At 41.7% G+C, this 206,990-nt stretch overlaps 2 protein-coding genes across 14 annotated transcripts; both read left to right on the forward strand.

The window, feature by feature from the left end:
- The first annotated feature begins 39,229 nt into the window (after window positions 1–39,229).
- scamp4 (secretory carrier membrane protein 4) lies at window positions 39,230–72,628 on the forward strand. 2 transcript variants are annotated; one of them, XM_078198337.1, is made up of 7 exons: window positions 39,230–39,321; window positions 52,620–52,667; window positions 58,673–58,801; window positions 64,711–64,867; window positions 64,970–65,071; window positions 66,598–66,715; window positions 69,493–72,628. In XM_078198337.1, the coding sequence occupies exons 2-7, from the start codon at window positions 52,661–52,663 to the stop codon at window positions 69,670–69,672; spliced, it is 693 nt and encodes a 230-aa protein (XP_078054463.1). In that variant the 5' UTR covers window positions 39,230–39,321; window positions 52,620–52,660; the 3' UTR covers window positions 69,673–72,628. The 2 variants fall into 2 exon arrangements, with proteins under 2 accessions (XP_078054463.1, XP_078054464.1); XM_078198338.1 differs by lacking the exon at window positions 39,230–39,321 and adding an exon at window positions 40,055–40,125.
- Window positions 72,629–81,101: 8,473 nt separating this feature from the next.
- LOC144479533 (casein kinase I) lies at window positions 81,102–190,879 on the forward strand. Of its 12 annotated transcripts, none has more exons than XM_078198326.1 (14): window positions 81,102–81,205; window positions 125,533–125,966; window positions 139,692–139,732; window positions 145,543–145,612; window positions 155,911–156,059; window positions 159,679–159,913; window positions 161,450–161,535; window positions 165,817–165,901; window positions 167,891–168,039; window positions 171,441–171,521; window positions 178,582–178,686; window positions 184,638–184,744; window positions 187,593–187,674; window positions 189,840–190,879. In XM_078198326.1, the coding sequence occupies exons 2-13, from the start codon at window positions 125,783–125,785 to the stop codon at window positions 187,645–187,647; spliced, it is 1,347 nt and encodes a 448-aa protein (XP_078054452.1). In that variant the 5' UTR covers window positions 81,102–81,205; window positions 125,533–125,782; the 3' UTR covers window positions 187,648–187,674; window positions 189,840–190,879. The 12 variants fall into 12 exon arrangements, with proteins under 12 accessions (XP_078054452.1, XP_078054457.1, XP_078054453.1 ...); XM_078198329.1 differs by lacking the exon at window positions 178,582–178,686 and adding an exon at window positions 103,290–103,378 and having other exon boundaries at window positions 81,109–81,321; window positions 189,840–190,878; XM_078198325.1 differs by having other exon boundaries at window positions 81,115–81,321.
- The last annotated feature ends 16,111 nt before the right edge of the window (window positions 190,880–206,990 follow it).

The raw sequence follows: 206,990 nt of genomic DNA on the forward strand, positions 1-206,990 counted from the left end.
TCCAGATGTTAAGCACTTTTTTAAGTTTAAAAATATTGAAGATTTCTTTATGAGACATTCCTTGGAGAGAGAGCCTAACGTGTGTTTTTGATTTTAACATTCATTGTTGGGTCTTGCATATTCATTTCCACTTCTTCACTTGCAGTGTAGGACATACCTTCTAGTTGTATATGGAAAGAATATAATTGGCTTGTGTGTTGCATAAGGTAGAGTTTAGCAAAAAAAAAAGTATTTTTAAAAAAATGATCCACTGGGATCCAAAACGTTGATCCATTCCTTACAGGATGTGTTTCAGTTCATATGATAGAGTAGTGTCTCGCACCACTTAAAAATAAATAAATAAAATTACACTGTGTGTATTATTCTTGTGAATGTTGTGAAAAAAAAGAGAAATGAAACAACACCCGGCTTTATGTTTCTCTTTCAAAATGTGGAAAATGCTTTCCCTGGCACATTAACTGATGGACAATATTTGTTATATAGTTTAGAAAGTTATTTGGATTTTTTTTTGGTCTGTATTGTAAAACTGTAATTCTATTTTTTTTTAAAAAGAATGAAATACCTATATAAATGCAAGATGAGAAGAAATAGAAAGATTTTTTTAAAAGTCTTGTTCGGATTTCAATGACAAGCAAATTCTTATTTTAATATATTGACAATTTAAGAAAGATTGGGTAACAATTAGTGAATGGATATAGATGTATAATGTAAAGGATGTGTACATGAACTACATTAAAATTATATATTGTATGAAGAGTGGGTAAATACTAAATGCTTTTTTTCATCAGCTTCATTATCTATGATTCCATCAGAAGCAAACCAACCATACATTTTTCTGTCTGTTGGGGTTTATTGTGATGTTTTTATTCATTTCAAGGGATGTGGGTGTCACTGCCTAGGCCAGCATTAATTCCCAATCCTGAATTGGGAAGGTGTGGACAGGGTGAGTATGGGGCAGCTGTTCCCCTTGTTTGAGAGGTTAATCACAAGGGGGCCTCGAATTAGGGTAAGGGGCAGGAGATTCAGAGGGGATTTGAGAAAAACCTTTTCCACTCAGAGGGTGTGGGAATCTGGAAGGCACTGCCTAGGATGGTGGTGGACACCAGAAAGCTTACAACCTTAAAAAAAATATTTGGATGAGCACTTGAAATATCATAACATTCAAGGATGTGGGGCAAGTGCAGGAAAATGGGATTAGCATGCTTTTCGTGGTAGTTCTTGTCGGTGCAGACTTGATGGGCCAAAGGGCCTTTTCTGTGCTGTATGACTCAATGAACGGGATTTTACAGCCTCGCTCGAGTGAGACCGGAAATTCCCACCCGAAGTCAACGGACATTTCCGTTGTCCACCTCTCACCCGCACCGATTCCTTGGCGGGCGAGGCGGTAGAGTTCCAGCGTATGCCTCTAAGGTGGTAGTAGTGAGCTGCCTTTGGTCTGGTTTAGCTACACCCTCAGTGCTGTTAGGGAGGGAGTTCCAGGATTTTGACCCAGCGACAGTGAAGGAACAGCAATATATTTCCAAGTCATGGTAGTAAGTGACCTGAGGAGAACTTCCAGGTGGTGGTGTTCCCAGTATCTACTATCCTTGTCCTAGAGATGGCGGCCATGAGGGTTTGGATTGTGTTGTCGAAGGAGCTTTGAGTTCCTGCAGTGCATCTTGTAGATGGTACACACGGCTGCCAATGTTCATCAGTGATGGAGGGATTGAATGTTTCAGGCTGCTTTTGTCCTGGATGGTGTTGAGCTTCTTGAGTGTTGTTGGAGCTGCACTCATGCAGACAAATGGAGAGTGTTCCATCACACTCCTGACTTGTGTTTGTTGAGGGATACTTATTGGCTAAGACATCGAGGAGAATCCCACACCTTCTCTTCAATGTGATGCCATGGGATTCTTTACATAGAATCCCTACAGTGCAGAAGGAGGCCATTTGGCCCATTGAGCCTACACCAACAGCAACCCCATGCACTTACCCTGCTAATCCCCCTAACATTAAGTGGCTATTTAGCATAACAAATCTACCTAACGTACACACTTTTGGACTTTGGGAGGAAACCGGAGCACTCGGAGCAGACACAGGGAAAACAGTGCCGCCCGTAGAGAGGGCAGAAAGATATTGGTTTTAATATCATTCAATGCCAACACGTCCCATATTGCAGCATTTCTTCAGAACTGGGACGAGACATGGAATGGGACTAGAATCCACAACATTCTGACTCGGGTGATAATGCTACCATAGAGCCAAGGCTAATACGTGAAACCGGGGTTTATGTTATAAGCCCACAGAATAGTAGATTAAGTGAACATTACCCATGATGCACATTTATAGGACTTTAAAAATCTAAATTCAAGGGAAATTGGCACATAATTACAAGTGGTAAACTATAGTTTTGGCTGCATCTTGTACAAGATTATTAAACTTATTTGGATCTTCTTGCTGAAATTCACAGCTTTTTGCCCCTTGCTCAGTGTGGACTTTAGACAGACTACTGCACTGCAACAAGACCTGACTGAGGGGAGCACGGTGGCACAATGTTTAACACTGCTGCCTCACAACGCCAGGGACCCAGGTTCAATTCCCAGCCTTGGGTGACTGTGTGGAGTCTGCACGTTCTCCCATGTCTGCGTGGGTTTTCTCCAGGTGCTCCAGTTTCCTCCTAGTCCAAAGACATGCAGGTTAGGTGGATTGGCCATGCTAAATTGCCCCTTAGTGTCCCAAGATGTGTACATTAGGGGGATTAGTGGCATAAATATATGGGGTTACGGAGGTAGGGTCTGGGTAAGATGATCTATCGGAGTCGGTGCAGACTCGATGGGCTGAATGGCCTGGTTCTGAACTCCAGGGATTCTATGATGAGAAATATTACAGTAGGAATAAAATGGATGTCAATAATATGATACATCGTGGATAAATATACTTGACCTTTGTCACAATAAGATCATTTGTCACATCCACAGTGGCAAAGGGTGATCCAACATTGAGTTAGAACTGGCTGCAGTGCTGGAAAAAGTACAGTTACCTCACATGAGTAGTCAAGGTCAGTGAATATCCTGCAGCCAACATCTGTGGCTGATGTGTCACAGTTCCATCACATACACATCAGCATGCAAGACTCACACCTAACATACTGAAACACCACCTCATCTTGGCACACTTAATGCTGCCTACCTCATACCTATTTCTCTCTGCTTCCACATCTAACTATTCAGCTGTGGTAGGCACATTACCTAAACACTTTGCAACGTGAAACCGGGGTTTATGTTATAAGCCCACAGAATAGTAGATTAAGTGAACATTACCCATGATGCACATTTATAGGACTTTAAAAATCTAAATTCAAGGGAAATTGGTACATAATTACAAGTGGTAAACTATAGTTTTGGCTGCATCTTGTACAAGATTATTAAACTTATTTGGATCTTCTTGCTGAAATTCACAGCTTTTTGCCCCTTGCTCAGTGTGGACTTTAGACAGACTACTGCACTGCAACAAGACCTGACTGAGGGGAGCACGGTGGCACAATGTTTAACACTGGTGTTCATCCCTCTCTCCTGCAGCACAAATAGGCCCATAACCGCAGATTTCAGAATAGAATTGAGAAGAAACAGGCACAGCTTCACCTCCTGAGCTAGCTGGAGACTACTCCATTACGTGGGACTGACTGACTTGTTACTGCCCAAAGCACCAAGAACACTCAGGGTGATGATATCTTCCTGCCTTATGCTCACTCACAAACCCCACCTCGACCTTACCCTGCTATATGCCATGAAGTGCAAACTGTGAAATTCTTGTTTTCCATCTCACTCCAAACCTCTGCTCCTGTATTCAGAAAGTCAAGAATTTCCACCCGGCCAGCACCGTAGACTCACCATGAAGGCTGAGAGACACTAAACCTATGAAAAAGCACCATCACTTCATCTGACAGCCACAACCAGCAGTTCTTATGTTCCCTGTCAAACTGGAGGCTTCCAAACTCAGGCTCACGAGGCCAAGAACTCCTTGAGATTGTCCATCAATCCCCCCCAGTGAAAGTCAACAGTCCCCCACCAGCAGCCACTGGGATAGAACTGTGTAGGAATTCTAGAATAGGGGCATAATAGGAATACACAAGGGCGAACATGATTGGATAGAGTTATTTGCTGCTGGTTTTTCATTCGGGATTTTGGTCAAAAGGAATCAGTGATGCCAAGTGGAAGATGGATGCAAGGTGGGGAATTGGGTGACAACTATTGTGAGGCTGACATCTGAGGGAAAACAAGAGGCTGACTATCTGTTCACCATCTGAGAAAAGGTGTCATGGATGCCTCCTCCCTTCCTCGCATCTTCCTTCTCCTCTTCCTCCTCCTGAGGTGACCACCAAAGGCCTTTGGCAAGGACTGCACCCTCATGTTTGCAACATTTTGGAGAATGCGGCAGTTGGAGACGTGAGTACTGGTGGGAACTCCCATCCCCCCTGCCACTCCCAACCACCCCCCCCCCCCCCCCCACCAAGTAGTCCAGCAGCAGAAGTATTGTTCCTGAATGTCACTTGATTACTACACAGTGTTCCTGATTGCTGTGTGGCTCTTGCTGTAAGTGCATGGTCAGGTGACAGAGGGAATTATTCATTTGGTATCAAGTGGTTTCCCCTCACCATGAAGCAACCAGTGGTGCATTGTGGAGGGCCGAAGATCACGGATATGGCAGACTGAATGTGTTGTGGCTGATGCCAGGATAGAATCATAGAAACCCTACAGTGCAGAAGGAGGCCATTCGGCCCATCGAGTCTGCACCGACCACAATCCCACCCAGGCCCTACCCCCACATATTTACCCGCTAATCCCTCTAACCTACGCATTTTAGAATTCTAAGGGGCAATTTTTAACCTGGCCAATCAACCTAACCCGCACATCTTTGGACTGTGGGAGGAAACCCACGCAGACATGAGGAGAATGTGCAAACTCCACACAGACAGTGACCCGAGCCGGGAATCGAACCCGGGACCCTGGAGCTGTGAAGCAGCAGTGCTAACCACTGCGCTACCGTGCCGCCCTACTGCGCTACCGTGCCGCCCTACTGCGCTGCCGTGCCGCCCTAGCGGGGATTCACCCAGAGGATCAATTGGACATTGTGGCACATCAACTGGACATTAATGGAGTGCTAGCTCTTGCGTTTCTAGTACATCTCCCCATATGGAGTCCATCTGTGTGCAATTAATTGCACCCTGCTCCACTGGTAATTCCACAATTCTCTCTGGTCACACAATCACAGTAAGAAGTCTCACAACACCAGGTTAAAGTTCAACAGGTTTATTTGGTAGCACAAGCTTTCAGAGTGCTGCTCCTTCATCAGGTGAGTGGGAGTTCTGTTCACAAACAGGGCATATAAAGAAACAAACTCAATTTACAAAACAATGGTTGGAATGTGAATCACAATCACAGTCAGTGAGAAGGCAGTGAGGTTCCCTCTGCTATATAGAGTCTCATTGATGCAGTGATGGATGGTGAACTGTAAGATGTTGCCGACATCTGCTTCCACCTGGAAGGGACCATTGGCATGAAGGCTATAGTAGTCTTGACAGTCAATGGCAAGGTTGTCCTTGCCCTGCTGTGTAGGTGCAGTTCAGGTTGCAGGAGGCAGCACAATTCAATCACCCTTGATGAAACATAAACACCTCTGGCTCTGCTCCCTGCTGAGATGGAGGTAGTAGGAATGCTTCTTGGGTCCCTTGGTGGGTTGGACCTCCAAACAAGAGCTTCTGCACACAGCTTCCTTTCTCTGATGCCAGTTCCCCGTGTCCAATCTGCTTCAGTTCAAAGGGGGACTGAGATTAAGCTGCCACTACTGAGCCAGGCCTTCCCCTGACAGGTCTCCTGACTCCTCTGACTGTCTGGGCTAGATTCAGCACCATACCCTTGTGAACCCAAAAAAAGATTTACAAAACTCCCCCAATAATTTTTCAACCGATTCTCAGCAGCAGCAAAAGCAAGTCAAACCTGAAAATTGGATGGTTAGCCCTTTAAGTAATATTAATGGGCATGCCTTATGCAGTTCAGTGCATGCTCAGTGCAAAGTGATTACTAGCCCCGCACAGTCCAAAATTGGCAGATTGGGCACTGTAATAAATCCTCGGAGACAGAAGTTCCTTCACCAAAATTCCTTTATTTACAAGCCTGACAACCACATACAGAGTGCTTTCAGTCAGCAGTCTACACTAGGAGTGCCAGAGGAACTGACACTCCTGGTTAAATGCAAAGCAAGAGGCTCCCTGATTGGCCAATTAATTTGGGCCTTAATCAAGGACATCTTTTGATGCCAACCAAATAAACAAAATCGAACTAACTTAGGGATGACTCAAAAGGGGCAGTTCCCTAAAAGGAGGGGAACCGCCCGATACAAAAGACAAAGCGGAAAGGAAACTTAAAACATCAAACTAAAATGTGATTAAAGAGGTCAATAATGCACCCCAGTCCCTGCTGTGCCCAGCGGGCATGGAAGGCATTAACGGTGCCCTCGGACACCGCATGCTCCCTCTCCAGGGACAGCCGGCCGCGAATGTAGCCGCAGTAGAGGGGCAAACGGGCCTTAATCAGGGAGTTCATATTCTAACAATATGCCTGATTAAAGTTGTTACAGGCACCAACTCAATGTTAGAGGTTGTTTGAGATCATGTTGTACTCAGTCTGCATGCTTTCATCACATGCAGAGCACAGTATGCTAACACCCTGACAGTAAGGAAACAATGGACCAGAAGTGTTTGAGTTGGCAATTACACAGTTTTGGACTTCCATAACACCAAGCAAATTAAAGAGTCCAATTTCACAGCGTACACAAATCCAACTCTGTTGCATAAGCCATACTGAATCAAATTGTGATGGATGCAATGCCTCTTGTGTCAAACAACACATCAACAATTGCCTCTCCCTCTCATGTAAATATTGAACCTTTTAATTGGGCTTCTCTCTGAAAACAATTGTTTCGCCTTTTTGTGAAGGCAGTGATGAATATACAGACGTGGAAGAATTTCAACAAAGTAGATAGGGAGAAAGTGAGGTGGCACGATGGCACAGTGGTTAGTACTGCTGCCTCACAGCGCCAGGGACCTGGGTTCAATTCCTGGCTCGGGTCACTACCTGTGCGGAGTCTGTACATTCTCCCCATGTCTGCGTGGGTTTGCTCCGGTTTCCTCCCACTGTCCGAAAGACGTGATGGTTAGGTGTATTGGCCATGCTAAATTCTCCCTCAGTGTACCCAAACAGGTGCCGCAGTATGGCAACCAGGGGGTTTTCACAATAACTTCATTGCAGTGTTAATGGAAGCGTACTTGTGACACTAATAAATAAACTTTAAAACTTTAAACTTTGTCAGAAATGTTAAGAACATAAGAAGTAGGAGCAGGAGTAGGCCATCTGGCCCCTCGAGCCTGCTCCACCAGTCAATAAATCATGGCTGACCTTTTTGTGGACTCAGCTCCACTTACCCGCCCACTCACCATAACCCTTAATTCCTTTACTGTTCAAAAATGTATGTATCCTTGCCTTAAAAACATTTAATGAGGTAGCCTCAACTGCTTCACTGGGCAGGGAATTCCACAGATTCACAACCCTTTGTGTGAAGAAGTTCCTCCTCAACTCAGTCCTAAATGAATTCCAATGAGTATAGCCCAGTCTACTCAGTCTCTCCTCATAAGCCAGCCCTCTCAACTCCGGAATCAACCTAGTGAATCTCCTCTGCACCCCCTCCAGTGCCAGTATATCCTTTCTCAAGTAATGAGACCAAAACTGTTCACAGTACTCCAGGTGTGGCCTCACCAGCACCTTATACAGCTGCAACATAATCTCACTGTTTTTAAACTCCATCCCTCTTGCAATGAAGGACAAAATTCCATTTGCCTTCTTAATTACCTACTGCACCTGCAAACCAACTCCTTGAGATTCCTGCACAAGGACACCCAGGTCCCTCTGCACAGCTGCATGTTGCAATTTTTTACCATTTAAATAATAGTCCATTTTGCTGTTATTCCTACCAAAATGGATGACCTCACATTTACCAACATTGTACTCCATCTGCCAGACCCTTGCCCACTCACTTAAATTATCTATATCCCTTTGCAGACTTTCAGCTTCCTCTGCACACTTTGCTCTTCCACCCATCTTAGTGTCATCTGCGAATTTTGACACACTACACTTGGTCCCCAACTCCAAATCATCTATGTAAATCGTAAACAATTGCGGTCCCAACACTGATCCCTGAGGCACACCACTAGTCACTGATCGCCAACCGGAGAAACATCCATTTACCCCGACTCTTTGCTTTCTGTTAGTTAACCAATCCTCTATCCATGCTAATACATTACCCGTAACACTGTGCACCTTTATCTTATGTAGCAGTCTTTGGTGCGGCACCTTGTCAAATGCCTTCTGGAAATCCAGATACACCACATCCACAGGTTCCCCATTGTCCACTGCACATGTAATGTTCTCAAATAATTCTCAGAGAACTCAATTTAATGTGATTGAAAGACAGACAACACAAAAGAAAAAGCTCTGAAGAAGAATCATACGGACTTGAAACATTAACTCCATTTCTCTCTCCACAGATGCTGCCAGATCTGTTGCGCTTTTCCAGCATCTCCTGTTTTTATTTAGGAGGAGAAACTATTTTATGCAGTAAGTGTTCAACATCTGGAAAAACTGCTCGCAAATGTGGTGGAGACAGATTCGATCATGGCTTTTAAAAGGGTGTTGGATGCTTATCTTAAAGAGAGATAAAATTACACAGAAAAGATGGGGGAGTGCACCTCGCAAAGAGCTAGCACAGATGCGGCAGGCTGAATGGTCTCCATCTGTCCTGTAACCATTCTGTGATTCTATTCTGTGATTGAAAAGTAGCTACTGGTTTCAAAGGGTGGCAATTTGCCTTTGTTTATATCTTGCCAGCATTAGATTCCCAAACGGACCAAAGTTGTTCAATAAATACTTTAGCCAATGTACGCAAATTTTTTTACTCTGAGCAGAAATGAAGTGTGTGGCCAGAAAAGAGAAGAAAAAGCTTACTTTTATATAGCGCCTTTCCCAACCTCAGGAAGACCAAAATTGCTTTACAGTTAATGAAGTGTTTTGAAATTATACTCACTGTCGCTGGGTTGAAATCCTGGAACTCCCTGCGTAACAGTGCTGTGGGTACACCAACACCACATGGACTGCAGAGTTTCAAGAAGGCATCACAATCACCTTCTCAAGGGCAATTATGGATCGGTAATAAATGCTGGCCCAGCGAGAGATACCCACAGCACAGGGGGCTTTGTGATGAACACAGGGAGGTCACAGGAGTTAAGAGATATCACCACAGGTGATCATGGGAGAGGGAAGATCATGGCGGAGGGATCACGGGGTGGCAGAAATTGGGAACAAAAATGGGAGAGAATTTGTGAGTTAGGAGAAAGGTCAAGAGAAGATAGGAAGAGATATCCAGGAAGTGAGTTAGTGAGGTATGTGTGATGTTAGTCTACCTTTAAGAAGGGTTTTTTAAAAACATGATCTCTGCAGCTCACAGCTTCAGTGACGCCATTATTGCCAGCTTGACTGGAAATATCCTTTTATTGTTACTTAAGTGGTTTAAACGGGGTTGTTTACTCTGGGATTAGTTTTACGATTCTGCATTGTTAGGAGGACGGTGATGTGTTTTTGGACAGGTTTTTTCCCAGTGAGTGAGTTTAAGGTTTCATTTTCAGTTCTGAGCTGCAGTTGGGTTTTAACAGGGATGGCAAGCTGAACAGAAGTCTCCCTCTCCCTGTTTTATTTGAAAACTCTGCTGGTGATCTTAAAGCAAGATTTTGCCTTCCTGAAGGAAATAATTTGCTGTTAGTAGTTTGCCTAAATTCCCTGAAGTTCTGGGAAGTTGTTCTGACTTCAACCTGTTCGGAGTGAATCAAGACGGAGTTTTCAATTCTCCAACTAAAGGACTCAATTTCCAGTGTCACGTGAGCATTAGTCTGTGCTGTGTTAAACCTGTGAAAAAGCACTTTTGTCTATGGGACTGGTTTGATTGGAACCAATCAAACTGAGGTTAAGGGTTATACATTATCATGGTTGCTTGTTTCTTGTTTGTAATTGATAAAAGTTCTCACTAATTTTCATACTATACATGTTAACTATATTCCAAAATAAACTTTATTTGATAAAAGCTCCCTAGTGGGTCACTTGAATCATACCTGAAGTGAAACATCTCATGTTTACCCTAACCAAATTCAAGATGCAAGACTTATGATCCAGGTGGGCTCCATAGAACACTTTGGAGTTTCTGACCTGAACCATAACATAGGAGAGATCACATGACAAAAGACGATGGCGAAATCACAGCAGGTTTGCTTGTGGGAGGTTTGGGGAGGGGGTTACCAGAGGAAGCACAGCTATTCCTCTAGGACCACAAGAAGTGCTGGAAAATGCCTTTCTCACATGCATTCATCGACTGCATTTATAACACTCCAGGAAACTCGGCCCTGAAGCTGTTAAGTTTAAGTGGATGTGAAGACCATGGCAATACAGCGATTAAGTCACTGATCCATTTGCCTTAAGCAGGTTTCTCTGATGCCCCAGTTAAACTGGAAGTCGACATGTGTTGCTGTGGATTGATCCAGCTTTCATATTTTTATTAATTTAACCCTACCATTGGGGGGCTGGCGGTGGGTGTGGGGGTAACACTGTGTCCAAACAGTGTAGTCTGCCATTTAACCACAAAAAAGATGTGCGTTTTATTATTAATGAGACCTTTAAAACAATCGATGATTCGAATTTATTACTCTGGGCATAAGCAGCAGTTGCCGCCTCCCAGACGAACGACTGTGGATTATTTCTCTTAGTCACTTTAATTAATTACCATTCAGGCCACTAAATGGAATGACTCATAATGTGCTGAGGCTTTGGAACATAACTTAACCAATGTTGTCCTCATTCTCTTGACGACAGGAGCACACCCTCTCTGAGCTGGTTGCACGAAGGCAGTGCACAGGCCAGCTCAGGCAGGACTGGCCTCTCAGCGTCTGTGCTTTGGAGCCACCTAATGGCTTCATGAGACATTGAGGGAGGGGAACCAACGCAGAACGCAATATTTATAAAGTTTAAAAGGACTGAGTTAGCTGTGCTGTTCAGCATTATTGTGGTCTCACTGTAATCCACTAAATATGTAGCAATTCTGCGGGGAGCAATAAACAAAATTGTTTCCAACTTTCTTGTGCTGCTGAATAAATGGAAACTCATTACAAGAAATGCAACAATTCCAGCGACAAGCACTTAAAAATGTTTGTTGTGCCAGGGTCCTGATTAACCCTTCCAGTGCTATGGATAAGCTTCCTCCTCCAAGCCCTCAGTACCAGGAATCAAGGATGAATATGTTTGTTGGCACACTTTCTTCCATACTTTAACAAATCAAAACTTGCCAAAGGTGGTGCCAGGGACTTGATTAGATCAAGCTTCGACATATCTGACCTTTCACTTAACTGAAAACAGACTGGCGGGAGTTGTTTTGCTCACAGGGAAAGTTCATCCACTGGAAATGTGTTTCCAGTGCAAAATTAATTGTAAGGCACAGCAGAGGCTAGAAGTAAGCAGCAGGGATTAACAGAATCACAGAGTACTACAGTGCAGAAGAGGACCTTCGGCCCATCGAGTCCGCACCGACATATGAAAGGCCCTGACCTGCCCAGCTAATCCCACTTGCCAGCACTTGGCCCATAGCCTTGAATGTTAAGGCGAGCCAAGTACTCATTCAGGTACTTTTTTAAAGGATGTGAGGCGTCCCACCTCCACCACCCTCCCAGGCAGCGCATTCCAGACCGTCACCACCCTCTGAGTAAAAAAAGCTTTTCCTCAACTCCCCCTTAAACCTCCCATCCTTCACTTTTAACTTGTGTCCCCTCGTAACTGACCCTTCAACTAAGGGGAACAGCTTATTTAACCTTTTAGAGAAAAACATTATATAACAAATTAAAATGGTTAGATCAAAGCGAATTACTGCAGGAGCTGGAATCTGAAACAAAAGCACAAAATGCTGGAAAATCTCAGCCGGTCTGACAGCGCCTGTGGAGAGAGAATAGAGCCAACGTTTCGAGTCAGGATGAAGGGTCACCCAGACTCGAAATGTTGGCTCTATTCTCTCTCCACAGGTGCTGTCAGACCTGCTGAGATTTTCCAGCATTTTGTGTTAAAATGGTTAGACTTCGTAGAAGGAAAATCTGTTTGAATCAAAAGAATGGGAGAAATAGGAAGGAGAAAGTAAAGAAAATTAAACTGTGTTAAAATTTTATTATGTGCTATATACCCAACATTAGTGTAATTAGCTACAGATTATACGTGAGCATCTCAATTATTGTGTTACGGTTCCAGCAGATGTTAAGATTGGATAGTCAGATCCAAGAATGGATCCTGGCTCGAAACATCGTAACTTATTTTTTGTTTAGAGATGTGGATGAACAGGACTGTCCATTAACTTTTAACAAAAGAATAATTTATTAAACAAGGAAACTTTAACTATAATACCCTACTCCTTCACCCTTTACACATGTATGCAGGTTTGTAGGGCTAACACAAGTTACAAAATATATCATATACTCCAGTGTCCTCAATAAGTACATAGTCCATACAAACCAACAGATGAAATGTGGTCAGACATCCACATGCTGAAACCAAGTGACAAATGCCACCCAAAAGAGCTTCTGTGGTTTTCTCACCAAATCCTCTGAGATGCTTGTCACACCAAGGGCCAACTGCTCTCACTGATTCTGACTTCCATAGAATCCCTACAGCGCAAAAGGAGGCCATTCGGCCCATCAAGTCTGCACCGACCACAATATTCCTCCTCCAAGCCGCCAGTTCCAGGAATCAAGGATGAGTATGTTTGTTGGCACACTTTCTTCCCTTCTTTAACAAGTCAAAACTGTTAGATGTGCCTGAAAAATAGTGTGCCAACCACTGTGGAATTCTCTTCCTCAAAAGGCAGTGGAAGCAGAGCGTTTGGATATTTTTAAGACTAGGTAGATTCTTGATAAGCAAGGGGGAGAGGGTGAAAGTTTATCATGGATAGGTGGGAATGTGAAACTGAGATTACCATCACATCAGCAATTATCTTATCGAATGTGGGAGCAGGCTCGAGGGGTCGTGTGGCCTACTCCTGCTCCTAATTCGTATGTTTGTATGTAACCTGCTGAAGCTACAAGCAGGACCACATGCATGCTAAACAGTGAAAACAGTTAAGAACCCGTTTTCTCCAGAGTTTAGTGAAATAAGACGCAATCTTTTTGGAAAATGCAAAATTCTTAAACGGGCTAAACAGGGCAGATGCAGAAAGATGTTTCCCTTGGCTGGGGAATCTAGAACCAGGGGACTCCGTCTCATAATCAAAAGCCAGCCACTTAAGTCTGAGATGAAGAGGAATTTCTTCACTTAGAAGGTAGTGAATTTTTGGAATTCTCTACTCCAGAGATCTGTGGAAGCTCAATCATTGAGTATGTCCAGGTCAGAAATCGATAGATTTTTAGATACTAATGAGATAAAGAGATTTGAAGATAGCATGGGAAAATGGCATCGAGGTAGACAATGAACCATGATCTAGATCAATGGCAGGGCAGGCTGTGGTGAACCATAGATGGTTACCACTATGGGTACTGAACCATAGATGGTTAGCACTATGGGTACTTGTACATATGTTACTGTTGTCACTGTTGGGGTTAGGGTTGGGGTGTTCTACCTGTTGGTATTGTTCTGTGGTACACTCCGGTTGGCTCCGCCTACCTGTAGGAGTATAAAGGTCACTGCACTGCCTGGTGACCCGTTAGTCTGGGATTGTATTGTTATATAGTATGCTCCATTCTTGTTACTAATAAAAGCCTTTATTTCCCGGGTACGATCCAGCCTCCCGAGTGATTTAATCGCGCATCACAGGCTCCAGGGGATGACTGGCCTACTCCTGCTCCCATGTCTTCATAGTTGTAGGTGGACATTTATTGACTGAAAACTATTTACAAATATCCGGTAAAGGATACAAGTTAGAAGCTGTTCTCCATGCTTGCTTCTACACACAACTCTGTCCAACACTAGACTGACCCTGGGTCTGGATCATGTGCTCTCTTACATCACTATGTGGGCGGTACTGTATTTAGTCCCACAGTAACCCAATATGTGGCAGACTGTAATACTAGACCTCTAACCAAGTCTTTATCCAATGTATTTTAAGTGATTGTAGTTTACCCTATGTCTTACATTGTCATTACAATATTACTATCCCATCTTGTCCCTTCAATTCATTGAGTTCAAAGGTTCAGGCAGCCAGGGGGCCATTTAACTCTCCTTTATCTTGTTTGCACTACTGTCTGAGGGGTGATAGACTATGTTGTTGCTGCTTCTCTCTGTTGGTTTGGAGATTGAGTTGGTATCTGGGTACCTCTTCATCTTTTTCTTCCATACCTTCATGTTAAACAACACTTGGTCACTTTAGCTGTTGTGCTGGTCAGTGGTAGCTGCTCGAATCCATTGGGCAAAGATTGTATTCGTCTCCTTATAGTTTATTTTGCTTCTTTCATCATCATGTCGGTTTTGGCAATATCCTCTGTGGCAGAGGATAAGCATCCCTGTAGCCAGAATGAGGTTTAGTGGTACGCTCTCATCTACATTTTGTTGTTGGCAATGGACAACTGCTAGCAGGTTCCAGCATCTTTTGTGGCTTTGGCATGCTGGTGGGATTTGCAGCATTTGTTTGCTGGTTGCAGTGTTGACCTGCTGCTCTAGGAGCTGGAGGTTGAGATTCAACAGACTGCTGGTCACCTTCCAAACATTCCCCATACATTCGCGACTCCTCAGATACTGAAGCAGTACATGTTCAAAGGCAACAAGATCTGGACAATATCCAGGCTTGGGCTGACAAGTGTCAAGGAACATTCGCGCCACACATATGCCAGGCAATGACCATCATCAATAAGAGACACGCTAACCACCGCCCCTTGATATTCAATGGTGTAACCATCACTGAATCCCCCACTGTCAACATCCTTGGGGTTACCATTGACCTGGAACTCAACTGGACTCACGACATATACACACACAGCGGCTATAAGAGCAGGTCAGAGGCTAAAAATATTGCAGCGAGTAACTCACCTCCTGACTCCCCAAAGCCTATCCACCATCTACAAGGCACAAATCAGGAGTGTGATGGAATACTCCCCACTTGCCTGGATGGGTGCAGCTCCGACAGCACTCAAGAAACTTGACATCATCCAGGACAAAGCAGCTCGCTTGATTGAGACCACATCTACAAACATCCACTCCCTCCACCACAGTAGCAGCAGTGTGTACTATCTACAAGATGCACTGCAGCAGTTCACCAAAGATTCTTAGGCAGCACCTTCCAAGCCCACGACCACTTCCATCCAGAAAAACGAGGGCAGCAGATACATGGGAACATCACCACCTGCAAGTTCCCCTCCAAATCACTCCCAATCGTGACTTAGAACATAGAACATAGAACATTACAGCGCAGTACAGGCCCTTCGGCCCTCGATGTTGCACTGACCAGTGGAACCAATCTAAAGCCCCTCTAATCTACACTATTCCAATATCATCGATATGTTTATCCAATAACCACTTGAATGCTCTTAATGTTGACGAGTCCACTACTGCTGCAGGCAGGGCATTCCACGCCCTTACTACTCTCTGAGTAAAGAACCTACCTCTAACATCTGACCTATATCTTTCACCCCTCAATTTAAAGCTATGTCCCCTCGTGCTAGCCATCACCATCCGAGGAAAAAGGCTCTCACTATCCACTCTATCTAATCCTCTGATCATCTTGTATGCCTCTATTAAGTCACCTCTTAACCTTCTTCTCTCTAACGAAAACAACCTCAAGCCCCTCAGCCTTTCCTCATTCGATTTTCCCACCATACCAGGCAACATCCTGGTAAATCTTCTCTGCACCCTTTCCAACACTTCCACATCTTTCCTATAATGCGGCGACCAGAACTGTACGCAATACTCCAAATGCGGCCGCACCAGAGTTTTGTACAGTTGCAGCATGACCTCCTGGCTCCGAAACTCAATCCCTCTACCAATAAAAGAGAACACACCGTACGCCTTCTTAACAACCCTATCAACCTGGGTGCCAACTTTCAGGGATCTGTGCACATGGACACCCAGATCCCTCTGTTCATCCACACTACCAAGTATCTTACCATTAGCCCAGTACTCTGTATTCCTATTACTCCTTCCAAAGTGAATCACCTCACACTTTTCCGCATTAAACTCCATTTGCCACCTCTCAGCCCAGCTCTGCAGCTTATCTATGTCCCTCTGTAACCTGCCACTTCCCTCCGCACTGTCTACAACTCCACCGACTTTAGTGTCATCCGCAAATTTACTAATCCATCCTTCCACACCCTCATCCAGGTCATTAATAAAAATGACAAACAGCAGTGGCCCCAAAACAGATCCTTGCGGTACACCACTAGTAACTGAACTCCAGGATGAATATTTCCCATCAACCACCACCCTCTGTTTTCTTACAGCTAGCCAATTCCTGATCCAAACCACTAAATCACCCTCAATCCCATGTATCCGTATTTTCTGCAAAAGCTTACCATGGGGAACCTTATCAAACGCTTTGCTGAAATCCACATACACCACATCAACTGCTTTACCCTCATCCACCTCTTTGGTCACCTTCTCAAAGAACTCAATAAGGTTTGTGAGGCACGACCTACCCATCACAAAACCGTGTTGACTATCCCTAATCAAATTATTCCTTTCTAGGTGATTATAAATCCTATCTCTTATAATCCTTTCCAATACTTTGCCCACAACAGAAGTAAGGCTTGGAAATATATCACCATTCCTTCCCAGTCACTGGGTCAAAATCCTGGAATTCCCTCCCTAACGGCATTGTGGGTCAACCCTCAGCACATGGACCGCAGCGATTCAAGAAGGCAACTCACCACCACCTTCTCAAGGGCAACTGGGGATGGGCAATAAAAGCTGGCCTAGCTAGTGATATACATGTCCCACGAATGAATAAAAAAAAGATCCTCGATTGTGGTTACCCCCTGGGTAGTTGGCTGGTATGACCATTGAAGGTTTTCTGCACTGGACAAAACTGCTCCGCAATGAGAGAAAACAGTTCAGAGCGGATGTCCCAGACAGGATATTCTTTCTTGTCTGAGCTCTCAGGAGCTTGCAGTTCTGTTTGATTACTGACAGTGATTGTCTTGACATCTTCTGTCACTTTGAGGATATCCAGGGCAACACAGATACCTCTGCTCAAGAGAGAGAAAGGCTGGTTACGGATGCTCAAAGATGTGTTTGCTGCCATATCTTAGTGGTTCCAGAATCATGCTTGCGACTGGAAATCCAATTACTCTGGACCCATAGAATGGTGTAACTAGTGTTTGAAGCCATATATCTTTTAGCCATGGCCCTGAATCTTCAAGGCAGTCACCTTCCTGAGAGTTGGCACGTAACCCATCCCTGCCGACCCCAACAGACCCATTACCATTTAACACTCAATTGAGCTCCAATTGGCAGTGACTTCCATCCACTGCTTGCCCCACCATGAGAAATGTCAGGAAACCCCTGGCTGCAAAATGAAGGAGCCCAGTATCCTATGATTCGGCAATGATTTCCCGCTGGGCTCCACAGCGATACACACTCTCACTTATCCCGTCCCCGCCACGCAACCTAGACTCTGAGTGGACCATTCCGCCCAAAGTCTTCATTGACTTAGGACTTCTTGCAAAGATACAGCAAAGGGTACAGTAAAGGAGCTGTCTCCATGCTTGCTGGTACACACAACTCTGTCTGACACTGGAATACAAGCAAAATACTGAGGATTCTGGAATCTGAAACAAAAGCCAAAAATGCTGGAAAATCTCAGCAAGTCTGACAGCATCTGTAGAGAGAGAACAGAGCCAACGTTTCGAGTCGGGATGAGTCTGGCTCTGACAAATGGTCATCCAGACTCGAAACATTGATCTATTCTCTCTCCGCAGATGCTGTCAGACCTGCTGCGACTTTCCAGCATTTTCTGTCTTATGGCCAGCACTAGGCTGACCCTGGGTGTGGGTCATGTGTTCTCTTACATCACTCTGTGGGTGGTACTGTACTCAGTCTCACATTAACCCTTTACATGCCAGACTATAATCCGCTCTACTTTTCAATGGAGCCCTGCACATGAGTGCACTGGACAAGGTTAAAACACTTACAGCATCTTCAGCTAGATTTGCCGAGTGGATGACCTTGTTTGGCCTCCTCCAGAAGTCCACACCATCATAGATGCTAGTCTTGTAAATCCACACGGCATCAAGAATCTGTTGAGTGCACTGGGCACAAGCTGTTTTTCAGCTGCTCCACTCAACTCACTTCATTTCTGCCTTGATCCAAAGAGTAAAGTAAAATCTGAATGCCAGCGTTGAGGTGAAAATGAGTTTCCTTTGATATCAAAGCAGCAGCTGACTCAGTGTTCCACTGAAATGGTATTAAAACTGAAGTCGATGGGGTTGGGGGAAACCTCTTGATGCTCATGTTCCTTAAATAAGAGGAAATGCAGAGACATTTGATCAATTGCTCAGATTTAATGGAAAATGTCCAGTTATTGGCAAGCGATAACATAAGGGTGCAAATATGGGGGTAGGTTCTCAACGGCACCTGTGGATTGGCTACTCTGAATATAGGGCGATACGATGGCACAACGGTTAGCACTGCTGCCTCACAGCACCAGGGACCCAGGTTCAATTGCGGCCTTGGGTTACTGTGTGGAGTTTGTATGTTCTCCCCGTGTCTGTGTGTGTTTCCTCCTGATGCTTTAGTTCCCTCCCACAGTCCAAAGATGTGCAGGTTAGGTGAACTGGCCATGCTAAATTGCCACTTAAGGGGCAACGCTCCGAAAACTCGTGCTACCAATTAAACCTGTTGGACTTTAACCTGGTGTTGTGAGACTACTTACTGTGCCTACCCCAGTCCAATGCCGGCAACTCCACATCCATGTCCCAAGGTGGGGAGATTAGAGAGATAAATGCTTGGGGTTATGGGGATGAGGTAGATTACTGGGTAAGGTGCTCTGTCGGAGAGTCAGTGCAGGCTTGATGGTCCAAATGGCCTTCTTCTGCACTGCAGGGATTCTATGATTCTATTTTATTATTTTCAACTACAGAGGGACTATAGAGGGTTGTCAGAGTATGGAATGTTTTGGCAGGATTTTCCAGCCATGCTTGCCCCAAGATGGTAAAATCCCTTCCGAGGTCAACGGACCTTTATATGGTCCGTTTCCCGCCTTCTACAATCCCCATGGTGGGCGGGATGGGAAAATTCCGGCCTTTGTCATAGAGAATAACTGAGATCAAATTATTCCAACTTTCCAAATAAACATAAAATCTCCAACCTGTGGATCTAAGACTTCAACAGATCAGACCAGCCGAACTCAGACAATATGAGAAAACTGTGTCAAGGAGGAGGAGAAGGAGGCATCACCAATCCAGCATGGCCCAACCTGCAGAAAGTTAAGGCCAAATGAGACTGGTTCATTGTAACGCTGCCCATAAAGTTTCCAAAGATGTTCCCGAGGTCTGTACCTCTAATTCTCGGACAAATCAGCACATGTCCACACTGTGAGCCGAACCTTACCAACTGCGCCCGCACACCTTTACCAGTTTAATGTTGTGATTGATTTTTCACTCAGATGGGGGTAACGAGAGATAAATAATTTTGTTTTCATTCTTTTAATGGAAAATAAAATAAAATATGCCTGACACGAAGTAAAACCCTGTGTCATTTCATACCCTCAAATCCAGGCACACAAAGAGAATTGTAATGAATTTTCTTTGGCTCACAGATGACTGCTAAGACTGTAAGATAATAGAGCTGCCAACAGGCTCTTCTGTGTCTCCTGGGATTATTTCCTCTACAGCAACTAATAAACAGCACTTAGAAACTAATTCCCTTGGTACAGTAAAGCTTTTTAGGTATCTGTATTAGATACCACTGCTATATTTTTATAATCCCTGACTTTTTCTCCCACATTAAGGGCCAACATGAAGCTAACAACGTTAATTGGCTCACTTCAAGCGGGAAAGCAAGCAAATTACCTGCATTATCCACACTATGTGAATGGGTGCTGCACTGTGCTTATAATAAATATGGGCTTTGGACGTTCACTATTGAAAGAATGTCACAGTGCTCACAGAGTGAATTAGCAAGGCAATTTTATAATATCCACTCACTGAGTGGGCAATGCTTTGCAGCGGGAGAGCATGAGTGGAAAACCTGGGCGAACATGGCCATTTTGGAAATTGAGCTGTTGAGATAAGTATATATGACGGTATGCATCATTGATGGGCAACCTGGGTTAGAGGTGGGCCACATGTATGGCCCTCCTTTATGTCAGTGGACCGCAAGACTGAAATCAGGTTTGCTCACTAACTGTGACCTATGAACAAGATTAAATACCTTTAACACACTGTATATTTTGTAACAAGTTATAGAAAATGTTTAATCATTCATATATTCGCGGCACGGTGGCGCAGTGGTTAGCACTGCTGCCTCATTGCGCCAGGGACCTGGGTTCAATTCCTGGTTTGGATCACCGTCTGTGTGGAGTCTGCATGTTCCCCCCATGTCTGCGTGGGTTTCCTCCAGGTGCTCCGGTTTCCTCCCACAGTCCAAAGATGTGCGGGTTAGGTGGATTGGCCATGCTAAATTGCCCCTTAGTGTCAGGGTGTCTAGCAGGGTAAATACGTGGGGTTACAGGGATGGGGCCTGGGTGGGATTGTTGTCGGTGCAGGTTTGATGGGCCGAATGGTCTCCTTCTGCACTGTAGGGATTCTGTGACTGTCAATGATTCTAACATGACTATTTTGGAGCTTGAGCTGTTGAGGTAAGTATATATGACAGTATGCATCATTGATGGGCAACCTAGGCAAGTGAGTGGGCCGGATGAGCGTCCCTCATGTCAGTGGGCCGCCAGATTGAACTCAAGCTTGTTCACTGTAGGAGTGTTTCAGAAGCTTATGTAATCTGCCTGCTTTCATGTGAGAGATTTCTCTTTGTTAATTCCAGCTCAGCAAATACAAAGAACCCATGGAGACAATAATTCTGGTTGAAGACGTACTTTATTGCCCAGGCCTGGTCAACACATGTGGGAGAATGGTCTTGGGGGAGCCCAAAACTATTCTAAATTACTTTTATTATCAGTACGGCAACTACACATTTTTCAGAAATCATCTGCCCGCCTACTCTGTTCATCGTAACTGGATGAGCCAATCATTTTAGTATGAATCATCTACCATGACCTATAACATCCTATTCTCTGGCAGCATGAGAATTCATTGCTCCATAGAATCCAAAAGCTCCTGCCCACTGTCTCTTAGCAACCCCAATTATGTAGGCCGTAGAGTTCAAAGGTTCCTTTCCTACTGTCTCATAGCAATCTCAATTACTTAAATTCATAGAGTTCAAAAGTTTCCTGTCTGTTAGCAATTCCTTATCAGAAGAAATTGAATTATTCTATTCATTCGACTGTCTGGGATTGCTCGAACTATCTGAGGCCCACACTGCTAAGAGAGCCCTTTTCTACCTCACTTAGTGGCTGTATTGTTTTCAAGGAATGTGGTTCTTTTTACTCAGCTATATCCCACCATGCCTTGGTGCAGTCTATAGTTGGCCAAGGTGTACAGAATATAATATGTTTTTCAAAAATACATGTTTAAATTCTCTACAGTGGTTATATGTGTTTCTATGCAAACAGTACCTCTGTTTGTGCTTTTACTATACTACATCCACTCTAAATTAGCTTTATCTTGGTCTATTAGTCTTTTAGTCCCAAGTTATCGCAAATCCCTCTAACATTCACTAACTATGAACAAGATTAAATATGTTTAATCCACACCGAATATTTCATAACCAATTATAGAAAATACTTAATCATTCATATGTTAATAGAACTGTCATCAACTCCAAGTGGTAAAAATAAAAGAAGTATTTACACTTTGATTGGATGTAGAGGAAGCACATGGCTCTCACAGTCAATGTTGTGAGCAATCAGCACACACCTCACTTTATTTACCCTTGCTTTACGTGCGAATCACTTGTTATGCCGGTAGGAAAAAGGTTACATGGATAGTAACCAGCATAACATGGTAGAATGTGTTCATGGGCAACAGTCACAAAAGTGTCTCGTGAGCCACACTCACAAAACTGATGGTCCGCTTTTGGCCCCCAGACTGCAGGTTGCCTACCCATGATAGGCACAGTTTGCAGTTCTTACATTTTATGTTGGGTACAATTTGGTGGAAGATGAGATCGTTTTTGTGGACCGCTGCACTATTTCTCTCCTCTCCAATAAACATGTTGCAACCATGTTATTTTTCAAGCTTGGAATGCCTTGCAAGGTAAATTGAGCAATGAAAAGCCTAAGTTTTGCAGATGAATATAGAAGTTTACTTGTTTGTAGAAATCCTCAAATTCTTAGCAAATTTTCAAAATTCTCCATAACTTGTCACACGTGAAATTTGGCAGAATGTTGTCAAAAATTGCCATGGAGAAATAACCTGCAGCTTCATGCCATTTGTGACAGTGAGTCCCCCAAATCTCAACCAGGCTACTGCTCAATTAAACATTACCCATACCCCGCAGGAAGAAAGGAAAGCTCAGGGAGTAGATCAACCCAAGTCAACTGCGCACACTTTCCAGTGGAAGGCTTTGTGTGGTAGAACCCCTACCACTGGACCAGAAGCTCCAGGTTTGAGTCAAACATTATGTTGGCCACGGAAGGAGCGTTCAACGTGGCTTAACGGGCTGATAATCAGCTCAGAAATCCTTCCAATACTTCCCTCATTATTCCCCAAAGAGTAAAAAAAACAGTATGGGTGTGAAGACAGACCAACTACAAATTCCTGGTCGCCGGAAGTTGATTATTATTGGTGTAGGTTTGAGAGCATATCATCGATCCAACTCTCTCGGCCGTACATTTCGGATGACATAATGGCCGTCAATTTGGAAGAGCTAAACATACATGGAGGAGAGGCTTGGGAGCACTTACAAAAAATTTTGCAGCAACGCTGTCTGTTACTGCGTAAAAAGGGTAAGGGATTGACTTTTTTTTCCTTATTTTTTCGCGGGGTTTCTTTTTTTTCCGAGTTTAAGTGAAAAGTGGAAGTAGGTCGCCGCGGGCTGACCTGGGAAGGAATTTTTTTTTTTATAAGCGCGCGGGAGGTTTAAAAAGTAGGCCGCACTATCCAGCGGGCAGCGTCGTTAGCGGGCAGCGGAGTGAGCAGGTCGCAGAGTGAGGGCTGAAGGGCTTTGGCTCAATGGGCTTAGGCGGAAACGGGCAAGGCAGGGTAGGTTTAGTTCTTAGTTTTTAAAAACTTAAAAACAAAGCAAATAAAATAAGGATGGAGGGTCATGTGATGTGTTGTTTCTGCATGATGTGGGAGCTGGTGGACCCCACTGTGGTTCCCAGTGAGCATGTCTGCAGTAAGTGTTGGTTGCTTGAGGAACTCCAGCTCAGGGTTGATGAGCTGGATTCTGAGCTTCGGATACTGCGACCCATCAGGGAGGGGGAGAGTTACCTGGACGCTGTGTTTCAGGAGGCAGTCTTAGACCAACTAACTTAGACCCCTTAGACCAACTAACTTGAATTCAGCCAGTGGTCAGGGACAAGAGGGTGTGGCTGCGAGTGAGGCAGGCAGCGGGATCCAGGAGGTAGAGTTCCAGGAGCCTCAGTCCCTGAACCTGTCCAACAGGGTTCGAGATTCTTGCTCCCTGTGTGGACGGGAACAGGGACTGCAGGGAGGACGAGCAAACTGACCACAGCACCGTGGTACAGGGAGCTGTTCAAGTGGGGGGGAGAAAAAAGAAATGTAGTCATAATTGGGGATAGTATAGTTAGGGGCATTGACACTGTTCTCTGTGACCAAGATCAAGAATCCCGAAGGTTTACCAGGATGTTGCCTGGTATGGAGGGGCTTTGTTATGAGGAGAGATTGGGTAAACTGGGGTTGTTCTCCCTGGAAAGACGGAGGATGAGGGGAGACTTAATAGAGGTGTATAAAATTATGAAAGGCATAGATAGGGTGAACGGTGGGAAGCTTTTCCCTAGGTCGGTGGTGACGTTCACGAGGGGTCATAGGTTCAAAGTGAAGGGGGGGAGGTTTAACACAGATATCAGAAGGACATATTTTACACAGAGGGTGGTGGGGGCCTGGAATGCGCTGCCGGGCAAGGTGGTCGAGGCGGACACACTGGGAACGTTTAAGACTTATCTAGATAGCCACATGAACGGAGTGGGAATGGAGGGATACAAAAGAATGGTCTAGTTCGGACCAGGGAGCGGCACGGGCTTGGAGGGCCCGAAGGGCCTGTTCCTGTGCTGTATTGTTCTTTGTTCTTTGTTGTGTTGTCTGCCTGGTGCTCGGGTTCAGGATATCTCATCTGGGCTGCAGAGGAACTTGGAGTGGGAAGGTAAAAATCCAGTTGTTGTGGTCCACGTAGGTATCAACGACATAGGTAGAACAGGAAAGAGGTTCTGCTAAAGGAATATGAAAAGCTAGGAGCTAAATTAAAATGCAGAACCAAAAAGGTAATAATCTCTGGATTACTACCTGAGCCACGAGCGAATTGGCACAGGGTCAATAAGATTAAGGAGGTAAATGCGTGGCTCAAAGATTGGTGTGGGAGGAATGGGTTTGAATTCATGGGACATTGGCACTAGTATTGGGGAAGAGGGGACCTGTTCCGATGGGATGGTATTCATCTGAATCGTGCTGGGACCAGAGTCCTGGCGAATCGTATAACTAGGGCTGTAGATAGGGCTTTGGGCTTTAAACTAAATAGTGGGGGGGGGGGGGGGGGGGGGGGGGGGCGGTGTTCAGTTGTATGGAGAATTAGAAAATCAAAGCTAAAGGAGCGGGTAGGAGTGCAGGTTAATGATGAGGACTTTCAACTAGTTAAAGGAGCTGAGGGCTCAGGAGGGTTTAGTAAAGTTTCCAGACCACGTAATCGCACAGAGAGTATAGAAGGTGGCAGGAATCTAACCTCAGGCAGAGGCTGGACTTGTGGATAGCGATGAGCATTATCGGGCAATACAGCAGGATATAGATAGGCTGGAAAATTGGGCGGATTGGTGGCAGATGGAATTTAATCCTGATAAATGCAAAGTGATGCATTTTGGAAGAAATAATGTAGGGAGGAGTTATAGAATAAATGGCAGAGCCATCAAGAGTATAGAAACACAGAGGGACCTAGCAAGTCCACAAATCCTTGAAGGTGGCAACACAGGTGGAGAAGGTGGTGAAGAAGGCATATGGTATGCTTGCCTTTATAGGATGGGGTATAGAGTATAAAAGCTGGAGTCTGATGATGCAGCTGTATAGAACGCTGGTCAGGCCACATTTGGAATACTGCGTCCAGTTCTGGTCGCCGCACTACCAGAAGGACGTGGAGGCGTTAGAGAGAGTGCAGAGAAGGTTTACCAGGATGTTGCCTGGTATGAAGGGTCTTAGCTATGAGGAGAGATTGGGTAAACTGGGGTTGTTCTCCCTGGAAAGACGGAGAATGAGGGGAGATCTAATAGAGGTGTACAAGATTATGAAGGGGAGAGATAGGGCGAACGGTGGGAAGCTTTTTCCCAGATCAGAAGTGACGTTCACGAGGGGTCACGGGCTCAAGGTGAGAGGGGCGAAGTATAACTCAGATATTAGAGGGATGTTTTTTACACAGAGGTGGTGGGGGCCTGGAATGCACTGCCAAGTAGGGTGGTGGAGGCAGGCACGCTGACATCGTTTAAGACTTACCTGGATAGTCACATGAGCAGCCTGGGAATGGAGGGATACAAACGATTGGTCTAATTGGACCAAGGAGTGGCACAGGCTTGGAGGGCCGAAGGGCCTGTTTCCTGTGCTGTACTGTTCTTTGTTCTTTGTTTTAAAAAGGTGACAAGCATGAGAAGGGAGGTGGTCAACACAGTGCAAGGAGATGGTCTGGGGTAGAATAACCAGTCTGTGACAGGAAGGGACAGAGCATGCAAACAAAGGAATGCACTAACAAATTGGGTCCAGGTAAGAAAGACTAACATAAAGACACTTTACCTGAATGCATGTAGCATTCGAAATAAAGTGAATGAGTTGACGGCACAAATCAGTACAAATGGGTATGATCTAGTGGCCATTACAGAAACGAGGTTGCAGGGTGACCAGGACTGGGAACTAAATATCCAGGGGTATCAGACAATTCGGAAGGATAGACAGGAAGGAAAAGGAGGTGGGGTAGCTCTGTTAATTAAGGATAACATCAGGGTGGTAGTGAGAGACCATATAGGCTCTAAGGAGCAAAATGTGGAATCAATGTGGGTGGAGATAAGGAATAGTAAGGGGAAAAAGTCACTGGTGGGCGTAGTCTATAGGCCCCCAAATAATAACTTCAAGGTGGGGTGGGCTATAAACAAACAAATAACAGATGCATGTAAAAATGGAACAGCAATAATCATGGGGGATTTTTACCTCCATATTGATTGGTCAACTCAAGTCGGACGCAGTGGACTTGAGGAAGAGTTCTTAGAATGCTGTCACGATAGTTTCCTCGAACAGCATGTTACAGAACCTACGAGGGAGCAAGTTTCTTGGATCTGGTCCTGTGTAATGAGACAGGTAAAATTAATGATCTCCTTGTGAGGGATCCTCTTGGAATGAGTGATCACAATATGGTTGAATTTCTAATACAGATGGAGGGTGAGAAAGTAGGGTCCCAAACCAGTGTCCTCTGCTTGAACAAGGGGGATTACAATAGGATGAGGGTGGAGTTGGCTAATGTAGACTGGGAACACAGACTAATTGGTGGGACAGTTGAGGAACAGTGGAGGATTTTTAAGGAGAATTTCTCAGTACTCAGCAAAAATATATTCCAGTGAAAAAGAAGGAATGTAAGAAAAGGAATAACCAGCCATGGATAACTAAGGAAATAAAGGAGAGTATCAAATTAAAAACCAATGCATACAGAGTGGCCAAAATTAGTGGGGAACTAGATGATTGGGAAGGCTTTAAAAAACAACAAAGAACTACTAAGAAAGCAATAAAGAAAGGAAAGATAGATTATGAAAGTAAACTAGCACAAAATATAAAAACTGATAGTAAAAGGTTTTACAAATATATAAAATGGAAAAGAGTGGCTAAGGTAAATGTTGGTCCCTTAGAAGATGAGAAGGGGGATTTAATAATAGGAAATGAGGAAATGGCCGAGGCCTTAAACAAGTTTTTTGTGTCGGTCTTCACAGTGAAGGACACAAATAACATACAAATAATTGACGGTCCTGGGACTGCAGGGGGTGAGGACCTTAAAACGATCACTATTACTAAAGAGGTAGTGTTGGGTCGGCTAATGGGACTAAAGGTCTAATGGGCCTAACATCCGTAGTTGGGAAAATGCTGGAATCTATCATTAAGGAAGAAATAGCAGGACACCTGGAAAAGAATGGTTCAATCAAGCAGACGCAGCATGGATTCATGAAGGGAAAGTCATGTTTGACTAATTTACTGGAATTTTTTGAGGATATAACGAGTGCAGTTGACAGAGGGGAACTGGTGGATGTGGTGTATTTAGATTTCCAGAAGGCATTCGATAAGGTGCCTCACAAAAGGTTGCTGCATAAGATAAAAGGTACACGGAGTTGGGGGTAAAGTGTTAGCGTGGATTGAGGATTGGCTATCTAACAGAAAGCAGAGAGTCGGAATAAATGGGTGCTTTTCCAGTTGGCAATCAGTTACTAGTGGCGTGCCGCAGGGATCGGTACTGGGGCCTCAACTATTTACCATATACATAGACGATCTGGAGGAGGGGACCGAGTGTAGGGTAACAAAGTTTGCGGATGACACACAGATGAATGGGAAAGCAAATTGCATGGAGGACACAGAGAGTCTGCAGAGAGACTTGGATAGGCTAAGTGAGTGGGCAAGGATCTGGCAGATGAAGTATAACGTTGGTATGTGTGAGGTTATCCACTTTGGAAGGAATAATAGTAAAATGGACTATTATTTAAACGGTGAAAAATTACAACATGCTACTGTACAGAGGGACCTGGGGGTCCTTGTGCATGAATCACAAAAACTCAGTTTGCAGGTGCAGCAGGTAATCAAGAAGGCAAATGGAATGTTGGCCTTTATCAGGAGAGGGATGGAGTATAAAAGCAGGGAGGTCATGCTGCAACTGTACAGGGTACTGGTGAGGCCGCACCTAGAGTACTGTGTACAATTTTGGTCCCCTTATTTAAGAAAGGATATATTAGCTTTGGAGGGGGTACAGAGAAGGTTCACCAGGTTGATTCTGGAGATGAGGGGGGTTTAGCTTATGAGGAGAGATTGAGTAGACTGGGCCTGTACTCATTGGAGTTTAGAAGGTTGAGGGGAGACCTTATAGAGACATATAAGATAATGAAGGGGCTAGACAGGGTAGAAGCAGCGAGGTTATTTCCACTTACAATGGAAACAAGAACTAGGGGGCATAGCCTCAAAATACGGGGGAGTCAATTTAGAACAGAGTTGAGGAGGAACTTCTTCTCCCAGAGGGTAGTGAATCTTTGGAATTCTCTCCCCAATGAAGCAGTAGAGGCTACCTCGTTAAATGTGTTTAAGTCACAGATAGATTTTTAACCATTAAGGGAATTAAGGGTTATGGGGAGCGGGCGGGTAAGTGGAACTGAACCCACTATCAGATCAGCCATCATCTTATTGAATGGCAGAGCAGGCTTGAGGGGCTAGATGGCCTACTCTTGCTCCTATTTCTTATGTTCTTATGTTACTGTAACTATGTGTTCCTTAATTTGAAACTTCTGCAGTAAAGTCTACTATAGCCCACTTTCGGTGTTGTTTCATTCCATGCTGTTGGCCTCTGTGAACAAACAACTCTCCATCAAATGCAAGGGAGTAGAAAATATCACTCTGCACTCAACCTCGTGTTCCTGCTTTCCAAATAGCTATTTCACTTTTATTGCAGTGGAGCAGTTCGCTATTGTACTGCGCCAGACTTGAATAAAACGTAGCAAAACTCCCCCACTGAGGGAATCGGTGTTGAAGAGACGCCGCAGAAAAGAGCTTGAGTAATCTGCTGTTGCAGCTTTCAGCACGACCAGACAAATTATTTCTAAGAGAAAATGGCTCTTACGTGGAGCAATCCATAATTGAAAACTGCCCACACAATGGAAAATGAGTTCCACAGGATGTGTTATTGCAACATCTGATTAACCCTTTGAGGGGTGCATAATTTTAGAACAAGCACGCTTTCACTTGTAAGATCTGCAAGCAATTGTTTATGAAACCTTGAATATTAAAAAGCAAAATGACCCAATTACCCAAATAACAGTTTAAAGTAAATTGTACATTTTCATTCTTTTTAAATTTGCTTTTCCCTTTAGGCAGAACTCGTTATATTTGACCCAAGATTAGCTTGGACCATCTATCCATTCAGTCACTAAGATTGCATGATTATTATAACATGCTCCAGGCTCTCCTCCTAGGTTCTACCAATCTCAAACTTGAGGTCATTTAAAACTCTGGTGCCCGTGCCCTAATTCACACCAGGCCCTGTCCATCCACCGCCCCAATGCTTGCTGATCTACACCCGCTCCTGATCAAGCAAAGCCTCAATTTAAAATTCTCACCTTCATTTCAACGCCTCTACTTTCTCAGGAGGCTAAGAAAATTTGACATGTCCGCTACAACTGTCACCAACTTTTACAGATGCACCATAGAAAGCATCCTTTCTGGTTGTATCACAGCTTGGTATGGCTCCTTCTCTATCCAAGGCCGCAAGAAACTACAAAGGGTTGTGAACGAAGCCCAGTCCATCTTGCAAACCAGCCTCCCATCCATTGACTCCACCTACACTTCCCGCTGCCTCAGAAAAGCAGCCAGCATAATCAAGGACCCTACACACCATGGACATATTCTCTTCCACCTTCTTCCGTCGGGAAAAAGATACAGAAGCCTGAGGTCACGTACCAACCGACTCAAGAATAGCTTCTTCCCTGCTGCCATCAGACTTTTGAATGGTCCTACCTTATATTGAGCTGATCTTTCTCTACACCCTAGCTATGACTGTAACACTACATTCTGCACCCTCTCCTTGCCTTCTCTATGAACGGTATGCTTTGACTGTATAGCGGGCAAGAAACAATACTTTTCACTGTATACTAATACATGTGACAATGATAAATCAAATCAAATCATTTTCAAGTCCCTCCAGAGTTCAGCTTGCCCCTCTCTGGCTCTGTAATTTTCCTCAATCCTAAAATCCCCCTAGCTCTCTGGTCTTTGCTAACTGTAGCTTTTTGAATATTCCAAATTTTAGTCATTCCGCCATTGATAGCTATCCTTAAGCTGCCTGGATCCTAACAACTGGAATCCCCTCTCTCCTGCCTCTCAACTTTTTTGACCTACTCTAAGATGCTCCTAAAATCCTAACTCATTGACCCCCACGCATTTGATCATTTGTCCCCTACAATCTCTTTATTAAATTTCATTCCATAATGTTCCAGTGAAGTGCCTTGGGACTGTTCTTATGTAAAAGGACACTCAAGCCATTGTTGTTGTTGTTAGCCTAGCTTCTTGCCTTGTCAAAAGAGCAAACAGGAAACCCAAGCTTTTTCTATTGTTTCACTTGAGTTAGTAGCTGGGTTTCTCATATTCTGCTTCTCAGATTCACAAAATTGAATCAGAATTTTAAAACATAATCAGTGACAATGGGCCCATCGTTCCTGCGCTGGGTTTGTGAAAGAGCTTTCCACTTAGTCCCACTGCTGCTTTTGTTATTTATCTACTTCCCTTTTAAATGGTAGTCCAACGATGTGTATGTTAGGTGGATTAGTGTAGAGTTTAGGGGCAGTATGGTGGCACAGTGGTTAGCACTTCTGCCTCACAGCTCCAGGGACCTGGGTTCGATTCTGATCTTGGGTGACTGTCTGTGTGGAGTTTGCACATTCTCCCCATGCCTGCATGAGTTTCCTCCGGGTGCTCCGGTTTCCTCCACAGTCCAAAGATGTGCAGGTTAGGTGGATTGGCCATGCTCACTTGCCCCTTCGTGTCACAAGATGTGCAGGTTAGGGGGATTAGTGGCGAAAATACATATGGTTACGGGGTAAGTCCTGGGTGAGATGCTCTGTTGGAGAGTTGGTGCAGACTTGATGGGCCAAATGACCTCTTACTGCAATGTAGGGATTCTTGATATTAACCATGGTAACTGCATGAGGTTACGGGGATAGGGTGGAGCTGGGTGGGATTCTCTTTCGGAGAGTTGGTGCAGCCAGATTAACCGAATGGTCTCTTTGTGTGCTGTAGGGATTCTATGGCATTGCAAACTCTGCTTCTACAGCCTTTCATGGTGAGGTGTATCATGTCCTCACAGCTTCCATATAAAATATGTTTTTTCCCAGCCTCTCCCTTTATTCTTTTAGTGATAATTTTAAATTCATGCACTCATCATTTTAAACATTTAGAAACAAGGTGCTGGGTTTTACAGGGGTGCCTCGGTTCTTGTGCCCCCCACCACAAAGTTAGTTGCGGGTGAACCCCCCCCATGATCCCAAGAGCAGTCACGGAGCAATTTAAACCTGGGGGCAGCATTAATTGCTTTAAGACAGGACTTCTACCCTTTCTTGGAAGGAACTCAGACCTTAAACATCTGCCAACCAATCAGATGACTGGCATCTGTGTAGTCCCAGCAGCGCCAGCCTAGAGAAATTGTCACAGCTGGAACCACAGGCGTACAAAGCTGCTCTGATAAGTTTGGGTCAGTGGCCTCAGAGAGGGAGACAAGGGGAATGGCAGGGTTGGATTCAAGAGGCCAGGATGGTAGGGTTAAAGGAGGTGGGGGCGAGGGGGCGAAGGTGATCTGAGGGGGGGAGGGGGTTGCCAATGGAACCCGCAAAGGAGAAAATAAGGTTCCCCACCTTGCCCCTTGCCTGACACCAGCACTCACAGCTAAAGCTGCTGAGCTCCCCACATGGCATGGGCCTCCCTTGGCACTGGTAAAATACTGCGAGAGATGGGTGGCCTCACCCACCCTCCTTCCCCTGCCCCGTGAAGAATTTAGTGGGTGGGTAGTCAGCAGGAAGGCCACTGCATTTTATTTGCCCCCACACCTTCAAATCTACCACTGGGACAGTGTAAAATCCAGCCCATTGGAAAAGAAGAGACCATTCAGCCCCTCCAGCCTGTTCCATCATCCATGAATAATCTAGATCCTAATTCCAATTATTTACCTTGCCTCCCTTCCCTCAACACCCTTGGCCTGCAAAAATCCATCAATCTCAGATTTCACATGAGTCCGGACCTACTGCTTTTCGTGGGAGAGTTTGATTGTGTGAAGAAGTGTTTCCTAACTTCTCTCCTGAATGGTCTCATTCTGATTTTGAGTTTATACCCCCTGTTCTTAAATTCCCCTTCCAGTGGAAAAGTTCCCCTCAGTCAACCTTTCCTGATCAGCCATGCTTGATGTGGAGTGGTGCCCTCAAGCTATAAGCTACAGGCTCGTGACCTGTTCAACGGATAACCAGCTATGGTAAAGGGTGGAAGTCTGCGTTAGTTCACTAAGAGATATCTAGTTATACATTCCATTTCCTTTATCTTTTTGTACCTGATGACTACAAGTTAGAGATTTTTACCCTAATTCCCTTTGGAATTCCATTGCTCTTAGCTTTTCGCTATTATCAGTGAAATCGCAGCTGACGCGAAAATTCGGTTATTTTGACATCAACCATTCCCGGTTGCAGAATAGCAAATCCCAATAAATGATGCCCATGAACCAAAACTCCACACTAATAACTCTGGATCAGCCAAACTTGTCTAACCTTGTTATATGCCCGTGTCAGAGAGATTTAGACCACACAAGAGTGGAAAATCAAGGAGCGCTGGCCATAACTACCATCATGACTACCATCGACATCGCAACAGCATCTCCACATCAAGCCACCATCTAACATTGAGGATGTGCAAAGCCTATGAGTATGGCTAAAGCTATGAGAAAGTTACAAGTGTTGATAAAGTTATAAGTGTTGATCAAGTAAAAAACATTGGCATGAAGCTGAATGCGGACATTATGAAGGAATGGGAGATTGCACCATCGAGTTTGTCCACCATTATGGAACACAAGGCAAATGTCTTGGAACAAACAGGCATTCTCTCCAGCAAGGAATATGATGAGAAATGCTGCCTATCCTAACATTGGAGAAGCTGCACTAACTTGATTCAAGGCAGCCTGAGCAGAGAATGTTCCCATCTCCAGTCCAACTGTCAGGAAAATGGAGTCACCCTGGCAAAGAATCTGTTGTCTTTGATACAGATCATGTTTGTAGGTATTACATAAAGTTGCACTCATGTGAGAATGGGGCTTTCTAGGCTTTCATGAAGCTCCACTTAACACAAGCTTGTGGTCAGATCCCACACATTCCAACTCATCAGAATTTTATTGTAAATAATACTCGGGGCTACCCTTTTTGGTTCAAAATGAATAGCCTCACACTTATCTATGCTGAAAAACATCTGCCGGGGTTTGGCTCACTTGCTTAATCTATCAATATTTATCTGTAATGTTGCTGCCATCTACACTACTTACTAAACCAACAACCTTTCTGTCATTGGCAAAGTTGGATGCAGGGCTCTCAATTGCATTTTCTAAGTCATTAATAACTACTGTATAATAGAAATTTGATACCCTTGCACAAATCTTTGTTTGAGTGCTTTACCCATTATTCCTGCCTTGTCTCCTATTGCCTAACAAATCTCCTAACCAGGACAACAACTTGCCTTCAATTCCAGAAGCTTTTATTTTAGTTTATAGCCTCTTATGTGGGACCATATTGAATGCCTTCTGGAAGGTTGTAGGAACTACATCAGCTCTGCTCTTAACTTTCCTCATTCCAGTAAAACAAGCTCTAGTTTCTCTCGTCCAAATACATAATGAAAGCCCCTGGTATCTGGTAACATTTTGTGAGGAAAACCTTTGTCTTTACTCATCCATAGTCTGGCTAGCAGCAGCTCTAACTATGGAAACATTCAGAGCGTGGAAAAGCACATACATGAATCTAGGATTATCTGATCCATGGTGGAGTATGTTGTTGCAACAACCTTTTCTGGGACAGTTCTTCACTGTGTACAGTAATCCACTCTCAATTTAAGATAAATTCATATTTTTGAAATTTGGAGCTGAAATCATAGAATCATAGAATACCTACAGTGCAGAAGAAGCCATTGGCCCATCGAGTCTGCACCGACTCTCTGACAGAGTATCTTATCCAGGCCCTCCCCCTCCTCGCCAGGGGCAGTAACTTGCTGGGCATTCAGACTCTACTTGGCCAAATGGCCGGTACTGCAACTAATCAGATCTGTACAGAGCCTGATAAAATGCATGGGTTGCCTAACTCTAATGCTATATCTGAATAAATAGGAAAGATTAAGCATATTAGAGTGTGGTTATGACTTAGACTTGGAGGCTTTCCCACGATCTCATGACACATGGGGCAGACAAAGCATGTGCTTATGTCTGTTTCCATAGCTAGTATTTCTTGGAACAGGTTACTAGCTTGTTGTCAGAGGCTAAGGCTTGAGGGACACCACTTCACATCAATCGTGACTGACCAGAAGAACGTCCTGCCTTAGGCATACGGAAAGGAATTTCAGGGTGATGTTCAACCTGCTTGGCCACATTATGGACGCACCTTCCATGGCCATCAATCCCTGAAGCGGGACATGAACCAAGAACTTCTGGCTCAGAGGTAGGGACTCTACCTACTGCGCCACAAAACCTCCCTGTGGTTATGATCTTCTATAATTGCAGTTCAAGTTCCTTTTTTAAGTGATCATAATTTATTTTCAGACAGTTCAATGTCAATTTCATTTCCCTACAATTAAAACTAGTCTTTGTGGCCTGGACCAAAACCACAGCTATCTGTAACAAAATCTGTCCCCTGCTTTGAGTTGGAGAAGATAACATTTTTATTTTCACTAAAGATCGGACAATGGTTCAAGAATATTCCAGAAGTACCATAAGTTAATCTTGTAGATTACCAGAGAGTCTCATAAAAAGAGTCCCATTATCAGTAGGTGTAGAGATTCAGAGATCTATTGCACCCTGTTGGGAATTTATATTAAACATTGGTTAAAGAGCAGAGGTAGACAATAATTATAGATGTGTTTCCCACTTTGCAGATAGTATTCCATCCTGGTAAGGAGTTAACTTATGGCCATTATACCATTTTACCACCGCTTTGGTTGTGTCTTTATCTCCTCACTTTCCAGTTACTCGGCTGTCTGAATTCAAGTCTCAGATATTTTGCTCTAAGACACAGGTTTGGGGCTTGTGTAACCTTACAACAAGATCTCAATCTCAGTCAGGCCGATGGCAGATGTTGCATGAATGTATGGTCCAAGAGAGAGGGCAGCTGCTGCAAGGAAACTGAAGTGTGCTCCAGACTGATTTTGAACAAGTTAATAGCCTGAGGTAAGCAAAAAAAAACAAGAGGATGAAACAACCCCAGACAAACATCCCTTATGGAGTTAAATCCACCTTAAGGTATGTGACTTGCTGGATCGTAGAATTATACAACGCAGCGTTTTTCGAGTGTAATGTTATCATCGAACGCACAGAAGGAGCACAGGTAGCAACTGAGTAGAAATGTTTTTCAGGTAGATACATGATGGGCCTCAATTTTTCTCTTGGCAAAGGAGGCCATTCAGTCCATTGCACTTGTGGTGGCTCTTTGACAACTGTACAATTAGCCCCACTCTCCTGCCATTTCTCTACAAATATTTCCCCTTCAAGTAATTATCCTGTTTCCTTTTAAACATGTTAAAAATAGAAGAAAATAATGCGTGTGTAAGAAAAATGTCATGAATTGAAAGTGTTTATCCTGCTTAACTGAATGTGTTGAAATAAAAGCAAATTACTGTGGATGCTGGGGTCTGAAACAAGAACAGAAAATGCTGGAAAATCTTAGCAGGTTAAATAGTATCTTTGGAGAGAGAACAGAGCCAACGTTTCGAGTCAGGATGACTCTTGGTCAGAACTGACTGTTCTCCCTCCACAAGATGCTGTCAGATCTGCTGTGATTTTTCAGCATTTTGTTTTTGTGTGGATATAAAGTTTTGTTCCGCTTTGAAACGACCTTGAGATTTTCCAGCATTTTCTGTTTTTGTGTGGATATAAAGTTTTGGTCCGCTGTGAAACGACCTTGAGATTTTCCAGCATTTTCTGTTTCTGTGTGAAAATAAAGTTTTTTCAATTAGTGTCACAAGTAGGCTCACACTGCAAAGAAGTTACTGTGAAAATCCCACAGTTGCCACACTCCGGTGCTTGTTCGGGTACACTGAGGGAGAATTTAGCATGGCCAATGCACCTAACCAGCACGTCTTTTGGACTGTGGGAGGAAACCGGAGCACCCGGAGGAAACCCACGCAGACACAGAGAGAATGTGCAAACGCCACACAGACAGTGACCCAAGCCGAGAATCGAATCTGGATCCCTGGCACTGTGAGGCAGCAGTGCTAATACAGGACTGCACCCCAGGGTTCTAAAATAGATAGCTGAGGAAATTGTGGAGGCATTGGAGGCATCAGGAATCACTGGAGGCAGAGAGGGTACCAGAGAACTGGAAAGTAGCGAATATAACATCGCTGTTTAAGAAGGGAGGGAGGCAGTAGATGGGAAATTATAGGCCGGTTAGCCTGACTTCAGTCATTGGAAAGACTTTAGAGTCCATTATTAAAGATGAGATCACAGAGTACTTGGAAGTGCATGATAAAGTAGTTCTGAGTCAACACAGCATTGTCAAGGGGAGGTCATGTCTGACAAATCTGTTAGAGTTCTTTGAGGAGGTAACAAGGAAGTTAGATAAGGAGAGCCGGTGGACATGATTAATTTAGATTTCCAGAAGGCCTTTGACAAGGTGTCATATAGGAGACTGTTAAATAAGTTAAGTGCCCATGGTGTTAAGGGTAAGATCCTGGCATGGATAGAGGATTGGCTGACTGGCAGAAGGCAGAGAGTGGGGATAAAGGGGTCTTTCTCTGGATGGCAGCCGGTGACTAGTGATGTGCCTCAGAGGTCAGTGCTGGGACCACAACTTTTCACAATATACATTAACGATTTGGAGGAAGGAACTGAAGGCACTGTTGCTAAGTTTGCAGATGATATACAGCTATCATAGAAATCATAGAATCATCATAGAAACCCTACAGTACAGAAAGAGGCCGTTCGGCCCATCGAGTCTGCACCGACCACAATCCCACCCAGGCCCTACCCCCATATCCCTACATATTTTACCCGCTAATCCCTCTAATCTACGCATCCCAGGACACTAAGGGCCAATTTTAGCATGGCCAATCAACCTAACCCGCACATCTTTGGACTGTGGGAGGAAACCGGAGCACCCGGAGGAAACCCACGCAGACACGAGGAGAATGTGCAAACTCCACACAGACAGTGACCCAAGCTGGGAATCGAACCCAGGTCCCTGGAGCTGTGAAGCAGCAGTGCTAACCACTGTGCTACCGTGCCGCCCTATGTAGAGGGACAGGTAGTATTGAGGAAGCAGAGGGGCTGCGGAAGGACTTGTACAGGTTAGGAGAGTGGGCAAAGAAGTGGCAGATGGAATACAATGTGGAAAAGTCTGAGGTTATGCACCTTGGAAGGAGGAATGGAGGCATAGACTATTTTCTAAAAAGGAAAATGCTTAGGAAATCAGAAACACAAAAGGATTTGGGGGTCATTGTTCAAAATTCTCTTAAGGTTAACGTGCAGGTTCAGTCGGCAGTTAGGAAGGCAAATGCAATATTAGCATCCATGTCGCGAGGGCTCGAATACAAGAGCAGGGATATACTTCTGAGGCTGTAGAAGACCCCATTTGGAGTATTGTGAGCAGTTTTGGGCCCCAAATCTAAGGAAGGATGCGCTGGCCTTTGAAGGGGTCCAGAGGAGGTTCACAAGAATGATCCCTGGAATAAAGAGTTTGTCATATGAGGAACGGTTGAGGACTCTAAGTCTGTACTCGTTGGAGTTTAGAAGGATGAGGGTGGATCTTATTGAAACTTACAGGATACTACGAGGCCTGGATAGAGTGGACGCGGAGAGGATGTTTCCACTAGTAGGAAAAACTAGAACCAGAGGGCACGACCTCAGGCTTTAAGACAGAGATGAGGAGGAATTTCTTCAGCCAGAGAGTGGTGAATCTGTGGAACTCTTTGCCGCAAAAGGCTGTGGAGGCCAGGTCATTGAGTGTCTTTAAGACAGAGATAGATAGGCTATTGATTAATAAGGGGATCAGGGGTTATGGGGAAAAAGGCAGGAGAATGGGGATGAGAAAAAAAATCAGCCATGGTTTGGGTGGCACGGTAGCACAGTGGTTAGCACTGCTGCTTCACAGCTCCAGGGACCTGGGTTCGATTCCCGGCTTGGGTCACTGTCTGTGTGGAGTTTGCACATTCTCCTCATGTCTGCGTGGGTTTCCTCTGGGTGCTCCGGTTTCCTCCCACAGTCCAAAGATGTGCGGGTTAGGTTGATTGGCCAGGTTAAAATTGGCCCTTAGTGTCCTGGGATGCGTAGATTAGAGGGATTAGCGGGTAAAATATGGAGGGATATAGGGGTAGGGCCTGGGTGGGATTGTGGTCGGTGCAGACTCGATGGGCCGAATGGCCTCTTTCTGCACTGTAGGGATTCTATTCTATGGTGGAGCAGACTCGATGGGCCGAGTGGTCTAATTCTGCTCCCATGTCTAATGGTCTAACCACTGTGCAAAACCTTGAAATTTTCCTGAATTTTCTGTTTTTGTGTGGAAGTAAAGTTTTATTCCGCTTTGAAAGAAAAACATTTGAAAGGTACACATGTCGGAACGCTAAACTGGAAAAAGAAAATTCGAGAGACACTCAGCAGAGCCGAGACTCGAACCCTCCTTCACCAGAGCACCAGCTCAGCAGCTGCCAAACGGTTTAATCTGTTTGTTGAAACGCATGCGCGTGGAAGGGCCGCCTACCGCAGGGGGCGGGGACGATTGGAGTCACGGGACTGACGTGAACTACACCTCCCGGGGTGCACCGCGTACCGCGCACTCACGCCGGGGTCGCATGAGCTCGCCCGCTCGGCATTCTGGGGGCTGTAGTTCTTGCTCTGCCGGAGGATTGTAGTCTCTGGACTGACGTAAACTACATGTCCCGGGATGCAGCGCGTACTGCGCACCCTCGCCGCGGAGGGGAGGGGAGGGGTTGTCTCGTGAGCTCGCGGCGGCCGGAAGGAAATCGAGGTGCGCTGTGCTAACTTTGAACGGCTAACGGTTTGTGAGGTGAGTGAGAATGAAGCACCGGGCGGGATGGGGCCGCTGGTCGGTGTTTTAACCGCTATGTATGAGCTAAAAAAATAGATTCCTAGCCACGTTTACATTTGTGTGGAACATATGTTTGACTGGGATGCAACAGATGCGATGAAAGCTCTCCTTCTCGTGTTTACCATACAATCTCTGTACAGATGCTGCCAGGGCTGTTGAGTGGGTCAGGCATTTTCTGCTTTTTACTTCACATTAAATAACTGGAAGTTTGAGAATGGGGCTGCTGACTGGACATCCTGTCTGTGTCTGTCTCTCTCTCTCTGTTCTGGAAGCTGTACATTTTAGAGACACGCAAAACAGTCAACAGTAAAATGGAAAGTAGTGAGGAGAAAGTGAGAGGGCAAAAGAGCCACTCATGTTAAATTGCCCCTTAAGTGTCCAAAGGTGGATAAGTTAGGTTAATTAGCCATAGTGAATGCACTAGTCTGGGTTGTGGGCTTTGCAACAAAAACAGAAAATGCTGGAAAATCTCAGTAGGTTTGACAGCATCTGTGGAGAGAGAACAGAGCCAATGGCTTGGATGACCCTTTGTCACAGCCCGAGGGTCATCCTGACTCAACACTGGCTCTATTTTCCACAGATACTGTCCAGACCTGCTGACATTTTCCAACATTTTCTGTTTTTGTTTCAGATTCCAGCATCTGCAGTGTTTTGCTTTTATATTCTAGGTTTGCAAACCTCTGGGGCAAGAATCTAGTTCAGTATCTGCTTCCATCCCCCAGATTTGTGAAGGATAGTTGGCATGGACCTACCTCATATTAAGTTGATCTTTCCCTACACTAGCTATAGCTAATGCTATATTCTGCACCCTCTCCTTTCCTTCTCAATGAGTGATATGCTTTGTCTGTATAGCATGCAAGAAACAATCCTTTTCACTGTATACCAATGCATGTGACAAATTAAATAGGATGATTTGGGAAGGTTAGGGCTTGGGAGAAAAAAGTTGTGAATGTGGACAGGAAATATAAAATAAGGTGTAACGTTCTTGGGATACAGGATCAGGTAGCACAACAGGTGGGGAGAGCAGTTAATATATGCATTATCCTAGGCTTTATTAATAGGGACACAGAGTACAAGAGCAAAGAAGGTATGGTGAACTGCACTTTATTGAGGGAAATTTTGTCATAGCCAATGCACCTAACCAACATGTCTTTTGGACTGAGAGGAAAGCCATGCGGACATAAGGAGAACGTGCAGACTCTGCAGAGACAATGACCTAAGCCAGGAATTGAACCTGGGTCCTGGCTCTGTGAGGCATTTAACCACTGTGCTGCCCACAAATAGGTCTCAGTTGGAGTATTGTGCACAGTTTTGGGTGCCATGCTATAGGAAGGATGTGTATGCATTGTAGAGAGTGCAGAAGTGGCTTACAGGAATGGCTCTGGGGAAACTTCAGTTATGAGGATAGATTGGGACTGTTATCTTTGGAGAGAAGATGGGGAAACACAGTGGCATAGTGGTTAGCACTGCTACCTTACAGCATCAGGGATCTGGGTTTGAGTCCAGCCTTGGGTCAGTGTGTGAAGTTTGCACGTTCTCCCAGTGTCTGCGTGGCTTTCCTCCAAGTGCTCCGGTTTCCCCCCTCAGTCCAAAGATGTGCAGGTTAGGTGGATTGGCCATGCTGAATTGCCTCTTAGTAGCCAAAGATGGGTGAATTAAATGGATTAGCCATGATAAATGCACAGGGTTACGGGATAGGACAGAGGGGAGAGTCTGGATGGGGTGCTCTTTCAGAGGTTTGGTGCCATCTAGATGTGTCAAATGGCATCTTGCTGCACTCTACGAACTCTATGGTTCTATGTTCAAAATCATGAAGGGGTGAGGCAGAGTAGATGGGGAGAAACTGTTCCCATTCGTAAAAGGATTGGGAATCAGAGGGTAAAGATTTAAAATGAATCATTGGGGTCTAGAATGCACTGCCTGGAAGTGTGGTGGAGGCGGGTTCAATTGAGGCATTTAAAGAGGGCATTAGATTGCTTCTATTCAAAAAGTCATGTGCATGGGTATGGTGAAAAGGCAGGAGAATGGCACTAAGTCACAGTGCTCATTTGGAAAGCTGCTGTAGACATGAGGGGCCAAATGGCCTCCTGCTTTGTAGCAATTTTGTGAATTAGTATATTGTAATGCATAAAAGTACACGTTGCACGTAATGTGTTTTTTAAGCCAATGAGTCATCTAATACCACCTAAGTTCTGAATGATGTGATGTTTGTGCATTTTTGAACCCTTTAGCTATCACTTGTAATCAAAGAAAATGGGTAATTCAGTAAAGCAGATAATTTTATGAAACCATGTTTTTTCAGCACAAGTAAAATATTCCCTGGCTGATAGTTAGATGAGTGGAATTTCTGTCTACTTTGCCCCAACAGTTCTACTGAATAGTTTTTCAGTTGATTCATCTCGTTTGAATAAAGGGCGTAGCTACTAATTGGTCTGTCAACATAATAGCTGACCCATTTCCCTTTTGATTGTCAAATCCCACATGCGAAGTATGTCGTGAACAATGTGATCATTAACATAATGGGTGGATGACAATGAGATGTTGTCAAGTGGAGGTAGAAGTGGGCGTTACAGTGGAGTGACGACAATCTTGTTAATAGACTGGATGTAAGTTTTAAAACATTTAGCAGAGGATTGAATAAGATTGACATTGTGCAAAGTCAACCCTAACCAAGTCCAACCAGGAAGAATGGATTCAGCAGCTAAGGAGCAATGACTCTAAATTAGACTGGATTGGATTGTTTAGATGTTGGAAATGTTGAGCTGCAGAAAGTTCCAACCTGTTTGTAACTCTGGAAAAGAAGTCTGACAACAGCAAAAGCCAAGGGTACTCCCAGAGGAGTAAAGATCTTGGCAGGGGTACGGTAGGGCTAATATTCGGAGTCATGAGTTCAACTCCCACCAATTAAAATACAATTACTTACAACAAATCTGGAATTAAAAAGGTGAGGACCGGTAATGGTGACCATAGACTACTGGATAGTTTTCAATACCAGTTCATTAGTGTCATTCCTTTAGGGAAGGAAGCATGGATTTGACTCCGGACCTATATTTGGTTTCCTCTTGACTGTTCTCTGACATGACCTCATAAACCACTCAGTTGCATTTTTGTTTTCCAGAAGAGTAAGGTGATACTAAAATTGCCCCGTAGTGTCCAAAAGTAGATTAGGTGGATTAGCCTTGGGCAATGTGTGGGGTTTCGGTGTTAGGGCGGAGGGGAGGGCCTGTGTGGGATGTTCTTTTGAAGGATCTGTGCAGACTTGATGGGCCGAATAGCCTCTTTCTGTGTTGTGATAAAGGGGCGTGTGACAGAAGTGGTGCTGTTGACCATGAGCCTGCTTCCCTGTCTGGCTGGAGCATTCGCCAAATTGCAACAAGACAAGCTCACCACAAAACTGGTCCTGACTTCCATGACAAGTATGCAAATGCTATCCTTTTGGGAGGATTAGCATTCTGTGTTACAGTCTGGAGTTATGTTGCAATGCAGACTGGTTCACATGGAACTTGTCTCTTATTGGCAACATCACCCCTCAAAAATGGAGGGAAGAATAGATGAATGGACCAAGTGTTTGCAAAACACTGAGTATAGATGGGTTGAAATCCAAATTTTCTTCTAGGTTCCTGGCTTCTGCTGTACTTATTACCTCTGTGCATTGGGTTTCATAGTAAATCATTGGAAATTTAAAGAAAAATCTTAAGGTGATGGGCAATAAATGCTGTCTTTGGCAGTGATGCCTATGTAGAATACAAGAAATAAGAGTTGGAATTATACCAGATGGCCTGTTAAGTCTGATTCCCCATTCAATACAATCATGGGGCGGCACGGTAGCACAGTGGTTAGCACTGCTGCTTCACAGCTCCAGGGACCTGGGTTTGATTCCTGGCTTGGGTCACTGTCTGTGTGGAGTTTGCACATTCTCCTCGTGTCTGCGTGGGTTTCCTCCGGGTGTTCCGGTTTCCTCCCACAGTCCAAAGGTGTGCGGGTTAGGTTGATTGGCCATGCTAAAATTGCCCCTTAGTGTCCTGAGATGCATAGGTTAGAGGGATTAGCGGGTAAATATGTAGGGATAAGGGGGTAGGGCCGGGGTGGGATTGTGGTCGGTGCAGACTCGATGGGCCAAATGGCCTCTTTCTGCACTATAGGGCTTCTATGATTCTATGGTTGATTGGGCTTCAGCCACACACGTCTTAATTTTCTGAGACACCAAAATCTGTCTATCCAGCTTTAAATGTATTCCATGATGGAACATCCACAACCCTCTGAGGATAGAGAATTCCTCATTCTGTGAATTCAGTTTTTAAAAGTACTATTGGCATATAAGATTTGGGAGTAGGCCATGTGGTCCCTAGAGCCTGCTCTGCCATTCAGTCGGAGCATGGCTGAACTCCAACATTAACTCCACTTATGTGACTTGACCCCACATTTAAAATATTGTTAGTGAGAGACAGTACCATGTCTTTGTTCCCTCTAACTTGACCGTTCCACTTCTGTCCTGGCAATCCTCCCGTCTTCCACCTGACACAAATTTATGCTCAACCACAACTGTATTGCTTGTATCGCGTTCATCCATTACGCTTGTGCTTGCTAACTTCCACTGGCTCCTTGTTAGACAGCACTTGAGTCTTAAAATCCTCGTCCTTGTTTTCAAATCTCTCCATGGTCTTGCTTCTGCAGTCCTAAAAGCCTTCCAGATCTCTGTTCTTTCAGTTCAGGCCTCTTTTACATTAATTTTAATCACTCCATCACTTGTGTTTGTTTCTTCAGTTGCCTTGGCCTTAAATTCTGGAATTCCTTCCCTAAACATGTCTTCCTCTCTCCCTGTCCTTTTATAAATTTCTTCTTAAAACCTATCTCTTTGATCAAGCTTTTGGTAATTTGTCCTGATTTCTTCATCTGTGACTTGATGTCAGAAATATTTCTATTGATCTCACTTTTATTAGGCACTTAGGGCATTTAACGCAGTAAAACTTCCCAATGTAAATGTAAGTTATTGATGGACACGTGAACATTGTAGTCGTTTGTTAGTCTCTAGTGGCAGACGGTTTGCTGGGTGACAGCAATTTCTGAAGATTACCACCATCAACTTATATTTATATAATGCCTTTATCATCGTATAAATGCCACCGATTGCTTCACAGCAGCATTATTAAACAAGATTTGACACCATCTCAATTCATATCCTGTACTATCTGAGGATTATCTATAAAATACATTCATCATATTTTGGGCCCTGTAGCAACCTGTGTTGGCCAGATCCCATTTCCAATTATATCTCGGGCGACTGAGTTTGTGATTCTGTTGGAATGTTCCTGTGCTGAACCATAAATCTAGAGCCCTGCTTCATTTGGTTATTTTCTTGTCATGGCATGATGCTCCTTAGAAGAGTGACAGATTGTCTTATCAATGTTCTATTTTCTCTTCACAAGCAGATCTAGCATCTGTGCAGTCCCCTGGGCAATTGGTATCTATTTGCCAAGTGATTAAAATAGGTTAAGGAATACTTAACATTTGTTTAAGCAAATTGCCTTTTTAAGATCACAACCTTTGAGTCATTCAATGTTTTATGTGACTCTATCCAGTCATTTTATGTTTAAAGTCCAATTCAAAGCATTCTAGAGGTCTTTTTGGACTCCATTCAAACTTGTGTGATAGTGCAATTGACATGGATATATATATATATGTACTTTTTTCCTTGTATATTTAAAGGTAATTTTTAAAAATCTGGCTTTATGCTACAGGTAGTCAGTATGTCTGGTGGGAACGCAACTCAGATTTTGGAAGAGCAGGATAATTACTCATTTCAACCTTGCAAGTGTTTATTTTAAGTAGAGCTAATGGACTTCTGTTTCTTTAAGTTCCCCTGGGATTTCCGATTAGAGTGATTGACAGGGTTATGTAATGATGTGGTTAAGGACCAGAGCTGAGTTTGTAGCAGAGAGAAACAGTGTTTGCAGAAAGTGGTTAATTGCAGTTGAACCTGGTTAAGTTAGAGGGATTTTGCAGGCTTCTGGAACTCACTCTCTCTGAAAGCACTGAGACTGTTAACAAACGTTAAAACAAGTATGCTTGGGTTTACTAATTATTTATTTAAAAGAAGATTTGATCTATGCATGAATTGGGGCTTATTTGGAACTGGAACAATTGTAAGCTAGAAAGTAAAGTTGCTCCCTTTTGTTTTTAAATATTCAATTGTTAATGGTTAAACTGATTCATTTGTTATATTTAAACTGTGTTATTAAATAAAGTTTGTTTCACTATAAAAGATCCCCACTTTGTCAGTAGAATCATTGCTGGAAAAAATATCCTATCCTCTCATTTATGCCAAAATAGAAAAATGGTTGGGGTCTAGCCTGGCTTCCTAATGTAACTTGAGGTTCTAGTCTAGGACCCTAACACTTGGAAGATTAAAATGCTGACATTTTAGAACGAGCAACCCTGTTTCTATGATCTGGGTGCTCTCAAAATGCAAAGGACAGGTTTTGTAAGCTGCTATGAACCTGCTTTTTTAGGTAATCTGAGTAAGAGCGTGCCAAGGGATTGGTACACCAACAGCATATGGCATTGGGAAATGTGGTATGCTCGCCATGTTCACTTCAAAAGCTGGTAAAATCAAATGGTTGTATTTAAATTAGAGCTATCTGGATGATTTGTTTACACGTTAGGCAGTTGCACAGAAGGGGAAATGCGAAGCAAAAAAGGTTACCTAATATACATAATCTGTTTCTAAGAGGGAGTATGAAATTTTGGCAGCCCGAGTGAATTTCTGGAAAGTAATGTGGGAGTGACTTTGGTTGTGTGAAGGCCATGGTATTGATGCTCAGTTACGTTTCAAATAGGTACTGAGGTAAATTGCAGACAGTGCTCTTATTGGTCACCTGATGCTCTGCATACTTTTGATAGCCAAACCAGCCCCCCAATCGTTTTGCGATACTGTGGTCTGATTGTTGCAGTTCAAAGTTTACACACACGATGCTCATTTCTTTCAAGGATAATTAACAAAGGGCCAAGTTAATCGGTTAAATAACCTGCCTGAAATATGCAGACGACAGGGCTTCTGTCCCTGTTTTAAAGTGTATTCGAGAAGTTCAGCTTTTCTCTTGATTCTAGTTATTTTTGAAGTTTGCATAGCCTGTATATCTATGATAAGACTCTTAAAACATTATCTCTGTCATGCTACCTTTCCCCTAAAGACTTGTCCATTTTCAAAGTATCAGTATCTCACAATTTCAAATTGAATGCATTTTACTTTCAATGTTTCAATCTCCTATGTTCTGGCAAGTTCAGCTGGATAGTTTGCTAAGAAATCATCAAAAGAAATTAATCCTGTGCAACTACGTTCATTTTCGTTTTTTCTGTATCTTTTTAGAGTGGTGACAGCTGTAGGAAATTGACCTTCCCATTCTTCAGTACTCACTCTCTACAAAGGTTGTTGGCCTAATTGTTAGACCCTCTCGAACCCCATCAAATCAATACCTTGCTTTTAATTTGCACATAGTTTGAGGGTATAGAACACTAACACCCAACTCCAAAATAATTAACTATCGGCCTGGCTGTTGTGCACTCAAAAAGTCCATCAGAATCCTTAAAATAAAAAAATTCCTGTCTATGGTGATGTGGAAAATAAAGATATCTCACACACGATTCCCTAAATCCATGAGCATTATTCATAGACCAGCAACAAGCATTTCTCTCGTTACTTGAAGTTTGCCATTTGCAACCTGTTTGGGATGCAGTGGTGGTGCTGCTATCATATTCTATATTCTGCACTGTCTATAATGCTATTAATTATTAATGTTTTATTTACTCTTCCCCTTTCCTGTCGCTTCAGCACTTTGATTCAAGGTAAAGTATAAAGGGCATTTTAACAATTACATGACAAAACTCACTGCCACTGAAATTGGCAAAGAATTATGTGCTTTGTTTTGTTTGTTTCTCATTGTTTTGGTTAGCTGGGAGGAATATATATATTTAACATAAAATCTCAGCTATGGAAGTAAAATAAGTAATTTTGCAGTTGCAATATTTTACACTAACAAAGCTTATTAGGACAGATTGCAACTGTGGATGATAAATATTTAAATCAAATTCAAATATTAATATATTTATGTACTATATAGATTACAGCACCAGGATTTAGAAGGACTAGTTTTTGTTTAAAAAAAAAATCACCAGCTTGGTCTTTTTTAAAACCAGAACTGATATTTGATAATTTAGGTTATATCCAACACAAACCAGTGACAGACACAGAACCGTGTAGCAAAGTCTGAATAAATAGTTGCAATATGATACCTATTAATAATATGCATTAATATTGGAATGTGTTCATTGATCCATTATAAGTTTAACCATAAACCAATACTTGCTGATCTTTGACCAAGAGACCAACTTTAAGTATAGATCTCTAAAGCTGCCGAGATGGATGGCAGTGTTAGCAACTTGCATTCATATAGCACTATTCATGGAGAAAAACATCTCGGAGCACTTCAGAGGAATCAGACCAAAATAGACACTGAGCCAAAGAAGATACAGATCTGGATTTTGTAGTCAGTGTTTGGCATCATAACTGTAGAAATTTGACAGCAATTCTGGTATCTGCAAATGCATGTTATTTTCAGTGATTACCCCCACCTCCACAGGAGGTGCTATTAAAATCCACACAGATGGAATTCTTTAGAAATCACTTGAATTGATTTGAACCTCCACTTAGTCTTGCTATTAAAACATTTAAAAAGTTGCACCTTATGGAATGCAGTATAACTGGATTTTGATAGCATAATGAATTCATAATTACTGCTGAACAACCTTAATGTCCCTGAAAAAGTAATTTTGTATTTCTAGAATTTCAAATTTCTATATTATGATTTTTTTAAAATTAAAACACTCTGGATTTTTTCAAAAGTTTGCAATATTTCAGCTTTGAAATTAATTTCACATGCATGGCCCTGATCTTTAATTTACTTTCTGTAAAATGATTAAAAACATAGAACATAGAACAGTACAGCACAGAACAGGCCCATCGGCCCACGATGTTGTGCCGAGCTTTACCTGAAACCAAGATCAAGCTATCCCACTCCCTATCATCCTGGTGTGCTCCATGTGCCTATCCAATAACCGCTTAAATGTTCCTAAAGTGTCTGACTCCACTATCACTACAGGCAGTCCATTCCACACCCCAACCACTCTCTGCGTAAAGAACCTACCTCTGATATCCTTCCTATATCTCCCACCACGAGCCCTATAGCTATGCCCCCTTGTAATAGCTCCATCCACCCGAGGAAATAGTCTTTGAACGTTCACTCTATCCCTTTCATCATTTTATAAACCTCTATTAAGTCTCCCCTCAGTCTCCTCCGTTCCCTCAACCTTTCCTCATAAGACCTACCCTCCAAACCAGGCAGCATCCTGGTAAATCTCCTCTGCACTCTTTCCAGCGCTTCCACATCCTCCTTCTAGTGAGGTGACCAGAACTGCACACAATATTCCAAATGTGGTCTCACCAAGGTCCCGTACAGTTGCAGCATAACCCCACGGCTCTTAAACTCAAACCCCCTGTTAATAAAAGCTAACACACTATAGGCCTTCACAGCTCTATCCACTTGAGTGGCAACCTTCAGAGATCTGTGGATATGGACCCCAAGATCTCTCTGTTCCTCCACAGTCTTCAGAACCCTACCTTTGACCCTGTAATCCACATTTAAAACAGTAGGATAATCGATGCATTTTACTTCCTGGTTTGTGATTTAACCGGTGAGACTTCATTGTTTATCCTGCTTGATGACATAATTGTCAGATGCCAGAATTCAACATGAGCTGATTCCAGGATGAATGTAATGCTGGGAAAATCTTTGTGGACAGTTTGCCTCAATGGCGAATGCCTTCTCTGGTCCATGAGGGGAAGGCTTGGCCACAGTGCTACGCTGTGAAGACGGTTAGGTGGAGTGATGGCAGGGTTTATGGAGGACCAAAGAAGGTTGGAGTGAAGAAGGGGACAAATCCATACAGGGATTTAAACATAATAGTGTTGTGAATTGATATAAATGATAAAGCCATCTCAGTTTTCAAAAATGTTTGTTTTGGATCATAAATTGTATTTATTGCTCCTTTACAATATCTTGAGAAAATTATGTCTGTATTGTGAAATCCTATTTAGTGGTATTTTGATATCTCAAACTTGAAATGAAAATGAGTTTGCAGATGACTGTGCTATCCTGCTCCCTCATGAGTTCCAATCTATTAATCAAAAACTTCAAAGTTTCTATTTAGTGCTCAGATTTTGGAATTGAAAGTAATGGCTTGAGTTATCTGCTTATTCCTATTTAAAAATAATTTTAATTGTCACCTCTTATGCTTTAGTAGCCACAGGTTCTGGTAGAATTCTGGAATGTCAATTTTATGCTGTTCTTTAATACAGTAACATTAGGTTTACTACAGAAGTCATTGTCGTCTTCAGTGTTTATGGTATCCTGACTAATGGTGTTTGATTGACAGCAGCATTTAAAATAAATAAAAACTATATATACACCATATGATTCAAACTGCAAATAAGTTTGAAGTGGATACTTTGAAATAAATCATGACTGTTTTCACTGTTGTCCTTATTTGGGTCCTCTTTACCAGTTGGCATTGAAGCAGAATAAAGTTAAAATGGGATTTATTGGGCTCTAGTGAAAGCAAATCCCATCATTTAAAGTTTGTTCTTTAGGAAGATATGGAAATTATGGGTAATGACTTCAAAACTTTCTTCTGTTATGCTATGCTAATCATAAAGTTTTAGGCAAGCCTACTCCTATGATTGAACTATTGACCAAAGTGTAGCCATTTAATTGTAAAGTTACAATAGAGAGCACAAAATTCTACTATGGCTGCTCAGTTTTTAAATGGTGTGGATTTGACTGCACTGTGGATTGTGATCTCGTACTCCAAAGTAAGGGTGTTTTTAACATGGTATCAGGCACTGTCTTGCCAACTACTGTCATCCATCCTTGAGATGAAACATTAAACATTATGCACAGTCAGAAATGCTGTCTTTCAGATGAAATGATAAACTTGAAGTCCAGTCTGCCCCCTCCAGTGTTTGTAAAAGATCTCATGGCACTCTTTCAAAAAGCAGGGAATTTGTTCCTAGTGTCTTGGCCAATGTTTATCTCTCAATCAACGTCACAAAACAGATCATGTCACATTGCAGTTTGTGGGGGTTTGCTGTGCATAAATTGACGCATTTCCTACATTACAAAAATGAGTACGCGTCAAAATTATTTCATTGGCTGTAAAGCTTTTCAAGACTAGTTCTATAGTCATAAAGTGCTACATAAATGCAAATCCATTTTTATTCTGAAAAAGTAGCATGAAAGGAGAATTATTTGACTGACTTGCATGCTGTAGATGCTCTTCTGATTGTAGCAGATTGCAAAAAACAGTTTAATTTAAATTACTTTTGCAATTACTTAATTTTTCATCCTAAGTGTTTTTATCTACTTTTACACCAATCTATAGTGTTAACATTTGCATTTCACTTGGTGTTTGCCCTCATTTGAGTTTCCGTCCACTGCCTGCACTTGTAACATTGGTATGTGATGTGCATAATGCAGGAGTAATCATTGTGCTGGAGCTTTAACAAGAAATTATTGAATTGTGGAATAGTACTTGCCAATTATCTTTGAATTCATAATTCTACCATATTGGTGCTTGAAGGCTGGCACAAACATGATGCACCGAAGGGCCTCTTTCTGTGTGGTAAAGCTCTGATTCCATGACTCTGTTGTGTACTGCTTTGGTGATCTTGTATTCCTTGTGCATAGAAGCACCTTGAGACAAAATTTAAAAACTGAGAGAATTTCCTTTTAAGATTCATAAGTTTTCTATAAATATTGTGAATATATTGTGTATGAATAAAAAGAAATACTCTATGATAGGTATTAAGTGTGATTCAACTTTATGAAGTAAATAGCTTTTAAGCAAATATTTCCATTTTAATAAGCAAGGAACTATCATCAGATTCTTCATGCAATGTTATGATTTATTTTGTAAATCAGGTCATAAGACATAGGAGCAGGTGTGGCCATTTGGCCCACCAGGCCAATTCTGACATTCAATGAGATCATGGCAGATCTGACTGTGGCCTTTACTCCACTCTCCCGCCTGCCCAACTCCCATAATCCCTGACTCCCTTGTGGAAGAGAATTCCAAAGATTAACAACCCTCTCTGACAAAATTTCTGCTCATCTCTGCCTTAAGTGAGAGTCCCCTTATTTTGAAACTGCCCCCTAGTTCCCCACAAAGGGAAACACCTCCTCAGCATCCACCTTGTCAAGTTCCCGCAAAATGTTATGTTTCAATAAATGTTTTAGGTCTGTCATCTTCCATCCATTAGGGAAGGCCAGCTTGAAATAACATAATTTGAACTAGTTGGTTTCTCCACACATGTACACACATAACATACATCTCACACACCCCCTCCAGCCTCTGCTGACTCCTGGAAATGCAATTGCAAACAGTAACTCAGTGAAAGTAAAGATACAGCTACAAGTTCCAGTATTTTATGATGCCACAATACTGGAAAACAATCTTCAAATGTTGTCTTGACCAGCTATTGGAAGTGACAGAATAATGATGAAAGTTCAAATTTTTTTTTTCTGCCTCCCAGATGGTCTTACTAAAATCAGGAACTTGTTCATGTCTAAGCCCTTTAGCATGATGTGTTATAATGCCAACTCTGTCACCGAGTCACCATTGTAAATATACATGTAAATTATTTGTTAATTTAATATGCCATGTCTGAGCCCTTTACTGTAACCATGCTTGTAGAATCCTAGAATCAAAGAATTCCTACGGTACAGAAGGAAGCCATTCGGTCCATTGAGTCTACACTGACCACAATCCCACCCAGGCCCTATTCCTGTAACTCCACATATTTACCCTGCTAATCCCCCTTACACTAGGGTCAATTCAGTATGACCAATCAACCTAACCCGCACATCTTTGGACTGTGGAAGGAAACCGGAGCACCCGGAGGAAACCCACGCAGACACGGGGAGAATGTGCACCCACACGGACAGTGACCTGAGGCTGGAATTGAACCCGGGTCCCTGGCACTGAGGCAGCAGTGCTAACCACTATGCCACCATGCTGCCCTTAAATTGACCACCTATTGTAAACATATAAACGATTTGTGAATCTGTATATTCAGATAATTTAAAAATAAAACAATGATTTTTTTTTAAACTCATACTTTCCAAATGTTGCTTTCTGTTCTTCAGAACTGACAAAGCAGTAGCTAAGACTACATTCAACTGACGATATGACTGGTAGGTTCTGTTAACTTTGATACCTCTGATATTATAAATAATGAAAATCTTTTTGAAACATTTGTGGAGCATTGATCAATAAAGGAGAAAGATACTATAGATAATTTTGTGATAGTACCCAAATGGAAGGTTTCTCATTGCGCTGAGTTATATAAAGGACTAATCTACCAGAGGTCATAATGATCTGTCTGTTAAAATGACGGAAAAATAACATCCTTCCTCATGCACCTTGAACTTTTTGATAAGAGCAACCCGGGCAGTCATTTGTCTGTACTCTTTACACAGTGGTTTGAAAATGCTGCGTTAGAAGAAATGAAGAAACAGCTGGGAGTAATATAATTATCTGGTTCTAATTTTAAAAAACTTAGTTCAACAGGGAGCGAGCTTTTTCTTTTCCTCCCCTTCCCTCTCGCTATTTATTGCCCCCGATACAACTCACTGTCTCACTGCCACTTCAGAGGGCTACTGAGAGTGGGCCACATTGATGTGGAACTGAAATTACGTCATTAAATTGGACAGGTGACATTGTCAAGCTTCTTTCGATAAAGGGCATTAGTGAACCAGTGAGCTTTTACAATAATCTGAAAACTTCATGGTCACTATTTTGAAGACACCAGCTTTTTAATTGAATTTAAATTTTAAAACTGCCAAGATGGAACTTGAACTCCATTTATTTGATCGAAGGAATTAAAATTATGAAGGGACGGAAAAGGTAGATCAAAAGCATTTTCAATAGTGAAACATCAAAAATTAGGAGGTGTAGATAGCAGAGATAACATTAAATGCAAGAGATTTAGGAGAGACAGTGGAAGAAAGCTTTTGACACTGAAAGTTAGTGTACTGTGGATTAAGGGTCCTAATTTTCCAAAAGGGGACCGTGCCAGTATTTAAGAACATGATTGATATGTGGTTGAAGGTGCACAAACAGGATGAGCACATGAGATTAAGTGTATTGGCCTTATGGAAGATAAACGCCAACACAAACTTCATCTGTTTTCTTGTTGCAATGTTTCTGATTATCTGTATGCTCGAAGTGAAGAATGTTTATGCAGAAAATTTCCGATTCCTGTTCCTCAAACTCCAAAAGCTGATTAAAATCAGTTATGTTAAGCCACTTCAGAAAAAAAACGAAACTACCAAATTTGTAGGTTTAATCGCAGCAAGCAGAAATGGTGAGGTTTTCAATTTAGTCCAAACAAAGCTGTGAGCCAGACAGTAAATTTTTCACTAAAACTTGCAATCCCTGTTCCAAAATAATAAAACATCTCAAACTTCTCTGAGATCACATTGTTTAGTTTGAAGCTGACTGTGGTGCAGAATTTACGTGTAGAATCTAGTATTGATGAGCATTCGCTATACTCCTAGCTTGCAAACTGCCCGGTAGAACAGTTTGGGGTCCGGGTCCATAGGACTCTTAAATCGGCCTCGCAGGTGGAGGATGCGGTCAAGAAGGCGTACGGCGTACTAGCCTTCATTAATCGAAGGATTGAGTTTAGGAGTCGGGAGATAATGCTGCAGCTTTATAGGACCCTGGTTAGACCCCACTTGGAGTACTGCGCGCAGTTCTGGTCACCTCATTACAGGAAAGATGTTGAAGCCATTGAAAGGGTGCAGAGGAGATTTACAAGGATGTTGCCTGGATTGGGGGGCATGCCTTATAAGAACATAAGAACATAAGAAATAGGAGCAGGAGTAGGCCATCTAGCCCCTCGAGCCTGCCCCGCCATTCAATAAGATCATGGCTGATCTGACGTGGATCAGTACCACTTACCCGCCTGATCCCCATAACCCTTAATTCCCTTACCGATCAGGAATCCATCCATCCGCGCTTTAAACATATTCAGCGAGGTAGCCTCCACCACCTCAGTGGGCAGAGAATTCCAGAGATTCACCACCCTCTGGGAGAAGAAGTTCCTCCTCAACTCTGTCTTAAACCGACCCCCCTTTATTTTGAGGCTGTGTCCTCTAGTTTTAACTTCCTTACTAAGTGGAAAGAATCTCTCCGCCTCCACCCTATCCAGCCCCCGCATTATCTTATAAGTCTCCATAAGATCCCCCCTCATCCTTCTAAACTCCAACGAGTACAAACCCAATCTCCTCAGCCTCTCCTCATAATCCAAACCCCTCATCTCCGGTATCAACCTGGTGAACCTTCTCTGCACTCCCTCCAATGCCAATATATCCTTCCTCATATAAGGGGACCAATACTGCACACAGTATTCCAGCTGCGGCCTCACCAATGCCCTGTACAGGTGCATCAAGACATCCCTGCTTTTATATTCTATCCCCTTCGCAATATAGGCCAACATCCCATTTGCCTTCTTGATCACCTGTTGTACCTGCAGACTGGGCTTTTGCGTCTCATGCACAAGGACCCCCAGGTCCCTTTGCACGGTAGCATGTTTTAATTTGTTTCCATTGAGATAGTAATCCCATTTGTTATTATTTCCTCCAAAGTGTATAACCTCGCATTTATCAACGTTATACTCCATTTGCCATATCCTCGCCCACTCACTCAGCCTGTCCAAATCTCTCTGCAGATCTTCTCCGTCCTCCACACGATTCACTTTTCCACTTATCTTTGTGTCGTCTGCAAACTTCGTTACCCTACACTCCGTCCCCTCCTCCAGATCATCTATATAAATGGTAAATAGTTGCGGCCCGAGTACCGATCCCTGCGGCACGCCACTAGTTACCTTCCTCCAACCGGAAAAACACCCATTTATTCCGACTCTTTGCTTCCTGTCGGATAGCCAGTCCCCAATCCACTTTAACACACTACCCCCAACTCCGTGTGCCCTAATCTTCTTCAGTAGCCTTTTATGGGGCACCTTATCAAACGCCTTTTGGAAATCCAAAAACACCGCATCCACCGGTTCTCCTCCATCAACCGCCCTAGTCACATCTTCATAAAAATCCAACATGTTCGTCAAGCACGACTTTCCCCTCATGAATCCATGCTGCGTCTGATTGATCGAACCATTTCTATCCAGATGCCCTGCTATCTCCTCTTTAATAATGGATTCCAGCATTTTCCCTACTACAGACGTTAAGCTGACCGGCCTATAGTTACCCGCCTTTTGTCTCCTTCCTTTTTTAAACAGCGGCGTAACATTAGCCGTTTTCCAATCAACCGGCACTACCCCAGAATGCAACGAGTTTTGATAAATAATCACTAACGCATCCACTATTACCTCTGACATTTCTTTCAATACCCTGGGATGCATTCCATCCGGACCCGGGGACTTGTCCACCTTCAGTCCCATTAGTCTACCCAGCACTGCCTCTCTGGTTACATTAATTGTATTAAGTATTTCTCCTGCTGCCAACCCTCTATCGTTAATATTTGGCAAACTATTTGTGTCTTCCACCGTGAAGACCGACACAAAAAACTTATTTAAAGACTCAGCCATATCCTCATTTCCCACTATTAACTCCCCCCTCTCGTCCTCCAAGGGTCCAACATTCACTCTAGCCACTCTATTCCTTTTTATATATTTATAAAAACTTTTACTATCATTTTTTATATTAATTGCTAGCCTAGCTTCATAGTCTATCCTTCCTTTCTTTATCGCTTTCTTAGTCTCTCTTTGTTGTTTCTTAAATTTTTCCCAATCACTTGTTTCTCCACTATTTTTGGCCACTCTGTACGCAGCTGTTTTTATTTTAATACTCTCCTTTATTTCCTTCGTTATCCACGGCTGGTTCTCCCTTTTCTTACAATCCTTGTTTTTTGCTGGAATATATTTTTGCTGAGAACTGAAAAGGATCTCCTTAAAAATCCTCCACTGTTCCTCAGCTATCCTACCTGCCAGCCTGCTCTCCCAGTCTACCTTAGCCAATTCATCCCTCATCCTATCATATTTCCCTCTGTTCAAACAGAGGACACTGGTTTGGGACCAAACTTTCTCCTCTTCCATCTGAATCAGAAATTCGACCATATTGTGGTCACTAGACCCAAGAGGGTCCTTCACAATAAGATCCTTAATTCTACCTACCTCGTTACACAATACCAGATCCAAAATAGCTCGTTCCCTCGTCGGTTCCGTAACATGCTGTTCAAGGAAACTATCCCGACAGCATTCTAAGAACTCTTCCTCCATTCCACCCTTACCGACTTGAGTCTGCCAGTCAATGTGCATGTTGAAGTCCCCCATGATTATTGCCGTTCCGTTTTTACACGCATCCCTTATCTGCTTGTTTATAGCCCTCCCCACCTCAACATTATTATTTGGGGGCCTATATACCACACCTACTAGTGTCTTTCTCCCTCTACTATTCCTCATCTCTACCCATAACGATTCCACGTTTTGTTCCTCAGAGCCTATGTCATCCCTCAGTACTACCCTGATATTATCTCTTATTAATAGCGCGACCCCACCACCTTTTCCTTCCTGTCTATTCTTCCTAAACGCCTGATACCCCTGGATATTCATCTCCCAGTCCTGGTCACCTTTCAGCCACGTTTCTGTAATGGCCACTAGATCGTACCCACTCGTGCTGATTTGCACCATCAACTCATATACCTTGTTCCGAATGCTTCGTGCATTCAGGCAAAGTGTCCTTATTCCAGCTTTTATCTGGACCCGCTTTGATGAGTCGCGAACACCCTCTCCCTCTACTCCCTTATCTAAATTACCGCCTTCATTCACTTGCACCCTCTCCTCTACCATTAATTTTGTAATTCCCCTTACCCCTGCATCCTTCCCCCCATCAATTAGTTCCTTGATCCTAGTCAACTCTTCTAGCTCCCCTCCCCCCAACCTATCTAGTTTAAATTCTCCCCAGTAACTTTAGCCAACCTACCGGCCAGGATATTGGTCCCCGTGTGATTCAAGTTCCACCCGTTTTTTGTATACAGATCACCCCTGCCCCTAAAGAGGTCCCAATGGTCCAGGAACCTGAATCCCTGCCCCCTGCACCAGTCCTTATGAGGATAGGTTGAGGGAGCTTGGTCTCTTCTCCCTGGAGAGACGAAGGATGAGAGGTGACCTGATAGAGGTTTACAAGATGTTGAGAGGTCTGGATAGGGTAGACTCTCAGAGGCTATTTCCAAGGGCTGAAATGGTTGCTACGAGAGGACACAGGTTTAAGGTGCTGGGGGATAGGTACAGAGGAGATGTCAGGGGTAAGTTTTTCACTCAGAGGGTGGTGGGTGAGTGGAATCGGCTGACGTCGGTGGTGGTGGAGGCAAACTCGTTGGGGTCTTTTAAGAGACTTCTGGATGAGTACATGGGATTTAATGGGATTGAGGGCTATAGATAGGCCTAGAGGTAGGGATATGATCAGCGCAACTTGTGGGCCGAAGGGCCTGTTTGTGCTGTGGCTTTCTATGTTCTAGAACCAGTATCAGCCTCAAAGTTCAGATGGAAGATATTAATCATATGCAGTCTTTACTTTGAAATCCATACCCCAAGGAGTATCCAAGGAGTCTTTCACAAATAAATAATTGTCATGGTTCACATGTTTTTGGGTTCAAAGTGTATTTACACCTGTGAAACAGGTATTTCTGACAGTGATCGCCTTCCAGTGGTAGACTGAATCACACTGCCTATGACGCCAATGGCAGTTCTCTCTAGTACTTGTTATTAATCTAACTAATTTAAAGGTGACTCATTCACCTTTGAAGTGGTAGCTAAATGTTAGGAAATGTATATCTTGGCTTACGGAGATACGCTCTTGAGTTTCCTGAAAGCAGGCATTTTAAGATGAACACAATCCTGGTAAGCTAGGAAATTCCAGAACATGTGGTGTCTTGCAGGGAACAATATGAGTGGCCTGCACCATACCTTCCAGATGGTGCATGTGCAGCCACACAGCACAGTTTAGTACAAGCATTGTGCTGAGTATTTGCAGCATTTTCCAGTCTTTTCCACCATTGTTTTGCTTTTGCTCGTATTTGTTCTTGTTCTCTGACGCACAACCTGGCCTAATGCTTGATGATGATGAAGAAAGAAGGTAAATGCACTTGTAACTGTCACATTATCAAATCTGTCTTTCTTTAGAAAAAACAAACAATTTTCCCCCACTACCAAAGTTTATTCCTTTGAAACCATGCTTCTATCAAAATTTTGAAGAAGAGATCCCACCAGATCACTGCCTTCTTGTAAAGCGAATCTATCACTTATGGATCTGTAAGTTAAGCTATGTTGTTTTCAAACTGAATGATATTTTCCTAGGGTGGCATATGTAACTAAAGCAATGAATACAAGCTTTTTGCCAAGTGAATTCCTTTTCATGTATGCTTCTATCTACAGTCATTTTCAATAATGGAGTGTATTAATTATTCTTGTCTTCAACATTGCTAATTAGATGTTTACCAGTAATAAAATGGAGGGGAGAGTAAAGAAAAATATTTATTATTTTATCAACACTCTTCCTGGTTAATGTGCCTCATGATTGGTGTCCAGGCCAGTTATGTATGACAACCCTTTGGGTTCCTTGCTTGCCTTCACCAGACTCGATTTTGGTAGCAAGGAGTAGCTCCTTGCAGACGAGGGAGATAAGAATTTGCATAGAACCTTGCATTACTATAGTACCTTTCATGTAGTCCAAAGGTGCTTTGCAAAGTTTGACAACAGGCGCATAACTAGATAATGGGGAAATGATCAAAATGGGAGGAGTTGAGGAACTTTTTAAAAGTAGCAAGGTGGAGAGCTGTAGGAAAGGAACTTCCGAGCTTAGGGCCCAGACAGCTGTAAGCACAGCCACCAATGATGGAACAACTAAAATGTGGATGTGCAAGAGGCCAGAATTGGCAGAGTACAAACATCTTGGAGAATTGTAGGATTAGGCCATGCACAGATTTTAAAATTTAGTACTGTAACCCAATTATTAATTTTGAGCCTAACAGACTATTACAGGTACCCTGTCTCCCCATGGGGCTACCTTAACTGATGTCATGAACTCATTTAGTAGTCTCACAACACCAGGTTAAAGTCCAACAGGTTTATTTGGCAGCACGAGGTTTCGGAGCGCTGCCCTTTCAAAGGGAAATGATTTTTCTTCTGGCTCTCAACTGATGAAGGGACAACACTCCAAAAGCTCGTGCTACCAAATAAACCTGTTGGACTTTAACCTGGTGTTGTGAGACTACTTACTGTGCCTACCCCAGTTCAACGGCCAGCAACTCCACATCATGAACTCATTTGAGAAAACATCATTGGAAATTTAATCGGGATGCCGATTAGTGGGTGCCTGAGCTATGTAAATGACCCATGTGTAGTGTAAATGTTATGGAAGTCTTTAAATTTATTGGCATCTCAATTGTCTCTCTCTGTTTTATTGAATAAATATTTATTTACAGGATTGAAAGTTTGCCTGCGATTGGTTGTTCATTTTCAGATATGTTGAAAACAAACCAGGGTAAGCTTTTGATAGGAGTGTGCCATTTTTCCCCCAAGAAAAGGGGAAATGATTTTTCTCCAAAATGCAACCTTCCATTTATAGGGAGGAAAATATTAATATTTAAGTTTTGTACTTGGGTAAAACATCAATTTTACTCCTTGTGCGGAGAGATGCTAGATTAAGGACACCCTCCACTGCACTGATAATGTTGCTGACAGGAAATGACCCTGTCCATCCTTGTATGAAACAGGAAAGTGTAATTTCCGCTGGTTGGATGAAATTTACATGTCCACTTTGTAGCATGGTTTTTGAGGCCTGGCAACTTCTGAGTAACTGTTCAGACAGTTAAAATTTGCACTTTCTCCCCTTTCCACTATGAACTATACCTGGGTGCATGAAGATCCTTTTCCTTTCCTTATTGAAGTCACGAGAGTGGCTTGCTTGAAGAGAACCTCACTGGATGGAATAAAGTATATTTTAGTATTGCTGAAAGAAGAGATATGCTGTCAAAGCTTTTTGTCTTGCATTCAGGACGGTTGCACTGGAATACCAATTGTAAAGGGAACAACAATTTATACTGCATGAGTTGACAGGTGGACTCTGATTCATCATAGAAATCATAGAAACCCGAACAGTACAGAAAGAGGCCATTCGGCCCATCGAGTCTGCACTGACCACAATCCCACCCAGACCCTATCCCCATATCCCTCTAATCTACACATCCCAGGACACTAAGGGGCAATTTTAGCATGGCCAATCAATCTAACCCGCACATCTTTGGACTGTGGGAGGAAACCGGAGCACCCGGAGGAAACCCATGCAGATACGAGGAGAATGTGCAAACTCCACACAAACAGTGACCCAAGCCGGGAATCGAACCCAGGTCCCTGGAGCTGTGAAGCAGCAGTGCTAACCACTGTGCTACCGTGCCGCCCATTGTAGAGGTGTTGTCATGGAGAATGCACCAGGGAACAATTAACTGCCAAGTAGTTTAAATTCAAATCGGGTTGATTCTAATTAGTCAAGGGATTGAACCAAGGAATGGCTATCCCCTAAGCTTTTGTTTAGTTGATAACGGTGTAATGCGTGGACATGCTCTTTCTAGCTGCAAAGAACAGGGTCCTGTGTGTGAATATATGTAGCTTCTAGCACACATGTGAACCACACTGTAAGTCTATCTGATAATCTTAAAATGATTGTCAGTGTAATTCTTAGCACAATCAGGATTAAGACTGCCCAATTGTAAAATCACGTCTAATCTTGGTTATGTAACTTGGGTTTTGCAAGCATTTGCTGGTTGGATATGGTCAGTACTCGCCTGTTGTGAATTGCAAAAGGGACATGGTGTTTTGTATGTTCCACCTGTCGTTGAGATGTATAACCTACCTACCTGGCATCACACCGGCACTGAAATTCAAACTCATTTGTGTGATCGGCAGAACATCTTTTGGCCTAATGGTAGCATCCTGATAGTGATTTGATTTATTATTGTCACATGTATTGGTATACAATGAAAAGTATTGTTTCTTGTGTGCTATACCGACAAAGCATATCGTACATAGAGGAGGAAAGGAGGGTGAAGAATGTAGTGTTACAGTCATAGCTAGGGTGTAGAGAAAGATCAACTTAATATGAGGTAGGTGGAGAATACTACTCGTGTTGTACTGCTGTGTGAAACAACTAGCTTCACCTGTTCAAAGTTTTGAGAGACATTACCCTTCCAGGGTAATCTGAGATAGACTGGCCAATCTTCAGAACCAAAAGTGGCAGCATTGGGCCTATTCATGAGATTGCGCAATATACAGTGAGCAATGATCTTATTTGGGTAGCCATTATCCCACAGGGTTAATGTCCTATTTCAGGATCAAGCTTGCACGATGAGCAAATAGCTCTGACTCTATTTGTGAGTTTACTAGTAAGGTCAATCTTATAGCACATGGAACTGTAGGAATCCTAATTCCAATATAGTGAGGTAGATTTGCACTAGACAGAGAGAGAATCCACTGGCAGCACATCAACCAGCACATCAAGGAAAGGGAGCTCATTTGATTGCTCCATTTGAAAGTTGAATTTGAGTATGGGACTGAGCCCATTAAGGCATGTAAGGAAATTCGTATGTGCAGCTGCAGATTCAAATATAGCAAGCTTATCATCTACATATCAGAAATATAGTAGCAGTAGAAGGTAAGACATCAGGGCAGCATGGCGGCACAGTGGTTAGCACTGCTGCGTCACAACATCAGGGACCGGGGTTCAATTCCTGGCTTGGATCACTGTCTGTGTGGAGTTAGCATGTTCTCCCCATGTCTGCGTGGGTTTCCTCCTGGTGCTCCAGTTTCCACCCACAGTCCGAAATACGTGCTGGTTAGCTGCATTTGCCATGCCAAATTCTCCCTCAGTGTACCCAAACAGAAGCTGGAGTGTGGCGACTAGGGAATTTTCACAACTTCATTGCTGTGATAATGTAAGCCTAATTGAGACTAATAAATAAACTTTAACTTTGCTACCTTACAACTCCAGGGACCCGGATTTAATTCTGGTCTCAGGTGACTGTCTGTGGAGTTTGCACGTTCTCTTCATGTCTGTGTGGGTTTGCTCTGGGTGCTCCGGTTTCCTCCCACAATCCAAAGATGTGCAGGTTAAGTTGATTGGCCATGTTAAATTGCCCCTTCATGTCAGGGGGATTAGCAGGGTAAATACATGGGGTTATAGGGTAGAGGCCTGGGTGGGATTGTTGTTGGTGCAGGCTCAATGGGCCAAATGGCCTCCCTCTGCAGTGTAGGGATTCTATGATCATTCCATCAAAGACACATCTCGTGGAAACCAATAGAGATGTTTTGAGAGAACTGGGTCTAGAGGGGATCTATTTGGGCAAACATGGTGCCGTTAAAACTGAACTCGATTGCATGAGCTGTTGAGTTCATAAGTTCAATAAATACAGATTTGGACAATGATGGTGAATCCATGATATAGTGACATAGTGCAAATTTTTATGGCTTCCTTGAGCCGTACATTGGTGAAAAGGCTAGCTATGTCGAACATGGACATGGCATTGACTTCACAAATGGAAGAGCAGATTATATCAAACAGCACATTCCTTCAAGCTGTTCACAAAAGGCTAAATATTAACCTGCTCAGCAGTCCATTCTTGCAAAACTCAAAACTTGGTGTGCAACATTAGATGGGGTTCTGTAATTGAACAGCACTTGCTAAGAATTACACTGGCAACCAATTTAAGATGATCAGTCAGGCTTGAAGTATGGATCACTACATGTGCGAGAAGCTACATATATCACACGCACAGCCCTGTCCTAGAATCTTACAGTGCAGAAGGAGGCCATTTGGCCTATCGAGTCTGCACTAACCACAGTCCCACCCAGACCCTATCCCCATAACCCCATGCATTTACCCTAGCTAGTCCCCTTGACACTAAGGGGCAATTTGGCATGGTCAATCCACCTAACCCACACATCTTTGGACCGTGGAGGAAACTGAAGCACCCGGAGGAAACCCATACAGACACGGGGAGCAAACTTCACACAGACAGGGGGTGACCCAAGCCAGGAATCGAACCCAGGTCTCTAGGGCTGTGAGGCAGCAGTGCGTGCCACTGTGCCACCGTGCCGCCCAGACCAGAAGCAGTCCCGTGCCACCCTTTACAGGCCGGAAGCAGTCTGTCAACACATTGCATCTTTTTCAATTAAACAAAAGCTTGGGGACAACTGTTCCCTAGTTTATTCCCAATGACAAAGCCTTTACCAATTAGAGTCAATCTATCTGGTTTTAATTTTAACTATAGGTTGGCAGTTAACTGTTTACAATGGCAATGCCTCTACCAATCAGAGTCCACTTGCCAACCAGTCGGCACTCGTGCAGAAAACTTATTGTTCCCTTACAATTGCTATTCTTGTGAATTTGTCCTGATGAAGGCAAGACAACAGCATGTCTTTCTACAGCACTACTCAAGTTCTGCACTACCAAACAACAAAGTATTTTTTCTAAATTGTCAAAACGTGTAAATGTGTTATATTCAATCAAAAGGACATGTACTTTGAACAAGTAGATTATTAGCAGCGTGTAATAGACATTTTGCGTAGAAGCTCATATCTGATACCAGGTTAATCGGAACCGAACACTGATGAAACTTACACGATCATTGATTATTATTTAATGTCTGCAGGCTCTGCAGTTGCTTCCAACCATTTTAGAACAGTTGTCGTCACCAACATGCAAGGTCTGTTGGCCACCTGATGGCTTAGTTAGTGGGTATGACTTAATGACATTGGTGATGTTTGTTTGCAAGCTGTTTAGCGTTGTAATCAAGCCCCACATAGCTAAAGATTTGGGATATGTCCCTTCCCAGTTTGAATATGTAATGGGCCGGTTGAACTTTGGTTGACAGTATGTGAGTAGGGTGCCTGACATGGAATGTGCAGCAGCATGCAAATGAGTATCAATCAGATTAGTGTATGGTGAGCAAGCCCAAATGAGAGTGCAGTATTCTGCAAGTGAATGGCAGCATGCAAAAGTAGATTGACATAAAGTGGAGGTGTTTTTTTTTTCTCGGCAAAGTCTGCAAATTTCGTTATTGTTGTTTTCAGTTTTGACTTTCTCAACAATTTTTATTAGGTTTTTTGTGTTAAAAAACACATTGATTACTGATCAGTGATATCCTAACTGAACTTTTTGTGTTTAGTTTACAGCATTACCCTAGCAGTGAATTTAATAGGCTGCTTAGCTTGGCTGATAGCAGGAGGTGGCGCTATCAACTTTGGCCTGGCAATACTGTGGCTACTACTTTTCAGCCCCTGTTCATACGTCTGCTGGCTTCGTCCAATTTATAAAGCATTTAGGTAAATACCTGTGATGGAAGATATAAAGGATGTTGTGTAACCTACTGTGACCCTTTAGTTTATATTTCAAGTTTGTAACTGTTATTTTTTTTCCTCTAACAGATCTGATAGCTCTTTTAACTTCATGACATTTTTCTTCGTTTTTGCTGCCCAGGTTGTTTTGGCAGCTTTACAAGCAATTGGATTCAAAGGATGGGGAGCTTGGTGAGTCCTACCATTACGGAGGGAGCATAATTGGAGACCTTTCCCAATTTATCTAACACTTTGCTTTACCCTTTTCCATCTGGACTCCTTGGCATTATATGGTCTTCAGTCCAATGTGTAGCATTTGAGTTGTGTTACTGTAGTACTTCATATCTGTCACAAGATGGCAAAATCACATAGCCAAAGGTTCAAGTAGTTAAAATAAGTAATCATGTTCATCCTTAACAAATAGTAATTTTAAATGAAGCTTTCAACTACAGTTTGTTGTGAAGTCTTCACTTAGTGTCAGAGGCTGTAAACAACTATTGTTTGATCTGTTTATATATGGTAATATTATGGTTAGAAAAGAATGCTTAAAGATCACCAAATATAGACCTGTTTGAAAGAATAGATACTGATACCAGTGCAAACAAATTGGCAAAATATTCATCAGAAGTCATTAAAAGGGATTGTAAGTAAGCACATTTAAAGAAATTATTATAGAAAATTAACTGAACGAATAATCAAAGCCACTAAAACATACTGGGCGGCACAGTGGTTAGCACTGCTGCCTCAAAGCGCCAAGGACCCGGGTTTGATTCCTGGCTTGGGTCACTGTCTGTGTGGAGTTTGCATATTCTCTCATGTCTGCGTGGGTTTTCTCTGGGTGCTCCGTTTCCTCCCACAGTCCAATGATGTGTAGGTTAGGTGGATTGGCCATGCTAAATTGCCCCTTAGTGTCAGGGGGACTAGCAAGAGTAAATGCTTGGGGTTATGGGGATAGGGCCTGGGTGGGATTATGGTAGGTGCCGAATGGCCTCCTCCTTCACTGTAGGATTTTATGATACTGGTACAAAACAGCACTGTAGTGAAGTGTATCACAGACAATCATACTGAAGGACCCGAATGGAATATCAATGTTTATTCAAAGATAATTAAATGACATAATATTTATATCAGTGTCTGCCCGGCTTCATTGGCAACACTGAATCAGAAGATAGCATTTTCAAGCTCTACTCCAGGGACTTGAGCACATAATTTAAGTTGACACTTCAGTGCAGTGGAGGTGCATCTTTCAGATCAGACAAGAAATGAGGGCCTGTTTAGGATGCAAAAGGTCCCATGTGCTATTCAAAGCAGAGCAGGGAGTTGTACTGTAGTCTTTGCCAATATTCATCCCTCAATGCAGACCACTATGACAGATGATCTGATTATTTAATTGCTGTTTGTGGGACCTTTTATGTCATTTGGTTATTGCCTTTTCACATGTTACAACAATGACTATGTTTCATAAGTATTTCATTAGCTGGGAAGTAATCTGGAATTCTTGAGGATCTGAAAGTGTAAACGCAAAGTTATTTATTCAATTAACTATTAGGAAGCAAAATCTCCTTCTCCAGTTTATTTAAGGTTGTCTCCCAAATTCTGGTTTTAATAATTAAAACAAAAATTTCTAAAAAAACAGATTTTAAATCAACAGTGAGTACTGTACCCACTTTACAAATCGTTGTGTACCATGCTGACCATGTTCCTTTTTTTTATTTCAGTGGATGGATAGCTGCCATAGGTTTCTTCTCAGTTAATGTTGGTGCTGGAGTGGTAATGCTGTTTCCTGCGATCATGTTCACAGCAGTTGCAATCCTGAGTGCACTTGTTATTTTCCGCGTAAGTTTAGCCCCCTCTCCATTACTCTGAAAATTGAAGCTGCTCAATACATTGCTTGTGGTTGCTATAAGCATACTGCAGGATGTTCCTAGCGAATTGAATGGCTTGTAAAGTTAATTACTTGGAAGAAATATTTGATTATGAACCTGGACATGTCCGTGCCAGTAGACTGCGATTCATCCAAAATGAATATTGAATTCCACTTTTCAAGTTCCCTTTTTTCAAGCAAAATTAAGAATTCTGATGAAACAAATTTCAGAAATATGGTACTTTAAACTTTTTATGTTTGAGTCCCTTCAACAATATGTTGTTTTCCTTTTTTTTGTATCATTCCTTAAGTAGAAGGCAACTATATTTCCAAAATCAAAGTGAATAAACTAGTAGAGGGACTTCTCACCATGATGCAGTTTCTTCCAAGTTTACAAAGAATTTTGTCCAGTGTGATGCACTGTGGAGTCAGTAATCACTGCTATTTAAAAGTGTTTGGTGTTTATACTTAGTCTCATGAAGTTGTTAGTTTAAGTTTGGAAACTTGCTTCTGTTATGTGCTCCTAGCTTGGCACAGTATGGCTAAATGCGGAGTGAACCCCCCCCCCCCCCTCCACTTTGCTAGGTAATGTGCATAACCCTAACCTCAGAAGAACACTATTTTTCTTTGAATTTTTACAAACAGTTTCTGTGAATAACCCCCTTTGAAGTTTGACAATTTATGCATGTTGTATTCGGGGCTCACGCTGAATAGAAAGATGGTGGAGACTGCTCAAACTCAATAGAGTAGTGGCAAAAATAAGCCTCATTTACTGAGTAGGAGTATAAATTTGTGTCTGCCTGTGTCTGTACTGTGTACAGTTTTAGTCCCCTTATTTGAGGAAGGATGTAGTGGCATTAGAGACAGTTCAGAGGAGGTTCACTAGATTGATTCCAGAGATGAGGGGGTTTGTCTTATGAAGAGAGATAGAATAGTTAAGACCTATACTCTCTAGTGTTTAGAAAAATGAGAGGAAATCTAATTGAGGTATATAAGATGATAAAAGGTGTTGAAAAAAGTAGACGTAGAGCGGATGCTTCCTCTTGTGGGACAATCTAGAACAAGAGGTCATAGTTTGAGGATAAAGGGTAGTAGATTTAAAACAAATGAGGAGACGCTACTTCTCTAAGGGTCTTAAATCTGTGGAATTCACTACCCCAGGGCGGGTGGATGCTGGGATATTGAGTAAATTTGAGGAGACAGATTTTTAATGAGTAATGGGTTGAAGGGTTATGGAGAATGGGCAGGAAAATGGAGTTGAGGCCAAGATGAGATCACTCACGATCCTAATAAACGGCAGAGCAGGCTTGTGAGGCTGAATTCCTACTCTTGCTCTTAATTCTTATGTTTTATGTTCATTAATATTGAGTTTTAAGTCATGGAGAAGCTTTGAATAATCTTCAGGTTACCCCATGAGCAGGTAGTTACATGAGTAGTTTGTCAGTTACTCACTTAACACCGCGATTGTGATAATGTGTGATATACCAAGAAAAGTCGTGAGATCAAAAATACAATTTATTTTTCTTTTAAGAGAAGACCTTTCACATGCATTTCACTTGGGATCCTTAGAACCAAATAGCGGGAAACTTGCATGTTATTGGTTTGGCAATAATCAAAGCCTGGTTATGAACATTATTCTAGTACAATACACCATCCATCCCTTGCTCCCTCCCTGTTTTTGCCTTCCTTCCTACTCCTGCCTCTACTTTTCATCTTCAACCTTTCTCTTTCCTCTGTTTGATCATCCATCTCCAACCCTGCTTCAGCCTATCTGTTGAAATACTCATTCATGCTTTTGTTAACTGCCAGGAAAATTCCAATTCGCCTGGCTGGCCTTTTATCTTCCAACCTCCATAAAATTCAGCTCATCCATACTCTGCTGTACACCTGGAGTACTGTGTACGGTTTTGGTCTCATTACTTGAGAAAGGATATACTGGCAGTGGAGGGGGTGCAGAGGAGATTCACTAGATTGATTCCGGAGTTGAGAGGGTTGGCTTATGAGGAAAGACTGGGGCTCTAATTGGAATTCAGAAGAATGAGGGGAGATCTTATAGAAACATATAAGATTACGAAGGGAATAGATAAGATAGCAGGGAAGTTGTTTCCACTGGCGGGTGAAACTAGAACTAGGGGACATAGCCTCAAAATAAGGGGAAGCAGATTTAGGACTGAATTGAGGAGGAACTTCTTCACACAAAGGGTTGTGAATCTGTGGAATTCCCTGCCCAGTGAAGCAGTTGAGGCTACCTCATTAAATGTTATTAAGGCAAGGATAGATACATTTTTGAATAGTAAAGGAATTAAGGGTTATGGTGAGCGGGTGGGTAAGTGGAGCTGAGTCCACAAAAAGATCAGCCATGATCGTACTGAATGGCGGAGCAGGCTTGAGGGGCCAGATGGCCTACTCCTAGTTCTTATATTCTTATTATGTTCTTGTGTTTCAATGCAACATGTCATAACTTGGTATGGAGTAGATTTCAGTCTTTGACTCCTTGCATGGTTCTTGATCTGAACTATTGGGTGATTGTTAGCTTTGTCAACTATCAAGACAATTAGCGAGCAGGATTTTTCACGCAAGAGGAGGTGTTGATTCAATTAATATTTAACTTCAGATTAAGCATGATTGGTGAAAACCTGGCAGTTTGCAAATCTTTTGGAAGGTTTTGAAATATGAAAAGCTGAGGGGCAGCTTTAGAAAAAAGATTTAAAATGTGTTTTATATTTACTGTTATAATTTAATCTAACAGGTGCACAAAATCTACCGGGGTGGTGGTGGAAGCTTTCAGAAGGCCCAAGAAGAGTGGAATGCTGGCACATGGCAAAATCCCCCACCAAAGCAATTAGCATTTCAAACTGTTACTGGTAATACTCTACCACAATATCCCACAGTACCAAGATACCCTTGTGGTGGTGATGAGTGGTCTTAGGATGTGGACCTTCAAAAGAAAGTACTTTACTTATTTTTTGTGGTGCAATTTTACATTAAATCACAAATTAACATTTCTTAATAGAAAATGTAAATGCCTGGTATTATGCTACATATTGAAAAAGTTAGAGCATCATTCAATGGAACTACACTACAAAGGCCTCAAAATCATGAGTAGTAGCTTTGGAAAGGGCTTTTTTGCCTGCTTTTCGTGTGTATTATGTGTACATCATATTGGCCTCTTGGACTAAGGTTTGTGATCAATGCTGACTGCTGTGGAATTGGACTTCAAAAATACATCAGATTGGATGTGAATACTTCCAAATTTAGTCTGTGACTATATTCTTTTTCTATTCTGATCGTGATCTAGAGTTACACTACTTTTCCCCCACTCTTCAACAGAATCTGACTAAAATGTAGATCAATCAAGCTATACCAGTAAAATACAGTAGTGTCATAGAAAATGCTGGAAATACTCAGAGGGTCAGGAAGTAACTGGACAGAGTAAGTTTATTTTTGATCTTTGTCTGATGAAAGATCATCAACATGAAGTGCTAACTCTCCCTCCACAGGTGTTGCCTGTTCAACTGCATATTTCCAGCATTTTTGTTTTTGTATCAGATTTCCAGCAGTGCAGTATTTTGCTTTTCATATTTGATCTTATTTCCCAGTAATCCGCTGAATATTGTTTAATCTTTGATTAGATCACAATTTCTTCAATTTGTGTTTTCCCCCACTTCAAAGACATGGCGTTTGTGGGCCACAAATGGTCTGTTTTGCTCCTTGCCATCAAAATGAAAGGTAAAACCTGTCTGTACTAAATCCATTATTCAAATTGATACCCAGGAGTAATTTTGGAACTCGTTGCTGGGTTCTGAACCCTCAATAGAACTTCTCCCATATAAATACCGCTAGGCATCCAATGTTCTATTCCGAATAGAACTTTACTTACAGATTACCTCATTAATCGGTAAAGTTCCTGTACATTTATTTGATTTTAATATCTGCAAGTTCCACAAAAAAGGTTACTGCCATTGCTTGAAAAACATAACAGAATTGTACAAGTTTACATTCGTGAAACAAACATAGTCTGAATATACTTAATGCTCAGGAGAGATGCCATGAGGGGCAGCGTGCATTTAGCCAGGATTATGACCATTTATAAACTGATTAATGAATCAATTTAATTTTTAAAGTAAGCGACTTAATTGCAAATACTAGGTTATCACACTCTGGGGCTTTTTGAGTGGTGCGGATTGGAGCCTTAGTTTCATACTAAACTTTTCATCAAATCAAAACTATCTTTGAAAGATAATATTTTGGATGTTAAAGATAATGGCAACAATTATTTGAGAATTAAGATTTTTTATATGGGTAACAGTGTTGGGAGAGACACATTGTTGCAAATATGGTGGCTCCTTGAAACATTGCATCATTGATTATGGAGCCAATTTTGTGGTATAAATCATTAGCATTACTGTTTGCATAAGTTCTAAGACAACACTGTTTACCAAGCCTTTATTTCTCTGACATTTATTTACCAATGTTTTTCTTGTTCAATGTGACAATTACTGTATGTATGTTTGGCCTTAAAATGTAATTTAGTGAAGAGTGCCTGAAACTGTTAGTGCACTAACTGTAATTTGAAAAAATATAGTTTTTGCCCGTGTTTGGAAAATCTCACCATCTTTGTAAATATTTATAATGGCAGACATACTAAGTGACAGGAATTGGATACTGGATGATTGATCAGTATGAACTACATAGGCATCTAGACATTATCCAATGTTAAAAAAAAAACCTCACCCCATAACCCTCAAATTTGACTTCAGTTGAAGACGGCTGTTTTCATCAATTAATGGGTGTGAAAATTTTTCATAAACAGTTTCTGTTTGAATTAGATATTATGTAATACTAGACTTCCATTCATGCGTGTAACTTTTCTTGGCCTCAAATGCAAAAACATTCCAGGATATTATTCAGTGTCGTAATGTTGACTTTTGAGATTTGGTAATTGTTATTCAAAATAACTGTCATGAAGAGGCAGTTAAACTTTACATGCATTCCAAATAACTGCATAAATCAAACAAAATCAATATTTCTTCACTTAATTGTGAAAATAGTTTAAATCTTTGAGATATGTTTATTGCTTATTGAAAAATTATTAAGGTAGCGATCTGTCTTAGCGTTCCAAAATTAACTAGAAGAATTTTAAAATCTTTTCCATCCTTTGGCTGCTTATTCCTGTCAGCCTTATGTGAAGAAAGTGGATTACCTTCATAAAATGAGTGGATTGTTTTAAGGATACTTAATATGCAACATGAAGAAACTCTACTGCCAAAGTGTCACTAGCTTCTCCATGGCATTGACACCATTGCAATTTCACGTAGATCCAATAGCAGGCATGCTTCCTAAGAAGGAAGATTGCCAGTTAATCCAACTGATCACATCCACTGTACTTGTATGAGAAAGGAACAGAGAAGAGCTAATGGACCGATACAATGGCAGCTACCATTTCTAAGCTGATTCTTTTGCTCATCTTTAGATACTTCCTGTTGATAAATATAAAGGATTTACATTGTTTTCTTACAAAGAAAGCAATTAAGGGACCAACAAAATACTCAGCAGTGACCATTCATATATTTGAACTTTTTTATTTGTGTGCTGTAACCATTTTCCCAAGTGCATTTACGTATAATGTCATTATGTTGTTGCTACCAAAGCTTGATAGTTGCAAGTGCCTTATAATAGTGTTTCTAACAAGAAATGTGTTGCAGAATGAATAGTTTTCAACACTGGGGACAGTGTGGTTTGGGAAGAGGTTAGTGTTGCGTTGAACGATTTCATTTCAGGTTTTTTGACAGTGAATTGCTTCTCAAGTATTGGGCATAATTGGAATTTCTGTGTAATAAGCACAATGTGACTTATTTTGAAAATTACAGAAGTATTTGCCTCTGAATAATTGCTTTCCAGTGTATTTCTTTGGGAAGGGGGAAGGCTAAAAAGAGGAACATTTTAAAGTATATTCTCAAATAGCTTTTATGTTGTAAGCGAGCTGTTCAAGGCATTGTATTTAACTAATTTGGTCAGCACAAACACATTTGTATTCTTGGACTGATTTGCTACTGATGTAAAAGTTGTAGAGACCTATGTGCTTTATTAATGTTTGTGAACAGTCAGTTAATTGCTGAATTTATTAGCTGAAATGCCAGATAATAATGATGATGCATGAATAAATGTCATTCATTAGGAATCTATCTGAGAATTCAGCAAACTACACATTTTCCCTTGTTTTATCAAAAATATTCTATCTAGATATCAATTACTGTGGATGCATAGGTTTATCAAAAATATGTTGTTTACATGTTAAACATATTACTGTAGATGCATAATATTACAAGCTTGCTTTCTATGTTTAGGTTCTTGCTTGAGCATCTGGCATAACTTTTGTGGAAATAACTTTTAATTGGGAATTAAAGGAGAAACGCGTTTTCCCAATTGCCGCAGAAGCCTAGGTTTTAAAATATGAAGTAGCTATAAAATTATTGGAACCTGAATTTGTATTGTGGTTTGGCCTTGCTTGTCAAAGTCGGCTTGAGTAGATGTTTTACGTAAAATCTTGTCAGCAGTGATGCTGAGTAGTGGAAGAAAGGGCTGTGGGTGTACATTGATTTTATGGAGAAGGTATTTATCAGCTAAATAGTACATTGTCAAGGCTGCTTGTTTGAAATCTTAAAATGCAGCAACCAAGGAGAATTGAAGGTCATCCAAATGTGTGCAGGCATCTCAACATTTTGGATTGAGTGGCAAATCAGTGCAATACCCAGTCTTTTTCACCTGCGCAAAACACTTCCTTTCAATTTGTTGAAGTATCATGATATTTATGAAAGATCTTAATAATTTTGTTGATGCTGTAAGCAACATAATCTTTTCACAAAATTGTTGCTTTTTGAAAATTTGTAAAAACTAAAAGAAATTAACTTCTGTCATCATTCTATATGATAACAGTTCTGTTCATTATTTTACAAAAACTTTCATTTTGAAATAAAGTATTTGCATCCAAGTGTAAATGGATTTCAAGAGGTTAGCTTTGGCATTACTTTAACCTATAGCTTAGAATTATGCTCATCAATTGTGAATGTACAAAATAACTTAATTTTGGAATATTAAAATTGTAATTGATTTGAAGTGGGCCATCAAATACAAGTAGATGTGAGGAAGAGCTATGCACTCAATTTCTTACTAAAACTGTTAGCAATATGCACAGTGCTACTGCATGTAGAAAAGGGAAGTGCAAGAAATGCTCTGTCTTGTACGCAAATGTAGTTTTCAATAATTGCCTAATTGAATCAGCAGCGTGGTTGGATAATGAGATGTGGACTTGAAGCTTGCTGTTTAACTTTGGCTGTTTATATGACACTCAACATTCCATATTATAGTAGAGCACAATATGTTTTAAGCAAATGCTTTTGGCCGACTATCCTGAGCTTTTTATCAACTTTAAATAAGAGCCGTGGTACCTTCAAAATTAAAATTTAAGTGGATGACCGGAGTAGTCTTTGACTTAGCATTTGAAGTTCTTACCTTGTATTTAGTAGTCTGTACAGAGTGCATAAAAGTTTTAATTTTTTGGTCTTTTTGCTTTGTCTGAAAATAGAAATGTTACACCTCCAATTTTTTCAATGCAATCTGACACATTGTGTGTTCTGTAATTCCCTATAGTCTGTCATAATTTTCAACATTCTTTCTGTGGAAAACATTTATTCTAGATGTGTTGGTTTCTGAAAATTCCAATATTTTGATTCTCAAGACATTTAAAATGAGTACTAAATTATATGTTTGTAGGTCTGAGATTGATTACATCTGTTGCAATCAGATTAAATGTTCAATGTAGTGTGTAGGAAAACAAATGAGCTGATTAATCTTTCTACAGAGATTTGTTGTACAATAGTTACTATCTTATCTGGTGTTGCTTTGGGAATACAAGTATACGTGTGTATTATTTACACAGATTTACTCACTTTTTTCTAATGCGCGGTTATCTAACCAGATATTAATATTTAATTCAAAAACACAAAATGCTGGAAAATCTCAGCAAGTCTGACAGCATCTGTGGGGAAATTTCCAGCATTTTCTGCTTTTGTTTCAGATTCCAGCATCCGCAGTATTTTGTTTTTATACTAATAATTCAAATGCAAGGAAGTGCACTAAGATCTGCCAACTTCAGATTTTAGCTCACTGCTCCTGATCTCTCTCCAGTACATCAAGCACAATTAAACCTGTCCAGTATTATGATTATCATAATGCTGCTTTTTGTCACACTGAATTATGCAAGCCAGGACACTTTCAGAGCTGCTTTGTAATTCTTTAAAATCCTATCGACGTATTTTTGAAATATCAAACATTGGAATTCCCTGCTCGATTAAAAGAAGTCTTGCCCCATGGTCAGAGCTGCAAAAATTTCATGACTGAACAACATGGAAACACTTGGTATCAGCATACTTCTGTAAGTCGAAGCAAGGAAATAAATCATTTTGACCAATTCTACTTTGTTAGCTGATTCAAAGACTACATTGTGCAACTAACCAGAATTTTAAGAAGTTGGGAGGGAATTGGATTAAAAACAATTAAGCATTTTAATATATGTTGCATAGTTAAGGTTCACATATGATGTACTGTGCAAGACTTTAGGATATGTATTTTGGTTCTATTTTTAAGTTTTCTGTATTAAATTCTATAACTAATTTGTTTGGCAAACCATGCCTGATGTTTTGAACTGTTATTGCATGTGAAAAGTAAAAGGATTATGATGTGGACTTTAAAGCATTCATTCTAGAAAAGTATATCCATAAAATTTTCATTTGCATGTAAGTATGTATAAAACTTCACCAGTGAAGTTGTATATTACGCTGATCCCTTTTGTTAAAATTTGCCATGTAACTTTGCTATTTTCTGCTTTTGTATTTGAGACAGAGATGCGCATTTATTTGTGAACATCTTCATATACACTAGGGAGGTAAAGTGCCGAATAATCCCCAAGCACAATTTTTAATGAATTTCAATTTGATTGATACAACCATTCCAAGTAAATTGCTAATATCTTGGTTGGTCAGACATCTTGGTGTCTTGCAAGTCAAGAGACTTGCACAGCTTTAATATGTTTGATGCTGTTTTCAGTTAAATTTGTAATGATAGACTCATTATAAATAAGAGATTGTTGTCAATTTTGCTGTTTGGTGAGTTTTCAAAATGTTATTCTTTGTAAAATATGCAGCTTTATTTGAAGTTAATGCATGTAAATGAAATATAGTGTGCTTTGAGTCCTTTTCCATCCACAATTAATCTAGCCCTTCGTTGATTGGATCAGTAGTTTCAATTGTTTTTCTGTGTTTTTCATAGTTTTTTTAAGGATACCTATTTATAAAGACTTCAAATCAAAATCTTTAAAACGAACACTGACTCTAACTTGCTACTTTTGCACTAGACATTCCCCCAGTGTTTGATTTTCATGCCAAATGTATAATTTCATCCACATGTTCTGAGTTAGATATTTAAAAAGGGATTTTGTTAAATATACAAAGTAGTAATTTAAATAAAACTTTCCATTGGCTTTTACATTATTTGCATTAGCACTGTAATACACTGTTCATCCTTTTCAAAAAAAAACTTAATTGATCATCCCCTTTCGGGCCACAGCAGATTTTTATTTTGTTTTTAGCTGCAAATTTTGCATAAGTACTTTGCAACACAAAATTAAATGTGTTAGAATTCTGATTCCTTCCCTTTTGCCATCTTATGTAGGGGATTTTCACAGTAACTTCATTGCAGATGTAAGCCTACTTGTGCACTAATAAATTTTATGAAACAGTTATTGCAGCAATTGTTGTTCAACCTCTGATTATCAAATTTAAATGCAAAACTGTAGATGGCATTTATCTTTGTCTATACCAATTGAAATACTATTTGGATTATTTTAAACTTCTCTGATTTTAATGCATTTTCTGTTAAATGTTTCACGCTTAAGGGTGCAGTAATAGATTGAATTGTAACAAAGAAAATTGACCATCACACCATCTGCAGAGGCAACTCTCTTTTAGCCTCAGACATTGCCACTTGGGAGTTTGATGTTGGGGAATGGCCTGTCTGGCTCTTTACCCCTCTCTCTCCTCCTTCATCTCTCTAACCTGTTTCTTGCCTTAATTCATTGTGAAGGAAAGTTAGACAAAACATGATACAACAAATTGATAGGTTACCTTCCAGATAACTTTGGTCTGGTTGGAGCTGATGGATTATTTGCAAAGTTGTTTAATGTGAATGCTTTACTACCAAAGTACTTAATTTAGTGTACAGCTGTACAGAGACAATTGGTTCCTGTCAGCATATTCCAGATAGTCGATGGTCAGCACCAATGTGGCCTTTTTTTAAAAAAAATCATTTAAGAAATCTGATCATCTGATAGTTGAAACTGAAAAGAGATTGTTAAATTTCCTTAGAGATATTCTATTTTTCCTATAACTGACAGCTTTACTCAAATATATTTCAAAAGGTTCCTGTTATGGACCATACCTGTTTCCAGATATTAATGTGTTATGCATGAAATGTTAAATGTAAAAAGTATTTCCCATTTAAGGGAAGATGTATTGTTTTATTTAAGAAGAAATAGCTAGTTATAGGCAAGACTGACAGTACCTTGTGGTCAGAATAATGCATATTTTATTGTAAAATCCTAAACTTACAATTGCTAATAAACTGCCTTTGCTAACCAATATAAACCACTGTATTCAATCTATGATTTTAATATGCACCCACTATTGATGACGATCAAATTGAACCAGCTGGAAGATGATATAAAGTTCTTACATCTCTACAACCAGAACCAGCAGCTGTACGATATCTATCTGTTGCTGACATCAACCATTACTTCCTCTGCCTTCACTTATTTGCTACTGAAACCTCATCTATGCTTTTTCTACGTTCGGACTTGCCTATTCCTATGCTGTCCACCTTCCACAACCTTGTGCTCTTGACATAGGCAAATATTTCAAGGTGCTTTGCAGGCCTCTAATTGGACAAAAATTGATAGCTTAAGGGAGAAAGTAGGACAGGTGACCAAAAGCTTTGCTTTTTTAAAAGAGGGTCTTGGAGGAGAGAGATTTTTAGGAAGGCAATTTGAGTTTAGAGCCTTGATGGTATAGCTACCAATGATGGGGTGAAAGACATTTGAGATGCAGAAGAGACCAGAGGCAGATAAATTTGGAGTTTAAAAATTTTTTTTACTCCGTTCTTAGTTACAAAGCCAATGTGCAAAATGGACCCGGCAAGCACGAATTTTGCTAGCTCCAAAAACCAAATTCAAATTGAATCCAATTCATGGTCCTCACAAGAGACAAGCAAGATCCAAGCTGACAAGATAAAGCTTGCATCCCATCTTGGGCTTCATCCATTCCTTGAGAGTTCTAGGACTAGAGGAAGCCATTGTGAGATTTGAGCATAATTAAAATCTAGGTGATGGGCAGGATGCCAGTATAGGAGTTAGCATTAAATTAGGATACAGACTTGTGGATCTAGTAAAGTAGTGAATCGTTGAATCTGGAGGAAATAAAAAACATGGGTTTAATTGTAGATGAGCTAAAGCAGGGACAGAGATGAGTGAAGGCAGTCTGCGTCATGAAGTGGATATGGGTCGGAAGTTAAGCTTGGTCAAATAGGACTAAGGTTGCAAACAGTCTGGTACAGCATGAAACACCGAGTGGGATGTAACCAGTATTCCAGTGTTTCAGAGGTGGTAATGTATCCCACGTGCAGAAGGATGCGGGACATTCTCAAGATGGTGTGATGACTACTTGCAAGCTGTGCCCAACACACCGTCTAATTCTATCTTTTACTCTTGTTCTATGCTTCTCAAACTCTCTTCTCACTGCAGCCTAGCTATGACTGTAACAATACATTCTACACACCCTCTATGTACGGTATGCTTGTAGAGCACACGAAACAATACTTTTCACTATACCAATACATGTGACAAATTCAAATATTTCATGCTTTTGATATTGCTGCCATAATTTCAGCTTTAATTTTTTTTAACATGATCCAATTTAGAATCGTGAACTGGTGGCAAAATATTATATTGAATTATGTACTTTTTCCCCCCTCCGCTAGTAAACTGGCACCCACAGTGAGTGCGTGTAAGTCAGGTATTAAGAAAAATTTGAGAGAAAGGAAAGCACTTAAAGGATATTTTGTATTGTTGACTATCTTTACTGGCCTCCATCTCCAGTTGCCTAAGTTTATGTTTGTAGCTTTGACTTCCATGCCCTCCACCCTGCTTAGCAGTATTTTTTTTTAGCCATGCATTTAGACACTGCTGTCGGGCCTGCCTCCACTCCATTCGTTTTAACAATTCAGCAGTTGGTGTAAAATTTTCAACTGGATCCTGCTTCAGAAATGTTATGCATTTGATAACAGTAACTAGCATTCAGTCATGGTAGAGCTTAAACATTCAGCGTTTACTGAAGTGCGGGAAATGTATGCAGTGACTCGAATCGCACAGGAATGGTGGAGGACATTATGACGGGTAACAGTCAGGCATATGTTATCGTAACGATGACATCAACTCAATTTCCGAGATGGAAGCAGCTTGAGATTTCCTATCGCGCGCGAAAGAATCGGGCATTGGTGACAACGCAATGGCTGCATTCAGCTGCTCCACACTCTACTACCCTTCTGCACGGAAACACGCCTTCACTCCAGTTAAAAAATATTTACCACTGTTGGTTGGGGGGGGGTGGAAAAGAGACCTAGAAAGCAACAACTCCACGAAATTATTTCACAAGTGTACCTGATTTTCAAATCACAGCATAGTGTTTAAATACCTTGCAGGGTAACTTTGAAAGGAAGTTATCTTTCTGAACCTGCAGTATCACCAGCAGCAAGAGCAGGAGGGGAGTGTGTTGGTGGTTTAACATAGAAAGCAGCAACTCCACGAAATTTCTCAAAAGTAACTGATTTTCAAATCTCAGTATGGTGTTTACTTCTAAACTTTAAAAGCAATTATCTTTCGAGGCTGCACCACAACCAGCAATAAGGAGGAGGGGGTACCTATTGAAAGCAGCAAGTCGACGAGATAATTTCACAAAAGTGTACCTGATTTTCAAATCACAGCATGGTGTTTAAACACCTTGGAGGGTAACTTTGAAAGGAAGTTATCTTTCTAAGCCTGCACCACCAGCAGCAAGAGGAGGAGGGGAGTGTGTTGGTGGGGGGTTTTACATAGAAAGCAGCAACTCCCCACGAAATAATTTCACAAAAGAGGTACCTGATTTTCAAACCACAGTATAGGGTGTTTAAACACCTTGAGGGGAAACTTCAAAAGGAATTAGCTTTGAGGCTGCACAACCACTATGAAAAGGAGAGGAAAAAATATATATAAATTAACATTAAAATGACCAATGATTGACATGGTCTGCTTGAACACCTGCCCAAGCATTTTTTTAAAAAATGGCTGTGGTGCTGCCAGGCAACTCTCTCACTACCTGTCAAGAGGGTGATCAAATTGGGGCTCAGTTAGAAGCCAAAAATCACAGCCAGAAGATAAAATCTGTAAGGGGAGGAGGGGGAAGAGAGAGAGAGAGAGTTTGGCTTTTTGATCATTAAGAAGTCTTACAACACCAGGTTAAAGTCCAACAGGTTTATTTGGTAGCAAAAGCCACACAAGCTTTCGGAACAGGCTGTCCCTTCGTCAGGTGGAGTGGGAGTTCTGATCACAAACAGGGCACAAAGACACAAACTCAATTTACATGAATAATGATTGGAATCTTTACAGCTAATCAAGTCTTTTGATCATTACACAGAGAGAGGAGTTTCCCTTGGAAAACTCAGCCGGAAATTAAAGAGTGGGCAGGCTGCAATGAGGAGACCTGACGTGAGAGGCCGCCTCCATTGGCGTGCCTTGACGCCACATTTTATATTTAGGGGAGAGAGAAAAAAAAACCCTAAACTTCCTTCCCCTGAACGATGTTCCTCAGAAAATTTAACCCTTTTTAAAAGAATGGAAAATAAAATAAAAATTGACAATGATGATCTATCCCGCCTCTGGCCCTCCTCCTCCTCCTCCTCCTCCTCTCCCCGCCATGCGGCGCCGACATGAAGCCTCCGCCCGGCAACTACTTTCGCCTCAACTTTCCTCTCCTCGGCCCTGCCCCCACCCCCTGCCGCCGCCACAGCCACAATTCAACCAAACTTGCACGTTGGTGGAAGAGAGAGGGGCGGGCGCGACAGTGGGGTGGCTTTTGATTGACAGGCAGCCCTGCCCAATGGGAAGCGCCGTCGCCGCTAGCAACCTTCCAAATAGCTGGGCCGGGCCCCGCGGGGAGCCGACCAATCAGCGCGCGCGGGGCGAGCCAGCAGGTTTGGTTGCGAGCTGGCGTGCCGGCGGCCTGTGCGCAGGCGCGAAGGAGTTGCCCTGGTTGCTGAGGGATTGGAAATAGGCTTTAAAGAGAGAGAGAGGAAAAAGAAGCCCAGCGGCGAGATAAGAGGTTATATTGTTATATATATATATTTAAAACAGCAATTAAAAAGATAATACAGCCCCCTTCCCTCCCCCAAGAAGGAAGAGCAATGAGGGAAGAAGCTGCTGCAAACCCGACCTAGGGTAAGTCTTCCTCACCTCCCAGCACAGAGCGGTAAAGGAGGGAGAGAGAGAGAGGCTGTGTTTTTTTTAATGTGTGTGGATCTCCGGGGGGTTTGTGTATTTCTCTCCTCAGAATCACTTTAGGGTTAGGCTCCGTTGTGTATGGCTAGGCCTCTGTGGACTCTGCCGCTTTTAAATCAACTAAATCCTACTCCTCCCCCCTTCCCTCTACCTCAGCAAAGCTTTCAGTTTGATGTGACTGGAAACCCTGACGTCCATAGCAGATGGAGCACTTTAAAACACTACAGGAAGAGACTTTAAAAAAAAAAATGTTTTAAAAATGTATTTGAAACAGAATTTTTAATCGATTTTGCAAGTTGCTTTTCAAGTCCAGGCCAACAGTATTTCAGATTTCCAGCATCCACAGTATTTTGCTTTTATGGTAGTACAGTATTGGGTGTGTGTGTGTGTATTTATTTATATGTATTTCATTTAGGCGTGGGAGAATTTGCACATCGAATTGCACCAGGTTCCATGACTGTGTTTCGGGTGGTGGCTGTTTTTATTGGGTCAGGTTGTGAGGCTGTTGCATTGCCATGAAACCACCAGATGAATGAATTGGCTAAAAAAAGATGAGTTGGTGCTTGGGAAATTTTAAGTCTGGATCTATTAAATATTTAGTGCGTTTAGTAGAGGGCACCAGGGATGGGGAACAGCATGAATATGTTGGATCAAATTCAGTCCTTGTGGACAGAGGGATGAAATGCTCAACATTTTATGACTTTTATCATACCTGTCTGTATTAATTTCCATTTTCTCTTCTGCCCACCCGTCCAAGTTCTTTCCAGTTAGAAACAAAATGATCCTTTCACTAATAGGGAGATGCCTATGGTTCCTTATGGACAATGGTTATTTACCCCTCCTTGGTACAGTGGTGTGAATGTGTTGAAACCGTTCATATTTAAATCAATAGAAGGCAGATAAAAGTTTGAGGTGTGAAGGACACTTTAGGATCAAAGTTATTATTAAGAGTAATGTGGATTGTTACAATCTCCATAGACACCAATCACTTTTTGAAATGAAATCTGAACTTCTAGTTAAAAGCTGAATGGATGACATGATGAGATTTCACACTTTTTAAAAAAAACTTTTACTGTAATAAAACATTAGAAGCACTCTTGACTAAACACAATCTTTGTTGGCAACTTGTACATTAAACCACACAATGGAGCATTCCCCTTTCTCATTTAGCACAACTGAAAATCCACTTCACTGACATACCTTGCTATTCTTTAAGTCAGCATTCAATTCTCCTGAATCAATCCAAAGTGATTCCTGGCTCCTAAGTGCATTCTGTCTTTTCAATCTGAGCATTGAAAAGACAGCTGCGTTCCTGTGAAGTATAGTGACTTTTTACCCATAGCTGCTCTCCTCCCAAATCCGGGCAGGCTAACCTTGTCTGAGAATTTTTGAGGACATTTTGGACCATTCCCCTCCTGAAAGCCCATCTGCCTGGCACAATGAATCACGTGGCCCTTGTATTCAGTTACAAATGTTGATTAGCTATCCCTGAGACCCGGAAGTAAATGGACAATTTAAAGTACAGTCTTTTATAACCTGATGTTCTCAGCACTTTTCTCTGACTTATGAACCTTGCAATCTGTTCACTCTTTGCCCACAAGCTACTGCCGTTCCCTCCAAGTGTAAACATTGTGCACCTTCTTCCCGGTACAACAATCTGGGTCCTCTTTAATCTCTAAAAATCAAACCACCCAGGCTTGCAGTCAGGCAGACTTCAGAACCAGTCACATGACTCCTTTTTTAAGATACAGTTCCAAAACATAACAGTCTTATAAACCTCACGACTGTCGCAGAATGTAAATCATTTTATAATTTATCAGGATTCCTATTTTGTAATAGGTAAACAGCCTAATGGGAGCTATGACTCCAACACCAGCGAGTTTTTTAAAATCCACTCTAGTTCTGTGACATTTTACTATACAGCTCAAATTAAGTTTAGTGGAAGATGGTCTTTGGAAAGGCTTCCTACCCACATGAGGACCATTGTTGTAATTTTTCAAAAATTAACATTTAATTTCTCTCAGGATCTTTCTTGAATTTTTAAAGCTGTTTACAGGGTGGCAATGATCAGAGCAGACATGTGTTTGGGCAATCATTTGGATACTATCCAGATATGTTCAGTGCTGTGCAATCTGGCCAAAACATGCTAATAATGAGTGAGTAAAAAGTTACATGACAGTTGCATTGCTTAACTAGCAACTTTTTATTTAAATACACTGCACTCAAATTGAATTACATTTTTTAATGGTAAATGCATGCTTTCAAATCCAAATTAAATTATAGCTGTAGAGAAGTGCTGGTGCTGTATCCTAGAAAACTATTTTTAATGCTACAGATGCAAGGGAAGATACTTGATACAAATGTATTCTATTATGTATGTAAATGGAAGTCACGGGGTGTGGGAAGAAGAATATTATCAAATCCTGTATATCTCTTGGAAGTATGTTTCATAGTTGCCTCTGCTGTTCTGGAAAAGCTGAAATGTTGCACTTCCATTTTAAAATATCAGTTTGCGGTAATATAAGATGAAACATAGCTTTAATGTGATTTACCTTTGGGAATTTTTCTCGCAAATGGAACTGTTGCCTTATGGGATCCTGGGCACTATCTCTTTTTGTTATGTCCAAATGATATTTCAGTTGTACATACAGAAAGGATCAAGCCTTTCTTATGTATTTGGGTAATAGTTACATAGTTTTTTCGCTGCTGTATGACTAGCATATTTAATGAATAATGTTTGTAATCTATCTAACTAAGCTGTTGTGGAGTATCACAATGGGTGGAATTCTCTCATGACCCCACCAGTGGGTTCAGTGGCAGGCCAGGGGTGAGGTCCTAAAATCAGTTTTTTTCCGGCGTGAATTTCCCATGGGATCTTCCACTGCTGAGCTCATGATGGCTCAGGAGACCCACTGGCTACCATGAAAGTGATTTGAACCCTGCTGATGGGATGCAGATGAAGGCCCGATTCTCCATGACGCCAGGAAGAAAACACACCCAGTATGCAACTGGAACAACGTGGTGTATGGATGTTGAAATTCAACTGAACAATGTCCGGGGCTTCTTTCGGAGTTTGGGATGGAGACCGCCAGCAACCCTGGATTCTAGAACACCACAGCAGTGTGTGGTGGAAGCATCTACACAGTATTCCATTTTGTGTATCCTGGAAGAAGTCCATCTTCCAGCCTCGAGTGCTCCTGGTGGTCCATCTTTATTTTCAGGAGGTCCATCTTCCTCCTTCAATAGTGGGTCAATAATGTTGGAAACCTTTTCAATATGGTGCCCTGAAACGACAGTGGACTTCTTGGCATCAGGCCTACCCTGCCATGGAATATGGCACAAAGCACCTGTTGCATAGTTAATGAGGTCGGGGCTGGAAGGTGGTGTGCTTTCCTGCCAGCCTCCGCAGTAGTAAACACTCAACGTTCCCGCCCCTGCCCTGGGACCTAGTCCCAGATGGGAGAATTCCACCCCTATCTTTAGGTTGATTCTTGGAGCTGGTTGTGGGAGGCTGAATAACCTCATCTATTCAGGACTTTAAACTACACAATGGACTACTGTTAGTTTCAAAAAAAGTCGGTTCTACCTCTTTGAGGCCTTATTATTTTATGGGTGTCCTTTCCTCTATCTTTAGCTGTACAGATCTTAACTCGGTTGCTTGGTGATTTGGCAGTGTTGCAAGTTTACTGCTCTTCTCTTCCAACATCCCCAGTAAATGCACCTTAGTGAATTTTGGAGTACATCACAGCATTGGACTATCTGCTCCAAGATACAGACTTAACTTTGCCATGTTTGTTTGAATACTAATGCAAAATTACACTATGGCGTGACTTTGGTTTGTAGTAGCTTGAAATTTCTGACCTTTTGTAAGGACATAAGGCCATGTACGTTGTAAGAACTTTTTTTATTATATATTTCTTGTACATGGGCTTGTCATTCTATATTTAAAAATAAAACAAAAGTGTAAATTTCTTAATTCTTAGCACTGCCTCTTAATGGATGGTAAAAGGTCCAGTGCATTAATGCATTGAAAGCCGAAAGTGAGAGGAAGCCTGACACTTTCCTACAGTGTAGAAGCTAAAGCAGGAGAATGGTCGCCAGCAACTATTTAGTTTTATGGCAATGAAATCTAAGAAACTGTGATGCCCTTTTAATAAAGTAAACTTGTTAATTTTTTTTGAGTGATGGCCTCAATCAATTTTTTTTCCCCATTTGTTCTGGAGGTGTGTACATCACAGGGAAGGGCAGCATTTATTTCGCATCCCTAATTGCCCTTGAGAAGGTGCTTGTGAACTAGCTTAGACTGCTGCAGTCTACATGTGCTGTCAGGGAGCGAGTTCTAGGACTTAGACCAAGTGGCAGTGCAGAAATGATAAGGTGGCCTGTGATGTGGAGGCAAACTTGGAGGTGGTGAGATACCCAAGCATCTGCTGTTTATGTTCTTCTAGGGGTACACGTCATGACTTTGGAAGGTGCTTTTGAAGGAGCCTTGGCAATTTGCTGCAGTGCATCATACATATGATACACTGATGCCACAGTGTGTGTGTTTTACTTTTAATGTACATTTCTAATGCGTTTCATCAGGCTTGTTTCTAATGGATAGCATAAATATGCAAAAACAGTTTGGTAAATATCTTGCATGTCCATTGACTCATTGAGTATATGTGTTTCATAGCCTGGCCTGGGGCTATGTCAACCAAAAGTTCCACGAAGAGACTTGTGACCTGTAATGAATTAGTTGATTTTATCTAGACTGTAGTGGAAAACCAAAAATGCTCCATGATCCTGGGCTTGGGAGAGAAAAGTCATCCACGAATCTTGATTCTCTTTTGTTAAGTGATTCCTCTGGGAATGTGCTTCTGCCTGGACATTAAGTGAGGGTGGGATCCTCACTTGTCTGATCACTATCACTGACATTGTCCAAGTTCATTTGTTGTTGGAGTGAAGCTTGCACTAATAGATTCATACCTGGGCACTTTTGGTAGAAAGCTGAAGCATTAAGTAAAAAAAAAATGAACATGTTCAAGAATTCTGATGATTTGAAAATACAATTGGGGCTGAATGTTACTGGGAAAAATGTAAATTTGGAATTTTAATTGAAATATTTTATACTTCCAAGAAAATTGTACATGAATTATTCTCAAAGTTTGTCTTGTATGCAGCTGGAAGAATAAATGCTTTGTATTTCTTTATAACCAGCTCATTACACGTGTAGGAGTGTACCATAAGCTTCTCCAGAGAAAAAAGGATTTCCTGAACAAAACAATTTTCTACTGTACTGGTCCTGTTCAACACAGAAACACCCAGAGATTTTTTTTTTGAGTAGTGCAATTTACTGTCTATACAAAGGTCTGTTGTGGGCCATGCCAATCATTTCCTATTACTTACGACATACAAAGAACGTTAAAAGTACCCATTATACTCCCAAGTAAATGAGTAGTATTAGTTTTTTTTCGGTCTCTTTAATTTGAGACCTTTAATTTTCATTTGAGATGCAATTACCATTCCATTAATGTACCCAAATCATTTGGACACTGCCCAGCAGCCAATTCACTGTACAGAAGATCTTTGGATATACAACAGTCATCCATCCAATGAATGTAGCTGAACCAAAGCCGATGTCACTGGCTTCGCAGTGCGTATGCTGATGGAATTAGCATGCTCCACGACCTCTGTGTTGGTCACTTTGTTCTGCCAAGAGATGCTGAGGATATGTAAACCATCTCCCAATTTGCAAAACGTACATCCACCACTCTGTTTCCTGTCACTGAGCCAATTTTATATCTATACCACCACTTTCCCCTTAATTCCCTGGGTTTCCAGCTTCCTAATGAGCCTCCTGTATGGCACTTTGACAAATGCCTTGCAAAAGTCCACATGTATACCTACTGCACTACTTTGAGCAATTTTCTTTGTTACCTCATCAAAGATTTCAACAAAGTTAGTCAGACATGATTTGCCTATTAGCAAGTCCATGCCTGCTCTCATAAAAACATAGAAGGTAGGAGGAAGCCATATAGCCCTTCGAGCCTGCTCCAGCATTCATCACGATCATGGCTGATCATAATCCTTCTTTCTCCCCATAACCTTTGATCCCATTCGCCCCAAGTGCTATATCTAGCCGCCTCTTGAATACATTCAATGTTTTGGCATCAACTACTTCCCGTGGTAATGAATTCCACAGGCTCACCACTCTTTGGGTGAAGAAATGTCTCCTCATCGCCGTCCTAAATGGTCTACTCCGAATCCTCAGACTGTGAGCCCTGGTTCTGGACTCCCCCCACCATTGGAAACATCCTCCCTACGCGCGTGCGCACCCCCACCCCCCACTCAACTGAACTCCAGCGAAAACAATGCTAACCTAGTCAATCTCTCCTCATACATCAGTCTCGCCGTCCCCGGAATCAGCCTGGTAAACCTTCACTGCACTCCCTCGAGAGCAAGAAACATCCTTCCTCAAAAAAAGAGACCAAAACTGCACGCAATATTCTAGGTGTGGCCTCACCAAGGCCCTCCTTGAAAATGAAAGTTTATTTTGCCCCTGGTGATGATTTTCCAGTAACTTACCCACCCCAATGTTTGTTTGGCTGAAAGGCTGTAGTTCTGGCTTTATCCCCCTCCACTTTGTTGAATATTATTATAACATAGTGCCAGAGCATTGGAGGCCTGTTAATCCTGTAACAAATACTGATTGAAAGTTTCTACTATTTCTACCTTTTTCGTTCTTACAGCAACCTAGGATGTATTCCACTAGGTCAGCTTGGATATAGTGTGGTATATATTGAAAAGAAAATGAGTTGTTTCATTAATAACCACTCCCGGCTTAAGCGTCAAAACAATTTGGAGCTAAAAGCGAAGCTTGTAAAACCAGCAGGCTACTTGAATTACTGTTACTGCAAGTTTGAAAGAACATTTCATAGAATCATAGAAACCCTACAGTATAGAAAGAGGCCATTCGGCCCATCGAGTCTGCACCGACCACAATCCCACCCAGGCCCTACACCCATATCCCTACATATTTTACCCACTAATCCCTCTAATCTACGCATCCCAGGACACTAAGGGCAATTTTAGCATGGCCAATCAACCTAACCCGCACATCTTTGGACTGTGGGAGGAAACCGGAGCACCCGGAGGAAACCCACGCAGACACGAGGAGAATGTGCAAATTCCACACAGACAGTGACCCAAGCCAGGAATCGAACCCAGGTCCCTGGAGCTGTGAAGCAGCAGTGCTAACCACTATGCTACCGTGCCGCCCCTTTGAGCAAGTTTACATTTTATGAATAAAATATGTATATTTTGAGTTTAAATTGCTTATTTGTGCAATTCGGGGTTGGAGTTCAATCACCATTTTACTGTTACTTCAAGAGTTTGCTGTATAAGATAAACCTATGTTAAATGGGATTCCGCCATTGTGAATGCAAGTGATGTTCGTTTGTAACTGAAATGCCATGCCTCGTGAGCGAGGAGGACTGTGACAATTATCTTATTTGTACTGAAAGATAAGGAAGTTATTAAGGAATATTATGCATGTATGGAGCACTTAGTGACCATCTCCTAAAGCTTTGTAGTGCAGCTATCCGCTCTCCAGAGCGGTCTTTCAGTTGCTCTGTTTAAATTCTGTAAATGAACCTCTAGGCTGAACAATGTGGGCTAATCCACCTCCGACAGTATGTTGAATTTGTTGCAAATTGGAAGAATATTTATAGCTAGGTGACTGAATATTCTATTTTTTCCATTCACAACTTGAATTTCTGAGCGTAGGAGTAATAATGTCTCCAATAATTTATTTAAAGTATTTAATGTGTTCTGAAATTTAGAACTCCATTTAATCAAATGTCACCATGTTTGGAGTAGAAGTTATTTGCAGACCAAAACTTCACCCCTTACCTCCATACCTAAGAATACAAATCTCATCTGTGGGAATATTGAGCCTTGGGTGAAGTGATGGATAGTTTTATTTTACAGAGAGAGAGGCAATTAGACCTTGATTTTGTTACTATATCACTATGTTGAGTAACCATTCAATTCTGGGAATAGAAGCAGCATTTGTAAGAAAAACTTCCAAACGCTTTAGGTAGTTCTAGTTTGAGAACCCAGTGCAGGGGAGAAAAAAGATCCAGCCCTATAGGTTACTTGGCCATGCCAAATTCTCCCGCAGTGTACCCAGACAGGCGCCGGAGTGTGGTGACTAGGGGATTTTCACAGTAACTTCATTGAAATGTTAATGTAAGCCTACTTGTGACACTAATAAATAAATTTTTACACTATTGGTGTAATGTAATTTGTCATCTATGAATATATAACAATATATAATTGAACGGATCTGCACATTGCATTTCCTTTATTTTCTCCTCCACTGCTGTCAGGACTTGCTGTTCTGACTCAACTCCACTTTGTTACAGTATGGTAACTACATTTATTTCTATTCAATTTCCTCCTTTGTCTAAAGAGCTGGTTTTTATTTTCAAGACTTTCTCCTCCCTCTCGCACCCCCTTGGTCCTTGTACTGTTCTCTGCACAAGGGGCAGTAGGATGCAATTAACCTACTTTGGGTGGCTCAACTGAGATTGAAATGTTGCATGGACAATTATCCCATTTTATAATTGGAACTTTGAGTGAATCTGAACTGTAGTTTCTTTTGTCTCAATGGCATGATGTAGTGAGCAGGATTAACTGTCATTTGACAACCTGAACTAACAAGATCAGAGGAGTTCATTGCAAAGTTATACGTTGCTTATGGACCATGATATGCTAATTTTCTTTCCAAAGGCAATCAATTGCACACTGACAACTTTTAACCTGGAGGCTGTTTTGTTTACCACATGTTTTACACCTCTGTTAGCTAGGCTGAGGTCCAGCTCACTGATGGAATTATAGAAACCCTCTGTTGGTAGTGCAGGTCATCAAGGACAGTTTCAGCACCAAACTATCCCCTAATTGGTAGTAAACTGTGATAACATTATGTTTCTTGGAATTAGCTGGCTTAGGAAATGGAAAAATGTTGCAGGTCTGCCAACATCTGAAAGTTACCCGCTCTCCATCAGTCCTCCTGAAGGTTCAACACCTAAACCACACATCTGTCTGTCTTCTGTTTTTTGACCCTAACAGATCTGGTGTCTTTCCAGCTCTTGAAGGTTTTGAAAATTTTATTAACAAATGAATGTAGGTGCAGGAGTGACATCGTTCTTAGTTGGAACTAAATAGGGAACCCTTTAATATGCATCTGAGATGTTCTGTACAGGTCTAAGGAGTGTTTGAACCGATGCTGAGTGAATTGATAAAATCTTCAGTGATGAAACCAACCATCTTGCTATTTGGAAAATAAATAATATTCAATACTATCTTAGGTGTTTGGCCTCTGAGAACTGATTTCTGGCTCGGCTTTTTTTGGAACCTTGCATTTTTGATCTAGGTTAGAAATACTTGATTGTGACTGGAATCTGCAACTTTCACAACTCTTAGCCACAGTGATGTCTCGCCGATAATGTGCCAATACAAAATCTCTCAGAACAAGTTTTGAAACTTTCTGCTGTCACCGAATTATTCATAAATGTAAATAAAGCTTGTCTTTTTAATTGAACATTGTGATTTAAGTAAGGTGATAAAGTAAAGGACAGAACAGCTTTGAAGTTTCACAGTAACAAAGAACTGTTAAGCCGTTTGAAATCAGCAATTTTTAACTGGCTAAATTCTAGCATAATATATCTCCCGTGCTGAATTCCTTACACTCAGTGGCCCATGTGGTACACATTCACTATGTTGCTTAGCTATAGAAATCAGGAAGATGCAGAAGCAAAATACTCTAGATGGTGAAATCTGAAATAAAAACTGAAAATGCTGGAAATCCCTAGCAGGTCAGGCATGTGGGTGGCATGCTGGCACAGTGGTTAGCTTTGCTGCCTGTCAGTGCTAGGGACCCGGGTTCTATTTCCTGGCTTGGGTCACTGTTTGTGCAGTCTTCACATTCTCTCCCCATGTCTGTGTGGGTTTCCTCCCACAGTCCAAAAGACATGCTGGCCATGCTAAATTCTCCCTCAGTGTACCTGAACAGGCGCCGGAGTGTGGCGACGCGGGGATTTTCACAGTAACTTCATTGCAGAGTTAATGTAAGCCTACGTGTGACACTAAGAAATTTAAACTTTGTCCCATAACCTTTGATATAAACGTACTTTGTAACGCCATTGTTGGTGATCTGTTGATAAACAATATGCCGTGATAAAATTGATTTCTGTTGCACATTAGTCTATTAATTGCATGGAGCAGATGTTACTTTGTACCTTCATTTACTCAGCACTACATTTGGAGGGGCGGGGGGAGATATAGTTCCTTCCTTAACTTTCCCCATTGCACATTTGCTGTCTGAAAGGGTTTAAGAGCGATTCATAGACCTGGGCCATTGCCTTTATTTTATTGACCATTTATATAATACAATTTGTCCTGTGAGTTTTATTTTCCTAATCTCTCCCCGTGGGATATGTTTTTGCATTAAATTCATTGGGTTGATTGCAATCAGTTCATCTTGTGGGGAAAATCCAAGGCATGTATTGTTTTTCGTGATCATGGTATCATAGAATCATACAACTCAGAGACCATCATCACACCTCCTTTGGTAAAGCTATTCAATTCATCCCACTCCCCTGCTCTTTCCACGCAGCACTGTCTTTAAAGAAATCCATTCGTGTATTTATCCAATTTTTTTGTGTTGCAATTGAATCTGCTTTCAGATGGTGCATTTCAAGTCAGAACTTGTATTTTTTTAAAAATGAAAACAATCCTCAAATCCAGTCATCTTAAATATATCCTTTTGGTTACTGACCTTTCTATCGATAGCAACAGTTCCTCCTCATTTATTTTTGATTTGATTCATTATTGTCACATGTATTAGTATACAGTGACAAGTATTGTTTCTTGTGTGCTATACAGACAAAGCATAGCGTACATAGGGAAGGAAAGGAGAGAGTGCAGAATGTGGTGTTACAGTCAAAGCTAGGGTGTAGAGAAAGATCAACTTAATGCAGGATAGGTCCATTCAAATATCTGATCGCAGCAGGGAAGAAGCTGTTCTTGAGTCGGTTGGTACGTAACCTCAGACTTTTGTATCTTTTTTCCCCGGTGGAGGAAGGTGAAAGAGAGTATGTCCAGGGTGCGTGGGGACCTTAACTATGCTGGCTGTTTAGCCGATGGAGCGAGGAGTGTAGACAGGGTCAATGAATGGGAGGCTGGTTTGCGTGATGGATTGGGGTACATTCATGACCTTTTGTAGTTTCTTGCAGTCTTGGGCAGCGCAGGAGCCATACCAAACTGTGATACAACCAGAAAGGATGCTTTCTGTGGTGCACCTGTAAAAGTTGATGAGAGTTGTAGCTGACATGCCAAATTTCCTTAGACTTCTGAGAAAGTTTACTCTTATCAAACCCATACATGTTTTTGCCTCTTATCAAATCTCCCCTTAAACCTTTTTGCTCATCAAATAGCATCCCTGATTGCTTCACAAGGAAGTCTAATTTTTGGTACTGTACTTGCAAATCTCTGCTGCACCCACCCCCAAGCCTCCACATCCTTTCTACAGTGTGGTCACTAATTTTTTAAGAAATAAATCAATGATTCAACATTATTTTTTTAACCCATTACTTTTTCTAGCATGTCTGTTATGTGGTGCTTTGTGAAATGCCTTCGGAAGGTCAACTTCTGCATCAACCACACCACCTTCATCAACTCTCCCATTACTTCATCAGAGGCATCAAATCAAATTGGTCAAACAGAGTTTTCTCACATCCATGCTAACTTTCATTATTAGCCCATACTTTCCAAAATAAGAAATAATTCTGTGCTATATTCTTGGCTCTAAAAGTTTCCCCACTACCAGGTTGACTGGCCTGTAGTTACCAGGTTTGTAATTTTCTCCTTTTTTAAAAGGGTATTAACGTTTGCAACCTTCCAGTCCGTGGCAGTAGCCCATAATTGAGCGAGAACTGGAAAGTTGTGACCAAGAGGCTTCGCAATTTCCATCCTTGTTTCCCTCAGTAACAAATCAATTTCATCTGAATCAAGTGACTTTTCTACTTTTGTGAACTGTCAATCTTTTAAGTACATCCTCTATATTTATTTTTATCCTATCCTTTATCACTGCTGTGTTCCCCTCTATTATTGCATTTGCATATTCTCTTTAGTGTTGCATTGGCACATTCTTGTTACTGAAGACTGGTGCACACTATTCATTTAGTACATCAGATGTGCCCTCTACCTCTGCAAGAAGATCTTCTATTTGGTCCCTGATCAACCCCACCAACAATTTGCATTTACAAAAAATCTTTGGATTCCTGCTTTTATATTAGCCACTGATCTATTATTATACTTGGTGCCCTTTTTATACCCAGTTTTAGATCTCCAATGTATTATTTTTAACGCTGATCTGTATTGCCATTAAATTGTCAAGCTTTTAAACAAGTTTTTTGTTTTGCTTGTTCATTTTGAGATTGGATTGCTGGGCTGAGTAAATATTAATGTTGTAATACTAAGTTGCTGATAACCAGTGTTTTGTACCACACTATCATTTGATTTCTTGTATCTTCCACACTGCCAGCAAGTATAAGTTAGTGCAGAGATTTAAATGAACTGAATTGAGTGATCCTCATGTGAACAGAATGCCCAATACAAGACTGTTACATTGCAACTGACAATTTCAGACCAGTATCTGTGGAGTGGCCTTGCATGCTCCCAGGTGGGTATTGTTAATATTGGGTGATGAGCAGAGTAGTAATTTTCTCCCATGATAAAAACAATGGCAAGTAAGTTTCCAAATTTCCCAAATGTGATGTCCAGTGTGAGCACTTCAGCTTCCAACTGGAGTTAAAGCGCAAACATAAAACCTATGAGAGATGGGTTTATGGTGGGTATGCAAAAATGTGTATCTAAACTTTTGGGCTGCACGGGTGGTTGCCATGGAGTTTCTGGTGCCACATGCAGATTTTAAATCTATGTTGCCATTAGTTTGCAGTATTTTTAAATTGTAGACATATTTGTGTTCTGATTTATGACTTTTTACCAAAGCAGAAACACCATTTAAAATCACTTTCCAAACTCCCAGGTCCACACAAATTAGCATAAACCTGCAAAACAATATAAGCCCAAACAGGATTGAGTCTGCAGCTATGTTGCTGATACTCTGAGCTGCCTGCGGTCTGAGTCCAGGTTAGATGGCATTATATCGGTGGGGCAGAGACATTGTAAATGTTGCATTATTTTTCTTTGAAGGTTCATTTTAATTTTGAGAATCTTGTTGAATCTATACTTGTATTCATTTTACAGGATGTGGGCATATCTGGCTGGGCCCTTCATTTATTTCCCATTCCTAATTGCCCTCCATTTTCAGAGGGCATTTGAGAGTCAACCACATTGCTGTGGCTCTCGAGTCACATGTAGGCCAGACTGGGTAGGGACGGCAGATTTCCTTCCCTAAAGGACATCAGTGAGCCAGATGAGTTTTTAATAACAATCGACAATTGTTTCATGGTCATCATTACACTTTTTTAATTCCAGATTTTTTCTGAATTCAAATTTCACCATCTGCCTTGGTGGGATTCAAACCCGGGTCTTGCCCTTTGTCTCTGGATTCTAGTCTAGTGACAATACCACTACGCCACCGTCTCCCCCATTGACAATGACATGCTGTTGAGGTCAAATAATTTTCCATTGTTTTCACTGTGTATATGTATGCTTGATAGGTTTCAAAAAGGATTCGCAACACTCCCACCATACTCTTATCCTTTGAAATAATAAAACCAGTGCACAGGATGACATTTTGCTTGGGGGAGCCAGGATTATGCTGTCTCGCGCATCAAAACTGTAACTTTTACAGTTTTCAATACTGTGAGGAGTCAGTTGCCTTACTGCATTGGTTCAAGCCAGTTATACTGTGCCCTTGTATCCACTTGAACGGTCCTTAAAATGTCTCGTATTTGTTAGGATTGTTGCTTGTTCAAATAATTCTCATCATTAGTGGCAGAACAATGCAAATGATTTTGGAAAATATTACGTGATGGATCATTTTCAGGTGCACTCGTTCTCTTGTTGAGTGCACCTGAGTTTTCTTGTGGGTCTTGACATTGAGTTTACAGCTCTCTATATAAAGTGACCTGCAGCACTTGTTCAGAAATCACCTGTACAATATTTGAACCAAGGGCATGTATAGGTCTTAGTGGACCAGTATTTATATTGATAACATTTGAATCCGTTAAAAAGAATTTGTTTCAATGTAATTAACAAATGAATCTTTGTGGGGAAAGACAACCTGTCTTCTAAACAAACAATGACCTTTCTGATTAGTTTTATCTCTCTTTTCCACTTTTCTTCTTTCCCCATTTTATTCTTTCATCTTTCCGTAAGCTTTTATGCTTTTTTTTCTCCCTCTCTCTCTTTCTTGTGTCTGCTGCACCCACTCACGCCACTGGAGTTGCAAATGGAATCGAATGCTGGAATTATCAGCGAATGTTCCACTTCTGACTTTGTGATGGTGCGCAGGGCAGCAAAAGATAGTTGGTCTGAAAATGTGTATCCCTAAGGGACTCCTGCCATTCTGTCTGACAACCACTTATCTTCCTTTACATCAAATATATGTCAGAGGAAGGGTTTTCTTTTTGCAGCCTCCTAGCTTTTATTTTTTTTGATACTGTACTTATAGAATCATTGAGCACGGAAGGAGGCCATTCTAACATTCAGCCCATTGTATCTGCGACAGCTCTTTGGAAAAGCTCTCCCTTAAAATATTTATAAGATTCCCTTTTTGAGAGTTATTGAAACTTCCACCACCCTTTCAGGCAGTTTATTCCAGATCATGCACTGTGTATTAAGGGGAAAAAAAAACCCTTCATCACTCCCTTGCTTCTTTTGGCATTATCTTAAATCTGTGTCCTTCAACACTTCTACCATCAGAGATAGTTTCTCCTCTTCATGATTCTGAGCATCTTGATTAAATCTCCCTTTCATTTTTGCATCAGGTGCATAACACCAGCTTCTGTATTATCTCTGTGTAACTAAGAGTCCTGCGTCCCTGGTACCATTCAAGTAATTCTCCTCAGTGCCCTCTTTTGAGGCCTAACATTTTTTTGAAGATCGAGCTTGGGCCTAAGCCATGATTTATAAAGGTTTCACATTATTGCCATCTATTGTACTATTTACTCTATTCTTTGGTTTTATAAAAAATATCCTATTCTTTAATAACAGCCTTCTCAGTGGGCTCAGTCAAATGCTGCCTTGATGTCAAAGGACAACTACTTTCAACACTTCTAGAAGTGTTGACTTGGTTTAAAATGTACATATTTGCATCCTCATTGTTTCAGATTTTAAAATTCATTTTTGGAATGTGAGCACTTCCCTAATTGTCCTTTTTACATCATTTCAGTTCTGTGCTTTCTTCTGTAGCAGTTTGATACAACTGAATGGCTTGTCCATTTCAGAAAGCATTTAAAAATCAACCATGTTGCTGTGGGTTTGGAGTCATATGTAGGCCAGACTCTGCAAGGATGGCCGATTGCCTCCCATGAAGGTCATTAATAACCCAACTGAGTTTTAATGACAATCCATTCATGATTAATGTAAGTAGCATTTTATTCCAGATTTATTAATCAATTTAAATTCTCAGATACCCTTGGTGGGATTTGTACTCTCCTCCAGTACGTTAGTCCAAACCTACAGATTACTAGTCCAGTAACATTACTACATGAGCCCAGTGTTATGAAGATACTGTGTAGTTCTAAATGATGCATTATATGGTCTGGGAGTTTCCTCCGTATTTACTCAAAATCAGTGTTGGACGTAATTTGAGTGCAAACTAACTGGGTGTAAGTGAGTTAAGTTCATAACTACAATACATCAAGTCTCCTCAGTTGCCCCATTTAAAGCAATCTCTGCTCACAAATCTGGCCAACATCCACAATTCTGAAATGTGTGCATTCTCCTATTGCAGTCACACTTAACCAGATTTTCAGACACAGTAAGAAAGAAAATCATCTGATGTTCTAGTGCAATTTTTTGAGTGGTTTTGAAAACAAAATCTCGCTGAAATCTTTCTCTTTGAATTTTTATAAATATGGCTCACGTTAAAAATTGAAAAGTTCCCTTGATTTCGGGATTCTAAAATTGCTGAATCTGATGTGTATGAATTATGGTTCAGTGAGCTGGAACTTAAAGTTCATACTGAAAATAAATATATTGAGAGTTAGCACTTTCTTTAGGTTTTGATGGTCTCTGCTGCGTTTGCCCATTGTAAGTTTGACTATTTCAATGAGATTAACAGTTTTGTGTTGGCAAAATGGGTGTGATATTGGAGACACATTTGGGTCTAACTTGAGTCGCAGATGAAACTTAGCCTCTGAATTTTTAAATCCTATTTCGCATCAGTGCATCTTTACAATTTAAAACAACAAAATTTTTAATCCAGCAGTGATTTATTGTGTCAAGTATCCAAGCCAGAAAGCAAATTTTGCTGAAGGCATTCTCAGCTCCACTCCCCATTAGAGTCTGCAAACTTCAAACATCTGTGGTGCAACTACAGCTGACCTGTGCAGAAGATATTGGTTCACATGCACAATAAACAATTGCAGGGTTTAGAATATTTTACTAATGATTCAGGACTTGGAAATGAGCAAAACCATTCACATAATTATTTGGCTGAGGGGAGAATAATTCCTCCTTGACCACCTTATCTGCTCCTACATTTTCTAATCTACATTACATTATCACAAAGGACCCAAATTAGTAATTGACGGTGGCAGCCATTTAAGCAACAGAAACATTCTCCTCTTACCAAATTAGATGAGTTGGTTGAGCTGTCTCACTTGTTAATCCGAGAGGCCACCATATGCATTTATACAACAGAACCATTACCAAGTCCAGGCAATATTAACTTTTAGTTTCTTGTCAGATGTTAAAACACAGAGGGAGGAGACATTTCCTGCTGTAAATGTAGAATGTGATGTGAATTAGTGAAGTCTTGGGCTGATTTGACGTAGCATCTACATAATGTTGTCAAGGTCATTGGCACCTTTGTATTATATTAATAGCAAAGTTTATGTACTATTTGACGCACAATTATTATAAGATGGGCCGTCCTAATGCTCAGGAAGCTTATCCTGTGCATTGCTGAGTGATACATCAGAGCAGGCCCAGGCCCCAACACCAGTTGTGCTGGGTTAACTGATCTCAGTCATTATAGTTGCTGGGCAACTATAATTGACCTTGAGAGTCTAGTTTGGAGGCTGGAAGACAAGAAAGAGATACATGTCGAGGCTCATACTTGACTGCTGCACTTCCAGCAGGGTTACGTGTAGGTGCAAATATTGAGTTGGTACAAAATCGATCTTAGCCACCACTCAGTGCCAAAGCTTGCATGTGAATAATGGTGCCTGAATAAAGCATTGGAGGATGACCAGCATCAGTTGAAGAGCAAAATAAAAAGCTGTAACTCCACACTAAGTGAGGGGGCAATGAAACCCAAATGTTGAGGTTACAAAATCAACCCTTTAACACAGGAAGAATAAAAATGAAAGAAATGATTTTTTGTTTTTTGTTTCTTGCCTTACTACTTGGAAAACAGCTGATAACTTTCTTCAATGTAATATTTTGATTTTTACTCCATTCTCAGAATAACTGCAAACACAACTTCAATTACCTGGGCATCCCACAATAAATCCAAAGCTGGTTTCTATCAGCAACCACGTCTCTTGATCTGCTGGATGGATGTATAGTGCAAATTGATGTCTAAATACTATAAACACCATTTGTAGATGTGGCTTTTGTCTATTTAATAGATACAAATAATTAGTACATGCAATGAGAAAAGGTTATTTGGTTCATTAAGACTTCTAATGAACTGCTCTATAATAGATTCTGGTCCTGTTAAGTAACTTACTGAGAGAAGATCTTCATAAAAGTTCTGTTCCTGCTTTCCAAAATTATTGGAACAAAAGTCAGAATTTATCCTTTTCCTTTCTTGGGTCTTGAATTTTGTCTAAGAATTATGTTCTGAGTTCATTCCCAACTACAAAGCAACATTTATGATAAAACAATGGATGGGACATATGTTTATTGTTATATTTGTTAAAGGCAATCCAGATATTTTGTGAAAGTATTTTGATTCATGATGGAATAGTATTCTAAAAGATTTTGTCACCATTTACTACTTTGCCAAGTGTAAGCCTGGAAGGCTTTAGTATTGAAGGGCATTATGACTGATGTTGTTTCCACCCTTTTCGGCAAAGTTGCTAGGCTGTTATTTGGTGTGAAAATCTTTCTCATCGGTTTATTAACTCCATAAAACCTTAGCACTCTTTTAAAAGTCCTGTAATTCTGTGCTAACTATCTTCTACAATCCCAAGTCCATGCAATAGCCATCATCCATGAGTTTAGTTCCATTTCAAAGCACTGCAATAGGTTTGTCAGGAAAAACTATTACACCAATGCCTTCAGGGTGCTGTTCTTTAGATGCATATTAGTTATATCTCATATGGTAGATTACCCCTCTTCTCCCTTGCACCCACTCCCATCCAGATGTTGTAAGTATGCCTTAGTTTCATGGCCAGTATCTTGATCTTCCTTCTGAATGCTGAGATGAGGTTTAATTTTAATTCCATAGACTAGTGTTACGACCCAGGCTAAAGTGTTTTGTGAAGCTAGCCTGGATCCTAAATTTGACATTTGATTTTGACATTGCTGAGCATAAGGAGTTTCACTCCAGGCATGATTCAAGTGCCCAATAGGAACAAAGTTTATTTAAGAACACAGTTAAAATATAACAAAAAGAATTACATAACTTTTACCAATTACAAGACTTCAACATGACACAGTACTCCTCTAACAGCTAGCTTTCTCTGCTGTTCCAAGTTAAATACCATCCTACATACATGCATCCTATAACATACATCCTCCTTCAGACTCAACGCAGAAACAAGTATGCTCACGCAATGCTGGATTTTGAACTTCTTAACGCCTATGGACAGAAATCCAAACCAGCTGTTTGCAAAGAAGGATATTTTCTCAAAACAGCCAAACGTCAGAGAGGTAAACTTAATCTCTGGTAACTTCTAGTCTTCAGACTCCAGAGAGGGGAAACAACTGATGTTTCTCTCTCCGCTTCTGAAGATGAAACTAAAACTGAAATGCTCGATGAAAAATAGCCCAGGCCACATGACATGACCTGTCAATTAAAGCTCCACTCATCAAAATCACAGGACACTGCATTAGTCCAGATTAAAATCAACATGATATCAATTATACTGCCTCAGCAACAATAAAGGACACTGGCTGCAGACAGCATGGTACCAACATATTGGCAAGGACTGCAGAAACATCCTGCAGAGAAACATGATTAAAATACATTTCTTAAAGGGCAGTACTGTCACAATAGGTGTTTTTGGGCAGCACAGATCCACTGTCTGGTCTCCCCCAAATGCTCTCCTACTGTGGCATAAATTTGTATGGTTTTATTAATTTAAAGGCTCTTAAATCCTCCCTCCATTAGCATAAAATCACAATAATACCTGAAAAGGGAAGATATTCCTCGATCTTATGTTTTGGTTAGATTAAATTCATCAAAAAGAATTGGGTTTTGAAAGCCAGAAGTGTTTTTTATGAAAATAAAACCTTGAATTCCATTTGACTTTCTAGGTCTACCTATAGTTTGAAAATTGTCCAATGTGGAATTCCCTTTGCAAAGGACAACATAGTGTGATATTCAGTTGATAAGTGACAGCCAAACTTCATGTCCTGACATGTCTTATCAATTAAGGTTGAAGATAAGCACAGCATGAAGGCAGATGGTGATATTGGCAATTGGTAACTGGAATGTTTATACAGTTGTAATTTGATACGAGGTACCCATAGTTTTGGATGCACGTTGATGACCAATTCCTTGCCATATTAATTATTTAAGCATTCAAGAATTTAATGTATTAAAGTGGCCTTAATACCATCTAGTTTTGCATGTTACTGTGTTTATGAAGCAGTATTCTGTGCATATGGAATTTGGCAATGTAGTTTAATTGTTTGCAGAAAACACTGGATTATTTTTCATATGGGGCGGCATGGTGGCACAGTGGTTAGCGCTGCGGCCTCACAGCGTCAGGGACTTGGGTTCGATTCCTGGCTTGGGTCACTGTGGAGTTTGCACATTTCTCCCTGTGTCTGCGTGGGTTTCCTCCGAGTGCTCCGGGTTCCTCCCACAGTCCAAAGATGTGTGGGTTAGGTGGATTGGCCATGCTAAATTGCCCCTCAGTGTCAGGGGAACTAGGGGGATAGGGTCTGAGTGGGATTGTGGTCGGTGCAAACTCGATGGACCGAATGGCCGCCTTCTGCACTGTGGGATTCTATGTGTCAATTATTTTAATTTTTGTTTTCATTTATCATCAAATCAGGAAATTTAACCAAATTGATCTCCGATTCTGGGGGGGGGGGGGGGGGGGTAAACTATCAAGTTTACATTACACTAATCTTTAAGTAGACATACAATTCTCCCAGAATCAGTCCAAAATAATTCTTGACTCCTGAAGGTTTACTTCTATTCTTTTCCTTTCTCGGCCTGGTAACTTCTAATCTCCAGAAATTCTCTGCATGTTGAGAATATTCCTAGAGATCCTCCCTCTATTGCCAGCTAGGCGAATCCTCCAGCTTTGCTTTAACTCCTCACTAATTTGATCTTTTCAATCCAAACATGCGCTGCCACGTGCACTCTGGCTTGGTGAAGCAGAGAACAGCTAGAGGCTGGAAGTCTCTCCTTTTACAAGACCCTGGTAGAGTAACCCGCCTGTCTATGATGGAAATTTCAGGAAAACCTGTAACCTGATATCACAATGACTTTCTTGGTACCCATCCCACCACAAAGCCCATCACCATGGCAACATACAAGGCCTTGTATCTAGTAAAGCTGCTGATTAGCTGTACTAGACCTCAACTCTCTTTTTAAATAAATGAAGAGTTTAAAGCATAACTGTTTGCAATCCAGCATTCTCAAGACTCCGTCTATCCACTGTTGGCGCAGACAGGCTGCTGCCATTGTCTTCATCTTGCACCTTCTTCCTGGGCTCCCTTTAATCTCGAACAATCAAATCACCCAGTCTTGCAGTCAGGCAGAACAGGTTACATGATCATCTCAACTTTATCTTGAATTAAAGACAGTCCCAAAACAACATGATCTCATAAACCTCATAATTGTAATGCTACCACAAGAGATGGAAAACGAAAACAATAATATGCACTTCAGTACTCGTGGAATTTTGAATGCAACTGGTGAAATACTTTCTGAATTTTAAAAATGCTTTATAGTGTATGAACCAACCTTACCTGTTCTCTTTCTCTCTTCCTCTCTCTCTTCCCCCCCCCCCCCAAATCATAGAAACCCTACAGTACAGAAAGAGGCCATTCGGCCCATCGAGTCTGCACCGACCACAATCCCACCCAGGCCCTACCCCCATATCCCTACATATTTTACCCACCCACTAATCCCTCTAATCTACGCATCCCAGGACACTAAGGGCCAATTTTAGCATGGCCAATCAACCTAACCCGCACATCTTTGGACTGTGGGAGGAAACCGGAGCACCCGGAGGAAACCCACGCAGACACGAGGAGAATGTGCAAACTCCACACAGACAGTGACCCAAGCCGGGAATCGAACCCACGTCCCTGGAGCTGTGAAGCAGCAGTGCTAACCACTGTGCTACCATGCCGCCCAATCGTTACTGATTTGACATGAAGTGCACTTTGAACTTTTTTTTTATTTTTAAAAATATAGTTTTTCCTATCATTTTACAATTGCTTCACATTTGCCACATTTGTTATGCACATTGCTGTTTTATTTATAAAATGTTTCTTCACACCTTTCCCTGATGTCTCTTCCCTCTGCCCCTCAGAAAATGTTGCTAACTGGTCCTTGTGATATCTGAGTAGCGCCTAGGCTGACACATATCAGTAGTCCTAATGACATGTTTTCCATGAGCTGGTAAGGGGAGCTTTTCTTTTTCTGGTAAGCATTGAACTTGGGTTTTGTTTTCCTGCTTGGTAAATTAAAATATTAGATTCGGACTAAAAGTTTAACATTAAAGTCTTGTATTTATTAACTATTACATTTCAAATGCAATTAATTCTATGGATTTTTTTTGTGCACTGGAGTTTAGCATCTAACCATACTATTTAATTTATGGGTGTTGGCGCTATTGGTGTATAGTCAGTCTAAACCTCTCTGCTGTAGTCTTGGGAACTGGAGATAAAGACCTGGAGGTCAACAACCTTTTGTATATCGATCTTCAAAAATCTCCCATGTCCCAAAAAGGTCACCTCTTAAATGTTCAATGTTTAGTAGTAAAATATTTCTTGGGCACTGAAGCTTTAAGGGATGGGGTGGGGGGTGAGGGGGGAGGGGGGGTCTTTGGACTCTTAAGGGACAAATCTGCCTTCAGGCCATTTTTCAAATGAACCTATACATCCTGTCTGGATTGTGAACCACAGCAGGAAATTGCATTAAAAAAAATCTAACACTGCTGGAATAGTTCTGGTGGAAATGTGCTCAGGCAAGATTTCTTGAGGCTAATTATTTGAATATGCGGAAAGGTCTCCCAATATTTCTGATCAAAGTGGGCAGTAGTAGATGTGGAACCAGAAGTAGCATTCGCCAGAATTACAATTGTTCAATTACGTGCATTTTTCTTATTGCTTTGAAAAAATAGCTTTGCCTGTGTGTAATTCCAACCATTTTCAAGTTTTTGTTCTGAACCTGTTTTTGCCTCTTATACATAGTGATTTTGTTTCAGCCCTTATTCTCCACAAAGGTAGAGCTCCCAAGTGTTTCCTGTTACCTTTGAATTGCTGTTGCTTTTTGGCATGCTGTTATTACTAATGACAGATTTGCACAAATTTTCCACATTGTGTTTATGCTAAGGAGATCAGTTCTTTACTTACCCTTTTATACCTATGCAAGACCTGAATCGTAACTTATCATTTAAAGGTTATTAATTATTTCAGCACAATTCTTCTAGTGAGACATAAACACAGATTAGTTGTGGAAAATTTCAGCAAGAACATTTAATACATTTTGGGAATAGTCCTGCTGTACTTGCAAGGGAAAACCCACCCTTCCTACAGAATATAAAGAACTCCAATGTCACAGACCGAATATATGTGCTCTCCTACTGACTATAATCAGTGTGTTTTGTATGGAAAGATGTGTGTCTTTTCTTACCCTTGGGAGTGTGTGTAAATAATTCTGCATCAAGCATTTGTATATTTTATATAAAGGTGATTTATTCTCACATACTTACTCCCAAATTAATGCAACATCTCTCACACTCGGATGGATTTAAAAAGTGCACTTTAACAGTATCCAGACTACAGTTAATTCAGTCTCTGATTTCGATTTCCAGTTTTTCTCATGGCAAAGGCTGTGATTTCTTGAATGGATTTGATGATTTAAAGTTGATGTGGGGGTCTTGTAGGTTCACAAAGTTTTGAGGCATTTTAGTAGTCAAATATCTAGAAGGTTGGTTCTCAGGTGAACTTTAAAAGTGGAACAAGTTAACTATTTTGGCTGCTTGATGACTTGCAGCTCGTTTCAGAGTTTGGCTCTCTGTTTGGCTGCTGATGGATGGTTCTGATTGACCTGTTGGATCCTGGAATAAAAAGGGTGCAGTCCCTGAAACCAGCTTTGATTACATGACCACTGCGTTAACACTAGGTCCACCAAGTCTAGTTTGGATGGGGGAGGCCACAGTGGGAAGTTGATAGTGGCCATTGAATTTTGGTCTCTTTAGTCCAGTGCGAAACTTGGGGTGTGTGGAAACGCCACGGGTTTTAGGTCTTTAGCCATTCTTAAGCAACACAATGTGTGAATTCCAGAAATGGTTGTAAGGTACCCTCGCATCTATCTACATGTAATTAAATGTTGACCAGGGACACTGTGTAGTTCAAATGGCAAAAATCACATAATTTGCAGCAATTTGCTTCTTTCAAGTATTGACAGTTCATAACATGACATGCCTGTACAGGACGTGACTCCTGGCTGAGTTGATTTTCCTCTTTATTGACTCCAGGGTTCTTCATTTCACTTCTTTCTCCTTAGCATAAAAATCCAAAAAGGTAGAATACTTTCCAAATGTAGATCATCGGTGACCATTTGGATATTTTGCAACTCTCAGTTGGCAGAAGAGTAAATGCAGTAGTTAAATTCTGTAAAGTATTGAAATATCTTGGACATGGTACGCACCTCCATGTTTACATCCTAGCTTCCTGTATAATTTTTAAATACAATTTTTAGATTATAAAAAGGTTATCTCAATGTGTGTTGGTAAACGGTTTTCCAATCTTGGGAAGAGAATAAAGGATTCACTTCTCAATGGCTTTGGCAAAAGTTTCACACCAGAAACATTATCTCCTTCTGACCTCTCCATAATTGCTGTCTGACATGCATTTACTGTGCTTATTTCTGATTTCCAGTATCTGCATCTTTTTGTTCCTGTGTCACTGTTTACCTGCTGCCATCCTAGACCTCCTGACAGTAAGCAGTTCTGATTCTCCAGCCTTAGTGCATGTACATCCAAAATATGTGACTAGTCCAAAGCTATGTGTTTATGCGTGCATGTTTGTCATTTACACCACTTAATTGGGTTATTTAACAAATAACACATTGTAAATTCAATAATAAGTATAAATAGCTGTTAACCAGTCGCTACATGTGCAGTTAACCTTTCCTCCGATTGTACAGTTGACCTATTTTTCCACATAATTGCAAATTGAATGGCCTGATACTGGATACTGCCTCCATTGTTGAAACATCATTAATTTGTTTTTAAAAAACAAAGTACTCAAAATCAAAGATAAAGGCAAAATACTGCGGATGCTGGAATTTCAAACAGAAACTGCTGGAAAATCTCTTCAGGTCTGACAGCATCTGTGGAGAGAGAAAAGAGCCAACGTTTCGAGTCCGGATGACACTTCGTCAGAGCTCTGACGAAGTGTCATCCAGACTTGAAATGCTGGCTCTATTCTATTCCCAGATGCTGCCAGACCTGCTGAGATTTTCCAGCATTTTCTGTTGGGTATTTAAACCTGGACACAGCTGCCACTACTAAAGGTCTGCAATGTTTCATTGAACCCAATTAACATGAGTAAATGAACTGGTCTGTGAAATTGAGGGTGCAGTATTAAAATTTGTTGGTGGCAAAGAATTCTGAAAGACTAGGAGGGTATAGGTTAGACGTGATGTAGAAAAACGTCTACTTACTATGTCCTGGAATGAAGAGAAAGAAAATGCACATTTTTTAGATAATTTTAGTGGGGGGGTTATACAGGAATTTGGTGAGGAAATCAATTGAGGAATGTACATGATGGTTGATTTCGGTTTTGAATCCTGACCAATAGACTGAAATGGTCTTGGTTCTCTAAATTCCACTGTGATAACTGTAGCCTTTCATTCCGACAACATTGAGTGAGTCTATGCTGCACCTTTTCCCATTGCTTTTCTATCCTTTCAGTAATAGACTACTATCTAAGACAATACCCCAAATAACTACTTGTCTAAGTTCAACATTTCTATTGTGTGCCTCTAGATAGAAATCTACTCAGTACATTTGCTATATTGCAGCAATGTGTAAACTGTTGTGTTTAGATTGCTGTGAGACTATATTGAGCACTCAAACACCCCCAGTTCTGGACTTCAGGTCAGCAATGCCGTGGGGATCTTCTAGTGGTTCCACTGTCACAATGTTCTCTTTGCCTGGAATTTTTTAATGGAATTGGATTGAATTTTTCAATATAAGTCTTGTTTTAAAACTCTCCAGTTTTCTCTATAGTAATTTTAAAGTTGTTCAAATCTTAATGCAGCAGTGGATTTAGTGGCTATTACAAGTATTTGAGTGGTTGGTAACTGAGTTTATAAAAGCAATTTGTTATAAAACGTACAAGGAGATCTTTGGAGAACAGATGTAGCGGATTATTTGCTTTAGGGTCTGGGAAAGTTCTGCATGACTTTTGTAAATCTGCAACGTTCCATGAAACATTGCAGGCCTTTAGTACTGGCAGCTGTGTCCAGGTTTAAATACCTCTCTGAATTTGACTACTTTGTTTTTAAAAATAAATTAATGATGTTTCAACAATGGAAGTAGTATCTAGCTTTCGTCCAATTTGCAATTTTGTGGGGAGGGGTGGGTTTGAGGAAGGTTAACTGTACACGTGGCTGCTGGTTAACTGTTTTGCAGCTATTTATGTCCATTACTGAGCTTACAATGTATTATTTGTTAAGTAACCCAATTAACTATTCTGATCCTTTGGTAGGCAGTAGAAAAATAGTTTTATTTTAGTTTGTCTGGATCCATTGGTATCAGTACATAGCGTCTAAGCTGGAAGTATAGTAAATTCTGAATAGAACCTTCACAGTGTTTGTTTGCATTGATTAACGAAACAGCCATATTATGAATGATTGTCTGCTCTAGATTGGGAAGACCAAACATGACTGCTTTGCAGGATATCTCTGTTTAATCCATAAGTATAATCCTGTCCAGTCACCTGTCGTTCTAATTCTCCACTTTCCCCTCATGTTGACCCCTCTGTCCTTGGTCTCTTGCAGAGCTCTTTTGTATAATTTATTCTTGAGATGTGAGCATCGATGGAAAGACCAGCATTTATTGTCCTTCCCCCTAATTGCCCTTGAGCAGGTGGTGAGCCGCCGCCTTGAACTGCTGCAGTCCATATGGTGTAGGGTACACTCAGTGCTGTCAGGGAGGGAGTTCCAGCAACAGTGAAGGGATGATGTGTGACTTGGTGGTGATGTTCGCATGCATCTGTTGCCCTGTTCTTTTAAGTTCATGGATTTGGAAGGTGCTGTCGAAGGAGCCTTGGCACAATGCATCTTGCAGATGGTACGTGCTACATCAGTGATGATGGGTGAGAATGTTTATGGTGATGGATGGAGTGCTGAACAAGCAGGCTACTTTGCCTAGGGTGCTGTTAAGGTTCTTGAGCAGTTGAGATGCACTTATCCAAGTAAGTGGAGAATATTCTATTACACTCCTATCTTGTGCTAGATGGTGGACACGTTCACACTCGCTGCAGAGTTTCCAACCTCTGACCTTCTCTCATAACCACAGTATTTGTGCAGTGAGTCCAGTCAGTTTCTAATCAGCGTTAACACCCCTCCTCGCCCTTCCACTAGGCCATTGGTGGGGACTTCAGCAATGCCAATGAATGTCATTGGGAGTTGGTTATTTTCTCTTGTTGAAGATGGCAATTGCCTGGCATTTGTGTAGCACAACTCTGCCAGGATCCTTCTTGTACACACCCTCGCCCTGAATCTGTGAATAACGAGGCAACACAAAGTCTGAATATTCCCCCAGAGCCATTCCCAGGTTAGGGAGAGTCAGCAAGATCCTTGTGTTTGAGTGCAGAGGTGTTACTTGCTACTCAACAGATTGAGCTTGAATGTTGTCCATTTCTTGCAACATGTAGGCACAGATTGCTTTGTGTCTGACGAGTTGCAAGTGGTATTAAATATCGTGCAATTATCAGCAAACATCCCCACTTCTGACCTTATGATGGAATGAAGGACTTTGAAGTATTTAGCACTAATCTGAGGAATCCCTGCAGCAATGTCCTGTGGCTGAGATGATCAGCCTTCAATGACCGTCACTGTGCTAGATATGGCTGTAACCAATGGAGAGTGTTCTCCCCTGATTCTCATTGTCTTCAGTTTGTCAAACACTGCTCTGTTGTCAAGGGCAGTTACTTACACTTCACTTCTTGAGTTCATCTCTCTGTCTCTGTTTGAATCAAGGTTATAGTGCGGTCTGGAACTGTGTGGCACTTGCAAAACTTAAGTTGTGCGTCGGTGGGCTGATTGTTGCTAGGTGAGTGCTGCTTGATAGCACGTTTGATAATACCTTTCATCACTTTATCATCAAGAGTAGACTGATAATGGGAGTGCAGAGCAGGGGAGCAGGTGGTCTTTGCTTGGATTTTGTTCTGTTTTTGTGAATACCCAGGCAATTTTCCATATTGTTGGGTAGATGCCAATGTTGTAACTGTACTGGAATAGCTTGGCTAGGGACTTTGCTAGTTCTGGAGTATGTCTTCAGTACTATAGCCAGGATATTGTCAAGGCCCAGAGCCTTTGCTGTGTACAGTGCCTTCAGCTGTTTCGTGATATCATGTGGAGTGGATCGAATTGTCTGAAGCCTGGCAACTGCATCTATGATGGTGGGGTCTTCTGTCTGTGGGAAGAGAAACGGCTCGCGTAGTAAGTCAATCCGAACAGGAAAAAGTCAGAATGTAATGTTTTGAAACAAGTGAAAGTGGGGAGAGTTGGGAAAAGAAAAAAAAGAGAGCAGGCCTGTGACGGGGTGGTAGCCATAAGAGATTAAATGACAGGGTTGGTAGTACAAGACCGAAAGGGCAAATAATGATCACAAAGATGTCCTGAGGTATGGATGACAGAAGGATGAACAGCTGAAAGTAAAATGAAATAAAATTGTAGAACCAAAACATGGGAATAAATGGGAACAGATTATGGTCTAAAGTTGTTGAACTGTGTTGAGTCCAAAAGACTGCAAAATACCTATTAGAAAGATGAGGTGCTGTTTTTCAAAGTTGTATAGAGCTTTGTTGTTTTCGATGGGGAGGCAGGAAGTGGATTTTATTCCTATTTGGGGTAAATCCAATAACCAAATAAACTGAGGGATAAATTAAAGAGGTTACCCCTTAAAAGGATACCTGAAACAAAAAGCAAATGACAAACTTTAAACATTAAAACAAAACACGATTAAGAGGGTGGATAAGGCACCGTAGCCCATGTGGTGCCCACCGGGCATGGACGGCCTCAACAGTGGCAGCAGACACCTTATGCTCCCTTTCTAGGGAAACGCTGCCGCGATAGAGGGGCAGACAGTCAGGTCGGCCATTACCTGTTGTGGTGAGTTTAGCCAGGAGCAGGTTCACTGGATCCTCCTCCTTCCCTGCCCCCCTCTGCACTGATGCCCGTAGATCAAGAGTATGCGGCTCAAATGCAAACCAAACTCTAGCAAAAGTTTTTTTTTAAGAAAATGGAAAGGGGGTGCAGTTTACCACAAGCCATATAAACATGATCCAAGGGTCACAAGGCTTCTCGGGAGCCTGTGAACTGATGTAACTGACGGTTATGGGACTGCTGCATGGAACACCCTCCAACCCAGGTCCCTGATGATGAGGAGACCTTCAGTGGGGACCTCCAACACCAGGTGGCAATAATGCACACCACAGACAAGGAAGTGAAGGGTGTGCAGCAGTAGCTCATACAGAGAACCCCTTTGCGCAGTGTGAAAGAGAACAGAGGATATTTTGCAAGGCAGCTTGGGCTGTGGGACTCCAGCTCCTGAGGGAGGATTCGGGACTTGGGGCCAATGTGGAATTCACAGTGGGTTTTATTGAGCAGCCAGTCAATTTTGTGTAGTTAAAGGACGCAATGAACTAACAAATTGTGGATGTCCTGAAGTTGGAGACCGTGGGGACGATTCTCTAATCCCGTTGCGCTGGTTTTTTTAGCGCAGCGGGCCGGAAGATTTCAGTGGGGGGCCGGGTTAGCATGATCCACGCTGGGCGTCCGGCCCCGAGCGTGTCTCCCAGTGCTGGATTTCTGGCACCGTCAGCTCTGTGTCAAAAATAGGCACAGAGCTGCATTAGGTATTCAAGACATCATTTAAATCTATTTTAAATATAATTAGTGAGCCTGGAACTGAAGTCTCCAGGCCTGCTAGCAAGCTTGTTACTCCTGCCCCCCTGCTATTTCCCAATATCTCTGTAGTTTTCTTCCTAAGTATTTGTCTAATTCTCTTCCGAAAGTTAATGAATCTGTTTCCACCACCCTTTTGGACAATGCATTCCAAATACTACCCACTCGTTGTGTAAAAATGCTCTTCCTCATCTTGCCTCTGATTCTTTGGCAGACGCATTGCATCTGTAGTCTCTGATTATCGTCCGTCAACCACTGGAAACATGTAATTCTTCAAGGTTTTAAACGCCTCTATTAAATCTGTCCGTAACCAGTGGCACAATGGTTAGCACTGCTGCCTCACAGCTCCAGGGACCCAGGTTCGATTCCCAGCTTGGGTCACTGGCTGTGTGGAGTCTGCACGTTCTCCTTGTGACTGAGTGGGTTTCCTCCGGGTGCTCCACTTTCCTCCCACAGTCCAAAGATGTGCGGGTTAGGTCGATTGGCTATGCTAAATTGCCCCTTAGTGTCAGGGGGACTAGCTAGGGTAAATGCATGGGGTTATGAGGATAGGGCCAGGGTGGGATTGTGATCGGTGCAGTCTCGATGGGCTGAATGGCCTCCTTCTGCACTATAGGGATTCAATGATAACCCCCTCTGCTCTAAGGTGAAAATCCCACCTTCTGCAATCAATCCGTGTAACAACATGTATTATGTTGCCCATGTCTGAAACTATTCTAGTAATTCACTTCTGCACCCTTTCCACCCCCTTCACATCCTTCTGAAAATGTACGCTCCAAATAGGGCACAGTATTCCAGCTGGTGCCGAACACTTGCAAAAGTGTTGGGTGGCACAGTGGTTGGCACTGCTGCCTCATAGCGCCGGGGATCCAGGTTCGATTCCGGCCTCTGGTGACTGTGTACACTCCGCACATTCTTCCGGTGTCTGCATGGACTTCCTCCGGGTGCTCTGGTTTCCCCGAAAGCTAATGGTATTTGCTACCAAATAAACCTGTTGGACTTTAACCTGGTGTTGTGAGACTTCTTACCGTGTTCCTCCCACACTCCAAAGGTGTGCGGGTTAGGTGGATTGGCCATGCTATATTGACCCATAGTGTCAGAAGGATTATAAGGGTAAATACATGGATCATCAGGGTAAGTAAATGCATGGGGTTACGGGGATAGGGCCTGGGTGGGATTGTTGTCGGTGCAGGTTCGCTGGGCTGAATGGCCTCCTGCACTGGAGGGATTCTGTAATTCTAAGTTTCCGTGTTGAACACTAGCATAAAGAAATGTTGAACGGCTTGGGGTTTCCTGCAGATTAAATGCATTAAAATCTAGCAGTTCTTTTTGTCATGTCCCACTTCAAAACCATGCTTCTAAGGGAGAGCTGCATGTCATCTACTGTGCTGTTATGTAACTGTTTTACTCAATGCTACGTTGTCTGACCTTCAGATTCTTTCTATTTGTTTCCTTCCCACCCACCACCCTCGCCTCCAATCTCTTTGTGCACAAACACACAGGATTTTAAATCCAATCCATAACTCTGTCACTGTAAATTGGGACTGATCTCTCAAACAGATAAAACTGAGTTAGTTGCCCTTCATGTGGAGTTAGTGAGTTGCCCTTGGGCAGGGCATTATTAGGATGCTATAAGCCTCTGTTCTCATGGATTATATGGGTTGACAAAATAAATCAGCATGGATTCCTACTCCTAATGCTGACTAGTCACTTCTACTGCAAAGTGCATGTGTGGATGTTCAGTGTGGATAGGATTGGGTTTAGCATACCTCCACTCATCCTTAGTTTGTTGTCTAAGGTTGTTCCAGAAGATTGCCCAGTTGATTGAAGTACAAGAAGGTAGCTGCCATTTGTAGAACCACACCACTGCATGTCATTGCCTCAGGGAGGAGAAAAAAGTTAGTGCTGAGGGAAGAAAATATAATCAATTTATGGTTAAATTTTTACTAATGGATTAATCAATCCTCTGTTGTTTGTGATTGACAGCTGGCATATAATGCACACTGAATAATATGAACATACTGAGCACCTTTCAAATATTGGAAACACATTGCCCTTAGCTTTTAATTTTCTGTAGCTTCCTCCTCTTGTTGACCCTTGCAACATTTCCCTTTTAAAAGTTGCACATGTCACAACTGCACTCTGAGACCTTATTTGTTCATCTTAAATTGTATCTGTTTTTTAAAAACTGCTGCACAAAAAATAGCCAACTTGGGACTACTTTGCCTCTGTACAGTACATTGATTTGTTGGTGAGTGAGGACAGATTGCAATGCATTGGCTTAGTAGCATGATGGACTTTGGAAAACTTTTGGAATCCTTTTTAAAATACTTCAATAAATGTAGTGTCTTGTTATCTTCTGGACTTTGTAAAATGATTCTTCAGTCATGAAACTCTTCAAAAGAAATTGAGAATCCTGATTCCGCCCATGAAAAGTTCTACATTTCATCTGTGAAAAGAATAACATAGGAACTGTCAATGAAATATTTTGTAACTGCTTCATGTTTCCTGTACTCAAGTGATCAGTTCCTTCTGGGGTGCTGATGGACACATTCATTACCATTTCTGGCCCCCCACAAGGGTGTATTGTGTTTTATTTACTTTTCCAATGTTTTGAAAAGAAACTTCAAGTTGAAGGTGATGTACCTGAATTTCAACGATGCATTTGCAGTTTGTTGAATGTTATTGTACACTTAACATTAAATGTTACAGCTTATGCGAGTAGCCGTAATGGTCTGCCTAAGAGTAGGTCCTCTGCTCGTTTCTCCATGACTCACTTTTTCTCTTCAGTTGCTTCTTGGAATCTCCCATTTTCAATTTTAAGTTGCCCAATATTCCCTTTCTCCCTCTTCGTCTAAATCCCTTTAATCTTCCTTCACTTGCCTCCTTAAGTAAGTTTTCATGCTTTAGAAGGTGACTAATCCAACCTTGTTTGCCTTATCTTAATGTTCGCTATTGATCTTTTCTCCTTCACCATCCTGACAACTTCTTCATTGTTCTTGTGTTCTCCTCTGACCAAACCACTCCATCTTTCTCTAGAATGACATTTCGCAGACTTTTGTTGCCTGCTTTTCTCGAGCTCCACGTTTCAGCTCCGGCCACTCAATAAAGTCTGATAATCCGCTCTATACTCAATCCTATGCTGAGCATTTTTTTCTTTGGAGAATGTACTCTTTTCCATTGCTATTCTAGCTCTGTTTCTTTATGGAGAGCAACCATTTTCAGACGAGATGCTTTCCATGGTCTTGTGATAACCTGTTCCAACTGTAGACCATTTATCTTGACCTCTACTTTCCCGCTATTTCTTCCAGTCTTCATAACGTTTGTCTTTTTTACATTAATTTTCATCCTGTAAACCTTTTGTCACTTCTATTTTTCTATCTTTCATTCTATCCATTAGTACCTGTAGCTCCTGTGCGGTACTAGTTATTAGGGTCTGCTTGTCTGCACATCTCACTGTCTTCACCAATAGACCCTCTACTTTCACACCTTTCTGTACTAATCCAGTGCGTCTTTTATCAGGATCAAAAAATTGAAATCCAAAGCCTAGGTGAGGTAGAGAAAAGTTTTTTTGTGAAGCAGTAGAGAAAACGCTAAGCGGTTAACAACAATTCGGAAAACAATTGCTATGATCAGCGGGATAGATTGAAAAGTGCCATCTTAGAAGATGCTAAAGAAAACATTGGTGTGGTTAAAGGGAAAAGCCATGGGTCCCAGAAGAACTTTTGATGAAGAAAATAAACAAGAGAAAAATGTGTAAGAAAAGCTAATGAAGATATAGAACAAAGAACAAAGAACAATACAGCACAGGAACAGGCCCTTCGGCCCTCCAAGCCCGCGCCGCTCCCCGGTCCAGGATTGAATCCTGAATCCAGGATCCCCGCCCAATTTTCCAGCCTATCTACATACCAATATCCTATCCACCGAGCTGTCCCTCACAGCTACGATGCTTTGTTCATTACATTAACTCACCCCCACCCCCCCATTCCAGACCATGTGATCTCCATGTGATATACTAATGTATAGAAAAATAAACGATAAGCCTAACAGAACTATGGGTGTACTTGCACCACATGGACTGCAGTGGGTCAAGGTGGCAGCTCACCACCACCTTCTTGAGGCACTTGGGGATGGGCAAGCAATGCCCACATCTGACAAGCAAATAAATATTGGCCTGTAACTTCCTGGCTCCCCGGTGTTGGTTTTGGGGGGTTGCCCCATAAATGCCCTGGAAAATCCTTCTCAGAAGTTCCTAGATAAGTGTTTACCTGGCAATTGTCCAGGAGCACATACCTCCTCTGAACAATTGTGCTGTGCTGGGAACTACCCAACAGTGATTTTTAAATTACTAACTTCAGATGATGTGGAGTTGTCGGTGTTGGACTGGAGTAGGCACAGTAAGAAGTCTCACAACACTAGGTTAAAGTCCAACAGGTTTATTTGGTAGCACGAGCTTTTGGAGCGCTGCCCCTTCATCAGATGAATGCTGATGAAAGGGCAGTGCTCCAAAAGCTCGTGCTACCAAATAAACCTGTTGGACTTTAACCTGGTGTTGTGAAACTTCTTACTGTAACTTCAGTTTTACGCTGATAGTTACTCCGAAAAGTTAGAAGAAATAAAAGCACCTCTAATTTCAGCATAACTATCTTTAAATATACAGACTGAGCCCTGCATGGGATACCCTCCAAAGGATCCACCCACAACCCCCAAATTAACACCCCACCTCCACCAACCTCCTCCTCTGATGTCCAACCACCCCCCCCCCCCCCCCACACACACACACACACACACACACACACACACACACACACACACCCCCCATTCACTTACCTTAGACACTTCTCCCAGATCTGTTAGTTTCAATGCAACTTTTAAACTCACCTGCTTTATGGCAGCTAGTACTGCTTTTTAAAAATGGGGAGTGTCCTCATTCACTCTGCTGCTTTTACATTTTGCCACTGGAGCCAGGAACCCACTGTGTTGCCTGAATTTCACCCAGTTTGACTCAGGAATGTTGGGCGAGAGAGGTGCTTAAGAATTTTAGCACTGGTAAGTCGTACTGCGTGGCAATCTGCCACCGATTGCTACACCCAAGGAAGTTATGGTCCATTTTCTTTAAGATTAGGGAGGAGAAACAATCGGAGGACAAGAAAGTCAATACAAATCAGATGATTGTCCTTTTTTTAAATTTAAATGTTTATTATAGACATTTAATCATTTGAGGAATTCTAATGGAGTGATTTTTAATGTAACAATTGTATTGAAGTCTGGAGTACAAACTGAAAACCAGCAAAACTGGTTCACTAGCAAGCTAAGAGGTTTCTCAAATCTGCAGTCTGTCTGAAGATCAATTGTCATTTTATCTTCACAGGCATCCTTATTGTACCTTTATTTCAGTGCTGTTTATAATCCTCTAATTAAAGTTTGTTCCATTGTGATACTTGGATTACCTTGATGCAGTATTTAGCTCAACTAGTTGGGGTAAGTGGAATTAAAATGCAATGAAAACATTTTAGAAAAGTAAAACTTACTTGCTCAGAATTTGGAATACATATCTGAAAATTTATTTTCCATCCAAAGCGTGACGTTGTGACATTGCTTTTTGACTGTCTGCAGAGGAAAGCACACCATTGTTCATTCAAAATATGAAAAAGTGAGAGATCAAACTCTGAAATCTGCAAAGTCAGTATGAGCGATGGGTAAATGAGGAAAAAAATCTCCAGGCAGCCTCCAGAGGTGTTGTGTTAAAAGAAGCATTGGCAACACTTTCTAATAGTTAATTCATGTTCAAAGTACACTGCACATATTGATAATGTTATTGCTTATTGATCAGACTAATCATAGTGCGAGTGATTTCCTATTGAGAAGAACTGCCCATGTTAGAAAAGGAAATATGAATCACAATTGATGCTATGTTTTGCTCCAAAGCTGGTATTCCCAAGGCTATTGCTGCCTTGCTAGAGTGCATGTTCACTTTTTAACCATTTGTCTTCCAGTTCCTGCTCCTTTAGCTACATATTATTTAGAATTTGGGTAAGTTAACTCGCTGCTAAACAATTTTAAACTAGAGGCTTTTCCAATCTGTCCTATACGTAGCTTACCCCTCCTAACCAGACCTTTGTAAGGGATATTAACCCCAGTTTGAAAATATTTAGATATCCTTCCAGTGGACAACTTTACATTTGCTACACAGCAATACAGTGATTTTCAGGGATGTTTAGGGCTGCCTTTTTACGTGGCAGGCCTGATGTGTCCGAACAAAGAAAATTTACAAATGAATTCAATGTATATATGATTTCGTGTATTGTTACTAAAATAATGACACCTTTAGATTCAACAAATTACAGTCTTGCAGGGTACAAAATAATTACAAGTTGTAACCAGAAAATTGGCCAACATTTAACATTAACCAGGAAGAAATGGTTTTAGAACAAAGAACAGTACAGCACAGGAACAGGCCCTTCGGCTCTGCAAGCCTGCGCCAATTACATTTACCTAAATACCAACCGCTTATATCCCCCTCTTTCCCGTTTGTTCATATGCCTATCAAGATACGTCTTAAATGTGGCTAACGTAACTGCCTCAACCATCTCACTTGGCAGTGCATTCCAGGCCTCCTCCACTCTGTGTATAAAAAAAAGCTTCCCCCGCACATCTCCACTGAACCTTCCCCCTTATCTTGAACTTGTGCCCCCTTGTAATTGTCATTTCTGCCCTGGGAAAAAGCTTCCAATTGTTCACCCTATGTATAACCCCTCATAATTTTATAAACTTCTATCAAGGTCGCCCCCTCAGCCTCTGTCTTTCCAGGGAGAACAATCCCAGTTTCTCCTCATAGCTAATACCCTCCATACTAGGCAACATCCTGGTAAACCTTTTCTGTACTCTCTCCAAAGCCTCCGCATCCTTCTGGTATGTCCTCCTTTTGAATTTGTTTTCAAAGTTTAAAAAAATCTCTCTCAGTTGTACATTTTGTTTTCACACAGATGGTCGTAGTATATATTCCCAATATTCATACCAACTGTGTAGTCATGTTAGAGCAGATTACTCAGCATGTCAGGCTGCACCTGAAATAACTCAATGTTTCACTTGCCATAGATTATGGCTTACCTGTTAATTTGCTTCCAGCACTTTTATTTCTACTTTCTAGCATCTGCCATACTTTTTTTTTACAAAACTGTGCGTATTGGTAGAGTGACTTTACTAGATCAGTTTTCCAGGCAGCATAGCAACTATCCCATTGTTTCTTCAAAAAATTAAAGTTAAACCTACTTTCTTTCTTCGGATGGGTGCCAAATAAGACTGAATGCTTCTAGTGTGTATTTTATTGTACAACTTGGCGGCATGGTGGCACAGTGGTTAGCACTGTTGCTTCACAGCACCAGAGACCCAGGTTCGATTCCTGGCTTGGGTCACTGTCTCTGCAGAGTCTACACATCCTCCCCGTGTCTGTGTGGGTTTCCTCCTGGGTACTCCAGTTTCCTCCCACAGTCCGAAAGACGTGTTGGTTAGGTGCATTGGTCATGCTAAATCTTTTCTCGGTGTACCCTGACAGAAGCCTGCGTGTGGTGTCTAGGGGATTTTCACAGTAACTTACTTGCAGTGTTAATGTAAAACGACCTGTAACACTAATAAACTTAAATTTAATAACCTGTGTATAAACATGGACAAAGAGCTGAATTCCCATGGTGAGGTGAAAGTGACTGCCCTTGACATCAAGGCAGCATTTGACTGAATGTGGCATCAAGAAGTCCTTGTGAAATGAGTCGGGGGAAATAGAATCATTTCGAGCACAAAGGAAGATAGTTGTGGTGATTTGAGGCCAATCATCTGAATTCCAGGAAATCACTGCACGAGTTCTTCAGGTTAGTGTCCAAGGCCCAAGCATCTTCAGCTGATTCATCAGTGATCTTCCTTCCATCATAAGGTCAGAAGTAAGGGTGTTCACTGATGATTGCATTATGTTCAACATCACTGGTGTCAGCAAAATATCAGGGAAACCAACAAATTACAGTGTTCTCTGCTAGTTATCTTTTTAAAAACTATTGAAAAATGTAGGCTGTTTAAAGATGCGGTCAGTTTGATTATGCTAATAGAAATAGTGCTTTTGATATGTTGATGGGCCTAGCAACACTGCAAGCAGATCTTTACCTAAGGTGAGTTGGTAACAATGGGGAACAGACATATAAGATTTGAATAAGGTGTTAGAGGTTCAGAGGAGGAGGCAAAGTGTGAACTTTGCACATACATTCTAAAAGGGCAGAAATGAAGATAATTAAGGTTGACTTCTGAAGAAGGGGAAAACTCGATATCAGGAGATGGCTAAACCTATGCAAGGTAGCTGCTTCCGACCTGAGCTACAGCAGGAATAATTCCCAACAAGCGGGTCAGCAAAAGCCTGTCTTGAGAATCCAGTTGTTTGTTTTACCTCGGAAACAAACCTCAAAGAGATGTAACCTTCATTTTATTTAAAATCATCACAAAACATTTGGAATATCATTCCCCTAGATTTCAAACCTTTCCTCATTATATCAAGTTGCAAAAGACAGTTGAAGGCAATTGTTTAAAGTTTCCCTTCTGGAATTTGGAATAACACAACATTTACCATCCTAGTCATGTTCTTAACCTTTGCGACCCCTCAGATACTGAAGCAATCCATTCAGCAAGACCTGGACAATATCCAGGCTTGGGCTGACAAGTGGCAAGTAACATTCGCACCACACACTGACCATCTCCATCCAGAGAGAATCTAATCATCGTCCATTAACACTCTACAGCATTGCCGTCGCTGAATCCCCCCACTATCAATATCCTGGGGGTTACCATTGACTGGAATACTAGCCGCATAAATTCTTTGACTACAAGAGCAGGCCAGAGACTAGGAATCTTATGGTGAGTAACTCGTCTCATGGCTCTCCAAAGCCTGTCCACTATCTACAAGTCACAGGTTAGGAGTATGATGGGATACTTTGCACTTGCTTGGATGAGTACAGCTCTAGGAACACTACAGAAGTTTGACACCATCCAGGAAAAACACACACCCTCCACCACCAGCAAACATAGGCAGCAGTGTGTACCATTTACAAGATGCATTGCAGGAATATCCCAAGGCTCCTGTGGCAATACCTTCCAAACATATGACCGCTACCTTCTAGGGCAAGGACAGCAGATACCACCATCTGGAAGTTCCTCTTCAAGCTGCTCACCATCCTGACTTGGAACGATATCACCGTTCCTTTACTGTCGCTGGGTCAAAATCATGAAACTTCCCAACAACGTTCTGGATATGCCTATAACACTGAGTGCAGCAGTACAAGAAGGCAGCTCACCCCCACCAATCATGTATGGGCAATAAATTTTGTCTTAGTCAGTGATACAAGCTATTTTGCAAATTAATTTATGTGTCCTATTCAAATAAATGAGATTTAAAGCTTTCACGTACATTCAACTTTTGCATGCAAATAGAATCTTAGTCTTCTCTCTCCTCCTCACCACCACCCCTTCCATTTTTAAAAAAATTCGATCCTTTTTTTCTTTTTCTTTGTATTTTAGAACATAGAACATTACAGCGCAGTACAGGCCCTTTGGCCCTCGATGTTGCGCCGACCAGTGGAACCAATCTAAAGCCCCTCTAATCTACACTATTCTAATATCATCCATATGTTTATCCAATAAGCACTTGAACGCTCTCAACATTGACGAGTCCACCACTGCTGCAGGCAGGGCATTCCACGCCCTTACTACTCTCTGAGTAAAGAACCTACCTCTAACATCTGTCCTATATCTCTCACCCCTCAATTTAAAGCTATGTCCCCTCGTGCTAGCCAACACCATCCGAGGAAAAGGGCTCTCACTATCAACCCTATCTAATCCTCTGATCATCTTGTATGCCTCTATTAAGTCACCTCTTAACCTTCTCTCTAACAAAAACAACCTCAAGCCCCTCAGCCTTTCCTCATACGATTTTCCCACCATACCAGGCAACAACCTGGTAAATCTCCTCTGCACCCTTTCCAACACTTCCACATCTTTTCTATAATACGGCGACCAGAACTGTACGCAATACTCCAAATGTGGCCGCACCAGAGTTTTGTACAGTTGCAGCATGACCTCCTGGCTCCGAAACTCAATCCCTCTACCAATAAAAGCTAACACACTGTACGCCTTCTCAACAACCCGTAATTAAGAAAGCAAATGTAATGTTGTCATTTATCTCAAGAGGCTTGGAATACAAAAGCAGGGATGTACTTCTGAGGCTTTATAAAGCACTGGTTAGGCCCCATTTGGAGTACTGTGAGCAATTTTGGGCCCCACACCTCAGGAAGGACATACTGGCACTGGAGCGGGTCCAGCGGAGATTCACACGGATGATCCCAGGAATGGTAGGCCTGACATACGATGAACGTCTGAGGATCGTGGGATTATATTCATTGGAGTTTAGGAGGTTGAGGGGAGATCTAATAGAAACTTACAAGATAATGAACGGCTTAGATAGGATGGACGTAGGGAAGTTGTTTCCATTAGCAGGGGAGACTAGGACGCGGGGGCACAGCCTTAGAATAAAAGGGAGTCACTTTAGAACAGAGATGAGGAGAAATTTCTTCAGCCAGAGAGTGGTAGGTCTGTGGAATTCATTGCCACAGAGGGCTTTGGAGGCCGAGACGTTGAGCGTCTTCAAGACAGAAATTGATAAATTCTTGATTTCTCGAGGAATTAAGGGCTATGGGGAGAGAGCGGGTAAATGGAGTTGAAATCAACCATGATTGAATGGTGGAGTGGACTCGATGGGCCGAATGGCCTTACTTCCGCTCCTATGTCTTATGGTCTATCAACCTGGGTGCCAACTTTCAGGGATCTATGCACATGGACACCCAGATCCCTCTGTTCATCCACCCTACCAAGTGTCTTACCATTAGCCCAGTACTCCTTATTCCTGTTACTCCTTCCAAAGTGAATCACCTCATGTTTTTCCGCATTAAACTCCATTTGCCACCTCTCAGCCCAGCTCTGCAGCTTATCTATGTCCCTCTGTAACCTGCCACTTCCCTCCGCACTGTCTACAACTCCACCGACTTTAGTGTCATCCGCAAATTTACTAATCCATCCTTCCACGCCCTCATCCAAATCATTAATAAAAATGACAAACAGCAGTGGCCCCAAAACAGATCCTTGCGGTACACCACTAGTAACTGAACTCCAGGATGAATATTTCCCATCAACTACCACCCTCTGTTTTCTTACAGCTAGCCAATTCCTGATCCAAACCACTAAATCACCCTCAATCCCATGTGTCCGTATTTTCTGCAAAAGCTTACCATGGGGCACCTTATCAAATGCTTTGCTGAAATCCATATACACCACATCAACCGCTTTACCCTCATCCACCCCTTTGGTCACCTTCTCAAAGAACTCAATAAGGTTTGTGAGGCACGACCTACCCTTCACAAAACCGTGCTGATCCCTAATCAAATTATTCCTTTCTAGGTGATTATAAATCCTATCTCTCATAATCCTTTCCAATACTTTGCCCACAACAGAAGTAATGCTCACCGGTCTATAATTACCAGGGTTGTCCCTACTCCCCTTCTTGAACAAGGGGACAACATTTGCTATCCTCCTTTGCACATGTTAAACTTTTATTCTTTGTTGATATTGATCTTCACTGGAAAGGAACATTGCAAGTAGTTCTAGGAACCATTGTAACGCAAGTCCTGCTTGATGCAGTTTTGTTTTTGTGAAGTTCTGTTTTGACTGGCGCGGCAGCAGTGGGAACTAAATTAGTGGCAAGTGGAAATCATCACAAGCTTTGGGGCAAAAAGCTGAACTTCACTGCATATTTAATTCTGATGCACAAGGAAGAAATTAGTGCTCCTGTTTGTAAATTAGTATCAGATGTTGATTCTTTCCAGTAATAAATTGGTATTTGTGTATCCACTTACACCAACCTATTGCCAATGTGAAATCTAAATGTATTAAAAGAACTTGTTCTTTTTTTCATTTGTGCGGCATGGGCATCGCTGGCTGGCCAGCATTTATTGCCCAGCTCTAGTTGCCCTTGGAGGGCAGTTGAGAGTCAACCACATTACTGTGGCTCTGGAATCGCATGTAGACCAGACCAGGCAAGGAAGGCAGATTTCTTTCCCTGAAGGACATTAGTGGATTTTTCTGACAATTGGCAATGGTTTCATGGTCATCAGTAGTAGATTCTTAATTCCAGATATTTTCTAATTAAATTCAAATTCCATCATCTGCCATGGTGGGATTCGAGCCCGGGTCCCCAGAACATGAGCTGAATTTCTGGATTCATGTTCTAGTGATAATACACTAGGCCATCACTGATTTATCCAGGGAGCAAGGCCATTCTAACCTGTAGCGGGATGAGGGATGGTTCCGGTTTGATGCATACCTCCGACTGCTGGATTAATTAGGGATTTGAATCAAAGGGAGCATTCAAAGATTGGTGTGAAGATGTTGAAATCCTCTAGGACTAAATTTGCTTCAACACTTGGGACAAAGGTGTTCATCTTTGGAATTTTGTCATCAGTTCTGATCCTGACCAAAACTATTCCCAAGCATGCAACCAAAATGTGTTTAATCGGTTCTCGGACGTTTTTCTCACAATTGTCCTTGACATCTGAACCAACCTGTCCGGGAATAAATTAAAATCTTGATTTACGTTCCATGTCAAACTTAATGCACAACTCTATACAGTTAAAGTTTATTTATTAGTCACAAGTAGGCTTACTGCAAGGAAGTTACTGTGAAAATTCCTGAGTCGCCACACTCCGGTGCCTGTTCAGGTACACTGAAGGAGAATTTATCATGGCCAATGCACCTAACGAGCATGTCTTTCAGACTATGGGAGGAAGCTGGAGCAGCCGGAGGAAACCCACACAGACATGGGGAAAATGTGCAGACTGCACAGACAGTGACCCAAGCTGGGAATCAAAGCCAGGTCCCTGGTGCTGTGAAGCAACAGTGCCAACCACTGTGTAGTCCTGGTTGCTAAATACTCCAACCTGCGCTAATACATTTGAGGCTTTTAGCTGCAATCTCTCTTCTCTCTCTCTCCTCTTTCCACCACCACCACCCCCCCCCCCCCCCCCCCCCCCCCCCCCCCTCCATGCTCCCATTTCAAGGATGCAGTTTCTCACAGCATATGGCACCTTTAACTATGGCATGTATCCAGAGTGCACTGGCCTTGATGGTAACATCAGTAAAAGCAAGAATTGCTTCAACTAACCTGCAATGGTAGGTATTTATAGGAAAGCTAACCCATGAATTTAGTCCACTGATGATTCAGAGCCCTTTGTGTTTGGAAAAAAAAAGTTTGATTATCCAATAGCTGAATTAATCAACACAGCAATGTGGGAATTTAGTGCCAAAAATGAATTTAGATCATTTGAATTGGCAGCTTTGGATTATGAGAATTAGACTGTACTCTGAGAGCATTAGAGCACTAATGCTCAGTGCTGTGGAATGGAAACAAATAAAGGCTCGATCCCATCTGCATTCTAATCCATGCCAAGTAAGCCATCCAGCAGCACTTGTGACATTTTTTCACAGGGAACAGGAAAGTTGTACATGTTGATTCCCAGTGTCTTACAGAGCCAATTAGCAGATGGGAGGAATTGGTAGTGACCTGAGCAGACCATTCCTACCTAATTTGGTAGCAAAACCTGGTTGACCATTGAAAAACACATGGAATGTGATGTCTTGAGGTTTTAAACTGCAAGCATTCTTTGATTCGATTTTATTATTGTTACATGTCACATGTATTAGCATACAATGAAAAGTATTGTTTCTTGCACGCTATACAGACCAAGCATACTGTTCATAGAGAAGGAAACGAGAGAGTGCAGAATGTAGTGTTACAGTCATAGCTAGGGTGCAGAGAACGATCAACTTAATGCAGGGTAGGTCCATTCAAAAGTCTGACAGCAGCAGGGAAGAAGCTGTTCTTGAGTCGGTTGGTACGTGACCTCAGACTTTTGTATCTTTTTCCTGAAAGCAGAAGATGGAAGAGAATGTCCAGAACATTAGCAACATTTAAAAATACAATTTCTTAAATTTCAATACATTGCAAATTCAGCTTTAATCAAGTTAATGTTTTCTGGTTGATGACTTGAAATGATAACCCCCATTCCACTTTCCACAGATGTTGCTTGAGCTACTGAGTATTTCCAGCATTTTTTCTTCTTTCCAATTTCCAGCATTGGTATTGTTTTGCATTTGTGTCTGCATTGATCAACTCCACTTCATCCCTCAATTATTGTAAACTCTCCCACAATAATCCTGTATAACAAGAAACAGATGAGATTTGTTTAGTCCTCTTGCTCACTAACATTGAACTTCAATTTTCTGCTGTCATCATAAAATGTTCTCATTGATTTCATTTTGTTTTGTAGGTCTACACCAAAGAAGGAAGGTGGAGGAATTCAGCTGTTCCATCTCTGTTTTCAATTCGACTTGAGGATGTGTTATCTCTTAAAAAATGTACAAAAGAAGACAAAAATGGAAGATTTGTCAAGACCTTTGGTGGTGCTAAACTTGTAGTACCCATTGTTTTAATCGTGATGATATTCTAAAATTCCAAGTTTTGACGTTGTTGGTTTGCATGGCAAAGTAACCGTGGAGAAGCCAGGCTATCACAAACTTATGGATTTTGATAAGAGAGGGGGGAGGGGTGACACGGAAGAAACAAGAAGAATGTCAAAATCTGGTGGACGGGGAACCAACTGTGGCCGGAGTACGGGGACCAGCTCTGGAGTCTTAATGGTGGGTCCCAACTTCCGAGTGGGGAAGAAGATAGGATGCGGAAATTTTGGAGAGCTTCGTCTAGGTAAGAATCATCAAAATTGCCGATTTTCCCCCTTTTTTTTTTTCTTTTACTTTCAAATATGAGTGAACTTGATTTGTATGATTGACTTTTACAAACTAAAAGTCAATTCAGAATATACACAATCCTTCCTAGTTCTGGTGTTCTTTTACCGAGCACAGTGTACATATTTTCACTTGTCTTAGTTTTGTATAGCTTTTGTCAAGACAGTTGTGCCCAAGTAAACATGAGAATTAATTCATGTGAGTATTGAATATGAATTGTAAATTCCCTTGAAACCATGTTTTGTAACTTTGTCCTTGCACTGCTGGTTTTCACTTTAACATATTGTACTGGCTGCCTCCTGAGGCTAAAAGCATAAGTGACACGCTCTTTCATTTCACTATATTTATCTATTGTTTGTACCACTTTTTCCTAATATCTCTTGAATTGTGTAACTTTCAATTTAGTGCATTCTATCTTGCATTCCCTTTCTGATATCACCTTTCTTCTTGACTTCAAGAGTAGATCAATTCTTTTGTACTAATCTATTCATTGTGAATGTTTAAGTTCTTCAAATGACCTTGAACAAGTTGTTAGCCACTTGACCTGTATAGAGTCGTAGAGGTTTGCAGCACGGAAACAGGCCCCTTGGCCCAACTTGTCCATGCTGCCCCTTTTTAACCACCTAAGTTAGTCCCAGTTGCTCGCGTTTGGCCCATATCTCTCTATACCCATCTTACCACCTTAATTACTAACTTTCTTTTGCACGTGAAAAGAGTCCCAAATTTTCTCTTATTTTCCACATAGCAAAAGCCTATTGTCCCTGTTATACTAAACCTTTTCTGCAAATTCACAACCATTCAACACAGTTTTAACGACCACGTGGGTCACTTAATATTGTTTCTGACAGAGCATTGGTAAGTAACTTTACAAATTAGGTCTTGCACATGTTTGAAGCTGGTTGCAAATAATTCTTGAACATGCATTTAACATTGTCACTGGTTAATAGATGGGTCTCTTTCTCCTCTGCTCATTGTCCCTTTTAAAATCCATTGTGGGGAAAGATTTTAAAGTTTTTGGATGAAAATATAGATTACTTGCTAGAGTTAGAACAAAAAAAATTACAACACAGGAACAGTCCCTTCGGCCCTCCAAGCCTGCACCGACCATGCTGCCCGACTGAACTAAAACCCCTATCCTTCTGGGGACCATATCCCTCTATTCCCATCCTATTCATGTGTTTGTCAAGACACCCCTTAAAAGTCACTATCGTATCTACAGTTGTCCTCAAAAAAAGTATCAAGCAATTTCACTGTCCCTTATGGAATGTGAACTGGATTAAGGAATAGTTTTGGCTTGGGCTTTTGAGTTCTGTATAATGTAAGTACCATATGTGAAATAATTGAACACAATTTGTTCTGTAGAGAGGGACACTGTTTTCATAAGCCTTTTTTGGAATACTCTTGAGCGAAGGGCAGCTAAGTCTGAACCCTAAGATTTTTTGCACATGGATAAAATTAACTAATTACAAGAAAACTGTAACTTAGGATCAAAAATTATATGGTGCGGGAAATGCTTTGTATTGCTGGATGAACTATATTCTAAAGATAGATATTTAACTTAGAAATATTTAATAATGTAGATTTCTTTTTTAAAATTCAGCAAAAAAGTGCATGATATTCTTGTGTCCGCAGACTTCACCTGTGGGATTTGCTCCAGTTCTGTCACTGATTTACAACAGCGCAATCTCGCAGCTATTGTTCTTCCTGCATCTGAATTGTAAGAAATGCAAACAGGTGTGCAATTGTAGCTCTTTCCAAATTTCGGTTCCATATATAAAGTGAAGTGAATGGTACTGGTGTTGGCAAACATTAAAGCATGCTTATTTAGAACGAAGAAAATTACAGCACAGGAACAGGCTCTTCGGCCTTCCAAACCTGCACCGACCATGCTGCCTGACATTTGTACATTTTTTTTCTGCATACTTGCAACAATAGGCTTAATAAGGCTCCTACAGATCTGTTCTATGGTTACAATTCATTGAAGATATCTTAACTGATAGAATGTTTGCCAAGGTGGCACAGTGGTTGGCACTGCTGCCTCACAGCACCAGGGACCCGATTTTGATTCCCCCTGTCCTCGGGTAACTGTTCAGAGTCTTCACGTTCTTCCCGTATCTGTGTGAATTTCCTTCCACAGTCTGAAAGGCGTGCTGGTTAGGTGCATTGGCCATGCTACATTCTCCCTCAGTGTACCTGAACAGGCGCCGGAGTGTGGCGACGCAAGGATTTTCACAATAACTTCATTGCAGTGTGAATGTATGTCTACTTGTGACATTAATAAATAAATTTAAATTTGCTATGATTTTCAGAGCTGCAGGCACTGTTAGTTCCAGTACCTTTCTGAAGTATTAACGTACCAACAAGTACAAAGACTTTTTTTTTAGATATTTGGGTTACTTTTTCTTTTCCAAATAAATCTAAAATTCAACCTTGAAATTCAAATTGACTCTTACAGATGAGTCCAAAGTCAAACTTTGAACTGGTCGGACTATCTTAAGCATTTTGGTTAAATGTCTAAGTCAAGACCCCGTATTTAAATTTGATATCTTTTAAAACAAAACTTCTCCCAAGCCTCTGGCAATGCTGAGATCCTGACTGCATTGTCCTTTTTTTTTTACTCACAGAAGCTATGCTGATTTAAAGATTGATCCTACATACTCTAATGCACAACACCATTTCTCTTTGCTACTACCTTTTGTTATTTAGTGTTGAAAGGGTAGCGATGAATTACTTTGTTGAAACCTGATTTAAGTATTTAAATACTGTATCATATAAATTCAGAATGATTTTCGGGTCAATTAAAATTTCAGTGCATTATTTGTCTTCAAGGGAGATCTTTCAAAATGTGGCCTCTTCAATGGTTTCATCACCTAAAATGAGTGAAAATGGGGATATTTGACTAAAGCTGCCATGTTTCTGTTGGGACTAAATTTGGTATCAAGTTTCTCTAAATTTTGTATACAGTTTTTGTTATCCAAAGCATTGATTAAGCATTGTACATTATACTCCGAAGTTGATGCTTCAGTTTGAATTAATAGTAAAGTGTACATAGAAAACAGAGGAGGCCATTTAGCCACTCGAGGCTGTTTTCCCCCATTCACTGAGGTCGTGGCTGATATGTGACCTAACTCAATACGCTGCCTTTGTTCCATATCCCTTGATGTCTTCAAATAGCAAAAATCTAAAATTAATAATTGCTTTAGCATCAAACCTCTGCCGCGTTTAGTCCCAAACTTCTGCCACCTTTTTTGTGACAATTTTCCTCATTTGACTCTTGCATTTAATTTTTAGTCACTGTCCCCTGGTTCTAGATTCCTTAACCAGCAGTAGTAATCCCCTCTAACTATCATCTGTTCACCTTAAAATCCTGGGAAAAAAATTGAATCGCCCCTTAAACTTTTACATTTCAGGGAATACAACCCTAGTTGTGTGTAATCTCCTCGTAGTTTAACCCTTGGATGTCCAGGTATCATTTTGGTAAACCTATGCTGTGTTCCCTCCAATATACCTTCCCTAATGGGGGTCGGTTTAGCTCAGTTGGCTGGTTTGTGATGCAGAGCAACGTCAACAGTATGGTTTCAATTCCATACTGGCTGAGATTACTCATGGAGGCCCACCTTCTCAACCTTGCCCCTCGTCTGAGGCATGGTGATCCTCAGATTAAATCACCACCAGTCAACTCTCCCCCTCAAAGAGGAGAACAGCCTGCGGTCATCTGGGACTGTGACTTTACTTGTATTTTTCCCAAGCTGTGGTGTCCAGAACTGCTCAATATTCCAACTTGGTTTAAAGTTAAAGTTTATTTATTAGTCACAAGTAAGGTTTACATTCGCACTGCAATGAAGTTACTGTGAAATTCCCCTAGTTGTCACACTCTGGTGCCTGTTCTGATAAACTGAGGGAGAATTTAACATGGCCAATGCACCTACCCAGCACATCTTTGGACTATGGGAGGAAACTATGTGGCAAATAGTGACCACAATTCTGTTAGCTTTAGGATAGTGATGGAAAAGGATGAGTGGTGTCCCAAGGGTAAGGTGTTGGATTGGGGGAAGGCTAACTTTAGTGGGATTAGGCAGAAATTGGCAGTTCTTGATTGGGAGAGGCTGTTTGAGGGTAAATCCACATCTGGCATGTGGGAGTCTTTTGAGGAACAGTTGTTAGGGCTACAGGACAGGCATGTGCCTGCAAAAGAGAAGGATAGGAAGGGATTCGAGAACCGTGGATAACCAGGGAAATTGAGGGACTGATCAAAAAGAAAAGAGAGGCGTATGTTAGGTCCAGGCAGCTAAAAACGGAGGGAGCTCTGGAGGAGTACAAAGAAAGTAGGAAAGAACTCAAACGGGGAATTAGAAGGGCAAAAAGGGGTCACAAAATGTCCTTGGCAGACAGGATTAAGGAGAATCCCAAGGCATTTTATTCATACGTTAGGAACAAAAGGGTTGTCATTTAGGATCTCACCTGCTTGGAGCCCAAAGAAGTAGGGAAGATCCTAAATGAATACTTTGCGTCGGTATTCACAAAGGAGAGGGATGTGTTGACTGGGAGTGTTTCGGAGGGGAGTGTTGAACAGTTAGAGAAAATCTCCATTACAAGGGAGGAAGTGTTAGGTTTGTTAGAGAATATAAAGACTGACAAATCCCCAGGGCCTGATGGAATCTATCCAAGGCTGCTCAGGGAGACGAGAGGTGAAATAGTGGTAGAAATTGCCTCTGACGCAAATCTTTGTCTCGTCCCTGGACACAGGTGAGGTCCCAGAGGATTGGAGGATAGCTAATGTGGTCCCGTTATTTAAGAAGGATAGGAAGGATAACCCGGGTAATTATAGGCCGGTGAGCTTGATGTCCGTGGTGGGGAAGTTGTTGGAGAAGATTCTTAGAGATAGGATGTATGTGCATTTAGAAAGGAATAAACTCCTTAACGATAGTCAGCATGGTTTTGAGAGAGGGAGGTCATGGCTCACTAACCTGGTGGAGTTTTTTGAAGAAGTGACTAGAATGGTTGACGAGGGAAGGGCTGTGGATGTCGTCTATATGGACTTTAGTAAAGCGTTTGACAAAGTCCCTCATGGTAGGCTGGTGAAAAAGGTTGGATCTCATGGGATAAAGGGGGAGGTGGCTAGATGGGTGGAGAACTGGCTTGGTCACAGAACCTCAGGGTTCTGTTGGGTGGACAGAATTGATGGGTGGAGAACTGGCTTGGTCTCCACTCACATTGTTTTGTTTCTTAAAGACTTGATTAGTTGTAAGTATTCGCATTCCAACCATTATTCATGTAAATTGAGTCTGTGTCTTTATATGCTCTGTTTGTGAACAGAATTCCCACTCACCTGAAGAAGGGGCTTGCAGCTCCGAAAGCTTGTGTGGCTTTTGCTACCAAATAAACCTGTTGGACTTTAACCTGGTGTTGTTAAACTTCTTACTGTGTTTACCCCAGTCCAACGCCGGCATCTCCACATCTTGGTCACAGAAGACAGAGGGTGGTAGTGGAAGGGTCTTTTTCTGGCTGGAGGCCTGTGACTAGTGGTGTTCCGCAGGGCTCTGTATTGGGACCTCTGCTGTTTGTGATTTATATAAATGATCTGGAAGAAGGTGTAACTGGGGTGATCAGTAAGTTTGCGGACGACACAAAATTGGCTGGACTTGCAGATAGTGAGGAGCATTGTCAGAAGCTACAGAAGGGCTGGAAATTTGGGCAAAGAAATGGCAGATGGAGTTCAATCCTGATGAATGCGAAGTGATGCATTTTGGTAGAAATAATGTAGGGAGGAGCTATGCGATAAATGGCAGAACCATAAAAGGTGTAGATACGCAGAGGGACCTGGGTGTGCAAGTCCACAGATCCTTGAAGGTGACGTCACAGGTGGTGAAGAAGGCATATGGCATGCTTGCCTTTATAGGACGGGGCATAGAGTATAAAAGTTGGGGTCTGATGTTGCAGATGTATAGAACGTTGGTTCGGCCGCATTTGGAATACTGTGTCCAGTTCTGGTCGCCACACTACCAGAAAGACGTGGAGGTTTACCAGGATGTTGCCTGGTATAGAGGGGCTTGGTTATGAGGAGAGATTGGGTAAACTGGGGTTGTTCTCCCTGGGAAGACGGAGGATGAGGGGAGACTTAATAGAGGTGTATAAAATTATGAAAGGCATAGATAGGGTGAACGGTGGGAAGCTTTTCCCCAGGTCGGTGGTGACGTTCACGAGGGGTCATAGGTTCAAGGTGAAGGGGGGGGGAGGTTTAACACAGATATCAGAAGGACATATTTTACACAGAGGGTGGTGGGGGCCTGGAATGCACTGCCAGGCAAGGTGGTGGAGGCGGACACACTGGGAACGTTTAAGACTTATCTAGACAGCCATATGAACGGAGTGGGAATGGAGGGATACAAAAGAATGGTCTAGTTTGGACCAGGGAGCGGCACGGGCTTGGAGGGCCGAAGGGCCTGTTCCTGTGCTGTATTGTTCTTTGTTGAAACCAGAACACCCGGAAGAAACCCACGCAGACACGGGGAGAACGTGCAAACTCCACACAGTGGCCCAAGTCAGGAATCAAACACAGGTCCCTGGCGCTGTGAGCAGCAGTGCTAACCACTTTGTATAGACCCTGTTTGTATAGGTCTATCCATGGACTTCTATCTCCCTGTACTATATTCTTCCAGGTATAAAAGCCAAAATTCCATCAGGTGTTTCACAGTGTTTAGCACTGCTGCCTCGCGGTGCCAGGGACCCAGGTTCGATTCCTGTCTCTGATGTCTGGAATTTGCATGTTCTCCCCATGTCTATGTGGGTTTCCTCCAGGTGCTCTGGTTTCCTCCCGCAGTTCAAAAGATATACAGCCTAAGTGGATTGACCGTGGTAAGTTGCTGCTTTGTGTCCCAAGATGTGTAGGTTAGATGAATTAGCTATAGTAAATGGGTTACAGGGATAGGACCTGGGTGAGATGCTGTGTCAGAGAATCGGTGCAGACTTGGTGAGCCAAATGGCCTCTGCACTGTTGGGATTCGATGATTTTGATTATTTTCTGTATCTGTTCCTGACATTTTAGTGATTTGTTTACCTGGACATCCAAGTCCCTTTGGACCTCCGCTCTTTCTAGCTTTTTGCCAATTATGAAGCAGCATGGATTCATGAGGGGAAAGTCGTGCTTGACGAACATGTTGGATTTTTATGAAGATGTGACTAGGGCGGTTGATGGAGGAGAACCGGTGGATGCGGTGTTTTTGGATTTCCAAAAGGCGTTTGATAAGGTGCCCCATAAAAGGCTGCTGAAGAAGATTAGGGCACACGGAGTTGGGGGTAGTGTGTTAAAGTGGATTGGGGACTGGCTATCCGACAGGAAGCAAAGAGTCGGAATAAATGGGTGTTTTTCCGGTTGGAGGAAGGTAACTAGTGGCGTGCCGCAGGGATCGGTACTCGGGCCGCAACTATTTACCATTTATATAGATGATCTGGAGGAGGGGACGGAGTGTAGGGTAATGAAGTTTGCAGACGACACAAAGATAAGTGGAAAAGTGAATCGTGTGGAGGACGGAGAAGATCTGCAGAGAGATTTGGACAGGCTGAGTGAGTGGGCGAGGATATGGCAAATGGAGTATAACGTTGATATATGCGAGGTTATACACTTTGGAGGAAATAATAACAAATGGGATTACTATCTCAATGGAAACAAATTAAAACATGCTACCGTGCAAAGGGACCTGGGGGTCCTTGTGCAAGAGACGCAAAAGCCCAGTCTGCAGGTACAACAGGTGATCAAGAAGGCAAATGGGATGTTGGCCTATATCGCGAGGGGGATAGAATATAAAAGCAGGGATGTCTTGATGCACCTGTACAGGGCATTGGTGAGGCCGCAGCTGGAATACTGTGTGCAGTATTGGTCCCCTTATATGAGGAAGGATATATTGGCATTGGAGGGAGTGCAGAGAAGGTTCACCAGGTTGATACCAGAGATGAGGGGTTTGGATTATGAGGAGAGGCTGAGGAGATTGGGTTTGTACTCGTTGGAGTTTAGAAGGATGAGGGGGGATCTTATGGAGACTTATAAGATAATGCGGGGGCTGGATAGGGTGGAGGCGGAGAGATTCTTTCCACTTAGTAAGGAAGTTAAAACTAGAGGACACAGCCTCAAAAGAAAGGGGGGTCGGTTTAAGACAGAGTTGAGGAGGAACTTCTTCTCCCAGAGGGTGGTGAATCTCTGGAATTCTCTGCCCACTGAGGTGGTGGAGGCTACCTCGCTGAATATGTTTAAAGCGCGGATGGATGGATTCCTGATCGGTAAGGGAATTAAGGGTTATAGGGATCAGGCGGGTAAGTGGTACTGATCCACGTCAGATCAGCCATGATCTTATTGAATGGCGGGGCAGGCTCGAGGGGCTAGATGGCCTACTCCTGCTCCTATTTCTTATGTTCTTATGTTATGTTCTTATGAAGAATCCTTTCCTATTTTCCTTTAGTCTGAAATGGATGACTGTAGTTGAAATCTGCTTCAGTTGAAATCAGTTTGCCACATTTTTGCCCATTCTCTTAACCTATCAATATCGCTTTGTAATTCCATCTTTTGTTGCTTACAATGCTGTCCATCTTTTGTGTCATTAATACATTTGGATATGTGGCTTTCTATCCACATTGAATTGTTGAAGCCCCAGACACATTTTACCAATTAAGGTACCTGCCCATGATGCTAATTCTGTCTCCTGCTGCTCAACCAATTTCCCAATTTTGCACTGTAGGGATTCTAGATTTTTTTTAAAAATCTACCGTGGGCGGCACGGTAGCACAGTGGTTAGCACTGCTGCTTCACAGCTCCGGGGTCCCGGGTTCGATTCCCGGCTTGGGTCACTGTCTGTGTGGAGTTTGCACATTCTCCTCATGTCTGCGTGGGTTTCCTCCAGGGGCTCCGGTTTCCTCCCACAGTCCAAAGATGTGCGGGTTAGGTTGATTGGCTCGGTTAAAAATTGCCCCTTAGAGTCCGGAGATGCGTAAGTTAGAGGGATTAGTGGGTAAAATGTGTGGGGGTAGGGCCTGGGTGGGATTGTGGTCGGTGCAGACTCGATGGGCCGAATGGCACTGTGGGGATTCTATGATTTTATAAAAAATAACAGATTTGTCTGGTTTACTGCAGGCTGCCTGTGACTCATCCCTTAAGTCATCCATAGATCTATCTACAATCCTCGCTGTTACATCTTATGATCGTTATTGACTACTTGTTCATGCACCATTCAGCTGTTAACTAAATTATTACAGAACCTAGCACGATATACTCCCTTGTTGGTTTTAGGACGTTAGGACATGTTGCTGCAGTAAACTATCCCAGACATGCACAAGAAATTCACTGCTTTTGACTACTTTCACCACTGTTTATCCCAGTCTTTGTGAAAATTCAAGACCACTCTGCCTTTGCATTGTAATCTTTGTGTTTATACAATTTGCAACAGCTACAGGGGATCCTATACACAACTCCCACTATATTATTAAATCCTTTTCTATTTTTTAATTCTACCCATAAAGTCTTCACTGCCTGATTTACCTTGTTATATTTCTTCACATTGAAGCAATTTTCTCATTAATGACTTAGATTTACTTCAGTCTCTCAACCATTTTCCCTATCTTTCCTATAGACTGGATAAATCTGGCAAACACCTTATAAACCCAAGTAGTTCCCAGTCTCGGTAATGGCTACCATGTTATATCCTCCAAATTGAATTTGCACCTTCAATTAATTCAGTTTGCGCCTTATTCTCCTTTGCCAATGGTTTAACATGCATGTTTTTAATTTACCTTTCCTGGTTTAATTTCTTCACGACTTTTAGTTTTCCTATTAAAAAGCACAACTTCTGACATTTGCTCTACTTCCTTCCCTTTTGATTGTTTTTAAAATTATGATCCGACTGCCTTTCTCACTTGAGCCCTCCCTAACTCCCCAAAATTTATTTGTTTAAAATCTTAGTGACTATCCTGTTTATCCTTTTCTGCTAGGACTGACCCAGTTCATGTGGAATCCATTTCAACAGTACAGTTCCTTTCGATTCCAATACCGCTGCCAGTGCCCCACATCACTCCTTTTAACCACATGTTCAGCTCTCTAATTTGCTTGTCCCGCACCAGTTTGAACATGATTTGTTCATCCAGCAGTAAGGATACTCCAGTTGCCAACAGTAAAAGAACTAACTTCACAAAGTAAATCAAAGAAATAGTTTAATAAAGAAACTTCATTACACCACCACTTGGGCAACACCCTTAGCCACAAATATTCCCCACAATCCCCATCTGCTTTTGATCTATCCAGGTCAGCTGACCACCACACCACTTTGCCATTGGTTACATTGTCCACCGGGTCAGCTGATCCTCGCAGCATGTTATCATTGGTTACATTATAACTATAACATGGTTCAGATAATGAATTAAACTAGATCTAATAATCTGTCCCTAAATTTACCAATGTTTGTTATTGATGATGATAACTGGATTGCGTCCCAACGCCCCCTCCAGTTTTTCAATCATGGAAAGAGATGTCCTGAATTTGTGGCACCGAGCAGTCAACAAACACAACCTTTGGAGCTCCCAGTCATGGCTGCAGAAAACTGTATCTAATTCCCGTGACTATATTTCTCCTACCATTACCCTACATTGCCTTTTACCCCTGCCCATTTGAGTCGACTCATGTAACATGGTGTTGTGGTCAGTTTGCTCGTCTTCCCTGCGGACTTTGCTGTCCTCCTCTGAAGCAAAAGACTAAAGCTAACAGTGAAGATAAAAACTAGAATTGCCGATGGAGACGCAACTAACGTAAAATTATTTCCAGGATCAAACACTGGTCGCAAGTGCCGAAACTGTGGAACAAGTGTTGAAAATGTTTAGCTTTTATTCAAGTAACAGTTTATTATTTTTAACTCAAGGCCACAAGGAAAGTTTTGTGAGGTGGAACAATTTAGAATTTTAAAAACGTGACTTTTGATATTCTTGCAAAGATTAAACAAAAATATAGAAAGTAAAATTTCAATTTACCATTCGTTCTCTGAACCCCACTACCACAAGTTAGAAACTAAAATAGCCAACATCTGGGAACTTGATCTTTTGACCTATTTCAATGAAATATATAAACTTTATTTATCACTAACATTTTATTAGAGACTAAAACTGATATTTCAGAAGCTAAAACAATTTTCTTTTTCAGATGCAAGTCAAAGAAAAATGATTTGAATTTGGCTTAGTAATAACAGTACCCTAGAAGTTTATTTTTCCAATGTTGTTCTTTTTGAGTTTGAGTTGGCTTGTTTTTCCACAATTTAGCGATTTTTATCAAGTCAAATGAGAAGGCATTTTTATCATCCTTGTATGTATATAATTTCATCTGGAAACATGAATGCAATAAACAGTAAAGTAAAATAATACATCTTGAATGCAGAACTTGCATAGCATGAAATTACTGTATTGTGGGGGATATTTTGTTTAGTGTACTTTGTTCAATATAAGATGTCAGCTATTTACCTTATTTTGTATATGAGCTGCCTCCGCAAAGATTTAAATAAGTTGCTGTTTTGAGAAATGGTGACAAGTTTGAGGGAAGATAGCCGACCAATACAATTCCTCACAAGAATGCACTGAATCCTATTAACTCTGGTCCTGTTCACTGTCAGGAATTTTGTAGTCTCCTTTGTGAATCTAGCCAGACACTCCTGCCATTGTTAAATTGAAACCATGAGCCCTGGTTATTGAATTTTGTACACGGATATTTATCTAAATCGACATTCTACAAGTCTTTATATTAAATCTTAGTTTAAATCGCCACTCTTTTCAAAGGAATTTCACCTCCTTCATACTCCTGTCCCTGTAATTCTAGTATTAACCTTGGATTTATCCTTTGCACTCCTACCAATAACTTATTATTTTGCAATGAGGAAGGTAAGACCATAGATATGGCTGCAGATCTAATTTCACGAAGACCAGAGATAATTTTAGAATAGTCCCCCTTGACATAACTTAGAGAGAACTTAAACTTATAGAACATTTTATAAGCCAATAATGTATTTTTGAAATGCTTTCACTGTTATAGCTTCAGAACATGGCATCCAATTTGTTGGCTACTGGGCAACTGTTGGCCAAGACCCTGGGACGTTCTTTCCCACACTTGCAAATAGTATTTTGAGAAGACGACCAAACAGATGTTCTATAATATTGAAATTATTACCAGTATTTATTCTTGTGCACAACAGAGATTTGGTTTTGGGTGCTGTTGTAATCTGGGTGTAGATTGGGCTCAAAGATGAGCTTGTTTTGAGAAGCATATTTCACCAAGTTTCTAGTCAAATGCATTTGCATTCTGCGATAGTAAAATCCATCATGAATCAGTACACTCCAGGCAGTGTTTTAGACCATAATTACACAAACCTTTTAATTTCAAAAGAATTTTAAAAGGTGGTAATTTTGTACAGTTTTATTAACGAGTGAAAATGGGTTTATTGCAAAATAAGCATTTTAATCTGTGTAGTTCGCTGCCTGGTTTTAAATAACTGAAAATGGCTTTGAAAAACTATACAGAATTATTTACTAGTTATATTGCTGTATGGTAGTGTAAAAATATTGCCTGGAATTTGCTGTTGGTGGCAAAATGATGGTGCATGCCACTGACCTCCAAAGTAATCCGCCCACAAAGATGTAACAAGCTCTAGAGAATAGGTTTCCTTTTTACTGACATTAATTTCATTCAGGTAGCATCTAAAGGGGATCTCCTGGTGTATAACGATAATGGCTTCAAACCAAAATTGGCGAAGCAGCCAATTACATTCAGCAAACCAAGAAGCAACAAGCAAGTTTCCTCATTCATTCGTATAATTTCACAGATATTGAGACGAAGGTTGGTCCATACACGTGGAATTAATGTAGAAGCTGCATTGTGAACAAACATCCATAGAATTGTGAAATTAAACATTCCACAAGTATACATTTAGCTTTTCAGGGCCAGAGGGATCATTAATCAGTAATTCTGATCTAGCACACTTAAAAATCCAGTTACACATCATACCTTGAGGTGCAACTTTTAAATAATTATTATTTTAAAAGTGGATGTTTATGTAAATGTGGTGATTTTTATAGATGTCCGTCTGTGTATATTAATAGTGCACCCTGTGGAGAGTGGGGAATCAATGCCAGCAACTTGTATAGATTCCTGGTTTCAACTGCACATGTTGATGACCAGAGGTTCCTGTCATCGGTTTTGCACAGTCATGACTCATTATGATTATCACGGTAAAATCCAGACCAAACTTGCAAAACGTGTTTACTGTTGTCCTTGTGTCATTTTCTTTTAAAGCTTCAAATTAAGAGTTTTCTTGAACAACAATCAGCAGGTGTAATTAGTGGAAATTCACAATGAATTAGATTTGGGAGCGTGGGCAATGTTTTTTAAAGTGGCACAAACAATTGCGGAAACTCGATTTGCGTGGGATATAATTTGTTTAAATCTTCTGTAAACTTTTGTGCTGTTCAGTTCAATTTTTGCTGAATTGCAGTGAAGGAAACACTAACCTAAACCTGCACCCATCATTTGAATGTTATGTTTTTTTTCCCTACAATTGGAACATTTAGAAATTTGCATGTCAGTCTGAATTAACAGCAGTAATGCATTGCTATTGAATTATCTTTTAGATTATTTTATCTTATTGCTCTGTTCATCTGTTTTATCCAGGAAAGAATTTGTACACAAATGAATATGTGGCCATCAAACTGGTAAGTTGTATTTATTTTCCATACATACCTGGGTACATACCTCCACACATTAAGACAGCAATATTTGTAAATAACAGCAATAATGCTAAACCCCTCAACCGGTGAACTTAATTTAGATATTGAAAACTGCACACCTATACCAAACAATGTGTTTGAATGAGAGGAAAGGCTGAAAATCCACTGTCCCATTGTTTAATGTGTACTGAGCATATATACTTAGCACACAGTAAAGGAAAACCAATGATTACTACAGATAAGATAGCATGAATTGATAATTTGCATGTTCCACTGCAAAAAAAAATTAAACTTCCTCATTTTCTTTTTCCTTTTTTTAAGAAAAGAACAATTTGACTAGAAATGATTTCAGGGTCATAATGTACTTTCAAATTTGGATGATGCTGATGAACCACACTTGTACTTTCAATTTGATGTTGTAAAACTCTCTAAGGTTATTCTTCATTTTAAAAGCATGATTTTATAATGCCTTAGAATATTATACCCCTCACATTCTTCACCATTGGCAGGAAATGTGACATTATTCTGCCTAGTTATAAAACAATATTCTATGCAATATAGGTAATCAAATTGTGTTAAATGTTTTTCGGGATATGATGTGCAGGTATATTTTCAAAACATGCCAATGCTTTAAATCTGCTTTAATTTTGTCAGATGATGCTCTTGAAAAACTTGGGGAGTTATGCACCTTGTTCAGTGCTGAAAATACTCTAATATGAAAATGGACCAGTTCTGATAGTGGACTTGTAATCTACTAATCATGCATTCAAATCAACCTGTGTCATGTGAGCTGAAGTAATTAAAACTGGCAATTTAATATAGAATTCTATCGTGCAGAAGGAGGCCATTCAGCCCACCGAGTCTGCACCGACCACAATCTCACCCAAGACCTATCCCCATAACCCCAAACACTTAGTGTGTCCCCTGACACTAAGGGGCAATTTAACATAGCCAATCCACCTAACCTGCACATCTTTGGACTGTGGGAGGAAACTGGAGCACCCGGAGGAAACCCATGCAGACACGGGGAGAATATCTAAATTCCACACAGACAGTGACCCGAGGCCCGGAAGTGAACCCGGGCCCCTGGCGCTGTGAGGCAGCAGTGCTCACCCACTGTGCCACCATGCTGCCCAAGTTGGCACCAAGAAAAGAAACTGCCTTCATAAACCTACCTAGTTGTACTTGGGAATGAATCTGCTACTCCTGAATAGGATGGCCTTGATTCTAGTACCACACTATGTCAGCACCCATCATGAAACTTCTAAGTGTAACCTTCCATCTGCAGTAGTTCAGGGCAGTTAAGGCAGTATGATTAATTGCAATCATATCGGAGCTGCCCAAGACATCTTTTTAAAAATTGTCCTTTTGAGTGTCCTTCCTGAAAACAATTGATTGAATCATAGAATGGTGATCTTCTAGAATCATAGAATCCCTACAGTGCAGAAGAGGCCATTTGGCCCATCGAGTCTGCACCCACTCTCTGACAGAGTATCTTATCCAGGCCCTCTCTCCTGCCCAACCCCTTCAATCCCACACATTTACCATGGTTAATCCATCCAACCCACACATCTTGGGACACTAAGGGGCAATTTAGCATGGCCAATCCACCTAACCTGCACACCTTTGGACTGTGGGAGGGAACCGGAGCACCCAGAGGAAACCCATGCAGATACACGGAGAACGTGCGAACCCCACACTGACCCGAGGCTGGAATTGACCCCAGCTCTCTGGCACTGAGGGGCAGCAGTGCTTACCACTGTGCTGCCCACTATGTTGTAACCATTCAACCTGTTGAGTTGGTGCCAGCCCTGTGCAAGAGCAACTCATCCAGATCCTCTCCCTGTAGCCCAGAAAATTTATTCCCTTCAGGTGTTTATTCAATTCCCTTTGGAAACCACAACTGAATCTGCCTCCACCACTTTATTTTTAGCCAAGCATTCGCTTTGTTTCTTTAAAAAAAAAACAGTTTTCCCTTCTGATGCTTTTGGTTGTTTTGCCAATCACTTTAACTTTGTCTTCTGGTTTTTGACCCTAATGCTATGGGAACAGTTTCTTGCTACTCTGCCAACCTCAAGATTTTGATTCCCTCTCGGCCTCTCCTTCTCTAGCATAACAACCGCAACTTCTCCAATCTATCCACCAAACTGAAATTCCTCATCCTTTGAATGTTTGTGCAAATGTTTTCTGCTCCCTCTCTCAAGTTTTTGCATCCTTCCTAATGCATGATGCACAGCTTTGAACATGCTGCTCCAGTTGAGGCAAAACTAGTGTTTTATAAAAGTTAATAACCACCTTGTTGTACTCTATGCCTCTATTTATAAAAATCAGGATCTCGTGTGCCGTCTTAGCTACTTTCTCAACCAGCCCAACCACCTTCAATGATATGTACACATGTCCCACCAGTTCTCTACATCTTCTTGCGCCTTAGAATTGTATCCTGAAGTTTAAATTGCCTCTCCTTGTTCTTCTAAATTGGATCACTTAGCATTTCTCTGCATTAATTGCATCTCCCACTTGACTGCCCATTCCATCAGTTTGTCTAAGTTCTCTTGAAGTCTTTCACTATTCCCCTACCTTATATTAAGTTTTTGATCTTTCTCTACACCCTAGCTGTGACTATAACACATTCTGTACCCTCTCCTTTTCCTCTTTGTAAACAGTATGCTTTGTCTATATAGCGCACAAGAAACAATATTTTTCACTGTATACTAATACATGTGACAAATCAAATTTTTGAAAAAATCACAGTTCACTATACTGGTAAGTTTTCTGTCGCCTTCAAATGTTGAAATTGTGCTCTGTACACCAAAAGTACAAGTCAATAATATAGATCAAAAAAGTGTTTCCAGTACTGACCCTTAAGTTATACAATGATGTTCCCTTGTCCAGTCTGAAAAACAACTTTTCACTGCTACTCTCCTGTCATTCAGCCAACTTTGTGTCCATGTCGTCACTGTCCCTTTTTATTCCACAGGCTTCTGATAAACTTATGTGGGCTATCATCAAACGGCTTTGAAAGTTCATGTACACCATATCAGCTTCATTAAATCTGTCTGTTACTTCATTAAAAAAGCAGAAGTTATTTAGACATGATTTGTCTTTAACCAATAGTGGATTCCCTTAATTAGTGCACATTGTGTAAGTGACAGTTAATTTTGCTCCAGATTAGTATTTCTTAAAGCAATCCCCTCCCTGCACTTGCTACTCACACTCTCTCTCTCTCTCTCTCACTCAGAGCTTGAAGTGACTAGTCAATAGCTGCTGAGTTTTTTCCTTATATCAATTTCTTTGGACAAGCGTGTAACATTTATAATTCTCCAGCCCTCTGAAACCACCGTTGTATATCTAAGGAGGATTGGAAAGTAGCCAATACCTACAGTTTCCATCTTTTTACTTTCTTTTGAATCCTCAGATGCACCTCATCCAGTCCTCGTGAATCATCAAGCACAGATGAACTTTCTTGTACCTTTATCAATTTTTAGCCCATCACACATTCTTATATTATGACTTTGGTAGCATTTCCTTGGTAAAGACAGATGCAAAGTGTTCATTTAGTCATGCTTATGACTCCTATTTGGTCCTTAATTAGCCCCCCCCCATTGCCCATTTTAATGTTTATTTGCCAGTAAAATACTTTTAGATCTTTTATGTTAGCTACCAATCTATTCTTTCATTGACCCTGTTATTTGCTTTTAACTTCCCCTTTGAACTTTCCTGTATAACAACCACCTGTCATATGGCCCCTTTATTCACTTCATTTTACTCTTTCAGTTTTGTCATTGAGGGAGTTCTGGCTTTGGTTGCCCCACCTCATGGAGGTGTACCTCAACTTGAACCATCTCATTTTGAAGGCTGCCTCTTGTTTGGATGCAATTTTGCCTGCCAATCTTTGATTCCAATTTACCTGGAATAGATCATGTCTCAACTCACTAAAATCAGCCTGCAATTAGATATTTTTACTCGATTGCTTCTTTCCCTTTTCCACAGCCTCATGATCACTGTTCCTTAAATGTCCCCTCACTGACACTTGATCCACTGCATTAACCAGAATCTCGTCTGACTGGAAATGTATTGCTCAAGAAATTTCTCTTGGACACATTTCAGAAACTCTTCCCCTTCTAACCATTGCTCTACAAATCTATAGTAGGATAATTGAAACCCTCATTATTAATAGTTCTTGCACCTCTTTATAATTTCCCTAAAAATGTGCTCCTCTGTATACTTCCTCCTACTATATGGTCCTAAATGACTAACTCCCAGGCATACTTAACATTGTAATATGAATTTCATTTTTGCTGTATTTCATTTTAAAAATGACTTATTCTTGAATGGTGTCACGCTCCCGCAAAAACAAAATGGGATTGAGAGGTCAGGTGGCCTTTTTCTTTCCTACCAATACACAAGAGACTACAAGCCCCCTGAGCTAATCGTCATCTCTCCTGTGTCTGTAAGAACAGTATTAATAATTATATATTTTAACTTGAGTAAATGTTCAGCAGCAGAATGGTTATGGCTACCAGTGTGCAGATGTGGGGGCTCGGTGTTTTACCTCGCTCTGTTTTCGATCTTGGCTCACTGATGTAAGGTGGGGAAACTGAGGGGAGATGATGAGAAAACTTTTTAAAAGTGGAGCTGATGGCAAATCCCTGTTCATAAGAGCATCGATGGTTTTACTTTTTTTTTGTTTGGCAGTAATGATTAATTAAAGCAGTTGCTTGAATTGCCAGCTGCGTTTTTATCTCATACGTGAGGAAAGTAAAGTTAAAAAGGTTTATGGACAATTACAGTTGGCAAATTCCTATATTAATCAAATTAAATGTGAAGTGATTTATGATGATGAGTGTAATGGATACAAAATGGTAGAGTTCCTTTAATACTTTGTTCAGCTAATTGCTTCTGAGCTAGAAGTCGTATTATAGTTGAGAATTTTCCCAAAGCTTCCATGTTCATGGAGAAAGGCATTTTCCACAAGAATACCAATTATCCCAAGATCTGAAATCTGTAACTTCTATATTGCAATCTCTGGACTAGCAGGTTATGGATTAAACCCGCAACAACCTCTAACTGCAATCACTAATTGACATTTTGATCATATGGGATGCTCACTGTACTCTTTTTAAAAAAAATATGCAAATACCACACCATCAGGCCAGTCTGTAAAGATTGAATAATGCATAGGAAGCTACTGAGCACTATGACGATGCAAATATTATCGGTCCATGTGGATTAAAATACTTTAAGGGCAGTTTATCTTAAACTGTTTTATAAACTTCCTAAATGAAAGCCTTTCAGTACACCAGACAGTTCAGTTGTCCAGTCACAGCTAACACTTATTGTTCCTCAGCAATTCATTTCATAATCACCTGAGGTTAAACCTGTTATGTCACTGCTGATTCATAGCATACTGGTAGGACATATTGTTCACTTTGCTATTGAACAGGTTCTCTTATTGCTAATGCTTTGTTTATATAATTTATTCAGCACCGAGAGCAAAAATGCTGTACTCTTGCTGTCAATCAGTTGGCTTTGCCTATAGTCACAGGTGATTAATTTCCAGCATTTATTTGCCTTTTGGGGGAAAAAAATTCTATCTTCTTGGAATATGTAAAAGGGAGAAACTTGACTGTTCTGTCACAATTGTAGCGGATTGAAGTTTTAAATCAAACTAATTTGACCTGCTTTGGCAAATTCAAGTCTTTAAATTATCCTTTATCACTTGAATGAAATATGAAAACTGTTACATTCAACAAATTCTAAAGCTACCAATATTATTTATTTTGCATGTATCCTAGGAACCTATAAAATCCAGGGCTCCACAACTTCATTTGGAGTACAGATTCTACAAACAGCTAGGCAATGCAGGTAAGAAATGAGAGCATGTACAATTGTTTCATAATTGAGGCAGTTGTTTGGAAATGCCTGTCCTTTGTCTAGTTGTAGCTTACCAACTAATATCTTGGCTATTTTCGTTTTTAAAAAATGTTGATTTCTGAACATTTGGTCTTGTCCAGAGGTTTGTATTTACTCTTATTGGAAGGGAAAGCTTTTGAACCCAGAGTAACTCCCCTCGAGTCGGCAGCTTGGCAATGGACTTTGTAGTGGATACAGTACGTGGCACGGTAGCACAGTGCTTAGCACTGCTGCTTCACAGCTCCAGGGACCTGGGTTCGATTCCCGGCTTGGGTCACTGTGTGGAGTTTGCACATTCTCCTCGTGTCTGCGTGGGTTTCCTCCGGGTGCTCCAGTTTCCTCCCACAGTCCAAAGATGTGCGGGTTAGGTTGATTGGCCATGCTAAAATAAATTGCCCCTTAGTGTCCTGGGATGCGTAGATTAGAGGGATTAGTGGGTAAATATGTAGGGATATGGGGGTAGGGCCTGGGTGGGATTGTGGTCGGTGCAGACTCGATGGGCCGAATGGCCTCTTTCTGTATTGTAGGGTTTCTATGATTTCTATGAAGACAAAGACTGGACAAAAAGGCAGTGTCATAAATTGGAGGCAGAGGAGGAATTGTCTTTCCTCTGACTTACCATGAGGAAAGCCCAAAGGTCTGGGGGACGATTCTCCTGTCCCGCTGCGCTAATTTCATTGCTGGGTATCCAGCCCCAATGGCATCTCCCAGAGTCCGATATCTGGCAGTGTCAGCCCCGGATTCTAATTTATTATTAATTAAATTCTAATTTAAATGGTATTACCGGGCCCGCTAACATCTCACTTTCGAGGAGCTGGCGGCCCAACCTTGCTGGAATGAAGGGATGGCAAGGGCAGCAGAGAGTCTGGTGCCCGGAGGGGGGGGGGGGGGGCAGCAGAGAGTCTGGTGGACATTGGCACCTTGGCAGTGCCAGTCTGGGCCCCCGACATGCCCAAAGGGCAAAATGCTAATGTCTAGGGGCACTTTGGCATCAGGCAGAGCTAAGGGGGTGGGCAGTTAGGGAGAGAGGGAGGCCAGTGATTTGGGTTGGTATCGGGGGGGTGGGGGGGGGGAGGGGGGGGAGAGTTGGTTGGAGGGGAGGTGCTGGAAGTCTGGGCTGGCCCAGGAATGTTCGGGAGGGCTCGCGATTGGGGTGTTGGGGGGTGAGAGAGCCGGCGTTGCAAGGATTGCAGGGCTGGCCAGCAATCGGGAGGCCAGCAGACGGGCCACTGCGCATGCACTGATCTCAACGCTGAGGCATCAGCGCATGCGCAGTGGCCCGTTCAGCGCTATGCCCTGGGGATAGGCCCGACCCACTGATTTCTAGAGTGAATCACACTGAGACACTCTGCAATGTACAGAGTGTGGGCAATTCTTCTTTGAAGTACCACAAAAAAAGAAAAAAAACCCGTGTGATTTACTCCAGTTTTCATGTGAATTCGACACTTAAAATTTGTTTGGCCCTGATTAATAGCTTTCTGCTTGGGGGAAAAATAGCCATCTGTATGTTCAAAGTTGTGAAGTAATGATGGATCAGATGGATCTCAATGGGTGGTACGGTGGCATAGTGGTTAGCACTGCTGCCTCACAGCACCAGTGCCTCCAGCCTGGGTTGCCTATGAGGAATTTGCACATTCTCGCCGTTTCTGTGACAGTTTCGTCCTACAGTCCAAAGATGCGCAGGTTAGGTGAAGTAGCCTTGGTAAATTGCCCTTTAGTGTCAAGGGATAGCAGGATAAATACCAGGAGGTTATGGGGTAGGGCCTGGGTGGGATTGTTGTCAATGCAGGCTTGATGGATCGAATGGCCTCTTTCTGCACTGTACGGATTCTGTCAATATTGGAGGTTGACAAAATTATTTTGGGAAGGAAAACTTGAAAACCATGGTTTTCCTCGGTTGGAAAAATTAGAGTCAAACAAAGTGCCTGCCTGTACATTTTAGAATTGTGTGTCCATCCACCTTTCTAATACTTTCCATGACTTCCCTTTCCATTCTTGTCAGTTTACTCTGTTTTCCTAATTGATGGGGGCAGCATGATGTCAGTAATTAGCACTTCTGCCTCTCAGCGCCAGAGACCTGGGTTCAATTCCTGGCTTGGGCCACTGTCTGTGCAGAGTCTGCAAGTTCTCCCCATGTGTGCGTGGGTTTCCTCCCAAAATCCAAAAGATGCACTGGTTAGGTGCATTGGCCATGCTAAATTCTCCCTCTGTACCCGAACAGGCGCCACAGTGTGGCGACTAGGGGATTTTCACACTAACTTCATTGCAGTGTTAATGTAAGCCCACTTGTGACACTAATAAATAAACTTTAAAACTTTAAACGTTGAGTTTCTGGGATATTCTACCCCCTGCAACCTAAATAAAAGTCCTTTCAAATATTCCATGTATTGCTTCACCTTTTTAATTTTTTCCACAATTTTATTTGTTTTCTATAACATTTCATCCCCTCGTGATCCGCTTCCAGAATTGTAATTTTTATTAGTTCTTCTCTGGTCTGTGCTCATTACAGCCATAAATTTAGCACCGTTGATTACTAAATTGCCACGTGTTCCCTTGCATCAATTTGAATTGTTTCTCTGTAAATGTTGTTTTCAATTCTCTGGAAGTTGTTTGTATGCTTACAGGCATTTGCTCCAAGTAACCTTAGAACTCTTTGTCCTTTCCTCCACGTTTTATTGCAGGGTAGTTTGTTTTTAATAAAAGAATTAACAGAAGACACTACCTAACAGGTTACACATGGAGTCTATTATCACCAGTGGTTAGAGAGAAAGTAAAATAATTATAATACTCCTGAAATGCTATGCTTAGCATTCTCTCTCTTCTCCTATCAGTCCCTTGTGTGATACAAAAGAAGTGTCCTTATTCATAGCATGTATGGGATAACATGCTCAAAATGAACAATTCTAATTGCGATATATGATACACATGAGGTCACCAGGGGTCCCCACCAATTATTTTCCAGTCTTGTAACAAAAGGCACAAGATAGCCCATGGCAAATATTTGATTGATTACATTTAATTACGATTAATATACAAAACTCAAATGATCCAGCAAGGAACTGAATCAATATAATACTTGAATTTATCCATAATGTGTTTAAAATATCCTCTGAGAATCTATTTTTTGTAAACTCTCAATGATAATTGGTTTTAATACAGCATCTTATCATAGTTAACAACCCGGGACACTTCACAATAGCGTTATCAAACAAAATTTGAAAATTAGCCAATTAAGCAGATATTACAACAGGGGACCAAGAGCTTGGTCAAAGAGTGAAGTTTTAAGGAGGCTGAGGTGAAATGATTTAGTGGGGAATTGCAGAGTCGAGGGTCTAGGCCACTGAAGATACAGGCACCAACGGTAGAGCAATCTAGGGCGGCAAGGTGGCACAGTGGTTAGCACTGCTTCCCCTCAGCGCCAGGGACCCGGGTTCGATTCCCGGTTTGGGTCACTGTCTGTGTGGAGTTTGCACGTACTGCCCATGTCTGCGTGGGTTTCTTCCGGCTGCTCCGGTTTCCTCCCACAATCCAAAAATGTGCTGGTTAGGTGGAGTGGCCATGCTAAATTGACCCTTGGTGTCAGGGGGGCTAGCTAGGGTAAATGCATGGGGTGATGGGAATAGGGCCTGAATGGGATTCTATGAATCTAGATTGTGCAAGAGGCCACAATTGAAAGAGCAAGACCCATTGGTACTATAGGAAGGGGCAAAGCTGTGGATGGATTTGAAAATGCAATTGTAAAATAGAGGTGTTGTTAGACTGGGAAGCAATGTAACTTTACAAACACAGGGATGATCATTGAAGGTCAGTGTGACTCAAGTTAGAACAAAGCAGTAGAGTTTTGAGTAAGTCAACTTTGTGGAAGGCCAGCAAAAACATTGGGGTAGTTGAATCGAGAGGTAACAAAGGATTGGGTGAGGGTTTTAACGGTTACACTGAGATGGGAATTTGGAGATTAGTAATGTTATTGAGATGGAAGTAGGCGATCTTTGTGACTGAGGATATGGGGCAGCAGCTAGCTCTGAGTCAAATAGGATGGCAAATTGCTAGGAGTTTAGTTTAGCCTCAGCCAGCGGCTTGAGTAATCGAGTTGGCAGCCAAGCTATGGGGGGGGCAAAAGACGATGACTTCTATCTTCTCAGTATTTAGTTGGATGAAGAGACAGAGAAGGGGTTGTCTTTGCCCTGACTTTCCATGAGCAAAGTCCATAGATCTGATTGATAGAAAATTATGATTGCTTTCTGGTTGGAAAAAATACCCATCTGTATGTTAAATGACTTGGAAGTTGTGAAGTAATGATGCATCAGATGGATATCAATCTCAATATTGGCTGTTAACAAAACTTTTATAAGAAATCAACCTAAAAGATTAGTCGAGCTGTTGTTTCCGTGTTTCATGTCTCTACGAGATACACTGGCTTCTGGTGGAATGTAGTTCCACAAGTTCCAGGAACCCTTTTTATAAGCTTACAACAGTGAATGTCAAGCAGTGCCGCTCCAATTAGAACCTTCTTTAATCCATGTGTTACATCTATGAGTACATAAATTTACAGAGCTGCATTTAAATTTATTAAAATACACTGGTGGATATGTAAAATTCTCTGGTTGAGTTTTTACAAGAAAAACAAATTCAAATTCAGACTAAGTAAATCCATTTGTTGAATTATGCTGGTTAGTAGCTATGTCCCTTGCTGATTCTGTGATTAGAAAGCTGCTTTTATAATTCAGGCTCAGTTAGCTTCAATCAAAGATTAACAAAATGCAGCAGTGTAATCTTTTTTCAGACTTTTAAAAATAATACCAGGTTTTTTTTGACAGTTTCTGACCTTTTTATTAGTACCTTTAAAAATACATTACGTGATGTTTCCAGCACAAAAACAGTTAATTTCGCTGGTAGGTTCATGTCATTGTTTATTCTCCACACTAGCTTCCACCCAGTCTTCTTCCAATTGTGTCAACATATCTTTCTATTCCTTTCTCCCTCATGTTTATCCATCTTCTCCTTCAGAGCATTTATGTTGTTTGCCTCGATTACTTGTTGTAGTGACTTCTGCAATCTATGCGGTCTCACTGTGATTATGTCAGGGTACTGCTTGACTAGTTTGCGAGACAGCCTTCCCAATTTTGGCCCCAGATGTTAGGAAGGAGGACATTGCAGGATCGGCAGGCTGAGATTGCCGTTGTCGTTTCTGGTGCCTTGGTCAATGCCGGATGGTTTGCTGGTTTCGTTCCCTTTTATTGACTTTGCAGCATTTGGATACAACTGAGGGGCTTGCTAGGCCATTTCAGAGGTCGTTAAAGAGTCAGCCACATTGCTGTGGGTCTGGAGTCACATGTAGGCCAGACCAAGAAAGAACAGCAGATTTCCTTCAACTAGCTGGATTTTTGCAACAATCAACAATGGTTTCATGGTCATAATTAGACTCCTAATTACAGGATATTATTGAATTCAAATTCTGCCATCTGCCATAATGGGATTTGAACCTGCGTTCCCAAAACATTACCCTGGGTCTCTGGATTACTAGTCCAGTGACAATATCACATGCCACCGCCTCCCCTGGTGCATGTTCTACTGTATGAGTCAAGTTAATATGCAGGTACAACAAGTAATTAAAAAGGCTAATGGAATGCTGTCCTTTTTTTTATTTTTATTTATTAGTCACAAGTAGGCTTACATTCGTACTGTAATGAAGTTACTGTGAAAATCCCCTAGTCGCCACACTCCGGGCGCCTGTTCGGGTACGCAGAGAGAATTTAGCATGGCCAATCCACCTAAGCTGCACATCTTTGGATTGTGGGAGGAAGCCCATGCAGACACAGGGAGAATGTGCAAACTCCACACAGATAGTGACCCAAGTCGGGAATTGAACCCAGGTCCCTTGCACTGGGAGGCAGCAGTGCTAACCACTGAGAGGAATTGAACATAAAAGTAAGGATGTTTTACTTCAGTTATACAGGGCATTGGGAGAGCACATTTGGAATACTGTGTGCAATTTTGGTCTCCTTATTTAGGGAAGGATGTAAGTGCATTAGAGGTGGTTCAGAGGTTTACTAGATTGCTACCTGGAATGTGCAGGTTGCCTTGTGAGGAAAGGTTGCACTTGTTCCTACTGGATTCTAGAAAGGTGAGGGGTGAGTAAGATCCTGGCAGTCATGAAAAGGTGGATGTGAAAAGGATCTATTTTGTCTTGTAGGTAAGTCCAGAACAAGGGGGCACTGTTTTAAAATTAGGAATCTTCCTTTTAGGGCAGAGATGAGAATTATTTTTCTGAGGGTTGTGCGATTTGGGAACTCTGTGCCTCAGAGCATGGAAATGGGGTCATTGAATATTCTTCAGGCAGGGGTAGATGCTCCTTGCCCAACAAGAATCTAAGGTTATTGGGGATAGATGGAAATGTGGAATTGGAAATACAAACTGCCCGGCCATGATCTTATTGAATGGCGGAGCAGACTTGAGGGACTCGAATTGCCTACGTCTGCTCCGGTTTGTATGTTCATGTGTTCAGCCAGTTAGCTTTTGGGAGATGGTAGGAATAAAGTGAATTGCATGCATTGTTTCTGTAATGCCCCACTGTATGCTGCACTTTTAAGGGTCAGTGTTTCGCTATTGTTTTTTCTCTTAACTCCAGAAATAGTGTAGCACCGTTAGTGCTAACTAGACCACAACCATATTGACCTTGGTGCACTTATTCAACTGGGGCAGGGCTGCATGGTGGCACAGTGGTTCGCACTGCTGCCTCCCAGCGACAGGGGCCTGGGTTCAATTCCAGCCTCTGGTCACTGTCTATGTGAAGTTTGCACGTTCTCTCCATGTCAGCGTGGGTTTCCTCTGGGTGCTCTGGTTTCTTCCCACAGTCCAAAAATATGCAGGTTAGGTGGATTGGCCATGCTAAATTGTCCCTTAGTGTCAGGGGGATGAGCAGGGTAAATATGTGGGCTTAAGAGGATAGGGCCTGGGTGGGATTGTTGTCGGTACAGGCTCGATAGGTCAAATGGCCTCCTTCATAGAATCATAGAAATCATAGAAACCCTACAGTGTAGAAGGAGGCCATTCGGCCCATCGAGTCTGCACCGACCACAATCCCACCCAGACCCTACCCCCACATATTTACCCACTAATCCACGCATCTCAGGACACTAAGGGGCAATTTTTAACCTGGCCAATCAACCTAACCCGCACATCTTTGGACTGTGGGAGGAAACCGGAGCACCCGGAGGAAACCCACGCAGACACGAGGAGAATGTGCAAACTCCACACAGACAGTGACCCGAGCCGGGAATCGAACCCGGGACCCTGGAGCTGTGAAGCAGCAGTGCTAACCACTGTGCTGCACTGTATGGATTCTATGCTGACTCTACTGGTCCCTACTCTACCGTTCATGTGTTTTCTTTGGTTTCTGTCTCATGATGCAGAGAATACAGAACATTCCTACCCATGTTTGATATCTCTAACCTTATTACCTGTTGGTGACCTTATTAAAAAAATCAAGGAACCAGTGTTTTGAATAAGTATATCCTGCCTGAATATTCCTTCCGGTCTGTGACATGTTGAGGCTAATGGTAGCATCCTTACTATCCCCGTTTGAGATCAGTTAACTTGGTGCAAACTAGCCTAGTCCATCATTGTGGCTGAGCGGCACTCCGTGCAATTACTCTGAATCATGAAGAGGGTTCCAAAGTGGAATTCTCCTCTGCCCTTGCCACCCACTCCACCTGACCACCTAACATTTAAACTCAATCTGACAAACTGTCTCACTATCATAGAAATCATAGAAACCCTACAGTGCAGAAGGAGGCCATTCGGCCCATCGAGTCTGCACCGACCACAATCCCACCCAGGCCCTACCCCCACATATTTTACCCGCTAATCCCTCTAACCTACACAACCCAGGAGTCTAAGGGACAATTTTTAACCTGGCCAATCAACCTAACCCGCACATCTTTGGACTGTGGGAGGAAACCGGAGCACCCGGAGGAAACCCACGCAGACACGAGGAGAATGTGCAAACTCCACACAGACAGTGACCCGAGCCGGGAATCGAACCCGGGACCCTGGAGCTGTGAAGCAGCAGTGCTAACCGCTGTGCTACCGTGCCCATCCCTAGACTATAGTCTAAATTCTTTAAATTTTAATTGGACACACAAAGTATTACAAAATGCTGGTTCATATTGTTAACTATTTTTGAAATGGTAAGTAGTTCAGCAGCTAAAATTACTGTAATTGTAAATTGTTAAGTTTATTTGGTTATAAGTGCTGTATGCAGAGGTTTTATGCAATGATTTCCATAGAAGTTGCTGATTTCTTTTCATGTCCTCTGTATTCTATGAAATATCACTGATGCAATAGCATTCAAGTTGTGAAAATAGGTCAGAATTCTCAGGAGAAAATTTGATTTAGCTTTTCATATGCGTAGTATATATGCATTAAAGCATAAGCAATAGGCATGAGCTATGTGCCTTATCAAGCCTGGTTTCCCATTCAATAAGATAATGTTCTACTTCAACTCAACTTGCCTCCCCATCCCCATTGTCTTGCTTGCCTTAATGCCTAAAGATCTGTCAATTTCTGCCTCGAGTGTACTCATCCACTAGGCATCCATCTTCTTGGATAGAAAAGTCTGAAGTTTCACACCCCAGTGAATGAAAACATTTCTCCTCTGTCTTTTTATGTCTGGTCCCCTTTCCTGAAACTATGTACCCTCTGCACTCTTTGGCCAGAAGGAGCAATCTCTCAGCATCTACTGTCAAGCTCTCTCAAAATTGTCTTAACGTGATTGTATCTCATTCTGCTAGATGCCAAAGAATGTAGGCCCATTCTACCCACTCTCTCCTCATAAAACAGCCCTCAATCCAGGAATCAATCCAGTGAACCATTATGCACTTGGTCTCATCTTTTCTGCTTACAGATGCTAAGTGGGAATGTAAGCAATTAAGGGGCGGCACAGTGGTTAGCACTGCTGCCTCACAGCACCAGGGGACCCGGCTTCGATTCCCAGCTTGGGTCAGCTTGGGATTTACACATGTCTGCATGGGTTTCCTCTGGGAGCTCTGCTTTCCTTCTACAGATGGTAGTCATGATGTTTGAGAACAGATATCCACTCCATCTGACGAAGGAGCTGTGCTCCGAAAGCTTATGGTATTTGCTACCAAATAAACCTGTTGGGCTTTAACCTGGTGTTGTGAGACTTCTTACCTTCCTTCTACAGTCCAAAGACGTGCGGGTTAGGTGGATTAGCCGTGCTGATTTGCTCCTTAGTGTCAGGGGGACTAGCTAGGATAAATGCATGGGGTTGTGGGGATGGGGCCTGGGTGGGATTATGGTTGGTGCAGGCTCGCTTGGCCGAATGGCCTCCTCCTGCACTGTAAGATTCTATGATTTCAACTTGTCCTAGCAAGGTTTAGAGGCTTTATTCCCCAGGTCAGACCTGCCCTCAGCTGACGAACTCTGTTACAGCTTATAAAATACATAAATGGCATAATCCTGGAGATGGTCCTGAAAGTCCCGAAACACATCTGTTTGATTAAGAATGTGGGGGGAGTGTTCAAAAAGGAGAGCTTAAAAATTAGGCCAGAATCTAGAGGCAACACGATGCAGCTACATTTTCCATTTTCAGAAACACCCTAATTGCGCTTGGCTCAACCTGTAAGCACTGTCCTTGCCTTCATTGAACCTACTTTTTGTTTAATCAACTCAAAGAAAAATGAATATCAAAAAGTCTCCTAGGAACTAGAGTCCACTATCTTGATGATTGCATTAGATATTGTGATATTGTAATATAGCCATTGTTCAGGATACTCTTGACATTATGCATATTCTTAGTGTTGTGTTTTGTGTTTTATTCATTCATGGGAGATGGGTGTTGCTAGCTGGCCAGCATTTATTGCCCATCCCTAGTTGCCCTTGGAGGTCAGTTGAGAGTCAACCACATTGCTGTGGCTCTGGAGTCACATGTCGGCTAAACTAGGTAAGGAAGGCAGTTTTCCTTTCCTAATGGACATTAGTGAATCAGATGGATCTTTACGACAATCAACAAATGTTTCAGGGTCATCAGTAGATTCTTAATTCCAGATATTTTTTATTGAATTCAAATTCACCATCTGCTGTGGCGGGATTTGAGCCTGGGTCATCAGAACATTAGCTGAGTTTCTGGATTAATAGTCTAGTGATAATACCACTAGGCCATCATTTTATGAAGTGGAGCTTGTCATAAACTGTTCATCAATGTACTCTTTCTTTCCTTTTGAAAACAGAGGGAATTCCTCAGGTTTACTACTTTGGCCCTTGTGGGAAGTACAATGCCATGGTACTAGAATTGCTGGGACCTAGCTTGGAAGATTTATTTGATCTTTGTGATCGAACGTTTTCCATTAAAACCGTATTAATGATAGCTATACAGTTGGTAAGTACAATTAACCAAATTATTGATAATTGTTATGTTCGTTTCTGCTTATAGAAGCATAAGTGAATGAATATTGTACATTGTGCTAAATTATGATGTAGTGTGGCACATATTATAGCGATAAATTCAGCTGCTAAGTGACACCCATCCATACTGTACTTTTTAAAAGATATTTGGGATGGGGTTTTAATCAATATGTTTTCATGTACAATCACCTACATATAGATTCTTTGGCACGGACTCGTAAGCAGAAGAGTACATTTTGTAAAATACAGTATACCATAGTAACAGTGGAATTTAAAGTTGTCTCACAGTCCTAATGTTTAAAGGGAGATATATGCTGACTGATGTTGTTCCAGTCTCCTTTTGCCCTATTTTAAAATTGTTGATGAGAGGTGGCCTGAAAGCTAGCATTTTGTCTCGCCAATTGTATCGTGTGGACTAGGGCTGGAAAAAAAGTGTACATATAACTATTTCTTCCGAGTATCCTATTACTAACATTTCTAAAGTACTAAAGGGATAACCACGGGAGTTCAAGAGGCATGGTAACTCGTAGAATTTCCAATTTAACATCATGGGGTTTTTCCTTGTTTGATTCTGTGGGAATGTTACGTATCCAGAACACAATTTTCTAAGAATCTAAAATCGTTGAAAGATTCTGATATGTTAGTTTCAGTCATGTCTTTCCGGTTGTTTAATGTCAGTTTTATTTGAGTGGTAAAATAGCGATTTAACAAACACTGTCACTGATCATTTCAGAGACTTGCCAGGAACTAAACTTTTAAGGAACTGTGTATTAGGATACTTTCTCCCTGTGTCTTTGCTTTGTGGGATGTGATATGTTTGTATGACCCTTGGAGAACATCATTCATTTCTCTAATAGATAGAGGTGTGTATATCCTCCAGACAGTTCCCTTGCTCACCTCCAAATAAATTGTTCAAGTGAAATTTGAATGGACTGCGTGTTTCAGCTGCTACCTTAAGCTTGTGTGTCCCAATTTTTGTTTTGCTCTCCTGTAAACTGATGAGAAGGGGATGAAAATCAGTGCTCTTTCTTTTCTGTCTGTGAGAATTCCTCAATTTGAGTGGCTGCTCAGCTCTTGTTGATTTCATTGTTCCCAGATGTTAGAGATCCCCTGGGGCTGGTACCAGGATGTAATTGGCATCATAATAGGATAGAGGTTGCTAGATCTTATCCTGGATTTACTAGGATGCTACCGGGACTTGATGGTTTGACTTATAAGGAGAGGCTGGATAGACTGGGACTTTTTTCTCTGGAGCGTAGAAGGCTGAGGGGTGAACTTATAGAGGTCTATAAAATAATGAGGGGCATAGATCAGCGAGATAGCCAATATCTTTTCCCAAAGATAGGGGAGCCTAAAACTAGAGGGCATAGGTTTAAGGTGAGGGGGGAGAGATACAAAAGGGTCCAGGGGGCAATTTTTTTCATTCAGAGGGTGGTGAGAGTCTGGAACAAGCTGCCAGAGGTAGTAATAGAGGCGGATACAATTTAGACTTGCATGGGTGAGATGGGTATAGAGGGATTTGGAACTAGCTTCAGGGTTTTAAAAAAAAGAGGGCAGCATGGGTAAGTTGGACTGAAGGGCCTGTTTCCATGCTGTAAACCTCTGACTCTATCTTTGTAAACACAGTAAGAGTTTTAACAACAGGTTAAAGACTTTAACCTGGTGTTGTTAAAACTCTTACTGTGTTCGCCCCAGTCCAACGCCGGCATCTCCACATGTCTATCTTTGAGAGCAGCTTTTTTCGAGGTCAGCAGTGAACACCGTCCTCTTGCCACTGACTGCAAAATCCAGGTCGCTAATTTGTATTGTTTGACAACTGGTCTGTAACTGATATCAGCTGAGCATCTTTCTCATCCAAATTAGCAAGTCTCCAAGGAAATAATGTTCATTTTTTTTTAAAAGCCCTGATGGTAGGATAGGATCTTGTGTGATAACTTTTGCTTTTAAAGTGGCATGGAGACACATATTTTGTATTGAAATTATGCCCCTTATGATTTAATTTTTTTTCTTTCAATTGCCTGATTAGATTTTCTCTTTCAAATATACTAATTCCCTGACTGCAAAATATAGAAAAGCCCGTAACAATGCTGTTGTACTTGAACCAAGAGATAATTCTTATACAACCTACAAAATATGATGCCTCAAAAGTTCAGTTCCATTCCATTCTAAATCCAATCATTGTTTTCCTTGGGGGGGGACTTTATCTTTTTTCCTTGTTGCTTCTGAAAATAAATATTTAATCAATGCATGTTGTAAGTTCAACTTTAAGGTGAGCAGAGCTGCCACCAACTGCTGTTTCCTGCACCCAAGTAGCTGGATTCTAAGGTGGTAAGCAATATAGTCTTTGGGTAGCACGGTGCACAGTGGTTAGCACTGTTGCCTCACAACGCCAGGGACCTGGGTTCAATTTCCAGGTGGGTCACTGTTTATGCGCCGTTTGCACATTCTCCCCGTGTCTGCGTGGGTTTCCTCTGGGTGCTCCAGTTTCCTCCCGCAGTCCAAAGATGTGCAGGTTAGGTGGATTGGCCATGCTAAAATTGCCCCTTAGTGTCAGGGGGACTAGCTAGGGTAAATGCGTGGGGTTATGGGGATAGGGCCTGTGTGGGATTGTTGTTGGTGCAGACTCGATGGGCCAAATGGCCTCATTCTGCATTGTAGGATTCTATGAAAACACAAACATCTTATTGCTCCAAATTCATAAATGAGGTGGAACTTCTCTGAAGTGCATCTCAAACTATAATTAAAGAACTGCTTATTCACATATGTTCATAAAAGTTTCCCTGTTGCTAATTGCTTAAGCTTGTATTTGTGACAACTGAGCGCAATTGTTCAGTTAATGGGCTTCCAGCTCTCCAGTCTGTTCAAATCCAGCCCTGAACAATGAGAAGATTCTCCTTCAGTAGGCTCCAAGGGCCCATTGTGAAGTGAGTTTGAACAATTTTAATCCTCCTCCTTCCCAGCAGACATGAGCCTAAAGCACAAGGCTGACAATTGTCAATCTCACCAACATCACAGGATAACTCGCATGAAAGATGGAAAATCTGTCGCACTGATGCAGCAGAGGGTGCTCTTAGAGTGGGAGGCATTTTAATCCAGTCCAAGCAGAGTTCAGTTTGATCAAAAACAGAAAATGCCGGAAAATCTCAACAAGTCTAACGGCATCTGTGGAGAGTGTATAGAGCCAACGTTTCAAGTCAGGATTACCCTTTGGCAAAAACATTGGCTCTATTTTCTCTCCACTGATGCTGTCGGGCCTGCTGAGATTTCCAGGAGTTTTTGTTTCGGATTCCAGCATCCACAGTATTTTGCCTTTACCTTAGAATAAGTTGCAACCTGTTTCTTAAAAGTATGATGGAGAATCCGAGGCTTTTATGAAAACTGTACAAGCTACACAGAGACTGCAAGCCAGAGAATTGGAGCATGGAGAAAAAGGTTGTAAGAGACAGTTTTCAGTATTCATCTTAACTATTACTTTAAAGCTGTTCTAGTTTATTTGATGGTATCACTTACGAACTTGAAGTTGCTGCACAATTTTGATTTAACTTGAGTGTTGAAGTAACTGCCTAATCCACATTGTTACCTTGTCTTTTCAGATTACAAGGATGGAATTTGTACACAGCAAAAGTTTAATATACAGAGATGTTAAACCAGAGAATTTCTTAGTTGGTCGTCCAGGGAGCAAACGGCAACATACCATTCACATCATAGACTTTGGCCTTGCCAAGGAATACATTGATCCAGAGACCAAAAAGCACATCCCATACCGAGAGCACAAGAGCTTAACCGGGACAGCACGATATATGAGCATAAACACACACCTAGGCAAAGGTAATTTCTTGCTGGTATGATTTGAAAGGGAAATACTGATTTATGAAGAAGCGTCTTTCTATGTGCCTTCTGAGAAGTGACTGGGAGTGGAACAGTTGTTCTACATGTTCCTCAACACTGCTTCATACTTCAAGATATCATCCATTGCTAACTTCAGTGATTGCTTTACCAGACTTTTGTTGATTACTTTTATATCCCCTTGGCTATTAGAATGTATTTAAAGGATTCTAGACAATTTAGGGCAGCATGGTGGTATAGTGGTTAGCACTGCTGCCTCACAGGGCCAGGGACCCAGGTTCGACTCCTGGCTTGGGTCACTGTCTATGCGGAGTCTTCACATTCTCCCCATGCCTGCGTGGGTTTCCTCCGGGTGCTCCGGTTTCCTCCCACAATCCAAAGATGTGCAGGTTAGGTGGATTGGTCATGATAAATTCACCCTTAGTGTCAGGGGGATTAGCAGGGTAAATGCATGGGGTTCGGGAAATAGGGCCTGGGTGGGACTGTGGTCGGTGCAGACTTGATGGGCTGAGTGGTCTCCTTCTGCACTGTAGGATTCTATAACTGTCTATAACTTTTAATATAATGAAATGTCCCAAGGTACTGCATTGGAGCATTATAAACCAAAGGATGACACTGAGCCTATTTTGTTAGGAATTACTCGAGCAGTGTTTACAGTGGATTGTTGTTGAGAATGGATCAATTGATCCACGCATTTTTTACACAAATTGATTATCCAGCTCATCAAGCATAAACCTGTGGTTAGAATTGGGTGGAGGAAAGCAATCGAGTCCCTTTAGCAATTTTTGCATGTAAAGCCATCCTGATCAGCTGATCCTGCTGTATGTAAGGCCTTGTTCGAAAACCTTTTCCTCCTTCCACTGATATCAGACATCGCATTCTCACCAAAAATAAAGCTTTGTCTCGCCATTTGTGTTCTCAAACAGTGTAATTAACTAGTTGTGAAAATAGTTGTGTTGAAACTAGTTGCAATTGTGTTCTTGTGGAATCTGTCGTCTTGACCTTCAGCTAGTATTAATTTTATTGTTAATGAGCCTGGTTTACGCCACATGGTCTGAGGTTTATTTTATTTAGTGTTACTAGGGAGGGTTTGTGTTACCTCCAGTGAGAAAGTTACAGCGGCATGGATTACAAGGGTTTGATTTTGCAGTGCTAATGTTACCAGACATTGTTGTGTAAGGTGACATGTTGGTTGATGGGATACTCATTTAAGAGAGTGGTCCTTTCCATGAACTTCCAGTTGATTTGAGGACTGCCTATGATTTCAGTTGGAAATTAGTTTTGTGTGCACTGGAATCAAAAGTCCAAAGAGAAGTTGCTGTTTTAAAAAGTTTGTAACTGATTATCCCCCTCTCCCTCCTTGTCATATCCCAACAAAAACATAGTTATGTAAACCTTTCTGAAAAATGCAATGTCACTTAGCCAAATGGCTAAACTACACACATTGTGGAATTTGACATCTTGGATGTTAACTTTGCTGAGATAAGTTTACTTATGTTCTTGTTATTTTCTTCATAGAACAAAGTCGAAGGGATGACCTCGAAGCACTAGGGCACATGTTTATGTACTTCCTGCGTGGTAGTTTGCCTTGGCAAGGTCTAAAGGTGAGTGAAACTCCAGTCTGATGGGTTTACACCATCCGTGCGAGTAAGCGATCTTTCTATTATATGCCCCATTACACTTACGAAATTCAGTAGTAAGATTTGTTAATGGGCAGCATGGAAATGATGCTTTAAATCATTTTTGCAATCAATTCCTGTTTTATATACTTGTCTCATTTTTCCTGTTATATTGCTGAGTGATTGACTGTATCATTATAAAACTAAAGGGATTACTCTCGGCATGAACCTTTTGGCTCAAGTTCCGGGGAAGAGAAATTGAATATGAATGAGTAAGATGTTCCTCCTTTGTTCCATTTCTGAAAGGCTGAATTTATTTGCGCCACTCCACTAGGGGGAGTACTTCCCGCACATCTGTGGAGGCAGTGGCCACAATGTTGGCCAAGTGCACAAACTCAACCATTCCTGACACGTTTTCAGTCGATGGCAGGAGTTGGTGTTTCCAAATTGCTTCTTCCCTTCTTTGGGTATGCTAGGCTGGTACAGCTAAGGAGATGAGCAAATGAGCGTCTTTCAAAGTACTGCTCTTAAGTTTCTCACGAAGAACTACGCAGGGCTGAGTTACCTTCCAGTTTCTTTCTCATTCTGAAGTAGCTAGTTTCCACTCAGCATCACCCTGCCAAAATAGAGGAAAATCTAAAATTCTGGATGGAAACCTTGCTTTGGGGGAGTTCCAAGCATGGGAATCAATATGCCGTCAGCTACTCTAACATTGCACTTTATGTTAATGGCTAAAGGCAAAATACTGCGGATGCTGGAATCTGAAACAGAAAATGCTAGGAAAATCTCAGCAAGTCTGACAGCATCTGTGGAGAGAGAATAGAGATAGCGTTTCGAGTCTGGATGACCCTTTGTCATCCAGACTCTCAACATTTGACTCTCTCTTCTCCACAGATGCTGTCAGACCTGCTGAGATTTTCCAGCATTTTCTGTCCTTGTTATTTTAACGGCCGTTCCTCCCAGTTTTTTTTTTTGTTATGTTGTATTCTTATCAATTTGAACTTTGATGCCCAGAATTAAGTATAACTGATTTTTCTCGAACTGAAAATCAATGTGGACTTTTAATCAACGTTTTTTTTAAAAATGATCTCTATGTTGAAAAATTGAGAATGTGGAAATGAGTTGCAAATCCTTTAATCCGATTGCATTTACAGCTTTGATTACACGCTTCAACACATGCACATTGCTAAAGAGACTCTTTTTAGGACTGCTCAGAGAAGGCAAGTGAGCAAGTATCTTTCAAAAACATGAAAATCAGAAGAATTAGTTGAGCTTTCAAATCTTTATTTTTTTAAATCTGGTGACCATTTTCAAAAGAAAACCATTAGATTCTTTAATAGCCATTCGTGATGACTATTGTAGCTGTACGCTCCTATTAACGCGTTTTGTTCAAAATTAAATGTTCCATTCCTTTATCCCATCTGATAATATCTGCTTTGACTAATTAAGCTAAGTATCTACATGCCGATCCATGTTCTCTGGATTATTAGTTTAGGCCTATGGATTACTCCTCCAGTAATATGACCGCAATTCTGTCACATCTAATCAGCTGGAAAATGTCAGGTAACGTTTGCGTAGCATAAATGCAACGTAGGTAGCCGTGTCCAACATAATAATCCAACCAACACCTGAACTTCGATGGAACTACCATCACCTGAGTCTCCCAGCAATCAACATCTTGGGAGTTGCTGTTGATCAGAAGCTTCATTGGTCCAGCCACATCAACACCAAGGGTAGAATGACCTGTGGTTAATGCTCTGACCTTTCAAAAGTCTTTCTCTGCAAGATGCAAGTCGGGATATGATGGCATTCTCACCACTTGCCTTGATGCAGCTGCAATAACATTTAAGTATTAGCAATATCCTGGAGAGAGCAGCCCATTTTGCTTGGCACCTGACTGAATGTAATCATAAAATCCCTACAGTGCAGTATGAGGCCATTTGGCCCATGAAGTCTGCACTGATCTTACCCAGGCCCTATCCTTATAACCCCATATATTTACCCCACCAATTCCCCTAACCAAACATCTTTGGGCACTAAGGGGCAATTTAGCCCGGCCAATCCACCTAACCTGACATCTATGGACTGAGAGGAAATCAGAGCACCCGGAGGAAACCCATGCAGACACGGAGGATGTGCAAACTTCACACAGACAGTCACTTCAAGGTCAGAATAGAACCTGGGTCCCTGCTGCTGTGAGGCAGCAGTGCTGACCACTGTGCTGCCCATATCTACCCCCTCCACCACAGGGATATTGTAAGTGCATCAAGCACTGTTGTAATTCACCAAGCAACTATCCAGACCTGGAACCACTATCAAAACCAAGATCAATAATGTCATGGGAATACTATCTCCAAATTGCACCTGTCCTAACTTGTGAATACTTAGTTCCTCGTTGTCACTGGATGTAAGCCCAGGAATTCTCTACCATCACAGGGGCATCACCATAATGTGCATTGTAGAAGTTCAAGACGAAGATCCCCATTTCCTCTTTGGAGCAACAGAAGATGGGCAATAAGTTCAGAATCAACAGTATTGCCTTGTTTTGAAACCAGTTGTTTAAATGTCAGGCGCTTGCGCTATCACTTCAGACCCCTCTGGTAGCCCAGTGCTTCTTGCACTGGCAGAAGTGGACGTTTGTTTTACAGTTTCTATCAATCTATTAATTGTCATTTTGGGAGAGGAAACTTCCTCTTCCCTCTTTATTTTAAAATAAATGTGTCTATTCCTTACCCTGATATTGTGCTGGTTACTAAGATTTCCTTCCAGGTTCAAAGTCATTCATGCCACAGGGTTTAGGAGCTGGATTGTGGCACTTGGTTAGATCATGGCTAATATGTGGTCTCAATGCCACTTTCCTGTTTGCCCCCTCCCTTCACTCCCTTATTCATCAAAAATCTATCTAATTTGGTCTTGAATAAAATCAGTGACCCCAACCTCTGCTGCTTTTTGGGAAAAATAATTCAGCATACTAACTTCCCTCGAGAACAAAAAAGTCCTAATTACTGTCTTAAAAAGAGGACCTCTTATTTTTAAAATGTGTTGCTTACTTCTAGTCTTCCCCATAAGAGAAAACAGCCTCCAGGTATCTGTCCTGCCTGGCTCCTCAGGACCTTTCAATAAGATCACCTCTCTCCTAAAAATCCAATGCTGCAGACCCAATCTGTTCAACTTTTCTTCATAAGCTAAAGCCCCTCATCCCAGCAATGAGTTAAATGAACCTTATCTGAACTGTTTCTACTCATTTATGGCAAACTTTGTGTCTTCAGTCATTTACTATTTTCCTGCTGGATGGTTGAAATGATTAGGTGAAGTTTAGAATCTCCCCACATTAAAATCTGTCCCATTGCCTTCACTATTCTTAACTAGTTTGGTTCATTTTCTATGCTGTCATGAATGTATTTAAACTGTTCAGTAGTTCACTAAATTCATTTTCATCTGAAATTAGTTACAGTATTCCATAATTCCCCTCTGTTATTACTGAATTAATTTATCGTTCCTTGGTTCTTTTAATTTGTTGTCCACATTTTAAAAAGAACATGATATTTTTTAATGTGGATGAGTTTCTAACTTGCCTCGGTATCCAATTAATTTTCTCCATTAGAAAGAGTTTTCCCACATTAGTGAAATTCATATAAAATAATCGACTCATTCTGCATGTTCATCCTCAAATATTTGTTGTAAAGTACACTGCAACATTGTGTACTGTTGCCCTATAACTGGTCTTCTGTGTGTCCAAATAACCACCATTGCTGCAATGTGTGAGAGTAGCCACCATTCATCATTTTACACGTTCTTTATTGTACTTTCTCTGCGAGACAGCGGATCTTGCCCACAGTGTTGTTTAACTGCCAATGTTAATATATTTGCTTCGAGCAGGATAGTGTTCACGTTAAACAGACTTGAGGAACATTGTGCAAGCACTTGTTTGCTAACATTGCCAAAATTAATTTCTAGTCTTGTGGATGGAATAGCTAAAGATACCTAGTAAAGTTCAAAATTACCTATCTTAATAGTTGTCCACTATCTATTAAACGCCTTCTGAAAAGTGCATATTTCATATAGATTTTGCACTGCTTCCGGTCTTGCTTTTAGTCATCGCAATTCAGATGTTGCACTTTAGCTGTGACAGTAATGACAGTAACTCAGTCCTGTGACTGAGTAATGCAACGGAAGATCTTGTTTAGTATAAAAATTTGGAAGTGTTCTATTAATTTTAACTTGTTATATCTAATTATACTTATAATTGCCTTCTGTCTGTTACAGGCTGACACACTAAAAGAAAGGTATCAGAAAATAGGTGACACCAAACGAGCTACCCCAATTGAAGTCTTATGTGACAACTTCCCAGGTTTGCATCCTTTTTAGCAACCTCTACAAAGAATGAAAAGTCCTGCATTAATACAGCGCTTCTCTGTCATCTTAGTGTTTCAAATGTGATGAACTTCTCTGAAGTGTTGTAACCGTAGTTAATAGGGAACGCACAGTTATTATGTCTGTAGTAAACAAGAATGTGATTAAGACCAGTTATTCTATATTTTAGTTGAGAGAGGAATGTTTCCCAGGACATCAGGAGTGTTTTGTCCTCTTGAGTTGATCACTCTTCAGTTCAGTGTCTCATTCAAAGGGCGGTAGGAGTGTCATGGGAACAGGGATAGGCCATTTAGCCCCCTGAGCCTGTTCCAGCATTCAATTAGACCATGGTAGATTTGTGCTTAATATCTTAGTCTTCGTTTTGACATTTTCAATTGACCAAGTTTCAACTATTGTTTTGGATGGGGTGGTGGGGATGCAGTGAAGAGAATTGCTTCTTGACATCACACCTTGATAGTTTAAGTTTAATTTTAAAGTTATATCCCCTTATTCTAGGCTCTCGCCGGAGGAAGTAATTTCTCTCACTTTATTCCTTTAAATTCCTTGATCATTTTAAACACCTCAGTTCAATCCACTCTTTTTTTATGCAAAGGGAACAGAATTGATCAATGCAACTGTCTTCAGAATTTAACCTATTTAGCTTTGCTATAATTCTGTGCTACACCTTCTCTAAGGCCAATACCCTCCTAAGGTGCATTGCTCAGAGTTAAACACACTTCCAGATACAGTCCAAGGAGAACTTTATACAACTGTAGTATAACTTGCACCCCTTTGTAGTCCAGCTGTCTTTGAGATAGTCTTTTCAGCTATCTGTAACTGTCCACAACTTTGTGATTTCTGTGCTTGGAACCCCTAAGTTTCTCTTGTCTACATAGTTCCAGCTTGTTACAATTTAGAAAACACTTTAATCTATATCTTTTGGGTCCAAAATGGATGACTTCACATTTACCAAAGTTGTATTCGATCTGCCACAAATTTGCCCACTTACTTAATCTATCTATGCCCCTTTGCAATTTTCTGGCCCCATCTGCACATTTTGCCACCTACGACAAACTTGGATATTTAACTCTATTCCTTACTCTAATTCATTGATACAGTGGAAAACTGAGGGAACACCACTAATTGCATTCTTAATATGAACATACTCAACCTTTTTACCAATTCCTAACCTATGTCAATGCAATGCCTCCAATACCATGCACTTTCATTTGTGCTAATAATCTCTTCCTGAAATGCTTCTGAATGCCATCTGGATGTCCATATGGATGTTATTTATAGACATTCTCTTATCTAAAATATTAGTAAAGTCCTCTAAAGATTCAGTTAGGTTGCATAGACTTGAGTTCCCTTTACAAATCCATGTTGACTCTCATCAGTTCCTATTGGACCTTGTGCTCAGTCTCTCAGTCAGCCTCGGTTATGCAGTCAGATCCTGGAATGGGACTTGGACTCTCAACTAGTGACTCTGATGTGAGAGCGCTACCAAGGTGAACCTAGGAAACACTGCAAGCTTTGTTTATTGTTCCTCTTGAATTACCATGTAGACTTAGCGGACTATAAGAGTAAATGTTACCTGTGGTTAGTATCATTCCCTGAATATTTTTATTTCTAGGTAAAGATGAAATAAGCACACTTGAGGTGTGCTTAAGACAGATGGAATGTGTCCTTTTAGAAAGTGAAAAGATAAAAAAATGAGTTTCATTTGACTTCAAGACAAACTAAGCAGTAAGATTAAGGCATGCTCTCTAAAGGCATCCATTGTGCATCAATTTCAGTGTATCTGCTTCACTTTTAACTGGTGAAATAGATGGATGAATAGATGAAATAGGGCTCGGTAGAACGTAGCTGAGATGCAGCTGAATAAGAATGGTCTGCTGATTTGTTTATTCCAAGAATGTTCTTTCTCTTTACGGTTATTTATGAATATAATGAGGTGTAAAATTCAATTTAATATCTTTTTTGGTAGAAGAAATGGCAACGTACCTCCGCTATGTACGAAGACTTGATTTTTTTGAGAAACCAGACTATGAATACCTGCGAAAACTCTTCACCGATTTGTTTGATAGAAATGGCTTTGTGTTTGATTACGAATATGACTGGGTTGGCAAACCACTAGTAAGTATTCCACAAATTTTCAATCGGCTTTCAAACGTAACAAGGTTGTCTTGTGCTCTGAACCCCTAAAAACATTAAGAAAATAGTGAATTGTTTAATATGTGACAGCGGGTAAAGAAAACTCATCATAGTTTCAATCCATGACTGGTTTTCACTGTTCACTCCTATTGTGGCTCAGGTTGGAAAGCAGCTGAGACACACAGAACAGAAAGTTCTCAGATATGACTCGGTCTTTGCTAGGATAGCTAATTTCAGCCGGGGTAAAGGGGAAGACACTTTCATTTACCTCCTGTGCCTTTTCAGTTACAGAGAGGGAGGTCACCCAAGGTTTCTCGTTCTCATTCATTATCGAGCAAATCCTTGCTCCTGTGTTCATCAGGTTGCAGCTTCTTTTCACTTGAATAATCTGCTGGCGCTTGCTGTCTATACTCGCTATTATGAAGATTTCCTAACTTGGCAATGCACCAGGGAACAATCAATATGCATAGAAATATACCCAGCAAGAGCTGGTGCCTTCAGGAAATTGATTTTTTGAAAATGAACACATTCCTGTCCTGCCATATAAATCTTGGAATCCCTACAGTGCAGAAGAAGGCCATTTGGCCCATCAAGCCTGCACCGACAGCAATCCCACCCAGGCCCCTTCCCCGTAACCCCACGTATTTACCCTGCTAGACCTGTCACTAAGGGGCAATTTATCATGGCCAATCAACCGTTGGAGTGTGGGGAGGAAACCCACGCAGACACAGGAAGAATGTGTAAACTCCGCACAGACAGTAACCCGGGGCCAGAATTGAACCCGGGTCCCTGGCACTGTGAGGCAGCAGTGCTAACCACTGTGCTGCCTAGCAGATTTGCTAGCATGCAAGCTTTCTGCTATGGAAAGGTGAAAAACTTTATTTGGTGAACTTTCATTAGACATCCACTTATTTAACAGGTGCTGTGTGGCTTAACCTGACAGTAAATGGGAGGTCAGTTGCTGGCTTAAGTGGCTATTATAGTATTACCTGTGGGCCAGGAGGAGCAGGAGTGCAGCCTCCTCCCCCACCCCATCCCCTCCCCCAAGGTTGTCATCTGCCTCCCCTTCCATTTTTCTATGCTGTGATTGCAGAATAGCTTATCCACAAAACCTGTCCCATATGATGGCCAAACTAGACCAGAAGATCGCATGCATCTTGTACAGAAAGACACTTATAATGTTGCCTCTGCCCCATGTGTGAATGATCCAGCTCCCTCTTGAGGGTATGATGGGTGTCAGCACCTACCACACCAACTGGCAACGAGTGTGTTCTTGAGGCCCACTACTGTCCGGGAAAAGAAAAACTACTTAACAACCAGCCTATTCCTATTCTGCGTAGTCTAAACTTATTTTCCTTGGCCCTTCCAAATCTGTTTAAACTGGAATAATCTACTCACAGGGCTGCCAAGCCCTTTAATGACTGTATAGAACACTATTAGGTCAGCAGTAAGTCTGTATGGTGCTAAGTAAATAGACCAAGACCTATTAAAGTCAAAAGGCCTTGCAACTGTCAGAGTAGCTCAAATTCCTTTAAGCTAGAAATCATTTTGTCGTTCTCCTCTGGCCATTTCCCAAAGCCATCACACTCTAACTTGCCATTTACCATTTTCTACTTGTGTTGCTTTAATTTGAAAGAGCACAAAAGATTAATCCTTTCTGTTCTACTTGGTACTATTTAACCTCTGTAAATTCCATTCTCTTCTTTTACATCCCCATTGAAAGCTAGCATCCCAGCTTTCCATACAATCTACTTCCTGAATGTTAGGGCCAAACCTTGTTGCTCTTTCCTGTAGTGTTTCTTGGTTTTAGCTCTTGCTCCGGAGATGGGGTCTGCATGCTCTATTCAAGGGATGGCCTAACCACAGCACATGATCGACACAATTGGTAATACGACTCAACACTTTGTGCTAATCTGCAGTGCAGTGAGTGGACAGTCAGTGTTATTCCTATTATTATCTTTAGCTCAATAGTTTCAGCTTTTGCCCTAACTAATTCAACACCATTCATTGTTTCCCATTTTTGTGTTTGGTGGCACAATGGTTAGCAGTGCTGCCTCACAGCGCCAGGAACCCAGTTCAATTCCAACCTTGGGTGACTGGAGTTTGCACATTCTCCCGGTTTCCTCCAACAATCCAAAGATGTCCAGGTTAGGTGGATTGACCATGCTAAAATTGCCCATTAGTGTCCCAAGTTGTGTTGGTTAGATGGATTAGCAATAATAAATGTGTGGAATTATGGGGAGGGGGCCTGGATAAGATACTCTGTCAGAGAGTCGGTGCAGACTTGATGGGCCAAATGGCCTCCTTCTGCACTGTAGGGATTCTGATTTTTTTTTTTACTGTTTAACACCTGCAATTTATCTGCATTGAATTTCATCACCTTTTAATGAGTAACTGTGTTGCATGGGGCAGTATTGAGCACTGCAGACTGAATAGATCCCAAGATTGATTACAAGTCTCTAGCAAATGAGAGTTAATCTTTCAATTAGCATTCGTGTCCTCGGGCAAACAAAAATTTGCCCAAAGTTCTCACTCCTGCTTGCTACCTAGTTGCACCTACTATAGAGTATGGATTAATTGATGTCTATCGAGGAAAAACCCAGCACTTGGCTGTGATATCTCTGTAGCATATCCGCACTCACTGTCTAAGCTTGTATGAAGAATGACCACTTGAGTGGATATCAGAGGATTTGGGCTGCTAACTTCATGAGTGGGGGAATGAGTGAACAATTGGGAAGAATAAAAAGGTGTTGAGTGATGATGTATTGAATAGAGTCAGAGACTGAGGGGGGGGGGGGGCGGAATGGGAAATATAGTGCAAAGGGCTAACATTAATTATGAAAATAGACAGTCTAAATCATCGGTGTTGAGATCATGTGACAACAGAGCCTACTGAGGGATGGTTCTTTTTTTTTTTATTCATTGGGCATGGGCGTCACTGGCTGTCCAGCATTTATTGCCTGAGGGCAGTTCAGAGTCAACTACATTGCTGTGGCTCTGGAGTCACATGTAGGCCAATCCAGGCAAGGATAGCAGATTTCTTGCCCGAAAGGACATTAGTGAACCAGATGGGTTTTTTCCGACAATCGACAATGGTTTCATGGTCACCAGTAGATTCTTAATTCCAGATTTCTTTTATTGAATTCAAATTTCACCACCTGCCGTGGCGGGATTCGAACCCAGGTCCCCAGAACATTAGCTGAGTTTCTGGATTAATAGTCTCGTGATAATACCACTAGGCCATCGCCTTCTGTGTGACGCCTCGTGCTATGCTTGTCCTGCATAGAGTTAGAATGTCAACCAAGAACAACCCAAGCTAAGATCCACAACGACAATAACAGAAAAGGGAGTTTTTTAAATGCAATTTTTTTCATTTATTTCAGCCAACTCCTATTGGTTCAATCCATGCTGACATACCACTCTCGCCACCCAACCGTGATAAAGCGCCACAACAAACCAAACAGGTAAGAACTTGGTGAATATTTTCCTCATAACCGTGTATAGGGCCTTCCACAAAATGATCTTAATGTTCATGAATTCAGGAATTTAGTAAGTATATCTACTACAGCCTGGTAACTCTATACTATTATATGAAAGTTTGATGGGGGTGCATTAAAAATGTGCAGTATATTTCGCGGTTTCCACCAGCAACTGTGGTTTTGCCCGTTTGAAATTTGCATGCTTAGTGATGTACAGTAAACTACTTTGAAATCTTGAAGCCCCAAGTCTTAACTCTTAGATTAATGTACTGCTTTCATAATACTACACCAGGATATAGTAATGTAGCAGTGGAGGATAATATCACAGCAGTTGGTGGACCTGTGGTAACTTGAGTTGAGAGTTCAATCCCACCGTGGTGCGTTGCAAAGATAAATTCATTCCTTATTTTGTTGGCTTGTAATAGAAAAGACTGACCATGAAGGTTGCTGAATTGTCACAAAATCTCAACTGGTCGGTAATTTTTTTTTCGGGGCGAGAATCTGTCACTCCCACCTGGCCTAATCTATATGTGACTCCAGTCCCAAATCTTGGGTGAACTGAATTGTAAAAGAATTGCTCAAGATAAATACTCACAAGCAACATCCTGGGACGAATAATGAATTGAGGCTAGCCAGTATTTTGCACAACCGGTGAATAAATATTTGTTTTAAGGCATTTATATTGTACTTGATTTTCATTAGCACCATTCCATCAATATGTGCTCGGTACAAATTTTATTTGTACTGTGGTTCAGTCATCTGGCAAAATACTGGTGCCTTGCAAGGAACTTTGCTCATTTGTGAGCTACTATATTAGAATGGGATCTAATCCAGGAAACAGAAATTATGACGGACAATTAAAATTGTGCAGTGGAACTCTACATCCGCAGAACAGATAAGCTGAGACATGTTTATTACTGTGCAGTAGGGAATTCCATATACAATAACAAAAGTTGTATTGGGTCAAATTGTTCAAATTAATAAGTGCTACTTCCGAATTTAATACTTGAATCTTTGCTGGCAGGAGAGTGGAGCTGAGCCCATGATCTTATTGAATGGCAGAGCAGGCTCAATGGGCAAATAGCTGCCTTATGTTCTTGCGCTCATTGAAACCTATAAGTATTTACATGCTATGGTTCTGATGAACAGCTGTGTTTCTATTGATGTATTGGAACTTGTAGTCTGCATTCCACTGGAATTTGCATAGGTTCACTTACCTGGCGTTGGCATATACTTTTACTCTGTCCCATCAGCGTGCAGCATTCGACTATGATTTCTCCAACAGACTGTTTGATGATTCAGACTTAATGGGATGCATTACATGACTATGACATGTTATACTGCTTACCTTCTACCCACTGCCATAAATTGTCCATGCTCGATCGCTTTATGGTCGTTGTATCATGCTTGCAACATGCTTTATTTTGAGGAAGTTGGGTATTATGAGAGAACTGTACTGTGTGTAAATGCCATTTCCACCATTTTAGTTTCTTAGTGCATGTATGGTGAAATGATTACCTGTGATCCTGACTCTGAAAACTTATCTCTGTGCAAAGAGGCAATTCGCATACCACAGTCGAATACTTTGCACTTGCTAATATTTCCTTTGGCTGCTTAGTAGGCTGCTGTGGAATATCTCACTTATTACTCTTATAAAGAATTCCTTTGTGACTCAAGACTACGACGCAAAGCTCTATGGGAATGCAAGTTGTGAGGAGGACACAGAGACTGCAGACTGATTTGGTTGGACAAGTTAAATGCATGGGTAACAAAGTGCCGGGAAGGGTGAGGTCATACAATTTGGCTGTAAGAATAGAAAAGCAGAATTGCTTTTTTTTTTAAGGTGTGAAACTTGGAAATGTTCTGAGAGACTTGGGTGTACTGATCCAAGAAGCAGAAAAGTTAGTGTTCAGGTACAGCAAACATTCAGGAAAGCAAACAGCATGTTGGCCTTTATTGCAAGGGGACTGGAATACTAGAATAAAGAAGTTGTGTCTTTGCTATGACCACACCTTAAAATAAAACTCTGCCGTTTGGTCTCCTGATCGGGGGGGGGAAAAAATATATACTTGTTTTGGAGGCAGTACAACGACGATTCACTAAATTGGTCTCTGGGATGAAAGGGTTGTCCTATGACAGGCTGAGTAAATTAGGCCTGTATTCTCTGGAGTTTAGAAGAATTGGAAGTGATCTCATTGAAACATTTGAGATTAAATGACTTGACAGGATGAATGCTAAGAGGTTGTTTCCCCTGGCTGGGGAATAGGGGACGCTGTTTCAGGGTAAAGGGCTGATCATTTAGGACTGAGATGAGGAGAGATTGTTTTTCACTGATAGGGTTGTGAATCTTTAGAATTCTTTACACCATTGCTGCATGTGTTTATGGCCGAGACAGACAGATTTTTGGTGTCTCAGGCGATCGAGGGATATGGGGAGCAGGCAGAAAGGTGGAGTTAAAACCCAAGATCAGCCATGATAATGAATGGTGGTGCAGGCTCAGTGGGCCTAATGGTCGTCTCCAGCTCCTGTTCCTTATGATTCTGTCACCCATACGAGACCTCTCATTCATGGAAGCAACAGTGTGCGTGACTTCTGTGTTTGGGCATTTCTATAGTGGTTGTAACTCATTTTGAATAATTAACAGAAAGGCAATGCATCCGTGAAATGTAAGAAACTCCAGAGGAAGAATAAACTCCCCGGTTTTGCCTTGTTGGTTTTTCAGCTGCAGATTTGCATTTTTGTGAACATTACTGCAGGACATGTCAAGCATTAACAGGAGCAAAACTTTCACTGCTTGTGTACTTTGATTTCTGTTCGGGCTGTTCCCCCTCCTTTTTGGGGAGCTGCCCCTTTTACTTTGTCCTGACTTAATCTGAGTTTGTTTATTTGGTTTGACCTAAAAAGAGGGCAACACTCGTTTGGGACCTGATGTGAATTTTCTGCTCGCTTCAGATATGCATAATAATAAATGCAAATTATGTCTTGTATGCAGCTCTAACATAGAAATCATAGAAACCCTACAGTGCAGAAGGAGGCCATTCGGCCCATCGAGTCTGCACCGATCACAATCCCACCCAGGCCCTACCCCCACATATTTACCCGCTAATCCCTCTAACCTACACATCCCAGGACTCTAAGGGGCAATTTTTAACCTGGCCAATCAACCAAACCCGCACATCTTTGGACTGTGGGCGGAAACCCACGCAGACACGAGGAGAATGTGCAAACTCCACACAGACAGTGACCCAAGCTGGGAATCGAACCTGGGACCCTGGAGCTGTGAAGCAGCAATGCTAACCACTGTGCTACCGTGCCGCCCCGAACATCAATCTTGGTAGCAACAGCTTTAATGCAGTCATCCTCCTTTTTTTAGTATTTTGGGTCAGAGAATATCATTCCTGTGTTGGAGTTGAGTGAAGTCAAGTTTGTAGTTTCTAAACCATCTTGTATGGGTATTATGCTTTTGTTTACATTGTTTTCATGGGGCAGGAAGGATCCACCCAAACAGTTGATGAGAAGTCAGCTGAAATTGGCCCATTATGCATGGGTATAACTAAGTGGTAATGTGAAGCCCCCTTATTGTAGCTCACAATGTGCTCCAATTTTAAGTAGAGTTTAAACAGGTTTAAAATGTAGATCAATTTTATTTGTACTTCCAGCTGTTTACAACTGTAAACCCAGTTTTCTAGCCACCATAACTGTGGGCCAGGAAAGCTGGACGGTTGAGTGAAAAGCGGTTAACTACAGATGATCGTGAAATATTGTAAATAGCTGCAGCTTAAGCCATGATGTTTCAAAACCACTTCAACTTTATCTGCTCCTTTTCGTACATCATGCATGAAACCATTGAGTGTGTTTCCTCAGTGTGACACAAGTCACAAAGCAAAATCTGACATCCAGTATCATCAAAATGAGTTCAAATTGATTCAGTCACCTTGAAGCAGTGACCTTGGCCGTAAAGCCTCTTGTTCGGGCTGTTTTTCAGAAGTATGCTGGATGGTTGCCTTTTTCTGAGTTCACAGCTCAAAACCTGTAAGCAAGAAAAATGTTTGAGTGAGAGACGGGCTTCAAAAGGGACAAGAGGCTAAAGAAATAATGGGCAGTGTAGGTGTGAAATTCAAAGTAAGAAAAAAAATTGCCATTTTCCAACAATGTTCCATTTGACAGTATTATGATAAACTCGAGGGGATGACACCGAATGGAAGAGAGGTGAAGAAGCTGGAGTTCAAATCAAGAAGTAGCTTATTAGCTTTATTTTAAATCCTTAAGTCATTTTAATTCTATTCAGTATCTGTCCTGGTTCAGAGCAGAGTTGAGTATAAATATCAAATTCATATTCATGTTAGATCTACATTGAAATTATTGTATTTAACCAAAACATTAAACTTGTAAAAGCTTAGTGGGCTATCGGTTTTTTAAAAAAAATCTGAACTTGAATCTATTCAATCAAAATGCTTGGTAAGTTACCCACTTAAGTCGATCGTTTGTTTTCTGAATGCATTTGCTACTTGGTTGGAAGATGCTTTCACAGTTGCAAAATAACATCCTTTTGCAATGTATAAGGAACATAGTAACAACAATTTACAACAGCAAGTATTTATGTAATGGCACAGTGGTTAGCACTGCTGCCTCACAGTGCCAGGGACCCGGTTCAATTCCAGCCTTGGGTAACTGTGTGGAGTTTGCACGTTCTCCCCATGTCTGTGTGGGTTTTCTCCGGGTGCTCTGGCTTCCTCCCACAATCCAAAGGTGTGCAGGTTAGGTGGATTGGCCATGATAAATTCGCCCTTGGTGTCAGGGGGATTAGCAGGGTAAATGCATGGCGTTACGGGAATCGGGCCTAGGTGGGATTGTGGTCGCTCTAGACTTGATGGGCTGAATGGCCGCCTTCTGTACTGTAGGATTCTATAACTGTCTATAACTTTTAATATAATGTCCCATGGTGCTGCATAGGAACATTATAAACCAAAGGATGACATTGAGCCTTGCAAGGAGATGTTAGGTCAGTAACCAAAAGCATGCTCAAATAGGTAGGTTTTAAGGAGCATGTTAAAGGAGAAAGGAAGGTGTAGGGCGGGAACTCTAGAGCTTGGGGCTTAAGGCAACTGAAGGCACAGCCACTAACAGTGAAGCAATTCAAATTGGGAATTCACAAGAAACCAGAATTGGAGGTGCGCAGACACCTCAGAGTTGTGGAGCTGGACGAAATGGCAAGAGATAGGGAGGTGACAAGGCTATGGAGGGATTTGAAAACAAGGATAAGAATTTTAAAGTCAATGTAATTTGAGCAGGAGCCATTGTAGATCAATGAGTGCAAGGGTAATAGGTAAATGAGACTTAGCACGAGTTGGGGTATGGACAGCAGAGTTTTGAGTGACCTCAAGTTTATGGGGGGGAAATGTGGGAGACCCAACCAGGAATGCAAGAGGATAGTAAGTCTATTGGTAACAAAGGTGTGAACACGAGGGTTTCAGCGGCAGGAGGTGAAACTCACAAGGTAGGCTGATCTTATGTAAGTGGAAATAGGCGGTCTTACTAATAGCGTGAACATGAGGTCACAGACTCATCTCAGGATCAGATGTGACACCAAGGTTATGAAGTGGCTGACTTAATCTCAGACTGTTGCCAGGGAGCGGAGTTTGGAATGGGGACTGTAAACAATGGCTTCAGTCTTCTGGATATTTAATTAGAGAAGACTTCTGCTCATTCAGTGCTATTGCATAAGTAGTCAGATAAGTTAGCAACAGTGGAGGAGTTTAGAGAGGTGGTGGTGCTGGATGTTGTAATGCTACATGTGGAAACTAACTTTGTCATTGAGAGACAGTGTGCACATGAAAAATGTCCTGAGGCAAGAATGAGAGAGCAGACAGGGACTCTGGCAACAATTGGATAGGAGAGGAAACACAAAGGCAGTCCCACCCAGTTGTACAACAGTAGAAAGAAATTGGAAGAAGCTGATGTGGTCAGCCATGTTAAAGTCTACAGATGGTCGAGAAGAATGAGGAGCGAATGTTTACCTTGTCACAGTCCCATAAGATATCATTTGTGCTTTGGTAAGCGTCATTTTGGTCCTATGGCAAGGGCAGAAATCTGATTGGAGAGATTCAAACACAGCGTTCAAAGAGAGTTGATAGATTTGACACCAACACATTCAAGGACTTTGGAATGGAAAGGTGGGTTGGAGATTCGAGTGTAATTTGTCAAGGACAGTGGGTCAAAGGTTGTTATTTTGAGGAGAGGGCTGATGACTGATTTAAAGAAGGGAGAGACAACATCTGAAGAGGGAACTGTCCACAATATTAGCTAACATGGGGGTCTGGAAGGGAACTTGGGTGATCAGTTTAGTGGGAATAGCAAATGGGTCTCGTGGACAAGATGAGCTCAAGAGAGGATATGACTGAAGCTAGGAGGAAAGCCAGAGAAAAGTGAGAGTTCAGGGCTATGGCACAGGGGCACACTAAAGGGAATTTGACCCAGTGAGTTGGGGAGGGATGTGGTAGAGGCAGCTGATCAGATTGTCTCAATCTTGATGATGATGAAATCCATGAGCCGCTCGCACTTGTACAAGAAATATTCAGCACTCCTTTGATCCTGCTCCTATGGAACTCTGTCCAGCATATTTAATCTCCTGAGGGAGGGGAATGTTCTGAAAAATTATTTCCTGCTCCATAACACAGCAAATTCAGAATTTCACCTATTTAATTGGAAAGTGGAAGTTTTTCCAAACCCTAAAGAGTTCTAAAGCTAGGGGTAATAGATGGATTACTTTAATGGAAGTTGGCTTTTTTTCTTTGTATGCTAGAATTGCTCTTGCACCTTAACCATTATTATTATTTTCTGTTTGCTCACTGATATTGCCTCACTTGTTGTCATCATTTTCACTCACTCGTTTTCTAATGCACTTTGCAATTTTAATTTGGCAGATTTACTAATTTGCTTTTTATATAATTGCTGTATCTGCTTGCCTTGGCATGATTCTCCCCTTACTTTTGTGTTTTTTTTCTGTTTTGTTTTTCTTTTTTTTTCCTTTTTTTAACATTGGCAGTTGGCAGATCGAAACGGAGCTTGGGAACCTCATTCCAGCTGTCAACCCAGTACACAACATTTGGGAACACATCTGGCATCAGACAGGCTTGGAGGTTCCGTACAGGTACTTTCTGCGTTGGTTGCACGATCTAACCATTCTTGCGTGTGTTGCTCATAAAACTGATGTGCCATCCTTGCAAACTAATTTAATTTCTACTGTACCAAGTATTTGTATTCTTCACCTACTTAATTCTGCATTAAACTGGATTTCCAGTGATGTTCATATTGCAATCACTTTATGATATTCAGTTTAACTGTATATGGTAATAAGTAATTGATTACACAGCTATATAGTACCAGAGTGGTTATTTATTACCAGTGCACAGACTTCTAAAGGATGGGTAAAATGGAGAAAACCAAATATACCACACTTCGTGGGTTCCTGTTCAGATTTTGGGTGCAAGACAAATGGTTGGCAATCCAGCAATCTGTGCAGTTAGCCAGGATCCAAAATTGTAAAACGTTGCGCGAGTGGTATCATAACTTGCCCTCAATGATATGGACCAGCAAGGTTCTATGTTCAATGTCTTCTTTTATATTGAATTAATTGAGCTCATTTGAGGTGTAGCGCTATAACTAAAATGGACCTCTGTCGATAGGCTTGGGAGAGGAATAAAATCACAGGGTAGTTACAGCATGGAAGGAGAACACCCAGGCTATCGTGTCTAGGCCAGCTCTCTGAGCTACTCAGCTAGCACCACCTTTTCCCTGTAGCCCTGCATTTTTTTTCTATTCGGGTAGTTATCCAGTGCCCGCTAGAAGGGCACAATTGAATCTGCCTCCACCACATTCTCAAGCAGTTCATTCCATACTCTTAAGCACTCACTGGGAGCAAATGTTTTTCTTCCTGTCGCCTCTGATTCTTTTGCCAAACAATTTAATTTTGGTCTCTTGAGTACTCATTGGTGTTAGAGCTTTGTATTTCTAGCTGCACGCAACTGTAATTAAAACATAGAATTTTACTTTTGGTGCCTTGTTCATCCTTTTCCAAAATGTTTGTTTTGAAAACTGCTTCCAGGCTTTTTTCTTGAACTGTATTAGAAGGGATATATAAGAAGGATGCAGAGCAAATCATCCTTCAGATTTCCTCTGCTCTGTCTGGGTCAGACGCTGGTGGTTTCAAGGCCCACTTCAGAGATTTAAATTGTCCCTTGCTTCTTGACTCTAACACCATAGAAATCATAGAAACCCTAGAGTGCAGAAGGAGGCCATTCGGCCCATCGAGTCTACACCGACCACAATCCCACCCAGGCCCTACTCCCATATCCCTACATATTTACCCGCTAATCCCTCTAACCTACACATCTCAGGACACTAAGGGACAATTTTAGCATGGCCAATCAACCTAACCCGCACATTTTTGGACTGTGGGAGGAAACCGGAGCACCCGGAGGAAACCCACGCAGACACGAGGAGAATGTGCAAACTCCATACAGACAGTGACCCAAGCTGGGAATCGAACCCAGGTCCCTGGAGCTGTGAAGTAACAGTGCTAACCACTGTGCTACCATGCCTGATGAGAGCAGTTTCTCTCTTTCTACTCTGTCCAGATCCCTTATGATTTTGAACCCCTCTAAAATCTCCTCTTGACCTTCTCTCTAAATCCCAGCTTCATTGATCTATACACATGACTGAAGTCTCTCATCTGGAAACATTCATGTAAATCCTTTCGGCAGCCTCTGGATTGCCGCCGTCGCCTCCTTCCTAAAGCGAGGTACCCAACATCAACTGAAGTTACTATTTTCACACAGGAACAGAGGTAGGACGTTGAGCCCCTGGAACCTACTGTAATTTAGTTGGATCATGATTGATCTGAATCTCAATTCGATTTACTGTTTCTAAGAAGCTGGTTAGTAATCTGTATTTTTGGATGTTGGGTGGAATCAGGCTTGTGCCGAGACTATGATCGCCTGCCTACCAGCACACACTGTCTAGGTTTGTCACAAGGACACTGACCAGTTCAAGGGAGGAAATGCTGGACATCAGCTGACACCCACTATCTCTCCAGCATGATTCACCTTCAGGTTCAATTCCAGGGCAAGCACTTCTTGAGGAATGGAGGGAATTGATTGGTGGTGTTAGTTTTTTGTCAACTGCTGATTATAGACGAGTGTTGGATATTATCTTTCTGGATGTTTTCTGCCAGTGGTGACCATAATGATCTGCATCATCTTCAAAGAAAAAGGCAAGTTTGTGCAAGCCGTATGTATATTTTTAGTTGAGCCCAAGTATGATCATGCAGTGATGTGCATCAGAATATGCATTCTGAATCTTACACCAGTAACTTTGTATCCATTTGTACGCATTAAAAATTTTAAATATATGCAGTTGCACATTGAAGCAGAGATTTTTCTTTCACCAGATTCCCTGCCAGGTTAATGTCTTGAGGTATAATGAAATGTAAGGAAACAATATAGTGCCTTGCTTGACAAGCCATTGCAAAGCACTTTGCAGTCAATTAATTAGAAGTGTAGCCACGTGTGTGGTATAATTTGGACGTAACAAGATCACAAGTAATGAGGTAAATGACAGACGAAACAGTTCAACAGTATTGGTTAAGTGATAAGGGTTGGCCAGAGCATCAGTGAGAAATCCCCTGCTCTCCTTCAAAGAGTGTCACAGGATTTTTTTACATTCAGAGGAGCATAGATGGGATCTCGGCTTAACGTTGCAACAGAAAGACAGCACCTCAAACAGTACAACACGTCCTCAGTATTACACTGAGACATCAGCTTGGGATTGTGTTTGCTTCATAATGGACCTGGAACTTTCTTCTGTTTCAGGGATGAAAGCTACCACTGAGCTAAGGCTGCGGACCAATGCTCACAAACTGATTTCCCTGTCCATAGACTCTCAATCCGGCACTGTAATGATGGTGCTCTACATTTCTAGCTGCATGCAACTGTAATTGAAGCATAGAATTTTACGTTTAGTGCCTTGTTCATCCTTTTCCAAAATGTTTGTTTTGAAAACTGCTTCCAGGCCTTTACAAATACTTTTCTTGAACTGTGTTAGAAGGGATATATAAGAAGGGTACAGAGTAAATCATCCTTCAGATTTTCCTTGCACTGTCTGGGTCAGACGCTGGTGGGTTCAAGGCCCACTTCAGAGACTTGAGCACATAATCTTGGCTGACACTGAGAGCAACACACGATTATACAGTATTATACTCATTAAATGTGCCAACTTTCAAATGAACAGAGATCACACTTGCACTTTTGGGTAGGCGCAAAAAATTCCAAGGCACGATTTAAAGAATTACAGAGGAGTTTGCTAGGTCACCTGGTCAACATTTATCCCTTAGCCAACATCACTAAAATAGCTTAATTGGTGGTTCATCTCCATTGCTAATTGTGTGACCGTTGCAATGTACAAATAGTTGTGTTTTGCGATTTGAGGTGAATTGTAGGTTACGTTTTGAAAGAAATGAAGTGGTTGTGAAGTGCTTTGCAATGTCCTGTAATCATCTCGGGAACGACATAAGTACACAATGTTTGCAGAGCTATGGGGAAAACATTGGAGACAAATTGTATAGTTCTTGCAAAAAGAAAGCTCTGACACAATGAGTCTAATGGCCTGTTTCTGTGCTGTAGTATCTATGCTTAAGCTCAGTCTGGTTTGTTACACCTTCTTGCACCATAACCAAAAATCAAAGCTTCTCTTGACAAAAGTTTTTATATTTAACCTCTGAACAGCAGTTGCACCATCAGGCCACACAGGAGCAACAAGAAGTAGGCAATCTTTCTTTTTTTTTGTCAGATGAGATTTCAGATCCCTCTCTGGAAACTCATGAAAGTCACCTTCATCATCTGGAAATCACTTCCTCTGAGGAAAATTGTAGCAGCTGACTCTGAATTGTGCTTCCACCTGCTATTCCCCAAGCACAGTCAGCAAACTAACCAGACCTGTTGAGGATTTGTTGTTTCCACAAGGTCTGCTGAAATATTTCTTTGCAAACTCTTCAGTGTTGAATTTTCTGTCATTCTTTTAAGAGAGTAAATAGGCCATTGCAAAGCACTTCATACTCAATTAATTAGAAGTGTAGCCACATGTGTGGTGTAATTATCAGTTTTATCAGGCAGTAAGCGCACAAAGTACTTCTCTTCAGTGTTCCATGCTCGGTATCTTGCATTTAGTGACTGAATTTTCCTAGCACCAGAAAGATCTCCAACCTTGAGGAAAATCTTGAACCGTTTAATTTGACACCTGCAATTGGTTGAGAGTTAGTGTGTGAATGGATGAGTGTCAACTAAATGTCCTCGGTTTTCCCCAGTGAATTATAAATTTTCACATCAAAACTGAGAGGAAATAATCAAAAGATTTATTTTCAATCGAGCTGATGTTTGGCATGCATAATGAAAACCTAATACCTTGAATTTCAAAATAAAACTACTGAGAAATCCACTTAAGCGTTTCTCCACGCATGTGTGGATCACATCAACTCTGCATATGGCGATGCAACCAACTTTTCTAATCCAAGAGAACCTGAATATAGGTTAGTTAAAAAAAATTAACCAAAGTCTGCTGGAGATTAACTAGCTAAAGCAGTACAGGTTTCCAGCACTGACGAGGTTTTTACTAATTATCTAACCAAGACCAACTAATATATTCGAGTATTTGACTACCAGTTTATCTGGAGCAATGTGGGAAGAGCCTCAAGACTGGCCGACCCTTTCAGATTCTGATGCATGAAAAGGTCAATCATCAGTATTGTCCTTTTAAATATGCCTGATTAAGAATTTCTAATTGTACCGCAAGTAATTTATTCCAATCTGCCATCATTAATTGTGTCATCTTAAGGAAGATATTGTTCATTGAACTGCTAACAGGTACAGGTTTGAGCCTATGTCAGGCCAGACTGGCAGTATATAACAGTGACCACACTGCAAAAAGTAATCCATTGGCTATGCAACATTTTTGGGCATCCTGAAGGCATAAGATGCTATATAAAAGCAGTTATTTCTTCCTTCTTACACGGATTGATGCTCTTGGATTTTTATCTGTGCAAGGTGGGAGTTCAGATGTTTGGATAGATGCAGCAGACTAAACCCAATCTCTCTTGCACTCTCCCTATCCTACCATAGTCTTTCCTAGCCAAGGAGTGGACTGAGGCCTATTTCTAGGCCTCTGCCAATTCAGCTCTGTAATCCGTTACTAAAAGGTGCGTGAGTATTTGAAAAGGCATTTCACGCAGCAAAAACCTCCCACATGTAAATGAAATGAATCACTGATTAATCAAATTCTTGGTCAGTGTCTACGCAGAAAACTTACTTTCTGGCAATGCTGGGTGAAAAGGAATTGTTGGTTAGGACGTTCGGAGAATTTTCTTTTTCTTCAAACGGTGCAGTGGAACGGACAGAAATGGGGCTTATGTTTTATCTATAGGCATAAATCTGCCAGTATTGCAGCATTCCCTTAGAGCATCTCAGTTTACCACCTAATGTCTGACCCGTAGATAAGAATACTATCAGCTGGCTCAAATCTATTAGTCATTCAGAATTCCTCTGTCGCTAAAGAGGTTTTCTGGTCTTCGCTAAGTGATTCCACACAACAATGGAGTTGAGATCAGGAATTTGATACATCAAGAGTTGCGGGCAGGAAATATTGTTGTGATGATTTGAAGTTTTACTTTCTTTGGCATCTACCTACAATATTTGCAAATACAAGGTAAATAGACATTTATCGACGAGATCCGATCATACTGTAATTTCTTAAACATTCTTCACTGAGCTCTGTGCAGTGTTTAAGTACCGATTGACTAATGTTGATTATTTTTGCAGCATTTCCATCTCGCCTCCTGATTGTTATTGAACATTCATGTGGTTGCTTTGATCACTTCTGTTTTTAGTTTTATTTGCCCTGTTTCTTGGGTGACAATACTACTAGCGCAACTTTGGATGATTTAGTCTCATCATTTTTTTTCTTGATTCTTTAAATATATAGTACATGGTACAGAATAAAATAAGTAGCATCAAATTGTATATTTCAAATTATCTTCTGTGTATTTTTTTTAAGGTGGTGAGTTCAACAAACGGAGAGCTTAACACAGATGACCCCACAGCAGGACATTCCAATGCACCCATCACAGCCCCAGCAGAAATTGAAGTGGCAGATGATACCAAGTATGAATTTCTCCTAATCTTCAACATTTACTTTTAATTTTGAATATTAAGCAAATACAAGTCCTTGATTATTGTACGCTTTGAAAGGACGAGTGATAGCACGTCTTATGATTTAAGATGTGCATCTAAGACAAACCATGTATTTGGTTCTGAAGCTTTAGTTCCACTGCAAAAGCATTACAGCTTGATCAGGACATTCCATGTTAAAAATGGACAGCAGTTCATTTTTGAATATAATTGCAAATAGGCGTGATTTGAAAGTTGCAAAGTACATTTCACACTTGAAGCTGATTTTTAAAATTTATTCAGCTTTACAAAGACTCCATCAGTAACCGTCGTATTACATTCTGTTCCTGCTAGTCTACACAGGGACAGACCGTGACATGGTTTTCTGCAACAGAGCTCAAGAGTCTACGTATTCAGAATGGAGTGGATTCGTTAGAGAGCAGGGGGAGAGAGGGGGATCAAAGATTCTGTCTCAAATCTGTTAAGCTACAAATGGCTTACAAGCAAATCAATCTTTTGGTCCTGTGTTTTGTGAGTTAAATGATGTTGGAAGTGTAGAATTCCAAATAGATCAGGTCAGTTATTCAAACACAAGGTTTGAACCATTTTTTTTCTCCTCGCTTAGTTAAAATATGTAGTTTATTCTGAGCTTTTGAAAACCTTTGCTTGCATTTGAGGCTGTAATGAGACCAACCTTCACAACACATGCGCCACAGGAGTTAGGGGTTCATGATGGCTCCAAGCCTTGGTAGTGAAGTTAATTTTATGTGTTGTGATGTAGAACATCTAGTCTACCTAGAAAATTTAAGCTTTCTGAATTTCTGTCTGAATTACTTAGGCATGAATCACATTTTGGAAAGACTGTTATTTCAGAACATTTTCCTCCTTTCCCATTTTTGGCCATTTGAGAATTCATTATTATTAGAAATGATTCCCAGTTGTCGTTGTGTACAACTTGGTCTAGGATCACTCTTCCTGTGATTCTTCCTTTCCCATTCGATGGGAAATTTTAGACCTCCTTAAACATGCAGCCACAAAAGGATGGGTTTAATGGCATAGTGCACTTGAAACACTGATGTACAACATCCAGAGTACCATGGGATGTGAGTTCGTAGCTTAATTCTACCACATACCAAAGTTCCAATCTCAGCGGTTCAGCTGAAAGAAAATACTTATGAAAATAGGTACTTTCCCATTAGAATAGGGGGAAAACGAAAGCCGGAAGTACCAGGTGCCTTATCGTAAGTCGCTTTTTGGGTACGTAGGTGTCTATTATACACAGACAATCTTCTATTTGGCAAAAAGTGTTGAATGTAGAGGCAAACCAATTGTTCAGCTTATACCTGTGTGCAGCCCAGGACAGATCTAACCATTACGTTCCAAACTAACTCTAGCATTATCTTGTTTCACATTCAATACTGAATGTCTTGCACAAATCTGACTTGGGACATCTGTTGAATGTTCCAAATTTCTATACCTGATATTGTCTATTAACATGTTGGCCACGATTTAGCGGCCACATTAGCCATGGGCGCAAATCCCATAATGGCTGCTAAATCTTAGGCTATAAATGGGATTTGTGCCAGCAAGATCTCAGAATGATGCTCCTCCCTCACCTGCCACTGATGTAATCTGCCAGTGATGTAATTATTGGGGGGGGGGGGGGTTGCCCTTTCGTGTATTGGGTGGGAAGGTGTTCCTCCTTATCTGTGGTGGGAGGGGGGGGGCTCTCCCTGTTTATGTGGGGTTTTGACTGTTGGGGGGTGTGTGTTATTTAAATCTGAGATCAGAGCACCCGTTTATTATTGGTATAGGAACAGAATTTGGTATGTCAGTGGGGGTCGGCTTGTACGCTGCCCTTCAACCTCTTGCATGACATTCCTGAGATGAAAAGCTTGCCTTTCTGATGGTTATATGAATCCAATGTGAAATGAATTGCAACGGTTTTAACTCAGTAGCTCGTAGGCACAAGTAACACAAAACTTGCTCACAAGTCAATACAATTTGAGAAAAATTGGGTGGGGCATTCCGAGATTGTTCTGCTAAAGCTATGGCATTCACATCATTTTAACAGTAAAGGAGGATTTATTTTCCATCTGCATTGTCATGAGAGCATTCAATGCTAATACTCCGGTGTCCAAAGCAGAAATATGATAGGTTCTTAGCATCATGTTGATGAGCACAAGATAAAATGATTTTTTAAAAGTGCATAAAGCTGTTTTTCTTTTCATAGAAACCCAGAATCCCTACAGTGCACAAGGAGGCCATTTGCCCCATCAAGTCTGCACTGACCACAATCCAACCCAGGCCCTATCCCCGTAACCCCACATAGTTATCCTGCCAGCCCCCCTGACACAAAGGGGCAATTTACCAATCCATCTAACCTGCACACCTTTGGACTGTGGAAGGAAACCAGAGCACCCGGAGGAAATCCACGGAGACCCGGGGAGAATGTGCAAACTCCACACAGTCACTCGAGGCTGGAATGGAACCCCGGTTCCTGGCGCTGTGAGGCAACAGTGCTAATCACTGTGCCACCCTGCCGCCAGTTCATATAGTAGTGAATTTATTATTCATAAATATATTAACACCTAAAAATATCTATGACCAGAAAAAAATCCTTCAATCCACCATCTACTATATTCACTTTCTATTGACCAGATGACTTCAATTATCGGCATTGCCTGCAGAAAGGAGATAGTCAGATTCAAGTGACGATCTAGTTCTGGCTGATACCAACAGGAACTTTGCGATCTTTTACAGTCAACTAAAACCTTTAGCAGGAACACAGGTGACCTTTTCTTTTTCAGCCTTGAACTAATTGTGCGTTTTATTTTTTAAGGTGCTGTTGTTTCTTCAAGAGGCGGAAGAGGAAAACCATTCAGCGCCATAAGTGACTCTGGAAACTGCTGTGAGACTTACAAGTGTGTTCTGCAACTTTCCAGTCATAAATTCAGAAATCCATCCCTTTTGTGGCAGGCATCTGCTGTTGTCTAAGATCATGACTTTCCTGCCCAGCATTTTGGGCCTCTCGCATTGGTACTCTTTTCTGCTGTGAAGTTCATACTAGTGGACTTGGCAAATGCACCGTGCAAAGTTTTTACTTCCTTTTCCGTGGGAATCCACAAAAGCATCGTCTTTGAAATAAACACCCGAAATCTGCATTAAATAGGATTAGTTCTCAGTGGGATCAAGGCATTGTCGAGTTCAAGTTTTTAAAGTTCCAGAACGAAACAACAATTACGTCAAGATTTTTGTGGGCTGCTGATATAATTTGAAACTCAACACCAGACATGCTTCACTCATCTCCAGTGTTACAATTGCAAGTCATACGATGATTTTTTTTTTTTCTTTTTCTTTCCCCCCCCCCCCCCCTTGTTTTGATCAGCCTGAATGCGTGGTGTAGTCACTGTCATTGGGTACTGTTGGGATGAGGAAGAGTCCTAGTAGGCTCTTCTCCCCTTTTAATTGCACTTTCGATAACCGTGTGTTAAGAGCTTTTGGATCTGATTGTGCAAAAACTGTTTCTATGTACCTTTTTAAGGGAATACAAAAATGGTAGGAAACGTAGCATGTTTTTAAATGTAATAATGTTTGCAAAATGTAAATGAAGCAGTTGCATTATTAAACTGGGTAGAATTAGGACCTGATAGTTCACAGAAAAAAAGAAATCGTGTTCAAATTCCGATCTAGTTTGAACTTTGGTCCAGATGGCACGAGGGCCTTATATATACAGGAGATGGTTATCGTCTGAATCTTAGCAGCTGTACCATGTGATAACAGGGCACTTCAGACACTATACAGGTGAATGGGCCTTTTTTTTAATGGAGGCACCGTTTATATTGGATCTAGGCAAAGCAACCCAGTTCATAGGGGAAGGGTTTTGTACAGTTGAAGGCTTCAGTCTTAATCATGCCGTATAATCAGAGATCACTCAAGTTTTGTTGCCAGTACTCAAAAAGGAGCTCAAGATAAGAAAGGGTCCCTTATTTCAAAACATTTGGCATTGGCAGGTTTACTGCAAAGCACTTTGGAAGGTTTCTAGACAAAATTCTTGAGCTAGTTCAACTTGAGTAAAAGGTAAGCAAAAGGACTCGGAAATTATGAAGTTTTCATTGTAAGCAAGAATGATGAAGAAGAGTTGAGTCAGCAGTGATTTATTTAGTCAGGCCCATCCGACAGCAAAGAGAATTCTCCAGGTTTCAATTACTTTATTGGAAAGTTAGTGACAAAGTACCTCAATTTCTCAGTTGGAAACCACAGCTAGTAGAGTCTTAATTGGGACAGAAATTAATTTGAAGTAAATCTGACTTCTGAGGTTTACCAGTTACCAGCTTTACCCATTGTTTTCAGTAAGCTGTTTGGATAGCCATACGCTTGGTGTGTCGAACCACAAAGATTTTATGCACAATTTTATTTAGAAAGTCCATTGTTTTTACTTTGAAATACATTTAATTGAAAATGTTACACCATTTTAGGACTTACTCTATCTCCCTTTTTGTTTTAAGGCTGCAGGTTTTTCTCAGGAAATTAGGGTACTTACAATGGACCCCTGATAAGACTGGGCTGTTGATGGATTGTCCATCTCAATAGATTCTTGGTAACTATAGGTACAAGTAAAACTTGGATTATAAGCTTCTACCTAGAGTGAACCATTGGTGTCCTGCACGTAAATAAGCTTATAGGTTACGTCCTTGACTGTGAGTCACTTCTACTGAAGCTATTTCCATTGGTGCAGTACCTAACAGGTCTTCTTTTGGTGCAGAGAAACACTCATCCACAACCATGTGCAACATTTTATTTGTGTAACATTCAGTTTTTAGTTGGTTAAAAAATGTTTTGAATGCTTAAGTGTTGTTGTGGATAGTGTCCATTTGCCACTGAGATACAAGGAGGACAACACAGGAACAAAGTGCTGACAATGTTAGCCCCCGATCTTCTGTTACCTGGTCCCCATGGTCAACATTGTTTGATATGCTTGCATCGTAATATATTAATGAAGAAGCTACAGTACTAAGTGATGGGTTTTGTATGGAAATAAACTGAAGTAACACTTTTTTTTTGCATTTATTTTTTTTTCTTTCCAAAGTATCATCGAGTATTCGTTCAGAGGGTTAGTTTGGCCAATATGGTTAAAGCAGTCCTGAAACCTAAATTGCAGGTGTGCCTGGTCCTTTCTGCAAGTGAAAATATGAAGACGTTTTAGGTGAAAATCATACTGCTTGTATTTTTCTGAAATAATGTTAAGCTTTGCGTTCACAAACATCTTGTGAGCTATTACATTTTTTCTGGAAATGGAGAATTCAGCATGTCAGGTATGTGAGCCGGCCCAAAGGTTTTTAGCAGAGGCTAGTATTGCACAGTTGTATTTTTTATTAAATTCCCGCCCCTGAAGTCTAAACAAATCTACAGTTGGATATTATAGACCAGCCCTGAGAGAAGGCAGAACTGATTTTGTAACTTCCGAAAACATGCACTTTTCATACTGGTGATCTCAATTCAGCACAGCCAATGTTTAATTTCCCTTGGATAGAAAAATTGAGTCAAGTGCTGAACAGAGAGTATATTAAAAATATAAACCTAATGCTTGGTGGGCTGTTGACGGTCATACCTTATTTTAATACTTATTGTTGTATATAGACTTTCAAAAATTTATGTGGGCAGTTTAAGCTGCCAGAAATGACCAAGAGTTTGACTGTGAATCATCTCTATTTCCACTTAATGGATAGAAAGAGGAGTCACAAATAACGTCATGGTAGCACAGTGGAATCACCAGCATGCTGTGCAATGTTTTGCAAAATTCACCTGCTGCCTTTTCTGCTAGGATGGGTCTGTTATTGGCCAGAATGCAATTTATCATGATGGGTATTATTGTGACAGTTAAGATGTATATTAATGTCTAGGTTCAGATTTTGTAACCTTTTTGTGATAAACCATACTGCTCAGAATAGCACTGCAACCGAGGAGGTTGGACTGTGCTTTCTGTAAGCTGCCCAGTCATTTAACACTTGCTTGACATAAAATGGTCCCTATCCACAACAAGCACGTGAGAAATTTTATTATGCTGTCATTAATTTTGGTGACTGTAATAAGTGAAAAGAACCAAATAAAGGGAATACAAGCAATTCATATTTGAGTCTTGCATTTTTTTTGTTCATTCTGATGTCAAACTTCTTGCTGTGTTAACTAAATGTTCTGAAACTGTACAAAAGCATCAGGTCAGATTATGGGCAGCACGGTGGCACAGTGGTTAGCACTGCTGCCTCACAGCACCAGGGATCCGGGTTCGATTCCCAGCTTGGGTCACTGTCCGTGTAGAGTTTGCACATTCTCCCTGTGTCTGTGTGTGTTTCCTCCGGGTACTCCGGTTTCCTCCCACAGTCCGAAAGACATGCTGGTTAGGTACATTGACCCAAACAGGCGCTGGAGTGTGGCGACTAGGGGAATTTCACAGTAACTTCATTGCAGTGTTAATGTAAGCCTTATTCGTGACTAATAAATTAATTAGCTACTTTTTTGCATTGTACTGTACAATATAAAACAAGCCACACACACAACTTGCATGGAACCATAGACCCATAGAATCTTTACAGTGCAGAAGGAGGCCGTTCAGCCCATCGAGTCGGCACCAATTCTCTGACAGAACGGGCGGCACGGTAGCAGAGTGGTTAGCACTGCTGCTTCACAGCTCCAAGGACCTGAGTTCGATTCCCGGCTTGGGTCACTCTGTGTGGAGTTTGCACATTCTCCTCGTGTCTGCGTGGGTTTCCTCCGGGTGCTCCGGTTTCCTCCCACAGTCCAAAGATGTGTGGGTTAGGTTGATTGGCCATGCTAAAATTGCCCCTTAGTGTCCTGGGATGCGTGGATTAGTGGGTAAAATATGTAGGGATATAGGGGTAGGGTCTGGGTGGGATTGTGGTCAATGCAGACTCTATGGGCTGAATGGCCTCTTTCTGTACTGTAGTGTTTCTATGATCTATGAGAACGTCTTACCCAAGCCCAATCCCCTCCCCTATCCCCGTAACCCCGCATATTTGCCATAGCTAATCCACCTAAACATCTTTGGACTTTAGAACATGTATAGAAATGGTGAGAAATACTATTCTAGTCAACTAAGGTGTTAAATTAATTAATACATTTCCTCCTCCACTGACCTACCTTGTCCTGCTCTTCTGCTGTGGTAAGCATGTGACTTAACTAATTAATACCCATGTAGACTTGACGCTAAATTCTGCTATTAAACCCAAAATGCCAGCCATGAAGTCCTTTTTATTTTAATCCGATAGATACTACAGCATCCAAAACACAAATATTTGTGCTTGACAACGAATGCTAATATTTTGTTCGTGTTTCAGGTAATCAACCTTTTATTTATACGTTAGTTTGAGTTAATGCAAAGTAAGGAAGAAAGACTTGCATTTATACAGTGCCTTTCACAACCTCAAGGCAACTCGAAGCGCTTTACAGCCAATGATGGGTAGCACGGTGACAGAGTGGTTAGCACTGCTGCCTCAACGCCAGGGACCCTGTTCAATTCCAGCTTCGGGTCACTGTCTGTGTGGAGTTTGCACGTTCTCCCTGTGTTTCCGTGGGTTTCCTCCGGCTCCGGTTTCCTCCACTCCACTCCAAAGATGTGCAGGTTGGGTAGACTGGCCATGCTAAATTCCCCTTCATGTCGGGGGACTAACAGGGTAAATATGTAGGGTTACGCGGATAGGGCCTGGGTAGGATTGTAGTCAGTGCAGACTCAAATGAGGCCAAGTGGCCTCCTCCTACACCGTAGGGATTCTAGGAAGTACTTGGAATTGTTGACTTGCACACAGCAAGGTCCCACAGACAGCAATGTGACAATGATGTTGATTGAAGGATAATATTGGCCAGGACATTGGGGATAACTCTTCTTTGAAGTACTGTCATGGGGTCTTTTGCATCCACTTGAGAGGACAGACTGGACTTAACGACTCATCTGAAAGATTGTACTTCCAACAGTGCAGCATTCCCTCCGTACTGCACTGGTATGTCAGCTTAGATTTTTGTGCCCGAGTCTCTGGAGTGGGATTTGAACATTTCCTTCTGATCCAAACAAGAATGCTACCCAGAGTCACAACTAGCATAATAGCTAAGTATTTTTTATTTGTGCAGTAATTTATAGGTAACTTTATCTTGTGCTGATGTGACTAACCTCAGTAAAGGGATGATGCTTCACATTGAGAATGCTCAACATCTGCAAATCTCGTAACATCTGCAAATCTCGTCAGTTTGGCACTTTTCCAATTTCATTTTTGATACCATGCTGAAATTGCAATTGTGGGGAGAGGGTAGTGATTGTAATTTTGCACTCTTTGGTAATTTTAGTTTGTTCTATGACAATTCAGGATAGGTGTTTTGCATAGAATAGAATCCCTGCAATGCAGAAGGAGGCCATTCGGCCCATCGAGTCTGCACCAATCACAATCCCACCTAGGCCCTATTCCCGTAACCCCACATATTTACCCTGCTAATCCCCCTGACACTAGGGTCAACTTGGCATGGCCAATCAACCTAACTCGCACATCTTTGGACTGTGGGAGGAAACCAGAGCACCCAGAGGAAACCCACGCAGACACAAGGAGAATGTCCAAACTCCACACAGTGACCTGAGGCCAGAATTGAACCCGGGTCCCTGGCGCTGTGAGGCAGCAGTGCTGACAACTGCCGCCCCAAGCAAGAAAACACTTGCATAAAGCACTATGTATGGCATTAGTGAATGTTAAACTGATTCTGATGGTTATTAATGAATACATTGTGCTATTTGAAGAAGAGCAGTGATTTCCTTGTGCCTTGGCCAACATCGCCAATGAATATCACCAAAAGAAAGCACTGGTTAATCAGCCACTTGTCTTATTGCTGTCTGCAGCATGTTCACTGAACCAAATTGTTGCTAAATCTGATCTGGACTTTTAATGTAGCCTCACGTTTTCTGGATTTGCTAACTTCTGCCTTCCAAATAGTCCTCAATTTCTGAAAACTAGTTGCATCATCAGTTTTCTTACCCTGTATGTTCATAAATTACAACTTATCTTGCAGGGTCTGTCAATTTAAACAAAAAAGCTGTGGTACTATTCTTGCCTCTATCTGAAGGTTGTGTTCAAATCCCATCTTGAGACTTGAGAGAACGTAATTTAGCTTGACACGTCATTGCCATGCTGAGGAAGCGCTGTATTGTCAGAGGTGCAACTTCCAAATGAGTCATTTAAACTGAGGCGGAAATGAAAAATCCCATGGTGCCTTTTTGGTGAACGGGTATATTCTCCCAGTATCCTAGTCAATTGTTGTCCCTTAACCAACACAACCAAAAACTGATTATCTGGTCATCATCACTGTGCTGCTTGTGGAACCTTCGTGTGTGTAAAAGCAAATTACTGCAGATGCTGGAATCTGAAACAAAAACAGAGAAAATGCTGGAAAATCTCAGCAGGTCTGACAGCATCTGTGGTGAGAGAATAGAGCTAACGTTAGACTCAATGTTGTCTCTATTCTCTTTCCACAGATGCTGTCAGTCCTGCTGAGACTTTTCAGCATTTTCTGTTTTTCTTTCTGTAAGTTGGTTTCCTAAAATGCAAGAATGACTGTACTTCAAAAGTGTTTGTTGGTTATGAAGTGCTTCAGGATGTCCTGATGTTATAAAAGGTATTCGTAAGTGAGAAAGCTATGAATTGAAGAGCTTTGCTCTCATGCCCAGATGTCTGTCACTGGACTGTTGAAATGCTCCAGTGAAGACCAGCACAAGCTGGAGGAGCAGCGTCTCGTCTTCCAGTTGGCCAGGTTGCAGCCCTCGGGACTCGACGTTGAGTTCAGCAACTTTAGATTTTGATCTTTCTCCTCCATCATAATCTGCACCCCCCCCCCCCTCTCCATTCCTTGTTTTAATATTCCATGCATGTATTGCCTCAATTCAAAACACCCTCACACCACGCTATCTGTCTTTTATTCTTAAAGTTGCTACTTGATGCAGTTTCTAGAGTTCTAACGTATTCTCCCTCCTCAGTTCTGACGAAGAACCAAAGGACTCAAAACATTAACTCTGTTTCTCTCCTCATAGATGCTGTCAGCTCATCTGAATTTTTCCAGCACCCTCTGTTCTTGTTTCAGATAGAAGTCTCACAACACCAGGTTAAAGTCCAACAGGTTTATTTTGGTAGCAAAAGCCACTAGCTTTCGAAGCGCTGCTCCTTCGTCAGGTAAGTGGGAGTTCTGAAGGACAGAACTCCCACTTACCTGACCAAATAAACCTGTTGGACTTTAACCTGGTGTTGAGACTTCTTACCGTGTTTACCCCAGTCCAACACCGGCTTGTTTCAGATTCCAGCATCCGCAGTGTTTTGCTTATGATAATATTCAAGTTTGCTCCTATTGAAACCTCCCAGATTTAAATCAAAGTCGATTTAGTTTTCGAAACGTGGCAAATTTCCAGGATAAGTGGGTTGGGGGCAGGACCTACCTCAGGATGACGATTCCTCTCCTCACTTCCTCTTCCACATTTAATTAAATGCAGCTCCGAGGGAAGACGTGGTCATAAATGATTTTCTTTACCGATGAAATGCATACTGTTCCTCCTCCTGTCTGTAAAAACCTTTTAAACTAAAATTGATCCTGGATAGATTTTATTCAACTACTTGCTAAAACTTTCAAAATAACATTTCAATTTGGCAAGTCACCTACAACTCTCTCCAACTTTTACAGATGCACCAAAGGGAGCATCCCTTCTGGTTGTATCACAGCTTGGTATGGCTCCTGTTCTGCCCAAGACCGCAAGAACCTACAAAGAGTTGTGAACGAAGCCCAGTCCATCACGCAAACCAACCTCCCATCCATTGACTCTGTCTACACTTCCCCCTGCCTCAGAAAAGCAGCCAGCATAATTAAGGATCACACGCACCCTGGATATACTCTCTTCCACCTTCTTCCGTCGAGGAAAAAGATACAAAAGTCTACGGCCACGTACTAACCAACTCAACAACTTCTTCCCTACTGCCATCAGACTTTTGAATGGACCTACCTCTCTCTAAGTTGATCTTTCTCTGCACCCTAGCTATGACTGTAACACTATATTCTGCACTTTCTCCTTTCCTTCTCTATAAATGGTATGTTTTGTGTAGTGTGCAAGAAACAGTACTTTTCACTGTATACTAATACTTGTGACAAAAATAAATTAAATCAAATTCAATATCCAGGTAACTCTGAGGGAAAAAAAAATGTTCCAACTCATCTAGCTTGAGATTAATAGATGTTCTTGGCAGAAGATTCAGACATGTATGCAATATAGGTGATCAAAATCCTCACCTTGCTCAATATTTGCTGAGAGGGGGGATCTTATAGAGACCTATAAGATAATGAAGGGGCTGGATAGGGTAGAGATGGAGAGATTCTTTCCACTTAGAAAGGAAACTAGAACTAGAGGGCACAGCCTCAAAATAAAGGGGGGTCAGTTTAGGACAGAGTTGAGGAGAAACTTCTTCTCTCAGAGGGTGGTGAATCTCTGGAATTCTCTGCCCACTGAAGTGGTGGAGGCTACCTTGTTGAATATGTTTAAATCACGGATAGATGGATTCCTGATCGGTAAGGGAATTAGGGGTTATAGGGATCAGGCGGGTAAGTGGAACTGATCCACTTCAGATCAGCCATGATCTTATTGAATGGCGGGGCAGGCTCGAGGGGCTAGATGGCCTACTCCTGCTCCTATTTCTTACGTTATGTTCTTATCCAGTTTTTCAGGAATGACTAATTAAGCGAGAATTCTCTAGCTTTGAAAGAAGACATCTCCGAGGGGACCATGGAGAACTCCTTGGTAGATCATGGAATCGAAAAACCCAAACCAATGTCTTCTGATGCACCAAAACAAGAGAGCACAGGTTCAGGGATTTCAAAACTGGAATGTCTTTGTCAGAAAAGGTAGTGGAGGTCAAGATATTGAGAACATTCAAGGAAACAGTAGATACTAAACTGAGAAGATTGTAGGACTGGCATTCTGGAAAGATGAGTTCTGGAGGATAGAGTGTCCTTTACATCTGTGATAACTCCTGGAACTTGCATGGGGAATCATTAATTGACCGCCCTGTAGGACTTGTAGAATACAAGCTTTTACTGTGCCCACCCCAGTCTAACACTGGCATCACCACATCATGGAGTCCAAAGATGTGTAGGTTCGGTGGATTAGCCATGGTAAATGTTTGGGGTTATGGGGATAGGGTGGGGGAAAAGTCCTGTGTACAACACTCTTAAGAGTCAGTGCAGACTTGATGGGCCGAACAGCCTCCTTCTGCACTCTATTATTCTGTGATCTTCTCCTCCATGAATCCTTTCTGCCACTTTGCAAAATACTGTACTGGTGAGTACTGTTATATTTGATAGGACTCTTACAGTCTGTAGAAATAAAAAAATTCTCAACAGTTGGGGCTGGACCCAGAGATAACTCTGCTATCTCATTTTCAAGATCACTATTTTTCCTGTACTCGCTCTAGAAACTTGCCTACACAGTGCGTAGTCACCTGTTTCCAGCACCAAGTGTTCTGCAGTTTTCATCACTCAATCTATACACAAATAATTCAAAGCTGAGAGCTGTCCTCTAATGTTTCCATGGTTAAGTACAACTGTAGGATTTGGTGTTGTGTCAAGCAAATAGAAACTATCTCAAATTCAAGTTTGGTCTGAACAGGGCAAGAGTAAAATACAATTTGTTGCATCATTGCACATCAGGTTTGGATGATATAACAACTCCCGGAGTCAACTGTAAAGGGACAGTGTTTCATTGCACAAAATAATGCAAAGCAAAACCACAAACCTGTGGTGAGCACAGACAGGTTCATCAGGTGCGTCAACCCGATGAAAGAGCAGCGCTCTGAAAGCTTGTGATATCAGATATTACCTATTGGACTTTAACCTGATGTTGTGAGACTTCTTATTGTACCCACCCCAGTCCAATGCCAGTATCTCCACATCATGGCTATCACTGCCACTGCAAAGTGGAGAGGAACTCCAAGAAGATCATGAGTGACTCACCTGATGAAGGAGCAGCGCTGCGAAAGCTTGTGATACCAAATAAACCTGTTGGACTTTAACCTGATGTTGTGAGACTTCTTACTGTGCCCAACTTTGGACTGTGGAAGGAAATTGGAGCACCCGGAGGAAACCCACGCAAACACGGTTTGTGTCTGCAAACGTGATTGCTGTTAGGGGGATTTTCCTCAGATGTCAAAGATAAAGTGAAACGTTTGGTGGTAATAGAACTAAATTGGCAGGGCGGTGGGTTACAGAGTGGAGATACGATAGAGGATGATGCACAACCAAATATAGAAGAGAAACCATGTCGGTCTGGAAGGCGGAGAAAACAGACATGTTAAGGCCTAAGGGAATGTGTCAAGGCTGGCTGCCATTTTAAAGCAAGAAGTCTTGCAGGTCAATCAGATTAACTGAAGGCATTGATTAACACACGGGATTATGATATTGCTATCTCAGATATGGTTGAGGAAGGGGCAGGACAGGTATTCTACGCCAGAATAGATGCTGAAGGTGAGATGGGAGGGGTGCAAAAGAGGAGGTGGTGTCGCAATACTAATCAAGGAGTCAATACTGCAGGCTCCTCAACTGAGGCCATCTGGGTGGAACTTAAATAAGAAGGCGATCACATTGCTGGGAGTGTTCCAAAGGCCCCCAAAGAGTCAGGGAGAGATAGAAACTCCATTTTCAAGTTTGCTGACGACACCACCGTAATGGGTCGGATCTCAAACAATGATGAGAGAGAGTACAGGAAAGAGATAGAGAATCTGGTGAAATGGTGCAATGACAATAATCTCTCCCTCAATATCATCAAATTCAGGAAGTGTAGTGGAGGACATGCCCCTGTCTACAGCAACAGTCATGTGAAGTAGAAATGGTCAACAGATTCAAGTTTTTAGGTGTCCAGATCAGCAACAATCTGTCCCGGTGTCTCCACGCTCACGCTATAGTTAAGAAAGCCCACCAACGCCTCTACTTTCTCTGGATGTATCATAGCTGAAATCACGAGCTTTTGGAGCGCTGCTCCTTCATCAGGTGAGTCACTTCAACTTGGTGTTGTGAGACTTCTTACTGTGCCAACCCTGGTCCAACGCTGGCATCTCCACATCATGGCTATCACCGACACTGCAAACCATCAGCTCAAAATGGAGAGGATCTCCAAGAAGATCGCGCATATCAACAAGATTCACCTGATGAAGGAGCAGCGCTCCAAAGGCTCATGATTCCAAATATACCTGTTGGACTTCTTACTGTATCACAGCTTGGTCTGGCTTCTGCTATGGCCAAGACCACAAGAAACTACAAAGGATTGTGAACATGGCCTAGCCCATCACACAAACCAGCCTCCAATCTGTTGACTCCATCTACACTTCTCACTGCCTCAAAAAAGCAGCCAGCATAATCAAGGACTCCACACACCCTGGACATGCTCTCTTCCACCTTCAAAGTTCAAAAGCTTGAGTGAGCGTGCAGAAAGTCTGAGAGGAGAGGGGTGTTACTGGACCTAATTTTAAGGAATGAAGCCGGGCAGGTGGTGGAAATGTCAGTGGGGGAGTATTTTGGTGATAGTGACCTTAACTCAGTAAGATTTAAGGTGGTTATGGAAAAGGACAAAGATGGGCTAGAAATAAAGATTCTGAATTGGGGAAAGCCAATTTTAATATAGGACAGGATCTGGCCAGAATGGACTGGGAGCAGCTGCTTGTAGGGAAATCTATATCATAGCAGTGGGAATCATCGCAAAAAAGAAATGAGAGTACAAAGCCAACATGATTTTGTGAACAAGAGGTTGTATCTCTCCAACTTGATCGAGATTTTTGAGGAAGTTACGAAGATGATTGATGAGAGTAGGGCAATGGATGTTATCTACATTGACTTCAGTAAGGCCTTTGACAAGATCATCGTGGCAGACTGGTACAGAAGGTGAAGTTGCACGGGATCAGAGGTGAACTGGCAAGATGGATATAGAACTGGCTCAGTCATAGAAGACAAAGGGTAGCAGTGAAGGGTGCGTTTCTGAACAGAGGGCTGTGACTAGTGCTGTTCTTCAGGGATCAGTGCTGGGACCTTTGCTGCAATAATATATAAAAGATTTGGAGGAAAATGTAACTGGTTTGATTAGTAAGTTTGCGGACGGCACAAAGATTTGCGGAGAGTGATGAGGACCATCAGAGGATGCAACAGGACATAAGTTGGTTGGAGACTTGGCCAAAGAGATGGCAGATGGAGTTTAATCTGGACAAATGTGAGATAATGCATTTTGGAAGGTCTAATACAGATAGGAAATATACAGTAAATGGCAGAACCCTTAAGAGTATTGATGGGCAGAGGGATCTGGGTGTACAGGTACACAGGTCACTGAAAGTGGCAACGCAGGTGGAGAAGGTAGTCAAGAAGGCATACGGCATGCTTGCCTTCATCGGCCGGGGCATTGAGTTTAAAAATTGGCAAGTCATGTTGCAACTTTATAGAACCTTAGTTAGGCTGCACTTGAAATATAGTGTTCAATTCTGGTCGCCACACCACCAAAAGGATGTGGAGGCTTTGGAGAGGATACAGAAAAGATGTACCAGGATGTTGCCTGGTATGGATGGCATTAGCTATGAGGAGAGGTTGGAGAAACTTGGTTTGTTCTCACTGGAACGACAGAGGTTGAGGGATGACCTGGTAGAAGTGTACAAGATTATGAGGGGCATGGACAGAGTGAATAGTCAGAAACTTTTTCCCAGGGTGGAAGAGTCAATTACGGGGGGCATAGGTTTAAGCTGCGAGGCGCAAGGTTTAAAGGAGATGTACGAGGCAAGTTTTTGTACGCAGAAGGTGGTGGGTGCCTGGAACTTGCTGCCGGAGGAGGTAGTGGAAGCGGATACAATAGTGACTTTTAAGGGGCTCTTGACAAATACATGAATAGGATGGGAGTGGAGGGATACGGTCCCCGGAAGGGTAGGGGGTTTTAGTTCAGACGGGCAGCATGGTCGGTGCAGGCTTGGAGGGCTGAAAGGCCTGTTCCTGTGCTGTAATTTTCTTTGTTCTTTATGTCCAGCAAAGGATGGGAGCAAGAACCCTGGATATCAGAGGATGATGTGGAGATGCCGGCGTTGGACTGGGGTAAACACAGTAAGAAGTTTAACAACACCAGGTTAAAGTCCAACACGTTTATTTGGTAGCAAATGCTTGTGGCATTTGCTACCAAATAAACCTGTTGGACTTTAACCTGGTGTTGTTAAACTTCTTACTGTATCAGATTGGACAGGGGGAAAAATGAACGCTTATGGCAGACACAGCAGGCTCAATGGATTCCCTAGAGTACAGAAAATGCAGGGCTGTATATAAAGGAAGAAATTAGGAGAATGAAGAGGGGATATGAAAAAACACTGGTGGGAATTTTATAAATATATTAAGGGCAAGAGGGTGACCAGGGAAAAAGTAGGACCCATTAGAGATCAAAGTGACAAAGACATAAGTGAAGTAGTAAATGAATATTTTGCATTTGTGTTCAGTCTGGAGAAGGATGATGTCAGTATAGATAACAGGAAGGGGAGCAGTGATATCAGTGAACAGATTGGCGTTGAGAGGTAGGAGATGGGCTGAATGGCCTCCTTCTGCACAGTAGACAGGTTAGTGGTTTCAGCAAGCTTCAAAGCAGATAAATCCCCAGGTCCAGATGAGATGTATCTTAGGCTGCTGTGTGGGAGGCAAGGAAGGAGGGTGCAAAGACTCCAATGCTAATTTTCAAATCTTCTCTGGCCACAGGAGAGGTGCCAAAGGAGATTTAGAGGGAATTTGAGGAAAAGCTGTTTCACCAGAGGGTGTCGGGAATCTGGAACTCACCACCAGAAAAGATGGCAGAGGTGGGAACCCTCACAACATTTAAGAAGCATTTAGATGAACGCTTGATATGCCATAGCATTCAAGGCTATGGACCAAGTGCTGGAAAAAGGGATTAGAATAGCTAGGTGCTTGATGGCCAGAGCAGACACAATGGACCAAAGGGCTTCTTTCTGTGCTGTTAAACTCTATGACTATGAGGGCAGCACAGTGGTTAGCACTGCTGCCTCACAGTGCCAGGACCTGGGTTCGATTCCCGGCTTGGGTTACTGTCTGTGTGGAGTTTGCACATTCTCCCTGTGTCTGCGTGGGTTTCTTCTGGGTGCTCCAGTTTCCTCCCACAGTCCAAGGATGTGTGGGTTAGGTGGATTAGCCAGGCTAAATTTTCCCTCAGTGTGAGGGGGACTAGCTAGGGTAAGTACATGGGGCTATGGGGATAGGGCCTGGGTGGGATTGCGGTTGGTGCGGACTCAATGGGTCGAATGGCCTCCTTCTGCACAGTAGGATTCTATGACTTCATGATTGGAAAAATATTCAATTTATCAGGATTGATATTGTTTGTCTTGAATCACTCAAGTGAATCATTATTTTGTGCTAAAAGACTAATTCTCTATTATTTTAAATTCTTGAGCTCTACCTAAATAGCGATCAACACAGCAGAACATTGAGAACACTGAGAAAGTAGCTCCATATATAACATTTTAATATATAAATATCTGGAAGCTGCCTGAAATTACAATTGTTCCCCAGTGATGCTAACCATACTATTTTAGCATTGTTCCCTCTGCACTAATCCTTGTCTTCACAGAATATTTGCACAAAATGTTCTCCCAGAAGCAATTTTATACCACAAAACACAGCGATGAATAGCATTACTCTGCATTTCTATCTCTATACATAAAAGTTATTTATATAACTTCCTGTCGTGAAGGAATAAAATTAATCCATCCGTGACAAGTCTGACATTTTTTTCTATCTTGTACTCTGCAGGGGACGAGATATTTGCTGACCAGAAGGAAATGTAAATAATTGATCAATCTCAGCCACTCGAATGCCCACCATTAGAAATAGCATTGGAGAATGTCTAAGATAAGATGTCCATACAGTTATCACTCTTGACATTAGGGCTGAAAAAGCAAAAGTGGAAGAGGATTGACATTTTAATAACTTTTGAGGAAAAGATAAACTTAGGTTAAAGTTTATTTATTAGTGTCACAAGTGGGCTTACATTAACACTGCAATGAAGTTACTGTGAAAATCCCCTAGTCGCCACTCTCCGGCTCCTGTTCGGGTACACTGAGGGAGAATTTAGCATGGCCAATGCACCTAACCAGCACGTCTTTCGGACTGTGGTAGGAAACCGGAGCACCCGGAGGAAACTCAAAGACACGGGGAGAACGTGCGGACTCCGCACCGACAGTGCCCTAAGCTGGGATCAAACCCGGGTCCCTGGTGCTGTGAGGCAGTAGTGCTAACCACTGTGCCACCGTGCTGCCCTTTAACTTTGTTTGATTCTTTCTAACCACGTTTGGAGGTCAAAGTGCACCAATTGCCTCAGACCTGCAGCAAGTCCCACTTCTGGTGTAGGTCTCATTGGACGACTGATTCAATAAACAATGCACGGTTCAGCTCATTGGTAGCATTGGCCGGAATTCTCCGATGTTGACATCAAGAAATTAGCGTTTAGCCAAATCTCCATTCACTGCGGCAAGTCTGGAGAGTCCCAGCTGCGGGAGAGGTTAAAGAATTCCGGCCATTATCTATCAACATACTGCGAGCTACCACTGACAAGAAATTGAACTGGATTAGCCATATAAACACTGTGGCTTCCAGAGCAGGTCAGAGGCTAGGAATCCTGCAAGTAACTCACCTGACTCTTCAAAGTCTGTCCATCGTCTACAAGGCACAAGTCAACAGTGTGAGGAAGGATGTTCTTGCTCTCGAGAGAGAGTGCAGTGAAGGTTTACCAGGCTGATTCCGGGGATGGCGGGACTAATATATGAGGAGAGATTGACTAGGTTAGGATTGTTTTCGTTTGAGTTCAGACGAATGAGGGGGGATCCCATAGAGACTTATAAAATTTTAACAGGACTAGACAGGGTAGATGCAGGGAGGATGTTCCCGATGGTGGGGTAGTCTAGAACCAAGGGTCACAGTCTGAGGATTTGGGGTAGATCATTTAGGATGGAGATGAGGAGATATTTCTTCACCTAAAGAGTGGTGAGCCTGTGAAATTCTATAGTTGATGCTAAAGCATTGAATGTATTTAAGAGACGGCTAGATATAGCGCTTGGGGAGAATGGAATCAAAGGTTATGGGGAGAAAGCAGGATTAGGCTTCTGAGTTGGATGATCAGCCATGATCATGTTGATTGATGGAGCAGGCTCGAAGGGCCAAATGGCCTCCTCCTAGTCCTATCTTCTATGTTTCTATGCACTTAGGAACACTCCAAGCCCCCTGAGCCAGCACCTTCGAAACCCCGCAACCATTATCATTTAGAGGGACAAGCCAGGCCCACGAGGATGTTCCCCACCCCCAGCACTTGGTGTCCCCTATCTATATGCACTCAGAAAAAAAATACCCTTGACCTGTTTCCCTTAAATGGACAATTGCACTATTAAGAGTATTAATACTCTTACTTACTCCAGGACATCCAGCGTCAATCCTTTCTTGACTACCAAGTTGTGAATCTAGCAACATGCCACCATAATTCATGAAATGGTGCAGGACGCCTAACCTCAAGATAACCCTGCATCTATTTTGCCATTCTTTTTAGTACTCCATGGTTTGTTGAATTTTTGTCCTGTCTTCAATTCTATTTCATTGTAGATTTCTTCTGCAACACTCAATGCAGAGGCATTATGTTCTGGGGAGTAGCGAGAATCTCCTGTCACCCAGTCACCATCCAGCTCTTTGTCCTTGCTGTTGATGCTGAACTGCGCCACTGGTCTACTGAACCACCCAAATACCATGACAACTCATGAATGTGTCTGCAAAAAGCAGTGCACGTCAATGCAAATGTGTTCCTTCTGAGAGATTGACAGCTGTTGGGGGCGGATGTGGTTTATGTTTGAGTTGTGGAATGTCCCAACGATGCAATGAATAGTTGAGACAATTCCAGAGAATAACAATGGCCGCATGAATCATCTGTGTAGAAACATTGTCAAATTTGATGAGGAGAGCATTGTTGATTTGCCTTATTGGAGAGAGCGCACAGTAAACAGTCAAAATGGGCCCTGTGGTTTCCTGCAATGAGCCAGAGGTGTTAGAGTTAAAGCAGTGGTCGCTTTCTCTGCTACTGAACATACTGTGGACTTCGATTGAAATGGTAGATATGGTCAAGAGCTTCAAGTTTGATTTGATTTATTATTGTCACATATTGGTATACAGTGAAAAGTATTGTTTCTTGCGCACTATACGGACAAAGCATACCGTACGTAGAGAAGGAAAGGAGAGAGTGCAGGAAAGTTTACATTTGAAGAATGTAGCCACAGCTAGGGTGTAGAGAAAGATCAACTTAATGCAATGTAGTTCCATTCAAAAGTCTGATGGCAGGAGGGAAGAAGCTGTTCTTGAATCGGTTGGTACACGTCCTCAGACTTATGTATCTTTTTCCTGACGGAAGAAGGTGGAAGAGAGTATATCCAGGGTGCATGGGGTCCTTGATTATGTTGGCTGATTTTCTGAGGCAGCGGGAAGTGTAGACAGTGTCAATGGGTGGGAGATAGGTTTGAGTGATGGACTGGGCTTCATTCACGACCCTTTGTAGTTTCTTGCAGCCTTGACTAGAGCAGGAGCCATACCAAGCTGTGATACAACCAGAAAGAATGCTTTCTATGGTGCATCTGTAAAAGTTGGTGAGAGTCATAGTGGACATGCTGAATTTCCTTCTGAGAAAGTAAAGGCAATGGTGGGCTTTCTTCATTGTAGTGTCGACATGGAGGGACCAGGACAGGTTGTTGGTGATCTGGACATCGAAAAACTTAAAACTTCCGACCATTTCTACTTTGTCCCCGTTGATGTAGACAGGGGCATGTTCTCCTTTACACTTCTTGAAGTCAATGACTATCTCCTTTGTTTTGTTGACATTGAGTTTTTGGGTGTCCAGATCACCAACAACCTATCCTGGTCCCTCCACACTGATGCTACAGTTAAGAAAGCCCACCAACACTTCTACTCTTGTGGTCGTTATGGTTTAATGTTGTTACAAACTGTGCTTCTATCCACTGTTAGACAATCAGGGAATTTTTGATATAGTCATTTATGATTAACACCTTATTTGTGTCATCAAAATGCAACACTCATTTTCAGCCTTTTATTATTTCCATAAAACTTGAAGTTCTTAAGTAAAAGGCAACAATGGCTGAATAATACATTTTGCAAGTGAAAACGCAGAACAATTCAACATACAAAATACTTTCCAGAATTCAAAACTTGTAGATAATTGTTTAAAATGTTTTGATTGGGATTGTTTAAATGAGAAAAAACTTACTCGATAGTGTAAAGTCTAAATGAAGGCTGGGATTCTGCAATCTCATTAATCACGCCATCCCTGCCAGTGAGAGAGATCGGAGAATTTGGCGCTCAGCCAAATCTCCATTCACAGCAGCGGGACTGGAGAATCCCAGCCACGGATGAGGTTGGAAAATCCCAGCCAAAATGTAATTTATTACTTAAAAGTTAATTTCGGCAAAAAGTAATTTGACTCTGTGAAGTCCAGTGCAGCATTGGTTTGAACGCATTGGTGTTGGAGATCACATGCAACCCGTAGGGAAGTGAAAGTAGATGAAAAGTGAAGAGATCAGGGCGACACGATAGCACAGTGGTTGGCACTGCTGCCTCACAGTGCCAGGGACCCGGGTTCGATTCCTGACTTGGGTCACTGTCTGTGCGGAGTCTGCGCGTTCTCTCTGTGTCTGTGTGGGTTTCCTCCCAGTGCCCCGGTTTCCTCCCACAGACCGAAAGACCTGATCAGGTGCATTGGCCATGCTAAATTCTCCCTCTCTGTACCCGAACAGGCGCCGGAGTGTGGCGACTAGGGGATTTTCACAGTAACTTCATTACAGTGTTAATGTAAGCCTACTTGTGACACTAATAAATAAACTTAAAACTTAAACTTAAAACTGAAAGGAGGACGGTGCAAATGTTACAGGTGACTGAGAGCTTTAAAATGAGTATTATACAGACACCATCTCAATGTGCAAGCACACAAACAAATTTCATAAACGAATTCCGAGAGATCATAGAATCATAGAATCCCTACAGCGCAGAAGGAGGCCATTCGGCCCATCAAGTCTGCACCAACCACAATCCCACCCAGGCCCTATTCCCGTAATTCCATATATTTACCGTGCTAATCCCCTGACACTGGGGTCAA

This window comes from Mustelus asterias, chromosome 26 (genome assembly GCF_964213995.1).
Source record: "Mustelus asterias chromosome 26, sMusAst1.hap1.1, whole genome shotgun sequence".
In the NCBI taxonomy this organism is placed as follows: Eukaryota; Metazoa; Chordata; class Chondrichthyes; order Carcharhiniformes; family Triakidae; genus Mustelus; species Mustelus asterias.

Coding starts and splice junctions, on each gene's coding strand:
- scamp4 (XM_078198337.1), top strand. Junction 58,802..64,710: donor AATCTATCACTTATGGATCT/GTAAGTTAAGCT, acceptor TTTTGTGTTTAG/TTTACAGCATTACCCTAGCA. Junction 66,716..69,492: donor GTGCACTTGTTATTTTCCGC/GTAAGTTTAGCC, acceptor TTAATCTAACAG/GTGCACAAAATCTACCGGGG.
- LOC144479533 (XM_078198326.1), top strand. CDS start 125,783: ATGGATTTTGATAAGAGAGGGGGGAGGGGTGACACGGAAGAAACAAGA. Junction 159,914..161,449: donor AAACACACACCTAGGCAAAG/GTAATTTCTTGC, acceptor TTTTCTTCATAG/AACAAAGTCGAAGGGATGAC. Junction 165,902..167,890: donor CTTATGTGACAACTTCCCAG/GTTTGCATCCTT, acceptor CTTTTTTGGTAG/AAGAAATGGCAACGTACCTC.